At 42.6% G+C, this 288,358-nt stretch overlaps 4 protein-coding genes, 1 long non-coding RNA gene and 1 other non-coding gene across 22 annotated transcripts; 4 read left to right on the forward strand and 2 right to left on the reverse strand.

Moving 5' to 3' along the window:
* Positions 1-21,303: 21,303 nt before the first annotated feature.
* LOC129525749 (uncharacterized) lies at positions 21,304-82,083 on the reverse strand. Its single transcript, XR_008670212.2, has 3 exons — positions 81,774-82,083; positions 33,163-33,260; positions 21,304-21,578 (listed from the first exon to the last, which is right to left on the reverse strand). It is a non-coding gene; the product is annotated as an uncharacterized lncRNA (long non-coding RNA).
* On the forward strand, positions 44,075-44,175 carry LOC115930369 (small nucleolar RNA U13). The gene has a single exon (XR_004067003.1). It is a non-coding gene; the product is annotated as a small nucleolar RNA U13 (small nucleolar RNA).
* An 89-nt stretch (positions 82,084-82,172) lies between the features above and the next one.
* On the forward strand, positions 82,173-106,131 carry NUDT4 (nudix hydrolase 4). 8 transcript variants are annotated; one of them, XM_019038870.4, is made up of 5 exons: positions 82,173-82,755; positions 98,466-98,576; positions 99,348-99,392; positions 102,629-102,713; positions 103,034-106,131. In XM_019038870.4, the coding sequence occupies exons 1-5, from the start codon at positions 82,657-82,659 to the stop codon at positions 103,234-103,236; spliced, it is 543 nt and encodes a 180-aa protein (XP_018894415.1). In that variant the 5' UTR covers positions 82,173-82,656; the 3' UTR covers positions 103,237-106,131. The 8 variants fall into 8 exon arrangements, with proteins under 8 accessions (XP_018894415.1, XP_004053722.1, XP_030872394.1 ...); XM_004053674.5 differs by having other exon boundaries at positions 82,200-82,755; positions 102,626-102,713; XM_031016534.3 differs by lacking the exon at positions 82,173-82,755 and adding an exon at positions 82,801-83,124 and having other exon boundaries at positions 102,626-102,713.
* Positions 106,132-112,197: 6,066 nt separating this feature from the next.
* Positions 112,198-146,701, reverse strand: UBE2N (ubiquitin conjugating enzyme E2 N). Its single transcript, XM_031016537.3, has 4 exons — positions 146,330-146,701; positions 114,882-115,128; positions 114,563-114,703; positions 112,198-113,908 (listed from the first exon to the last, which is right to left on the reverse strand). Exons 1-4 carry the CDS (start codon positions 146,357-146,359, stop codon positions 113,868-113,870), a joined length of 459 nt encoding a protein of 152 aa, XP_030872397.1. The 5' UTR covers positions 146,360-146,701; the 3' UTR covers positions 112,198-113,867.
* Positions 146,702-171,930: 25,229 nt separating this feature from the next.
* Positions 171,931-210,710, forward strand: MRPL42 (mitochondrial ribosomal protein L42). Of its 4 annotated transcripts, none has more exons than XM_004053676.5 (6): positions 171,931-172,028; positions 173,655-173,818; positions 181,903-181,966; positions 184,262-184,346; positions 192,338-192,501; positions 209,229-210,710. In XM_004053676.5, the coding sequence occupies exons 2-6, from the start codon at positions 173,749-173,751 to the stop codon at positions 209,272-209,274; spliced, it is 429 nt and encodes a 142-aa protein (XP_004053724.1). In that variant the 5' UTR covers positions 171,931-172,028; positions 173,655-173,748; the 3' UTR covers positions 209,275-210,710. The 4 variants fall into 4 exon arrangements, with proteins under 4 accessions (XP_004053724.1, XP_018894775.1, XP_063550282.1 ...); XM_019039230.4 differs by having other exon boundaries at positions 171,945-172,028; positions 173,652-173,818; XM_063694212.1 differs by lacking the exon at positions 209,229-210,710 and adding an exon at positions 194,898-198,555 and having other exon boundaries at positions 171,945-172,028.
* Positions 210,711-281,474: 70,764 nt separating this feature from the next.
* SOCS2 (suppressor of cytokine signaling 2) lies at positions 281,475-287,833 on the forward strand. Of its 7 annotated transcripts, none has more exons than XM_004053679.5 (3): positions 281,475-281,848; positions 284,334-284,685; positions 286,358-287,833. In XM_004053679.5, exons 2-3 carry the CDS (start codon positions 284,547-284,549, stop codon positions 286,813-286,815), a joined length of 597 nt encoding a protein of 198 aa, XP_004053727.1. In that variant the 5' UTR covers positions 281,475-281,848; positions 284,334-284,546; the 3' UTR covers positions 286,816-287,833. The 7 variants fall into 7 exon arrangements, with proteins under 7 accessions (XP_004053727.1, XP_030856883.1, XP_030856882.1 ...); XM_031001023.3 differs by lacking the exon at positions 281,475-281,848 and adding an exon at positions 281,997-282,315; XM_031001022.3 differs by lacking the exon at positions 281,475-281,848 and adding an exon at positions 282,025-282,866.
* Positions 287,834-288,358: the final 525 nt, after the last annotated feature.

Here is a 288,358-nt window from a genome sequence, read left to right on the forward strand (position 1 = left end):
ATAAGAAGACTTTTTCCAGTGCTCAAAAGTAACAAGGCTACTCCAATGCTTGTGGTATCAGTGGAGGCAACATGGGGAGCCAGAATTCCCACCTGCACCCGGCACTAATGAGGAGCCTTTTCTGTCCTGAGGATGTTAATGGATGCTGAGTAGGGAACCTGGATTTCTACCACACCTGGCATTAATAAAGAGGTGGCTCCCTCACCCCCAGCCAGAGTGGTATTAGAAGAAGCCAGCTAAAACAGAAGGCTTAAATAAGATCCAGAGTCCCATAACACAATACCCAAATGTCCAGGTTTTGATAAAAAAATCATTCATCATAGTAAGAACAAGAAAAATCTTAACTTATCTAAAAATATAACCAATAGGTGCCAACACTGACATGACAGAGATACTAGAATTATCTAACAAATATTTGTAAACAGCTATTATAAATATGCTTCAATTAGCCATAATAAACATATTTAAACAAATGAAAAAAATAGAAAGTCTCAGCAAAGAAATAGAAGATTTAAAGAAGCACCAAATGGAAATTTGGAACTGAAAACTACAACGATAGAAATTAAAAACTCAGCGGATGAGCTCGACAGCAGAATGGAGGAGACAATAGAAGTAAACAGTGAACTTGAAGATAGATAATTAGAAATTACCCAGTCTGAACAACAGAAAGAAAATAGATACCCCACCCCCCAAAAATTAACAGAGCAATAAGGATCTATAGATTATTTTAAACAGTCTAACATTAATATCACTGGAGTCCCAGAAGAAGAGAAGAAAGAAGATGGAGCTGAAAAAAGTATTTGAAGAAATAATGGCTAAATATCTCAAGTTTGGCAAAAGATGTAAACGTAGAGATTTAAGAAGCTCAATGCACCTCAACAAGAAAAACCAAATGAAATCCATGCCAAGACACATCACAGTCAAACTTGGGAAAACTAAAGACAAAGAAAAAATTATTAAATTAAGTCTCTTCCATGCTTCATGACCAAAAAGAAAAAAAAAAGTAATGAAAGCAGTGAAAGAGAAATAACAGCTTACTCACAGGAGAAAACAATTCTAATGACAACAGATTTCTCATCAGAAATCATGGAAGCCAGAAGGAAGTGGCACAGTGTTTTTCAAGTGCTGGAAGGAAAGAACTATCAATCCAGAATTCTATATCCAGAGAAAATATCTTCACGAATGAAGGGAAAACTTAGACATTCTCACATGTAAGAAAACTAAGATAATTTGTCACCATCAGACATAAGCTAAAAGATAGGCTAGGCTGGGCACAGTGGCTCACGCTTTTAATCCCAGTACTTTGGGAGGCCAAGGCGGGCGGATCATGAGGTCAGGAGTTCAAGACCAGCCTGGCCAACATAGTGAAACCCCGTTTCTACTAAAAATACAAAAAAATTAGCCGGGTGTGGTGGCACACGCCTGTAGTCCCAGCTACTCGGGAGGCTGAGGTGGGAGAACTGCTTGAACCCGGGAGGCAGAGGTTGCAGTGAGCTGAGACCATGCCATTGCACTCCAGCCTGGGTGACAGAGTGAGACTCCGTCACAAAAAAAAGAGAAAAAAAAAAAAGTGCTAAAGGAAGTTTCCTAAACAGAAAAACAACAACAAAAAATGATAAAAGCAGTAATCTTGGAACATCAGGAAGAAACAGTAAAATCATGAGTAAATATCATGTATTTTTCTTCTCCACTTGAGTTTCCCAGATTCTTTTAAATAGCTAAAGCAAACATAACAGTGATGTGGTTCTAAATGCATATAAATGGGATATTTAAGATTTATGGGCTGGGCGCGGTGTAATACCAGCACTTTGGGATACCAGGGTGGATGGATCGCTTGAGCCCAGGAATTTAAGACCAGCTTGGGCAACATGGCAAAACCCCATCTTTACTAAAAATACAAAAATTAGCCGGGCATCATGAATCATGCCTGTAATCCCAGCTACTCAGGGGCTGAGGCAGGAGGATCACCTGAGCCTTGGGAGGTTGAGGCTGCAGTAAGCCATGATTGCACCACTGCACTCCACCCTGGGTGACAGAGTGAGACCCTGTCTCAAAAAAAAAAAAAAAGAATTATAAATATGGAGAGTAAAAAGACATAAGGAGAAGTAAGGTTTCTATGCTTCACTTAAACTGCTAAAATGTCAATTCCAGTAGACAGTGATAAGTTATGTATATATAACCACTAAAAATACTATGCAAAGATACACTTAAATGCACTAAGTTGTTTTTGTTTTTTGTTTTTTGTGTTTTTTTTTGAGACAGAGTCACACCGTCGCCCAGGCTGGAGTCTAGTGGTGCGATCTCAGCTCACTGCAAGCTCCGCCTCCCTGGTTCACACCATTCTCCTGCCTCAGCTTCCCGAGTAGCTGGGACTACAGGCACCTGGCACCATGACCGGCTAATTTTTTTTTGTATTTTTAGTACAGACGGGGTTTTACTGTGTTAGCCAGGATGGTCTCAATCTCCTGACCTCGTGATCCGCCGGCCTTGGCCTCCCAAAGTGCTGGGATTACAGGTGTGAGCCACCGCGCTCGGCCTAAATGCACTAAGTTTTAATAACCCACAGGAAGTTAGAAAAAAACCAGAAACATAAAACTGAGAGAAAACAAAAGATACAAAATACAAAAAATAAAATGTCAGGCACAAGTCCTATCACATCAATAATTATATCCAATGTAAACAACCTAACACACCAATGAAAAGACAGAGATTTGCAGAGTAGACGAAAAAACATGACCCAACTATACATGTGTCTACAAGAAATTCCAATTATAATTAGACAGGTAGATTCAAAGTAAACAAATAGAAAAAATATATCTCATCTAAACATTAATCAAAAGAAAGCAGGAGTTGCTATATTAATATCAAATAGAGTAGACTACTGAGTAAAGAAAATTACCAGAGATGGGGCAAAACATTCCATAATGATAAAAGGGTTAGTCCATCCAGAAGACGTAGCTTCCTAAATGTGTGTGCAACAAACAACAGAGCTGCAAAATGTGAAACACAAACTGATAGAACTGAAAGAATAAATAGACAAATCCACACTAATAGTCATAAACTTCAATGCCTTCTCTCAACAACTGATAGAACAAGCAGACAGAAAATTGGCAGGGATGTAGAAGAAGTCAGGAATACTTTGTTTGTTTGTTTCCTTGAGACAGGGTCTCACTCTGTCACCCAGGCTGGAGTGCAGTGGCATGATCACAGCTCTCTGCAGCCTCGACCTCTCAGGTTCAAGTGCTCCTCCCACCTCAACCTCCCTTGTAGCTGGAACTACAGGCACCTGCCACCACACCTGGCTAATTTATGTTATCTTATTTTTTGTAGAGATAGGGGCCTCACTATGTTGTCCAGGCTGGTCTCAAACTGCTGGGCTCAAGCAATCCTCCTGCCTTGGCCTCCCCCAGTGCTGGGATTAAAGGTGTGAGCCACCGCTCCCAGCCTGATAATACTATTAACCAATAGGACCCAGTCTACATTTATAGACTATTCCACCCAACAATAGCAGAAAACACATTATTTTCAAGCGCCCATGGAACACATCCCAAAATAGACTATATCTTGGGCCATAAAACCAACATCAACAAATTTAGAGGACTAAAGGCTGGGCGCAGTTGCTCATGCCTGTAATCCCAGCACTTTGGGAGGCCAAGGGGAGTGCAGATCACTTGAGCTCAGGAGTTCAAGACCAGCCTGGCCAACATGGTGAAACCCTGTCTCCATTAAAAAAAATTAACCAGGCGTGGTGGCGGGTCCCTGTAACCACAGCTACTCAGGAGGCTGAGACAGAAGAATCGCTTGAACCCGGGAGGCAGAGGTTGCAGTGAACCGAGATTGAGCCACTGCACTCCAGCCTGGGTGACAAAGAGAGACTCTGTCTCAAAAAAAAAAAAAAAAAGTATAAATAAAACAGCCATATTTAAGAAAAATATTGTTGCAGGTTGGGTTTCCTGGGAAACAGACTTAGAGATGGAGGCTTACACACAGGAGGTTTATTGGGAAGTGATCTTGGGATTAACACCTGTGGAGATATCAAAGCTGCTGATTCAGGCAGAGGGAGAAGTTGGGCTGCAGCGCAGTCACAGCAAGCGCTTCCGCCCATCTCCTGGGGAGCCCTTGAGCTAGGATGATCTTACAGAAATATCCCAAAATAAAGCAAGGGGGCTGGACATTTAGACCTCACATCATGATATGAAGGGAAATGACCTTGGACAGCTGGCTTCTCATCACTAGGGTTGTCGGGGAGAGCAGGAGGAGACAGGTGTGAGCTGTCAGCCAATCAGACTGCCGGTTTCAGTCATGAAGTGGGAGATCTGGGCAGCCCACCCAGTGCTTATTCTAAGTTTGAATCACCTACTCATTCACTCTCACCAGGGAAACCTTTATGTAGACCCAATAGACAGTAAAGGCTACCTCCTGAAGGAAGAGCAGGCTGTTAGAAAAAAATAATCATAGCTACAAAACTTTTTCTTACCAGAGGTAAGATGACTTGTCACCACCAAGGTAAGGCAGCATCTTATGCTCAGCACAAGACTGATTCCAGCTTCCCTGTCCCACGTAAAGGCAGCCCAGCAGTGAACCTCATGCCATTGACCCACTCTTCTCTCTGCCCCTTGCCAGCACTGACGATATCTTACCAAACACTAGTGACTGACACATGAAATGCATTCCATCCCAGAGAACCTCCTGAATGTTAATTTTTTCATGAATGGACAGGGATAAAACTTTTATGTGGAAATCGTTGTGACAGAAAAATGGTCTATGGCTGGGTGTATACTTTCAGCAGAGCTCAAAGGTCAAACCTTCAGTCTGATCATACAGTTTTCATGCTTTCTGCCTGCTGGAGATTCCCAGAAAAATTTTCCAATAGAAAAAAGAAAGACAAAAAAATCATTAGAACCAGAAAGAACATCCGCCCGTCATATTCAATGTTAAAAAACCATGTGACTCTGCCGGGCATGGTGGCTCATGCCTGTAATCCCAGCACTTTGGGAGGCCAAGGTGGGTGGATCGCCTGAGGTCAGGAGTTCAAGACCAGCCTGGCCAACATAGTAAAACCCTGCCTCTACTAAAAATGCAAAAATTAGCTGGATGTGGAGGCAGGTGTCTGTAATCCCAGCTACTCAGGAGGCTGAGGCAGGAGAATTGCTTGAACCTGGGAGACGGAGGTTTCAGTGAGCCGAGACTGTGCTATTGCACTCTCTCCAGCCTGGGTGACAAGACCGAAACTCAGTCTCAAAAAAAAAAAAAAGTGACTATTTAAACAAGGAAACTCATTATTTTGCCCACTTATGGTATGATCATTTAAAATAACATTTTTTAAAATGTATAGTATAAACTTGGGGGAGGGCGTGGGGAGAAAGAAGGAAGGCTTTCTTCTCAGCACTTTCCAAAAGCAGACAGATGAAATATAGACCTAGCACTAGAATAATGACTTCAGATGAAGTCCTGTGAAAGCAAGTTCTATCTGACTGTCTCTCTGTCTGTCTGATGTGACATCAGTGGTCAAACCCTGGAAATGATGGCTAGAGGGCAAAATCTATTTTAGGTGTTCTCTCAATCCCCTTAGCCTCACCAACCCACTTGTCCCAGGTTTATCAAATCCATGCTAGAACCTGGCCATACTGCTAAGTCTAAATCTCCAGGAAAAATAACGTTTAAAAAAGAAAAGACTGGGCCAGGCCCGGTGGCTCACGCCTGTAATCCCAACACTCTGGGAGGCCGAGGCAGACAGATCACCTAAGGTCAGGAGTTTGAGACCAGCCTGGCCAACATGGTGAAACCCTGTCTCTACTAAAGATACGAAATTAGCCAGGTGTGGTGGCGGGCACCTGTAATCCCAGCTACTCAGGAGGCTGAAGCAGGAGAATCACTTGAACCTGGGAGACGGAGGTTGCAGTGACCTGAGATTGCACCTTTGCACTCTAGCCTGGGCAAAAATAGTGAAACTCCATCTCAAAAATAAATAAAAGACTTAAATACAGATGAAACTCAAAGGTAGGGGCAGTAAACCTACTTAGCGAATAATCAAGGTTCTGCATTTCCTTTCCTCTTTGGTATGAGTGCAATAATCTTGTCCCCAGTCTACGGGCTCTTCTGGTACTTCCAATCAATTCCTTCCAGGGACCCCACCTAATCCTTTGTACATGGTCCCAGTTGTCTGCCTTCCTGAGGTAAATGCATTCCTAAAACATTCTGTGTGAAGGAGATGTTCATAGTACAAATAACACTTTTCCACTGACTTTAATTCTGATTCCCTAGTATTTTTATCATGGCTTCTAATCTATCTTCTGGCTACAAGAAGTGAGTCATTTGTAAAGTGAAGAATTTATTTTAAAGTGAGCAATCATACCACCCATTTTCTGTTTTCCTCCAGAGAGGCATCTAAAAATGACTTTCCCCTTGTAGTCCCAAAGTTCTCAAACCTACACTCACCTCTTTGCCCAAAACTTCCAGCCTCAACTATGTTAAGGTCTCTCTCTGCCTTGCTTAGAGCCCCACCGTCGCTGTGATAGTTTTCTAGAGATGCCCAACGAAGTATCGCAGAGTTGTTAAAGAACAGGAATTTATTTTTCCACAGGTCTGGAAGCTAGAAGTCCAAGATCAAGGTATCAGCAGGGTTGGTGTCTTCTAGGGCCTCTCTCCTCAGCTTGCAGATGGTTTTCTCTCTGTACCTGTCTATATCCACATTTCTTCTTGTAAGGTCACTGGTCATATTGGATTAGGGCCTACCCATAATTTTATTTTAACCACTTCTTTAAAGACCCTATTTCTAAATACAGTCACATTCTGGGGCCCCCTGCCTTAAGGGACAACATCCACCACATTGACCGGTATGCTAAATGGAAGCATTACATTTCTTTGTGCCAATTGCCATAAGAAGCAAGGCTGAAAGCAAGAGAAGCATGTCTTCATTTTCTCAACTCACTACTCCACCGTCTAGGTCCTTGATTTAAATGATTGCATGACACAAGTAGGAACAGACCCTTTGGGCAACTCAGCAGCTAAGCCAACATCACCTTAAGCAAAATGTTAGACATGAAAATGTCACATTACATGGAAAACAGCGTTAAGGGACCACAACTACAATAAGGAAAAGACTGTGGTTTTTTTTCTCTCTTATATTGTTTGTGTAACTAGGATGATTCCTGTACATAATTTATTCATATGCATATGTATCCATATATTATATATAACATTTATTGAGATCTAGCCATGTGCCAGGCACTGCTCTAAAAGCATTATGTGTACTAGCTCACTTAATCCTCATGATAGCTCCATGAGGTAGATATTTTTATGATCTCCAAATTACGGACAAGGTGCTGCAGCACAGAAGTTAAGCCGCTGCCCAAGGACACACAGCTGGTAAGTGTTGCAGGTGGGATTTGGCCCTGGAAGTCTGGCTTTTGTATCTTATGCATCAGTTAGCAGACTATTGCTTATTTTGATCAAGTCTTTTCTATTTCTAATATGCAATTAACATATAAACACCATTAGTTCCATTGAAAAACCCACTGCAGAGATTTCAGAAGGGGCTGCAAACCCCTTTGAGCAGGCTCCCATCAGGCTACCTTTCCTGGGTGGTCAGCAGCTGCTTTGCTCCTCTGTGAACTTTTTCCTTAATAGCAAAGTGGCCTCAAGAAGACCTCTGGCCTCAAGAAGCTCCCCACTCTTGTACTGGCAATTGGCAATACAGTGTACAAATGTACACTGCTTCAACTGGTCCTAGAAAACCTGGGAACTGATGCATCCCCACAAGGAAATATTAGAGTTGGGGACCAGGTAAAATCATAGTCATACCTTCAGGACCTTCCATATATACTTGCCTTATTCAGCACGTACTCAGTACTAAGAACTTAAGTTATTTACACATATTAGCTCACTTTAGCCTAGAAGAAGCCTACAAGAAGATATTAATGTTCATCATTCAGAACAATGTATATAAAAATGTAAACTGCAAAATGTGTTAAAAATCTTAAGCTTTAATAAGCTGGAGTTAAAAGAGAAATTGAATTAAACCACACTATCCTTACTCAAGTTCAAAACCATATATATTTTCAAAAATTATTTTCTGTAGAGATGTGGCCTCACTATGTTGTCCAGGCTAGTTTGGAACTCCTGGGCTCAAGCAATTTTCCCATCCCAGCCTCCCAAAGTGCTGGGATTACAGGCACAAGCCACCTCAGCCAGTCCAAAAATCTTTTTCTTAAATCATACTCTCACAAAAATGTTTTGTCTCACTCCACTTCCAAAGTGACTCATGGAAGCCATGAAAACCAGAACCAATAATAGTAATGGGATTAAAAATAAATAGAATTTATTAAATATCTACTGTGTCCCAAAGTGGCATGTGTTTCTTTTCTTCTTCTTCTTTTTTTTTTTTTTTTTTGTAGAAATGGGGTCTCACTATCTTTGCCCAGGCTGGTCTGGAACTCTTAGTCTCAAGCAAGCCTCCCGCCTCAGTCTCCCAATGCACTGGGATTACAGGCATGTGGCTGCCCAACGGTGTTTCCTGGACTCAAACTGCTTTGATGTCTCAGGTCTGCATCTACAAACTACTGGATGTTGAGAAAGTCCTGTAACTTTCCCATGCCTCAGTTTCCTCATCTGTAAGTGGGATGACAAAGATACCTATCTTGTAGGCTTGTGAGGATGAATTGAGTTAGCTTATATAAAACGCTCAGAAAAACACCTAGCATGTTGTAAGAAGATAGAAGTGCCTACGGCTATCATCAAAATCTCACAACCTTGGTAATACACATTTTTACATCTGAGGACAACATCTGAGGCTTAGACCTAAACGTGCCCCAGGTAACTCATTAGAATGTGGCTGGGGCGGGTGACAGTGGTGAAGGTTCCAACCCAGGTGTGGCAGATTCCAGAGCCTGCGGTCTGAACCAGCCCCTGGTGACCTTTACCCCGAGAGCGGGAAGAAAGGCAAACAGGCGGAAGCCCACAGCCGAGGCCATCGCGCTGCGCATGATCCGTGGCAACCGTCCTTCCCTGACCTTTGCCCACTGGAAAAGCCAATCCCAAGGCAGCCTGGGGTAAAGAGGCGGGGCCTTGTGGTTGGCATAGCAACAGACATGGGTCAAACTCACCTGGGGGTTAGGGCGGGGTTGTTTGTCACTAAGGAATCATTGCTGAATGACACTACAGTGGAGAACTAGAGCCCCGGGCTTTTCTAAACAAACAGCCCTGGTCACTGCTGGATTCAAAGTGTACCGCCGGGGCCGGGCGCGGTGGCTCACGCCTGTAATCCCAGCACTTTGGGAGGCTGAGGCAGGCGGATCACGAGGTCAGGAGATAGAGACCATCCTGGCCAACATGGTGAAACCGAAACCCCGTCTCTACTAAAAATACAAAAATTAGCTGGGCATGATGGCGGGCGCCTGTAATCCCAACTACTCAGGAGGCTGAGGCAGGAGAATCACTTGAACTCAGGAAGCGGAGGTTACAGTGAGCCGAGATGGTGCCACTGCACTGCAGCCTGTCAACAGAGCAAGACTCTGTCTAGAAAAAAAAAAATGTGCACCGCCGGGCCCGCCTCCCTCAGCACGCAATGCTGGTCGGAGCCCTCGGGCAAACAAAATACCTCCTGCGTCCGGGAACTTACCCTCCAGGCGGAAGGAAAGAATGCGGGGACAGAGACCTGTCCTGGGAGAAGCTCCTTAGGAGATGAAGGAGCACCGAAAGATGCCTGACGTTTTTACGACTCCTCTTTGATGTTTGTGTCCCATCTCTTCTCAGAAGAATTAGCCATGTTTTGTGAATTCCAGGTGCCATCTTCAAAAACACCCTTGGATTCTAGCCAATCACCAAAATGGCAGAGACGGCCACCTGAGACCAATTAGAATATCCACCCCAGTGGAAGAGAGCTCCAGTGGTAAATTTCCTAGATGTACAACTATTGATTTCATGATGTATTGTTCCATAAGGTGACTTTAAAACAGGACAAAAGTCATGATTCGTATCTTTGTTTCATCTTGTCGTTAATATTATATCTGGTAATTTTCTTGAAAACATAAGCACTTATTTTACAAATTTGTATGCTTTCATAAGTACTTCATTGTAACTTTAATAGTAAATAAACTTTGGCTTTATTAGGGTGTAGGAGAGAAAACCCTACAAACAGAAATAAAACAATTGTGATGAATCATTCATTAATCCCTGGGAGAAGCAGAGTGGGCATACTGTGGGTTTAGGCTCCCTAAGAAGGACCTGGATTCACATCCTAGCTTTGTCCATTGTATGTGGCCTTGGGCAGGTCTCATAAGCCACACTCCTTTGCAAAATGAAGATAACAATATCTACTTCTGAGAGCTGTTTTCAGAGGATGAAAGTGCATAACAAGTGCCTTATCTTACACATGGCCCAGTCTTGGCTCAAAAATGTTACTTTTCTTTCTTGAATATCCCCACTTCCTCTTGAACAGCCTCCCCCAAGGCAGTTAGTTGCTCACCTTTCTCCCTAATCCCCAGATAATTTGTGCTGAGCAGAACAATTTTTATCCCGGTAGCTTAGAACAGTGGCTAGCCCACAACAAGTACTTGGTAAGTGTCTGTTTATCTGGACTTGGTTGTGCTGTAATTTATGTGCTGACTGAGAGCTCCCAGGGATAGGAACCACATCAGCTAGCATCTAGCATAGTACCTAGTACATAGTGCCTACTACACAGGCTACGCTCAGTAACATAGTTGTGTTACTATGCATTGCACTGCTCATTTTTGCAAGGTACACAAACATATCTGTCTTCAGCAGCCAGGCAGGTGAATTAAGATAAGAGCGATAAAGTCTGTGACAAACTGGAGGCATTCCCATTCAACTAAACAAAAAACACTTTTCTGGCCAAACACAACAATCTGTCCACAGGATTTACCCCTCTACCATAAAACTGCCACCATAAACAAAGCTTTGTAATTAACAAGTTCTTTTTTTTTTTTTTTTTTTTTTGGCAGGGTGTCAATCTGTCTCCCAGGCTGGAAGGCAGGAGTGAAGTGAAGTGGTATGTGGTTCACAGTAGCTTCAACCTCCTGGGCTCAAGTGATACTCTCATCTCAGCCTCCCAAGTAGCTGGGACCACAATCACATGCCACCATGCTGGGCTAGGTTTTTTATTTTTTGTAGAGATGAGGTTTTGCCATGTTACCCAGGCTGGTCTTGAACTCCTGGCCTCAAGCGATCCTCCCACTCCAGCCTCCCAAAGTATTGGGATTATAGGTGTGAGCCACCATGCCCAGCCCACAATTACTTTCTTATATGTTATCTCATTTGATACTTGAGCAATTTTCTGAAGAAAGCGTTTTTGAGTTCATTTTACAGGCATCTGATAGAGAAACTGAGGCTCAAATACAGAGATTTATCCAAATCAAACTAAGTTAATAGCCAGCCAGGGATTTGCATTCATGTCTTCTAACATCGACCCAGGACTCCCGCTTCTCTTTACACCATATACTGTTCTTTATGTGCCGCTGTTTTTCTCTTTATAGTTTTTCTAGGACAAAAACCAAGTTCCATCAGAAGGTTAAACCTGTGTCAGGTTTACAGTCCAATGACCGCCATGGGTCATAATCCATCTAGAGCTCTGAGACAGGTGCCTTTAGAAACAATGCCTTCTTTGCAACCAGAGGAGCGTGTTTTCCTCAAGTCATCAGCATAGAGAGTCCTGGCAGCAAGGTATGATGAGCATGATGAGTGGGCTGACAGGAAGAACTCTGCACCCAAATGGCAATGAGGAAGCAGGCTCCTTATATCAACGTGAAGAATCTTTAAAGGAACTTGAGTTTGTAAAGAGAGCAAGAAAAACAAGACAGAGTCTTAGCAACTAGAGGAAACAAGCATCTCATTTCTGTAGGCCAGTGTTGTCCAACAGAAACAAAATGTGAGCTACATATAACTTTAAATTTTCTAAAGAGTAAAATTTAAAAAGTAAGAAGAAACAAAAGAAATTAATTTGAATAATACATTATATTTAATCTAATATATACAATATATTTTTAACATGTGACCAATATAAAAATTATTAATGAGCTATTTTATTTATTTATTTATTTTTGAGACAGAGTCTCACTCTGTCGCCTAAGCTGTAGTGCAGTGGCTCAGTCTTGGCTCAGTGCAACCTTGCCTCCCGGGTTCAAGTGATTCTCCTGCCTCAGCCACCTGAGTAGTAGCTGGGATTAATTAGCATGTGCCACCATGTCCGGCTAATTTTTGTATTTAGTAGAGACAGGGTTTCACCATGTTGGCCAGGCTGGTTTTGAACTCCTGACCTCAAATGATCTGCCTTCCTCGACCTACCAAAGTGTTGGGATTACAGGCGTGAGCCACTGCACATGTAATTCTTTTTTTAATTTATATTTCTTTTTTTTTTTTTTTGGACAAAGTCTTTGACATCCAGTGTGCATTTTACATTTACACTCAGTGGCACTGGCCATATTTCAAGTATTCAGTAGCAGCTGGGCACAGTGGCTCACACCTATAATCCCAGCACTTTGGGAGACTGAGGTGGGCGGATCACCTGAGGTCAGGAGTTCGAGACCAGCCTGGCCAACGTCGTGAAACCCTGTCTCTACTACAAAAAAAACCCAAAAAAATTAGCCAGGCATGGTGGCGGGTACCTGTAATCCCAGCTACTCGGGAGGCTGAGGCAGGAGAATCACTTGAACCTGGGGCAGAGATTGCATTGAGCCAAGATCGCGCCACTGCACTCCAGCCTGGGCGACAGAGCAAGACTCTGTCAAAAAAAAAAAAAAAGAAGTACTCAGTAGCCACATGTGGCTAGTGGCTGCCATCTTGGACAGCACAGATCTAGGCCAAAGAAATTCCTAAAAGTCTATATTTCTGGCATAGTAAAAATGAGTGACATGGCTCTCTTCAAGGCCACTGAGAGGTCTCATTTCCAATCCTGCTAGTCCACTTTAAAGACTGATCTTTTAGGGTCAACTTCAAACTTTGCCGCCATTTAGAGGGCAGCCGTGTCAATTCCAGCCAGTTGCTCTGCAAAGCCAATCAGAGCCCATTATGTTTGGCTCCCTGTTTTTGCCTTGCAAGAGTGCAGTCCTCAGCATGTCCCTTTTCAAATACCTATTATTCTGGTGCTGTCTTCAGTGGTGCCATGACTGGCAGTGATTAGGGTGACATTTTTTATGTGCCTGAGTTCACAGAGCAAATTACATAGCGTCAGTGGCATGGTGATTAAGTGGCTGTGTGTAAAGACTAGAATCGCTACATTTGCATGTCTCTGAATAATGAGATTCTTATCTCCATTATGTGGCAATGAGGTCGAAATTGATAGCGCTATTAACTGTTTACACAGTAAGCACAATTTTCTATTCTCTCTCTCTCTCACTGGTTTCAAAGCAGCCAAAAGCTTTGAGCCCCCTAGCAACCCTCCCAAATAAGTTTTCCATAAAAAGAGATTTCCACAACCCCTCAATAAATTTTCTGGCTGCCTTCCAGAGCCCACAGATAATCCAATCCACCCTCTTGGTTTCACAGGGAAGAAGCTGCAGTGTAGAGAGGTGAGATTTGTCCAAGGTCACACAGAAAGAAAGAGGGCTGGAAAACAGAGGACTCCAGCAATACCCATTCCTTCTCTGATCTGTGTCCTCTGGTGCCCGGCTGCAGCTTTGGAATAATGAAGTCCCACCTTCCAGCCTACATACATATTGTGCATTCTGGTCACACACCCATTTTGCTGCTGAAGAGATGATGAAACTGGCTGAAATTATAATTTGATTCTCCAAACACAAAGACCTTTTCAGTTGACCCTAGAGATGAGCCCTAACTATACTTTGAATCAACAAATATCAATTTTCGCAGCAATGAAATAAATATATGGAGAGATAGTTATAGTTACAGTGGGTTATAAAACAGGGCAAGGGAAAGCTGTGACTATTTATTTGGCTCTGCTCCTAGCAATGAAGTATTTATCCATCAGCCATGTGGCAGTGACATTTTTGATATGAAGGGCAAGTTTGAATTAATAACTAAAGAGACCGTTTTTAAAAATAGATCATCAGTGTAGCAACCCAAAAATGTATCCGATAAAGTGCTTCACTAGCAATATTGCAAAACATGAGGAGGAAAAAAACTCTCTCCAATTAAATTCTAACTCACCAGTGCTTTCGTGGTGGAACAACCACAACAACATGAAGGTTAACTGCCTTGGCATAAAAGAGGAGACGGAGTAACAGGATTTGTCAAGTAGATCGTGGCATCAGCTTAACATTTGTGGGAGTTAAATGTATGCATGAACAGTTGTAATGCTGAGTTCCATTAAAAAATATGATGGTGAAATGGCCTGGAGTGAAGCATTATTATTTATTATGAACTAAAACGGACTATTTGTTTGTGATATATCTTAAAAGTACTGAGTGCCTTGAAATCACTAGAAGGGTTCATTACCTCTGTATCCCATCAATAACCAAAGATCTTGTCCTAGGAGTCAAAACTGAAGGAGATTCCAGATAGCATAAAGCACAAGAAAACTGGTTGCTATTTAGCAGCGGGTAAAGAAGTTGTGAAATCCTTCAGGACTCCACTTAAACTTTGCTGGGTTGAAAGAGGCCCTCCCTGGAACCCATAGTCTAAATTACACTTCTTTGGTCTAAGTCACCATATTTCTTTTTTTTTTGAGATGGTGTTTCACTCTTGTTGCCCAGGCTGGAGTTCAATGGCACGATCTCGGCTCACTGCAACCTCCACCTCCCGGATTCAAGTGATTCTCCTGCCTCAGCCTCCCAAGCATCTGGGACTACAGGTGCTTGCCACCATACCCAGCTAATTTTTGTATTTTTAGCAGAGACAGGGTTTCACCATGTTGGCCAGGATGGTCTTGATCTATTGACCTCGTGATCTGCCCGCCTCGGCCTCCCAAAGTACTGGAATTACAGGTGTGAGCCACCATGCCCAGCCACACCCAGCTAATTTTTATATTTGTTTGTAGAGACAGGGTCTCACTATGTTTCCCAGACTGGTCTCAAACTTCTGGCTTCAAACAATCCTCCTGCCTTGGCCTCCCAAAGTATTAGATTACATTTGTGGGCCACCACACCTGGCTTGATTTTAGATAATAATATGGGAGACTGATCAGAGAAGGTTTCCCTGAGGAAATGAGATTAAGGAAACCTGATACTGAAAGTTCTGGGCTGGACATAGCAGCTCACGCCTGTAAGCCCAGCATTTTGGGAGACCGAGGTGGTCAGATCGCTTGAGCTCAGGAGTTCAAGACCAGCCCAGGCAACACGGCGAAACCCTGTCTCTACTAAAAATACAAAAATTAGCCAGGTGTGGTGTTGCATGTCTGTAGTCCCAGCTACTCGGGAGGCTGAGGTGGGAGGATGGCTTGAGCCTGGTAGGCGGAGGTTGTATTGAGCTAAGATCACACCGCTGCACTCCAGCCTTGACAACAGAGTGAGACCCCGTCTCAAAAAATAAAAATAAAAATAAGTTCTGGATAGATATGAGCTGAGAGGAGTGAAAAATAAAAATAAAAGAAAAACAATTTTTTAAAAAGAAGAAAGTTCTGGGTAAGGGGCATTCCAGGCAACCAGAAGAGCAGGTGGAAGGACCCCAAGGTGGAAATAAGTGGCTATGGCTGGAACCTAGTGGGTGAGGAGAAGATGAAGCCAAGGAGGCAGATTGGGGCTGGATTATGTGCTTGGCACAGAGTAAACACTCAGTAAACATATGTTTCATGAACAAGTGGGCCCATATCAGCTATAACTGCAGGCGGAATGTAATTCTTGCTACCCTGGGCAAGACTGCAGGTGACCAAAATACGAAAGTAAAGCGTAGATGTTAAGTGTTGTCTCCACAAAAATAACTACATGATGTATATTGCGTTTGTTAATTAGCTAGATTTAACCATTCCATAGTGTATATACACTTCAAAACATCATGCTGTACACAAAAAATACATACAATTTTATCTGTCAATTTAAAGAAATAGTGGTTGTTCTAGGGTTTATAATATTCATATTTTATGTATCATAGTCTCCCTTCAAAGAATATTACACTACTCCACATGTAGTTTAAGAACCTTATGATAGTATAGTTACAATTCCTCCACTCTTTGGTCTTTTAATCCTCACAGTACACTTATTGTATATTTGTTTACACTGCTAAATATCATTGATTGGTTCTTAAAAAATCCTCTGTTAAAAAAAAAAGAGGCTGGGAACAGTGTTTCTCATGTCTGTAATCCCTGTAATCCCAGAGTTTTGAGAGGCTGGGGCAAAAGGATTGCTTGAGCCCAGGAGTTCGAGGCTGCAGTGAGCTATGATCGCGCCATTGCACTCCAGCCTGGGCAACAGAGATAGGCCCTGTCTCTAAAAAAAAAAAAAAAAGAGAGAGAGAGAGAGAGAAAGGTAGAGGCTAGAAACTTGAAATTTCAAGAGAACCACAACAGGTAAATAAGATAAGTCCTGGGGACTCAGAGAAAATGAAAATGAGATATTTGAGGCAGCCTATAATAAACCCCAAATTGCTGCAGAGGAAGTCAGGGCAAGGGAGCTAAATGCAGGCTGACATCATATGGGGCAGGTTCCTGAAGGTAGGATGTGAACTAGGCCTTGAATCACACACAGGAATTTATTGGGCAGAACAAATAAGGAAGGTAGGGCACTCCAGGAAAATCGGTCTTATCACATTATCCCAATGGAACTACCACATTTATTTCTAGGACGTTATGTAAATCCATACTATGCTCATTACACAGAGGGACAATTGATTATATGCATGGAGTATAGAAGTTGGATCAAATTTATTGGCCAGGCACGGTGGCTCACGCCTGTAATCCCAGCACTTTGGGAGACTGAGGCAGGCGGATCACCAGGTCAGGAGATCGAGACCATCCTGGCCAACATGGTGAAACCCCATCTCTACTAAAAATACAAAAATTAGCCGGGCATGGTGGTGTGTGCCTGTAGTCCCAGCTACTCGGGAGGCTGAGGCAGGAGAATTGCTTGATCCGGGAGGTGGAAGTTGCAGTGAGCAGAGATCGTGCCACTGCTCTCCAGCCTGGCGACAGAGTGAGACTCTGTCAAAAAAAAAAGAAGTTGGATCAAATTTGTTTTAAGTTTTAGGCTTAAATTGTCTCCCTTGAAATTCATAGACTCCTCATCTAGTGGAGAATTGCCTATCTTCAGCTCATGCATAGTGAAATTGATGAGTTATGGATCTATAAGGGATGTTCTAATTCTCTCATTTGCTGGAAACTCAGTAGCCTGCTATTCTTGTTGTAATGGTTTAGTTCTTTTTAGCACTTTGTTAATCAAACTGTTGGAGATTGTGCCAGGGTGATCCAACCTCCTATTATAAGGTCTGTGAGACATGAGTCACAGCACAACCAAGAGGCCTCACCAGAAACTAGGGTAGCATCCTTGACACAACCCTTTCTCTCATGACCCCCAGTCAATCTAACCAGTGAAGTGCTATCAACTGTACCTCTCAAGTAACTCTCAAATCTGTCGTTTTTGCTCCTTGCTTACCACACTGCCTTATTCAGCCCCTTAACATTTCTTACTAAATCCCACCCTTTATTTTTAAACCTCCAGCTATTTTTAAACATTCCTTTCCAATCCCCATAACCTCCCTGTGACTGCTTGAACACTCACCATAATATACATACACACCCTTCACGATTTGCCTACTCTTTCATCCTCGTCTTACTTCATGCCTCCCAAACAGCCTGAGTTCAAGAAAACAGCCATTTATGGTTTCCCCAAAGCCACATGCTGCTGGTAGTCTCCACTCCTTTGTGCTTACAATTTCCTCTGCCTAGAATTTCTTTGCCCAGCCCTGTGTGGTCTCTTTTATTCGTCCTTTAAGACTCAGCTTGGGCCAGGCATGGTGGCTCACGCCTGTAATCCCAGCATTTTGGGAGGCCGAGGCAGGTGGATCACCTGAGGTCGAGAGTTTGAGAGCAGCCTGGCCAATATTGTGAAACCCCAACTCTACTAAAAATACAAAATTAGCCAGGCATGGTGGTGCATGCCTGCAGTCACAGCTACTCTAGAGGCTGATGCAGGAGAATCACTTGAACCTGGGAGGTGGAGGTTGCAGTGAGCCCAGATCATGCCACTGCTCTCCAGCCCGGACAACAGAGCAAGATTCCATCTGATTTCTATAAGCAAGATTAGGGGTTTTTCTTAATTTTTTTTTTTTTTCCAAGACAGTCTTGCTCTACTGCCCAGGCTGGAGTGCAGTGGCATGATCTTAGCTCACTGCAACCTCCGCCTCCTGGGTTCACACTGTTCTCCTGCCTCAGCCTCCCGAATAGCTGGGATTACAGGCGCCCGCCACCACGCCCGGCTAATTTTTGTATTTTTAGTACAGACGGGGTTTCACCATGTTAGCCAGACTGGTCTCAAACTCCTGACCTCGTGATCCACCCACCTCAGCCTCCCAAAGTGCTGGGATTACAGGCGTGAGCCGCTGTGCCTGGCCAAGATTAGGGGTTTTTCTTCTGTAGGTTCTGCAGCATCCTATTTTAGCATTCCTACATTGCTGTAATTAATACTAGGCATATCCGTCCCACCTGACATGGATAGGAACTATGTGCCAGCCATATTTTTATCCCTTTTTTTCTCTCTCTCTTTTTTAAGAGGCAAGACCTCGCTCTGTCACCCAGGCTGGAGTACAGTGGCATAATCATAACTCGCTGCAGCCTTGAACTCCCATGCTCAAGGGATCTTCCTGCCTTAGCCACCTAAGTAGCTAGAACTACAGGTGCGTACCACCACACTCGGCTAATTTTTTTATTTTTGTGTAGAGACAAAGTCTCACTGTGTTCCTCAGACTGGTCTCAAACTCCTGGTCTCAAGCGGTCCTCCTGCCTTGGCCTCAAAGAACTCTGGGATTACAGGTGTGGGTCACCCTGCCCAGCCTATTCCCATTCATAGTACACCATCAGTAAATACTTGTCAAAGTAATGACCAAGTAAATGCATTTTTATATTTTTAGGACACTATTATACATGCCTAGTCCTTACAACTACTACTAGACCAGGGAATTATTGTTAGCATCCCAGGAAAGAAATAAAGTTAGAGTACAGGCTGGGTGCAGTGACCCACACCTGTAATCCCAGCAATTTGGGAAGCTGAGGCCCGAGGATCACTTGAGGCTAGGAATTCGAGACCAGCCTGGGCAACATAGGGAGACCCCTCTCTACAAAAAAATTTAAAAATTAGCTGGACATCATGGCGTGTGCCTCTGGTCCCAGCTATTCGGAAGGCTGAGGTAGGAGGATCACTTGATGCTGGGGGTTTGAGGCTGCAGTGAGCCGTGATCATGCCACTACACTACAGTCTGGATGACAGAGCAAGACTCCATCTCAAAAAAAAAAAAAATTAGAGTACAAAGAAGCCATCAACCCCACTTCCCGCTAAGAGACTACAAACGCTGAGGTTCATTTGGAACCTTTGCCCCTTGGTTTATGGGGCACAAAAGATGGCCTGGCTCCCTTAAGCCTTCTTTGGCAGTGAATGAATGGTCCTGCTCATGACTATCCCAGCTCCTATACAGCCACTGACCAAGAGGCAGTTCCTGACAGCCATCTGGACTTACACCTCACTCCGTGACTCACCTATTCATAAGTGTCTCGGGAACTTTCCTCCAAGTGTGTGTGGTATAGTAACACTCAAGAGAACATAATTCCGAGCATGTGTCATAAACTAACTAGAACAAATTCCTCCCTTTAATTAATTACTTTATTTATTTACTTATTTATTTTTGAGACAGAGTCTCACTCTGTCACCCAGGCTGGAGTGCAGTGGCACGATCTCGGCTCACTGCAACCTCCACCTCCCAGGTTCAAGCGATTCTCCTGCCTCAGCCTCCCGAGTAGTTGGGATTACAGGGGCCCACCACCACGCCTGGCTAATTTTTGTATTTTTAGTAAAGATAGGATTTTATCATGTTGGTCAGGCTGGTCTCAAACGCCTGACTTCGTGATCCACCTGCCTCAGCCTCCCAAAGTGCTGGGATTACAGGCATGAGCCACTGCACCCGGACAATGGGACACTTTTTTTTTTGAGACGGAGTTTCACTCTCGTTGCCCAGGCTGGAATGCAATGGCACGATCTCGGCTCACTGCAACCTCTACCTCCCAGGTTCAAGCGATTCTCCTGCCTCAGCCTCCCTAGTAGCTGGGATTATAGGCATGTGCCACCATGCCTAGCTAATTTTGTATTTTTAGTAGAGGCGGGGTTTCTGCATGTTGGTCAGGCCAGTCTCGAACTCCTGACCTCAGGTGATCCGCCCACCTTGGCCCCCCAAAGTGCTGAGATTACAGGCATGAGCCACCACGTCCGGCCAATGGGACACTTTTAAGAGAGTCTCAAAAGAATCTCTAAGATTTTGGCCAGACTCAGTGGCTCACGCCTGTAATCCCTGCACTTTGGGAGGCCAAGGCGGGTGGATGACCTGAGGTCAGGAGTTCAAGACCAGCCTAGCCTACATGATGAAACCCTGTCTCTACTAAAAATACAAAAAATTAACTGGGTGCGGTGGCGTGCGCCTGTAATCCCAGCTACCTGGGAGGCTGAGGCAGGAGAATCGCCTCAACTCGGAAGGTGGAGGTTGCAGTGAGCTGAGATCCTGCCACTGCACTCCAGCCTGGGCAACAAGAGCAAAACTCCGTCTCAAAAAAAAAAAGAATCTATAGGATTTCATCAAAAATTGATGTCCCTGTGACATCTTCTCTCCCAACAAATTAAGAAGGCCCCTAGACTTCTCTAGCTAAACTAAGAGGCTCTAAGGACCAAGCACGAATGACCTCTGAAGTTTTCCTTTCTCACTTTCCTAGCTCTCAGCCCAAATACTAGTTATCAAATGGTACCTGGGTAACTTTCGGAGATATTTTTTGTTTGTTTGTTTGTTTGTTTGTTTGTTTTTGAGATGGAGTCTCGCTCTGTCGCCCAGGCTGGAGTGCAGTGGCGCTATCTCGGCTCACTGCAAGCTCCGCCTCCCGGGTTCACGCCATTCTCCTGCCTCAGCCTCCCGAGTAGCTGGGACTACAACAGGTGCCTGCCACCACACCCAGCTAATTTTTTGTATTTTAGTAAAGACGGGGTTTCACCGTGTTAGCCCAGGATGGTCTCAATCTCCTGACCTTGTGATCCACCTGCCTCGGCCTCCCAAAGTACTGGGATTACAGGCGTGAGCCACCGCGCCCGGCTTTTTTTTTTTTTTTTTTTTTTTAACTTTCAGAGATATTTAAAGTTTCTAAAGCAAGACTCTTGACACTGCTCTAAGATGAACTTAATCATGATGCACTATTAAAAACAATGTCTGGGTGTGGTCCAGCTTTGGGTTTATAAACATGCTATCTATTTTCTTCATATTTTTTATATTTTTTATAAGTAATTCTGCATCATTGCTAAACCATGCAAACGAGCTTTTCATGATTCTTAATGAGCAGCCTCTCAATCACAGCACAAGACATCCTTCATGATAACAAATATGGAAGGAACTTGTTTCCATCTTGAATACAGATCTTTCTTCTGTCCTAAGGATAGAAAGTGGAAAATCAGAGAAACATGCCTTGTGTAATGTCCCATTTATTCTTCTTTCTGAAAGAGAGAAGGTAGGAACTACATTAGATGCATTCTGAGGTTTCCAATTCGGCAATACCAAACAAATGTTACAGGCTAAATTGTGTCACCCAAAATCCATATGTTGAAGTCCTAACCCCCAGTACTTCAGAGTGTGACATTGTTTGGAGATACGGCCTTTAAACAGTTGATCAAGTTAAAATGACATCCTTCAGGGTGGGTCATAATCCAACCTTACTGCTGTCCTTATAAGAAGAGATCAGGACCCAAACTGGACACAAAGGGAAGACCATGTGAGGACACAGCCAGATGGTGGCAAGCCAAGGAGAGAGGCCTCAGCGGAAACCAGGCCTACGGACACCTTGACCTTCCATTCCAGCCTCCACAACCATCAGAAAATAAATTTATGTTGTTCAAGCTGACGAGTCTCTGGGATATTGTTATAGCAGCCTGTGGTATATTGTTGTGGCAGCCTGGCAAACTAATACAACAAATGATTTTTAAATGTTAGAGCAATTTTACAATCCTAGTGCATGATGCATTTTGTTTGTTTGTTTGGGTTTTTGTTTTTTGTTTTGTTTTGTTTTGTTGAAATAGGGTCTCAGTCTGTTGCCCAGGCTGGAGTGCAGTGGCATGATTTCAGCTCACTGCAACCTCTGCCTCCCCAGCTCAGGGGATCCTCTTGCCTCAAGCCTCTTGAGTAGCTGGGACTACAGGTATGTGCCACCATGCTCAGCTACTTTTTAAATTTTTTGTAGCGATGAGGTCTCACTATATTGCCCAGGCCAATCTCAAACTCCTAAACTCAAGCGATCCTCCTGCCTCTGCCTCCCAAAATGCTGGGATTACAGAAGTGAGCCCAGCCATGATGTGTTTTATCTGCCACTTTGGCTAACAATGTTTTGACTCAACATCTATAATACAAATATTTTAAGTAAAATAACACCATTACTAATTAATTTGGGTTAAGAAATAATTTTTGGTGTGAATGCCATTAAGCCAATTTAAATTTTTAGTCCATTTTCTATGGAGAACAATGAAACCATTTTCAGCTTTTTCCATTTTAGGTTTTATTCAGCTGCAGTAACTGTCACTGAATCAATTTTTATGAACATACATTTCATGACAAAGATATGATTCATCAATGAATGTTTTGCCCAACTATAATTTGATCAATTGTGGCCTTTTATAATCTTTCTGCTGTAGTTAGTATTTATATTATATGGAAAAATTTATCAAATTTTTCAGGTCAGATTTTACAGGCAAAATTTTATTCTTTGGTCATTTTTTAAAAATAATAGTTGTATTGAGACATAATTCCCTAACCATAAAGTTTATCCTTTTAAAGTGTACAGCTAACTGATTTTAAGTATATACAAAGGTTTATGCCCCTATCACCACTATCAATTTCCAGAATATTTTCTTTTTTCTTTTTTTCTTTTTTTTTGGGGGACAGAGTCTCGCTCTGTTGCCCAGGTTGGAATGCAATGGCGTGATCTCGGCTCACTGCAACCTTCACCTGCTGGGTTCAAGCGATTCTTCTGCCTCAGCCTCTGGAGTAGCTGAGATTACAGGCACGCACCAGCACTCTTGGCTAATTTTTGTATTTTTAGTAGAGATGGGGTTTCACCATATTGGCCAGGCTGGTCTTGAACTCCTGACCTCAAGTGATCCACCCTCCTTGGACTCCCAAAGTGCTGGGATTACAGGCGTGAGCCACTGCACCTGGCCAAATTCCAGAACATTTTCATCACTCTTAAAACATACTTCCCATTTCTCCTTCCATGTCTCCTGGCCTCTGGCAACTACCAATCTACTCTCTATGGACTCACCTATTCTGGGCATTGCACATTCAGTCATGTGTTACTTAACAACAGGGATACCTTCAGAGAAATGTGTCGCCGGGTGGTTTTTGTTGTTGTGTGAACCTCATAGGTGCATTTATACAAACCTAGAAGGAATAGTCTACTGCATACCTAGGCTATTGTAACACAATGGTAAGTATTTGTGTATCTAAACATATCTAAACATAGAAAAGATATAGTGAAAATGGCCGGACATGTTGGCTCACGCCTGTAATCCCAGCACCTTGGGAGGCCAAGGCAGGTGGATCGCTTGAGGCCAGGAGTTCAAGACCAGCCTGGCCAACATGGCAAAACCCCATCTCTACTAAAAATACAAAAATTAGCTGGGCGTGGTGGCACACACCTGTAATCCCAGCTACTCGGGGGGCTGAGGCAGGAAAATTGCTTGAACCTGGGGGTCGGAGGTTGCAGTGAGCGGAGATTGCGTCACTGCACTCCAGCCTGGGTGATAGAGCAAGACTCTGTCACAAAAAAAAAAAAAAAAAGAATTTTTAAAATATTGATAGATGGTTGAAAAACTCAAAAGAGGCATAATATTTCTGTAATTCATGAAAATTATGTAAAATTCAAATTCACTAACTATAAATAAGGTTATATTGGAACATCACCACACTCAGCCACACCTACTCATCTAAGTACCATCTATTACTGCTTTCTCACTGCAATGACAGAGTTAAGTAGTTGTGATAGAAATCATTTGAGCCACAGAGCCTAAAATATTTACTAGCTGGTTCTTTACAGAAAAGGGTCTATCATACGGCTGAACCAATTCATCTTTATCTTTCAGATCATATGGTATGATGGGCACTAACTGTCCAAATAGTTGGCAGAAAGAGCAAATGGAAGCTACCCAAAGTATGGCTCTCAGGCTGTTGCCAGTTGAACTGTTAGGATCATAATGAGATAAATACAAAAATTGAAAGTAAGCCTTAGAAAGTTATAGAAAATTGACAAAGTAATTTTATGTCTATTTGAATATAATACTTGAAAAATGAGGTTTAGGCCAGGCATGGTGGCTCACGCTTATAATCCCTGCACTTTGGGAGGCTGAGACGGGAGGATCTCTTGAGCTCAGGATTTCGAGACCAGCCTGGATAACATAGTCTCTACCAAAAATACAAAAAATGAACCAGGTATGATGGCATGTACCTGTAGTCCCAGCTACTCAGGAGGCTGAAGTGAGAGAGCCTGGCTTGAGCCTGGGAGGCAGAGGTTGCAATGAGCTGAGATCATGCCATTGCACTCCAGCCTGGGTGAGAGAGCAATACCCTGTAGAAAAAGAAAGACAGACAGACAGAAAGACAGACAGAAAGAAAGAAAGAAAGAAAGAGAGAGAGAGAAAGGAAGGAAGGAAGGGAGAGAGAAAAAAAGAAAGAGAAAGAAAGAAATAAAGAAAGAAGGAAAGAAAGAAAAGAGAAAAAAGAAAGAAAAAGAAAGGGAAAAGTGAAGTTTCTATTTTGTATGTCTTTGGGATTTTTTAAATTTCATCTTTCTAGCCATTGATTTTTAGACTAATTGAATTTTTAAGACTGACCCTTTAATACAGTTTGAGACACACTGAAATAGAAGATCAGTATCTTTAGAATCAGAGAAGTGGATCTACTAGGACATGAGCATGCTGAGGGCAGGTGCTTCATCTGCCTTGTGCACCTGTTTCCCCAGCACCTACGACAGTGCCTGGTACACTATAATAGGTGCTCAATAAACACTGGAAGAATGTACAGATCCAAAACAACTCACTTCTTAACTCTAGTATCATTGTCAAGGATTATCATTTTCTAGGTTTTTTTTTGTTTCTAATTTATTTTCAGACGCAACAGATAGCATAGAAACTAGCAGCAAGCCTGTGTTTATATCCCAGCTTATTTAATTAATTCATTCATTTATTTTCAAGATGGAGTTTCGCTCTTGCTGCCCAGGCTGGAGTGCAAGGGCACAGTCTCAGCTCACTGCAACCTCTGCCTCCCAGGTTCAAGCAATTCTCCTTCCTCAACTTCCCAAGTAGCTGGGATTACAGGCACCTGCCACCACACCTGGCTAATTTTTGTATTTTTAGTAGAGACAGGGTTTTACCATGTTGGCCAAGCTCATCTCGAACTCCTGACCTCAGGCGAGCCGCCTGCCTGGGCCTCCCAAAGTGCTGGGATTACAGGCATGAACCACCGTGCCCGGCCTGAGTCCTAGCCTTTTAAAACAGTCCCTCCAGGTTAAGATCACCAGATATTTTGGCAAATTGTAACATATCTATTTGTATATGACTTCTCATGAATTCATAAAGTAGTTCTCGTAATTTTTTTTTTTAAACGGAGCCTAGCACTGTTGCCCAGGCTGGAGTATAGTGGTGCCATCACAGCTCACTGCAACCTCGACCTCCTCTGCTCAAGCGATTCTACCATCTCAGCCTCCCGAGTAGCTGGGACTACAGTGTGAGCCACCACACCTGACTAATTTTTGTATTTTTTGGAGAGATAGGGTTTCACCTTGTTGCCCAGACTGGTTTTCAACTCCTGGGCTCAAGTGATCCACCTGCCTTGGCCTCCCAAATTGCTGGGATTACAGGCATGAGCCACCATACTCAGCCCATAAATTTGATCAATACAGTCCAAAGACCTAACTTCAGGTATATAAAGTACAGTTCATGAGTTGATGCAAGTAATGTGCAGAAGTTTCCATTCTGACATCCTGCACACAATTCCACCCCAATCCCAAACAACTTTTACAAAAAAAAAAAATTTTTCAGAGTGAATCTCCCTAAGTCTGTGGTAGCCCTTTCTTAGGAAGGTCCCCAGGCATTGTGAGGGTGGCAGAAATACTGAGTGGCTGTCCGAGGAATGACCCTCTTTATTCTTACATACTAGCACAATATTCAGGGTTACTGGAAGACATAGCAGAACCAGAAAATGTCTGTGTCTCCATGAATCTTGCTGCCTTGTTGCCTGGCTGTGTTCTTCCTTGAGCCTGGAATAAATCTTTTTTTTTTTTTTTTTTGAGATGGGAGTCTCGCTCTGTCTCCCAGGCTGGAGTGCAATGGCACTATTTCGGCTCACTGCAACCTCCGCCTCCCAGGTTCAAGCGATTCTCCTGCCTCAGCCTCCCAAATAGCTGGGACCACAGGTGCACACCACCATGTCTGGCTAATTTTTGTGTTTTTAGTAGAGATGGGGTTTCGCCATGTTGGCCGGGCTAGTCTCCAACTCCTGGCCTCAAGGGATCCGCCCACCTCAGCCTCCCAAAGTGCTGGGATTACAGGCTTGAGCCACTGCAAGCCTGGAATAAACCTTCCCCCAGTCTCTGCCTACTGAGAACTAGACATCCTTCAAGAACATCTATGTCTTCACTTCACTTATTTATTTATAGTGTCACAGTCACTAAAGTTCCAGGAAGTCACAGAATCATAGCTATGAATGCTAGAAGGAACCATAGAGAGTCGAATCCAGGGGCTGCAAACTCAAAGGCCTATAGTAGCTGCACAGGTTATTTGATAGAAAGAAGACTGGCAGGTGGGGACTGGGGAGAAGAGCAAAGAATAGAGCCATTTAGAGAGGGCAGATACTCAGCTCAAGTGGGCTGTTGCCAACTGGTACATGTGGCCCAATATGCCAGATTTGTTTTAATATATTTTTTAAGTCGACTATTCAGGTTTTCATGAGTTACCACTCTTTATTTTAATTGTGGTAAAATATACATAACATAAAAACTTACCATCTAACGATTTTTATGTGTCCAGCTGAGAAGTGTGAAATACAATCACATTGCTGTGCAACAATAATTCCCCCTCTTCCCCACCATCCCTGGCATCCACCATTCCATTTTCTGTTTCTGATTTTAACTATTCTAGGTACCTCATAAAAAATAAATCAGGTCAGGCACAATGGCTCATGCCTGTAATCCTAGCAGTTTGGGAGGCCGAGGTGGGAGGACCACTTGAGCCGAGGGGTTTGAAACCAGCTTGGGCAACACAGCAGACCCCATCTCTAAAAAAAAATACATTAATAATAAATTAAAATTGGGTGTAGTGTCACGTGCCTATAGTCCTAACTGCTTTGGAGGCTAAGGCAGGAGGATGACTTGAGGCCAGGATATCAAAGCTGCTGCAGTGAGCCATAATCTTATCACAGCACTCCAGAAGAAAGGAAGTGGAATCATACAGAATTTGTCTTTTTATGACTGGCTTATTTCACTCTATGTAATGTCCTCAAGACTCATTCATGTTGTAGCATGTGTCTGAATTTCCTTTTTTTTTTTTTTTTTTTTGAGACAGGGTCTCACTCTGTCACCCAGGCTGGAGTGCGCCGGCACAATCTCAACTCACTGCAGCCTCAACTTCTGGGGTTTTGACAATCCTCCCACCTCAGCCTCCCAAGTAGCTGGGACCATAGGTATGCTCCATCACTCCTGGCTAATTTTCATATTTTTGGTAGAGACGGTATTTTGCCATGTTGCCTAGGTTGGTCTCCAACTCCTGACCTCAATTGATCCACCTGCCTCAGCCTCCCAAAGTGCTGGAGTTACAGGCATGAGCCACCATGCCCAGCCTCCATCTTTTTAAGGCTGAATAATATTTTATTGTATATATAGTCCACATTTTTTTCCATTCATCCATCAATAGACTCTTGGTTGCTTCTACCTTTGGCTGTGTGAATGATGCTGCTACCAGCATGAGTATACAAATAATGTATCTTTTTTTTTTATTTTGAGACAGAGTTTCACTCTTATTGCCCAAGATGGAGTGCAATGGCACGATCTTGGCTCACAGCAACCTCCGCCTCCCGGGTTCAAGCGATTCTCCTGCCTCAGTCTCCCAAGTAGCTGGGATTATAGGCATGCGCCACCACACCTAGCTAATTTTGTATTTTTAGTAGAGACGGGGTTTCTCCATGTTGGTCAGGCTGGTCTCAAACTCCCAACCTCAGGTGATCCACTCACCTCAGCCTCCCAAAGTGCTAGGATTGCAGAAGTGAGCCACCATGCCTGGCGAAGTATACAAATAATATATCTTTTGAGTTCCTGCTTTCAATTCTTTTGGGCGTATATCCAGAAGTGGAATTGTTGGATCATGTGGTGATTCTATTTTTACTTTTTTTTAGGAACCACCATACTGTTTTCCATAGCAGCTGCACCATTTCACATTAATACTAACAGTACACAGCATTCCAATTTTTCCACATCCTCACCAGCATTTGTTGTTTTTTGTACTTTTGATAATACCCATCCTAGTGGGTATGAGGCAGTAGTATCTCATTGTGGTTTTGATTTCTATTTCTCTAATGATTAGTGATGTCAAGCATATTTTGATGTGCTTGTTGGCCATTTTTTAAATTAGATTGTTTTACTATTGTTGAGTCCGTTTTTAAATGACGAACACTAGTTTAAATTTTATAAAAACAAAAACAAACAAAAAATGGCCAGGTGCAGTGGCTCACACCTGTAATCCTAGCACTTCGGGAGGCTGAAGTGGGCAGATCGTTTGAGTTCAGGAGTTTGAGACCAGCCTGAGTGACATGGGAAAACCTCATCTCTACAAAAAAATACAAAAATTAGCCAATTTAGTGGCATGCGCCTGTAGTCCCAGCTACTCAGGAGGCTGAGGTGGGAGGATCACTTGAGCCCAGGAGGCAGAGTTTGCAGTGAGCAGAGATCGTGCTACTGCACTCCAGCCTGGGTTACAGAGCAAGACCCTGTCTCAAACAACAACAAAAAACAAACAAACAAAAAAACCGCCGTAACACCATATGGATAAAATACATGATTTCAGGCAGTATACGGCCCGGAGACCTCCATTTGGTGACCTCATCTAGGCCCAACAAACTCATCTCCCAAACAGGGAAACCAAAGCCTAGATCATAAAGCCAACAGTTGCACATGGCTATCTGATATCTGAGCCAGCATTAGATCTGAGGTCCTCTAGTGCACCAGGCATTGAGACATTTCTTAGAACACTCACCAGAGCCAACGCATCTGATTTGTAAGGAGTTGCAATTTGCTAAAAATTCGTAACTGGGCTTAATGACTTGTGGGTGAAAGTGCAAAAGTCAGGCAAGGCGCAGTGGCTCGTGCCTGTAGTCCCAGCACTTTGGGAAGTTGAGTGGGTGGATCACTTGAGCTCAGGAGTTTGAGACCAGTCTAGGCAACATGATGAAACCCCATCTCTACCAAAAATACAAAAAATTAGCTGGACATGATGGCACATGCCCATAATCACAGCTACTCAGGATACTGAGGCAAGAGGATCACTTGAGCTCAGGAGGTCGAGGCTTCAGTGAGCCATGCTGGCGCCACTGCCCTCCAGCCTGGGAGACAGAGAGAGACCCTGTCTAAAGAAAAAAAAAAAAAAAGAAAGAAAGAAAGAAGGAAAGAAAGTGCAAAAGGCAGCAGCACAAGACAGAGTCAGGAACTTTTTGAAAGGAACTCTCTCTGGCAGCTGCTTCAATCTTCTTTCTCTAGAGGTAGTAAGAGGGGGCTGGAGATCTATTCATTATCTTTAAACAATGGACAAAGAGAAGCCTGTCTGCTGCATTAGTCATTGCTTGGAGGTCCCCGACTTCTGCTTCCACTACTGCTCTCTACCCACAAAGTGACTTCTCTTTGATGCTATTTATAAAATGGAATGTGACCCTCCAGCTAGGCAGGGCTGGGGGCATGGGGCGGGGGGGACATGAGTGAGATATTAAAGCCGTATTTCTGCTTGGGTCTGGTATGTGGCTTCTCAAGAGTACATGAGGCAATGAGAAACTGGAATGATTGTTATTTGGGGTATAGCTCTCTGGGGAGGAAAACTGAGCAACTTTCTTGAGAAGGAATAGTGAACATGTGAAGGTGTCCAACTTAGAAAAGGGGATGGGCTTCCTCTTTCTGGGAAAGACTCACCCCTGACTTGTGGATTACTAAGGAATGGAGTATTCCTGCCTCTAACTTGCTGTGCATCCTAAAGTGAGATCCTGTACTTCCTTCTACCTCAATTTCTCTCTTCATAATATTGAGGTAAAGTTACATAAATGCAGGGTTTCCTGCCTTGCTGACTGTGGCACTTAATTACACTAAATAGACATAAGTCGCATATCCATGCCACCTGCCTTGACTGGTGTCTTCTGCTCAACTGGCCCCTTGACCAACTTCAGCTGCCTTTGGTAGTTCAAGAATTGAGAGTTTGAGGAGACATAAGAGCAACTGTAATAAACTGAGGGACCTCATTCAAACTCATTTGTTGCTAAAGACCATCTTAGAATTTCTGGTCACCTGGAGCAAGCCATCAGCCAGCAACTCCCAGATCTGATCATATTTGATGTCGCTGTGAGAAGTGCCACTCCCCACTTCCATCATGGCTGGAGGCTAGGAATGTGCAGGGGAATGTCTAAAGGGGTAGTGGATATTTGAAACTGCATTTGGGGGATCTGGGCCGGGCACGGTAGCTCACGCCTGTAATCCCAGCACTTTGGGAGGCCGAGGTGGGTGGATCACGAGGTCAGGAGTTCGAGACCAGCCTGGCCAACATGGTGAAACCCCGTCTCTACTAAAAATACAAAAATTAGCTGGGCGTAGAGGCGCGCGCCTGTAATCCCAGATACTCGGGAGGCTGAGGCAGGAGAATCGCTTGAACCCAGGAGGCGGAGGTTGCAGTGAGCCGAGATTGCGCCATTGCACTCCAGCCTGGCGATGGGGTGAGACTGTATCTCAAAAAAAAAAAAAAAAAGAAAAAGAAAAAGAAAATGCATTTGGGGGATCCTCAGAAAAAGCTACTAATTACATCTAACAGCTGGCAACCAGCTGTGTTATCCACATTCTAGGGTTGAGTATCATGACACAACCATAGTTTAAGACCATCTGGGCTGGGCACAGTGCCTCACGCCTGTTCTCCCAGCATTTTGGGAGGCCAAGGCAGAAGGATCACTTGAGTCTAGGAGCTGGAGACCAGCCTGAGCAATGTAGGGAGATTCCAGCTCTACAAAAAATAAAAACAAATTAGCTGGGCATAGTGGCGTACGCCTGTAGTCCCAGTTACTCGGGAGGCCGAGATGAGTTTGAAGACCAGCCTGAGCAACATAGTGAGATCAAGATGGGATCATAGGCTCTACCTGTCATCGCACCACAGCACTCCAGCCTAGGCAACAGAGCAAGACGCTGTTTCAAGAAAAAAACAAGACCATTTGAATGATGCCTTTTATACCAGGGCTGGAACTTGTGATGCTCAGTTGTCTACTTCTTTAACCTCCAAATTCCATAGTATAAACTCAGGAGAGTAGGTTTAACAAATGTTTGACATAGGCAGTAAATGGCCCAGGGTGGAGCACCACTTATTGAAGAAGTGTGCCCAGGTTTGTGAGTGCATTAATATACATTGCCTGATAACATTATATGCTATCTGGATTTAGCCAAAACTGAGGCTTTATTATAATCTCCTATAATCCCCTTTTCAGGGCAAAGGCCATGTCTTACTCATTTTTGTATTCCCAGCACGTATAATAGTACAAGGCCTGGCCCAGAGTAGAGCCTCTCAACCCCTGATTAACTCCTAATCATCCTGCAGTTTATTCACTCAAGTTTGAATGCTGATTGAGTACACATGTGTGCAAGGCAGTGTCCTCGGAACTGGGGGACAGCAGCACAGGACAGCGAGGTCCCTCCCTCAGGTCACTTGCAGCCTACAGGAACTTCACCTCCTGCAGGAAGGTTCCCTTTCCCCCCATCCCTCCTGGATGCTCCCCGAAGACCCTGCACCTATCCCAAAACCACACTTACTATACGGCACTATAATTACCTGTATGGATTTCATTAGTACAGGGCTGTGAATTATTAATCCTTGGAACCTCAGAGTCTAGAACGAAGCACAGTTCTCTGTAGATGCTACTCAAATGTTCATTAATCACTGAATCCACACCTCCCTTCTGGCTTCCAAGACAGGAAAAGGAGGCTCAGAGCGGAATATGCAATGCTGCTCTCTTGACTTATTATTCCTCATGCTAATCAGCTGCTTCGTAACTGCCCGCTTACTAACCTGGTTGCCCCACTAGAGTGTAAGTTCCCCAAGATCGAGGGCCGTACCTTATTTACCATTGTATCCCAACATGCAGCACGAGCAGGCACTCCATAAATGTTTGTTAGATCATTGAATAAACAAGTGAATTATGAATAAAATGAAAGAGGCTTAGATATAAAAATGATGCCCAGTCATACTTAAAATGATAGAGCCCTAAAGAGTAAAATAAGACTATTCTGTTTTTGTTTTTGTTTTTGTTTTTGAGACAGGGTCTTGCTCTGCAGTCAGGCTGGAGTGCAGTGGCACGATCATGACTCATTTCAGCCTCGATCTCCTGGGCTCAGGTGATCCTCTCATCTCAGCCTCCTGAGTAGCTGGGACTACAGACGTGCACTACCACGCCCAGCAAATTAATTTTTTTGGTAGAGATGGGATCTCACTGTGTAGCCCAGGCTGGTCTTGAACTGCCGGGCTTAATCCTCCTGCCTGTGACTCCCCAAATGCTGGGATTACAGACATGAGCCACCAAATCCAGTCTATTCTGATATTTCTAACCTGTTATTGGAGACCCATTAGGTTTGCTCCTTACTTAGAGCAAAACCTAACCAACCAGGCGCAGTGGCTCACACTTGTAATCCCAGCAGTTTGGGAGGCCGAGGCGGGCAGATCACCTGAGGTCGGGAGTTCGAGACCAGCCTGACCAACACAGAGAAACCCCATCTCTACTAAAAATGCAAAATTAGCCTGGCGTGGTGGTACATACCTGTAATCCCAGCTACTCCGGAGGCTGAGGCAGGAGAATCGCTTGAACCCGGGAGGCAGAGGTTGCAGTGAGCTGAGACGGCGCCATTGCATGCCAGCCTGGGCAACAGGAGCAAAATTCCATCTCAGAACAAACAGACACACAAAACAGCCTAACCCAAGATAGATAGAAATCTGTCAACAGTTGAACTATTATGGTTTCTATTATCAGATCATGCAATGAAAACACTTTAACCCTTCTTCACTTAACCAACTCACTCAATTAATATAGGTCTCTGTTTCCTCTCTAAAACACACTGACCTGTCACCAGACATCCACTGAAGGGATGCCGCGGGAAGGGTCTTGATTTGCATGTCTGAGTGCTTCTGTTCCTATCTGCTGAACTGTATGCTTTCCAGTTCCAGTGGAGATTGTGCCCACTCCCATTGATGTCCATTGTTATTATCATTTTACAATTTAATTAAATATTACATAAGTGCTGAAATAGGAATGCAAAACAAGAGTTGTTATTTTTGTAAAAATTAAGTTGAATGTTATGGGGAAAGTTGGTAGAATAAATCATTAAAAATATTGTCATACAGGTGCAAGCTAATCAACTCTAAAAGTTTAGGGCAGAAAAGCCTACTAAGATTCTGCCCTCAAAACCAGAAAATGTAAGTCAGGCACGGTGGCTCATGCCTGTAATCCCAGCACTTTGGGAGGTCAAGGAGGGCAGATCACTTGAGGTCAGGAGTTCAAGACCGGCCTGGCCAACATGGCAAAACCCCATCTCTACTAAAAATACAAAAATTAGCTGGGCATGGTGGTGGACACCTTTAATCCTAGCTACTCGGGAGGCTGAAGTGGGAGAGTCACGTAGAACCTGAGAGGCAGAGGTTGCAGTGAGCTCCAGCCTAGGTGATAAAGTGAGACTCAGTCTCAAAAAAAAAAAAAATAAACAATAAAATAAATTTTTAAAAATTGGGAAATGTGGATAATATTTTATGAAAATAGTTTGTGCAAAAAAAGAGTAGAACCTGAATCAGCAGGTCCATCTTGAAAGGAAAAGCCTTGAGGTCTAAACCAAAAATAGACAAATGAATCTATAGTATATGCTGTGAACTGTATAAAAATATTTAAGGCTTATAGGTATCATACCATATCTTTTTTTTTTTTTTCTGTCTCACTCTGTCACCCAGGCTGGAGTGCAGTGGCACAATATCAGCTCACTGCAACCTCCACATCCTGGGCCCAAGTGATCCTCCCACCACAGCTTCCCAAGTAGCTGGGACTACAGGCATGCACCACCATGCCCAGCTAATTGTATGTGTGTGTGTGTAGAGATGGGGGTTTCACCATGTTATCCAGGCTGGTCTTGAACTTCTGGACTGAAGCAATCCTCCAGCCTGGCCTCCCAAAGTGCTGCAATTACAGGCATGAGCCACTGTGCCCGGCCTGTCATATCATTCTTTATGATTATAAACACTTCCAGAGTTTTTTTCAGTTTACTAATTTACTGGTTCCTGGTCTATGGATCTGGCAGATTTTCTACTGTACATTGGATTATTCAAAAGCTCTATCTGAAAATGGTATCTCTTCAGGAAGGTCCCTGTAATTCCATCCTCCTGGCCCGCTACCCTACTAATTAGAGTGATATGGGATGGCCATAGCTATGTTTCCATCTTGCCATTTTCTCTAACGTCACGTCCTGAATAAGGTAGGAGAGTCTAACCAACCATAAGGCATTTAGATATCCATCATCATAATCTTTCTAAAAGGAAATTTTACTTTAACATTATAGTGAAAACAAGAAACTCTTTTCTGAAACAGAAGCCCTCTCTGGAGAGCTTATTTTCAGAATGGTAAAATGGGGAACTAACTTTAGTTAAGTATCTTCTGAGAGCAGATGCTTTCATATCTAATTTTCTGTAATCTTTGCAAACATTCTGTGAGTTCAAAATCACTGGCCCCATTTTATAGATGAGGAAACTGAGCTCCAGAGAGGTTAAGCAAGGTCACACACAGCCAGTACCAGAGAGGTGGCATGTGACCCATTGTGAGCCAATATACTTCCCAAGTCACCAAATTACATCTGATGATTTGCCCCAAATGTGACATCCCAGTGTTTTTCAGAAGTAAAGTAGTATGGTGGCTACGTATTATGTTTCTTAAGTTCCAGCTACTTCAAAGGGATTGCCCTTGTTTCATTATTGGCATGTGTCCAAACTGAGCAGCTCCCCTGCCCTCCTTCGACACTGGTTGAGGATGGATGCAGAGGCCCTATAAAAAGCCCTTTGCTTTGCTTTGCTATGCTATGCTATGCTATGCTATGCTATGCTATGCTATGCTATGCTATGCTATGCTATGCTATGCTATGCTCCAGTTATTCCAGAAATTCTCCAGGCTGTCCCCACCCCTCTACTTTCAACTCTGTCTCTCTCTCTCTCTCTCTGTCTCTCTCTCTGTCCCTCTTTGTCCTTTCTCTCTCTGTTATGGGTTAGTTTCTCCCCAAAAGATATGGAAATCCTGTGACTATGACCTTATTCGGAAATAGGTCCTTGCAAGTGATCATGTTAAAATGTTAAAATGGGTCCTGGCCAGGTATGGTGGCTCATGCCTATAATCTCAGCACTTTGGGAGGCCGAGGTTGATGGATCACTTGAGGTCAGGAGTTTGAGACCAGCCTGGCCAACATGATGAAACGCCATCTCTACTAAAAATACACAAATTAGCCAGGCACGGTGGCACATGCCTGTAATCCTAGCTACTCGGGAGGCTGAGGTAAAAGGACAGCTTGAGCCTGGGAAGCAGAGGTTGCAGTGAGCCAAGATTGTGCCATTGCACTCCAGCCTGGGTGACAGAGTGAGACCCTGTCTCAAAGAGATAGACAAGAGGAAAGATGATGTCAGGACACAGGGAAGGAGGATGCCACCTACAAGCCAAAGATACCAGAAGCCAGGATGGAAGCAAGGAAGAGATTCTCCCTCACAGCCCTTAGAAGGAACCAACCTCTGCAGACACCTCAATTTTGTACTTTTTTTTTTTTTCTGGTGACGGGGTCTCGCTCTATTGCCCAGGCTGGAGTGCACTGGTGCGATCTTGGCTCACTGCAACCTCCACCTCCTGGGTTCAAGCGATTCTCCTGCCTTGGCCTCCCGAGTAGCTGGGATTACAGGCATGCACCGCCAGGCCCTGCTAATTTTTTGTATTTTTAATAGAGACAGGGTTTCACCATTTTGGCCAGGCTGGTTTTGAACTCCTGAACTCAAGTGATCCGCCCGCCTCGGCATCCCAAAGTGTTACGATTACAGGCGTGAGCTACCGCGCCCAGCCAGGAAAGAGCACTTTAATGAATCTAATTTCCTTGGGAATCCCCAAATTTAATTGTGCCCTTATCAGTAATGTTCATTTTGTTAATGTAAAAGAAATATATACACCCTGCAGAAAATATAGAAATTAGAGGAGCTATAAAGAGTAAAAGGCCAGGCGAGGTGGCTCACACGTGTAATCCCAGAACTTTGGGAGGCCAAGGCGGGCAGATCATCTGAGGTCAGGAGTTCAAGACCAGCCTGGCCAACATGGCAAAACCCTGTCTCTACTAAAAATACAAAAATTAGCTAGGTGTGGTGGCACACGCCTATAAGCGCAGTTACTCGGGAAGCTGAAGTAGGACAATCGCTTGAACCCAGGGCTCGTAGGTTGTAGTGAGCTGGGATCACACCACTGTACTCCAGCCTGGGCTACAGAGCGAGACTTCATCTCAAAAAGAAATAAAATAAAATAAAATAAAATAAGACGGTAAAATTTAATGACAGTAAATCAATCATGTAGCGAGAACTATTGTGAATATTCTGGAGTATTTCCTTCTTGTCTTTTTTTCTATGAGCACACACACACACACACACACACACACATACACACACATAAATTCATATACTCAGCACCCTCTGCAGTGTCTGAAATATCTGTGTGCTCAATAAAGTTCAAAGAATAAATGAAGAAAATTTTATTTTTGCACAGTCAAACTTACATACAGTAGGAAATTCATTTTTAAAAATCTTACTCAACACATTATGTGTATTTTTCTATGTATTATATAGATTTTTAAAGCATTTTTTATGAAAGCATAAGTGCTATAGAATAATGCTGACCTAAACGAACATCCAGTACATAACCCTACATTTTGTATCTCTGAAGATTCCCTTAGGCTAAATTCTTTTTTTTTTTTTTTTTTTTGGTGAGATGGAGATTTACTCTTGTTGCCCAGGCTGGAGTGCAATGGCACAATCTCGGCTCACAGCAACCTCCACCTCCCAGGTTCAAGTGATTCTCCTGTCTCAGCCTCCCGAGTAGCTGGGATTACAGGCATATGCTACCATGCCCGGCTAATTTTGTATTTTTAGTAGAGATGGGATTTCACCGTGTTGCCCAGGCTGATCTCAAACTCCTGACCTCAGGTGATCCGCCCACCTCTGCCTCCCAAAGTGCTGGGATTACAGGCATGAGCCACTGCGCCCGGCCAATCCTTAGGCTAAATTCTTAGCCATGAAATTAATAGGTGAAAAAGAATAAACTATTTAAGGTCCTTGGTGTCATTCAATGTTCACAAATGTCCCGAATTGAAGTGATACTTCACATGAAAACCCAAGCAAGTCTTTGCAAGCTCCCTGGCAGCCCATAGGCACAGATTCTCCATCTGTGGGGTGATCCTCTTATATAGACTGTAACTCCATTATCCCCTCAGACCAGGGATAACCCTCCTTCTCCAGCAGCTTTAGGTCATCCCTGGAATGACCAGAGCTGGATTAAGATCCAGCTCAGCTGCCCTGGTCCTCCACAAAGGCTCAAAGGAGAGATCTAACTTTTGGTGTTACATTCCATTTATTTATTTATTTATTTATTTATTTATTTATTTATTTTTAAATCAATTTATTTTTCTTTTTGAGATGAAGTCTTGCTCTGTTGCCCAGGCTGGAGTACAATAGCGTGATCTCAGCTCACTGCAACCTCCGCCTCCCGGGTTCAACCGACTGTCCTGCCTCAGCCTCCCTAGTAGCTAGGACTACAGGCACTCACCACCACGCCCAACTAAATTTTGTATTTTTAGTAGAAATGAGGTTTCTTCATGATGGCCAGGTTGGTCTTGAACTCCTGACCTCAGGTGATCCACCTGCCTCAGCCTCCCAAAGTGTTAGGATTATAGGCATAAGCCACAGTGCCCGGCCTTGCATTCCATTTAATTCTCACTTCAGCATGTCTTTAATATCTTTCTACTTTCTCTAGCCATATCTATTCCAAAGAAATTCTGTGTCACGAGCTATTTCTTTTTTTATTAGTTTTTTTTTTTCATATTGTGTGCAGTGTGAGATGGAATGTAAGTGGGTGGCTTTGTCCTTCCTTGAAACATAACTTGTACCAAAAATAACATCATTTGAATTGTGTGTCTTTGGTAACAACATGACATATGCCACCGCAAGTACATTCATCCAATATGTGCATGTTACAGGGCTATGCACTGCAAAGTCTTGTTTGCTTGTTTGTTTGTTTTTTGAGATGGAGTCTCGCTCTGTCGCCCAGGCTGGAGTGCAGTGGCGCGATCTCGGCTCACTGCAACCTCCGCCTCCCAGGTTCACGCCATTCTCCTGCCTCAGCCTCCTTAGCAGCTGGGACTACAGGCGTCCGCCACCACGCCTGGCTAATTTTTGTATTTTTAGTAGAGACGGGGTTTCACCATATTGACCAGGCTGGTCTCAAACTCCTGACCTTGTGGTCTGCCTGCCTCGGCCTCCCAAAGTGCTGGGATTACAGGCGTGAGCCACCGTGCCCAGCTTGTTTGTTTTTTAATAACTAAAACTCTGCCTTTCAGAATTCAGATTCACCATATAACATCTTCACCCAAGTGTTACTCCCCTGGAAGCCTTTCCTGACCATCCTTTTTCCATTTGCAACGCCCTTTCCTCCTATGCTTAATTCTTTTCATAGCAGTTATCACCACCTCATCTACTATATATTTTACTCATTTGTCTTGCTAACTATTTTTCTTACCCACTAGAAGCATAATCATGACAGAGCCATTCATTCATTCATTCACTGTGTATGTAGTGAACACCTACAGGTGCCCAGGAATGTGCTAAGCATGAGAGTACGGCTGCTTTCCAGCAGCTTACAATTAGAAATACCAAACAGCTAAACAAAGATCAGAGTGTAATCTTTTTTTTTTTTTTTTTTTTGACACAGCGTCTTGTTCTGTTGCCCAGGCTGGAATGCAGTGGCACAATCTCGGCTCACTGCAGCTTCAACCTTTCAAGCTCAAGTGATCCTCCCACCTCAGCCTCCCAAATAGATGGGACCACAGGGATGCGTCACTACACCCGGCTAATTGTTTATTTTTAGTAGAGATGAAGTCTCACTATGTTGCCCAGGCTGGTCTTGAACTCCTGGGCTCAAGGGATCCGCCCACCTTGGCCTCCCAAAGTGCTGGGATTACCGGTGTGAGCCACTGCGCCTGGCCTCAGAGTGTAATCTTTCAACACTAAAATAAGTGGGGCAGGACAAGTTAGGTTTCCAGAAGAAGAGAAGAGCTCAGACTGTCTCAAATGAGGGTCAAGCTATAGGAAGTAGGTGAGACTTAAAGGCAGGTCAGAACTTGATGGAGGAATTTGAGGTAGAAACATTTGGCTCATCCCATAAGCAGGGCAGATTTGTGAGCAGGAGAATGGCATGATAAAAATGATTTATTTAGATTAAGCCACAGTGACTCACACCTGTAATCCCAGCACTTTGGAAGGCCGAGGCAGGCAGATCAATGGAGGCCAGGAGTTTGAGACCAGCCTGGCCAACATGGTGAAAACCCATCTCTACTAAAAATACAAAAATTAGCTGGGTGTGGTGGCACGTTCCTGCAATCCCAGCTACTTAGTAGGCTGAGGCAGGAGAATCGCTTGAACCCGGGAGGCGGAGGTTGCAGTGAGCTGAGATTGCGCCACTGCACTCTAGACTGGGCAACAGAGCAAAACTCTGTCTCAAAAGACAAAACAAAACAAAACAAAAACAAAAAAAAAGAGAATGGGTGAAACTCTAGTCTGAGAGTCAATTTGGCCCTGAGATGGGGAGACACTAAAGGAAGGTGATAAATAAGAATGGACAAAGAGGGTGGAGGCTAGCACTCAGTCAAAACACATTCACCTCAAAGCAGGCAATTCTCAAAATAAGATGTTTATGATCATCAACCATTAAAGAGGGCCTCGTTAGTGGGTTACAGGAGACTGAGTTTTGCTGCCTGAATTGGGAGAGAAGGAGTGAGAGATACAAAAAAGCAGAGGGTAAAGTCAGCTCGGTTATTCTATGCAAAGTTAAACCCATTTAAAGCGCCCAGATGAAGAGGGAAAAAAAAATGAGAGGAGGGGAAAAAATGAGAATCGCTATTTTAGACAAATCCCATATGGGTTATACTCTTAATTTACTTAAGCCAGATGGCTAGGCTGGGGACCGACTAATTTATTACCATCCTGCCATTCAGAGCCAGAGCCTTCCTTAGGTTCCTAAGCAACTCTGAGGGGGAAATGTCAGATTGCATGAAATTTCCTGATTAGGTCACATGACCCAAGCACAGCCCACTGAAATGATTCGAATCCTCCAAATCGCATATTCCAGATCACAGCTGTCAGCTCTGCCCTCTCCTGCTTGTGGCAGATGCACGGGCCTTCCCCTCTTTGCAGGCAGTATGGTGGCAGTTCTAGGAATAAGAAACACCAAAATAAAGGCTGGGGGAGGACTGACAAAAAAAAACTTCAGAATTTGGCATTTCAGATTCTCCCTTTGTACCATGTACATCCCAAATTTTTCTATAAAAGAAGGAAAGTAGCAAAGTGTTTTTAAAAGGAGCATTTAAACTACTGTGGCAATTAAGCAGCAATCTCTGAGTCAGCAAATCCCACCCAGCAAACTGAGTAACATTTGAGATAACATGAGAGGATTAAAAAAGTAGGGACACTAGCCGGGTGCAGCAGCTGAGGCTGGTAATCTCACCACTTTGAGAGGCTGAGGAAGGAGGATTGCTTGAGCCCAGGAGTTTGAGACCAGCCTGGGCAATATGGCAAAACCCTATCTCTACAAAAAATACAAAAACTTAGCTAGGCATTGTGGTGTGCACCTGTAGTCCTAGCTACTCAGGAGGCTGAGGTAGAAGGATCATTTGAGCCCAGGACGTTGAGGCTGCAGTGAGCCAAGATCACACCACTGCACTCCAGCCTGGCCAACATAGTGATACACCATCTCTACTAAAACTACAAAAATTAGCTGGGTGTGGTGGCAGCGGCCTGTAATCCCAGCTACTCGGGAGGCTGAGGCAGGAAAATCGGTTGAACCCGGGAGGCAGAGGTTGCAGTGAGCCAAGATCGTGCCATTGCTCTCCAGCCTGGGCAGCAAGAGCAAAACACCTTCTCAACAAAAAATTTAAAAAAAAAATTGGGAAAAAATAAGCAGCTAGGCTGGTTTATGATCTGAAGAGGAAAGCATAATGATAAAAGCAACAATGAACATGTTTTAAGATGGAGTCATTATGTACCAAGCCATGTAGAAACTATCGTTTCCCACATTTTATATTATGGATGAGAAAACTGAGGATTTCTAAAGGACTTAAGTTAGGTCTCACCGCTAGTAAGTACCACTGTTAGGGGTCAATTCTATTCATTCCTCAGAGAGTAAGAAAATGATTGGCCAGAAAAAGTGAAGGGCAGGCCGGGCATGGTGGCTCACACCTCTAATCCTAGCACTTTGGGAGGCTGAGGTGGGTAGATCACCTGAGGTCAGGAGTTCAAGACCAGCCTGGTCAACATGACGAAACCCCGTCTCTACTAAAAATACAAAAATTAGCCAGACATGGTGGCGGGCACCTGTAATCCCAGCTACTCAGGAGGCTGAGGCAGAAGAATCGCTTGGGCCCGGGAGGCGGAGGTTGCAGTCAGTCAAGATCACGCCACTGCACTCCAGCCTGGGCAACTCTGTCTCAAAAAAAAAAAAAGCGAAGGGAAGCAGGCTGCAAATGCCAAAATGAGAGCATAACTAGTGGTTCCTGGGGCCTGTCTATGAGCAGAGGTGGCTAGAAAGCTAACGGAACAGTGACTGCCAAATGCGGAATGGAGCATGTGCCAAATTCAACGGGGATTGAATCCTGGAACAGAAAAAGGATATTAGTGAAATCTGAATAAAGTCTGGGGTTTAGTTAATAGTAGTGTACCAATGTTGGCTTCTTGGTGGTGACAAATGTACCATTGTCATGTGAGATGTGGGTAAGGGACACAGGGGAACTCTCTGTACTCTCCTGCAACTTGTCTGTAAATCTAAAATTATTCTAAAATTAAAAGTTTTAAATAAATTTAAATGAAATTAAAAGTTTATTTTTAAATTATTTAAGAGAAGAGAGTATTGGTGACATGTTTACAAATATTCTTCAGAAGAGTAACATTTTAAATGGCAATGGCGAGGGTAACGCTGCATTTTTGTAGCCAGTCATATTTCTTGGCAGACGAGATGACTAATGATAATCACAAGGACTAACATTATTGAATGCCTATATTTCAGCTTCCGCCCTAAGGATGTTACATGCATGCCCATAGCATCTTCAAGATTATTTTCCCAATTTACAGATGAGAAAAGTTCTTAGAATGGTGCCTGGAATCTAGCAGGTGCTCAAAAATTAGATCTTTTTTGTTTTTTTAACAGAGGCTAAGAAATGTACCCAGCTTTTGAACAAGAGTCACAATTCAAGTCCAAACCCTAAAAGGTTTTTTTTTCCTTGTGATGGAGTCTCACTCTGTCACCCAGGCTAGAGTGCAATGACATGATCTCAGCTCCCTGCAACCTCTGCCTCCTGGGTTCAAGCGATTCTCCAGCCTCAGCCTCCTGAGTAGCTGGAACTACAGGCGACCACCACCACGCCCAGCTAACTTTTATATTTATATTTTTTAGTAGAGATGGGGTTTCACCATGTTGGCCAGGCTGGTCTCAATCTCCTGACCTCAAGTGATCCGCCCACCTCGTCCTCCCAAAGTCCTGGGATTACAAGTGTGAGCCACCGCGCCCAGTCCCTTCAAGGCTTTTAAATCTCAGCCTTGCCACTTACTAACTCTATGACCTTGGGCAAGTTTCAAAGCCAAAACAAAGCTAACTGATATCATAGAATGGATTTTTAAAGTATGTTGAAAGTTGCATAATATCAACCTAAATTTCTAAACAGACAAATTATTTATAAAATATTTCAAAATTGTCAAACTGAATAACTGGAAAATAATCAGGCTATATCGTTCTGCATTGAAATCAATAAAAATAGGGCTCAAAATAACAGTTCTGAAGAACCCTTGGGCACACCTCTGGATATAAGAACCAAACAAGAGACAACTAAGGAAATTGTTAACTCCAGGTAACTACCAGAGCCTTGAGGAAAAACGTGTTTTCAGCTCTCCTCTGGGGTCAAATGACTACAGCTCACTGGGCCAGACAGGGTCCATGATGAGATTTTCTCAAGAGGGGAAGGTGGTAAGGGCAAATTATAAAGATACACCTTCTGGCTGGGTGCAGTGGCTCACACCTGTAATCCCAACACTTCGGGAGGCCAAGGGAGGCAGATCACTTGAGGTCAGGAGTTCAAAACCAGCCTGGCCAACATGGTGAAACCCCATCTCTACTAAACAATACATAAATATAAAAATTAGCCAGGCATGGTGGCATATGCCTGTGATCCCAGCTACTCAGGAGGCTGAGGCGGGAGAATCTCTTGAACCCGGGAGGCAGAGGTTGCAGTGAGCCAAGATCATGCCACTGCACTCCAGCCTGGGCAACAGAACATGACTTTGCCTCAAAAAGTAAAATAAAATAAAGATAGGGCTTCTGATGACTGACGCTCAGTCATCTCTACTAAAAAATAAAAAAAAAAATCCTCTCGTAGTTCATGAGCATGATGATTGTGTTTACACGTATATGTGAAACGTAGCACCACAAATCTTATTACAACGTTGGTACATTACCTGCCTGGCATGAAAAAAAAAAAAAAAAAGAGTGAGAGAGAAATCCCTGAGTCACACCTCTGTTCACACATCTGTTCATTTTAAACTAGATCTTGGCCTCAACTGTTACAGCAAAAGGGAGGTCACAGCAGAAAAACTAAAGTTTTTTTTGGCTTCCAGGTAGGCAGAAATCCAGATTCAACCAATATAAAGACTATTGAGGGAGGGTTTCAAGAACTAACTTTAGAGGCCTACCACATCATTAACCGTACCCATCCCTGCCAACCTAGGTACAAAGATGGGGGTGCTGAAATCCAATTCATACCTTGCTGATACAAAGCTGCTTAGAGCCTGAGAAGGCTGAAGCCCTCTTCCAATACATCTGCCCAGACCTCCAGCCATTCTAATTAACACAAAAGCCAGAAACATGCCTCACCCTTCCCCATCCCCATACCCCCCTAAAATGTGACACGCTTGCACATCTTGATCCAAAATAGATGGCGTAAACAATAACAAAACCCTAAGCCTGGAGTCACATATTTATTTTTTTTTAACAAATACTTGTTCAGCCCCTGCCAAGACCAGCTTGGTCGGGGAGACCCTAACCCAGCAGCGCTAGAGGAATTAAAGACACACACACAGAAATATAGAGGTGTAAAGTGGGAAATCAGGGGTCTCACAGCCTTCAGAGCTGAGAGCCCCGAACAGAGATTTACCCACATATTTATTAACAGCAAACCAGTCATTAGCATTGTTTCTATAGATATTCGATTAACTAAAAGTATCCCTTATGGGAAACAGGATTAACTATAAGTATCCCTTATGGGAAACGAAGGGATGGGCCTAATTAAAGGAATAGGTTGGGCTAGTTAACTGCAGCAGGAGCATGTCCTTAAGGCACAGATCGCTTGTGCTATTGTCTGTGGCTTAAGAATGCCTATAAGCAGTTTTCCGCCCTGGGCGGGCCAGGTATTCCTTGCCCTCATTCCGGTAAACCCACAACCTTCCAGCGCGGGCATTATGGCCACCATGAACATGTCACAGTGCTGCAGAGATTTTGTTTATGGCCAGTTTTGGGGCCAGTTTATGGCCAGATTTTGGGGGGCTTGTCCCCAACAAGCCCCTACTCTGTGCCCTGGCCCATTTTCTTCTCCCTGGATCCCTGGGGCTGCCTTTAATCTCCCTATTCCACCCTTGCTTGCCCTGCAGGTCTCCAGTTCATAATCTATTTACTGTTCCTTCTCCAGGGCCCCACCTTCTGTTGTGCAGATCCGCCATCCCTTTTCTCCAACATGGATTATTGTTCTACACTCCTCTCTGCCCTAGGCTTTACCTCTTTCTTCCTGGCTTAATTTCATCACCCTTAATCTCTTCACTGTTCAGCCCTTCTTGCAGCTCTTTCCCAGTCTCCTGCCACTAATGTCTGATCTCAACCAACCCACACAACAGCCCCTGAATACAGCAAATGGGGCTGAAAGAATGTAATTCATTTGCCTGTGCTAATCCCACGAGTGAGTGGTCCCATTCAACAAATTCTGTAAATCAGTAATGGTAACAATAATAGCTGGCACTTGAAATTGAGCTGATGAACAGGTTGCAGTTATTAGTAATGAAGTCTAAGGATTGACTTTGGGTGTGAGTGGCATGAGGCATGGAAGGGTGCAAGGCCATTTGAAGAGGGGAAGCCTAAGAACACTAAGACTAGATACCGTATTGAAAAAAATCATCTGTAGGGATAAAACAATCATCAAGGATGACAGAAACCACGTGGGTGAGAGGAAGCGTGAAGGAATGAGGGCGTGTGTGGGAAGGAGGAGGCGTTAGAGGACAGCAACACGGTGGGGTAGAGTTTGATGATGTGACAGTCAGAGGTGGTAGTGGGAGCTACAGAGTGGGAGGGAAAATGGCCTGGACGCAGGAACGAGAACACTCACCCCATTTGCAGGCCTGTGGTCTGAGGAGTGTGGGAGAGAAAACGGCCATCCACAGCAAGGGGAGCAATGTGCTCAAGAGAACCAGGTCTAGCAAGCAGGCAAAGAGAGCATTCAGATAAGTGAGGAAGTGAGGTTTTTGAAAGAATACAGCTGAGGTCCCTGTGGAAGAGTTGCAGAAGTTGGGGAGTGGGCCGGTGCAGTGGCTGATGCCTGTAATGCCAGCACTTTGGGAGGCCGAGGAAGGTGGATCAAATGAGGTCAGGAGTTCGAGACCAGCCTGGCCAACATAGTGAAACCATGTCTCTACTAAAAATGCAAAAATTGGACAGGCGTGGTGGTGCGCGCCTGTAGTCCCAGCTACTCGGGAGACTGATGCAGGAGAATCATTTGAACGTGGGAGGTGGAGGTTGCAGTGAGCCGAGATCACGCCACTGCACTCTAGCCTGGGTGAGAGAGCAAGACTTTGTCTCAAAAAAATAAAAATTAAAAAAGTTTTTTTTAAAAAGAAGAAGTTGGAGAAGGGTAAGACATGGGGTCAGAAAAGGGGATATCCAAGGCCATGTGGATATCAGAGTCTAAAGGATGAGTGATGACCTGGGAGACTGGGCTGACATAAACAGGGAGGAACAGGAAGGACATGATGGGATTAGTCCCAGGATCCCAGAGCAGACTGCAGTGGCACAGCTGTGAGTGCGGGGGCCAGGATAGTAAGGGTTGTCAGGAACATGAGGAGTTCTTGCCCACTGCAAATTAATAATCTGTTGGGGGAGGCCCATATATATGACAGAACCATACATCCCAGATGCCTTTGGAAATTGCAGATATGGAAACCTACAGGAGAGGGACCCAAATCCAACAGGGAGGGCCATAAAAAACTTCGAGGGAGAGAGAGAGAATAACAGAATTCCATAAAATGATTGCAACCACTAGAAAAAAAAATTTTTTTTTTTTTTTTTGAGATGGAGTCTCACTCTGTCGCCCAGGCTGGAGTGCAGTGGCATGATCTTGGCTCACTGCAACCTCCACCTCCCGGTTTCAAGCGATTCTCTTGCTTCAGCCTCCCAAGTAGCTGGGACTGCAGGCATGTGCCACTAAACCTGGCTAATTTTTTTTGTATTTTTAGTAGAGACAGGGTTTCACCACATTGGCCAGGCTGCTCTCGGACTCCTGACCTCGTGATCCGCCGGCCTCAGCCTCCCAAAGTGCTGAGATTTCAGGCGTGAGCCACCACGCCCAGCTGGAAAATAATTGAGATGCTTCTCCTATGGCAATGAGTCTTTGTATAAATGAACCATAAGTTGAAAAAAGTTGTATAATATTTTATATTCACATTATTTGAATAGTCTTTAGTCTTGTCAGAGTGAAATGTATTGCATTTGGCTAGAGAACTCTGCAAGATTTACACAGCACAAGGTGAGTATATTACCTTTAATGTAAGTTGTAAAATTCTAAATAGATGTAGGTTAGAGATTTTCTGAGTCTAAGATTCTGATTCTTTCCCTATCCCTTTATTACCTGAAATCTCTGAAATTACCTCCAGTATTTGGGGTGATGGCTAGAGATAGAAAATTAAATTGATGGAATCTTCCCTGACTCCCTTGTCTAAATTAGCTAAACTACCTTTATGTCAACATGTGTTTATTGCTTGAATGTATCTCATATAATCCTCATAACAACCAGCAAGGTAATAATTTCTATTTTATAAACAAGAAATCTAATGTTCAGAGAGCCAAGATAAGTTGCTCCCACAGCTAATGAACAGCTGAAGCGGGACTCATGATTGTCTGTTAACTGCCCTTTCCTGTAGACCATAATGCAATCACATTTTCAGTGTTGTTAAAATGCAAAAAAAAAAAAAAAAAAAAAAAAAAAAAGCGATTGCGTTGTCCACGCTAGATGGTAATTCACTTACCTCTTCTAGTAGTTTCAAGGGAGAATACTAGTTGATTAGACTTAAAGCCTTTTATATGGTCATTGATAACATAAAACAAATTAAAATAGAATGTGAAAGAATCCACCTAGGGAATTCTAAAGATTACAAGCTAGTTTTCCAAGAGGAAATTGGCTTGTGTTTAGTAGAAGCAATAGATTGGAGACAGACTGATAGATCTGGACAGCCAGAAAGTCCAAATGGGACCACTCATTATATCATAACCAGACAGGTAGTGTTGAAAGCGGGCTCAATCTACAGAGCATCCTCATTTCATTTCATTTTATTTTGAGACAGAGTCTCACTCTGTCACCCAGACTGGAATGCAGTGGTGCAGTCACGGCTCACTGCAGCCTCAACCTCCTGGGCTCAAGCGATCCTCCCACCATAGCCTCCCAAGTAGCTGGCCCTCATTTTTAAAAACAGACAAAAAAGGCATCTGTCAACCCACATAGATGGACTACTATTCAAATGTAGAGCATTTACTCATCTTAAAACAAATCTATTGCTGGTTGCAGTGGCTCACACCTGTAATCCCAGCACACAGGGAGGCTGTGGCAGGAAGATCGCCCAGGAGTTCAAGACCAACCTGAGCAACAAAGTGAGACACCAACTCTATAGAACATAAAAAAATCAGCCAGGCATGGTAGTGCACTCCTGCAGTCCCAGATACTCAGGAGGCTGAGGTGGGAGGATTGCTTTGGCCCATGAAGTCGAGGCTGCAGTGAGCAGTGATTATACCACTGCACTTCTAGGGTAACACTTTCTCAAAAAGTGAGACCCTGGCTGGGCGCAGTGGCTCACGCCTGTAATCCCAGCACTTTGGGAGACCGAAGCGGGCAGATCACGAGGTCGGGAGATCGAGACCATCCTGGCTAACGTGGTGAAACCCCGTCTCTACTAAAAATACAGAAAAATTAGCCAGACATGGTGGCAGGCATCTGTAGTCCCAGCTACTGGGGAGGCTGAGGCGGGAGAATGGCGTGAACCAGGAGGCAGAGCTTGCAGTGAGCCGAATCGTGCCACTGCATTCCAGCCTGGGCGACAGAGCGAGACTCCGTCTCAAAAAAAAAAAAAAAAAAAAAGTGAGACCCTTTCTCAAAAAAAGAAAAAAAAGGAAAAGAAAAGAAAAAGAAATGGATTTAGATTCAGGATCAGAATCCTGGGTTTACCATTATTAGCTGTGCAACCTTGGGTTACTTAACCTTGGGTTCCTCATTGCCTTACCTATAAATTGGTTATAATATTGGCACTCACCTCACAGGGGTGCTGTAAGAATTAAATGGATTAATGTTTGTAAGTTCTTAGCATAGGCCTGGCTCATAGTAAACCTTTCATAAATGTTCACTATTACAATTATCCCTGGTTCTTAGACTTTTTTTTTTCTTTTTTCTTTGTTTCTTTTTCTTTTTTGAGACAGGCTCTTGCTATGTTGCCCAGGCTGGTCTTAAATGCCTGGGCTCAAACAATACTCCTGCCTCTCGGCCTCCCAATGTACTGGGATTACAGGTTTGAGCCACCTCACCTAGCTGGTTCTTAGACTTTCAAACTTCCAAAATCAGTGTTTAAAAGAAGAATTAGGAAATCAATATGGGTTTGTCTTCTTTGCTTTTTTGTTTTTTTAACTTTTCCCAAATCAAAACAGTTTTTAAAAGCCAGTACTTTCTATAATAACCAATATTTCATAGAAAAAAATAATATTTTAATAACACAAAATTTAGGCAGAAGATAATGTCAAAATAAATGACTTCTATTATTACATTTAGCTTTGAGAGAAACTTAAAATTTTTTTTTTTTTAGAGATGGGGTCTCATTCTGTCACCCAGGGTGGAGTGCAGTGGTACAATCCTAGCTCACTGCAGCCCCGAACTCCAGGGCTCAAGAGATCCTCTAGCGTCAGCCCCCCACGTAGCAGGGACTAGAGGCCGTGCCACTACACGTGGTAATGAGAGACATTTTTTATGCTATACATATTTTTCTCAGTTCTCCTTGGAATAGTAAGCATATTTTTTGTTCACTGTATTTGAGGACGACTTAGTCATATTTTCCAACACCCTTACATGTATAGTTTTTACTAATTAGTAGTTAAATATTTTTAATTTTTAAAAAACTAATCATAGACTATAGACAGTAGTGTTTGTAAACGGTGAATGAAAGAACAGGATCATAAGGTCAGTTACTGGCTTTGCACATTGCAAATAACAGACAAAAAAAGAAATATTTTTCTGTAAGACACTGGAAAAAAATAAAAGTGGAGTTAAAACCTATTCTTTGGACAAGAAACTTGGCATTCCTACTTTTACTGTGATAGAGGAGTCCCTAAAAGCAGTTGAAGTGAAAATGAAATTCCCAAGCACCCACGTGCCAACTCATCTGTGGAAGAGCAAAGAATCTAATTAACTCGAAGCAAGACCTGAAAAGGGACAGAATGCTCAGGAAAACCACATGAACTGCCCAAACTATTGATTGAGCAATTTGCAATCATTTCTAGTTTAAAAACAAATAGTTTGGGTAAATGAATGAATATTCCTATTGCATTATTTATTTAATATTGCTATTGCATTACTTCTTGCAAAGTTTTCCAAGGAATTCCCTAGTTGTCAGGCATATATATATACACATATATGTGTATATATATGTATATATATATGTGTGTGTGTATATATATACATATATATATATATTTTAAAGACAGAGTTTCACTCTTTTTGCCCACACTGGAGTATAATGGCATGATCTTGGCTAACTGCTACCTCCCCCTTTCAGGTTCAAGAGATTCTTCTGCCTCAGCCTCCCGAGTAGCTGGGATTACAGGCGCCAGCCACCACGCCCGGCTAATGTTTGTATTTTTAGTAGAGACAGGGTTTCACTATGTTGGTCAGGCTGGTCTTGAACTCCTGACCTCAGGTGATCCACCTGCCTTGGCCTCCCAAAGTGCTGGGATTACAGGCATGAGCCACGGCGTCCAGCCATCAGGCATATATTTAACAAGTATATAATAATAATAAAATTAAACTACCACTTGATGAGAGCTTACTATGTGCCTTGCCCTGTGCTGTTATCTCATTTCATCATCACAGCCATTCTTAGTGATAAGGGAGTATTGTTATAATGTCCATTTCAAAGATAAGGAAACTGAGACTTATACAAGTTAAATAATCTGCTCAAAGTTTACACAGGTGGAACCAGAACACAAACCCAGACTGGCTGACTCCAGAAGTCTTACTCTTTTGTTTGTTTGTTTGTTTGTCTGTTCGTTTTGAGACAGGGTCTGGCTCTGTCACCCAGGCTGGAGTGCAGTGATGTGATCTCGGCTCGCTGCAACCTTCGCCTCCGGACTCAAGGGGTTCTCATCTCCCAAGTAGCTAAAACTACAGGCGGACACCACCACACTCGGCTAATTTTTTGTATTTTTTGTAGAACTGGAGCTTCACCATGTTGGCCAGGCTGGTCTCGAACTCCTGACCTCAAGTGATCCACATGCCTCAGCTTCCCAAAGTGCTGGAATTACAGTTGTGAGCCACCACACCTGGCCCACTAATTTACTCTTGACCAGTGTGCCACACTACCATCCTAGGCCCTATTTTATCATTTGTATTTTTTCTTATATATATATATTTTTAAAAATTATAAATAGAGATGGGGGCTTCACCATGTTGGCCAGGCTGGTCTGGAACTCCTGACCTCAGGTGATCCACCCGCCTCAGCCTCCCAAAGTGGTGCTGGGATTACAGGCATAGCCACCATACACAGCTGATATTTTACCTTTTTTTTTTTTTTTTTTTGAGATGGAGTTCCGCTCTTGTTGCCCAGGCTGGAGTGCAATGGCATGATCTCGGCTCGCTGCAACCTCCGCCTCACAGGTTCAAGCGATTCTCCTGCCTCAGCCTCCTGAGTAGCTGGGATTACAGGCATATGCCACCACGACCAGCTAACTTTGTATTTTTAGTAGAGAGAGGGTTTCTCCATGTTAGTCAGGCTGGTCTTGAACTCCTGACCTCAGGTGATGCGCCCACCTCGGCCTCCCAAAGTGCTGGGATTACAGGAGTGAGCTACCGTGCCTGGCCAATATTTTACTATTTTTAAAAGTTAAGGAGAGGTCAGGTGTAGTGGCTCACACCTGTTATCCTGGTACTTTGGGAGGCTGAGGCAGGAGGATAGCTTGTGGCCAGCAGTTTGAGACCAGCCTGGGCAAGATAGAGAGACCCTGTCTCTACAAAAAAAAAAAAAAAAAAAAAGTTAAGGAGAAAATAGAATGCTTCAGCCAGGTGCGGTGGCTCACTCCTGTAATCCCAGCACCTTGGGAGGCTGAGGCTGGTGGATCACCTAAGGTCAGGAGTTCGAGACCAGCCTGGCCAACATGGTGAAACCCCATCTCTACTAAAAATACAAAATTAGCCAGGTGTGGTGGGCATGCCTGTAATCCCAGCTAGTCAGGAGGCTGAGACAGGAGAATCACTTGAACCTGGGAGGCGGAGGTTGCAGTGAGCTGAGATCGCGCCATTGCACTCCTGACTGGGCAAAAAGAGCAAAACTCCATCTCAAAAAAAAAAAAAAAAAGACACCAGCCTGGGCAACATAGCAAGACCCTGTCTCAAAAAATAAAAAAAAATAGGTTGGGCAAAGTGGCTCACTCCTGTAATCCCAGCACTTTGGGAGGCTGAGGTGGATGGATCACTTAAGGTCAGGAGTTCGAGACCAGCCTGGCCAACATGATGAAACCCTATCTCTACTAAAAATGCAAAACTTAGCTGGGCATGATGGTGGGCACCTGTAATCCCAGCTACTCAGGTGGCTGAGGCAGGAGAATCGCTTGAACCCAGGAGGCGGAGGTTGCATCGCACCACTGCACTCCAGCCTGGGCAACAGAGCAAGACCCTGTCTCAAAAATAAAATAAAATAAATATTTTAAAAAAATTTTTTTAAAAGAAAATATAATGCTTCTACCGAACAAGAAAAGAAAACATGATACGAGCCATCTTTAACAAGCATCTTGGAAGACACCTGAATTACAAGAAATCTTCTGGCCAGGCAAGGTGGTTCACACCTGTAATCCCAGCATTTTGGGAGACTGAGGCGGGTGGATCACCTGAGGTCAGGAATTCGAGAGCAGCCTGGCCAGCATGGTGAAACCCTATCTCTACTAAAAATACAAAACTTAGCTGGGCATGATGGTGGGCACCTGTAATCCCAGCTACTCAGGTGGCTGAGGCAGGAGAATCGCTTGAACCCAGGAGGCAGAGGTTGCATCGCACCACTGCACTCCAGCCTGGGCAACAGAGCAAGACTCTGTCTCAAAAATAAAATGAAATAAATATTTTTAAAAAAATTTTTTAAAGAAAATATAATGCTTCTACCGAACAAGAAAAGAAAATATGATACGAGCCATCTTTAACAAGCATCTTGGAAGACACCTGAATTATAAGAAATCTTCCGGCCAGGCAAGGTGGTTCACACCTGTAATCCCAGCATTTTGGGCGACCGAGGCAGGTGGATCACCTGAGGTCAGGAATTCAAGACCAGCCTGGCCAACATGGTGAAACCGCATCTCTACTAAAATTATAAAAAATTACCCGGGTGTGGTGGCTAGTGCCTATAATCCCAGCTACTTGGGAGGCTGAGGCAGGAGAATCCCTTGAACCCAGGAGGCAGAGGTTGCAGTGAGCAGAGATCGCGCCATTGCACTCCAGCCTGGGCAACAAGAATGACACTCAAGAAAAAAAAAAAAGAAAGAAAGAAATCTTCCATTCCAGGCCAGGCTCTCAATTCACTCCATAGCCCTCAGCAGGTCCCAGTAGCCTTGGCTTGCTCATCTCTTTTTTTGAAATCGGCGATGTCTAGTTCTGGACAACCAAGGAATTTACAGGGATAAATTATTCCACTGATTTCTTCTTTTCTTAAAGAGTTGGCTTCTAGTCAACAACTTATTTATTTATTTATTTATTTATTTATTTAAATTACAACCTGTTTTTTTTTTTTTTTTTTTTTTTTTACTTCATAGCCAATAGTCAACAATTTAAATGGGATGGGGGTAGTGTGGAAAAGAAAGAAGACCCTACTTTTTACTGTTTTTTTTTGTTGTTGTTTTTTGTTTTTTTGTTTTTTTGGTTGAGATGAGTCTTGCTCTGGCACCTAGGCTGGAATACAGTGGTGTGATCATCTCTGTGTAATCCTGAAAATCTCAAATTCCTGGGCTCAAGTGATTCTCTCGCCTCAGCCTCCCAAAGTGCTGGGAATTACAGGTGTGAGCCACCATGCCCAGCCTTTTTTTTTTGGTGGGGGAGGGGGTTCCTAGCCACTAGACCATCAGGGAGGAATCTTAAGAATTATTATTTTAGAAGACTAGCAGTCACTTTTCTTTCTTTTACTAGTTATATCCAGCAAGGCCATATTAGTTACAAGCACACATAAAGTTATATACCAGGATCTTGGAATATTCATTTTACCAAAAAAGTCAGTAAAGTCAGTTGTGCTGCTACAGTTTTCGTATTTTCTACAGATTCCAATGAGCCAACACAAGTTCTACTAATAAAATCCACACAAAATAAAATGCAGTCAGTGGAAACACTATATGTACATTGTAGTCTTTTATACTAAGACTGTTGAATACAATACTCCAGAGTAAAACGATCTCAATAACAGCTATGAGGCTTCTTTTTTTTTTTAAGAGATGGAGTTTCCCTACGTTTCCTAAGTTGGACTTGAACTCCTGGACTCAAGAGATCTGCCTGACATGGCCTCCCAAAATGCTGGGATTACAGGCATGAGCCATTGTGCTGGGCCTGTGAGGCTATTTTTAAAGTCTGAATCTTAATGTCTAGGTTGGATGATATTAAATCCCCATTTACTCATTCATTAGCTCTTCTGAGAGAGATTTTTCTGTCTTAGAACCAGTTTTCTTTTTTCTTTTTTTGAGACGGAGTCTCACTCTGTCGCCCAGGCTGGAGTGCAGTGGCGCAATCTTGGCTCACTGCAACCTCTACCTCCTGGGTTCAAGCAATTCTCTGCCTCAGCCTCATGAGTAGCTGAGATTACTGGCACCCACCACCATGCCTGGCTAATTTTTTTGTATTTTTAGTAGAGATGAGGTTTCACCATCTTGGCCAGGCTGGTCACGAACTCCTGACCTCAGGTGATCCACCCGCCTCAGCCTCCCAAAGTGCTGAGATTACAGGCATGAGCCACCGTGCCTAGCAGGACCAGTTTTCTTATAAGAATACCCAATTTTGGAATTATAAGATGTATACCCCTTGAATGGGAAATTAGATTTGCATTTTACAATCATCACACATAGTACTCTTGAAATAAAAGCTAAATATATTGTTCTTTTTATAGACCAAAATTATAAGCTCATACACATTTGCCCTATTGAATAAAATAATGGTGATTCCTAACTGCATCCAAATCAAACTAAATTTTGTGCATAGTACATTCATATTAAAATGGAATGAAATGGGATCTGTAAAATATGTAGTCATATACTAAGATATATTCCGTTGACACTGACATTCTTGTAGACTTATCACAGTCCAGCATTAAGCAATGTGCCTGGCACAGAGTAGATGCCCAATAGTTGTTGAATGAATGAATGAATGAATGAACGAACAAATGTACACACTTCTCTGTAATTTACACCTTTTTAAGTCCACTTTCCCCAAGAAATACTGTTTCCTTTTCCTCTAATCCACCTTGCTCATGTAACTGCACTAGACCCTTCTTCCCAATGGCTGACATGAGTTTGAATCTTTACAGAATCACTTTCTGATCATTAAAAGCTAATATAATGAGACTCAGAGATCTATGATCAGAAAACGCCTTTTAAGTATTTCTTTTTCTCTTGGTTGCTTTTAGGTATTAGCCCCCACATTGCAAAAATTAAAACAACCAACCCAGTTAAAATGGCTTTTATCCAAAACACAGGCAATAATGAACACTGGCAAAGATATAGAAAAAAAAGGGAACCCATAGACCAGGTGCGGTGGCTCAAGCCTGTAATCCCAGCACTTTGGGAGGCCAAGACGGGTGGATCACGAAGTCAGGAGTTTGAGACCAGCCTGGCCAATATGGTGAAACCCCATCTCTACGAAAAATACAAAAATTAGCCAGGCGTGGTGGCATGTGCCTGTAGTCCCAGCTACGTGGGAGGCTGAGGTAGAAGAATTGCTTGAACCCGGGAGGCAGAAGTTGCAGTGAACTGAGATCACACCACTGCACTTCAGCCTGGGCGACACAGAGAGACTCCATCTCAAAAAAAAAAAAAAAAAAAAGAAAGAAATGATAAATGCTTGAGGTGATGGATACCCCATTTACTCTGATGTGATTACTGGATTTTGTATGTCTGTATCAAAATATCTCACGTACACTTGGCCAGGTGTGGTGGCTCACGCCTGTAATCCTGGCACTTTGGGAGGCCGAGGTGGGCAGATCACTTGAGGTTGGGAGTTTGAGACCAGCCTGGTGAAACCCCGTTTCCACTAAGAATACAAAAATGAGGTGGGTGTGAGGTGCATGTGGTGGCACACACCTGTAATTCCAGCTACTCAGGAGGCTGAGGCAGGGGAATCACTTGAACCCGGGAGGTGGAGGCTGCAGTGAGCTGAGATTATGCCACTGCACTCTAGCCTGGGCAACAGAGCGAGACTCCGTCTGAAAAACAAAACGAAACAAACAAAATCTCATGTACCACATAAATACATATATCTACTACGTACCCATAAAAATTAAAAATTTTTAAATAATAATAAAAATAAATAAGTTGACAGTCAAAAAAAATAAAAATAAAACAACCAATTAAGCTTAAAAGCAAATAGTTCTGTTCCCCATATCTATGGGTTTATGGTTAAACTCCATGCCAAGTATTTTCCTTGTCTTTCCCCTAGATCCTTTGAATGTTACTTTAGCTAGGTCTTTTTTTTTTTTTTTTTTTTTTTTTTTTTTGAGATGGAGTCTCACTGTTGTCGCCCAGGCAGGAGTATGGTGGCATGATCTCAGCTCATTGCAAACTCCACCTCCCAGATTCAAGTGATCCTTGTGCCTCAGCCTCCTGAGTAGCTGGGATTACAGGTACATGCCACCAGGCCCAGCTAACTTTTGTATTTTTAGTAGAGACAGGGTTTCACCATGTTGACCAGGCTGGTCTCACACTCTTGACCTCAACCAATCCGCTCGCCTCAGCCTCCCAAAGTGCTGGGATTACAGGCGTGAGCCACTGTGCCTGGCCTAGCTAAATCTTTATAGTACCTATTTACTCCCACACTCCACCTCCATGCGCCATTCACAAATTGATGCAGCATCAAAGGTTTGCTGCTTCAAAATGAGGACACACTGACTTTTCCCCAAATTCATTTCACACAAATAAAAAACAACCAAACACTGACCAAATGACATAAGAAAATGCAGCAAGACTGAAAACTGCACCACATATGTTGCTCATATAAGTTTGTGTGGCAGACTGCAATATATCTGTTTTTATGGTTTTGAAAAAACAGCCCTAGGAAATGTGAAATACAATTATGTCTCCTAATTTCAATAAGGCTTGCTTTGGCAACTGGCTAGAAATAAACCCAAAATGTGATTGAAAGCCAATTTTTGCCATTTTAAAGGACGTAACATTCAATCAAATCAGAGGTTGGTTTCAAAAGAGATGTCATTCTCCTTCTTTGAATCTCATTAAAAAAAAAATACTAAAATATACCCACTGGAGAACACTTAACGAGAACTAGGCTCTAAATTAATTCAAGACTCTGTAGAAGATACAGTGGTGCACCTGAAAATAGTTTTTATTCTTTCCTTTGTGTGAAATTCAATTACATAGAAAGCAAACAAATGGAGCAAACAGTGAAAATGACACATGGGGTTTTTTTTTTTTCAATTACTATAAACTGTACTCTCTAAAACAAAAAGACCATTTATGCAGCAATTGCATCTAATGATGTGCATTGTTCTCCCATCAGGCTATTTCTGATTTTTAAAATGCTTTTGCTTAGAGCCTCATACCACTAAACCCAGTTATTAACTCCTTTAGAACAAGAAATTACCTCTCCCCATAAATGCAAACTAAATAATAATCTTGCTTTTGTCTTGATCTTTCTGTCAAAAAACTTAAAAACTTAGACAATATTAAGAAAGACTCAATAAGATGTTTATGTCTTTCTGGAAATATTTCACTGAGCCTACTGTGACCATTCCAAAGCAGGAAAAATGGAAACTATAGCATCTTTTTGCATTTACTTAACTACTACTAATATATTATTTTAGAATAAGAAAAAAAATCTACTGTATTATACAGGTGTAAACCTAAAAATACCAAATCATACATCTACCAGATTGTCTTTGTTTTTCTTGCTGCTATAAGAGAACACCACAGATTGGGTAATTTATTGACTTATTTTATGTATTTATTGATTTATTTTGAGAGATGGTCTTGTACTGTTGCTGAGGCTGGAGTGCAGAAGTGCAATCATGGCTCACTGCAACCTCAACCTCCCAAGCCCAGGTAATCCTCCCACAGAGTGGATGGAACCACAGGCTCAAGCCACCACACCTGGCTAATTTTTTCTAATTTTTGTAGAGACACAGTCGCACTATATTGCCTAGGCTAGTCTTGAACTCCTGGGCGAGACCTCTCAAGAGGTCAAGGCTACAGTGAGTTGTGATCACATCACTGCACTCCAGCCTGGATGACAGAGTGAGATACTGTCTCTAAATAAATAAATAAATAAATAAATAAATAAAATAAAAACACTAAAATTCTTCTTTTCATTTCTTAAAATAGCAATCTCTTATATTTAAAATACAACTCATAAACAATTAAAATTTGGCTCCACAGCTGGGTGCAGTGGCTTATATCTGTAATCTCAGCACTTTGGGAGGCCAAGGTGGAAGGATCATTTGAGGCCAGGAGTTCAAGACCAGCCTGGGCAACATAGCAAGACTCCATTTCTACAAGTAAAAATATTTCATATTAGCTGGGCACAGTGGCATGCACCTGTAGTTTCAGGTACTCAGGGGGCTGAGGGGAGAGGATCGCTTGAACCCAGGAGATTAAGGACGAAGTGAGGAATGATCATGCCACTGCACTCCAGCCTGGGTGACAGAGCAAGACCCTGTCTGAAAATAAGCAAATAAGAGATAAAATTTAGCTCCAAAAGACAAAAAACAGACACTGTAACACATTTCTGTGAATAACACATGTCTAGGAGAATAATACCAAGAGAGGTTGTCTGAATTTAAAATACATGTATATAAATATATTACTAGTATATATATTATATATAGTGTGTATATATAGTATATACATATATTACTAGTATATCTGTGTATACATTATATTACTATATAATGTATACTGTATATTATTAGTATATATGTGTTTGTGGATAAACAAACATACATATACAGGTAATATATGTATATACTATAAATATACTACATATATGCATACACACACATACATGTACTAGCAATATATGTCTTACTAGCAGATACTAGCAAAAATCTGGGATGATTTCTACATTAAATGATTGGAAAGATGTTACAACCTTGCCCTGTGCCTTCCCACCCACCCCCCACCACAACCCTGGAGCATAGATTCAAGTTGCACTTTGAATACACTCCCCCAATGTTTTTATTATTATTATTTTTATGTATTTTATTTTATTCTATTTTATTTTTGAGACAAGGTCTGGCCCTATTGCCCAGGCTGGAGAGCAGTGGTGCCCCGTCTCAACTCGCTGCAACCTCAACCCCCCAGGCTGAAGCCATCCTCCCACCTCAGCCTCCTGAGTAGCTAGGACTACCGACACGCACCACTATGCCCTTCTGATTTTTGTATTTTTTGTACAGATGGGGTTTCATCATGTCACCTAGGCTCGTCTCGAATTTGTGAGCTCAAGCGACCCACATTCCTGGGCCTCCCAAAGTGCTGGAATTACAGGCGTGAGCCACCTGGACTGTGCCCAGCCCTGCCTTCTTTCATTTAAACGTATATTTGATGTTTCATTTTAAAGTAATGGCTCCTAGGCTGGGCGCAGTGGCTCATGCCTGTAATCCCAGCACTTTGGGAGGCTGAGGTGTGCAGATCACCTGAGGTCAGGAGTTCGAGACCAGCCTAGCCAACATGGAGAAACCCTGTCTCTACTAAATATACAAAATTAGCTGGGCATGGTGGTGAATGCCTGTAATCCCAGCTCCTTGGGAGGCTGAGGCAGGAGAATCGCTTGAACTAGGGAGGCGGAGGTTTCGGTGAACCGAGATCGCCCATTGCACTCCAGCCTGGGTAACAAGAGTGAAACTCAGTCTCAAAAAAAAAAAAAAAAAAGTAATGGTTCCTCTGTAAGGCATCCAGGAATTCTATTGAGCCTTTCTTTCATGTTTACTCCAGGTGAAGTTGGAAGTTGCTACTCTCAGAGTACGAGTTGCAAAGTTAGAATCACAAATAATATGTATCACTATTGAGGCAGATTTTTAGTGCCTATCTGAACTCATCCTCCTGCCTTGGCCTCATAAAATGCTGGGATTACAGGCGTGAGCCACCGCGTCTGGCAGAACATCACTATTAAGGTTGAGAATTGTCTTGTTCATGCATTCATGTATCCACTGAGTACACTTTTTCTAAGCTCCTCACCTAGGGCCAGCAAGGAAGACAGACCCATACATAACCAACCATAATGCACACGTGCTATTGCTCTTAAGGAAGAGTGAAGGGAGGGCAGGAGATGACAATCGGCAAGGTCCCATATAAGAGGGGATGTTCCATGTTGAGGCACATATGGTCAGAGAGGGATTCTTGGAAGGAATGCAGAGGACTGTCAGGGCCACACACAAGTGGTTCATACAGGTCTCTCCAGGAATAAGTAGTAAGGAGCAATTGCATCCCCTCTGGAGACTTGCAAAGTGGTGATCTCCATTGTCAGTGTGGAAGGGACTCAGAAAGAGTGTGGTCTAAGAAGTGGGTGCATTCAGGCCACAAGGGGCTCCAGACTGGCTGGATCATCACTGTGTAAGTAGTTTTAAGGACCACCTACTTGGGCTGGCCATAGTGGCTCTCACCTGTAATCCCAGCATTTTATGAGGCCAAGGCAGGAGGATCACCTGAGGCTAGGAGTTTAAGACCAGCCTGGGCAACATGGCAAGACCCATCTCTACAGATAAAAATAAAAATAGCTGGGCATGCTGGTGCACATCTGAAATCTAACTATTTGTGAGGCTGAGGAAGGAGGATTGTTTCAGCACAGGCGTTTGAGGCTGCAATGATTTATGATGGTGCCATTGTATTCCAGCCTGGGCAATAGAGCAACACCTGTTTCTTAAAAACAAAACAAAACAAAAAACCTCACCAACTTGAGAGGGCAGTTTAGTTAGAAGGAAGAATCTGCAGGGAGAAGACAAAGTTCTCTGTTAATACATCCTTCCAGATGGGATGAGAAAATCAGATTTGTTGTATATTTGATAATCTAAATAACCAGTGTAAAAGTTGCAAATATAAATTAGAATAGGTTAATGAATAATAAAGTGATGGCTGCTTCTGTTTGATTCTATATATTCCTTTTTTTTTTTTTTTTTTTTTGAGATGGAGTCTTGCTCTGTCGCCCAGGCTGGAGTGGTGCAATCTTGGCTCCCTGCACCCTCCGCCTCCCAGGTTCAAGCAATTCTCCTGCCTCAGCCTCCTGAGTAGCTGGGATTACATGCGCGCACCACCATGCCTGGCTAATTTTTGTATTTTTCGTAAAGACAGGGTTTCATCATATTGGCCAGGCTGGTCTCAAACTCCTGACCTCAAGTGATCTGCCTGCCTCGGCCTCCCAAAGGGCTGGGATTACAGGTGTGAGCCACCGTGCCCAGACTGATTCTATATATTCCTGATTGTGTTGTTGATAACAACAATAATAGCAGCTACTACATATTGGGTATTTCCTATGTTTCAGGCAATTATTTCAGTGCTTTACATTAATTTTTTACAATAACCCTACAAAATAGACAGTGTTTGCAAATCTCCACTTTACAAATGAGCAAACAGAAACTGAAAGGTTAAATAACTAGCTAAAGGCCACACAGTAAGTAGTGAAGCTGGGTTTCAGACTCTGAACTGTCTATAACTCCTGAACCTGAATTCTACCCTATGGCCTACATGCTTATGGAATCTCTAAATGGCTCTATGGACATTCGAAAGAAGAACTCATCAAAGTGCTCTCTCGTTTTTACTAACTTCTATTATAATAAACATATTACTAACATTTACTAGAACAATGATAAATTTTTAAATCTTAAGAGTTTTAGGTCTCAAAGGGACCTTTGAGGTATTTAATCAATGCCCACAATTCTACAAATAAGGAACTGAGCTATCTCAAGTTCAACTGAGCTACAACTAAAACACCAACGATTCTCTTAAAAATGTTAGACAATGGCCGGGCACGGTGGCTCATGCCTGTAATCCCAGCACTTTGGGAGGCTGAGGCAGGCAGATCATGAGGTCAGGAGATCGAGACTATCCTGGCTAACACGGTGAAACCCCATCTCTACTAAAAATACAAAAAATTAGCCAGGCGTGGTGGCGGGCGCCTGTAGTCCCAGCTACTTGGGAGGCTGAGGCAGGAGAATGGCGTGAACCCAGGAGGCAGAGCTCGCAGTGAGCCGAGATCGCGCCACTGCACTCCAGCCTGGGTGACAGAGATTCTATCTTAAAAAAAAAAAAGTTACACAATATAGACTTCATTGTATGTATACATGTTGTTGATGATAACTACAGTTTGAAATTAAATGACCACGTACTAGGAAGATGGTATCAGCCTAGCCAAGGATTTGACACAAAAGCTGGAATGTTTTCAAACCTTACTTAGTAACTTTGTTGCTGGACTACAAGGCCAAAAGCAAGTGGCTGCTTGGACACTGGCTATTCAGCTCTCCTTTAATCTTTCTTAAAATATCAAAGGTATGTTTATTTTAAAGATGTCTTCAGTGGATGCATTTTTATTTAAAAACCTGGTCATCCAAAACTGAATTTACTTTTCCCCTAAAGCAAAAGCAAAACCTTTCTAGAAGTAATTGAAAATAAAAGCATTGCCTAAAAAACAAACACTATTCAAAAATCAAGATTATACAATAAGGCCATTGGCTAAAAATAACAGAGACAGAAAGTTCAGCTTGTGGTTTTTTACATTGTTTATTGTTTATCCTCCTATCCTTAATAGGATCAGTTTTTTTCCATGAACAGTTTATTGATCATTTGGTAAATTTGTTTTTTTTAAATAAAAGACCATTTTTTCCACTGTAAAATGAGAAAATAAAATTTTCCTCAGAAGAAAAAATGCTCAACTTCATTAATAACCTGAGTGATACAGATTAAAATGAGATACCATGTTATAAACAATGAAATTGACTGAGATCAAAGACTCCCCCCACCCCACCCCAATTCACAATGTTGGTCATGGTGTGAGAAAACAAGCTTATATGGTGTTTTGATAATATTAAGAAATAAACTAAGGCAGTCTTTCTAGAGGTCATTTGGCAAAATCCCTTAAAAAGTGCATTTTTGGCTGGGTGCAGCGGCTCACACCTGTAATCCCAGCACTTTGGGAGGCTGAGGTGGATAGATCACCTGAGGTCAGGAGTTCGAGACCAGCCTGGCCAACAAGGTGAAACCCTGTCTCTACTGAAAATACAAAAATTAGCCTTAGCCAGGTGTGGTGGCACATGCCTGTAATCTCAACTACTCCGGAGGCCGAGGCAGGAGAATCGCTTGAACCCAGGAAATGGAGGTTGCAATGAGCCGAGATCACTGCACTCCAGCCTGGGTGACAGAGTGAAATTCCATCTCAAAGAAAAAAAAAAAGTGCATTTTTTGGACATAGCAATTTCACTTCTATAAATGTAAACTACAAAAACAATTAAGCTTTATGTGCAAAGGCTTACCTATAATGATATTAATAACAGGGTTATTTGTAATAAGATGGAAGGAAGGAAGGTTAGAGGGGGAGGGAGAGAATAAAGGAAATCAGAATTTCCATCAATAGGAACTGGTTAAATAAACAAATGTGGTACAGTGCATGCATCAAAAGCAGTATTATTTTTCCAATGAAAGTGATGCTGTGGATAAATATTATTGAAATGGGAATTGTTCACATAGGTTACTAGATTTAAAAAACAGATTACAAAACTCTATGTAACTGTATGTTTCTATTTATATGAAGGTCAAGATCAGGCAAAGCCAATCTGCAGTGATAGAAATCTAAACAATGGTGGAGGGAAACTGGGTAGAGCAGAGGCTGATTTGGAAAGAAGTAAAGGAACTTTCTGGAGTGATGGAAATGCTCTAAGATGATATTCTTGCCATATGGCTTGTGGGGGGGTGGTGGGAAGTACAGAGTAGGTGAACATTTGTCAGAATTCATCAAAATGGTCAGTTAGCATCTATACATTTCATTTCATGTGAGTGATACCTCAATTTTAATAAGAAACAAAATCCTCAAATGTACAACATGATCTTAAGTTTATAATAAAAACAACGGTTTCTATTTGTACAGACAGAAAAGGATTTGGAGACTGTCTTAGTCCATTCTGTGCTACTATAACAGAATATCACAGACTGGGTAATTTACAATAAACAGAAATGTATTGGCTCACAGTTCTGCCAGTATCTGGCAAAGACCTTCTTGCTGCATCATAACACAGCAAAAGGCATCACATGGCAGAAAAGTGATAGAGAGGGAAGGGGTGTGGGGAGAGAGAGGGAGAATGAGCAAGACAGCAAGAGGAGACCAAACTCATCCTTTTATAAGGGACCCACTCATGCAATAATGTAATAATGGCTTTAATCTGTTTGTGATGGATCCACCCCCATGACTAAACTCCTCCATTAGGCCCCATCACCATCAAGTTTCTAACCCGTGGACTTTGGGGAACACATTCAAACTATAGCAGAAAGGATTTAGAGGTAGTGGAATTATGGGCATTTTTAAACTCTTTTTTTTCCTCACTTGTCTCAACAAATGTTGTCATAATTTAATCATAACAAACACAAAATGCAAGTGTATCCAAATGTGTTTCAGTGAGCCTCTCTTGCTCTTAATCTGAATATTTCCTAACACCGCATTAAAGGGTACTGTGCAGATTACCCAGTGCATCACGGACTTGCTTGAAATTCCTTGGAAGGATAGCAATGGCATCCCACCCCTTGTGGAGGTCTTTCACCATATGCACTTCCAGCCATTTGTTTTACTCTTTCAAACAGCTCAAAATGCCAAAATTAAATCAAGAATTTTATCATTTAGAGGCATGCTTGAAGTAGATTTTATTTCTGGTGCCCAAACCCCTCTCAGGTCCAGAGTAAAAAGCTTCAAATTCCTGAAGGTAATGCAAATACTTTATGGGCTGAGAAGTAGCTGTTTCTTTGCATGTGTCCTGCCAAGCTTCTAAGAATGGTTTTGCCATTAGTTCCAAACCCACAAGCAGCCTGGTCTGAGCTCCACCACCTCCAGCAGGCTTATTACAGATAAGTCAGCTGGTCTTCATGTGACAGAGAAGCCTTCTGTGCCAGGTGTGCTCACAGCCAAGACTGGGTGTCTGCCACCTCATGCTGATGGCAGCTCATGTTCACATGCAGCCCACAGATCTCAGCACAGGCTGCTGGATGGTTAACGATGCAGGCACAATTACCTCCTAACAATAATAGTGCAAACAACTATGGGCAGTTGGTTAAAGGATGGGAGAGAGGAGGAATAGTAAAAAGCAGATGAAACGTCATTACACTTCTCTAAACTCCTGCAGGATGCAGCCCAGCATGGTGGCTCACATCTGTAATACCAGCACTTTGGGGGGCCAAGGTGGGCGGATCACTTGAGGTCAGAAGTTTGAGACCAGCCTGGGCAACATGGCAAAACCCCATCTCTACTAAAAATACAAAAATTAGCCAGTCATGGTGGCGTGGGCCTGTAATCCCAGCTACTCGGGAGGCTGAGGCGGAAGAATAGTTTGAACCCAGGAGGCAGAGTTTGCAGTGAGCCAAGATCGTGCCACTGCACTCCAGCCTGGGTGACAGAGCGAGACTCCATCTCAAAATAATAATAATAATAATAATAATAATAATAATAATAATAAACTCCTGCAGGATGGATACAAATTGAGAACTGAAGTAGGTGGGAATAAGCGAGAACTGAAATCTGGCTTTTCCTTGGGATACAGCCAAAGAAACTAATGGACGAACAGTGCCAAAAGAAACTCACCTCCAACAACCTGGCCTGGATCTGGTGCAGAGAGGAAGACAAATGTCCATGGATCTGTATCTCTAGCCTACTGGATAGCTAGACAAAAACGTCCCACAGGGCCATCAGAATGACCTGGTCTAACATCCCTGAACTGAACTCAACATCCTTTCCTTGCCTCCAACCTGCTATGTCTTTTGCAAAGATGTATAACAACCAGTGTATAACACAGGCTGCTGGGTGTATAATAACCAGTGACCCCTTTACAAGAGCGAGAACTTACAAGCCCTTCAGACCTCCTCCTTCTTCATCTTCCACATATGATTAGTTCCAGTTCCTAGTTAGGACACTATCATCCTAATATCTTTCTGACTAGCCCTTCCTTCTTGTTGTGCTGCCAACTGTCACAAAATCTAATTTCCACCTCACTGCCTGAATGATCTGTCTACACTGCAAATCTGATCATGCCTCTGGCCTATGCCAGTCTTTCCACAGTTCTCCATTATCTACCCAGCATATTCTTGAGAAGATCTCAAATGCCTTCACTACCAGGCACTCAAATGTGTGAAGCCATGGGGTTTAATATGGCCAAGAAGGAAGTTGTATGGACCTGGAGAAGATCTGTCCTACCTAAAGTTATTCAAATCAAAAATTATTTTAAAACAGCTGCCCTGGCCTGGGAAAACTTTCTGAGGTCACTTTGATACTCTTGGTCTACAATAGAGTCAAATTCCTTAGCCTGTGATGTAGCTGAAGCCTGCTTCTCTAGCCTTGTCTTCACCTATTTTCAATTAAGCAGCCTGCATTTTCCTGAAGGTTCTCTTTCACACAGTGATGCCTTTGAACATTATCTTTTCTGCTTGGGTCCGTCTCCTTCTTTCCCCATCTTGCCTAGAAACTTATGTCAAGACCTCATCTGCCAGCCTTTGTGGAGCCCCAGGAAGAGTTATACCCTGGACATGCATCTGTTATTGTTGTTCTTTCCAAGCTTACAAATATTTATTTTCCTTCTCTGCAAGTAGTACTTAGGGGGCCTGTCTTATAATGGCACAAATTGTATGTTACAAAATAAACGGCAAAGGCTAGAGACAGTTTTCCTCCCCAACATTTTAAATAAGATTGAGAAATTATTGTTTACATCACAAAATGTCATTTAAAAAAAAATTCAGAGTGTGCTTTAGGAGCTAATAGAGATTTTATGAGGACCTCCAAATGTGCCCTGTGTCCCTGGCTAGCCTTCACCAATAAACCTGTATTGAATGTGATAGTACAACAACCCTAGGCCAGAAAAACTGCTTCAGGCCTTGATCAGGTTCCCAAAATATTAGAGGTGATATTAATCATTATCATAAAATTTTAGTTGTTCAACAAAAAAAAAGAAAAAAGAAATGGTTACATGCTCCAGTGCATTTTTAAAAATCACTTAAAGAAATAAAAGAGAACTCAACTCCACTCCACAACTGGGTCACAAGCTCCATTGGCTAAGGTAGTTGAGTTCCCAGCCACATGAAATAGTTCTATTTCTCAGAACTTGTCCAAAGACCTCTCCTGCCTGCAGAGATAGAAGTAAGGAAAAGAGAATCTTTCCTACACCTTTAAGTTTGACCTGCCTCATTTTTTTTTCCCTCCCTTTCTGTCCATTGATTTAGGCCATCAAGGAACTGTAGAAGTAGAATAGGAAGTGGGAAAGGGAAGAGATAGTGAAGGATGAAGGGGTGGGCCAATCATGGGGGGCTTTCAAGGGATCTATGTCTATAGTGGCTGAGGTTAAATGAAGTTAACCACAAAGCTCGAGTCACCTCACCACTTCCTACTTTGTAGACTAATAGGCTGAGCTCTGGTTTAACTTAAACTTGAGTGGTCTGGAGTGAATTCATTGGTTCTACACCAGTTCCTCACAGAATATTATATATTTTTTATCATTATTATTGAGATTTTACGTGTTTTTATTCTTTCCTTTTTTTTTTTTTTTTTTGAGACAGGGTCTTGCTCAGTTGCCCGGACTAGAGTGTAGTGGCGTGATCATGGCACACTGTAGCCCTGACCTCCCAGGGTCAAGCAGTCCTCCAGCCTCAGCCTCCCAAGCAGTTGGGACTATAGGTGCACACCACAACACCCAGCTAATTTTTTTTTTTTTTTGAAGAGATGGGGTTTTGCAATGTTACCCAGGCTGGTTTTGAACTCCTGAGTTCAAATAATCTGCCTGCCTTGGCCTCCCAAAGTGCTGGGATTACTGGCGCGAGCCACCACGCCTGACTGTTTTTATTCTTATTAACCAATCTGAAAGCAATTTACTTAATGTCTGGCTGAACACACACACACACACAGACGATATTCTAACACAAATGAACATGCACATGACATGACTTTGAGAAATACAGGAAAGCATAAGGAAAAAAACTATAGTTAACCCAAAAATAAAAATTATTAACTATTTTGTCAATTCTGCTATTAAGATCTTTATATAGTTGGGACTGTATTGTATTCACAACTTTTTTTTTTTTTTTTTTTGAGACAGAATCTCACTCACTCTGTCACTCAGGCTGGAGTGTAGTGGCACAATCAGGCTCGCTGCCTCCTGGGTTCAAGGGATCCTCCCACCTCAGCCTCCAGAGTAGCTGGGACTACAGGCATATGCCACCATGCCCAAATAATTTTTGTATGTTTTTTTAGAGATGGGTTTTGGGTTTGGCCATGTTGCTCCAGGTGATACAACCTTTAATACTTAGAAATCTAACTTTGTAACAAGCTCTTGCCTTGCTTTTAGAAACTATGTAAGCATTGTTATTTATAGCTACATAGAACTCCTTGAAGTGTATATATTGTAATTTATATAACCATTTTTCTTTTTTCTTTTTTCTTTTTTTTTTTTTTTGAGACAGAGTCTTGCTCTGTCGCCCAGCCTGGAGTGCAGTGGCACGATCTTGGCTCACTGCAAGCTCCGCCTCCCGGGTTCATGCCATTCTCCTGCCTCAGCCTCCTGAGTAGCTGGGACCACAGGCGCCCGCCACCATGCCTGGCTAATTTTTTATATTTTTAGTAGAGACGGGGTTTCACCATGTTAGCCAGGATGGTCTCAATCTCCTGACCTTGTGATCCGCCTGCCTCGGCCTCCCAAAGTGCTGGGATTACAGGCGTAAGCCACCATGCCCGGCCTACTTATATGACCATTTTTCTACTACTAGGCATTTAGTTTTTAACTAAACATATTTTGGAATAATAATATGGATTTCGACCTTTTAAAAGCTCTCACTACCAGCAATGAGAAAATAAGACCTCTTTAAAGAAGGTATAGGCAGCAGTATTTTAAAAGTATTTTAGTCATTGGTTTCCTTCAGCCAAGAAAAACAGGTACAATATCACTGAATTATGGACAAAAGCAGGAAATACCCTGAAATTTTCCCAAGAATAATATATTTCTTAAACATATGCTGATGTGAAAGTTGGACTTGTTCTAGGAAGGCTTTAGGAAAGAAAGGAGTCTTTAATAGGAGAATAAATATACAAGAGGTGGTATAAAAACATGAAGTTGGGGGTAAGAGAAAAAACATGGCAAATGTCGTGAGGTGAAGAACTCAGGCTCTTAACGTGGTGCCTGGCAGAGTTCCTCTGCCATCATTGCCTTTGATGGTGACTGGATTCTGGTAAGCTTACCACAAATCCTTAAATTCTAGGCAGAACACTTGCTTAAACAAAGAATTTAAACAACCATTTGCTAACGGTAATCTCCTGCCTACTCTAAGTGTCTTTTCACCAAATCGTTCCTCTTTTTCTATGCTATTTAGACTTTGCCAGCAACAGAGTGGGCAGCCAGATGTTATTTCACAGAATTCACACGGCTGGAATCGCTGCTGTGAGAATTCTTTTAAAGGGATGTAGAACTTACAGTCTTCCTAAAGCCCCATGTCCCTGAACTTTTGTAGCAATCTGGGGAAGATAGAATGCTGCATTATTATATTACATTTGATTTTCATTTAAATCAATTCTTTTCTTAGAAAGTTATCTAAAAATTTTGATTCATTCTACGTTTTGCCCAATATGTTTCCCATTATTTATCACAGTTTGTCTTCACAACACCCTGAGCGATGGGTAGGCCAGATGTTGCTACTTCCATTTTCTTCAAAGAGAAGAAAACCGATGAAGAGACTGAAGGCATTGCCACCAGAACCCAGGTGTCTCATCTTTTTGGCCCAGGGTGTGTTACTCTGACACATTAAACTGTCACCGTGGCTTTGACAGATGGCATTGGAAGAGAGTCCATAGAGACATGGGTTGTGTCTCTGCTATTGGATATCTCAGGGAAGTTTTATACTTCAGTTTTTCAAACCTGCCATAAACCCTGAGTATTTCTTTAAGCACATATCAAAGTAGTCTATCTTAAAGTATCTCCAAGTTTTTTCCAGATTTGGATTTTTTAATTTTTTAATTTATTTCATTTTATCTTATCTGAGACAGAGTCTCACTCTGTTACCCAGGCTGGAGTGCAGTGGCGTGATCTCAGCTCACTGTGACCTCTGCCTCCTGGGTTCAAGAAATTCTTGTGCCTCAGCCTTCTGAGTAGCTGGGATTACAGGTACACGCCACCACCAGGCCCAGGTGATTTTTAAAAATTTCTTATCTAAGTAACCTACATAGGCCAAGCGAGGTGGTTCACACCTGTAATGCCAGCACTTTGGGAGGCCAAGGTAGGCAGATTGCCTGAGCTCAGGAGTTTGAGACCAGCCTGAGCAACACGGCAAAATCCCGTCTGTACAAAACACACAAAAACTAGCTGGACTTTTGGAGGTTAGGGGTGGAGGGTGCTGAGGCAGGAGGATTGCTTGAGCCTGAGAGGTTGAGGCTGCAGTGAGCAGAGATCAAGCCACTGCACTCCAGCCTGGGTGATAGGGCAAGACCATGTCTCTTAAAAGGAAAAAAAAAAAAAAAAACCTACATAGAAGTAGGAATAAAAGATGACTTTAGCATTCATTTTCCAAGTATATATAAGCGGAATTAAGATGAATATTTACATAAAGTAACATATTTGAAAATCTGTTGAGATTTAAATGACAAAATTAGGAAAAGCCAGTATCTCTTTTTTATTTTTTATTTATTTTTATTTTTTGAGATGGGGTTTCACTCTGTCACCCAGGCTGGAGTGCAGTGGCGCCATCTCGGCTCACTGCAAACTCCGCCTCCTGGGTTCAAGCAATTCTTCTGCCTCAGCCTCCCAAGTAGCTGGGACTACAGGCGCCTGCCACCACACCCACGTAATTTTTGTATTTTTTTTAGTAGATACGGGGTTTCGCCACGTTGGCCAGGCTGGTCTCAAAATCCTGACCTCAGGTGATCCACCCGCCTCAGCCTCCCAAAGTGCTGGGATTAGAGGCGTCACCCACCGCGCTTGGCCTTTTTTTTTTTTTTTTTTTTTTTTTGAGACAGAATCTTGCTCTGTCACCCAGTGGCATAATGTTGGCTCACTGCAGCCTCCTGGGTTCAAGAAATTCTCCTGCCTCAGTGCCCCAAATAGCTGGGACTACAGGCATGCGCCATCACGCCCGACTAATTTTTTGTATTTTTAGTAGAGACGGTGTTTCACCGTGTTAGCCAGGATGGTCTCAATCTCCTGACCTCGTGATCCGCCCTCCTCGGCCTCCCAAAGTGCTGGGATTACAGGCGTGAGCCACCGCGCCCAACCAGAACAATGCTTCTTTAAAAATGACTAAAAATACAAAGGGCTGGATGTGGTGGCTCATACCTGTAATCCCAGCACTTTGGGAGGCCAAGACAGGAGGACTGCTTGAGCCCAGGAGTTTGATACCAGCCTGGGCAACATGACAAAACCCTGTTTCTACAAAAAATACAAAAATTAGCCAGGCATGATGGTGTGGGTCTGTAATCCCAGTTACTTGGGAGGCTTAGGTGGGAGGATGGATAGAGCCCACGAGGTTGAGACTGCAGTGAGCTGTGATCACACTACTGTACTCCAGCCTGGGCAACAGAGTGAGACCCTATCTCAAAAAATATAAATAAATGAATAAACAAATAAAAATTTTAAAAAATTATATAGATAATTTTTTCAAGCTGAGCCTTATATAAAATGCATTTCTGTATGTAGGTCTCCCTTTGTAAATAATATGACTTTTCTATAAACCTATAATATAAAAGACTCTTGGAGAACATACAACAGAAAAAGGACATGTCCACTCTATATCATACTTGAAAGTACTATTGATTTTCTTTTTAAGATAGAAAGGAAAAGTCATATTAAAAGCTACTTTTGGCTGGGCACTGTGGCTCACGCCTGTAATCCCAACACTTTGGGAGGCCGAGGCGGGCGGATCATGAGGTCAAGAGATTGAGACCATCCTGGCCAATATGGTGAAACGTCGTCTCTACTAAAAACACAAAAACTAGCTGGGCGTGGTGGCGCACACCTGCTACTCAGGAGGCTGAGGCGGGAGAATCGCTTGAACCCAGGAGACAAGAGGTTGCAGTGAGCCAAGATTGCGCCATTGCACTCCAGCCTGGTGACAAAGCGAGACCCGGTCTCAAAAAAAAAAAAAAAAAAAAAAAGCTACTTTCACTTGGGATGTGTGTGTGCACACATGTGTTATTGTTGTCGAAGAGCAGTTTCCAAGAACCCTCAACTAGCCTATGAACGTGGCTGCAAGTTGACACTTGACAATACTCAGTTCAAGACTATACCTGATACTGCCGTACTCCCTTATATTATTTCCTGTTTCCCCAAAAGATAGCAAGTGTCTTGAGGTTAATAACTGTCTTTTATTTCTGTTATGTCCTTCATAGTGTTTCCCATCATATTTGTGTTGAAATGAACATTCATCTGATGTTCCAGGAGACCCAGTCCCACTAATTTATCCAATCTTTGAAATAAATTGCTCTTATTCTCTGAACTGTAAAATTGAATGTTAATATTACTATTTTTTGGAATATCTTGACTCTACAATAATCTACATTTGTATGATATGGTTGCAAGCATTACTATCATGTGAAAAAGAATAGTTTTTTTGTGCTTATTCCCTAAAAATTTTGAAGCTTTGGATATAATTTTATCAATATAGTGAGTAAGTCTGTGTGCGCGCGCTCTCTCTCTCTCTGGCTCACTCCCACCTTCTCTTGCCTTCCCTCACCCTCCCTCCCTTTCCTTACCTCTCTCCCTTGCCTCTCCCTCTCTCTTACCTCTCTTCCTTTCTCCCTCTCTCCTTCTCTCCCTGTCTTTCCCTCTCCCTCTCCTTCCTCTCTCCCTCTCTCCTTCTGTCCCTTTCTCCTTCTCCTTCTGCCATAAAATGAAAAATAAAAAAAGTAGTGAATAAGAGTAAGTAAATAATAGAAAAGCAAGAGCCCATCACCCCCTGAATCTCTTGTAGATTGTTTTTAAGGTATGAGGAAACCTCTTAGGTTTCTAGGTTTCTCTTAATTTCTCCCATTAGAATTCAACTGACCAGCATTAACATTAAAACAGAGATCTTGAGACTGACAAAACAGACTCTTCTAGTAGAAGATACCAAATCTCAACCTGACTGTATATACTGACTGTAGTATAGCATCACATGACAAATAGCAAGGCCTTAAAGAAATCCAAGTATTTTACCCCAAAATACATTTCTTTGACATATTTTGGAATGGCCCTGCAAAGCTGTCTCTTGTGAGGAAAATCTACCTTCTGTAGAAAATCTCCTTTCCTTTCCAAATATTTTCTTCATCCAGGAGAGATTATCTGTCCCCCTAAAATGTATAACATCAAGCTGCAACCAACTACCTTGGGCACCTGTTCTCAGGACCTCTTGAGGCTGTCTTAAGCCTTAGTCACTCATATTTGGCTCAGAATAAACCTCTTCAAATATGTTACAGTGTTTGAATCTTTTCATTGACAATTTCAAGAGGTTCATGATCTTTCAGAGGCCCCTTATTTATTTATTTATTTTATTTTTACTGAAAAAGCATCTTGCCATGTTGCCCAGGCTGGTCTCAAACTTCTGGGTTCAAGTGATCCTCCCCCATCTTCCCAAAGTGCTGGCATTACAGGTGTGAGCCACTGTGCCCAGACTAAAACTGTTTTTTAACATCATTTATTAATTAATTTATTTTCGAGACAGGGTCACACTCTGTCACCCAGGCTGGAGTGCAGTGGCACAATTACAGCTCACTGCAGCCTCGACTTCCCAGGCTCAAGAGGTCCTCCTGCCTCAGCCTCCCAATTAGTTGAGACTATAGGCACATGACACCATGTCAAGCTAATTTTTTGTATTTTTTTGTAGAGATGGGGTTTCACCATGTTGTCCCACCTGGTCTTGAATTCCTGGGCTCAAACAATACACTCCACCTGCCTAGCCTCCCAAGTGCTGGAGTTACAGGGGTGAGCCACAGTGCCCAGCCCTCAGAGACCCCTTTTGAGGGATTTCTGCTGGTAGTAACCTATAGCATTTTTTATTTTTATTTTATTTTATTTTTTGAGACCAAGTCTTGCTCTGTCACCCAGGCTGGGGTGCAGTGGTATGATCTTGGATCTTGGCTTACTGCAACCTCCACTTCTCGGGTTCAAGCAATTCTCATTCCTCAGCCTCCCGAGCAGCTGGGACTATAGTTGTCTGCCACCACACCTGACTAATTTTTGTATTTTTAGTAGAGAAGGTGTTTCACTATGTTGGTCAGACTGGTCTCGAATTCCTGGCCTCAAGTGATCCGCCCACCTTGGCTTCCCAAAGTGCTGGAATTACAGGCATGAGCCACTGTGCCTGGTGATAGTATTTTTTAAAACTACAAAAAACAATGCACATATGTTTCAGAAAATCCTCAAATTGTGTTTTTCTTCTGCTCTGACACAACAGTCATAAATACAGAAGACTTCTGTGACCAAATATTGGGGCTTCTCCTCACCACCAATTCTGCAGTAGATACCAGCTGGGTGTCCTCGAATTCAATTCTGGGGTTATCTACCTAGAGATACTGTGAGATCCCACAGTTGAGGGCTCAGCCCCTAAGGCTGGACCCCATCCCCCACCAGTCACAAGGTCAGGCCTCTGGAACTTCTGACTGACCAGCTTCAAGTTGGGGTTTCCATGACCCTCTCTTTGGGTTCGATTAATTTGCTGGGGTCAGATCACAGAATTCAGGGAAACACTTACGTTTACTGGTTTATTATGAAGGATATTAGAAAGGATACAGACAAAGAGATGCTGGGAGCAGTGCCCAGGGAAGGAGCACAGAGCTTCCGCGCCCTCTCTGGGTACACCACCCTCTAAGAACCTCCCTGTGTTCAGCTATCTGGAAGCTCTCTGAACCCAGTGTGTTTACGGAATCTTCATAGTGTTAGCATTCCTTCCCCCAGGGTATGGGGCGGAACCCTCTCTGGAATGAGGGTCTTAGGAATCACAATCGGAAAGGTGGAGAAAGATTACAGTCCTACCTTGGAGCAGGTGAAAGGAGGGAGAAGGTCAAAGAGTTTCTCTTTCCTGAGGTTGGCCAGGGCCAACATAGCAACAAAATGACTGTAACATAATCTAGGACTTTTTTTTTTATACCTTCCAGTGAAGATGTTCCTTTCAGTTTTGGGGGGTTTTTGTTGTTGTTGTTCTTGTTGTTGTTATTTGTTTGTTTTTTTGAGACGGAGTCTCCCTCTGTCACCCAGGCTGGAGTGCAGTGGCACGATCTCGGCTCACTGCAACCTCCACCTCCTGGGTTCAGGCAATTCTCCTGCCTCAGCCTCCCGAGTAGCTGGGATTACAGGCGCCCGCCACCAGGCCCAGCTAATTTTTGTATTTTTAGTAGAGATGGGTTTCACCATGTTGGCCAGGTTGATCTGGAACTCCTGACCTCAGGTGATCCACCCGCCTCTGCCTCCCAGAGTGCTGGGATTACAGGCGTGAACCACTGCACCTGGCTGTCCTTTCAGCTTTTAGATAGAAGGGAGAAAGAGGTCAACTCAGATATCCAGAACCAAACTAATGAAGTTATATTGTTCTTTTCTATTTCTGATCAAAGAAGTTTCTAAACAGCCATTCCAGGCTCTAATATAACAAGTGTAACACAACTTGTATTCTAGCAGTGTGGGGATTCATGTCCATGTCTACAAAACATTCTTCCTCTCCCCAATTTTCCTAATGGCTTACAACTTAATATTTTAAACACTTATAGAAAATTTCAAAAAATGCAAAAAAAAAAAAAAAAAGAATGCAACCATATCTCAACTATGACAATAATCAACTAATGGCCAATCTAGGTTCCTTCACACTCCTACTCATTTTCCTTGCCCCCAACAACCTAGATTTTTCTCCATCATAGTACTGCAGCTGCAAATATTTTTGTACATATGCTTAAAAGATAAGGACTCCATTTTTGAACATCATCACACTGCCCCAAAAGCAACAATAGATGCTTAATATCATCACATATTCAGTGTTCACATTCCCTAATTGTCCTTATAAATGTCCTCTTAAAAATCTTTGCTTGCCTATTGGGAAAAATTAGTCATATTAAAAAATTGTTTGAAAGTTTGTTGTTTGGGGCTGGGTGTGGTGGCTCACACCTGTAATCCCAGCACTTTGGGAGGCTGAGGCAGGAGAATCGCTTGAACCTGGGAGGCAGAGGTTGCAGTGAGCCGAGATCATGCCATTGCACTCCAGCCTGGGTAACACAGTGAGACTCTGTCTCAAAAAAAAAGGTGCGTTTGAATCTGCATCAAAACAAGGTCCCAGGTGGGCATAGTGGCTCACACCTGTAATCCCAGAACTTTGGGAGGCTGAGGCAGGAGGACCACTAGAGCCCAGGAGTTTGAGACCAGCTTGGGCAACATGGCGAAACCCCATCTCTACCAAAAATACAAAAATTAGCCAGGCATGCTGGTGCATGTCTGTAGTCCCAGCTACCTGGAGGCTGAGATGGAAGGATCGCTTGAGCCTGGGAGGCAAAGGTTGCAGTGAGGCATGATCAAGACTATTGCTCCATCCAGCCTGGGCAACAGAGTGAGACCCTGTCTAAAAAACAAACACACAAGGGCAGGGTGTAGTGGCTCACGCTTGTAATCCCAATACTTTGGGAGGCCAAGGTGGGTAGACCACCTGAGGTCAGGAGTTCGAGACCAGCCTGGCCAACATGGTGAAACCCCCATCTCTACTAAAAAAAATAAAAAATAAATTAGCCAGGCATGGTGGTGGGCACCTGTAATCCCAGCTACTCAGGAGGCTGAGGCAGGAGAATCGCTTGAACCCAGGAGCTGGAGGTTGCAGAGAGCTGAGATCGCACCATTGCACTCCAGCCTGGGCAACAAGAGTGAAACTCCATCTCAAACAAACAAACAAACAAACAAACCTCCAAAAAACCAATGTCCATTTATTGTGATAATTAACATGTCTCTTATGGGCAACATTGTCCTTTTTTAGCCTTTGCTCTCAAATAAAAAAATTGTTATGTAGCAAAAACAACCATTTCCAGATGATGCAAGAGTTCAAAATGCTGGCCTGAAGAAGTCTATGAAAATGTCAAGTCATGCCTTTGTGAGGAGATAACTACTTGGCATATACCTTTCCCTGAATGATAAAGAAGGAAAGAAAAAATGTACTTCCAGTAAACATATTCATTAGCCACAGAGAGCTGCATATAAACATGATGCTTGTAAAACAAATGCTCTGCAGTAAATGGGAATTGAGAAAATAGGTAATAAGTTGCAAATCTGAAAATCATTTCTTTATTTCAATGTAAGATAAGTTTATAAACAGTCGGACCAAAAGGTCTGCTTTTAAAGTTTTGCAAATGCTGGTCAGATTGATTAGTCCTTTTTTGAATTTTTAATCCTAAAGCTTTTTAATTTAAGGCTTTTTAATTTTCAGTTTGCTTACTCCATTCTTTTGTAAAAGAAAAAAATCACTTTAGATTAAATGAAATTGTAATTAAGGCTTCTACTTCCATTTCTCACCTTACGAGCTTATCTTCTGGATCCCCCACTTAAAAAACAAAGTTCCCTTTTCATTTAAAAATTAAAGAAACTCCTGGGTTAGTACCTAACACAAACAAACTAATAATTACCATGTAATAGAAGCAACAGGACAAGCTCACAGTAATATTACAATGCAGGAGGTAAAAACTTGGGCAACATAGAAAGAAGGCTCCGTTTCTTAGTCTGTAAATGGGGACAATAAATAGCTGCCTCATAAGGCTGATGCTGGGATCAGTCAAATGAGATCATGCAAAGCACCCAGCACTGGCTAACACTCAATAAAGAATAGCCATTATGATCATTAGGAAGATATAGGAAGAGACTTTTGTCATTGTCACAGTTTAATCTTGAAAAGGAACTTACTGTATGGTAGCATTCTGAGTCAGTTACAAGAGAAAGCAACAAGTGACCTGCATTGCTGAGGATCCTGCCTCCTCCAAGCTACCCTGCTACATTGTTAAAACACCCTGGGGGAGAAAAGTATCCTATTCAGCCAATGTTAAACTGTTTCCTTTTCTGAAAGTTAGAAATAGATGAAAATAGCATAAGAAATAACTCTGTATATAGTAAGTTCTGGGTAAGACAATATTGTGGTAAGTGAACTAAACAAAGATTAATCTGAAATTGGACTCTGATCCCCAAGTGAACCAGCCGGTGTAGCCCAGTCTTTACTGGACCTGAGGAGGAAAAACAAGCCTGTGTCTATCTCAAGCGTGATCTGGCTAGATATGATCTAAACTTTGAAAAGTGCCTAAGCGCGTTTCAGATGCATATTATGTGTTAAATACTAAGCAGGGAGCTCTGAGCTGGGGCAGTGCACCCTGATACTGAGGAACTGACATAGGAAAATGAACACCTAGCATTGTAATTTGGCCTTTTGCTATTATTTATTTATTTATTTATTTATTTATTTATTTATTTATTTATTTTGAGACGGAGTCTCTCGCTAGCCCAGGTTAGAGTGCAGTGGTGCAATCTCCGCTCACTGCAACCTCCGGCTCCTGGTTCGAGCGATTCTCCTGCTTCAGCCTCCTCAGTACCTGGGATTACAGGCACACGCCCCCACGCCCAGCTGATTTTTGTATTTTTAGTAGAGATGGGGTTTCACCATGTTGGCCAGGCTGGTCTCGAACTCCTGACCTGAGGTGATCCACCTGCCTCGGCCTCCCAAATTGCTGAGATTACAGGCATGAGCCACCACGCCCAGACTATTCTCTCATTTTAGTCAGACAAGTTTCCTTTTCTGTTAGATCTCTCCCCAATAATTGCAAAAACCAACCAAATAAATAAGTATGGGAGAGAGGTGGTTATTCATATTATGAAAGCATTCTTCAGTTTAATTCACTGCAGAATCTAAGATCCTTTCCTCCGCAGTGTTAAAATCCATAGCCCTCTCAATTACTCTTCCACGCTTTGAGGAAAAGGAGGAGAGGGAGGAGAGATCTCCAATGGAAATTTCCTTGTTAATAACATCTTATGTTTCTCTAAACTTTTTACAGTTTCAAAGCACTTTCAGACTCACTCTGGTATGTTAGTTAAGCCTTGTGCAAGATACCATAAATCATATTATACTCAATTAAGAGGTGAGAAAAGACAAGGCTCAGAGGTGAAGCAAATATAAATAGTAGTAATTAGTTTTATATATATATAACTAATATATATAACATACATATATATATATATATATAGAGAGAGAGAGAGAGAGAGAGAGAGAGAGAGGGCGCAATTGGTACATGTGAGACCTGAAGCCAAGATTTTTAAACTAAGTCCAGTGGCCAAGAAGCTGAAGCAAGTAGCTCACACTCACTGCCTTGGTGCTGCTGTTTTTCCTCCCTTCCGTGATTTGGTTCTAAGCATCTTCCCTTTATTTTTCTCAGTTAATTCTGATTCATGCCTTCCCTCATGTAATTAATAAATGGGAAAGACTTGAGTGAACAAATATTCAGCCAACTAGTATTTATTGAGCAACAACTAGAAACCAGAACTTTGAAGGGTTTTAAACAAAGGAAATGGAATCTCTTTGTCATTTAAAAAGACCATAATAAAACAAATAAAAATAAAAAATAAAAAAGACCATAGTGAGGACAGTGCAGTGGCTCACGCCTGAAATCCCAGCACGTTGGGAGGCTGAGGTGGGCAGATTGCCTGAGCTCAGGAGTTCGAGACCAGCCTGGGCAACATGGTGAAACTCCATCTCTACTAAAAAATCCACAAATTAACCAGGCATGGTGGCGTGCAACTGTGGTGGTTACAGGTACTCAGGAGGCTGAGGCAGGAGAATCCCTTGAGCCTGGGAGATGGAGGCTGCAGTGAGCTGAGACAGCGCCACTGCACTCTAGCCTGTGCAACCAAGCCAGGATTAATAACTTTATTGATGTGAACCAATTATCCAAAAATAATAATCACATATTAGCCATAGCGGACTCCCCAGCTAGATGTTTTCTGCCTGTGTTTGTAAATCCTGGACATAGTTAAATTTCAAGTGCCTTCAATAAGAAATCAATGGCTTGGAAAACATCTCTGCGCAGTCTTGATAAGATTTCTAATTGTGGTGAAGCCTCATTCCTTAAATTATGTATTCAACACTAACCCATTCTACAAACTTACATCTGCTGGGTTCTGGGAGTAACAAGATGAGTTAGATGCAGCAGTCCCAAATCTAAAGGAGGTTGGAGACTAGAAAGACCAGTGCCTGCTCTGAGCTCTCCAGTGGTCCCCAGCCTCTCAGTCAGGCCTCACAGGCCCCTCTGCCAGAGGCGGAACCAGCTTCCCTCCGCTCTGCAGCCACACTGGCCATTTCTTTCATTTCTGAGAACTCTCCTAACTCCCTCCCACTTTGGGCTCTGCAGAAATCCCAGTTCCCTTTGCCTTGAAAGCTCTTGGTCAATTTAGCTCCTCCTCCTTCAGCCCTCAGCTCCTGCCTTGCTGCCCCAATAACCTTTTTCTGACTGCAGATCTGGTCAAATCTTTGTCTGAAACCTTAGAGCCCATTACATTTGTAGTTTTACGTGTACACGTGTGATCATTTAATATTTGACGGTTTGCTCTCAGGTGCCTACGCTCCTGGAGAGGCAGGGGCTGACTGGTTTTGTTAGATGCCAGTGCCTGACACACAATAGGCCCTCAAGGGGTGAAAAACCAACCAACCAAGTCAGGACCCAAGCAACCTGGGCCTCTGTGGAAGGGCAGAATGGCCTGAGTTTGGGTTTCTCTTGAGCTACCTTAAGATCAGGCCTCCTGGCTCCTATCTTAGCCCTTCTAACACTCTGAAGTGTAGAGGTTGTTTGTTCCAAGTCCCCAAGGTACTGTAAGCTCCCAGATAGCAGAAATCCCATTATATTTTAGTGCTGTGGCCCCAGCATCCAGCTGTGCTGTTACTTAGCATGAGATCCACATGAAAACCATTTCGCAACTATTAGCCATTGCCAGTATTAATACTTTCCGGAAGGTGGCACAAAGTGGGGAATGTTATAGACAGCTTCAAAGAAATGTTTAAGCTAGAGTTGACTCTTTAAAAAATACAAGCCATCCCCAACCAAAGATTAAAAATTTAAATACAAAAAAAAAAAGGAAATTTGCCTACCCCCCATTTGTGAAAACAAAGAAAAAAAAAAAAACACTTAACGTCTTAACTTTTCTAGGCCTTCACTCTCGCCTCTCCCCGCGCTACACGGGCGAATTCTGGACGTATCTACACAGTCACCGCGGAGTCTGCAATCGCTGCGACGTCCCCTGGCATTTCTTGGCCAGGCTGCAACTTTGGTGACGGTGTATGTAGTTACATCCCCTGTAGTGCAGCTGGTATTTAGGGTCCTCATTGGCAAAGTTGAGGATATAAGCAGGGAGGGAGGGGACCTTGGCTTCTTTCCATTCACTGGCATGTTTTCGGGGCACGGTCATCCCACGCTGGGCTCCAGCGCCAGTCCCAAGGCCTCGCCGAACTCCAGCCCGGGAGTGCGCGCGGCCCCGCCCACCGGGCGGCCGATGTCCCGCCCCTACCTCCCCCGCCGCACCTACCCACCCACCCCATTGCAACGGTCTCTGCACGCAGGCGCAGTGGCGCGCGGGGGAGGCGGGGCGCATGTGGGCTTCACTTAAACAGAGCAGAGGGGGTGGCGCGCGGTCGCCGCGGTGCTGCTGCTCAGTGGGAGCGGGTCTTCGCAACTGTCTCCGCGTGGCGCGCGCCTCTAGCTGCCCTTCCCCTGGCGGCTACGGCCGGAGGGAGCGGAGGCGAGCGGGAGTCGGGCTCCATGGAGAGCGGCGGACAACTGGGCAGAGGCGGAGCTTTCATCTCGGCACCCTGGTTCCAGTGACCCGCGCTAGCGTCCCGTCCCGCCCGCGTCGGAGCGGCCGCCGGCCCCGGGACTGACCGGCCTCGCCGCACCTCCCGCACCGACTAGCGCTCCCGGGCGCTCCTGCGCCCGACTCGCCCTAGCCCCCACTCCCCGGCGGGGTGGCGGCGGCCGGGCCCCCACGGCGGCGGCCAGAGCAGCAGCAGCAGCAGGAGCCCGCCTCTATGATGAAGTTCAAGCCCAACCAGACGCGGACCTACGACCGCGAGGGCTTCAAGAAGCGGGCAGCGTGCCTGTGCTTCCGGAGCGAGCAGGAGGACGAGGTAGGGCGCCCGGCGCCGCACGCTGCCCTCCGGGGCGCCGGGGTCTAGGGCCCGGGTGCTTCCCCTCGCTCCCCGCCCCTGCGCAGGCTGCGGGGCTGGGAGGGATTAGCCCCCTTCCTCCCTCCCTCCTTTCCTCCCTCACTCCTTTCCTCCCTCACTTCTTCCTTCCTTTCTCTGGGCTGATAGATGAGACAAAGGGGGCTCGCCCAGCCCCAGTTTCTCCATCTGGGCACTCGAGAAGGCGCGTGGTCCCCGGGAAGGTCCCGGGCCGTGTAAGTCTCGCCTAGCGGGAGTCACCATCTTAACGTGCGAATTGAGTTGAAAGCCGGATAAACCTCGAGTGCTCAGCGAGAGGAGGGTGGAAATGGCGTGAGTGTTGCAGCAGAGCCCTTGTGCCTCTTTTACATATTTTCCTTCCATGTTACAGCCGTTCGCGGTCTCGGATTCGATCTAAGCATGTTTGTGGAGTAACAGACAGTCCTCGTGCTTGGAATTGAGTCGTCTTGGCAATTCTTGTGGGTCCATGAACCCGCAAGCTGTTGGCATAATTATGCCTCATTTTTAAAACGGCCTTCCCTTCTTAAAGTTTTCTGACTGCAGAAAAATGGTTAGTGAAAAATGTGGAATAATGCCAAAAGGGAGACGATGGACTAGAGACGGGCAAAGCTGCCATTTTCAGACAGTAATCTCCAGCTCTCAGCTTATGTATAAAGGGTTCTTTGCTGTCTGGCTTGACATCTGGAAAGGAGTAGCCTTTCTCGTTCTAAGAGCAGTCGTTCTTGGATAATTTACCCATCTGCATTGGGCTGAGAATGAGACCCTTGGGGTTTCCCTGGAGAGCGATTTTTACTTAATCCAGTCATATTTATTTAAAATGGCTAACTGTTGAAGTTTGCTTAGGGCAATAGTAGCCTTTTGGTATTGCCACTCTTAAGATAAATTACATAGGTGAAAAAAATTAACATTCTGAGTTCTGCTTTCATAACCAACCGTGTATAAAATACTAGGCTAAGGCTGGAGATGGGAATTTAATGGCTTCCTTACTGCTAGTCCCTGTAGTTGTGATGAGTATGACACAGAATACACTCAGTGGCTTAGTTCTTGTTATGTTAACGAAAAGTTCTCGAAATTTGCCCTTCAAACCCTTGTTTTGCCTTTATTTTTTTTGAAAAGAAACCAAGCCCTTTAAATGGGTTGCTCTGTGCTCACTCATAACCTTTACGTATTAGACTTGAATCCCAAACGAGTGTGCAGAGAAATACGGCCCCAGCCTTTGAGATGGGTCTGCTTAGGAGAGCTAGAAACTGCAAAGGGAAAGGTTATTAACTTTTACAAAATGAACAAGTCAACAAGCATTAAGTGTGTTCTGTAAAAAAGATAAAGCCTTAGCGGAAAGGGGCCATGTTGAGGCAAAGTAGTAAACTTTAAATATAAAAGAAATGATAGCCCAAAGGGATCAAGACAGATCAAGGATCTTGTCTGGTTTCCTCAATATTGTGTAATGATATTCTTAATTGAGTGCTTATAATGTGCCAGGCGCTGCCAGAAGAAAACTTGTTATACATTTAATCCTTTTAACACTGGGAGGTAGTGAAGTTACTCCCATTTTATAGGTGAGGAGACAGTTGCAGAGCATAAGTACCTTCCCAAATGACACAATTAGGAAGTGGTAGAGTCAGGATTCAGGGTCCAGTCCTTACTCCTGATGTTGGGCTCTGTTTGTTGAATGAGTGAGATTTTTGTGAGGCTAAGTTTGGAAGCCTATCTGAAAGTGGTGACTGAAGTGTTGCCATAATGTGAACTTGGAATTCAGGCTTTGTAAAAATACTAGACTCTAGGGGAAAATATGAGTGATGGAAATTGAAATGATGATCTATGTTGTGCTTATGGTAAAGCAAAGACTGATAGAAGCTTTAGGAATTACTTTAGCAATAAAAATAAATGATTATTTTTATGCTTGGATATTATTTCTACTGAAATAAATACTAAATTCATAGCCTCTAGTTGAGTCAAGAGACCAGTGTCATTAGGTAAGGTGAAGTAGGGAGCAAGTTTTGGAGAATGTATTAGAAAAATCCATTGTATAAAACTTGGTAAATCTGATAACCTGTAGGTTGAGAATCGAAGAGAGTGAGTCATCTTGTTAGAGGATATGATCTGAGGGAAGACTCTACAATTCTCCTTAAGTGAAATGCACAGCCAATTTTAACATCTGGTTTAGCTCTTCAGAATTTTCATTTCTGTGATTGTGTGTAGTTGAGGCTCTATCTATTACATGATGATTACAGAATAAACTCTGTTAGCTTTCCTGGAGATTCTATTGTTTCTCTATGAATTTGCCTTCACTCTGTTGAAATTGCATTGCCAGACTTCCCAGGACAGTCTAGAAAACCAGCTTGAACCCACCTCTCTAGTTAATAGGTGAGAAATGTTTCCCTCTACTGGATGAAAAACACCTAGATCCTGGTTAGAAGATTTAAATGTATGTTTTGTTTGAGGATGAAATGTTTATATAGAGTACAAATGGAAGTAAAAGAGTAATTGCAATTTGACCCCAAAAAAGCTACGTGGCGCTCCCATCTGGCTGTTCCTGTACTGAAGTTCTCAGTAAGTTTCTACTTTAAAACAGATTCTTCTAGGAAAGAAGGTTGTTCTAAGAGCAGAGTTATTCTTTTAAGGTGGCTTTATATATTAAATATTTTCCATTTTATCTTTTTCTGTTCTGTAGGGTAAATAAGTATTAGTATTTGTTTAGGAAGAAATTAGGTAGCAGAAGTAACCTATCCCAAGGTCACAGAAGCTGGCAGATCCTTTTGAGCTCTGGTCCTTTGTTTCTAAATGTTTTGTTTATTTGACCTACCTCCCCAGCTAGTTATTTCTGTGGGGAAGCACCCTCAGTTTTGGCAACTGGGCTTCTAGACAGGCCCACAGCTAATTGCCCTGTAGAGTAGCTGGGTACTGTGCTTGTACAGTGAAAGATGACAATGCTTTTACAAATAGGTAATTGAATGTATTTGCATATATGATAGTTTAAAAGGGGATGAAGAGATGAGGTCTTAGCTCCTAAGAAACATTCTGTAGGGAAAGGTTGGACAAGGGATCAATGGAAAGGGAAATAAAGTAAGGGAAAAGTGCGGTCGGGTATTCTGGGGTTCAGATCCAATGTGAGTCATTTGGAGTTGGATGTGGGTGCCTGGGAGAGGAGGGACCAGGCGTCCCAAATAGAGCAAGACTTGGGGCTGTGATAGATTTGGCTGCAGCTTAGGGATAGCATAGAATCAGTAATAGTTGAAAAATTTGCAACACTTCAAATGTAAGGTTGAGAAGTTGCTACGCAAGAACAAAGTTTTGTTTTGAACTTAGTTTTGAACAAAGAACATTTAGATATTAGATGTGTTCAAGCTTGAGAGTGATCTGGCAGCAAAATAGGTTTAGACTGCTAAGGGGAGAAGTAGAATGACTTGATCCTGGGTGAAATCCAGACATAGTTGCAAGAGAGGCATTAACAAATCAGTCTTAAGGACTAACCACTACCGGCCAGGCGGGTGGTTCACGCCTGTCATCCCAGCACTTTGGGAGGCGGAGGTGGGCGGATCACCTGAAGTCAAGTGTTTGAGACCAGCCTGGCCAACATGGCGAAACCCTGTCTCTACTAAAAATACAAAATACAAAAAGCAGCCGGGAGTGGTGGCATGTGCCTGTAATCCCAGCTACTCAGGAGGCTGAGGCATGAGAATCCCTTGAACCTGGGAGGCGGAGGCTGCAGTGAGCCGAGATCATGCCATTTCACTCCAGCCTGGGCAACAGAGCAAGACCCTGCCTGCAAAAAAACAAACAACAAAAAAAAAACCACTACTCTTCCATAGGACTTGCTGCCCTAATTAGCATTTAAGCTCTATGAGCCAGGGGCTGTCTTCTACAGATGGTCTGCTATAATGTTGAATATATATTCCTGAAAAATCTTGAGTTGTACAAAATCATGAAGTAGAGCTTTGGTGGGAAAGGTCGAGTCTGAAAACCTAAAACCAGAGCTCCGATGAGCAACAATACTAATTCAAAATATTACTAGAGTTAAATCTCAACTAGCATTTTTATACTTAGAATCAATAGTCAGTCCACCCTTTTCACACATACTCTGGGGCTCATAGTTCTTCAGAGTTAAGTCCTTGAAGGTATTTCTTTCAAATGGAGACCACTTTCATCAAAAATAAGTACTATCCAAAGGTAGCCTTTTTTTTTTTTTTTTTTTTGAGACAGAGTCTCGCTTTGTCCTCCAGGCTGGAGTGCAGTGGCGCGATGTCAGCTCACTGCAAGCTCCGCCTTCCAGGTTCACGCTATTTTCAAGTAGCTGGGACTACAGGCGGCCGCCACCATGCCTGGCTAATTTTTTGTATTTTTAGTAGAGAAGGGGTTTCACTGTGTTAGCCAGGATGGTCTTGATCTCCTGACCTCGTGATTTACCCACCTCAGCCTCCCAAAGTGCTGGGATTACAGGCATGAGCCACCGCACCCGGCTTGGAAGCCTTTTTTAAACACAGGGAAGTGTCACCAACTTCTTCATCTGTGCCTCCAGCTCTCCCAGAAGGTTTCCCTTCATTAAACCAGGCATTAACGTAGAATTTGCATTGGATTGTTTTTTTTTTTTTTTTTCCTTAGGGTCTTGGTATAGTTCAAGCCTTTCTCTAATTGAAAAAAAGCTTACCCTGTCACTTTAAAACATTGACCTGCTGGGTAAAAAATCCATGGTCAACCTGACTTACCACATTATTGATAATACTTATCTACCAATCCCATATAAGTTAGAGCTAAACATAGTTTAGAAGAAAGAACTGTTATTTCTGGTCTACTCTGCCTCTGTGGTCCAAAAAGAAGTACTAATTTTCTTAATAGTAGGTAGCTGTTTAGCATGTATCAAATCATTTTCATAACCTATGTTCTTTTAAAATGTCTATGTGCATAGTGGGTGTTCCTAATAACACGGCTGACCTAATTTTGGCTGAATTTTGGTTAAGTGTGGTAGAAGTAGGTTAACATGTAGTTTTAACCATTCATGATACCCTGATTCATGATAATTTGGAAAGAAAGAACAGCAACCTCGAAACAGTTTCTGAGTAGGCCAGGTGCAGTGGCTCACGCCTGTAATCCCAGCCCTTTGGGAGGCCAAGGTGGGTGGATCACCTGAGGTCAGGGGTTCAAGACCAGCCTGGGCAACATGGCAAAACCTCGTCTCTACTAAAAATACAATAATTAGCCAGGCGTGGTGGTGTGTGCCTGTAGTGCTGGCTACTCCGGAGGCTGAGGTAGGAGAATCCCTTGAACCCAGGAGGCGGGGCTTTCAGTGAGCTGAGATTGCGCCACTGCACTCCAGCCTGGGCGACAGAGCGAGACAGCGTCTCAGAAACAGCAACAACAACAAACAGTTTCTGAATAGCTACAATTTTCATAATAAACCTCTTCATTCTTAGGGATCACTTGAGGTTCTCTGGATGGCTCCTCCGCTCCCCTTCCCGGGAACAGAAGTGGTATCTATAGTGGTTGGAGTTCCTAGAGCCAAGCCATGACAATTGCATCTTTAAGGGTAAAAGCTGAAACACAAATGGGAATTCGAGGCCCAGGGACCTACAGCCTCTGAAGGCATAAATGCATTACATAGCCCTTGAACAGCACCTTTTATACATCACCAGCGAGCAGGACCCGTCAGGTGATAAAGGGTATAGATTCTATAAAATAGATCAGGGGTGCCCAAGCTTTTTTTTTTTTTCTCGCTCTGTCACCAGGCTGGAGTGCAGTGGTGCAATCTCAGCTCACTGCAAACTCTGCCTCCTGGATTCAAGCGATTCTCCTGCCTCAGCCTCCCGAGTAGCTGAGACTACAGGCGTGTGCTACCACGCCCAGCTAATTTTTTGTATTTTTAGTAGAGACAGCGTTTCACTATGTTGGCCAGGATGGTCTTGATCTCCTGACCTCGTGATCTGCCCACCTCAGCCTCCCAAAGTGCTGGGATTACAGGCGTGAGCCACCGTGCCTGGCCTGGGGTGTCCGATCTTTTAGCTTCACTGGGCCTCATTGGAAGAATTGTTTTGGGCCACACATAAAATACACTAACATTAATGATAGCTGGTAAGCTAAAAAAGTAATAATTGCAAAAATATTTTATAATATTTTAAGAAAGTTTACAAATTTGTGTTTGGCTGCATTCAAAACCATCTTGGGCTGCATGCAGTCCACGGGCCACAGGTTGAGCAGGCTTGCAATAGATCATTCTAATTCACAGACTTTTATCCAATAAGATTTAGGGTTGGTTTCCTGTTGACTACTGTCAATACACTATTCTTTTTTTTTTAAGAGTCTCACTCTGTCACCCAGGCTGGAGTGCAGTGGCGTGACCTCAGCTCCCTGCAACCTCCGCCTCCCAGGTTCAAGCCATTCTCCTGCCTCAGCCTTCCAAGTAGCTGGGATTACAGGCACATGCCATCACGCCTGGCTAATTTTTGTATTTTTAGTTGAATTTTGTATTTAAATTTTAGTTAAGTTTTGTATTTTTAGTCACCATGTTGGCCAAGCTGGTCTCTTACTCCTGACCTCGGCCTCCCAAAGTGCTGGGATTACAGGCATGAGCCACCATGGCCGGCCAATACACTATTCTTAAAGTGATAAATGCTTCTCTCCAAATGCTTGAAACCTTAGGCATCTAGGAAAAGACAAAATAACTCTTCAACAGTGCCAGGTGAGTGGTGTTTTTTTCTGGTAATTGTCTAATACATGGGAAGAGGGAGTAAGATTTAGTAGTGTAGTAGGAAGAATGCTTATGTGAAGATAGGTTGAATAGATTAGGAAGAGATGTGTTCACTTTTCACCACACTAATAGCGTTGGCTTTGGGGTCTGAATGTGCTCCAGGTCTGGCTCTGCAACCTGGTAGAATGAGTAGCCTCCTTTTCGTAAATCTTTCATATGGTCACAGCTCTGATTTATCTGGAAGGTTGAATGCATCTTCCTTCATCTCTGTCATCGCTAATGTAACAGACCAGCATCTTGATGGATACAGAAAATCTAGTCTACTCAGAGAAGGGAATTTCAAACCTATGAATGACCACGTGTGGCTCTGTCAACTGTTGGTGTGTCTTTGTAGAATGAGCTTTTGTAACCCATCTTTAGAGCATTAATTAGCATGCTAACTATACTAGTAGATTTGGGGGTGTGATAGAAATGTGTAGATGGCTGTTGTGTGCGTTTAGAGTGAGTGTTGAAGAATAATGCATTGTGATACGGTTCTAGAGATTGAGATTCTTCCACTTTTGTAGGAGGGGCTTAGGAGCAGCTGCCTATTATTTGAAATCAATATTATTGCAAGAAAAGCAACCATTATGGTTATGTTGCTGTGATTCAGCAAATGGCGCCCCCAAAACAAGCCAAAAAAAAAAACCTTACAATAAATTGTGCTGAAATTTGATTTTAGATTTCTGCATGTATAGATTTTATATATATATAGTAAATCTTTATATATAATACATAATTTTTTTTTCTTTTTGAGACAGAATCTCACTTCTGTTACCCAGGCTGGAGTGCAGTGGCACAATCATGGCTCACTGCAGCCTTGACTTCCCAGGCTCAGATGATTCTCCCACCTCAGCCCCCCGAGTAGCTTGGACTACAGGTACATGCCACCATGCCTGGCTAATTTATTGAGTTTTTTGTAGAGACAGGGTCTTCCTATGTTGCCTAGGCTGGTCTTGAGCTCCTAGACTCAGTCCGCCTGCCTTGGCTTCCCAAAGCACCGGGATTACAGGTGTGAGCCATTGTGCCTGGCCTATAGAAGATATTAATAGTTCAGGCTGGGCACAGTGGCTCACACCTGTAATCTCAGCACTTTGGGAGGCCGAGGTGGGTGGATCATTTGAGGTCAGGAGTTCAAAACCAGCCTGGCCAACATGGTGAAACTCAGTCTCCACTAAAAATACAAAAAAAAATGAGCCGAGCATGGTGGTGTGTACCTGTAATCCCAGCTACTCAGGAGGCTTACGCACGAGAATTGCTTGAACCCAGGAGGCAAAGGTTGCAGTGAGCCGAGATCACGCCATTGCACTCCAACCTGGGTGACAGAGTGAGACCCTGTTTCAAAAAAAAAAAAAAGAAGCTATTAATAGTTGAGTTTTCCCACAGAGTTTTAGTAGAAAAGATATAATGAAGCTGAAAAATGTGAGTATGTAACTAGTAAAAACACGGACTGCTCAGAACTAGTATCTCCAAAATTTATGTAAGAAACAAAATTTCCATTATTGACTATACTAGATATTTTCATCATTCTCAAATTTTTGTGGAACACTTAAAATTTGTATTAGCAGATACGTCAAATCTTTTGTCTAGGTTGGAAAACTCTTAACTGGAAGAACATAGCTAAATCTTTGATAATGAAAGTACACCTTCTTATTAATTTTGGCCTCTGGAAAACAATACTGAATGAACTCTGATTTTTTTATTATTATTATTTTTGAGACAGTCTCACTGTGTTGCCCAGGCTGGAATGCAGTTGCGCTATCTCAGCTCACTGCAAACTGCCTCCTGGATTCAAGTGATTCTCCTGCCTCAGCCTCCCGAGTAGCTGGGATTACAGGCGTGCACCACCATGCCCAGCTACTTTTTATGTTTTTGGTAGAGATGAGGTTTCACCATGTTGGCCAGGCTGGTCTTGAACTCCTGACCTCAAGTGATCCTCCTGCCTCGGCCTCCCAAAGTGCTGGGATTACAGGTGTGAGCCACTGCACCCGGCTAGACTGTTTTATTTGCATGCTCTTTACAAAACATGTTTTTTCAAGCTGAATTGCTTTAGTAGTTCCATAAAAATGTAGTCCAGAAAAATCTACATTGATGATTTTCATCTTCAACAGATTCCAAGTGAATTCAACAGAAAAGCTGTAATTCTTGAGTTCCTGATAGTTCTGGAGTGACAATACTCCACTACAGTGCAACTCCTCACCACCATCCCCAGTTTCTCTTTTATAATCTCAGGCTTTTTAACTTGGTGAAATGTTTTTCTGGAAAGAGAAATGGTCATATAGCACTGAACAATAGAGCAGGTGTGGTGGTTCTTAGGAAACACTGAGTTATGTTTTCATCTTAATCTCACCCCCTTGCCTAAAAAGTTGTTAGTGTCCTCTGTTGTCTGCCTAATTAAAATATAAACATGCTCCAATGTGATACCAACTTTTTTTCATCTGTACTGGTCTAGATCTAGTGCTGGGGACCGCTTCCAAGTGCATGACAGACCCCAGGTGATCACAGGATGGCCTAGCTATCACACTAGTTGGCCTTAAGTTAAAAAACTTTTCACTGTTATTGGGGTTGGGGGCAGGCAGGGGACTGTTTTAATTGTCCTTCTCTCTACTAATGCTGTTCATATTTTTCCACCCTGGCAGACATACGCCATCATCCAGTCTATTCTCTTATCTGGAGTGTATCCCTCAGTTCTTGCTCACTCTTAGTCACTGCCTTCTCCCCACCACCACCCCCCAGATGTGGCCTTGCCCTCATTTGAACACCCAAATGAACTATTCAAGATGAGTAGGCAAGTACTTAATGAAACAGACAGACTTTCAAATCTGTCACCATGACATCTGTATGAGACCTCTTTTCATAAGCTAGTTGTTTAGATGGCCAATCATTTCTATATCACAGATATTAAGTACCCATTTAAAGCGATCATTTTATGGAAAGATAATTTGAAGTTATTGGTCTGACCAAATTTATTCTTCCTGAGATATCAAGGGACTCTTGGATGATAAGTTACTGGATTAGGCTAAATCGTTTGTCCACAATTTATAATGATATAGATTTATATAGATGTATGTGTTCTTGCAGTTTTTAGACACAAAATATTGAGCATTCTATGTGACTTTACTCCAACCCCACCTCCAAGAATATAAGCTCTTTGAGGGAAAGATGTATATTCAGTATCTTTTCATCACATACAATTCTTGTTGAGTATCACACAATTAGTAGATAAGGAACAAAATCAGCAACTTCTTTCTCCACAGTGCTTCTCTTTAAGGTGGAGAACTTGTGCTGAATTGTCACTTTTTGACAGGAGTCAGTCTGTTCTCTATCCTTCTAGAGGCTGAAGATTGTAAAGACAAAAGTGAATGGATTTAGTTTGGATACCATGTGCATGATGCTTCTTTCCTGCTAGCCCATTTTCATGATGCTGATTTTCTTTCGAAAAGCGTTTTAAAGTGGTAAGGTTTTGCATGAAAATTTAAGTGGATAAATAACTAACAGTTACATATTTTACCTGTTCTGAAAAGGATATACCATTAATTGGCTGTAGATGTCCAATATGTGACCCTTGAGATGAGCACTTGAAATATGACTGGACTAAGGAATTGAATTTTAAATTTTATTTAATCTTAAATTTAGCCATATGATGCTAGTGGTGACTGTGTTAGCTGTAGACCCTCAAAAGCATGAAAGATTCAAAAGTAGCAGAGTTTAGGACAGACTGGAATTAATTGGCAGATCAAGGGCCCAGAGGAGCCCAATTCTATCTGCAGGTTTGTCAATTTAGATGAGTAGACAAGTGCTTAATGAAACATGCTGGATTTCAAAACTACCATCACCAAAAGTTGGATATTAGCAAATCTGCCTTAAGCTAGTAGTTTAGATGTGAATCATTTCTGGACCATAGATAATTACTCATTTAAATGTATTGGCTTTTTTTTTGAAAGATACATTTGGCTGGGTGTGGTGGCTCATGCCTGTAATCCCAGCAGTTTGAGAGGCTGAGGTGGGCAGATCACCTGAGGTCTGGAGTTCAAGACCAGCCTGACCAGCATGGAGAAACCCCGTCTCTACTAAAAATACAAAATTAGCTGGGCGTGGTGGCGCATGTCTGTAATCCCAGCTACTTGGGAGGCTGAGGCAGGAGAATCGCTTGAACCGGGGAGGCGGAGGTTGCAGTGAGCTGAGATTCTTATCCTAAATTACTGGATTGTGCTAAATCACTTATCAAATTTATATACTATTTTCATGAGGCTTTCTAAAAAGTAATTTATGAAAGAGAGATGTTGAGACACAAGGGTTCCATATTACTCATTTTTGGAAGAAAAGTTTAGTCATGCTCATGTCTTGTAGATGCAGGATTGGTTTTAAATCTGAAGCATAGACCGGGCGCGGTGGCTGACACCTGTAACCCCAGCACTTTGGGAGGCCGAGGCAGGTGGATCACGAGGTCAGGAGTTCAAGACCAGCCTGGCCAAGATGGTGAAACCCCATCTCTACTAAAAGTACCAAAATGAGCTGGGCGTGGTGGTGGGAGCCTGTAATCCCAGCTACTCGGGAGGCTGAGGGAGGGAATTGCTTGAACCAAGGAGGCGGAGGTTGCAGTGAGCCGAGATTGCACCACTAGACTCAAGTCTGAATGACAGAGCGAGACTCTGTCTCAAAAAAAAAAAAATCTGAAGCATAAAATGTTTCTTCAGAAAAGCAGACACATCTTATACTAACGGTTTTTCAACATTATTAATCTCCTGTAATTTAGCTAGCTCTGTCTTGGAGAACTGGAAACATCACAGTCAATGACCTAGATACATGAGACTTTGCATTTCATTTATTCAGGACTGCAACATTTTGAATATGGATAATTTTGAACTCCCTATTTACTATTTACTAAGTGATGATGTACTTTTCAGGTGGCTAGCCACCTGCGTTATGTCCCATTATTAACGTAATCCAGGAAGTTGCTTAGAGAGCATAGAATTGTGTAACAAGAATTTCATCTAGGCAATAGAAACCAGTTTATTCCTAACCCATACCTAGTGACCAGAAAAAGAGGCCTGTAACTCTGCAGTCTGGACTAGTAGTTGCTGTTTACTTTTCCAGTGATGCGAGACAAACTCTTAACATTTTTATTTAACTTAAAAACTAACGTTCACTTGCCAGTCTTGATAGAACACCAGTGCCTTTGGTTGCCATAGATCCTCTGTAAGCCTCCAGTTTTGAATAAAATACAAAGGTTTTGAAATCTGATTTGTAGTTTCTCTGTTTAAAGTAGAATTTGAACTTAGAGACCCTTGCATGCACTTTTGGATTTTTAATTTTCTTTTTCTATAAAGTCTTATCTGGGTATAATTTGATAATGTAATAACCACCCCCCCACCTTTTTTTTTTGAGACAGTCTCATTCCGTTGCCCAGGCTGGAGTGCAGTGGCATGATCACAGCTCACTGTAGCCTCGACCTCCTGGGCTCAGGTGATCCTTTCCACCACAGCCTCCTGAGTAGCTGGTATTATGGGCACATGTCACCATGCATGGCTGATTTCTGTATTTTTTGTAGAGGGAGTTTTGCCGTGTTGCCCAGGCTGTTCTCAAACCTGCCCGCCTTGGCCTCCCAAAGTGCTGGGATGGGATTACAGGCGTGAGCCACCATGCCTGGCCTGGAATGCTGCTTTTCTAAGAGGGGGTTCTATGCCTAAATAGATATTCTCTTTTAACTCAGCATTTTGGGGGCTTGAGAGAAAGGTGGGAGTTGCTGAATTGTCAGCTTGAAACTTTCCAGTGTGGAAAAGTTCCTGGTAACTTAGTCAAATGGGAGAGACTCCTGTGCTGGCTGTGAACTCTTAAAGGCCAGCAGCTCCTGGCAGCAGGGAGGGAGCAGGACAGATAGAAGTGCTGGCATGCATTTAAAAGTAAAAAAAATCAGTCATGGCTCTTGCCTGTAATCCCAGTTGGGAGGCCAAGGTGAGAAGATCACTTGAGCCCATGGTTTTGAGACCTGTCTAGGCAACATGGCAAGACCCCACCTCTACAAAATAATACAAAAATCAGACTGGGCATGGTGGCTTACTCCTGTAATCCCAGCACTTTGGGAGGCCAAGGCAGGCAGATCACTTGAAGTCAGGAGTTTGAGATCAGTCTGGCCAACGTGGCGAAACCCCGTCTCTACTCAAAATACAAAAATTAGCTGGTCGTGGTGGCAGGTGCCTGTAATCCCAGCTACTTTGGAGGCTGAGGTGGGAGAATCACTTGAACCCGGGAGGCAGAGGTTGCTGTGAGCCAAGACCATGCCACTGCCCTCCAGCCTGGATGATAGGACGAGACTCCATTTCAAAAAAAAAAAAAAAGTACAAAAATTAGCCAGGCCTGGTGGTGGGTGCCTGTACTCCCAACTGCTCGGGAAGCTGGAGTGAGAGGATCACTTGAGCCCGGGAAGTGAAGGCTGCAGTCAGCAGAGATTGTGTCACTGCACTCCAGTGTGGATGTCCAAGTGAGACCCTGTCTTAGTTATCATCATCATCATCTCTATCCACACCGAGAATTAAACTTCGTGATAAACCCTATGTCTTTTCGAGGGAGAACTGTTTAAATTTACTTGAAGGTAGTATACTAAGATAATTTTGTGGACACTTTTGTTCAAATTGACTTATTTATTTTTATTTCTTATTTTTTTGAGACAGAGTCTCACTCTGTTGCCCAGGCTGAAGTGCAGTGGTGCAGTCTCGGCTCACTGCAACCTTTGCTTCCTGAATTCAAGCAATTCTTGTGCCTCAGCCTCCTGAGTAGCTGGGACTACAGGAATGTGCTACCACACCCAGCTAATTTTTGTATTTTTAGTAGAGATGGGGTTTCACCATGTTGGCCAGGCTGGTCTTGAACCCCTGACCTCAGATGTCCACCCACTTCAGCCTCCCAAAGTGCTGGGATTATAGGCGTGAGCCACCACGCTCACCTTGAGTTGATTTTAACTTAAGTGAAGTTCAACCTAAGCTAGCCCACAAATATTCCTTTTTTTTTTTTCCTTTTTTTGAGACAGAATCTAGCTCTGTTGCCCAGGCTGGAGTGTAGTGGCATGATCTCGGCTCACTGCAACCTCCGCCTCCCAGGTTCAAGTGATTCTCCTGCCGCAGCCTCCTAAGTAGCTGGGATTACAGGTGCCTTCCACCACGCCAGGCTAATTTTTTGTATTTTTAGTAGAGATGGGGTTTCACCATGTTGGCCAGGCTGGTCTTGAACTCCTGACCTCAGGTGATCTGCCCACCTCAGCCTCCCAAAGTGCTAGGATTACAGGCATGAGCCACCGCGCCCGGCCAGATATTCATTTAAAAGATGGGTATGTAATACCTGTTACCTGTTAAATAAAATCTAGGATACTTGTCTAAGGTAATAGGGTATTTTTGTAACAATTTGTAGATTTCAGTCTTTTTTTTTTTTCCCCGAGATGGAGTCTTGCTCTGTTGCCCAGGCTGGAGTGCAGTGGTGCAATCTCTGCTCACTGCTCACTGCAACCTCCGCCTCCCAGGTTCAAGTGATTCTCATGCCTCAGTCTTCCGATTAGCTGTGATTACAGGCATGCACCACCACGCCTGGCTAATTTTTGTATTTTTAGTAAAGACGGGGTTTCACCATGTTTTGTCCAGGCTGGTCTGGAACTCCTGACCTCAGATGATCGCCCACCTCGGCCTCCTAAAGTGCTGGGATTATAGATGTGAGCCACCACGCCCGGCCACATTTCAATCTTAATGCTATTCTTGGTAAGGGGTCCATAGACTTTCCAAATTAAGGGCCAGATAAACATTTTAAGTTTTGAGGGCCACACAGTCTCTGTCACAACTGCTTTGACTCTGCTGTTGTATCATTAAAACAACCATAGACAATATGTAAAAATGAGTAAGTGACTCGATTCTAATAATTCCATCTGTGGACACTGAAATTTGAATTTCACATAATTTTAAAATGTAAAAATACTTCTGGCTCACAGACTGTACAGGTGGTGAGCTGCAGACTGCCAGTCCTGGTCTAGATCATAAATGATAGCTGCCTGTTAGAAGAATGAAGTGACTTTTGCCCATGTATGCAGGTTTAAAATATGAAGGATGCTTCTTGCCACCTAATCATAACAGTAACAAGCACTCTGTATCAAGAATCGGCTTTATGTGCATTTCCCTATTTCTTTCTCACACATCTGTTATCTTCTTAGTATTCTTATTTTTTTAGGTGAGGAAACAAGGTAATCTACCTATGGTCATTTCCTTAAATTTGGAATATTCCATAACTAAATAAACTTATGTGACCATAGACCTCAGTGCATACAACTCTGGCTAATAAGCCAAGTTTCTGTTTTTTGTTTTTTTGAGATGGAGTCTCTGTCACCCATGCTGGAGTACAGTGGCACGATCTCGGTTCACTGCAACCTCCACCTCCTGGGTTCAAGCGATTCTCCTGCTTCAGCCTCCCAAGTAGCTGGGACTATAGGCACCCGCCACCACGCCTGGCTAATTTTTTTAGTAGAGACGGGGTTTGGGGTTTCACCATGTTAGCCAGGATGATCTTGATCTCCTGACCTCTTGATCCGCCCGCCTCGGCCTCCCAGAGTGCTGGGATTACAGGCATGAGCCACCGCGCCCGGCCAAGTTTCTGTTTTTATCCTTTGTTATTATCCAATAATTTGAGAGTTTTATCACCAGTAGTTTAAATTATTTTATTAGATACAGGTGATTTGGTAGTGTGACCATGTTAATGTTAATTCTGATTTCAGAAAGATGGTGTTTAACAAAGGTTGTGAATTGCATTTTTGTGGTATAATGCGTACCCCCTAATTTTAATTAAATTTTAAAATAGATTAATCTAGAATAGAGTTACAACCTTGCAGAGGTTTGAGAATGTTGTTTATATACCAAGTGCTTCTCAGGCTGGAAGTATACAGTTACGGTTCACCTTACAGGTGCTGCTGGTGAGTAGCAGCCGGTACCCAGACCAGTGGATTGTCCCAGGAGGAGGAATGGAACCCGAGGAGGAACCTGGCGGTGCTGCCGTGAGGGAAGTTTATGAGGAGGTGAGATGTTCTTTCACACAAATTCTATTTCGGAGTTTTAAAAACAAGGCCCTTTGCTACATAACACTAAGACAGCGAGACGGGTCCAGGAGTGCTTTTTGCCTGATGCAACTTTATTTTTAATTTTAATTTTTTTTTTTTTTTTTTTTGAGATGGAATCTCGCTCTGTTGCCAGGCCTGGAGTACAGTGGAGCAATCTTGACTCACTGCCACCCCCGCCTCCCAGGTTCAAGTGATTCTCCAGCTTCAGCCTCCCGAGTAGCTGGGATTACAGGCACGTGCCACCGCGTCTGGCTAATTTTTGTATTTTTAGTAGAGACAGGGTTTCACCATGTTGGCCAGACTGGTCTCGAACCCCTGACCTCAGGTGATCCACCAGCCTCAGCCTCCCAAAGTGCTGGGATTACAGGCGTGAGCCACTACACCTGGCCTTAATTTTTGTATTTTTAGTAGGGACAGGGTTTCACCATGTTGGCCAGGCTGGTCTCGAACTCCTGACCTCAAGTGATCCTTCTGCCTCGGCCTCCCAAAGTGCTGGGATTATAGGCATGAGCCACAGCGCCCAGCCAGAAATACTAATTTTTGATCAGTCCTTGCCGCTTATGAAGTAAATGACAATAAAAACTTCACAGAAGCAGGAAGATAGTGAGTTGGTATGGGGAGGGGTATTGTATTTAATTAGATTTAAGTAAATAGCCAGAGTGTAACTTGTATTTATATACATTTTGTTATAAAAAGGTAAACATTTTATATTTCATCTTTTTTTAATAGGCTGGAGTCAAAGGAAAACTAGGCAGACTTCTGGGCATATTTGAGGTGAGTTAAAAAGTAATCTTCACTTTGCTGATAATAGAATTAATGATTTCTTCCTAACCAACCAAATAATGTGGCAGCAGCCTGAACCAGACATTTCTCTCAGACTAGCAGTAGGCAGTCAGTCCAGGATTAGGTAGGGAGGGAAGTAAAAGTCACTTTTTCATATGCCACCACTTTTATTTATTTATTTTTAATTAATTTTTTTTTAAGACAGAGTCTCACTCTGTCGCCAGGCTGGAGTGCAGTGGTGGTGCAATCTTGGCTCACTACAACCTCTGCCTCCCAGATTCAAGCAATTCTCCTGCCTCATCCTCCCAAGTAGCTGGGACTACAGGCACGCGCCACCATGCCCAGCTAAGTTTTGTATTTTTAATAGAGATGGGGTTTCACCATGTTGGCCAGGATGGTCTCCATCTCTTGACCTAGTGATCTGCCCACCTCAGCCTCCCAAAGTGCTGGGATTACAGGCGTGAGCCACCGTGCCCGGCTGCCATCACTTTTATACAGCATTATTATGGTAGTGATTACTTCTGTTTGACAATACAGTGGAGCTGATACTGAAATGTTTATTTTAATCCACTGTAGACTGTTTAGGGTATAGATCTTTTAGGAGGTACAATATTTTTAGTATGACCTAAGAGCTTAGGTCTCATGTATTTTATCTGGAAATGTCCCCATTGCCCTTAGCAAATAATATTATATGATATACCTAGTGACTTAAAGGATTGTACGAACATATAAATCTCAGGTACATAGAACAGATGCTAAAAGAACAGAATTCTTTTTCATATATTCTCTTATTACTGAAGGCAGAATAGAATTTTCAGGGAGGGAATTTGAATGGGATAGGCACTCTCTAGAAGCCAGGGAGAAAGGAGGTCCAGATGTATCTTCATCCAAGATTCAGACCTAGATACACAGTATACCAGAAACATGGTCACTTTCTTTTTTCAGGGTGCTGTTTATAGGTTAGTACAGCCTTTATAGTAGAACCATATAAATTTTATTTTTAAGCCTTAGGACTTCAGAAAAAATCCCGATTTTGTAGCACTTGGTAGAATTGATGATGACTTTTACCGGAATACAGTAATTAAGAGTAAAGTTGGCCGGGCGTGGTGGCTTATTCCTGTAATCCCAGAACTTTGGGTTGGCCAAGGCAGGAGGATCACGAGGTCAGGAATTCGAGACCAGCTTGGCCAATATGGTGAAACCCTGTCTCTACTAAAAATACAAAAATTAGCTGGGTGTGGTGACGCACGCCTGTAGTCCCAGCTACTTGGGAGGCTGAGGCAGAATGGCTTGAACCCGGGAGGTGGAGGTTGCAGAGCAACACTCCATCTCAAAAAAAAAAAAGAGAAAAGTCGTTCAAGTAGAATTCAGTCTTCTCCAGAATTCAGCAGTTGCTTCACCCAGTTAAATAGCACCATCTCCTGGTTAAACTGAAAAACATACTGAGGTTTTTACAAATAACGCATTTGTCAATATGCTGACAAGGTGTTTGAAGAAAATGTCTCACATTATAAATAAAGCTTAAATAATATGGGAAGGTAACAGTATTAAGTGCTTTACAAATACTGTTTAACAGCACATGTCAATCAAAAAATACCTTTCCCCTTAGAAAATATAAGGGAAAATTGGATTGCCCTGCCCATTCATCCCAGTGATTTTTATGAATTTGTGAATATAGCATAATAAATGTATTGATTTGTGAGACATAGAAATAAAACAACTGATTCTTAAAAATAATGATGTGTTAAGTGACAGTTGCCTCTAATTTATTGTTGTTTTTATTCCTTCTCAGATATAAAAAGATAATCCTTCCCAGCTGTAAAAACCCACTGTTTTGAGTAGATTTTTCAGGTTGTTTGTGGCCAAAATCAGGACAATTATCTAAAGTCGTGGACTATGGCAAAGAAGGCTAACTTTAATCAGGATGAAGGAAGGCCAACTTGTTTAATTTTTAACCCAGAAACAAGCTCAGTTGCCTGTTTTATTTAATTTATGTTTTTTTTTTTAGATGGGGTATCATTCTGTCATCCAGGCTTTAGTGCAGTGGCATGATCTGGGCTCATTGCCACGTCCGCCTCCTGGGCTCAAGCGATCCTTTACTTCAGCCTCCCAAGTAGCTGAATTACAGGCGTACAACCATGCCCGGCTAATATTTTCATATTTTTAGTAGAGACGGGGTTTCACCATATTGGACAGGCTGGGCTCGAACTCCTGACCTCAAGTGATCTGCCCGCCTTGGCCTCCTAAAGTACTGGGATTACAGACGCGAGCTTCTGCTCCAGGCCATGGGCTATTCTTTATGTACACCTTGATAGGCCTGCAGGAGGAGTGCTTAAAGGAACTGGTGCTGTTTGCTCTTACAAAGGTCCTAAAGGAAGCAGTTTTCCATGTCATTGAAAGGTTGTCAGGATTAGCCCCAGGGAAGAGGGGATAGGATAAAAACTATGGGAATGCAGGTCTATTATTTTAATAAGATTCCATTCAACTCTTAAGATTTTCTTTATGAAAATAACATCAGATAGGCCAGGTAAGGTGGCTCACACCTGTAATCCCAGCACTTTGGGAGGCCGAGGCGGGTGGATCATGAGGTCAGGGTTTAAGACCATCCTGACCAACATGGTGAAACCCCGTCTGTACTAAAAATACAAAAATTAGCCAGGCGTGGTGGCGTGCACCTGTAATTCCAGCTACTCAGGAGGCTGAGGCAGGAGAATCACTTGAACCTGGGAGGCAGAGATTGTGGTGAGCTGAGATCACGCCACTGTACTCCTAGGCGACAAAGTGAGACTCCCTGTCTCAAAAAAAAAAAAGAAAAAGAAAATAACATCAGATATATAGAAATAAGTGTTTAAAGTTTAGTACTGGAGGCTGGGTCCTCATACCTGTAAGCTCAGTTTTTGGGAAGGCCAAAGCAGGAGGTTCCCTTGAGGGCAGGAGTGGGCCAGCCTGGGCAACATCTCCAGACTTCTACAAAAAAAGTAGTATTGAGAGCCAATTTCACCACCAGTAATGATGAAGCTCTAGTTCTAGTCTTCTGTTTAACTTTTAAATGTTTTGTCTTATATAAAGTCACTTTTGTGTTGGACTGTACAACTGAATATACTTGCCTGTGCTGGGAAATATGCTATGCTAATCAGCAGTATGCCAGACTAATTTTTTTCCCTTGGAAAATGTGTCCATGGCTAGCTCCTGTAGATTAAAATGCATTTCTTTTTATATTCAAGCAGAACCAAGACCGAAAGCACAGAACATATGTTTATGTTCTAACAGTTACTGAAATATTAGAAGATTGGGAAGATTCTGTTAATATTGGTAAGTTCCCTTTTGTTATCTGAATACTCTGTTCTAACAAGATTGGGAAGATTCTGTTAATATAGGTAAGTTCCCTTTTGTTATCTGAATACTCTTTGCTTATATTCCTGCGTCCAGTTTCCATCTTAGATTTTTTTTTTTTTTGATCACTTTTCATTTAGAGCAGGGAAGATAATTCAAATGTAGAGATGCATATTCATCTTAATTCTTCCCCAACATATTGTTGTCTAAGTCATTTATCGGGGAGTAAGTGGGCATTACTTATATGGCTTACTTTTTAAAATGGACTGTCTTGTAACCAATGTCATTCTTTTCTCTAGGAAGGAAGAGAGAGTGGTTCAAAGTAGAAGATGCTATCAAAGTTCTCCAGTGTCATAAACCTGTACATGCAGAGTATCTGGAAAAGCTAAAGCTGGGTTGTTCCCCAGCCAATGGAAATTCTACAGTCCCTTCCCTTCCAGATAATAATGCCTTGTTTGTAACCGCTGCACAGACCTCTGGGTTGCCATCTAGTGTAAGATAGAGAGAACTGGGTAGGCCTCTCCCACCACGTGCAGTCTCATGGGGAGAGGCTTCTTTCGTTTCCTCGTCAAACATCTGATTGACGCTTGCAAACTGTCTGAATTTGCCATGCAAGGTTTTCAAACAATTTGCATGTTTTTCAGATGCTTTCAAATCTTTTTTTAAAAAAATAGTGTAAAATATTTTAATAAGCCAAAGCCATGTGGAATTTTTGTTTAGATGCCTTAACTGTGCCATACCCCACAACCCCCTATATTATTTTGGTTGTCTGTTTCTCACAGCATATTTTCAGTTTTTTTGTCCATTTGACATCAGTCTGTGGTTTATTTTGTCATCAGATTACTTGTGGGTATACCTCCCCCAAAATTGTTTTCTCATTCACAGCATTAGTATATTCAGCAAATCCATCTGTGGTGGGAATTAAAAATATTATTGGTATTAAAGAAATCCGTTCACCCCAAAACTTGTTTTACAGGATTACAATTTTATTCGAAATTTCCAGATTTGGGCTATTTCTGTATGATCCAATAACTTATTTTGTCACAGGGCTTAATTTGCCATTTTTGGGGATTTGTCGACTCATTTTGTCTGAATTTTCACAACTGGTATTATGTCACTAGCTACCTGATATGGCTATTTCCCTTATAACTCAATAGTACCTTAACACAAAGTATAACTCTGTAGAGTTGGTGAATATTTTAGGGAAATATTAGCAAAATGCATGTAGTAAAGACATCTTATGAAAACTGTATTCATGGAATTTGATTTAGCATGCTCAGTTGCCAGTTCCCATTATCGATACTCTTTCTATGCAGAATACCTTAGAACCGTTATTTCCCTCAGTGTAGATTGCTTTTAAAATGTATTCAGTTATTTAGTGGCCCCCACAGGAGTGGAGTCTTGAAATCTAATGGTAAATGCCAGTCAGTGATGATCGCATCACAGTTGAGTGAAATGGCCTTCCTGTTCAGCTGTTAGAGACTGAAGATTGTTAGGGCACCTTAGAATGTCTCATCTTTTCTGGGTTGTCAACAGGTACTATTTGTCACATAACTAACTTTCGAGGCACTGGAACATACCTGAACTAAGAATTAAATCTTTTACTTTATACTCACTTAAAATCAAGAATCCCATCTAAAACACATAGATACCTTATCTGAAACTCTTGCACTTCCCCAACCAGGGCAGAAATGAGGTGGGAAAAGTTTGACTAAAATGAGGGATGGGGGAAAGTAAAAGATTTTTTTTTTTTTTTTTTTGAGACTCGCTTTGTCACCCAGGCTGGAGTGCAATGGCACAATCTCAACTCACCGCAACCTCCGCCTCCCGGGTTCAAGTGATTCTCCTGCCTCAGCCTCCCGAGTAGTTGGGATTACAGGTGCCTGCCTCCATGCCTGGCTAATTTTGTATTTTTAGTAGAGACAGGGTTTCTTCATGTTGGTCAGGCTGGTCTCAAACTCCTAACCTCGTGATCCGCCTGCCTCGACCTCCCGAAGTGCTGGGATTACAGGCATGAGCCACCATGCCCAGCCAAAGATCATTTTTTTATATAGACTTCAGCCCTTTGTAAATATTGTAACTGGGGAGTATAGAGTAGAAAAAAGTATAGTTAAAACATTTGTTCTACAAATTAACCTTTAAAAATATAATTACTGCTAAAAATAGAGTGCTGTTACACTTAAGGAAAATTAGTGCCATTTTGAAAATGAGATCTTGTGCCATAAATACAGCTGAACTGAATATAAATGTTCACAAATTAATGCTGTCAAAGGAATGAGTAAAGCAGAAAAACTTTTAACCAGCAACATTTCAAGTACGTAGTGTGATCAAACATGATCATCCAGAATTTTTATATTTTTTTCTTTGTACAGAGGTTACATATTCTGGGTGTTCTTTTATAAAGGAAACATTTTAAATCCCACAAATTGACACTTTCTATCTTCAATGGACTAAGATTTTTTTGGTCAGTAATCTCTGAAATTTCCTTAAATTATATACTTAACATAGCAGAGAAACTGGATTGTTTTTGTATATAAGACTGCTTCCACCTGAAATGCTGTCATAAGTACTGGGGGGTGGGGGAGTGCCTATCTTGTACATGATATTCTTAGAGGTAATAAGGTAATGATGCATGAATTTATTTTATAAACTCTTGGACTATGTATTTGACATGTAAAATATGTACAGTATTAATGTCAACCATCTCTTTAAAGTTAGCCTATAAATATTGTTGTATAATTTTCTTTGGTCAGAAACACTTGGACTGAATAGTGACACTCGGTAAGGATTTTCAGTGCCATTTAGCAAAACGTCTTTAGTCTATGCAACTAGCAAAAATCTGCATAATGCAACAATACAGTTTTCACACTTCAAATTTTACATGAGGGGTTCTTCACGATTTTCCTGGAACCCAGTCTAGCAAAATGAGAGGAAAGGCCCTAGGGAGATTTATTTCTGTTAAATAGTTTACTGAGTATAACAAATAGTGTCTACTATCTCAACCCTCCAAAATTTGCAGAGTGTTGGGACTGTCATTTGTGATTTTTTTTTTTTTTTTTTTTGGTGGGGTAGTTGAATAAAATTGGGCAGCTAAATTTTTCAGTTCCATGTGCCTCCCAAATAAAAAACAGAAAATAAGTAGTTTTTTGTGAATTGACTTGCAGACAAAGTAGAAACTGTGCTGCATGATGTTATTTTGTAAACAGATGACATTTTCCAACCAGGCACATGCCATCCAATTTTCTGTCAATCACTGTTGTATAAAGCAGCAGAACTGAAGGGGAAAAATGATTGTTGTATACACTGAATTGCTTTGCATGGTCTCATTTGAGATAATTGATGTAAGAATCCTGACTTTTTTATATTTGGAAACATCAAATAAAAATGGAAAAAATGATCATGGCTTTAAAAAAAAACACACACACACATGAACTCAGATTTGCAAACCAGGTTTCTGAAACTTTGGGTAAGGTGTATGCTTTTAACTTTGAAATGTATAAACACCCAGCGGAAACATACCTTTCAGTGCATAGTGCATTGTGTGCTCACCCTGGGTTGTTTAAACTGTGTTCAAATATTCCCCCTCCAAATGAAAGCCTGTCGCGAATTCCACAGTAACACCTTTACTGTTCTCCCATTGATGATCATATACGTTACCTCTTCCTAGCGGTACATTTGTATGATCCTTACTACTGGAATTACTGGGTTAAAAGGAAATGCTTACCACTAAGATGTCAGTATTCTCCTCATGGATATTTTCAATCTCAATGTTGCCAGTCTAATAGTATAGTATGTGGTTGCTTTACTGCTGTTCTCCCCACCCCCATGGAATTGTGTCATTATTTTAATGAATGTGAGCTCTTGACTTACTCTAGAATTCTAATACAGATACTTTCTGCACTACTATCACTTTTATTATTGCAGTTCCATTTAAAAGCATAACTGGCTAAGGCACCCCCCCCCCCCCCACCGCCATTACATTTCCTAAAATATACTGCTGCCGAAGACCAACTGTAGAATCCTTAAGTCCTGTTCAAGTGTCATTTCATTTTTTATTAGGGGTTTATTAGTTGGAGGGGATGAGAAACTTGGCCCTTTCCAATGTTGTCTTCACATTGGAGTATAAGAATTCTCTATAGGACTCTTTAATTTTTTTTTTTTTTTTGGTAGAGATGGGGTCTTGCTGTGTTGCCCGGGCTGGTCTCAAACTCCTAGGCTTAAGCAATCTTCCAGCCTCAGCCTTCTCAGAGTGCTAGGATGATTGGCATGAGCCACCTCGTCTGGCCTGCAGGTCTTTTTAAGCATTTGCTGTTCAATAATAAGCATCTTCTTTATGCCTAGTATTTGTGATAAGAGCACAAAACAATTTTCTAATCTCAAAGAGCTTATATTCTAGTGGGGTAGAGATAAGTGATTTATCTTGGTGTAGTTTTGGCTTTTTTGTTTGTTTTTTTGAGACAGCGTCTCACACTGTCGCCCAGGCTGGAGTGCAGTGGTGCAATCTCAGCTTACTGTAACCTCCGCCTGCCAGGTTCAAGCGATTCTCCTGCCTCATCCTCCCGAGTAGCTGGGATCACAGGCGCCTGCCACCATGCCCGGCTAATTTTTTTGTATTTTTAGTAGAGACGGGGTTTCACCATATTGGCCAGGCTGGTCTCAAACTCCTGACCTCGTGATCCGCCTGCCTCGGCCTCCCTAAATGCTGGGATTATGGGCGTGAACCACCGCACCTGGCCTATCTTGGTGTTTTTACATCCCTCAGTATTTTTCAAGGTTTTACAGCTTTTTTATCTATAGACTTATACCATCTTCAAAAGCAATACAATTTTATTTGTAGACGTGATTTCCCCCACCAAATGCACATTTTATGGAGCTCTAGGACAAAAGTCAGGATGAAAAGTAATCTATCGTTGGTGCTACTTTAATACCTTCCTGACTGGTGCCACTGGCTAAATTCTAGCAGTACGATGAGAGGGCCATTAAGGCCTATCTTAGCAAGCAAGACATTATAGCAAAGACCTAAACACTCAAAGGTTCAACGTCTTCTAGCCAGGGAACTATTCTCTAATTCTTCCACCTTGATATGATTTCAGCAAATTCTGATAACCCGGTATTACTCTTAATGCATTTTTGTAACATTTGACAAACATCTCCCAATATGTAGACTGCCACTCTCCTGATGCTAATCAGTATCAGACAATGGAAGTAAATTTTCCTGCTTTTCTCAACTTTTCCTCAAATTCATTCCTTAAGTTAGTGAAGTACTTTGATTTGGCCATCATTATTTATCAACCTTAAGAAACATGCCTATTGACGAAGTAAATATACTAGGAATTCAACTTACCTACGGGAATGTGGACAAAGACTTATATACCAAGACAAGGCACTAGAGTGGAAAGCCATTAAAATAAAATGCTCAGCAGCAAAGGATTTGTAATGGTTAACTTGCAATATATCCATATAGTGTAATATTACAGTCATTAGAAATGACATTTGCGTAAGGATCTGAGTGTGGAAACTGATACAGCCTGTCGGAGAGCTACTGAGTAGTATTTATCACAGCTGCATACATACCCTTTCACCCAACAGTTCCATTTCTGGGAGTCTAGTCAACAAATGGACAAGTTGCACAACCAAGCTATGGTCAAATATGTGTGTTGTAGGATTTATGAAACTGGTACCAATTTAATATTCAAATGTGATTAACTCATGGCAATCTATTTACTGGATACTTTGTGGTTACCAAAGAGCTATGTGCTGCCACAGGGAGTCCTTTCAATAGTGATTGAAAAAGGCAGAACACTACTAGACAGAACTACCTGTTTTATGCACATATTGGCATACACTGAAAAAACTTAGTCACTTAAAATGAGGTTGTACAGATTGTAGATTTTGTTTTTAAACGCCTGTATGGTTTAAAAAATGTTTTGGGAAATAGACATGAGCAGGGCAGAGAACTACAACCTACAGGCCAAACCCCACCCCACTGCCTGTTTGTATGGCCAACAAGTTTAAAATTTTTTTAATGTTTTAGGTTTTTTTTTTTTTTTTTAAATACTATGCCCATTTGTTTACAAATCGTCTATGGGTGCTTTCTCACTACGATGGCAGAATTCAGTAGTTGAGACAGACCTATGGTCCACAAAGGCCGAAATATTTACTGTTTTGGGAGAAAAAAACAACATGAATTGTAATAACTTGGACCTACTTGGTTGCTCAGTCCTGATGTGTCCTGTTAAAACCTAAGAGAAACAGCACCAAGTTCAATCTAGTGCAATCAACCTATCACATCTAAGCTGCTTTTGCCAGATCTGATATCTACTCCTGACCTTAAGGCAGGAGACTTTGTAAACTTACTAGGTTATAATAAAACTTAAGAACTATCGATATTTACTAATCTACATCATGGAACTATTTCAAAAGCAGTCATATGGTAAGATGGATCAGGAGTCTTTAAAAATAAAACTGAGAAAGAAAAATCATGTCATCAAATCAGTAGTAGAGACAGAGCTTGGTGTCAAGTCTATGTTCATACACTTACCAGTGCCACCCAGCAAGGCCATACAAGACACATGAAATGAGATCAGCTCAAGGGTGACAAGATGAAACTGGGAGAGGGCCGGGGAGACCCGAACTCTTAATATTGGATTCCACACAACAGGAAAAATTTTAGTCCAGCTCCCAGCGTGGCAGCTAATGGCAAGTTACTCAGTACCATAAAGCCAACTCTTGGAATATACCTGATTTCCATGATAAAATGGAGATGAGTGCAGGGGTGAGTGTATAGTTAAGAAAACAAACAATATATTACTAGTCCAGGTGGTAGATTACAGATTTTTATTATTTACACTTCTCTCAAATTATTACATTCAGCATGTTTTGCTTTTTATGTTATTTAAAGTATAAACCCTCATATAATTCCCTAAGATGGGTGGCATGCCAAGTAGCTAAATGAAATATCATCCCAGCCCAAAAGTACTTATTCGAATGAAATATTACATTTTTCTTAAATAAAGCAATAAATTAGGTACCCTATTATCATGGTATTTTCTTTTTTGGCCAGCTTTTCTAGATAAGGTTGTATTGCTACTGCAACTAACAAAAAAGATGTGGCAGGGCTGGGCACGGTGGCTCACGCCTGTAATCCCAGCACTTTGGGAGGCCGAGGCGGGCAGATCACGAGGTCAGGAGATGGAGACCATCCTGGCCCAACATGGTGAAACCCCGTCTCTACTAAAAATACAAAAAATTAGCCAGGCGTGGTGGCAGGTGTCTGTAGTCCCAGCTACTCAGGAGGCTGAGGCAGGAGAATCGCTTGAACGCGGGAGGCAGAACCTGCAGTGAGCCGAGATCATGCCACAGCACTCCAGCCTAAACTACAGAGCTAGACTGCCTCAGAAAAAAAAAAAAAAAAGGTTCCTGAACCATTCAACAGAAAAATGAGGCCTATTCCTATCATTTCCACGATCCAATTTAGTTCCACTTAGGTCACTGTGTTTATAATCTCTTTTAGGACAGATTTCCTTCCCCATTCTCCATAAAACAACCATAGCACCTGTGACTTTTATCTGTTGGTTTGTATTTAATCTTATTTTTAAGTGCTTCTTTGAAATTGTTTTACAAGTACATTCTTGGTCTAGAGTAAGGTTCTATATAGTTGGCCCTCCATATCCATGGGTTCCACTTCCGTGGATTCAAACAACCAGACAAAATATTCCAAAAAACATTGTGTCTGTAGTCAACATGTATATTTTTGTCATTATTCCTTAAACAATAGTGTAACTATTTACATAGCACTTACATTATAATAGGTATTATAAGTAATCTAAATATTAACATAAGCAGGAGGATTTGTGTAGATTGTATGCATATACAACATCATTTTATTCCAGAGACTTGAGCATCCGCGAATTTGGATATCCAAAGGAAGTCCTAGAACCAGTTCCCGACAAATACCAAGAGATGACTTGACTTTAGACCTAAGATCTTGCTAGACAGCCTTTGAGAGGACGAAGGATAACTAGAGCAGAAGCAAATCGCAGCGAAGTAGACTACAACAATCAAGTCAAAAAACATAAAGCTCCTATCAACACCTCAAGATTTTAGAAAAGCCTCTTAACAGGCAATTTTCTTTTAAATAGAGACTGGGTCCCACTATGTTAGCCAGGCTGGTCACAAACTCCTGGACTCAAGCGATCCTCCTGCCTTGGCCTCCTAAAGTGCTGGCATTACAGGCATGAGCCACTGTGCCCGGCCTGGGCAGTCAATTTTCAGGAAGCCACTTAATGTTCAGATTCTTTTCTTCTCTCCCAGGACTTTGCAGATGCTGCTCTTCCCTCTGCCTGGAGATGTTCATCTGGCCTGAATCCAAAAGTCTGTCCAAGTTACTTCTCTTTTCCATGACAGAGTTACAACTATTTGTCTGTCCCCCTTCCCCATTAGAGTATATGGTCCCCAAAGGAAAGCTCCATGCCATTCACTCACCACCTAATCATCCCCAACAACTAGTGGGCAAACATGAAACACTTTTGTTGAATAATTTGTTTCCTTTAGCCCAGGGATTACAAAGTCAAAGGCTTACAAGGGGGAAGGACTAGCAGGTGTGCTTGGAGGGGACTCTAGCCAACTGGAGAGTAACTGGTGAGAAGACAATGACATGCTCTTAGGGTGTTTGCTACTCAGATCCTCTCAGTAAGTCCCGTGCACAAAGGTGGGTCAGGTCTACTGTTGCCAGATCTTCAGATCATTCAAAAGTTACCAGAATTCTGGATTTTCATGCAAATCTCCCAATTTTTAAAAATGTTGGCATCAAATTCAGAATGTTTTAACCAGCCACACTGTGTGGGCCAGGGAAAACAGGCCCAAAGGCCAGGTGAAGCTGCAGTTTTCAACTGCTGCCTTGGCCTCTTAAGTCCTAAGAAGGCTCAGTCAACACACTGGCACTCGTTTCATCCCACTGGTTGAGAAAGCAAGTCTTAGCAAAGTAATGGGGGAATCTTACCAAAACTGCAAAGGAAAAAAATATGATACCATGAAATCAGAAATTCACTGCATTTGAAATGAAAATGACTTATTTCTGTACTTCTATAACTCACAAATTTAGCAGACATCATTTAGACATATTTTTGTAGTGCAACAGATTTAAATCTGGAATTTCATGGTTTGTAAATCACTGTGATACTAGCTATAACCATGAGCAATATTACGGGCAGTAAATGTTGATCTCTATTTTGTTTCTTGAAGTTTTGTGTGGTTCATTTTTAAAGTGAGATTCAATTTCCTTAGCTATAGTCAAATGTACCCTTTAAACAGCCCAAGAATTGTTATAAATGACAGCTGCTGTTATCAGTTTTCAAATTTTACAATATTAGGGTTGTTAACTATTTTATTCTGAATTAAGCTAACATTTGTTACCAAGCAATGCATTTATTTGGAAGGATACCAGTTACCAGTCATCAAAAGCTTTTGTATGTTGAAAATGTAATTTTAATAGTTAATTCTTCATCTTACATAGGAGCACAATAAAATACACCACAATCTGAAGAAACTCCAGAATTACGAGAATAAGAGTGAAGAAAATTCAAATGGGCTACAATATCCATTACCTTAAACTGCAAGAGACAAGGTTGCAACCCGAAGGTTAACATTTATGTATTTATGACTGGCTACATTTATGACTTAAAAATAACAAGAATCAGGAATTAGATATGGATAGAGGTGGGAAAGAACAGTTTTGTGAGGGAAGGAATTCGTCAATAAAGAAGAAAAATTACTGAATTCCAAATTAAAGAATAAAACGAACTCCCACAGCAAATACTGGAGGGATGAAAGCAAGAATCATTAATTGAGGACTTGATACTCTCAAAGGGATAAACCTTTCTGATGACACGCAAGCTAGATACTTGAGATCTGCTCATCAGGTTTATAAGGAAGACTCACAAATGCCTCAGCAAATCCCAAATGATTATCAGATCAGTGTTTCTTAGCACACATGAAAGGTTACAGATGAAATTTTCAGACAAGAACCAAGAAAAATGTCATAACCCAAATTTTAGGCAAAAATGTGGCACAACTGTGAAAGTCCTACATGTCAGTCACAACTGCTATCTTTGCTGTGACTTTCCTGTACAGTAATTTTTAAACATTGTGGCAAGACACCAATGATCATCTAATCAGACAACACAAACACTTACTTCAAATTCCTAGAAGGTTAAAAAAACGTCAGATACTGATGCTTTATGCATGCTCAGGGCCAGTTTATAAATACTCCATTCAGTACTATCTTAACACAAATCTGCATCAGTGAAAAGAAACTGGCAAAATCCACCTCTTGCCATTCAATTTGTCAGATGGTGAAGACCAAGAAAGAATGTTCCATCAGTTTCAATTTTAAAATACGATTGTCAAATTGGGAAAATGAAATAAACACAGTAAAATAAACTGTACAAAGGCAAAGTAGAATAACAAAAAATATTTTACTAAAACATAAGATTTACAGAAGTTTCCAGACAAGCCATACAAAATGGTCACAAGCTTTTTTTGAAGGGGGGAATCTACACTTGACAGCAATGTTATTAGTGAGGGCTGTGATGTTTGTTTAATGTTCCCATTTTGGTTCCAACAATCAAGCTTGTCCATCTACAGCGTCTAAATAAAGTTAGACTTGGCTAGAGCATATTCTAAAGACCTGGTTAGCTGCTTTTAACCAATGCAATTAGATCACCAAAAAAGGGGGAAAGGAGCCCATAAAATTAAACTACCTCCCCCCTCAAAAATAAAATAAAATAAAATAAAAACACCCACACCCCTGCAGCTAACCTGACAACTACCTTCATTCACAGTGCTTTATACTTAAACCAGGATGGGGGAAATGAATAAAAGCAGGGAGGGGCCACTGCTTTTAAACGTTTCACAACAATCCAGATGATACTTCTAGCCTCTGCTCATGCTTTATGACAGCGAATCAGGACAAGACATAGATTTGCTAATGTGCATTTAATCACCAAAGGACTGAAGATGTCTGGGCTTTTTTATTCTGTAATGTTTCTAAGACTGTGTCCATTAAATGCAAACAAAGAGGAGGAAGTCTTGGCAGAACAGGAGAAGTGATGCACACTTGATGATCTGATCAATTTAAATATTATTCATGGCATATAGCCTAGTCCATGCTCTAGCTGCAGACAGAAACAAACATACGATTATTATTTTACTTAGTTCAATATGTTACTTTCCAAACTATAAATGGCAAACAACCACTATTAATTATGGAAATGTCATGCTGTAATCTCTTAAATTCACGCCTTTTTCTATAAATTGGATCAGGGCTGAAAGATTTTGTAAATGTCCAATTACCAAAACACTACAATAAAATTAAGAAGTTCTAGAAAATTCAAGAGGATGAATCAAGTTGTCCATTTCTAGATACACAATTCTCCCCACTAATTTTCTTAAAATCTGTAGCAGAAGCTTCCTGACTCCAAATTCTGTAGCCATGAACAGCTGAATACTTTAATCAAATGGGTTACAAAAACAGTTCAAGTTTTCCAGTATTCTTTACATATAACTAGATAAATGGTATGCACTCAGTATTTGTTAAACCAGGTGTAGTTACAAGAGACTCCAAGATCTTTCAATTACAGGTTGTCTTTAAATTTGGGGGGTCCCATAGCAGGCCATTTTGTTAAGACGTATTTACATACTATAAGCAGGATCTCACTTATTATATTTTTTTCTATTTCTTTTCCTTGCCAAGAGCTTTAGAAAAGTTTAAGTGGTAATACAAATTTGTAAAAGTGGAAGTGGTGTGAAGGAGAATGAATATTAGATACCTGTTTCTATGGCTTGGGCTTCGTTGGTCTTCCACTGCTCCGCTACATCATTTGCTAATGGATCATCTGGATTGGGAGCACTTAACAAGGCCTGGATCGATAGCAGAACTGTGCGGATCTGCAGTGCTGGGGACCACTTATCTATGAAGGCAACAGGCCCAGTATGATAAAGCATGAAAAAAACAGGCCCAGAACTGCTTCACTTCCCTCCCACAGACCTCTCTGATCTTTGTATAATGTTTACATTCTAAACATGGAATGCTTAAGAGAAAAAGGAGAAAGCTTAATAATAGCATATGCTGATAAAGATAACACTTACCTTTCAAAATATCTAAACATATTCTTCCCAACTTGTCTACATTAGGATGATAAATTTTGGTCATGAAACGTACTTTAGGGGCTGCCATTGGGTATTCTTCTGGAAGGAATAGTTCAAGTTTAAAAGTCCCTCCCTCAAAGGGGGAATCCTGAGGGCCAGCAATGACCACATGAAAATAACGGGCGTTGCTCTCATCTGGTTCGGCTTTGATGCCAGGAACTGGTTCTGCCAGCAAACGCTGGGTTTCCTATGACAGAAAAACAAACACATTTGTGAAACAAATGTCATTTTGCTAGACACCAAAAGTAAAATTAGAAAGTTCATCTCTTAGAACTACGCGTAATAGAACAGCTCCAATCTCCCAACAGATTTAGCTTATAAAATGCAAAATTCAAAAAAATACCATTTAAATAATTACAACCAGCTAAATGAAACTGCAAGCGAATACTAATGATGTTATCATACATTTTGGCTACAAATGTCTACAAATATGTTAATAAAATTAGCTTAATAAAACTGATTTTTTACTCAAGTAAAATAACACTAGGATTACATAAGTAAGGCAACTTGCTCTAAACTCAACCAAAACCAAGCTATTTAAAAAGTAAAATTAGCTTTTTTGGTGGTTTTTTTTGGCTCGTTTGTTTGTTTTTGAGACAAGATCTCACTCTGTCACTCACGCTGGAGTGCAGTGGCAAGATCTTGGCTCACTGCAGCCTCGACCTCCCTGGGACCAGGTGATCCTCCCAACTCGGCCTCCTGAGTAGCTGGGATTACAGGTATGCGCCACCACACCTAGCTAATTTTTGTATTTTTAGTAGAGACGGTATCACCCTGTTGGCCAGGCTGGTCTTGAACTCCTGGCCTCAAGTGATTTGCTCGCCTTGGCTTCCCAAAGTGCTGAGATTACAGGTATGGGCCAACACACTCGGCCAAAAATTAGTTTTTAAAACCACTGAAAACCTCCCCTCTGAAAAATGTAATGGACTAAAGGAGATAAGAAGAGGCCCAGGTACCTGAACAGGACTAAAGAAATATATTTAACAATGCTGATTACTCTAAAATTGACAATTAACTTCAGAGGAACCCTTAATACTCCCAACAATCATATCATTCGTTCTCTTTTTCATCATTCTCCCTCTCCCCTAAATAACTGTATTATTATTCTTTCTCTTCTCTCTTCAAACCTCCAGCATCTCCATCCCCATCCTCACTTGTGGCTGATGTCCTGCTTCCTATTTCATGACAAGTTAGATACTTCCATCAGTTCCCACTGTAGCATTTGGACATTTCCCTGCATCTGCGCCCATACACTCTGGCTTTTCTCCTGTATAGATGAAATGTCACGTACTCTTGGCTAGGGCCAATCGGTCTTGAGCACTAGATCTTACTGATCTCTGAAATGTTTGTTCTTCAGTGCCATAAAGAAATAGCACTTGAACATAAATTTAATTTATTTAGTAAAGCCATTTTTACTTCCTGCAGAAAGGGTACACTCGCCAGGAGTTTTGCCACAAGAGTATACTGAACAAAGGAGACAGGGTCATTTATAACCTGACGCGTCCACCCTACTGCTGTGTCCGGTTTCCACTGGCTGGAACGGGACCTCACATTCTGTATTTGTCCTGATTGGCTAGCAACTTAGAACTTTTTAAAAGAGGTAAAGGTAGAGGGGAACAAAGGAAGGAGGAAGTAACTTGTGGAATGCTGAGAAAGGTAAAAACACTTTTAAATAAGGAAGAGGAACAGGCTATGACCTAATACTTGCTTGGACCAGTATAAGCATGCCAGGGCAAATATTTAGGCTAAATTGTGGGAGCTAAGAACATAAAGTATATTGATTTCTTTATTATGGCTAGCAAATATTTAAGAATGTTTCCACAGGTCTTCGAATAAATTTTGCTTCTAAGAGAAGTTACTATTTATTCCTAATTAGATGGGGAGGAAAGTCTTTGAAGAGGAACCTCTACTTCGCTTGTCTCCAATTTCTCTCCTCCTCTTCTGTCTTGAACATACCCTCCAATCAAGCTGTAGTTATTGCTAACTTGTTTGTTAAGGTCACCAATGATTTCCACAAGGTTAAATCAAATGTCCAGTGCTTAATCTTTATCTTACCTAAATGCGACATCTTATCCAGCTGGTCTCCTGCCTCTTTGCAAAGCTTTATCTAACTTCCTATAAACATTCTCATGGCTCTCTTCCTCCTTGTCTGGCAGCAGCTTCCTTTAGTTTCCTTGTTGGTTTCTTCTATCTCCCAACATCGCAACACTGAAGTGCACTGGGGCTCTATTCTAGGGCTTCCTCTCTGTTTATACATTTCCACAGTGATCTCATGTAATGCAATGAATTTAAATACTAAATACACTCTATAAGCTGAAGCCTCCCCTAATTCATATCTAGCCCAGACATCTCCCCTCATCGTGCCTCTTGCCTCTATAACTACCTGCTTGATATACGCTCTTGAATGTCTAATAAGCATCCCAAACTTAACATGACCTTCCTATCCCCAACCTTTGCTCCTCCCATAAAGTCTTCCCCACATCAGTTACTGGCAAACCCATCTTTCCAAATGATCCACCTTTTCCTTCATATGCCACACACATCTAGCCTGATTGGCAAATTGGTTTTTTTTATACTTCAAATTCTACTCATGATTGGACTGTTTCTCACCATTCCACTGCTACACCTCTGATCCAAGCAACCATCAGCTCTGACCTGGCATACTACAACAGCCTCCTAACCTGTTCTTCCTGCATCTGACCTCACTACCTCCCTCGCAGGTCTAGTATCCACAGACCTTTTAAAAGTCATAGTCCTGAGCCGGGTGTGGTGGCTCACGCCCGTAATCCCAGCACTTTGGGAGGCCGAGGCGGGTGGATCACCTCAGGTCAGGAGTTCGAGACCAGCCTGATCAACATGGAGAAATCCCATCTCTACTAAAAATACTAAATCAGCCGGGCATGGTGGCACGTGCCTGTAATCCCAGCTACTCGGGAGGCTGAGGCAGGAGAATCATTTGAAGCCAGGAGGCGGAGGTTGCAGTGAGCTGAGATCGTGCCATTGCACTCCAGCCTGGGTGACAGGGCAAGACTCCATCTCAAAAAAAGTCTGGGCATGGTGGCTCACACCTGTAATCCCAGCACTTTGGGAGGCCGAGGCGGGTGGATCGGCTCAGGTCAGGAGTTCGAGACCAGCCTGATCAACATGGAGAAATCCCACCTCTACTAAAAATATAAAATTAGCCAGGCATGGTGGCGCATGCCTGTAATCCCAGCTACTTGGGAGGCTGAGGCAGGAGAATCGCTTGAACCCAGGAGGTGGAGGTTGCGGTGAGCCCAGATCATGCCATTGCACTCCAGCCTAGGCAAAAGAGCGAAACTCCGTCTCAAAAAAAAAAAAAAAAGTCATAGTCCTTGTAATGGGCCCCAAAAAGACGCTCTATATGATGCCCTCACTCCACCTACCTCTCTGACTTATCTTCAGCTGTTCTCTCTCCATCCCCTAACCTTCTCTGTTCCAGACACAAATTAGCTTCCTTGTAGTTCTTCAACGTGCCAGGCACCCGCTCACCTCAAGGGCTTTGCACTTCCTCTTCTTCCCCAAGATATCCATATGGCTTGCTCCCTCAGCTCCTAAGATCTTCATGTTTTCTCAGTGAAGCCATCATAACTGAAACTGCAAACCCCATTCAACCCTACCCTGCACACTCCCTATCCCCACTCCCTGGCTTTATCTCCACAGCACTACTAACAAATCTCATTTCTACTTATTTTGTTCAGAATTTAAGCTCCATGAGAGGATGGATTTGAGTCTATTTTATGGACTGCTATATCCTCAGCATTTGGAACACTGCCTGGCACAATAGATATTCAATTAATATTTACTGAATTCTGAATCTATTTGATGTTATGAAAAGAGGGAAATAAACGATCAGAATTTCATTGTTAACATCATTAAGGCAGGGTTATTTTCAAGGCAGGATGTGCACGTTATGGAAGGAAAACAAAAGGAGCCACTCAGGTATGGGGAAAAATAGTCTAACTTCTACTTATATTTATTTTTAACCAGAAAAATGTTCATATTTAAATAAGCTTTTAGGTATGAAAAACAATAAATGAGAACATTTTATTTACACTGCCTTCACTTAAAAAAAAATATATCATAAACTGTTTCATTCCACAAGCTATAGGGCATACGTTAAAAACAACAACAACAAATAACTTCTCTCTCAGCACAGTAATATACTGAAATAGTCATAAGATGTAAATACAAATCAAATGCTTCCCCAAAATGTGTTAATTAAACCCATGGCCATTTTAGGTAATGTCTGGTATTTTAAGACTAGTTTTTTGTTTTGATCATGGCGATGTAAGAGCAAGTGAGAAACTGACATGTTCTTTAGGTTCAAACTAAAACATTTTTAGAGTATTAAAAAGCTCAAGAGGCAATAATGAAGCCTCTGACCTTGGGAAGTCCTTTAACATGTGACCAGAACAAAAGAGGCTGGTCTTCATTTTTTAGGAAAAAAGTTAAGATATTAGGGATGAATAGCAGGAGTAGAAAAATGAGAAAATAACTGGATGGTAAAATTCCTTGAATTCTGGGCTCTCCTCATTTCCATCCTTTAATTTTACCCCAGGTCTTCATGTTTTTAGAAAGCCATAAATTGGGTGACTGGAAAAAAAAGAAAGCCAGGGCCCAAGAGTCCCAATCCACCACTCACCAGTTACACAAAGTAGTAGCAGCTCTGTATCTACTATAAAAAGCTACAGAAAGGCCTCCAAAAGCGTATCCCAAAATAGCTTCAAAATCACTCTCAATACACAGTGGCAGAGATAGGTATGGCATTTACTTTCTCATCTTCAGTTCACCCTCAAAATCAGATATTCTTTGTAAAGAATGTACATATTAAGCACATCATGTGACCTGATCAAGCCTAGATTTAATTGGAACACATTCTAAAATAAGCTTTCGTGTGTAGAAAACATTTTGAAATAGTCCTTATAATATATGCTGCTCTTAAGTTCTAATGGACTGACACAAAAACATGCATAATTATTTCACTAAACTGTTGGTTTCCCTAACAAACCCACAGCATAAACTGTGGGAGGGGAAAAAAGGAATAAAATCCAAACTAAATGAAACAAGTCTGAAATGGCAGCATCTGAAAAAGTCTCAACCACAGAAACTGATGTCAACTTTTTTCCTAAAAAGGCAAAAACTGGCTAGGAAATAAAATCTTTCCGGCCACTATTCAACACATGACTGACTAAAATACCTTCTGGTTTTACACTATTCTTTGGTGGAAAGACAGAGTACAGTATGATTTCTTTAAGTGAAGAAGTAAAGGGCTAAAATTCCTACTGTTTCACTTATCTATCTTTTTTTTTTTTGAGACAAGTCTCGCTCTCTTGCCCAGGCTGCAGTGCAGTGGCACGATCTTGGCTCACTGCAACCTCTGCCTCCTGGGTCCAAGTGAGCACTTGGCTAATTTTTGTATTTTTAGCAGAGACAGGGTTTCACCATTTTAGCCAGGCAGGTCTCGAACTCCTGACTTAAAGTGATCTGCCCACCTCAGCCTCCCAAAGTGCTGGGAGGCACCACGCCCGGCCTTATCTATCTTTTGGCACAAGTAATTTACATTGCAGGTGGGATGCCATGGTTCACACCTGTAATCCCTGCACTTTGGGAGGCTGAGGCAGGCAGGGGAATCACTTCAGGCTAGGAGTTCCAGACCAAGCTGGGCAAGCATAGTGAGACCCCATCACTACCAAAAAAAAAAAAAAAAGTTGACAAATGAGATCACATAGGAAGGCCATAGTTGTTTACAGAAAAACAGAATAACCCTTAAATGCATTTTGTGATTCTATTATGTTTAAAAGCAGTCCAAGGATTGAATCCCAAACAGAAGTGAGTTTAGGGCCATGCATAATAGAAAGCACTGTAGACTATGTTCAGGAAATTAGTTAATGTAGACTATGTTCAGGAAATTAGTTACTAAAATAGACAGGGAAGTTGGTAAAGGAATAGGGTATGGATTTAAATGTCGACAAAATTAAGTCTAAAGGAAGGTATCTCATCTTATAGAACGCATACAATAGTTAATGCTACAAATATTTTTAAAAGGAATCAAATATCACATCAAATTGATCTAATTATCAATAGATCTACTGGGACTTGAAGAGCAAACCCTAGACTCACACTACAGTAAACTATACTGTAGTTAGTAAATTATAACAACTGACATTCTGTCAACCTATCTCTATTAACCAGGACTCTTATTTTTAAGTTGAAAAATAATTTGTGCTCAGTACGAAGCAATGCCAGGTCTTAGATGCTCTTCTGCAAGGCAATGATTGGAGTATGTACAGTAAAATTTTGGGGTAATAAACAGTATTCTTAGAAAGAGTGCTAATTTGTGTGTGAGAAAAGTTGGTCCAGTTAGTAACTATCTATATCCCAGTGCATCCTGTCTACAGTGATTAGGTTTTTTAGAATATTCTCTGAAACACAAAATTGCAATATATGACCAGTAATATCAACTGTAGATCTTTTAGTTCATCTCAAACAAGAGCTGTCTGATAACTCAATAACTGCCAATTTCATTACTGAAAAATAAGTGTTAAAAAACTGAGTGATGCTTCAATGATACCTACTCTGTAAACTCCAACCTGTCACTACATCTTTAAGCGATTCTAAAATATTAACAAACAGGGTTCTGGACAAAGTTGTGGTTATAGAAAAAAAAATTTAAATAAAGAAAAAAATTATGAAAAATTTGTAAGATAAAACAAACGGGCTCCTTTTTTGGGATCACTAATAAAGCAAGTCAATTCTTCATTATGTACACAACTGTAAGTTACTTATGAGAATCTGCAAGTTCACCCTCTATATATATAAGTGGGCATTTTTATTTATCACTTTTTTTGTAGAGATGGGTTTCTCTGTGTTGCCCAGGCTGGTCTCCTGCCTCAAGCAATCTTCCCGCCCTGGCCTCCCAAAGCAATGGGATGACAGACGTGAGCCACCACACTTGGCCCCATAAGTGAGCATTTAAAAAATGTTACCACCAGCCTGGGCAACATAGCAAGACCCCATCTCTCCAAACCAAAAAACTAAAAAAATTAGCTGGGCATGCTGGCATATGACTATAGTCCTAGCGTACTCGGGAGGTTGAGGTGGGAGTACTGCCTGAGCCCAGGAGTTCAAGGTTACAGTTAGCTGTGATCATACCACTGCACCCCAGCCTGGGCGATAGACCTTGTCTCTTAAAAACAAAACAAAACAAAACCAAAAGTTAATTATCATCAATGGACATTTTCAAGTGCATACCCCTTGCTTCATTTTATCTGTAAGCCCTGTGAATTTTACTACATGATTTTGTATAACATAACATTCTTAGAAACATATAATGTCTCATTATAGTAAAACTGACTGCCTATTTTCTAGCTGGGATTAGAAATAGAACCAAAGTTTTGCTCAAGCTCCCCATTACACTACTTCCTTACAAATCATAAGGCCACCTAGAGATACACTAAGATAAAAATGGCTGATGAGTACTTTTCTCCACAGCACTGCTGTCCAACAGAAATATAATACAAGCCACATAAGTATTTAAAAATTTTCTAGTAGCCAAATAAAAAAGTAAAAAGAAACAAGTAAAATTAATTTTAATATATTTTATCTAAAAATGTATTCAAAATATTATTTCAACATGAAATCAGTATGAAATTAATGATGTATTTTATCTTTTATCATAGCCTTCAATGCCCACTGTGCAAATTACACTTGTAGCACATGTTAATTTAAACTAGTCATATTTCAACTACTCAACAGCCACATGGAATGATTAGTGGCTCCCAAATTAGTCTGGAGAGTGAAACACAAGACAATCATGTTATAATGTTACTGCCTGGTCATTATGAATAATTTAATTTATTTCATATAATAGGTAAAATTTTGTACAGGAACTTTAAAGCATCACTATTTTCCCCTCAAAAAATTCTATACAAAAAGTAATGTCAGGCCGGGCGTGGTGGCTCATGCCTATAATCCCAGCACTTTGGGAGGCCGAGGCGGGCAGATCACCTGAGGTCAGGAGTTCGAGACCAACATGGAGAAACCCTGTCTCTACTAAAAATATAAAATTAGCCAGGCCTCATGCTGCATGCCTGTAATCCCAGCTACTCGGGAGGCTGAGGCAGGAGAATCACTTGAACCTGGGAGACGGAGGTTGCAGTGAGCCAAGATCGTGCCACTGCACTTCAGCCTGGGCAACAAGAGTGAAACTCCGTCTCAAAAAAAAAAAAAAAGTAATGTCAGAACATTTGACATCACTAATAACAGGAATGCATGTAACAACAGTTGCTGTTTGCTACAGTCACAAGATTGTGTTTGAAAAAAATGTATGGAAATTTCAAAACACATTAAATGAACAAAAATTAATTCAAACAAGCTAACTGCATGATGAAGTAAAGAGTTCACTGAGGAACTATTTTAATTTTTACAGTACACACTACCCCCTAGTGGACATAAGTCATCATCTACTTATTTCACCACCTTTCCTTTGCAAATGAAAAAACTGATGCTCTTAAAAGTTACTGTACCCAAGTTTGCTAAGCTTTTTAAACTTACATTATATGATCACTCCTTGCTTTGGTAAAACCAAACCAAAGTTAGCACCTACCTAAACACGTCCTTGAAAAAGACCTATAGATTCCAACAGTAAATAAAATGAAAATAGCTTAAGAAAACTAATAAAAGCAAACCAAGCAAAGCTAAGACAATTTTGTATTCCCTTTCTGCTTTCACCTCTTGTGACTATCTTGCTCCTAACCACTTAGACTCCCCCAGATAAGCTAACTGGGTCCATGAGAATTTCCTGAAAATGCCTATCCTAAAGTCAAATGGAGAATAATGATTCTCAAGACACACCCCTCCCTTGTTCTTTCTTTTCCCTTCTACTCCCACATATTTAAATCTCACAATTTCTTAGGTGGCAGATTCAGAGAAGGAAAAACGGAAGAAAAATCTATTTCCAAGATTCTGCGTACCAAAGACTAAATCTCAGAGTACTTTAGACCAGAGTATTCCTTTTTTGGGAAAAGCTTTATTTATGGGTTGATAGGTAACAAACAGGTAAGTACTCTCTATTCCACTTGAAGTAATAATGAACAGATGGGGCCAGATGACTTGGGCTAGAAATCTCTACATCCTAATTTTTTCCCTCAAACCTAGACCAGATCAATATTTCTGTGAAGCTCAGTGAAAAGGAATGGAGACTTGGGAGCTGGAGGGACTTCTGAAAGGCAAAGTATACATAATCTGAGATACATCAGAATGTATCTCAGGTCTGAATTAGTCTAAAAGTTTCTCCCTTGTACTTCCAGTTTCCTGTTCATTACCACCTCTCCACTTACTGTAACTACGCACAATAACTGCTGGTTTACTTCTCACACCCTAAACTATTTGAAGAGAGGAACCCCAGCTAGTAAATGCTGGTAAATTCTAAATAAATGCTTGCTCGGTGAATGAACATCTGCAATGCTTAGGTACCACCCAGAGCTGATGAGGAATACTGTATCTGCTGTGTTCATTGGTAAATTCCATCTCAGGAACAGCATTTAAGATTATTCCAATCACTGACAATGACAATGGACAAAAATCAGAATAATCCTACTAACAAACTGTCCCACCAAGAAGAAAAACTGTTAAGCTGAATTCCTTTATTTCTTGTCTATCTTGCCTCCCCAATTCTTCTGCCCACTACAACACATCAGGTTGTATTATAGTCTGTGTATATTTTCCTCCCCACCAGTCTGTAAGCCCCATAAAAGCAGGGACCACATGCAATTATCAAGCACTGTCCCAGATATACAGAGAATCAATAAAAGAAAGTCTCGGGTAACAGTTAAGAACAAACTATGCCAAATACTGACTTAAGTGCTACATATGTATTAGCTCATTTAATCCTCATACTCATTTTACAACTGAGAAACAAAGAGTAATCAACCAAAGCTAGTGAATGACAGAGTGAAGATTCAAATCCAAGCTGCTGGGCTCTATTCAGTCTGGTTTCAGGGTGTGTTTCTTAATCTTTTTCTTTTTTTTTTTTTGGGGGGGGGGGGGGGACGGATTCTCACTCTGTCACCCAGGCTGGAGTGCAGTGATACAATCTCGGCTCACTGCAAGCTCCACCTCCCGGGTTCACACCATTCTCCTGCCTCAGCCTCCAGAGTAGCTGGGACTACAGGCACCCACCACCTCGCCCAGCTAATTTTTTGTATTTTTAGTAGAGACGGAGTTTCACCGTGTTAGCCAGGATGGTCTCGATCTCCTGACCTCGTGATCTGCCGGGCCCGGCCCACGTTTCCTAATCTTGATGGTATACAATAAAGACAATTAACTACATAAGCAGTAAATGTCTAATGTTTGGCAGGGACAGTAAAAAGCACGGCAGTTAAAAGGGCTATTTTCAACCCTTCATAATCGTGAAGTGGTGCTTCATGAAAAAGGTAAATTTAAGCCATAATGTCATAAATTTTTTTTCTTTTTGAATTGGTAACCAGAAAAGTATAGTCTTATTAAGATAAAAATAGGAAAAAAACTGATTTGATTGAAAAATTGGTATATACTATTTTGAGTTGGAATTATCAGATGGTAAACCATTTTGCCTATCTTTGATAGTGCATGAAATCAACATGCTCTAAAATGTTTCGTGACTTTGAAATATAAATTTACTTACAAATGTTTACTCATTGCTATTTTGTTCATGGCATTGTGGTATTAAATAACTGGAAGGAAGAGTAAAACTTCTTGGCATCCAGCAGTTTATTTCATTGTGAGTAGTCAAGGTCTTAAGGTACAGGAGGTGTGAGTTAGGATACTATTAATATATGAAGAGCAGAACCGGATTACAGAGCTATTATGTTCTTGTTTATTTCTAAAGACATTTTTAAAGTTTTCTGGAAAGATTAAAAACCTCGTCTCCATCTTTTTTCCCTCTGTTTTTTCAAAGATTTCCAAATATTGGCATCACAGCTAAAGATGGTGTCAACTATTCCTTCATAAAACACTCATGAAGTTCTTGGTGGTAAAAATGTCCTTTGAATATTCAGCACTATAATTAGTAGACTCATGGCAGTCAAGCATCTCCATTTTCTATGGTTCCTGATTTGATGAATGACATAACATTTCATTGCCTGAACTTTTCTTAGCACCAGCTCAAAAAATAAAAATAAGACTTTAGTGATTTAAATAATGTAGCTGTCTATCTTAATGAACTCTGTATCTCAGGAATGATTTGACAGAGATGTCTCAGAATGCTGAATGAAAAGAAAGGACCTAGCTTAGTAACACAGTTCATTGGGACTGCTGTGTGCCATGGTCCTCAAGGCACTATTAACAAACCTATTGCATATTTTAGGTTCTGGGAGTGGGTATATAACTTAGTAGGTGAGGTAGGAAATGTTCTTCTGTATTCATCTTGAATTAAAATTAGGGAAATTTTTTAAAAGCCTGTTTTATGTGGTGAACACTAAAATCATAAGATTTATTAGCAAAAACCAGTGAACTTGGTTTTTTTCTTTGATCCAGCTTTTATGTAAAAAATGATGTAGATTGTGGGTTCTTTCTTTCATAAAATTTTACTTGTTTTTTTCAAGTTGGTAATTCATTTCAGGCCCTTATGTGTAATTTTAGTCATTTGTCTATGTTAACTATTAAACAATGTTAAAAATTCCCCCACTCATTCATATGTTCCTTTAGCTCCCACTCTTTAGTATAACGTTGGAGCTGGGAGATAAGAAAATTGTAAAAATTTTAAGTAACTTGTAGAAAAAGAAAAACTTACCCGTGGTCACACAAAAGGACTGCCTGGAAGCATTTAGGGCAAAATGAGGTTGGTAGTATGCATCCAGCACTTCTTGCGCATCACAAGCAAAGAAATAACCCATTCTGGAGAGAACTGCAGTAGTTACCACTAAGATAGCAGCAGAGTTCTAGTGGTAGCATTCCGCACTTGACATCAATAATCACACCGCACACACTGTAGAATGTGTTGCACACAGTGTGAGCACTGAAATCATCGTGATGTGATTCTGAAGTTTGTTCCTGGCTCCCTCTTTTCTTTGGCCCTCCTGAAGAATGTGTGAGGTAACTAATAACTCTTAATATCATTTCTGCTTAAACTAGCCAAAGCTGGCTTCTGTTGGTTGCTAAAATGTAGTCTAAACTCAATAGGAAAGGAAGTGAAGAAAAGGTTAAGAGTTAGCAGACCAAGGCAGGAGGGGGTTGGGGGCTGGTAAATACATTAAGAAGCTAAATATCTCTTTGGGATTAAATGAAGTCAAAAGAGGAGAGCATACAAGTCAACCAATCTCTTTATCAAAGAACTTGTACTTAAAACCTTTTAGAGGAGGAGCTAATTTCACATTAGACAGTTAAATTCAACTAAGCAGCCTGGTGTACCTAGCGTGGGGAGGCGGAAGAGGCTCAAGAGTTAGCACGTCTGAATTTAATTCCAATTTTAATTGTACCAATGTGATATGTGACCAAAGACAAATCATTTACCTCTCCAGCCTTCTAAAATGTCCCTTGAACATTTAAAAGGTTCTCCATATTGAACGGGCCATGATGACAGTGGCGGTTTTGTGGAATAGAGGGGGGGGAAGGGTGGGGAAAAGATTGAGAGGTCGGATGGTTGCCGTGTCTGTGTGGAAGGAGGCAGACATGGGAGACTTTTCATTTTGTTCTGTACTAAGAAGAAGTTCTTCTGCCTTGGGATCCTGTTGATCTGTGACCTTACCCCCAACCCTGTGCTCTCTGAAACATGTGCTGTATCCACTCAGGGTTGAATGGATTAAGGGCGGTGCAAGATGTGCTTTGTTAAACAGATGCTTGAAGGCAGCATGCTCGTTAAGAGCCATCACCACTCCCTAATCTCAAGTACCCAGGGACACAAACACTGCGGAAGGCCGCAGGGTCCTCTGCCTAGGAAAACCAGAGACCTTTGTTCACTTGTTTATCTGCTGACCTTCCCTCCACTATTGTCCTGTGACCCTGCCAAATCCCCCTCTGCGAGAAACACCCAAGAATGATCAATAAAAAAATAATAATAATAATAATAAATAAATAAATAAAAACATTCCATCAATATGTTAAAAAAAAGAATGTAAAATATCTCATTAATAATTTTTATATTGATTACATGTTGAAGGGAGAATATTTTGGATGTGATGGGTCAAATAAAAGTTATTATTAAAAATAAAAAAAGAAAAAGAAAAAAAAAAAAGGTTCTCTATAGCACCAAAATTGTCTGAATACTTTATTATTATTAGAATGAGTTGAATCTTATTGCTATATGCTTCTTTCTACTGGAAGGTCCCCTTTTGTAATAACATTCTTTAGGCCTATAATTACTGTTTCAGTCTTCCCTGCTGAAGGAGAAGGATATTATGAACTGTAATCCTGGTATTTATGCCAACGTTCAATATCTAAATAAAGAGAAAATTTGTTGCTAAGGGCACCTGCTTTTTTCCCAAGTTTTTTTCACTTGCTCATTAAAGAAATACATAAAATTAATCTAAATAAAATTAGCCATTCTCCTAATAACCAAAATCCAATTAACATTCCAGAATGTTTTTTTGTTGTTGTTGTTCTGATAAAGACAAAAGCCCTTAAAAAGAGTTTAATATGTTTACATTTTTTCACTCCTGTGTCACTGCAGCCACTTTCCTCAAGGCTAGTTGATTTACAGACAAATCAATATTCTTTAAAAACCATACGGCATAAACAGGTACTTTTCCTGGCCTACAAGCTAGTGACTATACTAGTATAGCTACCATGTATTTACTTACTCGACCCTTTTTCTTCAGGTTACTTCTGGTTTCAAATGCAGCAATCACAACAAAATTTAATGCCTGAGGACTCCATAATAGGTAAGGCAAGACAAGAACAGATGGAAGCAGAGCAGTTGAACTTTTCAGCGAAGCAAACAAAAAAACAAGTTACATTTCGCTCAGATTTGCATTCTCAATCCAATTGTACCAGTAACACAACTTTGTATAAAATCCAAACCATCAGGAAAGAAAAATTAAAACAGTCTTTCACACTCTGCATGCTAACTCTGATATAAATTAGGAAACATGAAAGCATGAAGATATTGGAGGGTTGTCTCCCACCCAGTAAGCATCCTCTCTCAGGGCTAACCATACCGCACAGCTTCAGGAGAGGACCATTCGTATGACAGTCTGCATAAATGGCGCCTCTTGAAGTTATACAGTGAAATACTTTGGATTAAAAAATAAAACTTCAATTTAGCAGTTGCAAAGATCAACTTTATTATTACCTAACCCATGGAAAATGGATTACACATATGATAATTTTAATGAAATCAAAATGTTATTTACCCAAAACATCCCATTTTGCTATCCACTGTCGGTAAATGAGCATTCATTGTGCTTTCACAAAATCTATGCCTCACTTCAGAGAGTTATATTTAATGTTATCTATTTTGTGAAACAAATATATAAATGAACTTTGTTTCATTTATGAAACAAATGAACAAACCATTTTCCCACACACTAGGAAGACATTCAATCTTTTTATGTTTATGGTCAAGCAGCATCTTTGCAAAGTCAGAAAACAGTAATAACCAACACTATATAAGGCTCAGTATTATGTTAGGGTCTGTTCTTTACACTCTAATCCTTCCAATTACCATAGAGCTAGATTAGTATATTAAGCAGATAAAGAAGCAGAGAGGTCAAATGAGGTTGCCCAAGCTAATATTTGGCAGAGCTAGAAATCAAACTCTGGCCTCAGATTCTTTGTTCCTGCCATACATAAACATACATTTCATATTCCCTAAATCAGTGTTTTGCTCTAGAGAATTAGGAAGGCTCTCTGAGCCATAAAACATTATTTTAGTCACGAAAAGCAGCATTTCTACCATCTTGAAAGTCAATTGTCAATTAAGAGGTCAGCAAAAGACTACAGTAGGAATGAACCTTCTGTAAGCCATCCCTTACACACTTTGCTACCTTACTGTCTCTCCAACTAAACTAGTTCCTAGAGATCAAGGCCTGTGTCTAACATTTGCAGACCCAATGTTGGACACCAGTGTGTCTTGCATTTCTTACTGGTTAATGAACAGATCAACTGCAGAACTACCTGAGACCAACCCCACAGAGTAAGGAAAACCACTGACTGGGTTAAAAGGAAATTCAAGAACTTCCAAAAATAGTAGGCCTAGCCAAGCAGTGACTGCAAAGAGCAGGAGTATGCAGAAAAAAAGACTTGCAAGACTCCAAACCGAATCTTTACAAACTATTTCACACGTCTGTCCAAAAGCCTTAGCTTTGACACTATTCCTACAGGTCATACACTTAAATGGACCAATTACGAAGCACCAGAGATACCAGCCTTATCACTTCTTTTGCCCCTCTAGGCAGCTTCAACAATCTAATAAGCATTTTCCTCAATTTAAAAAAGTGATCATTGCCTCAATAATCACGAGTTGACATATTAAAGATGATTCTTTCCCCTACCTCAAGGTTTTGGGAAGAATCTGAAATGAAACAGCTTGGTTAGAGACTTTAATATTTCACAGATTATCAATTAGGTCTGAAATTTGAACAGTCTTAAGAGATCCAGCTGGAGTAAATAACTCAGCAGATTTTTTACTCTTCTGTGATTTCAGATTATCTCATCCTGCACTACTACTAAGCCAGAGGAGGAAATGATCCAGACAACTCAGATTTTAATGTAACTGAAATAAGCACAAACTTACACACTAGGGCTGATGTATTACAATAGAGTACGATGGACAATAATACTGGGTCAAATTCACCCACTTCATGTGGACAGCTTGAGTCTCCGAAAGAATGCGACAATACATTCAAAGAACATAAATGCTGGAATAAGTTCTTGCTAGCAACACGAGCCAGCAATGTATTATGTGAAACTGCATCCAAAAAAAAAAAAAAAGCTACAAAGTCATAGAAATAGCCCTGAGAATAACTAATTTGAATAGTGTAAGTAAACAGTTTTCTTGAGGAAGGAAATCAGGTGGCTGGAACACAGGTAGGAGACACCCTGCAAGTCAAACAAGCTTAATCAAAACAAGAGCAAAAAACCCTATAAAACCCCTAATCTGACAAGTCTGAAGTCAAGCCACATACTGCCACATCTCAAGGGCTTCTTACCCATCCCTATCTATCCTGGGCTGGGCCAGGCCAGGCAGTTTTCTAAAAAATCTCTGCCTTAGGAAACTAGTAAGTCAGATATAAAGTCAATCAATGTCTCTCACTTTCCTTCTACACTTTTGTGATTCTGGAGGTAGGACTCTGCCAGAGGCTCCTAGTTTAAGTCTGCAGATAAGGGGGTGTTAAGGGAAAACTGCGAGAGACGACAGTGCTGTCTCCCCTCTCATGGGTGCATCAGCAGATTTTTTTTTTTTTTAAGCTCATCGGCTATCATTAGTGTTAGTGTATTTTATGTGTGGCCTAAGACAATTCTTTTTTTTTTCTTTTGTCGCCCAGACTGGAGTGCAGTGGCACGATCTCGGCTCACTGCAGCCTCTGCTTCCCAGGTTGAAGCAATTCTCCCACCTCAGCCTCCCAAGTAGCTGGGATTACAGGCGTGTGCCACCACACCCAGCTAATTTTTGTATTTTTAGTAGAGACAGGGTTTCACCATGTTGGCCAGGCTGGTCTCGAGCTCCTGACCTCAAGGGATTGGCCCGCCTCGGCCTCCCATAGGGCTGGGATTACAGGCGTGAGCCACCGTGCCCAGCCATGAGACAATTCTTATTCCACTGTGGCCCAGGGAAGCCAAAAGGTTGGAAATCCCTGTTCTAAAGCAATGCAGGCTTCACATGTGACTAGTTTTATGAGAGCCAATACAGATTACCTATCTCCTAAAAATTCTACCTTGCTTCCCTTCAGCACTATCACTTTTTAAAAGGTTTTATTTAGAAAACACTTCAGCTAAAATATTTACAAAGGAATGAAGTACTAATACATGCTACAATATACATGAACCTTGAAAACATGCTAAATGAAAGAAGCCAGAAAGAAAAGGCCACATATTGTATAATTCCATTTATATGAAGTATGTACAATAGGAAAATCCATAGAATTGGAAAGCAGATAAATGGTTGCCAGGGGTTGAAGGTAGAGTGACTGCTAATGAGCACACGGTTTTTCTTTTTGGGGTGACAAAAATCTTCTGGAATTAGCAAGTGATGATGTTGTACTACTTTGTGAATATATGAAAAAACCACTAAACTGTACACTTTGAGTGGGTGAATTTCATGGTATGAGAATTATACCTCAAAAAAATAAATGAAGCATTTGAGTTTTCCTTCAATATTCAGTGAGATTTTGGAATCTTACCGATGAATAGAGATTGGAATAGTAAAAGTAAGTGAAGCGAAAATAAATATCTATTACTTGACTATTTAGTATATAACATATTCACAGCATGTTAACAAAGTTTTCAGTTTTTTGAGATAGGATCTTGCTCTGTCGCCCAGGCTAGAGTATAGTGACACAATCTTGGCTCACTGCCGCCTCAACCTCCCAGGCTCAAGTGATCCTCCCATTTCACCCTCCCAACTAGTAGCTGGGACTACAGACATGTGCCACCACACCTGGCTAATTTTTGTATTTTTTTGTAGACATGGGGCTTCTTCATGTTGTCCAGGCTGTTCTCGAATTCTTGGGCTCAAGCAACCTACTTGCTTCAGCCTCCCAAAGTGCTGGGATCACAGACATGAGCCACCGCACCCAGCCAACAGAAATTTTAGTAATGAATATATATTCATGGACTACACTTCTGAAGAAAAGAAACTTCAAGTTAAAAGATTACTTTTGAAGCTAAGTATCTGTGATCCAAGCATAGACATGCTGACTCGAGTTACAGTCTTAGTTCAAATATCTCCCGGGTCTGGTATGTCGACATTCTACTCCCCCTTTTCTACTTATGCTTCAAAATTCAGCTCAAATATCATCCTCTAAAAACCTTTCCCTAAACCAACCTTGAGGGTTTTCCAGGCCAGTCTGTCACTTCTTTGGTGTTCCCATTGATGCCTTTGTGTTCAATATACAAAGCAGTGCTAGCTGTATGATTTTACTTTTGTCTCCCATTCTACCCATCTTTGCATTGAAGCCAAGCACACATATGACCAGTGTTTCTGCAAAGCGTACACTAAAATCATAAGCAGCTCTTAAAACAACAAAAATATGTTGGGCTGGCAATGTTAAATTTACAAACTTCCCCAGATAATTCCAATGTATAACCATGAACTAAGTACTCAGACTAGAAACAAAAGTTCAGAGAAAATAGCCCATAGATTCCTGTCTTGGCATCCTTGCCAATACATCAGCAGCCCTGCCAATTAAACTAGGAGAAGAAATAGGCAAGGTCTGGCCAAGTACTTCTCTAATCACAGTCAGTGCTGGCCCCTGAACAGAACTCGCAGCACTTTTAGTTTAACCCTTACCTGAACCACAACAATAAAGACAGGGTCCTGGACAGTGTGCTTTATTTGAAAAAGTGTAGGCCAGGCACGGTGGCTCATGCCTGTAATTCCAGCACTTTTGGAGGCTGAGGCGGGCGGATCACGAGGTCAGGAGTTCAAGACCAGCCTGACCAACATGGTGAAACCCCATCTCTACTAAAAATACCAAAATTAGCTGGGTGTGGTGGTGCACGCCTGTAGTCCCAGCTACTCAGGAGGCTGAGGAAGTAGAGCTGCTTGAACCCAGGAGGCGGAGGTTGCAGTGAGCCAAGATCACGCCATTGCACTCCAGCCTGGGCGACAGAGGGAGACTCTGTCTCAAAAAAAAAAAAAAAAAAAAAGAAAAAGAAAGAAAACACAAAACTCAACTTGATATATAAATGAATGCAAGATAACTCTAACATATTTTTAGGCTTACTGAGAAAAAAAAATCTCGTTTAAAATTAGTCTGATTCAGTGGTACTTTAAATACAGTCATGCGCTGTATGAGTTTCAGTCAATGATCAACTGCACAAAAGACAGTGGTCCCACAACATTATAATGGAACTGAAAAATTCCTATTGCCTAGTATTTACTATACTATACTTTTATTGATTATTTTAGAGTGTATTCCTTCTGCTTGTTAAAAAAAAAAAAAAAGTTGACTGTAAAACAGGTTCAGGCAGGTCCTTCAGGAGGTATTCCAGAAGGCATTGTTGTCATAGGAGATGACAGCTCCATGTGTGTTACTGCCCCTGAAGACCTTCGAGTAGGACAAGAGGAGCTGGAAGACAGTGATACTGATGATCCTGAATAGGCCTAATATGTGTGTGTATGTCTTAGTTTTTCACAAAAAAGTTTTTTTAAAAAAGATTGTAAGAGAAAAAAGCTTATAGGATATAAAGAAAATATATTTTTGCACAGCTGTATGATGTGTGTTTTAAGCTAAATGTTAATACAAAAAAATCAAAAGTTTAAAAATACAAGTTTATAAAATAAAAAAGTTACAGTAAGCCAAGGCTTATTATTGAAGAAACATTTTAAAAAATAATTTTTTGGTGTAGCCTAAGTGTACAATGCTTATAAAGTCTATCGTAGTGTACAGTAATGTCCTAGCCCTTCAAATCCACTCACCACTTACTCACCCAGGGCAACTTCCAGTCCTGCAAGCTTCCTTCATGGTTAAGCGCCCTATACAGGTATACCATTTTTTATCTTTTATACCAGATTTTTACTGTACCTTTCCTATTTTGATACACACATACTTACCACTGCATTACAACTGCCTACAGTATTAAGTACAGTAACATACTAAACAGGTTTGTAGCCTAGGATCAACAGACTATACAACACAGCCTAGGTGTGTAGCATGCTACACTATCTAGGTTTGTATAAATACACTCTATGATGTTCACACAATGATGAAATTGCCTATGGTGCATTTCTCAGAAAGTAACTCCATCGTTAAGTGATTCAAGACTGTATATTTTGCTGGTAAGAAAGAGCAGCAAAGAGTCCCTTCTCACCAGAACCACAAAATTCCTCAAATCCAGGACTGGCTGGGTGGGGAGGGGGAGGAAAAGAATATGCCATCCAGACCAGAGGCATTCCATCTTAAAGTGAACTATGTTACTAAACAGGGTCTCATGTTTGTAGGAAAGCCTCTAATTAAATTACAATAAAGAGACTTCTGATTAAAAAAACCCAAGAAAAGCGGCAGCCTCAGTGGCTCACGCCTGTAATCCCAACACTGTGGGAGGCTGAGACAGGAGGATCACTTGAGCCCAGGAGTTCAAAACCAGCCTGAGCAACATAGGGAGACCCTGTCTCTATGTAATATATATTATATATGTATATATATTTTATATTGTACATAATATATATTTTATATATATATAAAAAATTTTTTAAAATTAGTTGGGGATGGTAGTGCATGCCTGTGATCCCAGCTACTCGGGATGCTGAGGCTGCAGTGGGCCATGATCATGCCTGGGCAACACAGTGAGACCCTATCTTAAAAAAAAAAACACGGCCAGGCGCAGTGGCTCATGCCTGTAATCCCAGCACTTTGGGAGGCCAAGGCAGGCGAATCACAAGGTCAGGAGTTCGAGACCAGCCTGGCCAACATGGTGAAACCCCGTCTCTACTAAAAATACAAAAATTAGCCGGGTGTGGTGGCGGGCACCTGTAATCCCAGCTACTCGGAAGGCTGAGGCAGGAGAATCGCTTGAACCTGGGAGGCGGAGATTGCAGTGAGCCGAGATCGTGCCATTGCACTCCCAGCCTGGGCAACAAGAGCAAAACTCCGTCTCAAAAAAAGCCAACCAACCAAACAAACAAACAAAACACAACCCAAAACAAGTAAGCTAAGCACTTAGATCCTGTTCTTAAACATGTTTCCACTTCATGTGTCCAAATGATACAGTATAAAAATACATGCACTGCCAGTTATTATCTAGGAATAGACATGTTCTTCAGTACCCACAGTCTACAGAATCAGACCACCTGGGTTCAAATCATAGCTCTAGAAACTAATAAGTCCCTCTGTGCAGGTTCCCATAGCTATAAAATAGGAATGATACTAATATCCACACATCATAAAACTGCAATTAGAATTAAGTAAATTAATGCACGTAACATGCTTAGAACAGTGCCTGGTACACAATGCCAATGAAAGATGTCTATTTTTACATAATAAAAACTATATGACCAACCTCACTTCAGGAACAGCTGCCACACTGCATGCTGGTGAATAGTTCACAGACTAAATATGAATTTCATAATTAGAAACACTTTGTTTGCCTAACAATTCTTGATGCCAACTCTTTGAACACAGTCATTAAACAGTAATAATTATTTTTGATGAGACCCTGATTCTATTATCCATCACATACTATATTTCTAGATGATGCCATGCTTTCTGTCTCTCCTTCCAGCTTTCATATCTGCTGCCCCATGTGCCAAAAACTCACTCACACTCCCTCCTTCTCTTGGCCCGGCAAACTCTTACTCTTCAAGTTTAAAAACACTTCCTCGGCTGGGCGCGGTGGCTCCTGCCTGTAATCCCAGCACTCTGGGAGGCTGAGGCGGGCGGATCACGAGGTCAGGAGTTTGAGACCAGCCTGACCAACATGGTGAAACCCTGTCTCTACTAAAAATACCAAAATTAGCCGGGTGTGGTGGTGTGCACCTGTAATCCCAGCTACTCAGGAGGCCGAGACAGGAGAATTGCTTGAACCCGGGAGGCAGAGGTTGCAGTGAGCCAAGATCGCGTCACTGCATTCCAGCCTGGGCCACAGAAATTTCTTGTTTCATGACTGTGTTTTCCATTACACAGGGATGCCTTTCTTGTTCACCTGGCTTACTGGTAAATGCATATTATGCATTCAATGAATGTCCAATTAATTGAACTGAAAAAAAATCTCATGAATGGATAATAAAGAGACACGCAAATCACAAGGTTACAGAAAACTGAAATTTGGCCTTGGGATCGGCCTATGTTACTAAAACCACTTTGTCCCTGCCTCATAGTAAGATGGTAATCTAGTTGTCTTTAAGAGTCACAAAAAAAAAAACAAAACAAACAAAAAAAACAGCTACTTACTAACATTTTCCCAAGTATAAGCTATAAAGTAATCTTAAGGAAGTTACAGAGCAATAAAAAAATCACCAACGGTTTCATGATATAAATTTGTTAGTTCTTTCTAGTGTTTCCTTAACTACAATGCCTTCAATCCGTAGAACTGTAAAGACTTTCAAAATATAAATTCATTTGCCCAAAATTAACCAAACTGACAGAGACATAATGTGAAGGTATTGAAAACTAAAAAAAAATTTGAAAATCTAAAGACAACATAGCCAATTGTTTTAATGCAAAATATGTCAACCTTAGATTCTGAAACCAGTATCTAAAATTACTTTAAATTACAGTAGAATCCTAATTATTCAGAAGCATCTCAGTTACTGGCCAATTCAAAACCAAAAATGTCTGTGCCTAAGTACTCAAGAAATTTTAGAATAGCTTCATCCAGGATTTTTTTTTTTTTTTTGAGATGGAGTCTTGCTCTGTTGCTCAGGCTGGAGTGCAGTGGGGTGATCTCCGCTCACTGCAAGCTCTGCCGCTCCCGGGTTCACACCATTCTCCTGCCTCAGCCTCCCGACTAGCTGGGACTACAGGCGCCCACCACCACGCCCAGCTAATTTTTTTGTATTTTTAGTAGAGACGGGGTTTCACCATGTTAGCCAGGATGGTCTCGATCTCCTGACCTTGTGATCCTCCTGCCTCGGCCTCCCAAAGTGCTGGGATTACAGGCGTGAGCCACCGCGCCTGGCCAGGATTTTTAAAAAATATAAAATGCCCCCAATGGTGTCATGTAGCCTTTGAAAGAATGAATAATAATGAAGTATTTCTGTTGATTCTGAGGGCTCTTAACCAATTATCCAGTTCTTCCAACCACACAGTCATGTTTCTGCCACAAAAGACCCTAGGGCCATCAATCACTTCACTTGGGAAGAAATTTTAAAAGCTGCTAAGATTTTAGCTGAAGTTAAAAGATTCCCTATTATTTCATTGCCTAATTGGTATATCCACATTGATTCCTTCATATATTACATTTGCAAAGAAAATTTCAACTCTAATGAAACAACAGTCCAACTCGTTTTTCGCATACACACATAAGAATTCTTTTTCTTGATATAATATTATTACATATACTATGCCTTTCAGATTTATTGTTTTTAGAAAGCAGCACTGTATAAGATACGAATTTGGCACCTAAATCAGAACTCTGATTACTATAATTGTAATGTCAAAAGCCCCTGCTGGATGCTGCTGTCCTCATTTCCTTGTTTCTAGTATTTATTTCTACAGCACATATGCATCCATAGTTCATTATAACAGAAAATATAATTTGTGTTCAGAATCCATACAACTTGAATCTGTAGCATATTTTCTTCTTAAATCCATTTACACAGGTAAACTATCCTATAAGGTACAGGGAAAAAAGAAGAAGAACCGAACTGTACATCAGGAATCTGGTCATCCAACTTCTTTGGCCTACAAATTCCTCACCAGAGAAAGAAAAGGATAGAACAGATGTTCTCTAATGTGTAAAACTCTGGTGGCTCACTCCCGTAGTCCCAGCACTTTAGGAGGCCGAGGTGGGTGGATCACGAGGTCAGGAGATTGAAACCATCCTGACCAACATGGTGAAACCTGTCTCTACTAAAAATAAAAAAAAATTAGCTGGGTGTGGTGGCGCGTGCCTGTAATTCCAGCTACTCGGGAGAATCGCTTGAACCTGGGAGGTGGAGATTGCAGTAAGCCGAGTTCGTGCCACTGCACTCCAGCCTGGCGAAAGAGCGAGACTCCATCTCAACAAAAAAAAACTCTGGTTTTAAGAGTGGTCATTAACACGTGTGGAAAAAATTCCAAACTTGAGCAAAGCAAATGCATAACATTTCCAGTCACAGTCATTTAGCACAGTGAATACTAAAGTACTTGATAATTTGACAAAACTTAATTTCACTTGTGCAGGAGTTGATCGATCTGGACTAAAGGAACTGCTTGACACAGAGGAGCTTAAAAAAGAATACTGAACTGACTGCTATTTTTAACTTACTTTCAGTTATGCTCACATTTCATAATCAAAACATTAGATAGTATATTAAAACAGTATCTTTAGAGCCTGAAAGTTTAATCACTATCAAAAGCAGTTCAGGGATTCTTAACATGGAGCACATGGAGACCTAGGGAATCCACAAATAAACTTGGCAAGAATCTGAATCCCCAGAAGTCATACGTTTAAAAAAATAGCTTTTTTTCCTAGGAAGAGGTCAGAAAATTCTTAAGTGAGACAACTGAAAGAACTAAAGAACCACTGTTCCTAGTCAAATTTTTTACAAGTTTTTTTTTTAAATTCCAAAGGTGATTTTAATTACAACTTATAACAAATCTGTCTTCATCATAATGAGTTTTTACTTATTTATTTATTTATTTATTTATTTAAGAGACAGGGTCTTGCCTCTATTACCCAGGCTGGGGTGCAGTGGTGCCACTAATAGCTCACTGCAGCCTCGGCCTCCTGGATTCAAGGGATCTTCCTGCCTCAGTCTTCTGTTAGGATTACTGCATGAACCACCATACCTGGCTAAGTTTCCCTGCCCCCACCTGGAGGTACATATATTTCTGAAACATCATGGTAACTTTTCCATGCCTTTTTTTAGTTGGAAAAAAACATTATCAGACAAGTATTTTCAGAGCTTAAAACAACAGGTAGGACAGGCGCGGTGACTCACACCTGTAGTTCCAGCACTTTGGGAGGCCGAGGTGGGCAGATCACCAAAGGTCAGGAGTTCGAGACCAGCCTGACCAACATGGTGAAACCCCCCCCCCCTCTACAAAAATCAGCTGGGCGTGGTGGCATACACCTGTAATCCCAGCTACTAAGGAGGCTGAGGCAGGAGAATCGCTTGAACCCAGGGGGCAGAGGTTGCAGTGAGCCGAGATCACGCCATTGCACTCCAGCCTGGGCAACAAAAGCAAAACTTCATCTCAAAAAAAAGAAAAAAAAAATGTCCAAGGCAGAGAGTAAAGCTACTCCAGTGGCTGAGGCAGGAGAACTGCTTGAACCTGGGAGGCAGAGGTTGCAGTAAGCCGAGATTGTGCCATTGCACTCCAGGCTGGGCAACAAAGCAAGACTCCCATCTCAAATAAATAAAAGGTGAGTTTTCTAAATCACTTTTCTTACAAAAAAAAAAATACCTTATGCACTAGAATACCTATCAAATGAGTGGCTTTTAAACAGTAATAGGAAAAAATAATGTGTGTACTTCAAAAAATCCTATTAAAAAAGTAAACTCAAGTCTCAATGTAAAATCAGACTGTATCTGATTTTTAAGAATTTGAGGCTAAATCACACCAAACAGAAGAGTAAATTTTTCCACTGCACTTCAGCCTGGGTGACAGAGACCCTGTCTCAAAAAATTAATTAAATGTATTTTTTTAAGTAAATTTTTCAGCACCATAGACAAGGGACCAGTGGGGAAGGGAGATATAAAGTAAATTCTGCGAAAGACTGGTAAAATTCTAATTCCAGCAGGTTGACTCACTAGGTTTTAATCAAATAAGTCAACCCCTAGGGTAAGTTAACTACTTTTTCCCAAGACTGTATTTTATCATGTTCATTATTATCATTATTACTATTTTGAGACAGGGTTTCACTCTGTCGCCCAGGCTGGAGTGCAGTGGCGCGATCTAGGCTCACTGCAGCCTCAACTTCCTGGGCCAAACCAATCCTCCCACCTGTCTCCTGAGTAGCTGGGACTACAGATGTGTGCCACAACACCTGGCTAATTTTCACTTTTTTTTTTTTGTAGAGACAAGGTCTCATTATGTTGTACAGCCCAGTCTTGAAACCTTGGGCTCAGGGGATCCTCCCGCCTCAGCCTCCCAAAGTACTGAGATTATAGGCATGAGCCACAGTGCTCAGCCCTCATGATTAATTCTGAAAAGACCATTAAAGGAATGTCAGTCACTGTATCAACGTAACATGTAAAGCTGAAACAGATTTGGTTTTGACCAAGGCCATAACTATAGATCTCACTTATCGGTTCCCAAAAGTGATTCTTCTTTATGACAGGATTATGCAGAACCTCTCATTTGAGGGACATTTTAGGTACGTCTTAACCTTTATGACTTTAAGCTTTAACTGCTCACTTTTTTTTTTGGTGGAGATGGAGATCTCACTATGTTCCTCAGGCTGGTCTCAACTCCTGGCTTCAAGCAATCCTTGGGCCTCAGTCTCCCAAAGAGCTGTTATTACAGGTGTGAACCACCATGCCCAGCTTCAGTCACTTTTATTGGCTAAAAGAGCTTTGGTCCAGAAGATAAGGCAGAAAAACGAAACTAAAGATTCTAGCTTAAAACAGAACTACTAAGACTCAATATCACTCACACTTGTGCAAAATGCCATACATACAAAACTTCGTTACAGCATTTTTTATATAGCACAATTTAGGAAACATTCTGAAAGTTATGAATAAGCAATTAGTTACAATAAAGTCTAGGCCAGTGGCACGGTGGTTCATGCCTGTTAACCCTAGCACTTTGGGAGGCCGAGGTGGAAGAATCACTTGAGCCTAGGAGCTCGAGAACAGCCTAGGCAACATGGCAAGACCCCATCTCTACTGAAAAAGTATTAAATTTCCAATATTTGAAAAAATAAAATAAAGTCTAACCATAAGGTTCCATTAAACAGCCCTTTGAGAAAAAAAAAGAGCCAAAGCAGAACACTATGATGCATGCCTGTAATCCCAGATACTGGAGGCTGAAGGTAGAGATCACCTGATATTAGGAATTTGAGGTTGTATGTATATAGTGTACTATGATCACGCCTGTGAAAAGCCACTGCACTCCAGCCTGGGCAACAAAGCAGCAGTCTGTCTCTTAAAAAAAAAAAAAAAAAAGTCAACTTGAAGATACATAGGTGGTTAGAGGGGAAGAGAAGGGAATCAAGGTATTTGCATGAGAAGGAGAAGACGCCTAACTTATAGCAGAAAGTTGCTCTGGTCTTCTTGTAAGGATACACAATAAAAATAGTGGTTGAAGTCGGGTGCAGTGGTTCACACCTGTAATCCTAGCACTTTGGGAGGCTGAGGCAGGTGGATCACTTGAGAAGAGGAGTTTGAGACCAGCATGGCCAACATGGTGAAACCCCATCTCTACTAAAAATTAGCCAGGTGTGGTGGCACGTGCCTGCAGTCTCAGCTACTTAAGAGACTGAGGCAGGAGAATCACTTGAACCTGGGAGGTGGAGTTTGCAGTGAGCCAAAATTGCACCACTGCACTCCAGCCTGGGCAACAGGGGGAGACTCCGTCTCAACAAACAAACAAACAAACAAAAACAGTGGTTTTCTAAGCAGGGGAACTGGAATGCTGAAGGACAGATGAGGGATTCTCTATGTATCCTTCAGAGCCTTTCAAATGTGCTCTATGTGTGCATTTCCTAGTTAATAAAAAAAGATACATAAGCAGAGTAGGCACACAAAAAAGAAATAATGTAAAAGACTGATGTCCTTTTTAAGTGAGCTTATGGGTGGAAAACGAGACTAGCTTTAACTTTTAGCTCAGACATTGGTTCAGACAGAATATACCAAGGAGTAACAATGTCAAATTATTGCTCATTGAGATTAAGGCTCATCTATTCAGTTAGTCTATTAATATTTCAGTATCTACTATGTGCCAAGGATTGGTCTAGGCACGAATGAGCAATGCCCGGGATATCCAAGAGTCCCTAACTTCATGAAGGTTTAATGGGGAATAGAGAGAAATAAACAGTAAATAACATAACTTCGAACAGTAATAAGCACTTATACAGAAGAAAGGGAGATAGGAGGATAAAATCGTGGGGGAGGAAAAAGGGAAACTGGTTTATACGGGACAGGTTAGGCAGAGGGTATGACATATGAGCTAAGAACGGAACAACTGGACAAAGCAAGCAATGCAACAAACTGGAGGAAAGTCCTGTGACTGGAATAAGCTCAACCACTTATTGTTCAGGGTACAGCAAAGCAACAGTGTGGCTACAGTGGAGTGACCCAAAGAGAGAAGTGCAGATGCGCTCAGAAGTAGGCATCCCAAATGAATGCAGGGCCTTATAGCTAAGGGGGGGGAAAAGGCAAGATTCTAATGTAAGTGTGATGGAGAACCTCTACAGTTTTTAGCAGGGGAGTAACATGGTCTATATTTTAAGGAGATAACACTAGCTGCTGCTCCAAAGTAGGCTAATACAGGAGGCCAGGCAGTAAATGATGGAAGTGAACAGAGGTTTGAAAGACAGGGGGGAAAGTGTCTGATTTAGTACATATATTGAAAGCAGAACCTACAGAATTTGCTACTGGATTAGATACAGGAATCTAAATGAGATAGCAACTGGGTGAATAGTAGTCCAGAAAATCATCTTGTATTTGTAGTTAGTCATTTTACAGTAACAAGAGACAGGGGAATGTTACACTAATCAAGATTCAAATTCTGCCTCTTACCAGCTTTACCTCAGGAAAGTCATTTAAGTCAGTTTCTAGACTGCAAAATATATTGTCTAGTTCACAAAAATGTCTGTAAGAATCAAATGGTTAAGAAATCTACAAATGTAAATAGTGATCAGAAAGCATCATATTAACAGTCATGCAAATCAAGCCACCTTATTTTAACATTTTCATTAGATGAGAATGCTAACACTGATGTTATATCAACACTAAATTTCATCCTTTGAAAGTCAAAGGTCAGGCGGGGCACAGCGGCTCACGCCTGTGATCCCAGCACTGTGGGAGGCTGAAATGGGTGGATTGTGTGAGGTCAAGAGTTTGAGACCAGCCTGGGCAACATGGCGAAACCCCGTCCCTACAAAAATTAGCTGGGTGTGGTGGCATGCACCTTGCAGTCCCAGCTATTGAAGAGGCTTAAGTGGGAGGATCATCTAAGACCAGGAGATCAAGGCTGTGGTAAGTCATGATCCTGCCACTGCACTGCAGCCTGGGAGCGGAGTGAGACGAGTCTCAAGAAAACAAAACAAAAAGAAAAGAAGAAAGTCAAAGATCACCCAGAAATAAAACAAATTAACAGTCCAATCAACAAAGTCATGTCCCTATTGCCTCAGGACAATACCGTTACCCCCATCCACCACACAGAAGTTTGTATAGTGATTGACAGAAAAGAGGCAACTTTTAAAAATAAATTCTGATTTTTTTTTAAAGCACTGTCACTGATTATGGAACAACCTACATAACACAAGCATGGACACTTTTAAAAATCTAGTCTTTTAGTCTTCTGTTTAAGGATTAGAGAAAACCATCCTTTTAAGCTATAAATGACACTAAACTAATAAGATAAAACCCAAATCAAGGTGCCATTCATTAGATAGATGTTGTCAACAAGATACCGTAAAATTAAGATTATATATCACAGTATGAGTTACTACTGTCTTAGTTTGAACAGCAAAATGTAAATGCCCAGTGTAAATTAAGTTACTGTGTGCCAAATGAATTGAATCATGAGGACTTCAACTTATTGCCTTAAACCATTTCTGTAAATTTATAAACAAGGTTCCACAGAATTTATTTTTTCATCCAAGGCTTTCATATTACCGGGCATATCTTCATAATCAAAAATAGAAAAATGCGTATTAAATGTTTAGTTCACTATGTATTTCAGAGAATTATCATGAATGTCAACTTGCATTATGTACTTAGTCAATAACCTAAGTAACAACGAAAACAAGGATATTTGATGTATGGCTCTATCACTCCCTATTCATTTTTCAACTGGGGCCTCAATAAACATGATCTTTGGGGACCATGTGACTGCATTATAACTAAAACCACGTTGTAAGGACCTGCCAATACATATGACAATTAAAACTCCTTGGACAGAATCCTAGATAAATCCACACACAACAAATTTCGGACTATGAAGATTCACATTATTAGGCTCCAGTGCTCCCTGACAATCTGTTCTACTTCTCTCATTTCTAAGAATTTCTACCATACGAAAACGTCTTATTTCTCTACATCAGCACCCTTAGGTCAGTGACATCTCCCTCATCTCAGATATATTTAAATGCAATTGGATGAAGCAGTATACAGTACATCATCCTCGAAGCCTAACAGGTCTTCCACTTAGTATGCATCTCCCCATAGATTTCACAAGAATGAACAAGATTAACATACACGTTCACCAGGTTATATCAAGCAAAATGATGCTGCAATTGAGTCACTTTAACTGGAGCATTTAGTCACATAAATGTGCAACTAATTTCCTTCATAAAAACCGACACAAAAATTTAAGGTTTAGTTGTTGTGATGACAAGGAATATCTCACGTCTGAAGACTTGTCGATATTTCCTTAAGACTTTACAAAATCAAAGAATCGAAAATGTCATGGTTCCATATATACTTGTCAAAACACAGTATTCATAAACAGCCAATTAATAATTAAAACGCACAAAATTGAGGGGCAAAAGATTTCACGAGATCCCCCACAGAGGCCAAGGTAGGAAGATCTCTGAAGCCAGGAGTTTTGGAATCCGCCTGGGCACTATAGCGAGGCCTCATATCTACGAAAAAGAGAGGAGAGGAGAGAGAGGAGAGGAGAGAGAAAGAGAATCCCCCATAACTGCGGCCCTCCCCCAGCCTTGTGTTAAAACTATTTCCTCGGAACAGCTCTGAAAGAGTTTGCCAACCAGAGTAAAATCACTCCGCAGAGATAAACGAGCGGAAACGTATTCAGAAGAGAGAGATCGCGGAAGCAAGGGCAGCGGGGCGCGGGGCCCCCACGTCCCGGGACCCAGGCAGCCGCGGCAACCAGGGGCGAGCATGTGCTGACCGCCGCAGGACGCGCGGGCCTCCCAGAGCCACTTCCCGGGGCGCAGGGCCCCGCCCGGCCTGACCCTCCCGGTTCATTCATTCTGCACCCGCGGCTGCCGCACCTCCGCGGCCCCGTCGGGGCGGAGAAGAGGGGCTCGGCTGCCAAGGGACCTTGTCGGGCCACAATCCCCACCAGGAGCCCGAGCCCCGCCGCGATTCCCGCGCGCCCGCGGCCTCCGGTCGGGGGTGGTCTCAGAAGCTATGGAGGCCCGCGCCCAAGCCCAGGGACCCCCAGCCTTGCCGCCCCACCCTCCGCCGGGGCGTGGGACAGCACTCCCTAGCCCGCCGGGCAGCCGCCTGGAAGTCCCGGGTCCCCGCTGTCCGGCTGCCCCGCCGCGGCCGGAAGTCTCCCCGGCGCCCCCTCCTCAGCACCCGACTTCCCTCGCCGCCGCGGCCAACCCCTCTCCGCGCCGCCTCGGGCCTCCCAGAGCGGGCCGCGGGCCGAAGGAGGCGAGAGGCCGCGCTGCCTGCCCAGCTGAGCCGACGAGAGCAGAGCGAAGAGCTGGAGGCCGGCCTGGGCGGTTACCTTGATGATCCTGCGGGGCAGCCCGGCCATCTTGTCAGAACCCGAGTTCGGCCTCTGGTCTCGTCTCCGGCTCCTCTCGCCTCACGCACGAGTGGAAGTCCCGGGCTCCACTTCCGGGGGACGTTGCCGCGCCCGTCGCCGCAGCCGCCGCCGAGGCCCCTCGGGAAATGTAGTCCCTGCTCGGGCGCGGGCTCGGGCACGGGCGGGCTTCCCTCCGACCTGGCCCCCTCCCCCGTGCGCCCCGCCCCAACCGCGGCCGGGGATGGCGGAAGTGACGCTCTGCGGCGGGGCAGGGACTTGGGAGAGGCCGCGAGGGGAGGCGCGGGGCTCTGGCGCTCGTGGCCGAGCCTGCCCGCGACGGTGGTACGGCACGGCCCGCGCGCGACCGCGCGCGCGTCTCTGTTAACCGTGGCCACGCCCGCGCCGGTGGACGACGTAACAGAGGCCTGGCCTACGACGTATCCCATTCATTCATTCACGCGTTCGTTCTTTCAGCTCAGCCTGCATTGCGCGCGTTCCCTGCTGGCTCTGCAGTGAACGACTGAGGTGGGGCTCATCGTCTTGCTCCTTCCTCAAAGGGAGGGCAAGACCGAAACTCGGTGGCAAAGCTCTGACTGGGGGTCTCTCCAGTTACTCACACGCTGTTGGGGGAGTTTTGATGTTTAAATTGTATAAATCGGACCTCTGACACGCCCCTAGGCCCAGGGTAGGCTGAAGGAAAAGGGTTTGGAGCGAGTTGGAGGCGGGAAGAATGGTTCTGAACGCCTAGACCTAAAGGTTGAGACTCAGAATTGTTAACAGGACGAATGACCAAGGAGAGGTTTAAAGAACCCAGAGTAATCCGTAAACCAGAGATTACCTATAGAGTGCGAGGTCCTATGAGAGAATTAGAGTGGGGGTGCCCGAAAATTGAATTGTTGGGGAAGCGTTTTATCCTGATGACGGATGGTTAGCTGTGTGATGGACTGTTTGCAAGCACTTTACTTCATCTTCACAGCAATCGTGAGGAGGTGTTGTTTCCATTATACAAATGAGGCTTAGATAGTTAACCTTTTCCAAGGAGCTGTTTTGTCCCCAGGCAGATCCGCCAAGACCTGGCCCTTAACTACTTAACCACAGTGTTTCCTAGCACACTAACAGACAGTAGATGGTGAATAAATGAAGACAAGACTGACCATGCCTTCCAGGAACTTAGATTCCAATGGAGAAGAGAGACCAGTAAACAATTAGTTACAATCCAATGTGTTAAGGGCTGTCTGTAATACAGGTTCCTCCAAGGTGCTATTTTAGCAGAGAGGCATTAACTGCTTGAGAACTCAGGGAAGCCTTCTTAAATAAGTAGAGTCCTAAATGATGAGTAAGAACCTACCAGACCTTGTAGGGAAGAGTATGCCAAGCATAGGAAATGGCCTGTGAAATGGCATTGAGCTATGAGAGAGAAAAAATAGTGCACTAAAGAAACTGGAACTCTGAATACAAGAAACCTACTAAGAACAATAAGAAATATTTTGTGCTGGCACGATGCTAAATGGTTAATAAATTTAATACATCATTCAATTATGAAACAGATGAAGTAGTCTCTATTATTAACAGAACGTTTTAGATGAGAAGCCAAGGTTCAGAGGTAGTAATGAGAATTTCAAATAACCAGAAGTCTGCAGTAGGTGGTTCTGTGACTAGAAGAATCTGCAAAAGTAAATGAAACTGGACGAAGATACTTTTCAGAATATTTTATAGAGGACCCAGGATAATTCATGCTGGTAGGCAGAAAGGCAGAGTGCTATTGTGTTGGGAGTGTGTAGGTCTGCAGTCTGGGCAGGGCTTGGCAGGAAGGCACACTCTGCTTGTGCTGCATCAGCCTGTGCAACCAGAAGATTGGCTTCCATGATGGTTCACAAGGCGGGCAAGTTGGTGCTGGCTGTTAGTTTCACTCCAAGTGGGCCTCTCCCTGGGGCATCTTGGGCTTCCCCATTGCATGGTGGCTGGGCTCCAAGAGTAAGTGTTCTAGCAAGCTGAAATGGACACTAAATCGCCTTTTTTGACCCAGCCGTGGAAATCACATGGCCTCATGGAAGTCACATGACATCACAATAACCATAATCCATCAGTCAATCAGCTACAAAACCCACCCTGTCTCAAGGGCAGGGAACATGGACACCACCTCTTGAAAGGGGAGCTGCAAGACTCTAGGAACTAGCAGCATATATGTAATGGAAAGTATGGTTGTGGCCAATTTTGGGAAAGAAACTGCCACATGTACAATATTTGTCAGAGTATGCTTACCAGCCACCCGCCTTGGAATCATCTAGGGCACTGTTTTTTGTTTTTTGTTTTTTGTTTTTAAAAAAGCATTCCTGCAGCTGGAGCCCTTCCCCCAGGGATTCTAATTCTCTAGGTCAGTGCTGAGACCTGGGAATCTGCATTTAAACATCAGGGGTAATTTTGATGGATACTAACACTTGAAGACAAAAAATTCTGAACAAACGAGAACAAAAAAAAAACAATAAGCAAAACAAAAAGAGGTGCCAGGTGCTTTTTTTTTTAATGTTTTTGAGACAGAGTCTCTCACTGTCACCCAGGCTGGAGTGCAGTGACATGATCTCGGCTCACTGCAACCTCTCCCTCTGAGATTCAAGCAGTTCTTCTGCCTCAGCCTCCAGAGTAGCTGAGATTACAGGCGTGTGCCACCGCCCCCTGCTAATTTTTGTATTTTTAGTAGAGATGGAGTTTCACCATGTTGGCTAAGCTGGTCTTCAATTCCTGGCCTCAAGTGATCCGCCTGCCTCGGCCTTCCAAAATTCTGGGATTACAGGTGTGAGCCACTCCACCTGGCCTCCTTTTGTCTATTTTCTATCAGAACAGACAATAAGTATCATTTAGGTTAAGAGTGAGAGCTCTGGAGCCCCCAGTCTGGGTTTGAAAACACATTTTGCTTAATTTCTCTGTCCTTTGTTTTCTTCACCTATTAAATATACTTACCTTCATGTGGTTGTTGGGAAGTTCAAATGATGTAATTTGTATAAGGTACTTAGAACAGTACACAGCACTTAGCAATCACTTATTTTTTGTAATTTGATAGAACCATGTGTAGTTTTCTTTAGGAAACCAGATTTTTAAAACTTGATAGTATAACCTTGTTTGGTAGAGATTGGTTTGATGGCATAAAATTCTCTGAGAGTATTAACACTTTAACATATACATTTTTCCTGTCTCTCCAAATTGTTTTTTCTGTTTTTTTCCCCTCTTGAGGACAGCTCACACTAAACTCATCTGGAAACGAAAATCTGAACTTCCGATTCATGTAAATCCTGTGGAACAGGATATACTCTAGAAGAACAGGTTGTCACAGGGCTGAGATACAGTTCTCAAATTAGAGGGCTAGTTAAGAATCCTATTTACTCTATCTAATACAGAGATAGACAACAAAACAGTGGTTACCCGGAGCAGGTTGTGGGGTGGAGTGATGGAGAATCAGAGATGTAGATCAGAGGGTACAAAGTAGCAGATATTTAGGGCAAGTCTAGAGAGCTAATGTACATGAGAACAAGCCTAGAGAGCTAATGTATATGAGAGCTATAGGTAATAAGTTTACGCTATGTATGAGATTCATGCTAAATAAGTAGATTTTAGCTACTGTTGTCACAAAAACATAGGTAACTATGTGAGACGATGGATATGTTAATTTGCTTCACAATAGTAACCTATTTACTATTGATACGACATATTCCATAACATCATGTTGTATACCTTCAATATAAACAATAAAATAATTTTGTTTGGCCACGCACAGTAGCTCACCCCTATAATTCCAGCACTTTGGGAGGCTGAGGCAGGTGGATCACTCGAGGTCAGGAGTTCGAGACCAGCCTGACCAACACGGTGAAACCCTGTCTCTACTAAAAATACAAAATTAGCTGGGTGTGGTGGTGCATGCCTGTAATCTCAGCTACTTGGGAGACTGAGACAGGAGAATCACTTAAACCCGGGAGGCAGAGTTTGCAGTTAGCCGAGATGGCACCATTGCACTCCAGCCTGGACAACAAGAGCTAAACTAGGTCTCAAAAAATAAATAAAATAAAATAAAATGTTCTGAGGCAAGGTCTCACTTGTTGCCCAGTCTGGAGTGCAGTGGTACAAACATGGCTTACTGCAGCCTCAGCCTCAACCTCCTGGGCTCGAGTGGGCCTCAGCCTCCTGAGAAGCTGGGACTACAGATGCACACCACCATGCCCGGCTAATTTTTAAATTTTTTAGAAACAGGGTTTCACCATGTTGCCTAGGATGGTCTCGAACTCCTGGGCTTAAGCGACCCCTCCCACCTCAGCCTCCTGAAGTGCTGGATTACAAGCGTGAGCCACCATTCCTGGCCAAAACTTATTTTTAAAAATCCTACTTACTATACCCATAAAATATGGATAAAATAGGATATCTAAAAAACTAACTGATCATGTACCTCATAAATATATATACCTACTATGTACCCACAAAACATTTTTTTAAAAAACTAACTGGATTCCTTCAGAGGTGGGATATTGAGCAGCTAGAGAACAAATGTAAAAGGGAGGCTTTTTACTGTGTACTCTTATACTTTTTGAATTATGAACCACGTGAATGTTTTACCTATTCAAAATGTGAAATATGTATTCAGTTCACTAATTTCAATAGACTGCTCAAGAGGTATTCAAAGCTCTAACAATGCTGATCAGGAATTATATAATACACTCAAAACTCAGCGAAAAGATGCTGGTCCAGGTCCATGGTACTGAATAAATGATGACAGTGGCCAGATAGCTTCACTAAGCTGAGCAGTGCTAGCCATAACTCTATTTTTTTTTTTAAGAGACAGGGTCTTGTTCTGTTGCCCCAGACTGAAGTGCAGTGGCGCAATCATAATTCAATGTAGTTTCCAACTCCTCCCCACTCAGCCTCCACCACGCCTGGGTAATTTTTAATTTTTTTGTAGAGACTGGGTCTGGCTATGTTGTGCAGGCTGGTCTCGAGCTCCTGGCCTTGAGAAATTCTCCTGCCTCTGCCTCCCAAAATGCTGGACTTACAGGTGTGAGCCACCATGTCTGGCCCAGAACTCTTTTTTTCTTTCTTTTTTTCTTTTTTTTTTTTCTTTTTTGAGACAGAGTCTCTCGCTTTGTTGCCCAGGCTGGAGTGCAATGGTGCGATCACAGCTCACTGCAACCTCCGCCTCTCGGGTTCAAGCAATTCTCCTGCCTCAGCCTTCTGAGTAGCTGGGACTACAGGCACACATCACCACACTCGGCTAATTTTTGTATTTTTTAGTATAGACGGGATTTCGCCATGTTGGTCAGGCTGGTCTCGAACTCATGACCTCAGGTGATCCACCCACCTCAGCCTCCCAAAATGCTGAGATTACAGACATGAGCCACCATGCCCAGACCAGAACTCTTAGCTAATTAGTCTTTTTTTGGTTCTTTGTCAGGCCGCACTCTTCTCCTTGTTTTTTTCCAGTCTCTGCTCCTTCTGGGACTCAAAGTGCAAGTGCCTTTGCATTATCTTACAGGGCACAAGCAAATAAGAATGAATGCTACGTTGGAGGCATTAGAGGAGTCCCATTGTATGAGAAACTCTTACTCCCCCAAACAATATTTTACTGCCCCTTGCTGCTTCCTCATTACCCACCCCCAAATATTCCGGGTTTTCTACTTTGGTCTCGTAATGGCAGAGACCTAAGTACTATTTACCCTATAGGCAATAACTTAGGACATATGTGCCTGATCTTCTCAGAGTCAGGGATCTTCTCTGTCTTGGTTACCACTGTATCCTGGGCCCAAGTGCAGGGACTGCTACATATATGCTCTCAAAAAATACTTGTCAAGGGAATAGATCAATCAGTGCAGTCTGAATATAAACACCTGTTTGAGAATGGTTGCCATAGATTCATGATCCGTAAGTGAACACTTAGAGAAAGCACAGGATGTTTACGTCAATCTCTAAACCTTTCAACTTGACTTTCTGGAGACCAACAGAGTTTTTCTACAAACTAATGCTTTGCAGAAAAAGAACAGAGTAGTTCAGTTTGGAAAATGGTATATCAGTCACCTTTAACAGAGGTCCTATTTCAATTCATATACAATTGTCATCAGGCAGAAGTATTTGTTTGCAAGTTCCCTTATTGTTTCTTGCAGCATAGGGAAACTGTTTCGTGGGTGATCAAGACAGAAGAATCTGTGACAGGAAGGTTCATGAACACTGACTCAAACAGGCAGTGGGTGGGGTGGGGGTGTGGGAAGAAAAGACTGCTCACTGATTTTAAAAAAGGAAGAAAAATTGCATGGTGGCTTATATTCATGCCTTCATCATAAGACATTGAGCACTTACAAACTCTTAACCAGCACAAGACCAGCCTGTAAGAAGGACCTGAGTGGGATCTTCCAGGGTCATAGGCAGTCCCTAAGGAGTGCTGTCTCACATGGAAGACCCTGGGAAACATGAGACCCAGGAGAATCAGAGTAATACAGCTTTGCTTTGTTTAGTGTTTTATGCTTTACAAAGTGTTTGTGAATGTTATCTCACCTAGCGACAGCTTTAAGTACCTTTAAGTGCATGCACCGCTAGAGTGATTTTGTAGGATCCATCATTGATTCTGCAATGTTCCTATAAAAGTAAATGGAGCCGGGTGGGGTGGCTCATGCCTGTAATCCCAGCACTTTGGAGGCCGAGGTGGGCGGATCACTTGAGGTCAGGAGTTCGAGACCAGCCTGGTCAACATGGTGAACCCCATCTCTACTAAAAATACAAAAAAAAAAAAAAATTAGCTGGGCGTAGTAGTACGTGCCTGTAATCCCAGCTACTTGGGAGGCTGAGGCAGGAGAATCGCTTGAACCCAGGAGGTGGAGGTTGCAGTGAGCCGAGATTGCGCCATTGCACTCCAGCCTAGGTGACAGAGCAAGACTCTGTCTCAAATAAATAAATAAATAAATAAAAGTGGATGGAGGAGGGTGTTCCACACGTATATTCGTCTCCTTTGTCTGGGCCAGTTCCCAGTGGAAACAGGATTCCAGAGGTTGGTGACTCAAGACATTTGGCCAGAAGCCTGGCTGGAACAGGAACTCTGCAAAGCAGGGCTCACTTCTCCGCCTGTGTGTCACCCTTTCAGGTTCCCAGGAGAACTGTTTGCTTTCCACGTCCCTGAGCTTCAGTCACTTCGTAACTCTGCCAGTGATTGCATACTCAGCCCCTACCCAGCCTAAACTGTTCTCCCACTTCCTCCCACCTGGTGTGCCCCACCCAAGTTTCTTTTTAATTCGCTCCCATCACCTTTCTTCCTCCTTCACCATCACCTGTCTGTCTCAAGTCTGATTGATTTCTCCCATGTTTCTCTATTATGTCACTTGCTATCTGCAAAAAAAAAAAAAAAAAAAAAGATTCATCTGCTTCTGGTATGATTAGAAATGTTTTTGAAATTGTTATTTTTCTTCTGAGTGCATTGATTTGGGATCCGATATACCCTGGAACAGATGTTTTCAAACTTTAGACTGCTTGCTCACCTCAGAGACTAGTTGAACATACCAGTGAAGGGGCCCTGCCCAAGGTCTTCTGAGTTCAAGTCATAGTCCCCATGTCTCTGTGTTTTTAACAAGCTCCCTAGGGGCCACTGAAGGGTCTAAAGCTTGAGAGTCAATGTCATATAATGTGATCTTTTCAAGAAAAGCAAAACAGTTGCAACAGGAACCTTGACTTATAAATTACTTACTCCTGCTTTTCTAAACTCTTCTGACCCAATACCTATATCTTTCCTCCTGCCTGTTCAAATTCTTTTGGTCCAAGTGTGAGATATTTCAGATTGTTGAAGTTTAAGTTGGCCCCAGGTGTACAGTATTCCAGATTGTTGGGTTTTGGGTGTTCAGTATTATTCACCTCTTTCCACTCCTGAATTTTTTTTTTCTTTTGAGACAGAGTCTCTCTCTGTCGCCCAGGCTGGAGTGCATTGGTGCGATCTCAGCTCACTGCACCCTCCGCCTCCCCAGTTCAAGCAATTCTCCTGCCTCAGCCTCCCGAGTAGCTGGGACTACAGGTGTGCACCACCACGCCCAGCTAATTTTTGTATTTTCAGTAGAGACGGGGTTTCACCATGTTGGCCAAGATGGTCTTGATCTCCTGACCTCGTGATCTGCCCACCTTGGCCTCCCAAAGTGCTGGGATTACAGGCGTGAGCCACCATACCTGGCTTTCCACTCCTGAAATTATAACCAGTTGAAAAACACAACAGACAGAAATTAAAATATTGCTTTCATTATTAGTAAATCTGATTGGAGAATATAGCTCTAAATCAGCAGTCAGTTGGGCTTACTAATGTTCCCCCACTAGCCCCATAATTGCAATTATAGCTACATAGTCACTTAGCACAGGTAGACAACTGCAAGCTCCTTAACCCAAGACAGCAAATGGGAATGCATGAGGCCAGAGGCAGGGACAAAAAAAAAATAATAATAATAGGAGAGAGAAAAAATGGGAGGAGGGAAAGATAAAAGGCTGAGCAGACTGAGTTCATTAGTATGAAATTCACCAATCAGAAAACTTATTCCTCTTGTAATCACAAAATCACAAAACCACTTGACTTTTTCTTTTTTTTTTTTTTTTTTTTGAGAAGGAGTCTCGCTCTGTCTCCCAGGCTGGAGTGCAGTGGCGCAGTCTCAGCTCACTGCAAGCTCCGCCTCCCAGGGGTCACGCCATTCTCCTGCCTCAGCCTCCCGGGTAGCTGGGACTGCAGGCGCCCGCCACCACGCCTGGCTAATTTTTTGTATTTTTAGTAGAGATGGGGTTTCACCATGTTAGCCAGCATGGTCTCGACCTCCTAACCTTGTGATCCGCCTGTCTCAGCCTCCCAAAGTGTTGGGATTACAGGCGTGAGCCACTGCGCCCGGCCCCGACTTTTTCTTATGCTTCTGCTTACTTCTTGTTGTTGTTAATAGAGATGCTGTTGTAACATCCCTATTAACAACAACAACAAAAAGTAAGCAGAAGCATAAGAAAGATGTTATGTGTTCAAGACCAGGCTAGGCAACATGTTGTTAATAGAGAACAAGTTGCCTCACCTGGTCTTGAACTCCTGGCCTTAAGTGATCCTCCCGCCTCTGCCACCCAAAGTGCTGGAATTATAGGCATGAGCCACCACGCCAGGCCCCAACTGCTTACTTTCTATGACAACTCCCTGAAAGCAACCCCAGATCACAACCTGGGCAATCTCTTCATTGTTTTGAATGTCCTATAATGAGTCATACTTGCACTCCCTCTAACACCATAATTTTCACATCTGGTTGCCTTTTCACAAGTGGTTCTCCACCCCATCTGCCTGATGGTTTCTTGCCCTCCTCCATGAATGTTATATGTAAAATGTTTATTTAAAAACAGAATGCTTGTTCCTTGGTACCACAAGGAAAAATTAGCATTCAGACAAAAATTCTCTCAACAAGGCAATTTTACTTTCTGCAGAAAGGGTGCTCCTCGCAGATGGAACAATGGTGACAGCACATCTGAACAAAGGAGGGAAGCAATTTTTATTCCTTATGCAGCTTGTCCTTGCTACTGTGTCCTGTCTCCATTGGCTGGAGCCAGACCTCACAGTCTAAACTGCACCCGATTGGTAACAGCTTAAAAACTTTTAAAAATAGGTAAAAGCAATGGAGAACAGAGGAAAAGAGGAAGTTGCTTACCAAAGGACTTAGAAAAGTAATAATATTCCCAAATAAGGAAGGGGCATAGGCTGCGAGCTGGGACATGCCTGTAAGCACGTCCAGCACAAATATCTTGGTTAAAGTACAAGGACATAGAAAGTACTATGTGCCTGTGAGCATGTCTAACAGCTACATAGGATAGGGCTTAACAGAGAGTTATTTGCACAAAGCAAGGAGGCTTAAAGGAAGTTAGTCTTTAAAAGAAATTATTATTTCTAACACTTATGATTTATTCTTTAACAAGAAGGGAAACTTTGAAGAGGAAACTTTTTACTTTCTACAGTGAAGTTTTCTCCATGTTCTCCAAAACACCTTGTTCATCATGTTCTAACAACGGTCACTTGTAATAATCTGTTTACCTGTCTCCTTCACCACATTGTGCACCCCTTTAAGGCAGGGAACACCGTATTCTTCTTTGTTATGTGTTCAGCAGTAACATAATGGCTGCACACATTCCCTCCTTCCTGCCTTCACTCATTCTCTGCCTATGATGTATTATACTAGACCATCTACAGGAACTTTTTTTTTTTTTTTTTGAGACAGGGTCTCACTCTGCTGCCCAGGCTGGAGCGCAGTGGTGTCATCATGGTTCACTGCAACCCCGACTTCCTGGGTTCAAGCTATCCTCCCATCTCAGCCTCCTGAATAGCTGAAACCATAGGCACATACCACCATGACTGGCTAATTTTTGTATTTTTTTTTTTTTTTTTTGAGCCACCAGCCACCACACCTGGTTTAGGAACTAAATTTTTTTTTAATTTTTTTTTTTAAAGATAGAGATGGGGTCTTGCTTTGTTGCCCAGGCTGGTCTCGAACTCCTAAGCTCAAGCGATCCTCTGGCCTTGGCCTCCCAAAGTGCTGGGTTCACAGGCATAAGCCACCATGCCTGGTCTAGGAAGTAAATTTTTTTTAATGAACAAGGTAGGAAAGGTAGGATCTCTGATCTTGAATTTGCATTTTTTTTTCTTTTTTTTTTGAGATGGAGTTTTGCTTTTGTTGCCCAGGCTGGAGTGCGATAGTGCAATCGCGGCTCACTGCAACCTCCGCCTCCCAGGCTCAAGCAATTCTCCTGCCTTAGCCTCCCAAGTAGCTGGGATTATAGGCATGTGCCACCACACCTGGCTAATTTTGTATTTTTAGTAGAGATGGGGTTGCACCATGTTGGTCAGGCTGGTCTGAAACTCCTGACCTCAGGTGATCCACCCACCTCAGCCTCCCAAAGTGCTGGGATTACAGGCATGAGCCACCGCACCTGGCTTGAGCTTACATTCTAATAGGGGAAACAGACATTAAAAACTAATACAATTTGATGTGACAAGTTGTTAAACTGAGATATAGAAGATGCAATGAGGAGTACATAGAAGACACAGAGAAGGCTTCTTCATCCATCCAACATTTATCCCAGGCTCGGTGGCTCACACCTGTAACCTCAGCACTTTGGGAGGCCGAGGCAGGTGGATCACCTAAGTTCAGGAGTTCGAGACCAGCCTGACCAACATAGTGAAACCCCATTTCTACCAAAAATACAAAAATTAGTCTGGCGTGGTGGCAGGCACCTGTAATCCCAGCTACTCAGGAGGCTGAGACAGGAGAATTGCTTGACTCCAGGAGGGGGAGGTTGCAGTAAGCTGAGATCACGCCATTGCACTCTGGCTTAGGTGACAGAGTGAGACTCTGTCTCAAAAAAACAAAACAAAACAAAACAAAAACCAAAACATTTATTTGGTTAATGCCCACTAAGTGCCAGACACTATAGTAGACTCTGCAAGTAAAATTATGAGCAAAATCAGATGAAGAACTACACTTATGGGGCCAGGCACGGTGGCTCACGCCTGTAATCCCAGCACTTTGGGAGGCCGAGACGGGTGAATTACTTTAAGTCAGGAGTTCAAGACCAGTCTGGCCAACACAGTGAAACCCCATCTCTACTTAAAATACAAAAACGAGCTGGCCACGTCCCTGTAATCCCAGCTACTCAGGAGGCTGAGGCACGAGAATCGCTTGAACCCGGGAGGCAGAGGTTGCAGGAAAAAAAACTACCCTTATGGGCTTACGGGGAATGGAAACATAATGTTAATAGAATTGTCACCGAGTAAGTGCAAAATATTATGTTAGTCAGGGTTCTTGGTTACAGGCATGGAAACTGACTCAGGCTGACTTAAACAGAAAAGGAATTCACTGGGAGGACATGGGGTGGTTCACATGATCACAGGAAAGGCTTCAGACCAGGCTCAAAAAACAGACCTGGCATTCCTCCTCCCAAGTTTTCTTTTTTCTTTTTTTCCTTTGTTTGGAGACAGGGTCTTGCTCTGTCACCCAGGCTGGAATGCAGTGGTAAGATCATAGCTCATTGAACCCTCAAACTCCTGGGCTTAAGCAATCCTGCAACCTCAGCTTCAGCCTCCTGAGTAGCTGGGACTACAGATGCACCACCACAGCCGGCTAATTTTTCTTTTTCTTTTTTGTACAGATGGCACCTCGCTATGCTACCCAGGCTAGTATCTAACTCCTGGCCTCAAACAATCCTCTCGCTTGGACCTCCAAAGTGTTGGTATTACAGGCATGAACCACCATCCCAGCCACCTCCCCAGTTTTCCACTGGACTCTTCTCCTCTGCCCTCTTCTAGGTATAACTTTCCTAAATCCAGAATCTTTGGGATTTGTATTTCCATTTCCAACTGGGGTAGGCTGTTAGATATGGGAGTCTGAGGTCTAATTGTGCTTTATGCTGATTTTCAAATATTCCATCACTTTTCAGCCCCCTCATCCCTCCTGCCTTCCTAAATACTTGATGCCACCAATTCCTGAGCCTTGGTGCAACTTGCATGCTTGACTTTGCTCTACCAAGTCAGGTATTCCAGTTTCTGTCGGCTTCCATTTTTGTTCTCATTGCTGTTTGGATGTGATTTTTGAGAGATGAGGGCAAAAACAACTTTAAGTTGATGTATTTTGTTGTCTTTGAGGCACAAGATTATTCACATAATTTTTTTTTTGAGATGGGGGTCTCACTCTGTCACCCAGGCTGGAGTGCAGTGGCACAGTCTTGGCTCACTGCAACCTCCGCCTCCCAGGTTCCCAGTTTGAAACGATTCTCCTGCCTCAGCCTCCTGAGTAGCTGGGATTACAGGCACCTCCCACCATGCCAGGCTGATTTTTGTATTTTTTAGTAGAGATGGGGTTTCACCATGTTGGCCAGGCTGGTCTGGAACTCCCAACCTCAAATGGTCCACCTCCCTTGGCCTCCCAAAGTGCTGGGATTATAGGCACGAGCCACTGTGCCTGCTCTAATTTTTATATTTTTAGTAGAGATGGGGTTTCACCATGTTGGCCAGGCTGGTCTTGAACTTTTGACCTCAAGTGATCTGCCTGCCTCGGCCTCCCAAAGTGCTGGGATTACAGGCGTGAGCCACCGTGCCTGGTCATTTACAGATTTTTAAAAAATTAACATTAAATTGATTGAAGTAACAGTAAAGTATAGTTTTTCCTCAAGCTTTCAAGTTTGATTTATAGTTCTTATTATTCTTTTTTTTTTTAATTTAAGTTCTGGTATATATGTGTAGAACGCGCAGGTTTGTTACATAGGAATACATGTGCCGTGGTGGTTTGCGGCACCTATCAACTGGTCATCTGGGTTTTAAACCCCACATGCATTAGGTATTTTTCCTAATGCTCTCCCTCCCCTTGCCCCCCACCCCCGACAGGCCCCGGTGTGTGATGTTCCCCTCTCTGTGTCCATGTGTTCTCAATGTCCAGCTCCCACTTATGAGTGAGAACATGAGGTGTTTGGTTTTCTGTTCCTGTGTTAGTTTGCTGAGAATGATGGCTTCCAGCTTCATCTATGTACCTGCAAAGGACATGAACTCATTCTTTTTGATGACTGCAATAGTTCTTATTATTCTATTTATAGACTAGCAGCTAAAATAATACTTGAGTAAGTTAAATACATTTAAATATTAATTTTTTTTCTTTTTTCTAAGACAGAGTCTCACCATGTTGCCTAGACTGGTCATGAACTCCTGGGCTCAAGTGATCCTCCTGTGTCAGCCTCCCAATGTGCTGGGATTATAGGCATGAGTCACCATGCCTGGCCATTTAAACATTTAAAATTGCATTCATAAATCTAGCGTATATGATTTTCTTTTCCAGCCCTTCAATTTTCTGACTGATAAATATTCTCAAGTACTAAAATAATTCTCATAAATTAAAAAAATCTAAATATGGCAACTCACCTATGAAATACTCTAATAGTGCTTCCAAACCTAATACAATTTTTTACACCCTCCAACATAGACTTATAAGTCTAAATTGGCTACCTAAAGATAAATTTTTTAAATTTATTTAAAATTTAATTTAGTTTTAGATTCAAGGAGTACATGTGTATGCCTGCTACATGACTGTATTTCACACTGGTGGGGATGGATTGGGGTTCTAGTGTATCCCTTATCCAAATAGTGAACATCGTACCTGATAGGTAATTTTTCAACCCTAGTCCCCCTGCAAACTTCCTCCCTTTGGGTGTCTATTATTTCCGTCTTTATGTCCATGTATGCCATTGTCAAGCTACCACTTCTAAGTGAGAGCACATGGTATTTGATTTCCTGTTTCTGAATTAGATCACTTAGAATAATAGCTTCCAGCCCTATCCACGTTGCTGCAAAGGACATGATTTCATTCTTTTTTACGGCTGCATAGTGTTCCATGAGATATCTATCTATCTATCTATCTATCTATCTATCTATCTATCTATCTCACATTTTCTTTATGCAGCCAACTGTTGATGGGCACTTAGGTTGGTTTCATGACTTTGCTATTGTGACCAGTGCTGTGATAAACATATGAGTGCAATTGTCCTTTTTAATATAATGATTTCTAAGGAAATCATTTTTTTAAAAAATTGGGATCACAAATTACAGAAGATACAAAGGACCTGGGAACGTGTTAAAGTTTGCCCCAAGGATGCACTTAGCAAAGTCCAGACTGTGAGAATCTTTTCAGGGCAAACAACCCAGTTTATTTGACAAATAAATGCAAGGAAAAAAAAGAGAGAGAGAGAGGAATCGAGGAGGAATGTGTAAATTAAAGAAACTTAAAAGTGATCTCAAACAGTTAAAATGCATACATCTAATTTGGATTCTGATTCAAACAAGCAAAGCAAATTTAAAATATGACGTTTATGAACCATCTGGAAAGCTGTATATTCACTGGATATTTGAGAATGTTAAATAATCCTTGTCAATTTTTAAAAATTGTATAATGATGTATGGTTATGTTAGAAGAAAGGAGTTCTTACCTATTAGTGTTTCTTACTGAGATAGTTATAGATGAAATTACAGGCTACGTGTGATTCGCTTCAAAATAATATAGGAGAAGGTACAAGGTGGGAATACAGATGAAATAAAATTGGCCATGAGTTATCATTGTTGAAGCTGAATGAGAGGTACCTAGTGGTTTATTATACTATTCTTTCTAATTTTTTATATGTTTGAAATTTTCTGTAATAAGAAGTCTTTAAAAATTAGAATCATAGGTCAGGCACGGTGGCTCATACCTGTACTTTCAGCATTTGAGGAGAATAAGGTGGGAGGATGGCTTGAGCCCAGGAGTTTGAGACAAGCCTGAGCAACATGGTGAGACCCCCCCCCATCTCTACATTAAAAAAAAATAGCTGGGCATGGTGGCACACCTGTAGTTGCAGCTACTTGGGAGGCTGAGGTGGGGGGATCACTTGAGTCCAGGATGTCAAGGCTGCAGTGAGCCGTGATAGTACTAGTGCCCTCCAGCCTGGGTGACAGAATGAGACCCCATGTAAGAAAAAAATTAGAATTACAAAGATAAACTAATAGGCCACAAGGTGAATATAATGCATTCTAAGGACGTACATATAGAATACATGCACACAAATCACATATATAGTAATATATGATGTGTATATGTGTACATACCATATGTATGATGTGTACACATATATACACACACAGACAAATATACACACATATATATATCTGTAATGAAATAAACCAGATCCACCTACAGTGCTATTTTCCAGTATACACACACCCACCCACACACACACACACACACACACACACACACACACACACACACACACATGCATGTCTACATCACAGATCGGCATCTGCAGTGGTGGGGGGCAGTCCTGTGTCTTATGAGACTGGGCCCTTAACCCATGGGAGGTGGGAAGAATGGAGAGGTCAGGGTAATTATTACTCTGGGTTACTCCTTCAAGGTCACCTCAAGCTGGCTATGCCCTTCAGTTGAAGGTTACTTCCCCTCTCGAGGTAGCTGCTTCAGGACTCTCTTTTTCTGGGCTCTGATAACTGCTCCCTCTCTTTGTACCTTCAGGCCTGGAGGGGCATGAAGGAACAGCCAGTTTTACTAAGCCCAAATTCTTCTTCTACTACTACTACTGCTACTACTATTACTACTACTACCTGTGATTCTGTGATTCCCTACATACAACTCACACTTCTGTGAAGATACTTTCTGTAAACAAACCCTTCTGAAACCATCCCGATTTGAGTAAGTCATCTGTTCTCTTCTGGGACCCTAACAGATATACCAACCTTTTTGTTTTTATTTTTGTTTAGACAGAGTCTCCCTCTATTGCCCAGGCTGGAGTGCAGTGGCATGATCTTGGCTCATTGCAACCTCCACTTCCTGGATTCAAGTGATTCTTCTGCTTCAGCCTCCCAAGTAGCTGGGGCTACAGGTGCGTGCCACCACACCCAGCTAATTTTTGTATTTTTAGTAGAGACGGGATTTTGCCATGTTGGCCAGGCTGGTCTCGGACTCCTGACCTCAGGTGATCCACCCACCTCAGCCTCCCAAAGTGCTGAAATTACAGGCATGAGCCACTGTGCCTGGCCATTATTGTTCATTTTAGACCAGATTTATTTTTTCATTTTTAGTTACATTTATTAGATTATTCCTGGTAGTCAAAAGGGATGGCTTTTATTTCTTTTCTTAATGCCTAAGAAATAAGTCATCTCCTTGGTATAGATTTTCACAAATAATTATTAGACAAGATTTTGTTAAGCATCTATAAGATATGATTATGGTTAGCATTGATTGAGTGCTTACTACCTGCGAGGTACTTTGCTAGGCTTTTTGCTCACTTTCTGTTATTTATTCCACTCAACAATTCTATAAAGTAGATTACAGGTGTGAGCCACTGCACCCAGCCAGAAAACATATTATCTTACTTTTACAAAGGATAAACTGAGACTCAAAAATATTAAGTAGTTAAATTACCCCAAATAACATAGTTAAGAAGCAAGGGGAGATTCAAATTTAGGCAGCTAGATTCTCAACTCCATTTCTTAACCTCTACACTCTACTGCCTACCTAACATTATGCTGGACTTCTAGGAGCTATAAAGAAATAATTAAGATGGTCCTGGCTAGGCACAGTGACTCATGCCTGTAATCCAAGCACTTTGAGAGGCTGAGGTGGGTGGATCACTTGAGGCCAGGAGTTTGAGACCAGCCTGGGCAACATGACGAAACTCAGTCTTTACAAAAAATACAAAAAATTAGCCGGGGGTAGTGGTTTGTGCCTGTAGTCCCAGCCACTAGGGAGGCTGAGGCGGGAGGATTGCTTAAGCATGGGAAGCAGAGGTTGCAGCGAGCTGAGATCACACCAATGCATTCCAGCCTGGGTGACAGCACAGGACCCTGTCTCGAAAATGAAAATAAATAAATAAATAAGTAAATAAATAAATTTCTATTTAAAAAAAGAAATAAGATGGTCCTACACATGGGGAGCCCTTTAAGATGTTAAGGATAGAGAAGATATTAAGTGTAAAACTCATTTTGAATGGTCATAAGAAAACTTTTGAAGGAAAAGCAGTTTATAACTCATGATCTGTATTGTACTCAGTAGAATAGAGGACCTTATATTTTTATCAATACTAATCCTTTATAGATATTTTTCTTGAATTATTTCTGATTTGAATTATTTTGATTCTGTCATTTCAGATAGGATTAGCTTCCACTGTTAGTAAAAGACAAAGTATTAGGTTGTTGCACAGCAGCCTAATACTTTGTCTTTTACTAACAGAGCAGCAGTTTGTCTTCATAGATTATATGGCAAATTCAATTCACTTCCTCAGGAAAGCCTCTCCTGTCCTGAGTACACTAGTCAGATGTTCCTGATATGTGCTCCATGACATCCCTTTCCTCTGAGACACTCAACATAATTGTCATAAAATAATTAATCCCATCATTATATATTTAATATCTGTCACGCTCTGACTATATAATCTGTGAAGACTGCTGCTCTGTTGTCTGGCAAAAATTGGTGCAATTACTTTTGCACTAACTTTTGCCATTACAGTAAATGGCAAAAACTGCAATTACTATAACAGCAGATTAAACAAGATAAAAGTTTACTTCTCTCTTTTGTAAAAATCTGTAGTAGGAAGTCTCAGGAACCTTGTCTACAAAGCCATCAAAAATCCAGACTCTTTCCAGCTGACTACTCCATCATTCCAAGGTCAAGGCCATCCTGGGATTCTACAATAATGATCATTAAATCCACATGCCAAGAGGAAGGATGAAGTAGGGAGCAAAGATGGTGCATACCAGTTGGCTTTAAGGAAGTCACATGACCACACCTAGGATTGCAAGGGAAGCTGAAAAATGTAAATTTTTTTTTTTTTTTTTTGAGACAGGCTCTCGGTCTGTCATCTGGGCTGGAGTGCAGTGGCACAATCTTGGCTCACTGCAACGTCTGCCTTGCAGGTTCAGGTGGTTCTCGTGCCTCAGCCTCCTGAGTAGCTGGGATTACAGGCACATGCCACCGTGCCAGGCTAGTTTTTTGTAAAAAAAAAAAGTGTGAATTTTATAATTGTGAGTAACCATATACCCCTGAATTAGGGGTTCTATTAATACAGAGAAAGAGGAGAAACATCTGTTAGGGGATAGCTTGCAGTTACTGCTATAGATTTCTCAGTTTCTGGTGGGGACATTTATCCCTATGATTTAAGGTATAACATTTATCTTAACAAGGCAAAGCAAACACTTCTTAAAGAGAACACTTAGTGCTTACTAGAAAAACAGGGTCTTGATTTTTGGTTAAGTTTGAAATAATGTGGTCTCCTAGAAAGCTTTATTTGTTAATTTTTTTTTAGGCCAGTCAAGTGAAGCAGCGGGAGTGGAGAAGGAACAAAGAAATCTGTAACTGGTTATGATCAATGAGTTGTAAACACCGCTGCACTTGAACCAGCCAGTTTTTGGCTGTCAGGAATAACATTAAAATAAATCTGTCTTTGCCATCAGCCTCACTGCTTTTGCTAGCACCCTATATTCTAGTTACACAGGCCTCATTTATTTATTTATTTAGAGACAGGGTCTTGCTATGCTTCCCAGGCTGGTCTCGAACTCCTGGCCTCAAGTGATCCTCCTGCCTCACCATGCCCCCACCCCTACCACCAGTTGCTGGGATTATAGGCTGAGCTACTACACCGTCTCTTTTGTTTCTTAAAAGAATCACACTACTTCTTATTTTAGCGCCTTCACACCGGCTGTTCCCTCCGGCCCTCTTCCTCTACCTAACTTCTACTCTTCCTTCACGTTTCTGCTTAAATTCACTTCCTCAGGAAAGCCTTTCCTGTCCTGAGTACACTAGTCAGATGTTCCTGGTATGTGCTCCATGACATCCCTTTCCTCTGAGAAATTGTCATATAATAATTAATCCCATCAGTATATATTTAGTATCTGTCACCCTCTGACGATATAATCTGTGAAGACAAACTGCTGCTCTGGTGTCTGGTACATATAATAGGTCCTCAATAAATATTTATTAGATAAGTAAAAGAATTAGAATAAATTAAAAATCTAGGAGTTGCAGGAAAGCACCTAATAATGAATTAACTTTAAAATGAAAAATATCATCTTGAGAGGCTGAGGAAGGAGAATCACTTGAGCCCAGGAGTTTGAGTCCAGGCTGGACAAAACAACAAGATCCCATCTCAGAAAAAAAGATGAAAGCTATATTGTAAGGATTTATCTCTCTTTCTTTTTTTTCTCTTTTTTTTTTTTGAGACAGGGTCTTGCTATGTCACCCAAGCTGCAGTGCAGTGGCGCAACCATGACTCACTGCAGCCTCAACCTTCTGGGCTCAAGTGATCCTCCCACGTCAGCCTCCTGAGTAGGTGGGACTAGAGGCATATGCCACCACACCTGGCTAATTTTTTTATTTTTTGTAGAAACAGGGGCCTCACTATGTCACCCAGGCTGGTCTCAAACTCCTGGGCTCAAGTAATTCTCCTGCCTTGGCCTCCCAAAGTGCTGGGATTACAGGTGTGAGCCACCATGCCCAGACTTCATTTTTTTTTTTTTTTTGAGACGGAGTCTCACCCTGTTGCCCAGGCTGGAGTGCAATGGCACAATCTCGGCTCACTGCAACCTCCACCTCCCGGCTTCAAATGATTCTCCTGCCTCAGCCTCCCGAGTAGCTGGGATTACAGGCACCCGCCGCCACGCCCAGCTAATTTTGTATTTTTAGTAGAGACGGGGTTTCACCATGTTGGCCAGGCTGGTCTTGAACTCCTGACCTCATGATCTGCCTGCCTTGGCCTCCCAAAGTGCTGGGATTACAGGCATGAGCCACTGCACCTGGCCCCAGACTTCATTTTTAAAAAACAAAATTTAAATTTTTTTGTACAGATGGGGTCTCACTATATGGCCCAGGCTGGTCTTAAACTCCTGGGCTCAAGAGATCCTCCTACCTTGGCCTCTGATAGTGCTGGGATTACAGGCATGAGCCACCATAGCCAATGTAAAGATCTTTAATAATCAAAATAACCCTTTAAGTCCTGATGATCTCTAGGAGGCTTGTGGTTCTACACTGACAATTTTAGGGTGTTCATAGGAAAATATATGTGCATACGTGTATATGTATATTTATATATGCATATTAACAGTAATAGGAGAAAACCTAAAAATAATGTGTTTGTGTGAAAGAAAGGGAGATTGAAGGAGAATCGGGCTATCTAGTTCCTATCTCAGCTCCACTTGCCATAGAACTTTAGAATAGTACACATAATGTGCTCAATAAATGTTAGCTATTATCATAATATAGATATAAGAAGAGAGCTGGGTGCTGTGGCTCAAGCCTGTAATCCCAATTACTCAGGAGGATGAGGCAGAAGGATTGCCTGAGGCCAGGAGTTTGAGACCAACCTGGGCACTATAGCAAGACCCTGTCTCAAAGAAAAAAAAGAAAAGAAATGTAAAGTGAAAAGTTATACATCAAAATGTTAGCAGTGATTATCTCTTGGGTTTTGTTTTTAAAATCTGCATTCTTTTTTTAAAATATGTTTTATTTGTTGTTGAGATGGGATCTTGCTGTGTTGCTCAGGCTGGTTTTGAACTCATTGGCTCAGTCAATCCTCCTCACTCAGTCTCTTGAGTAGCTGGGATTACAGGTGCACTCCACAGCACCTAGTCTAATCTATATTTTGTATTTTGAAATAAGCACGGCTCAGCCTAGCACAGTGGTTAAGTTCACGAGCACTGGTAATAGTAGTTCCTGGGTTCAAAGCACAGTAACTTGTGTGACTTTGAACAAGTTGTTCAAACCTCTCTGTGCCTCTGTTACTTCTGTTTGTAAAATGACAGTAACAATAATTGTTTAAGTGTTTAGAAAGATCATTCCTTTTTTTTTTTTTTTCTTCTTGAGACAGAGTTTTACTCTGTCGCCCAGGCTGGAGTGCAGTGGTGTGATCTCGGTTCACTGCAACTTCCGCCTCCCGGGTACAAGTGATTCTCCTGCCTCAGCCTACTGAGTAGCTGGAATTACAGGCGTGTGCCACCACGCCCGGCTAATTTTTGTATTTTTAGTAGAGACGGGGTTTCACCGTGTTGGTCAGGCTGGTCTGGAACTCCTGACCTCGTGATCCACCTGCCTTGGCCTCCCAAAGTGTTGAGATTACAGGCGTGAGCCACCGTGCCCCGCCAGAAAGATCATTCCTAATAGTTTGGTCGTAAGATTTCTCTGGAGTCTTTGCTCTCTGACTGACACAAAGAATGACTTTTTTTCTGGGAAGTTACAGAAGAAAAGGCAATCCTCTTTTAAATGGAAGCCATTTGATGCCAGTTCCAAAGTTCTAGAATTTTGTCTGTTTGTCATTTTACTAGCATGAATTTAAAGCATTTGTAGCTGAGCACAGTGGCTCATGCCTATAATCCCAGCACTTTGGGAGGGTGAAGTGTGCGGATCACTTGAGGTGGGCGGATCACTTGAGGTCAGGAGATCAAGACCAGTCTGGCCAACATGGTGAAACTCCGTCTCTACTAAAAATACAAAAATTAGCTGCGCATTGTGGTGGGCACCTGTAATCCCAGCTACTCAGGAGGCTGAGGCAGGAGAATCACTCGTACCCAGGAGGTGGAGGTTGCAGTGAGCCGAGATCACGTCACTGTACTCCAGCCTGGGTGACAGAGCAAGACTCCGTCTTAAAAAAATAAATAAAGAAAATAAAATAAAGCACTTTTATGTAGGCCAATATAAGTTATTTGCTGGTATTTCAAGTTTGTATTTTTGGAAATTATACTTTTTAAGTTGCTAGCACTGACCTCTTAAGTTAGGAACACTTTGTGACATGGCCTCTCTTAACTACTCTTACATCACCGTATTTGTTTTCCTTCTACCTTTCTCACTGCCACTCCTGGGAGGCCCTTGCTCAAGGTTATCCTCCTCCATCTGATTTCTAAGCCTTCGAATTCCCTGGGGCCAGCTTCTAGGCCCTTTATCTTTTTTTTCTATACCTAGTCCAACCTCTACTCTCCAAACACACCTCTTCAAGTACCTGCCTTTTGTTTTTTGTTTTTTTGGAGATGGGGCTCTCACTCTGTTACTCAGGCTGGAGTGCAGTGGCATGACCATAGCTCACTGCAGCCTCAACCTCCAGGGCTCAAACGATCCTCCTACCTCAGCCTCCTTAGTAGCTGGGATCACAGGTGTGCACCATCAACCTGACTAATTCTGTTTATTTTTTGTAGAGACAAGGCCTCACTCACTATATTGCCCAGGCTGCTGACTTGTTTTGTATCTCCACTGGAGTGTCTCAGAGCCATCTCAAACTCAACAACTCCCAAACGGAAGTATGCATTTCCACCCTCATCAGACTCCCCAAACCTGTTCCTCTTTCAGTCTTCCTTGTCTTATGAAGGGCCACTGTCAACTAGTCATCAAAGCATCACCTGAAGTATCTTCCTCCCTCTCAATCAATCAATCAGCAAGTTAAGTCATCACTTCCAATTTCAAAATACATCTGGACTCTTCCTGTCTCTCCATCTCCACTGCCCCACCCTCCATCACATGATTTCTTGACTGCAGTACTGCAGTAGCTTCCTTGCTAGACTTGCCTGCGGTCTTGCCACTCTCCAAACCACTCCTCCCAGGGCAGCCAGAGTAACCTTTTAAAAATAGAAATCAAATTATGTCACTTCTTTCATGTAAAAATCTCAAGAGACAGGGCTCACTCTGTCACCCAGGCTGGAGTGCACGGCAGGATCATAGCTTACTACCGCCTTGACCTCCTGGGCTCAAGCAATCCTCCCACTTCAGCCTCCCATTCCCAGGGTAACTAGGACTACAGGCACACAGCACCACCTACTCTATTTAATCTCTACCTATGTCCTGTGTCCTAACTCCATGTTAACCCCTCCAAGGCTTATGAAGCCCAACATGACCTGGCTGCAAATCTCATCTCCTGCTGCTCTCATCCACACTATCCACCCTACTCCAGTATATGGTAAGCTATTTCCACCACATTAAACCTTTGTGTAAGTTGTTCCCTCATTCAGCCTAAACCTGTCTCTCCCCTCTCTTCCCCCAAAAATGTTGGTTTCTTTTCTGGTCTCTGCTTTGTGAGACCTTCCCTGGTCCCACTAAGTGAGTCTCCCTGTTGGGGACTGGTCCCACTCTGCTCACAGCCATCAAGACTTGACATCTGGAATTATCTTTGATCCATTCTTCTTACACTTTACGCAGGGAACGTTCAACCAGTCCAGTTGATTGCTCATTCAAATCTGTTTCTCCTCTCTGTCCCTTCCTATTGCACAGTCCAGAAAGACATCATGGGTGGCTTTGGAGGATGGACACGACTGGAAAGGACACAGATGGGCCCTCTGTGGGCTTCTATAAGAGCAAAGATTAGCCTCCTGATATTCCGTGGGAAATGAGGAGCCACACTACACAGCCCGTATTTAGTTTTCTTTACTATGTGATGTGTGTTCACTTACTTTCAATACTAGTCACTTCAGGAATATGGTTCTTAACTTGTTGAGGGGTTTATCAATTCCCTGGAATACATAATAAAAGCTATAGATTCTTTCTTAGAAAAATATACAAAAGCAAAATTTTGCAAATCATGGGAGAAGGGAATTTCCAGGCGACCGCTTCTGCTTTACCAGCCAATCATCTACTGTCTTGGATACTTGCAGCATTATCTAGTCTTTTCATTCATTCAGCAAACACTTCCTGGAGACCTATAATGAGACCAAGCACAGTCTGAGATGCTGGGTTTGCATACAGTGAAGAACAAGATAGACATATGTCTCTGTCTTCACGGAGCTTACATTATCCAGCATAAGAGACATTAAACAAGGTTGGGTGTGGTGGCTCGCCTGTAATCCTAGCCCTTTGAGAGGCCGAGGTGGGCAGATCACCTGAGGTAAGGAGTTCGAGATCAGCCTGGCAAACATGGCGAAACCCCATCTCTACTAAAAATACAGAAATTAGCTGGGCGTGGTGGTGGCCACCTGTAATCCCAGGTAATTAGGAGGCTGAGGCAGGAGAATCGCTTGAAGCTGAGAGGCGGAGGTTGCAGTGAGCTGAGATCATGCCACTGCACTCTGGCCTGGGCAATAGAGCAAGACTCTGTCTCAAAAAAAAAAAAAGAAAAGAAAAGAAAGAGACATTAAACGAGCAAACAAATAATCAATATAAAGTCAGGTAATGGTAAATATTCTGAAGGAAAATAAAGCGGGGCATGGAATAAGGGTGGGTGAGGCTATTTTAATGGTGTGGTCCTTTCTAAGATGATATTTGAGAAAGACCTGTAAGGTCATGAGAAGAGGTCAGAGAAGCACATTGCTGGCAATGGGAACAGAGAGTGCAAAGGCCCAGAGGTCTTTCCTTCCTCCTAAGATGGAAAGCGAGGTCCAAGATTCTGCATATTTACTTCCTCCCATAATAGGTAGCCAGCACAGTTCTGAGGGCACAGTGCCAGGTTTTCCGAGTGGAGGTTCTCTTCGGGTTCTGATTTCAAACGTCCAAATCCTAGCCTCCACATTTCAGGGCTTCTCTGGAATGTCTCTTCCCCTGGGAAACTTTAACTCATCTACTAAAGAGCAATCTACGATTTCTCTGAATATTAACATAATTTTTTAAAAAAGTACTTATAGGTTTGCATGGTGGCTCATGCCTGTAATTCCAGCACTTTGGGACGCCGAGGCTGGAGGATTGTTTGAGACAAGCCTGGGCAACATAGCGAGACCTCGTCTCTACAAAAATATTAAAAAATTAGCTGGGTGTGGTGGTGTGCGCCTGTAGTACCAGCTACTCAGGAGGCTGAGGTGGGAGGCTCTCTTGGGCCCAGGAGGTAGAGGCTGCAGTGAGCCGTGAGGGAGCCATTGCACTCCAGTCTGGGTGACAGAATAAGACTGCCTCACAAAAAAAAAAAAAAAAAAAAAAAAAAAAAAAAGCTTGTTACTTTCTAAGGGTATGTGTTTGGGGCAGTGATTTTGTTTTTCTGGGCACCTTAGTAACACTGCGGCCACGCTTCCGCAACTAAAGGCAAAAGTCCATAGCAACGATCCTCCCTTTCTCTCTGCACCCGGGCCGCTTTCCCGCGGAGACTACATTTCCCAGAATGCCCCGCGGGCCGGGACGGCGCGCGGAGCGCAGTTTCGTGGGACCAGGATTGAAAGAAGATGGCGGGCTCGTGGTGAGAAGCCGTCAAGGTAACCGCTTCCCTCTACTCCTCCTGTCGAGGACTTCCTCGAAACTGGGCAGTCCCACAGTGTTTGTCGGCAGTTGTCGAGGTCTCCCGCCTGTCGTTCCCGGCAGGGCGAGGTTGCCTGCATCCCCAGCCTTTGTCTTTCCTGCAGAAGAGCAGGCATGTGGCTGCGCGCTTCTTATAGCGCCCCCTTTGTTCCCTGGCGGACGCCCGTGGGGAGGTGATGCAGCTTGTGGCTCTAGGGACTCCTTTAGGTCGAAGAGTTCTGGTGCTCCTGGTAGCCTGTTCCTCAAACCTCTGACCCTCAGAGGCTCTGTAGCTTTTGTTTTGGGGTTGAATTCTGGGCTAAAGGACTTGACCTCTGAAATGATATTCCTGGGGTGAATAATCTGACTCCCAGCAGGGCGTGCTTGCCTCTGGGCTTCGGACAGAGGGGACCTAATTTCCCCCAAGATGTTTTATTCGTGGTCAGAGGTCATGGGTTTACGTCCCACGCATGTATTAAGCAGCGATATACTGAGCAAGTAATCGATTGACCTCTCTGAGCCTTTGTTCTTAATCTGAAATGGAGATGCCTGCTTCACACACTTGTGAAAGTCAGAGCACATATTGTATATGAAAGTGGGTTGTAAACTAAAAAGCACACCTATGAGCTCAGGGTTAACGGTGTTAATGTACTGGCAGTGCAAGGTATCAGTGTGAGTGGTTTAGACTAGCAAATAAGAGGGCCTGTGTCCTAATTCTCTTTTATCACTATTGGGGGAAGGGCACGGATACTCATTGAAGACTATTAAAAACAAGGTTTAACAATGGTTATTTGTCATTTATTCACAACAGGCCATGAAGATTGTGGTTTTCCCCATTTTGTCATTGGAGAAACTGAGGATCGTTTAGTTAATGACTTGTTTAAAGTTTCCCAGTTTGGCAGTGACTGACTCTAAAGTCCTTGGAAGCAAGACGTTTAAATTTTGTACTTTAGTTTCTTCATGAATCAGAATAAAGATACCTCACATGATTAATACGAGAGCAAAATGAAATGGTGGTGAAACTACCTTGGAAAGTTACTTTATACACATATAAGATGGTGAAATTTTATTGGGACTTGAGGGCATTTATGAGTTCCTCCAGTTGAGTAATAGGCTAAGGATAGGCCTTGTTTGATATTTCTTTATTATTATTATTAATGGCTCAGGGTAGACAAATATTTCATTTAATTAGAAACAGGATACTACTGTAAGTGATGTAGTATCGTGTGTATGGAACCTTGGAGGTTGTACACAGCCACACTAGCATTATGAGAATGAATACTCTGTGTACCATTTGTGAGTGACTGTTTCAAGAGTAATTACACATTTACTGAGTATTCATTAAGTGGAAGGAGCTGCACTGGGTCCTGCAGAGCAGTTTGCATCTAAGATAAATAGTAATGGACATAGTTCCAGTGGTTCTGATCTTATATTCTGTCCATGTTGCTCTTCGTCCTGTTGTTAAATCATGTGGAATTGCCAAGTTGTTTAAAAGCATTGCTTCAGTTGACTTCTAGGCAGTGATTCTTACCTTGTTCTTGTGGTGGTTAATATAACTTAAATTTACCATAGGTAGCACTGATTTTTCTTTATCTCTTCAGCAGGAGTAGAAATTGGTATGCTTAGAAGCAGATTCTAAAAGCAGTTTCTCTTCAAAACATCTTTTTTCATACCACTTGATAAGCATCTTGAAACACCATGGCTGTAGCTGCAGTAAAATGGGTGATGTCAAAGAGAACTATCTTGAAACATTTATTTCCAGTCCAAAGTAAGTGAAATTTTTTTTAATGTTTAAAAAGTTTTAAACTTTTAAGAATTAAGAAAATTTAAAGCATTTAGTTATTGCATATGCCTGTAATTTGCAGGAGTGTTTGCAACAATGGAAAGTGGGAGAAAACCTAAATGTCAGTCAGAAGGGGAATGGATAGGTCAGATGTGGTGTCTCATGCCTGTAATCCCAGCACTTTGGGAGGCTGAGGTGGGAGGATTGCTTGAGGCCAGGGGTTTGAGACCAGCCTGGGCAACATAGCAAGACCCCCATCTCTAAAAAAAAATGTGGGTCGGGGAGGGGAATGGATAAATTATGGTACATCTGAACTGTGACTGTCATGTAGCTGTTACTGACATGGAAAGATCTCCAAATAGAAACAAAAAAAGCATGTCAGAACCACATCTATATATATCTATCATATGATCTTATTTGTATGTTTAAAAGATGATCCATCATATGCATATGTGCATATGCATAAATGCAGAGGTAAAAGGTCTGGACCAAACAGTGGTTATCTGTGTAGCCCACTCTTGGGATTTGGCTGAGGGCGGGAGTAAGGGACTGGTCAAGGGTAACTTTCTCTTGTTCGATTACATGTATTACTTTTTTAGTATTTCTCTTTTTTTTGTTTTTGACGGAGTCTGGCTCTGTCGCCCAGGCTGGAGTGCAGTGGCGTGATTACTTTTTTAGTATTTCTTAAAATGTGCCAATAAAGGGTAAATTCACAGTCCCATCTTCCAAAGATAATCATTGTTAATATTTTGGTGGATTGTCATTGTGTTTTTTCTATGTACCTAGCCATTTAAAAAAAATGAAATGTAATTTCTGCCTTTCTTTTCTAAAGAACTGTATATAGTTAGTATTTTCTCGAAAGCTTGTTAATACATGTTTGACAGTTAAAGCATGGACCCAAATAAGTAAATAGAGTATTAAAGTCTTTTTTCTCAGCCAACTGTGCTTTTTTTTTCCTTTTCCTGTCTGTAAACAGAGTTTATAGCTCTTATAAACAGCTCTTATAGGAAGCTTTCCATTTCTAAAGTAGACATTTATAGAAGGCTACAGTAGTTTTGCCTTTTTATATTAAACTATGTCAGCCAACTTTTTATTTTTATTTTTTATTTTAGATTCGGGGGTACATGTGCAGGTTTGTTACGTGGATGTATTACATATACTGAGGTTTGGGCTTCAACTGAACCCGTCACCCAAATAGTGAACATAGTACCCAATAGGTAGTTTTTCAACTCTTCCCTCCATCCCTCCATTCTGTTTTGAGTCCCCAGTGTTTATTGTTCCCATCTTTGTGTCCATATGTACCGAATGTTTACCTCCTACTTGTAAGTGAGAACATGTAGTATTTGGCTGTTTTTGCATTAATTCACTTAGGATAATGGCCTCCAGCTGCATCTGTGTTGCTGCAAAGGACATGATTTTATTTGTTTTAATGTCTGTGTAATAATCCATGGTATGCATATACACCACATATTCTTCCAGTCCACCATTGATGGGCTTGTTTCCATGTCTTTGCTATTGTGAGTAGTGCTCTGATAAACATGCAAGTGCAGCTGACTTTTTAAATACAACTCTGCTTGACCTTGACCTTTGTCTCTTCTTTCTTATTTCCTATTTACCACAATTTGTAATTGAAAGTTTGCTTATTGAATTAGGGAGAAAAGAGCTATTTGAAGAATGGAGTAAAAGTAAAGTAATAAATAGGCAATTTGTTATGCTTGAGACGAGGAAAATATTTTACTCAGTAAACACCTTTGTTGAATAGAATGCTCAAAAGTTTGCCAGATCCTACTCTATTTTATTTTATTTTATTTTTTGAGACTGGATCTTGCTCCATTGTTCAGGCTGGAGTGCAGAGGCATGATCTTGGCACACTGCAACTTCTGCCTCCCAGGTTCAAGTGATTCTCCTGCCTCAGCCTCCCGAGTAGCTGGGATTATAGGCACCTACCACCATGCCTGGTTAATATTTGTATTTTTCGTAGAGGTAAAGTTTCACCATGTTGGCCAGGCTGGTCCTGAACTCCCAACCTTAAATGATCCTCCTGCCTTGGCCTCCCGAAGTGCTGAGATTACAGGTGTGAGCCATTGCGCCTGGCCTACTTTTTGTATTTTTAGTAGGGGAGGGGTTTCACCATGTTGGCCAAAACTGGTCTCAAACTCCTGACCTCAAGTGATCTGCCCATCTCAGCCTCCCAGAGTGCTGGGATTATAGGCATGAGCCACCGCACCTGGCCACCAAATCCTGCTCTTATAGGAAGCTTTCCATCCCTGCTTCCTTGCTTGCCCCACTCTCCCATTTTTTAGGGCCCTAAACATAGAAACATTTATTACATTATATTCAAAGTAAAATCAACTTAGAATTCAGTAAATAGAACAGGAAATTGCTTAAGAGACTTTGGATATAAACCAAAATCAGTCACAACAAAACTACAATCAGCTTTTGATTATCTAGGAGCATTTTTGTTGTTGAGAATTGGGAGAAAGACCCTTACTCTTACTTATTAGACTCCTCTTTGCCTTGCAGGAACCCGGCTTCTAGGCTAATGAGAAGTCACATCCAATCAGTTTTTACATAGACTGTGTTTTGAACCAATTAGTCCTCACACAGGCCCATCAGAAAACCAATTAATGTGTCCTTGAATAATTGAAAATTGTTTATATATCTTTTTCCCCACCGGATTTCCCACTAAGTTTGTACTGTATCTAATTCATTTTGGTGTCCCTGGGGCCTCTCATTCACTGATAGGAGATCTATCAGTGTTTGTTCAAGTAATCTGAATGGTTTAGAGTTACTCTCAAAATATCTAGTTAACTAAGAATTAGGTTACCCTAGAAAATCATTCCGTTGTCAGTTATCCTAATACTCAGTGACCTAACTTCTTATATCCTAAAAGTCCCTTATACTGCAAAGTTCCTATTACTAGTATTATTGAAAGTAAAGGGCTGGGCAGGGTGGCTCACACCTGTAATACCAGCACTTTGGGAGGCTGAGGCAGGCTCTGAAGTTTGAGACCAGGCTGGGCAACATACGAAACCTGATTTCTACAAAAGTTACAAAAATTAGCTGGGTGAGGTGGTACACGCCTGTGGTCCCAGGAGGGAGCCAGCTTACTCAGGAGGCTGAGGTAGGAAGATTGCTTGAGCCCAGGAGTTCGAGGCTGTGACTGTGCCATTGTACTCCAGCCTGGCAGACAGAGTTTAATAAAAAATTAAAATTAAAGAAAGTTACATTACTGTTATTATTGATGTTTAATAAAAAAGGGAAGGACAGTAAGATTGGAGGCAAAGTGAAATCATGATTAAGGAAGAAAGTTCAGTGAGCAAAAATAAAAAGCCTTCCTTATATTCTAGAAGGAATATTTTAAAATTTCCCAAATGGTCAGTCAGCCCGGGAATGTAGAACACTTCACAGTTTTCAAAGCATGTTAAGCCATTTGATCCTTATAACAGCTTTGATTTTGGTAGCCCATGTAGTATTATCCTCTTTATGAAGGTAAAGAAACTTGAGTTCTGTGGCCCTCATAAGTTCACCTAGGGTCACATATTTGGTAAACGAAAACTGTGACCAAAATCTGGATCTCCCCACCTTACTTTGTCCTGTATACTTTCTACTGTACTTCCTTTTCTGTAGCAAGGTAAAATACTGAGCATTTGAAGATGGGACAACTTTTAGCTTTCATAGCTCTTTCAAAATGCAATTAAATATATATATGTAACAAGAATAACTCATAAATTACAGAAATTATTGTTAATTGAAATTCTTTTGGCACATTGAGCTTAATTGCTGTTAACTTTGGCATTGGTCCTAATTATATATTTAGAGCTTCTGCTACTTCTATATCCAGAATTACTTCCATTGGTAAAATATCAGGTAATGAATGTTTCCTTATTTTTTTTTCAAGGTGAAGTCTCACTCTGTTGCCCAGGCTGGAGTGCAGTGGTGCAGTCTTGGCCCACTGCAGCTTCGACCTCCCTGGGCTCAGGTGATCCTGCTATCTCAGTCTCCCAAGTAAGCAAGACTACAGATGTGTACTACCACGTCTGGTTATTTATTTATTTATTTATTTATTTATTTATTTTTGAGATGGAGTTTCACTCTTGTTGCCCAGGCTGGAGTGCAATGGCATGATCTTGGCCCACTGCAACCTCCGCCTCCCAGATTCAAGTGATTCTCCTGCCTCAGCCTCCCAAGTAGCTGGGATTATAGGCATGTACCACCATGCCTGGCTAATTTTGTATTTTTAGTAGAGACGGGGTTTCACCATGTTGATCAGGCTGGTCTCGATCTCCCGACCTCAGGTGATCTACCCACCTCAGCCTCCCAAAGTGCTGGGATTACAGACGTGAGCCACTACGCTTGGCCTATGTTTTGTATTTCTTTGTAGAGATGGAGTTTTGCCATGTTGCCCAGGCTGGTCTTGAACTCCTGGGTTCAAGTGATCCACCTGCCTCAGCCTCCCAAAGTTCTGGTATTACAGGCGTGAGCCACCATGCCCAGTCCTTATGAATTTTTCAAGCATCAATTATGCAGAAACATTTGAGAGGCAGTTCGGCAATCACTTTTTAATGTGTAGGCACTATAGGGGACACAGTAATGAACAAGGTACAGTTCCTGGCCTTAAGGAACTTAGACTTGTAGGTGAAACAGACATCTAGCAACACTAAGAATGCCCAGAATATGAGGCAGAATGTGATAAGTGTGTCATGAGGGCACAAACAAATGTCTGTGTAAACACAGAGTAGAAATTTTACTGAGTTTCTTGTTAACTAAAATACTGTTGTCTTGAGTTTTCTTGTCTGCATATTTCAGAACACTTAATTCTGTCACCCAGTCACATTTCTTTCAGTGAAAATGTATATCATCTAGTTGGTTTATATTCAGAGATACAAAATTGTATTTTTTTAATTTATATTTTTTATTATTAACTTTTTTTTAATAGAGGTGGAGTCTCACTATATGACCCAGCTATGTTGCCCAGGCTGGTCTTGAACTGCTGGATCAAGCGATCCTGCTGCCTTGGCCTCGCAAAGCGCTGAGATTACAGGAGTGAGCCACCACACTCCACCAGTTTTAATTTTTTTAGAAACGATCTTGCTCTGTTGCCCAGGCTAGAATTCAGTGGCACAACCATAGTTCATTGCAGCCTCACCCTCCTAGGTTCAAGTGATCCTTCAGCTTCAGCCACCTGAGTAGCTGGGATTATAGGTGCATGCCACCATGCCCAGCTAATTTTTAAAAATATTTTTTAAAGATAATATCTCACTGTGTTGCCCAGGCTGGTCTCAAACTCCTGGCCTTGAGCAGTGTTGGCCTCCCAAAGTGTTGAGATTACAGGCGTGAGCTACCATGCCTAGCTTTATAAACTTCTTTTGATATTAACCCAATCCATGCATAATTAGGAAGGTCCCAGTGATGTCAAACAAGAAAATAAAATATGGCCAGGTGCAGTGGCTCTCACCGGTAATCCCAGCACTTTGGGAGGCCAAGGCGGGCTGATCACCCAAGGTCAGGAGTTCAGGACCAGCCTGGCCAATATGGTGAAACCCTGTCTCTACCAAAAATACAAAAATTGGCCGGACATGGTGGGCACCTGTAATCTCAGCTACTCGAGGGGCTGAGGTAGGAGAATTGCTTGAACATGGGAGGCGGAGGTTGCAATGAGCTGAGATCGTGCCACTGCACTCCAGCCTGAGCGACAGAGCAAGGCTCTGTCTCAAAAAATAAAATAAAATAAAAAAATAATAAAATGGTATAAATGATTTGTCTTACTGAATGCTCCTATTTATGAGCACAGATATAATTGAGAATTAATCTTTTCAGAGATGAAATTAAGTTTTGAATTCTTTGTATTTTATCTTGTATCAATGGAATTTTGGGGCTCACATTTTGCTGAATAGTCTTTTTTATGATAATCATGGATTTAATAGCAGCTTAACCTCTCTAGGGCAAAAAAAAAAATAATGAATTTAGTTAAGGGACTTTTTAATGCCTTGGGGTAAGGATTTAGAGCATATGTATATGCAGTTATTGGGGAGAGGAGATGTGTACAAAGGTGGAAAACACAGATACATGTAAATAATGCAGAACAAAAAATTACTATAAAGAATGTCATTCATGTCATTCAATGTCATATGAAGCACCGATTGTGGGACATGTAAAATAGACAACTCTTTCTTCTATGAGGAACCTTGGGGGCAGGGAGAGTAAAAAGGATTTCATGGAAGAAGAGTGTTTGACCTTTTTTTTTTGAGATGAAGTCTCACTCTCGCCCAGGCTGGAGTGCAATGGCACGATCTTGTCTCACGGCAACTTCTGCCTCCCGGGTTCAAGTGATTCTCCTGTCTTAGCCTCCCGAGTAGCTGGGATTACAGGCATGCACCACCACACCCGGCTAAATTTTTGTATTTTTAATAGAGAGGGGGTTTCACCATGTTGGCCAGGCTGGTCTTGAACTCCTGACCTCAAGTGATCCACCTGCCCTGGCCTCCCAAAGTGCTGGGATTACAGGCATGAGCCACTGCGCCTGGCGAATATTTGACTTTTAAGGATGAGGGGTATTTGAACAAAATGGGAATGGAATTCCATACTGAGGACATGGTAAAGGCATGGAGATAGGGAAGGCAGGATAGGTTACAGTTCTATATCACAGGAACAAGAGGCTCTGTTGAGACTTTGATTCTTGGCATTAACCAAGGTGCATTCAAAACTTGCTTTTAACTATATTGAGCTACTTTTAAATTTTTTTCTTTATATTAAAAGAATACCCTTTTTGAACATAGGAGAATCTTTCACAAGCTTTTAAAAAAGCAATTATAGCTGAGCACGGTGGCTCACACCTGTAATCCCAGCACTTTGGGAGGCCGAGGCAGGTGGATCACGAGGTCAGGAGATCGAGACCATCCTGGCTAACACGGCGAACCCCGTCTCTACTAAAAATACAAAAAAATTAGCCAGGCGTGGTGGTGGGCGCCTGTAGTCCCAGCTACTTGGGAGGCTGAGGCAGGAGAATGGCGTGAACCCGGGAGGCGGAGCTTGCAGTGAGCAGAGATCGCACCACTGCACTCCAGCCTGGGAGACAGAGCAAGACTCCATCTCAAAAACAAAACAAAACAACAACAACAAAAAAAGAAAAACAATTTTGGCTCTTGAATTTGCAGGTATTCTAAAAAAGGAAAATATGCTTTAAAATGTAAGCATTTTGATTAAGAAAAGTTAATTTTAAACAAATCATTTCATATTTCATCACTTCACCACCACCACCCCCCCCCTTATAAACTATGCACCTTGGAAAACCCAAATACTTTATTTTTATTTATTTTTTTGAGACAGAGTTTCGCTCTTGCACAGGCTGGAGTGCAATAGCATGATCTCAGCTCACTGCAAACTCCGCCTCCCGGGTTCGAGCAATTCTCCTGCCTCAGTCTCCCGAGTAGCTGACCACACCTGGCTAATTTTGTATTTTTAGTAGAGACAAAGTTTCACCATGTTAGTCAGGCTGGTCTCGAACTCCTTGACCTCAGGTGATCTGCCCACCTTGGCCTCCCAAAGTGTTGGGATTACAGGCGTGAGCCACTGTGCCTGGCCCCAGATACTTCAAGTTCTTTCTTGGAAAAGCTGGAGTACCCAAACACTTTTATTTTTTTTCTTACCTGGAGTCCTTGCGCCTGTTCCTCACTCTGCTAGAAACATTGTTTTCATCTCTTATCAATCCTTACTTATTTTCTCATTCTTCAGAGCACCTTGGACATCATCTCCACTGAAAAGGCTTTCTTGAACCTGCACAATTTGTTTGGTAGCCTTTCTGTGTGGCCCATCTTTGCCAATGTTTACCATTCCTAACAGTGCTTATCCTCTATGTTGTAATTGTTTGTCTGTCTCTCTCACAAGCAGACTATACCCTTTTGAGGGTAGGGACTGAGTCTTGTTTGTTGTTGAATCCCTAGCCCCTAGCACAGGCCTGTTTCATACTAAACAGTAATGTTGGTTGAATGAGTAAAACTAGCTTTAAATTTATGGAGAAAATATGCTCAAATTAACCAAATCTGTTTTACTGTTTGGGGTTTTTGCAGATGGAGCTTTATATTGTGTTTGTCATAAATCTACGTATTCTCCTCTACCAGATGACTATAATTGGTATGTATTAAAATTCAATTGAAGAAATAATAGTCTTAGCTATAGCTGAAATGATTTAATTTTATTTCTTGTTTTGATGTCTGATGCTTTCTTTTCTCGTTATTCTTTCCTTAATTTTGTTTTTAAAAATTATTTTAATGATTTTATTTACCCAGTATCTGGGCTTATAAACATTTTAAATAAAAATCATTGTCATTGTGTTTCATTGAATATTTAATTTGTTATAAGACAGACATGCTGTTTAGAACTGCTATCTTTTCTTCTTGAAGCATGCTTTAGCTTTTTGGAAAAGTTAATTAGTTTTTATAGGGTTCATATCTATTAGCTTAAGCCATTATTATCTTTTCTTTTGTTTGATATTGAATAATCCTAAATTATACATACTTAATTTAGCCACCATTTATTTGGTACTTATTCAATTTAGTCACTATGATAAGAACTAGGAATAACATATGACATTGTCTTTTTTCTCTGCAGCAGAGTCTGGTATGCAGAAACTGCAACCTATTTTCTTAATCTATGTTGTTTTTATTACAAATTATAATAAAAATATTTTTTCTTCTCTCTTGACGCTAGTTTTATTTTTATTTTGTTTTCGAGATGGGGTCTTGTTCTCTCGCTCAGGCTGGAGAGCAGTGGTGTGATCTTGGCTCACTGCAACCTCCACCTCCTGTGTTCAGGCGATTTTCCAGCCTCAGCCTCCTGAGTAGCTGAGACTACAGGCGCATGCCACCATGCCTGGCTAATTTTTGTATTTTTAGTAGAGATGGGGTTTCACCATGTTAGCCAGGCTGGTCTCAAACTCCTGACCTCAGGTAATCTGGTGGGCCTCCCAAAATGTTGGAATTACAGGCATGAGGCACTGCACCTGACCTTTTATTTTTGTGAGACAGAGTCTCACTTTGTCACCCAGGCTGGAATGCAGTGGCACAATCTCAGCTCACTGCAGCCTCAACTTCTGAGGTTCAAGTAATCCTCTTGCCTCAGCCCCCCAAGTAGCTGGGACTATAGGCGTGTGCCACCACACCCAGCTAATTGTGTATTTTTTGTAGAAACGGGCTTTCACCACGTTGCCCAGGCTGGTCTTAAACTCCTGAGCTCAAGCAATCTGCCTCCCTCGGCCTCCCAGCATACAAGGACTACAGGTGTGAGCCATCATGGTTGGCCTTTTATTTTTGAGACAGGGTCTCGCTTTGTCACCCAGACTGGAGTGCAGTGGCGCTATGTCAGCTCATTGCAGCCTCAACCTCCCAGGTTCAAGCTGTCCTCCTGCCTCAGTCTGCCCAAGTAACTGGAACTACAGGTGTGTGCCACCACACCTGGCTAATTTTTTTTATTTTTTGTAGAGACAGGATTTTGCCATGTTACCCAGGCTGGTCTCAAACTCCTGAGCTCAAGTGATCCTCCCGCCTTGGCCTCCCAAAGTGTAAGGATTACAGATGTGAGCTACCACGCCTGGCCTTGATACTAGTTTTAATTGTACATCTAATGAGTACTATAATAGCGATGAAATTGGAATAGGTAACAGTTTTTGAACCTGGAAAGACTGAGTCATATAAGTGTTTTGCATTATATAAAACTATCTTCTCATGAAGAAATCGTTTGACAGATTAAATGTTCATTGTAGCCATGTTATGGTATTCAATCTTGAAACCACGGTGAAACAATCTAATGCCTATTCTCTGTTAGCTACAAATGTATTTTGTTGTGGTATTTAAGCTGACATATTCTGTGGGATGGTCTTCATTTGTCTCCTGTGTTATGGGTACCAGGTTTGCCAATCCAGTGATGTAGTATCTTCAGCAATTTGTGATTAATTTTAGCTTTTATTTATTTATTTATTTATTTTTTTGAGATGGAGTCTCATTCTTTTGCCCAGGCTGGAGTGCAGTGGCGTGATCTTGACTTCCTTCAGCCTCCGCCTCCTGGGTTCAAGTGATTCTCCTGCCTCAGCCTCCTGAGTAGCTGGGACTACAGGCGTGTGCCACCACACCTGGCTAATATTTGTATTTTTAGTAGAGACGGGGTTTTGCCAGGCTGGTCTTGAACTCCTGACCTCAAGCAATCTGCCCACCTCGGCCTTACAAAGTGCTGGGATTACAGGCATGAGCCACCACGCTGGGCCCAGAATGATTATTAGGCCGGGCACTAATTTTAGCTTTAAGCTAGAGTGCCCACCCACTGCACTCCAGCCTGGGTGACATAGTGAGAGTCCATCTCAAAAAAAAAAAAAAAAGGTAATCATTTTGCCTTGAATACAGTATAACTTTATTTCTAAAACATTCTTTTTTTTAGCAACGTAGAGCTTGCTCTGACTTCTGATGGCAGGACAATAGTATGCTACCACCCTTCTGTGGACATTCCATATGAACACACAAAAGTATGTATGAGAAAATTTCTTGCAGTTTTTAATTTGCTGTTAAAAATGTTTGCACTTCTTTATAGTATCCAAAAAGAAGGGAGTCATCTGATTTTCTTTGTTTTAGATTTTCTTTTGGCTTTTTAATTTTACTATTTTGATTTTTCTCTTATTTATTTTTCATCTGCTTTCTTTACAGTCTTTTTTCAGAATACAAAATGAACCATTTAAACACAATTATGGCATCAGTTTTCTGGTCTAAAAAATTTGGTAGATTTCTGGTTAAGGATCAAATACATCTAGTATAAAATTATAAAATGCATTATCCCATACTACCCCATATTATAATCCAGACAATTATGAAAAAGTTGTATTTTAGAGTGCTGGGATTACAGCTACTTTTTTACTATTGGTTCTGATAGTTTTTTTTTTTTTTAACATTTGGTGAATTCCTTTATGTTTTAATGGGCCAACATAGGTATATATTTTGAATGGCCCAGTTAGATTTTTTTCCCTATTTTTTAAAAAGCCAAGTACTAGATAGAAGAGGATTTTGTGTTGTTTTTAATAAAATTTATTTTTAGTTTGACCCAAGTCTTTTTATTGTTTTGTATTTGAAATGCTTTTTCCTATTTCTTTAAGCCTCCTTCTACTAGGTAATGTTTGATTTGCTTTTTTTTTGAGACAGGGTCTCACTCTGTCACCCAGGCAGGAGTGCAGTGGGGTGATCCGGCTCACTGCAACCTCCACCTCCTGGGTTCAAGCTATTCTCCTGTCTCAGCCTCCCGAGTACCTGGGACTACAGGCACCTGCCACCACGCCCGACTAATTTTTGTATTTTTAGTAGAGACGGCGTTTCACCATGTTGCCCAGGCTGATCTTGAACTCCTAAGCTCAGGTGATCCGCCTGCCTCGGCCTCCCAAAGTGCTGGGATTACAGGCGTGAGCCACCGTGCCCGGCCTTGATTTGCTTTTTGAGGAGAAAATTAGATGGTTTAAGTCATCACATGATGTATTTAGTGGTACTTATTTTAAAAAATCATCATTAGGGTCAGGGTGCTGGTTGATTTGACAAATAATTTCTTTTCTTTTTTTTTTTTTTTGAGACCAAGTCTCACTCTGTTGCCCAGGCTGGAGTGCAATGGCACGATCTCGGCTCACAGCAGCCTCTGCCTCCTGGGTTCAAGCGATTCTCCTGTCTCAGCCTCCCAAGTAGCTGGGACTACAGGCGTGCACTACCACACCCGGCTAATTTTTGTATTTTTAGTAGAGAAAGGGTTTCACCATGTTGGGCAGGATGGTCTCGATCTCTTGACCTCATGATCTGCCTGCCTCAGCCTCCCAAAGCGCTGGGATTACAGGTATGAGCCACCGCGCCCGACAAATAATTTCTATATTCCTTTTTAAACTCACCATTTTGTCTCCCTGCTTTGTTAGGAAACAAAAGCCAGGTATCATAGGTACTAATTCAATGCCTCTTTTTTTATCACTTATTTGGGCAACGTTTAGAAAAATAGGCCTACATCACTGAGTTTTGGCCTATAAACCCTCCAGGTCACACTATGTTGTGCATTTGTCCATTGTTATTTTGTTAAATATCTTCGGTTTATTTGCCCTGTTTTAGCAATTATACTAAGAATGCCAGGTCATTTCATAGCATCCAGACTCTTATCCCCAAATGGCTCTTTATATCTCTGAATCTGACCCTCCTCAACTGTCAAAACTTTCCCACTGTACTTGTAGAACTTACCACCCTTGGCAAAATCTCTTACAACCTTAACCTATTCCAGAATGTTGCCTTCACCTTCTGACTCTAATAGAAACCTGCCTGTACCCTGGAGACGTTACTTCCCCAGCAGTTCTTTTAAGTAGTTGCTGTTTTCTCTCCCATACTCTTTTACCACTGGGTCTAAAGATGGGGAAGGTATCCCTGTAGCTCCTCACTGTCAAATCTAGATCATTTCTCTTCCTTCCTAACAATTTCTAGCTTTGTAGCTTGTATCATTAAACTGCATCATTTACTATCTTTTTTTGTTGCTGTTATCTACCAACTGCCGGGTTATTTCTCCTCCTCCACCACTCTGCACTTCCTTAAATATTCTAAGCTTGCTGTCACACTTTCTCCAATACTGTTTTACCCTCATTCTTTTACTTCAATATCTATGTAGGTGATCTAATACCGTGGTGTCTCACTTCTTGATCTCTCTCTACATCAGCTACCCACTTCCATGGGAGGATTCCCTATGATTCCCTAGAGATATTCTAATTACCAATAATTGCTACTCCTCTTTCCCAGTCTAAATTTTAAGAAATCCAATAGTTAACTACCAGTCCCTCTTGGTCTCCCAGCTCCAAGAATTATTCATTCCCTCTTTGTAACCTGCATCGATTGATCCAACCACTTTTTCACAGTCCCTCATATATCTCACACATTCTCACTCCCTACTTAACCCAGCACAGACTCATATCATGGTTTATCATTATCATCATTCCTCTGTACACATGACCACCTCCCCTGCATCCTCTTTCTTTGTTGTGTTTCCTTTGTTTTGACAATTATCTTCTCTGCCACATCATCAATATTCATCTCTCTAGTTTAGGTAAGTAATCACTCCTACAAGTTTTCAAGTAATCACTCCACTGCCACCATACTGACCACAACCCCAACTGTTCTTCAGCTGTATTAGGTGAGCTCTCCACTCAGAGCTTTTGTATTTCCTGCTTCCGTTGCCTGGAATGCTTTTACTTCATAGTTTACTCTCTTTCCTTAAGGTCTTTTTCCTTATTTGTTATCTTGTGTGGCCTTCCTTGGCTACTGCATTTAAAGTTGTACCTCTGCTCCTGCACTCCTTGTTGTCCTTTGATTTACTTTTCTCAATAGCATTTATCAATTCTAGCATATTGGATGTTTTCTGGCTATCTCCCATCACTAAAATGTAAGCTTGATGAGGACAAGGCCTTGTGTGTTTTTTTCCCCTGCTTGGTCTTCAGCACCTGGAATAATGCTTTGAACTTGGTAGATGCACAATAAATATTTTTCTATTAAGTGAATGAAGTTGTTCCTTCCTCTTCATGCTTAAGGGTTTTTTGTTTTAGGGCTAAGAGACATTCACATCAGAAAGCATGGAAAGTTTTTGTTTGTCAAGCAATAAATTGTAGATTGGGCTGCAAAATAAGAAACACTCTTGAGAACATGTTACTATTAGTAGAATAATAGTAACATGGGCTCAAGCAATCCTCCCACTTTAGCCTCCTGAGTAGCTCGGACTATAGGCACACACCACCATGCCCAGCTAATTTTTTAAATTTTTGTAGAGACAGGGTCTCACTATGTTGTCCAAACTGATCTTGAATTCCTGGACTCAAGCAGTCCTCTCACCTTGGCTTCCCAAAGTGCCAGGCTTACAAGCATGAGCCACTGTACCTTGCCCAGTCTGGTTCTTTTTTTTTTTTTTGAGACAGAGTCTCGCTCTGTCAACCAGGCTAGAATGCAGTGGTGTGATCTTGTCTCATTGCAACCTCCATGCCTCCCCAGGTTCAAGTGATTCTTATGCCTCAGCCACCCAAATAGCTGGGATTACAGGCACTCGTGACCACGCCTGGCTAATTTTTGTATTTTCAGTGGAGAGGGGGTTTCGCCATGTTAGCCAGGCTGGTCTCTAACTCCTGGCCTCAAGTGATCTGCCTGCCTTGGCCTCCCAAAGTGCTGGGATTACCAGGCATGAGCCACCACACCTGGCCCCATTCCGGTTTTTGTGACAAGGCTCTGGCTTGGCTCCCTTTCTACTTTTCACTGATATCTTTGTTACTTTGCATTTCTGCAGTACAGTCATGCATTGCTTACTGATGGGGATATGTTCTGAGAAATGCATCGTTAGGCAATTTCATTGTTACATGAACATCATAGAGCGTCACTTATGCAAACCTAGATGGTGTAGCCTACTATACACCCAGACTTTATGGTATAGCCTATTGCTCCCAGGCTGCAAACGTATACAGTATATTACTGTAGTGAATACTATAGGCAGTTGTAACACAATGGTCAATATTTATGTATCTAAACGTATTTAAACATAGAAAAGGCACAATAAAAATGTGATATAAAAGATAAAATGTAATATACCTGTATAGGGTACTTAACCAAAAATGGAGCTTATAGGACTGGAAGTTGCCCTCGGTGAGTCAGTGAGTGTAAAGGCCTAGTACATTATTGTACACTGCTGTATACTTTATAAACAAACACTGTGTGCTTAGGCTACACCACATTTTTTAAAAAATATTTTTCTTTCTTTAATAATAAATTAACCTTAGGTTACTGTCACTTTTAAACTTAATAAACTTAAAAAAAATTTTAATACTTTTTTACTCTTTTGTAATAACACTTAGCTTAAAATATCGTGTACAGCTATACAAAAATATTTTCTTTATATCCTTATTCTATAAGCTTTTTTGTATTAAAATTTTTGTTTGCACTTTTTAAACTTTTTTTGTGAGAACTAAGACACAAACACAGTCTAGGCCCACACAGGGTCAGGATGATCGATATTACTGTCTTCTACCTCCACATTTTGTCCCACTGGAAGGTCTTCAGGTACAGTAACATGCCTGGAGCTGTCATCTCCTATGATAACAGTGTCTTCTTCTGGAATACCTCCTGAAGGGCTTGCCTGAGGCTGTTTTACAATTGACTTTTTTTAACAAGTAGGAGTACACTCTAAAATAATGATAAAAAGTATATAGTATAGTAAATGCATAAACCAGTTGCCTAGTCATTTATTATTTTTATTATTTAATTATTTTGGTTGAGACAGGGTCTCACTACATGTTACTCTGGCTGGTTTTGAACTCCTGAGCTCAAGCCTCACAAAGTGCTGGGATTACAGCCATGAGCCACTGTAGCCTGCCGTTATTTATTATTATTATCAAGTATTATGTGCTGTACATAATTGTATGTGCTATACTTTTATACAGCTGGCAGTGCAGTTGGTTTGTTTACATTGGCACCACTACAAACATGTAAGCAATGCATTGCATTATGGCGTTCTGCACCATCACTAGGTGACAGAAATTTTTTTAGCTTCATGATAATCTTATGGGACCACTGTAGTATACACTGTCCTTCATCACTGTACATTGTTGACTAAAACATTGTTATTTCAGACAGAATCTTGCCCTGTCACCCAGGGTGGAATGTGGTGGCATGATCTCGGCTCACTGAAACCTCTGCCTCCTGGGTTCAAACAATTCTTCTGCCTCAGCCTCCCGAGTAGCTGAGGTTACAGGCATGCACCACCACACCTGGCTAATTTTTTGTATTTTCAGTAGAGACAGAGTTTCAACATGTTGGCCAGGCTGGTCATGAACTCTTGACCTCATGTGATCCGCCCACCGTGGCCTCCCAAAGTGCTGGGATTACAGGCGTGAGTCACTGCGCCCGGCCTCAAAACATTCTTATGCAGCCCATGACTTTACTTAATTGTGCCACCTCCATTGCTTTTTAAAAAACACACATATATATATAAAAACAGAGATGGGGGGTCTTACCATGGTGCCTAGGCTGGTCTCGACCTCCTAGGCTCAAGCATTCCTTTGCCACTTTAACCTTCCTAAGTGCTGGGATTACAGGTGTGAGCCACTGCATGTGGCCCACATTGCCTTTTTTTTTTTTTTAATTGACACAGGGTCTATCTGTGTCACCAAGACTGGAATGCAGTGGCGCGATCTTGGCTCACTGCAGCCTCCGCTTTCCAGGCTTAAGTGATCCTCCCATTTCAGCCTCCTGAGTAGCCGGGACTGCAGGTGTGAGCTACCATGCCTGGCTAATTTTTTGTATTTTTTGTAGAGACGGCGTCTCCAACTCCTGAGCTCAAAGTGATCTGCCTGTGTCAGCCTCCCAAAGTGTAGGATTAACACATGTGAGCCACCGCACCTGGCCACATTGCCTTTTAAAGAGGTCTTGTTTCATGTGCATAAACTAGATATAAGTATATGCTATATTATTTAATACAGTGGTAGAATGTAGTTGTCACTAATAGTGTATGAATGTAAAGAAAATATCTGTGTTTGAATTGTTTCTTACTGGTTGTAAATTCAGATTTTCATTGTATTATAATACATACATATTGTTATTTTAAAGCAAGGCAGTGTTACAATCTTGTTACATATATATTATTATTATTGAATATGTTACTTTCATTATGATAGCGTTATATAGTATTGAATGTTACAATCTTTGTTACATACCTTAATATCACTTAATATTTAAAATATAGGTAACTTGACCCTCCAAGATAGTGATTCCTTTTGTTTTCCGTTTTGTTTTGTTTTGAGACAGGGTCTCACTCTTGCTCAGGCAGGAGGGTACTGTGCAGTCATGGCTCACTGCAGCCTTGAACTCCTGGGCTCATAGGATCATCCTGCCTCAGACCCCAAGTAGCTGGGACTGCAGCCATGCACCACCACACCTGGCTAATTTATTTTTTGTTTTTAAATTTTTTGTAGAGATGAGGTTTTTAAATTTTTTGTAGAGATGTTGCCCAGGCTGGTCTCAAACTCCTGGGCTCAAGTGGTTCTGCCACCTTGACCTCCGAAAGTGCTGGGATTACAGATGTGAGCCACATGGCTGGCCAAGACAGTGATTCTTAAAGTCTTTAGTGAGTCACTATTACTAGTGGAATATGTTGTATATCATTCATGTGTGTTGAGGAGATAAGATTTTTAGTAATCATTAACTTTGGGGGAAAGCTGTTTAAATTACAATAAAGCACTGTTTGGTGGCATTTTAGTCACCTGAAATGAAAATGTTGAAAATTTTTCTGCTTCCATTGGATGTAAGAAATGTCATTTTCTTTCTTTTTTTTTTTTTTTTTTTGAGACAGTCTTGCTCTTTCGCCCAGGCTGGAGTGCAATGGTGCAATCTTGGCTCACTGCAACCTCTGCCTCCTGGGCTACAGCGATTCTCCTTCCTCAGCCTCCTGAGTAGCTGGGATTACAGGCATGCGCTACCGCACCAAGCTAATTTTTAAGTAGAGATGGGGTTTCACCATGTTGGCCAGGCTAGTCTTGAACTCCTGACCTCAGGTGATCCACCTGCCTTGACCTCCCAAAGTGCTGGGATTACAGGCGTAAGCCACCGCACCCGGCCAAAAAATGTCATTTTCAATCAAAAGTTTTTAATTGTTTCTCATCTTAATGATATAAAAGGTAAATGGTAAACTTTTAAGTTAAAAAATAGTAATAGGCATAATTTATACCTTTGAGAAACAGAAACTAAAGTAATAAGTACTTTATTACTGCAGAAAATAAGAACATTAAATGAGGGCTTTCTTTTTTTTTTTTCTTCTTTTTTTTTATTTGTAGTAGAGACACGGTCTCGCCGTGTTGCCCAGGCTGGTCTTGAACTCTTCAACTGAAGTGATCCTCCCACCTTGGCCTCCCAAAGTGCTGGAATTACAGGCATGAGCCACCACACCCGGTCTTTCTATTTTTCTTTCTCTTTTTTGAGACAGGGTTTCACTCTTGTCACCCAGGCTGGAGCGCAGTAGTGTGATCACAGGTAGCCTTGACCTCCTGGTCTCAAGTGATCCTCCCACTTCAGCCTCTTGAGTAGCTGGGACTGCAGGTGCATGCCATCACACCTAGATAGTTTTTAAATTTTTTTTGTCTGACCATGTTGTCCAAGCTGGTCCCATGCTTTGGAACTCCTGGGCTCAAGTGATTCTCCTGCCTTGGTTTCCCAAAGTGCTGGGATTACAGGCATGAGCCACTCACTGCACCTGGCCTAAATAAGAACTTTATTATTGGAAAAGAAACCTAAAATCTGCTGTGAGAAGAAAAATATTTCTGACTAATGAATAATGCAACTAAGTGAAACTTTGTTTTGATAACTTATTTGCCCACCCTAAAGTACTATAGTGAATTACTGAATATGGTAATTGTTTTATTGTAATCTCAAACAAATGCTGGCTAACATTCCCACATCTTCATGATGTTTGTTACTGATTATTTTGTAGCCTATCCCTCGGCCAGATCCTGTGCATAATAATGAAGAAACACATGATCAAGTGCTGAAAACCAGACTGGAAGAAAAAGTTGAACACCTTGAGGAAGGACCTATGATAGAACAACTTAGCAAAATGTTCTTTACTACTAAGCACCGTTGGTATCCTCATGGACGGTAAGTTTTCTTTTCTTTTCTTCAATCCCTACTACATACAGTAAAGGAACACATGGATTTTCTTGCAATAACAAACTTCTGAAGTGGTGTTTTGCATGAGGAAATTAACCCCAAGTAGAATCACCTACTATGTTGTACTTTTTTTTTCTTTTCTGAGACAGGATCTCGCTCTGTCACCCAGGCTGGAGTGCAGTGCCACAATCTCAGCTCACTGCAGCCTCAACCTCCAGTGCTGAAGTGATCTTCGCACTTTAGCCTTCCGAGTAGCTAGTACTACAGGCATGTGCCACCACACCTGGCTAATTTTGTTCTTTTTTTTTTTTTTTTTGAGACAAAGAGTCTTGCTCTGTCACCCAGGCTGGAGTGCAGTGGCGTGATCTCGTTTCACTGCAACCTCCACCTCCCAGGTTCAAGCGATTCTCCTGCCTCAGCCTCCTGAGTAGCTGGGACTACAGGCGCATGCCACTATGCCTGGCTAATTTTTTTGTATTTTCATTAGAGGCGGGGTTTTACCGTGTTAGCCAGGATGGTCTTGAACTCCTGACCTTGTGATCCACTCACCTTGGCCTCCCAAAGTGCTGGGATTACAGGCGTGAGCCACCGAGCCTGGCTCTTTTTTTTTCTTTTGTAGAGGCAAGGTCTCACTCACTGTGTTGCACAGGCTGATTTTAAACTCCTGGACTCAAGTGATCCTCTTCCCTCAGCTGGGATTGTAAGAATGAGCCACTGCCACTGTACTTTTAAATTTACATGTAATTTAGCTAAAATGAAATAGTACTTCTTTTTTTCTTTATTTTAATGGGGGAATTTAACCAGAGCTTTCAGTGAATTTTGTAAGAGTTCTTGAAAATTCTGTGATGTATTCATTTAATATGTTGTTTTTGTTCATTTTCCTGTTAAGTAATTGATTGTGTCTTCAGCCCTTTATCAATTTCTTTATCATATTTTGAGTTATCGAAAAAAACATTGGGGTACAGAAAATGATTGGGCAGCGTATGTTGTTCTCAGTTCCCTTGGAAACTGTAATTGCCCTGATGTTTGCAAATACTCACATTTTCCATCGATTCTTACGTGCCATTTGACTCTGGCATTAATTAGTTTTCCTCTTTTTGATTTTTTTCTTTTGTATCTATCTTCTTCCATACCAAACTATAAGATGTTTTTGTTGTTTATATTTGAACAAACTTTTTTTTCTTTTTTTTTTTTTTGTGAGAAGGAGGTCTCATTATGTTACCCAGGCTGATCTTGAACTCGTGGGCTCAAGCAATCCTCCTTCCTCAGCCTCCTAAGTAGCTGGGATTACAGGCACACTCTGCCACGCCCAGCTAGTTTGAACAAAACTTTGTTCTTACTTGTTTAACTCAGTAACTAGCACTGGCTGGCATATTTATGGCAGGGTACATTTATAGAATTAATGAATATACATTTATCAAGTGGCTCTAAGTGCTGGTTAATGTAAAACATAATCCCCACTTACAAATTGTTTATAGTCAAGGAGGGAAGATAGTAGAGTAAATAAACGGTTAAATCAAGTGTGATAGAGCCTTGAAGGAGGGTTAGGAGTTAACCCATGGAGAATGAGGGGTAAACTTCACAGGCAGAGGAAACAGCATTTCGGATAAAGTGTGTGGGGGAAATTACTAATAGGTCGGATTATGGCACCCGGAATATTAATTTATTATAACAAAACATAGCCCATTGTTTCCTGTCTTAAGAAGCCCCTTTCTTAATAATCTCTATAATAAAAGTGATTTTTTTGTATCATTTTCCCAAGGAAAAATATTGATTTTTTTGGGGGGCAGGCAACATAGTCTTTCAATTCCTGCTTCTCTTTTGTATCTCCTTCCTTGATTTTTCCTTCTTATTTATTTTATTTTATTTATTTATTTATTTATTTATTGACACATAGTCTTGCTCTGTTACCTAGGCTGGAGTGCGGTGGTGTGATCTCAGCTCACTGCAACTTCCGCCTCCCAGGTTTGAGTGATTCTCCTGCCTCAGCCTCCCAAGTAACTGGGACTACAGGCATGTTGCCACCATACCTGGCTAATTTTTTGTATTTTTAGTAGAGACAAGGTTTCACCATGTTGGCCAGGCTGGTCTCGAACTCCTGACCTCAGGTGATCTGCCCACCTTGGCCTCCCAAAGTGCTGGGATTACAGGCGTGAGCCACTGCTCCCGGCCTTCCTTCTTATTTAATAACCACTTTGTTTATGCATGCTATCTGGATTTTTCTCTATATTTTTAATTGTAAGGTTAGGATATGTGCAAACAAATTAGGAAACCATCTCATAGTCCTGTGTCTTAAATCATTAAATCTCATTATATTCTGAGATTTCTTTTTATGATTTTTAACATCTCTCATGTTTATTTTTGATTTGTATCACATTATCCAGGTATTTGAGTTCAAACCTTGTTTCAACTTCTTCTGTAATGGCTTTCAGTACCTGTTTCTCTCCTGCATGTTCCATATTGCTACAATCTGTTTTAAGCATTCATAACCAAATCACTCTAAAGGTATGTAACTTGAGGGAGACAAGACTGAAGACAGGGAGACTAGGAGTCTTAAAACCGGGCATGTTGTCTTTAGACATTTGTGTCTAGTACCCTATGTTTAATCTTATTTACTTAATCTTACTGCTAATCAGCTTTTGACTGCTAGTTAATTTAATCTCCTGATATTTTTTCCCATCAAAATTACTAGGCGTTTTTTAATTGTAACGTGACTTTAATTAGATTATCCCAATATATATCCTAATAAAGAGCTTGGCAGAAAAACCCCAGAGACTAGTTTATGTGTATAAAGAGAAATTTTATCTGTAGGCCTTGTCCTTGTAGATGTATCATCTTGCTGAATTTTAAATATGCCTATGTGTAATCACTTATTCAACACATATTTATTTGATATCTACATCTGTATTTTGGATTAATGTGAGTCATTTTCAAGTGTTGGTTTCTGGATGTCAGTGGCCATTTCTTTCTTTTTGTCTGTCTATCTATCTATCTGTCCGTCTGTCCATTCATCCATTGATTCATTCATTCATTCTCAGCTTGTTTTCCCTAGTCAGACCATTTCATTTTAAACCTCATTTAATATATAGAAGGATGATTTACTAAATATTTCACAGTTCTTAAGTTACAGCAGTCAAAAGAATGGGACTCATTATGAATTTAATAACTGGGGATATATAACTTCCTCTTAAATAAGTTTTTATTAAAAGGTATAAAACACATTTTATTTTTATTTTTATTTTTTATTTTTCTGAGACAGAGTCTTGCTGTGTCACCCAGGCTGGAGTGCAGTGGTGCCATCTCGGCTCACTGCAACCTCCGCCTCCCGGATTCAAGCGATTCTAGTGCCTCAGCCTCCCAAGTAACTGGGACTGCAGGTGCACACCACCATGCCTGGCTGTTTTTTGTATTTTTAGTAGAGACGGGGTTTCACCAGGTTGGCCAGGCTAGTCTCAAACTCCAGACTTCAAGTGATCCCACTGCCTTGGGCTCCCAAAGTGCTGGGATTACAGGTGTGAGCCACCATGCCTGGACATAACACACATTTTTAAAAAGTATTTTTAAACTATGCAGAAGTATTTAAAATATAAAATACAAGTGTTCTCTATTTCTATGTTCTCCATAGGGAATTGGGTGTAATATGAGGTAGGACTATTCATAGAGGTAGAGGTTAACCTACCTAGATGTTGAACATCTTTTCATGTGCTTATTGGCCATTCATATGTTTGGGTTTTGGTTTTTGTTTGTTTTCAGTTAAGTATCTGTAGAAATATTTTGCCTATTTTTTAAAAAGCAAATTGGTTGTCTTATTAAGGTATAAAACTTACAGACCAAAGTGCTATATGAGCTATATGCTTTGTAAATTTTTTTATCTAAGCTTGCCTTTCACTATGTATATATGTATGTATGTATTTTAATAGATGCTGTGTTAGATGTGGTTTCCTAGGAGACCCTAAGATAAGGATTTTTTTGTTGTTGTTTTATTTCAATTTTTAGCTTCAGAGGGTACACAAGGGTATATTGTGTGATGCTGAGGTTTGGAGTATGATTGAACCCATCACCCAGGCAGTGAGGTAGTGCCCAATAGGTAGTTCTTCAGCCTTCTCTCACCTCTTTCCCTCCTGTCTGTTGTCCCCAGTGTTTTTTGTTTCCATCTTTGTGTCCGTGTGTACCCAATGTTTGGCTCCCACTTATACGTGAGAACGTGTGGTATTTGGTTTTCTGTTTCTGTATTAATTCGCTTAAGGTAATGGCTTCCACCTGCATCTGTGCTGCTGCAAAGGACATCATTTTGTTCTTTTTTTATGTCTGTATAGTATTCCATGGTGTATGTGTACCACATTTTCTTTATCCAGTTCACCATTGACAGGCACCTGGATTGATTCCATGTCTTTGCTGTTGTGAGTAGTGCTACAGTGAACATACAATTACATGTGTCTTTTTGGTGGAACAGTTTCTATTCCTTTCGGTATTTACCTAGTAATGGGATTGGTGGGTCGAATGGGAGTTCTGTTTTTAGTTCTTTGAGAAATCTCCAAATTGCTTTCCACAGTGGCTGAACTAATTTACATTCCCACCAATAGTATGTAAGCATTTGCTTTTCTTTGCAGCCTTGCCAACATTTATTATTTTTATCTGTTTTTACTAATAGCCATTCTAACTAGTATCAGCTGGTATCACACTGTGATTTTTTTTTTTAATTTGCATTTCTCTGATGATTAGTGATGTTGAGCATTTTTTCATATGTTTGTTGGCTGCTTGTATGTCTTCTTTTGAGAAGTGTCTGTTCATGTTCCCTAGCCCACTTTTAATGGAATTACTTATTTTTGCTTGTTGATTTAAGTTCCTTACAGATTCTCATTAACCTCTTGAAATTATTTGTAAAAATTTTGAATAGGTGTTTTTCTGGGCAGTGGATTCAAAACTTTTATCAGACTCTCAATGAAGTATGAGACCTTCAGAATGCTAAGAACTATCCACTAAAAGTGTCATTCAGCATACACTGTTCAACTATATTTACTACTCAAGACTGAAAATGTTTGAGACTCTGATAGCCCTAAACTGAACAAAGTCAAGTTCTAAAATATGCTCAATAAATGTCAAATAGCATTTACACATATCTTATCATGCATGAATTTTAATGTGCACTACAATCACTAGCCAAAAGCAAGCACCTTAATTTTACGATGACCTTATTCTATCATCCAGATTGGGAACCTTGCAGACACTATTAATTAATACAAGAGTTAAATTGAGATTGCTCCTGGCAAACCAAGGTATATTGTTACACTTCTTAGATTACACAATGACTCAGTGACATCTGGAACACTGGTCTACAGCTCTTAACCCAGAAAACTTTACCTCCTGGTTCATACTAAGCTAGGTAATCAAATCTGTTTCCCACTGATGGAAGTAGCTAATTTTTGTTGTCTCCATGGGAAAATATTAAAGTAGTTTCTTAAATAAAGTGGTACTATTATTCATGCATTTGTAAGATTGCCCTATATTTCAGAAATTTAGAATTATTTTCTCCTTCCTGCCTGCCTGCCTCCCTCCCTCCCCCCACCCCCTCTCTTTTTCTCTCCTCCTTTCTTTCTTAGAGTCACGGTCTTGCTCTAACACCCAGGATGGAGTGTAATGACACAATCATAGCTCATTGCACCCTCAAGCTCCTGGGCTCAAGTGATCCTCCCATCTCAGTCTTCTGAGTAGGTAGGACTACAGGCATGTACCACCACGCCCAGCTAATTTTTAAAAATCGTGGGGGCTGGGCACAGTGGCTCATCCCTGTAATTCCAGCACTCTGGTAGGCCAAGGTGGGCAGATCAGTTGAGCCCAGGAGTTCGAGACCAGCCTGGGCAACATGGTGAAACCGCATCTCTACAAAAAATTTAAAAAGTAGCCAGGCATGGTGGTATGCATCTGTAGTCCCAGCTACTCAGGAGGCTGAGGCAGGAGAATCTCTTGAACCTGGGAGGCGAAGGTTGTAGTGAGCCGAGATCAGGCCACTGCATTCCAGTTTGGGTGACAGGGCAAGACCCTGTCTCAAAAAAAAAAAAAAAAAAAAAAAGGTATTATGAGAATCAGAATCATTTATCCATTTTAAAATGTGTGAGCACCTACTATGTGTAGATCCTAATGATTCTGTAGTACACAAAACAAGATAAAAATCCCGACTTTCATGGATCTTACATTCCAATACAGGAGATAGGAAAATAAGATGAATAAGCTGGTCAGGGAAGGCTTCATTGAGTAAAAACCTGAAGGAAGTAAGAGAGCTAGCTTTACTGATAACTGTGAGAAAGAGTGTTCTATGCAGACAAACAGCAAGTATAAAAGCCCTGAGGTGGAGGGAAGGACGTGTTCAAAAGCAAAAAAGAGGCCATGTAGCCACAATACATGAACAAGGAAAAGACAGTAGGGCATGAGAGCAGAGAGGTAATGCAGGACCAAATCATGTAGGTAGTTGTAGGCCTAGAGTGTTTCTGAGTGAGATAGGAAGCTGTTTGAGGATTTTCAACAGAAAAATTACAAGAACCAGTGAAGAGAGATTATTTGACTTTTTCTTTTCCTGAGTGGACGCCCTTTTTTTTTTTTTCTTGCCTGATTGCTCTGGCTAGGACTTCCCCAGTACTATGTTGAATGGGAGTAGTGAGAGTGGGCATCCTTGTCTTGTTTCTGTTCTTAAAGGAAATGATCTCAGCTTTTGCTTGTTCAGTATGTTGGCTGTGGGTTTGTCATAAATGGCTCTTATTATTTTGGAGTATGTTCCCTCAATGCCTAGTTTGTTGAGGATTTTCATCATGAAGGGATGTTGGATTTTATTGAAAGTTTTTTTCTGTGTTTACTGAAATGATATGTTTTTTGTTTTTAATTCTGTTTATATGATGTATCACATTTCTTTATTTGCGTATGTTGAATCAGCCTTGCATCTCAGGCAGAAAGCCTGCTTGATCATGGTGAATTAATTTTTTGATGTGCTGCTAGATTTGGTTTGCTCGTATTTTGTTGAGGATTTTAGCATCCATGTTTATCAGGGATACTGGCCCATAGTTTTGTTTTTTTGTTATATCTCTGTCAGATTTGGGTATCAGGATGATGCCGTTTTTGTAGAATGAGTTGGGGAGGAGTCCTTCCTCCTCGATTTTTTGTTGTTGTTGTTGGGGGAATAGTTTCAGTAGGATTGGTACCGGCTCTTTGCACATCTGGTAGAATTCAGCTGTGGATCTGTCTGGTCCAGAGCTTTTTGGTTGTTGGTTTTTTATTACTGATTCAGTTTCAGAATTCATTATTCATCTGTTCAGGGTTTCAGTTTCTTCCTGATTCAAACATGGGAGGTTGTATGTTTTCAGGAATTTGTCCATTGCCTCTAGATTTTCTAGTTTGTGTGCTTGAAGTGTTCCTAATAATAGTCTCTGAGGAATCACTTGAACCTGGGAGACGGAGGTTACAGTGAGCCTAGATTGTGCCATTGCACTCCAGGCTGGGGGACAAGAGCAGAACTCCGTCCCCACCCGCTCCCAAACCCCCCCAAAAAAAATAGTCTCTGAGAATCTGTTGTATTTCTCTGGGATTGGTTGTGATGTCACCTTTGTCATTTCTGTATTACTTTTAACCTGGCTGTCTTTATTTTTAAAGTGGATTTCTTATAGGCAGCATATAGTTGGAGCTTGCCTTTTTTTTTTTTTTTTACCTAATCTGACCTCAGTGCCCCATCTCATTTCAACATCAAGCTATTTCAAATGCTTTATCCCCCAGTTTTCAGCACTTTTACTCTTCCTCTGCTATTTGCTCTTATCTTACTTTCTTCATGACATTTTACTTTTTTATTTTATTTTATTTATTTATTTTTTAATTGATCATTCTTGGGTGTTTCTCGCAGAGGGGGATTTGGCAGGGTCATAGGACAGTAGTGGAGGGAAGGTCAGCAGACAAACAAGTGAACAAAGGTCTCTGGTTTTCCTAGGCAGAGTGTTTGTGTCCCTGGTTACTTGAGATTAGGGAGTGGTGATGACTCTTAACGAGCATGCTGCCTTCAAGCATCTGTTTAACAAAGCACATCTTGCACCGCCCTTAATCCATTTAACCCTGAGTGGACACAGCACATGTTTCAGAGAGCACAGGGTTGGGGGTAAGGTCATAGATCAATAGGATCCCAAGGCAGAAGAATTTTTCTTAGTACAGAACAAAATGAAGTCTCCCATGTCTACTTCTTTCTACACAGACACAGCAACCTTCCGATTTCTCAATCTTTTCCCCACCTTGCCCCCTTTTCTATTCCACAAAACCGCCATTGTCATCATGGCCCGTTCTCAATGAGCTGCTGGGTACACCTCCCAGACGGGGTGGTGGCCGGGCAGAGGGGCTCCTCACTTCCCAGTGGGGCAGCTGGGCAGAGGCGCCCCTCACCTCCCGGATGGGGCGGCTGGCCGGCAGGGGGCTGACCCCCCCACCTCCCTGCAGGACGGGGCGGCTGGCCGGGCGGGGGGCTGACCCCCCCACCTCCCTCCCGGACGGGGCGGCTGGCCGGGCGGGGGGCTGAGCCCCCCACCTCCCTCCCGGATGGGGCGGCTGGCCGGGCGGGGGGCTGAACCCCCACCTCCCTCCCGGACGGGGCGGCTGGCCGGGCAGAGGGGCTCCTCACTTCCCAGTAGGGGCGGCCGGGCAGAGGCGCCCCTCACCTCCCAGACGGGGCGGCTGGCCGGGCGGGGGGCTGACCCCCCCACCTCCCTCCTGGACGGGGCGGCTGGCCGGGCGGGGGGCTGACCTCCCCACCTCCCTCCCGGATGGGGCGGCTGGCCGGGCAGAGGGGCTCCTCACTTCCCAGTAGGGGCGGCCGGGCAGAGGCACCCCTCACCTCCCGGACGGGGCGGCTGGCCGGGCGGGGGGCTGAGCCCCCCACCTCCCTCCCGGATGGGGCGGCTGGCCGGGCGGGGGGCTGACCCCCCCACCTCCCTCCAGGACGGGGCGGCTGGCTGGGCGGGGGGCTGACCCCCCACCTCCCTCCCGGACGGAGCGGCTGGCCGGGCAGAGGGGCTCCTCACTTCCCAGTAGGGGCGGCCGGGCAGAGGCGCCCCTCACCTCCCGGACGGGGCGGCTGGCCGGGCGGGGGGCTGACCCCCCCACCTCCCTCCCGGACGGGGCGGCTGGCTGGGCGGGGGGCTGACCCCCCCCACCTCCCTCCCGGATGGGGCGGCTGGCCGGGCGGGGGGCTGAGCCCCCCACCTGCCTCCCGGACGGGGCGGCTGGCCGGGCAGAGGGGCTCCTCACTTCCCAGTAGGGGCGGCCGGGCAGAGGCGCCCCTCACCTCCTGGACGGGGCGGCTGGCCGGGCGGGGGGCTGACCCCCCCACCTCCCTCCTGGACGGGGCGGCTGGCCGGGCGGGGGGCTGACCTCCCCACCTCCCTCCCGGACGGGGCGGCTGGCCGGGCAGAGGGGCTCCTCACTTCCCAGTAGGGGTGGCCGGGCAGAGGCACCCCTCACCTCCCGGACGGGGCGGCTGGCCGGGCAGAGGGGCTCCTCACTTCCCAGTAGGGGTGGCCGGGCAGAGGCACCCCTCACCTCCCGGACGGGGCGGCTGGCCGGGCAGAGGGGCTCCTCACTTCCCAGTAGGGGTGGCCGGGCAGAGGCACCCCTCACCTCCCGGATGGGGCAGCTGGCCGGGCCGGGGGGCTGAGCCCCCCACCTCCCTCCCAGACGGGGCGGCTGGCCGGGCGGGGGGCTGAACCCCCACCTCCCTCCCGGACGGGGCGGCTGGCCGGGCAGAGGGGCTCCTCACTTCCCAGTAGGGGCGGCCGGGCAGAGGCGCCCCTCACCTCCCGGACGGGGCGGCTGGCCGGGCGGGGGGCTGACCCCCCCACCTCCCTCCTGGACGGGGCGGCTGGCCGGGCAGGGGGCTGACCTCCCCACCTCCCTCCCGGACGGGGCGGCTGGCCGGGCAGAGGGGCTCCTCACTTCCCAGTAGGGGTGGCCGGGCAGAGGCACCCCTCACCTCCCGGACAGGGCGGCTGGCCGGGTGGGGGGCTGACCCCCCCACCTCCCTTCCGGACGGGGCGGCTGGCTGGGCGGGGGGCTCACCCCCCACCTCCCTCCCAGACGGGGCGGCTGGCCTGGCGGGGGCTGACCCCCACCTCCCTCCCAGACGGGGTGGCTGCCGGGCGGAGAGGCTCCTCACTTCCCAGACGGGGTGGCAGCCGGGCGGAGGGGCTCCTCACTTCTCAGATGGGGCGGTTGCCAGGCGGAGGGTCTCCTCATTTTTCAGACGGGGCGGCTGGGCAGAGATGCTCCTCACCTCCCAGACGGGGTTGCGGTCGGGCTGAGGCGCTCGTCACATCCCAGACGGGGCGGCGGGGCAGAGGCGCTCCCCACATCTCAGACGATGGGCGGCCGGGCAGAGACACTCCTCACTTCCTAGATGGGATGGCGGCCGGGAAGAGGCGCTCCTCCACTTCCCAGGTGGGATGGCGGCCGGGCAGAGACGCTCCTCACTTTCCAGACTGGGCAGCCAGGCAGAGGGGCTCCTCACATCCCAGATGATGGGTGGCCAGGCAGAGACGCTCCTCACTTCCCAGACGGGGTGGCAGCCGGGCAGAGGCTGCAATCTCCGCACTTTGGGGGGCCAAGGCAGGCGGCTGGGAGGTGGAGGTTGTAGCGAGCCGAGATCACTCCACTGCACTCCAGCCTGGGCGCCATTGAGCACTGAGTTAACGAGATTCCGTCTGCAATCCCAGCACCTCGGGAGGCCGAGGCTGGCGGATCACTCGCGGTTAGGAGCTGGAGACCAGCCCGGCCAACACAGTGAAACCCCGTCTCCACCAAAAAAATTCGAAAAGCAGTCAGGCGTGGCGGCGCGTGCCTGCAATCGCAGGCACTCGGCAGGCTGAGGCAGGAGAATCAGGCAGGGAGGTTGCAGTGAGCCGAGTTGGCAGCAGCACAGTCCAGCTTTGGCTCGGCATGAGAGGGAGACCGTGGAAAGGGGAGAGGGAGAGGGAGACTGTGGAAAGGGGAGAGGGAGAGGGAGAGGGAGAGGACATTTTACTTTTTTATATTCACTTTGAATATCTACTGTCCCTCTTAGCACAACTACATATAATTATAGTTTATTAGGTATCTGTTAATGTTATATTTACATTTTTAGGTGACTTTTTTTGGTTAAATCTTCTCTGGAGTATTTTCTCTTTGTTAAGGATGTTGTCTGGGCGTGGTGGCTCATGCTTGTAATCTTAGCACTTTGGGATCCCGAGGTGGGTGGATCGCTTGAGGTCAGGAGTTCGAGACCAGCCTGGCCAACATGGCGAAACCCTGCCTTTACTAAAAATACAAAAATTAGCTGGGTGTGGTGGTGACCGCCTGTAATCCCAGCTACTCGGGAGGCTGAGGCAGGAGAATTGCTTGAACTCAGGAGGTGGTGGCTGCAGTTAGCTGAGATTGTGCAACTGCGCTCCAGCCTAGGTGACAAAGCAAGACTCCGTGTCAAACAAAAACAAAAACAAAAAACCCAAACATCTGTTTTGTAATTTTCCACAATAATTCTAACACAGTATCCTTAATACAATGTATGGGTATTAAATTATTGTCTGATGGAATACTATCTCACCTAATTGTTTTCACAGCTTCTTTAAGGTGTTCAGTTCCTCTTTGAAATGGTACTTTATGGAAGTTTTGAGGATGCACTGGTAAATTTCCCAGTGATTCTTGGAAGTTTTATTTCCAGAGTTCAGCTACCAGGTTACATGGGTTTATCCATTTTATCTAGGTGGGTCACAGGTGGGTTAAGATGTTCCTCATTATCAGATTCTTAATCAAGGTCAGCAGATCCTTAATGATCCAGAAGTGTTGCCCCACTTCATTCAGTCTTGAAGCTACCTGAGTCTAATTATTGGCCTCACCCAAGGTGGGTGAACTGGGAGTGTAAGTTGTATGACTCTAAACAATCAATGCTGAGTAGGCCAGTGGCTAATAAGTATCGTTGATTAGATTATCTCATGTCTGAAAATCTGAAGTGTTTACTATTAAATCGGTGGGCCAGGATTACAAGCTTGTAATCCAGCACTTTGGGAGGCCGAGGTGGACAGATTGCTTGAGCCCAGCAGTTGGAGACCAGCATGGGCAACATGGCAAACCCCATCTCTCCAAAAAATACAAACAACAACAAAAAAATCAGCCAGGTATGGTAGTATGCTTCTGTAGTCCCAGCTACTTAGGAGGCTGAGTCTTTCGTCTTCCTTAGTTGGCATGAAAAAAAATCAAGTCATAAAGTATTCCTTCTAATACAATCTTCCTAGAACACATCATTTGAGCAATATTATTATTGTAGGACTTTTTTCTTAGGTCAGCTAAAGACACACAACCACAAAAAATTAGGCTCACAGACAATTTGAAGGGTGAGGAAGGACAGGGTTTATTGGGTGAAAAGGAAAAAACTCAGCAAAGCAAGAGAGGTTCCTGTTAACAGGCCCACATCTCACAGATTGAATCCCCAGGTTACCACACCAGATCACAGAGGCCAGGCTCCTTTTCCCTGCAAACAGCGCGAACTTCACGAAGCTCCACCCCATTTTGCCAGTGCACAAGCTGGTCGGAGTTTCTCTGGGGACCCCTGTATCACTATATCTCTATAGAGTTCCTGATGGTGTGTCTGTTACTTTTCTCATTAATTCGACCTTAGTAACGGTTGAAATTCTTTTTACATATCTAAAGTTAATATACTATCTTGATTTATCTTGGTGCTTCCTTTTCATCTCCCTTGTCTCTAGATTTTGGAGTGCCCCAAGAATCAGTCCTTGGACCTCTCCACTTTTCTGTTCCATTCTCTAGGACAGGAATCTCGTCCAGTCCCATGGCATTAAATACCATCTGTGTGATGATGACTTCCAAATCCATCTGTGGTCAAGACCTGTCCCTTGACCTCTAGACTTACATATCCAACTGCCTACTTGACATGTGTAGTAGGTATCCTTAACTTGGTATGTGTCTAACTGTGCTTCTGATGGTCCTCCACAAACCAGCTTCTCCTGCAGCCTGCTCTCTCAGTTAATGCCAGTTCTGTTCTTCTAGGTGCTTGGGCCAAAAACCTTGGTACCACTCTTGACTCCTCTCTCTGTCTCATACCCAACATCTGGTCTGTTAGCAAATCTTGTTAGCTCTATCTCCAAAATGTATCTAGATTTGACCACTTATCACCATTCCCTCTGCCACTATCCTAGTCCAAATCACCATTCTTGCCTGTTTTGTTGAAATAACTTCCTAACTGGTCTCCCAGCTGCTTCCTTTGCTTTGCTGTAGTCTGTTTGTAGCGTAGCAGCCAGAGTAACCTACTGTTAACACTTCCCTTGGTTCTTGTAATTTTTCTGTTGAAAATCCTCAAACAGCTTCCTATCTCACTCAGAAACACTCTAGGCCTACAACTACCTACATGATTTGGTCCTGCATTACCTCTCTGCTCTCATGCCCTACTGTCTTTTCCTTGTTCATGTATTGTGGCTACATGGCCTCTTTTTTGCTTTTGAACACGTCCTTCCCTCCACCTCAGGGCTTTTATACTTGCTGTTTGTCTGCATAGAACACTCTTTCTCACAGTTATCAGTAAAGCTAGCTCTCTTACTTCCTTCAGGTTTTTACTCAATGAAGCCTTCCCTGACCAGCTTATTCATCTTATTTTCCTATCTCCTGTATTGGAATGTAAGATCCATGAAAGTCGGGATTTTTATCTTGTTTTGTGTACTACAGAATCATTAGGATCTACACATAGTAGGTGCTCACACATTTTAAAATGGATAAATGATTCTGATTCTCATAATACCTTTTTTTTTTTTTTTTTTTTTTTTTTGAGACAGGGTCTTGCCCTGTCACCCAAACTGGAATGCAGTGGCCTGATCTCGGCTCACTACAACCTTCGCCTCCCAGGTTCAAGAGATTCTCCTGCCTCAGCCTCCTGAGTAGCTGGGACTACAGATGCATACCACCATGCCTGGCTACTTTTTAAATTTTTTGTAGAGATGCGGTTTCACCATGTTGCCCAGGCTGGTCTCGAACTCCTGGGCTCACTTGATCTGCCCACCTTGGCCTACCAGAGTGCTGGAATTACAGGGATGAGCCACTGTGCCCAGCCCCCACGATTTTTAAAAATTAGCTGGGCGTGGTGGTACATGCCTGTAGTCCTACCTACTCAGAAGACTGAGATGGGAGGATCACTTGAGCCCAGGAGCTTGAGGGTGCAATGAGCTATGATTGTGTCATTACACTCCATCCTGGGTGTTAGAGCAAGACCGTGACTCTAAGAAAGAAAGGAGGAGAGAAAAAGAGAGGGGGTGGGGGGAGGGAGGGAGGCAGGCAGGCAGGAAGGAGAAAATAATTCTAAATTTCTGAAATATAGGGCAATCTTACAAATGCATGAATAATAGTACCACTTTATTTAAGAAACTACTTTAATATTTTCCCATGGAGACAACAAAAATTAGCTACTTCCATCAGTGGGAAACAGATTTGATTACCTAGCTTAGTATGAACCAGGAGGTAAAGTTTTCTGGGTTAAGAGCTGTAGACCAGTGTTCCAGATGTCACTGAGTCATTGTGTAATCTAAGAAGTGTAACAATATACCTTGGTTTGCCAGGAGCAATCTCAATTTAACTCTTGTATTAATTAATAGTGTCTGCAAGGTTCCCAATCTGGATGATAGAATAAGGTCATCGTAAAATTAAGGTGCTTGCTTTTGGCTAGTGATTGTAGTGCACATTAAAATTCATGCATGATAAGATATGTGTAAATGCTATTTGACATTTATTGAGCATATTTTAGAACTTGACTTTGTTCAGTTTAGGGCTATCAGAGTCTCAAACATTTTCAGTCTTGAGTAGTAAATATAGTTGAACAGTGTATGCTGAATGACACTTTTAGTGGATAGTTCTTAGCATTCTGAAGGTCTCATACTTCATTGAGAGTCTGATAAAAGTTTTGAATCCACTGCCCAGAAAAACACCTATTCAAAATTTTTACAAATAATTTCAAGAGGTTAATGACTTCCCTAACTCCTTCTAGAACCGCTATTCTGATGACCGTTCTCCCTGCTTTGAGAGAATGCCTTTCAGAGACACTATTGTACTAGTACAACCTTGATTATCTGGTATTTCAATGGAACCTTTTAGAAAAAAACAGAATTTTCTCTATGCCAACATAAGTACATGTAGAAATGTTTATGCAGATGGTATTTTACTGTGTGTATTTTTTGACAACTTACTGTTCCATGTTAGTATAGACAGCTGTACTTCATTTCAACTTAATTCCTGTATTTTGCAAATTTTCAAAAATAAAATCAGTGTATCAGGAAGATGCCTATATGAAACCTGAAGCAAAAAAATGCTTTAGATATCTTAATCACAACAACTAAAGATCACAGGGTACATGTCTTACCATTTATAGTATAAAACTGAATTTCCACATTAGCAAAAAATTGAAAACAAAAATTAACTTGTGACCAACTTGCCAAAATCTGACCAGAAGGAAATTTTTGAAGGTAACTTATCACAAAAACACATGTACTCTATGCAGAAATGTTTCTTAAATCAGTAAAGAAAATAAGGAAATGCAGAGGAGCAAAAAGAAGAATTCTCCATGGTGAAATCACTCAAAAACTATCACTGCTGACAGTGCATTTCATTTCTCTATATTTATAGATAAGTTTTGTTAGTTTGCCTATTTTTACATGGTTATCATCATACTGTATATGTAAATTTTCTCCTGTGCTCTTCCTTAAAATTTTAACTACTTTTTCTATATTCCTTTGGGACAGAGTGCTAGAAGAGGAATTACTAGGTCAAAAATTATGAATATTTCTTGATACATCTTATCATACTGCTTTTCAAAAGTATTTTGAAGTAAAAGTTTATGCTTTTAACCAGTCGGGTCTCATACTGCTGATTTCACCACACCTGTGCTTGGATTGGGCATTATGATTTTTAACATGTTTGTGATCTCAAAAACAAAAGGTTCCTCACTGTTCTGATTTGCAGTCCCTCCATTTTGCATGACATTACACATTTTTCCACAGACATATTACTAGTTATATCTTATTTTATATTAAAACATGATTTTGCATTTATAAAGACCTCCATTTAGAGGAAAATAGCCCCTTGTAAATAAAACTTTTAACAGAACACGTTCATGTTCACGATGTGATATTTCTTTATGTTTTGGAAGCCTAAATCTCACCAGATGTGATATTTCTTCACTACTAAGACAAAAAACCATTAGTTTTTAATTCAAAATCAGTCATCTAGGTTACCATGTTGAAATTATCCTCAAGATATGAAAGAAAACTATTTCAAATGCTTAATTTAATTAATAGTCAACAACTTAGCCACGTGTGGTGGTGTGCCTGTAGTCCCAGCTACTAGGCAGGGTAAGGTAGGAGGAGCCCTTGTGCCAGGAGTTTGAGGCTGTAGTACACTATTATTGAGCTTATGAATAACCTCTGCACTTCAGCCTGGGCAATAAAGCAAGACCCAGTCTCTAGAAAAAAAAAATGATTATGTAAAGAAAAGAAAACAAATTTTCACAATGGGAGAATGTGGCTTATTACTAAGAAATGCCTGATACGTAGTTTCATTTATTTTTTAGAAAAATAGTTCCAATAGCAAAATAATCATAGAAGTTAGATTTTTATCAGGAATAATTTTTATTAAAATCATCTTATTCCAAGTATTTTCTTCTTTTCAAGGTATCACAGATGTCGTAAGAATCTGAATCCTCCAAAAGACAGATGATGCGGAGGTTCCTGGGGGAATCAAAGAGAAATGTGCCTCATTTGCCATTTGAGAAAATGCAGTCTGGTGTATTCAGTAATATATAGTAAAGTAATAATGATAAAATATCTTTTCATATATTAGAATGTGTACTTTTATATAAAGTAATTCTGGATTTGACATTCTCATTTAGAGAAACCTATTTTCTTTTTTCTTTTTCGATTTTAGTGTTTCATTTATGTGCGGTCTCCAATTTAGGACTTTTCCATAGTGCCAAAGCCATACATATTCAGTAGAACATCAATAAATTACATCAGAAATTCAACACTTTATTATAAAACGGGCTTCGTGTTAGATAATTTTGCTAAACAGTAGGCTACTGTAAGTGTTCTGAGCATATTTAAGACAGGCTAGCGTTTTCAATTTACAATATTTTCAACTGATAGTAGGTTTATTGGGATGTAACCCTATCATAAGTTGAAAAACATCTTTTTGTGTGTCTACTGTGATTTAAGTGTTTTTAATCATCAGCCAAGCATTGTTAGTAGTATAAATATGATTAATAAAAATGTGCATGGCTTTCCTGAAGGAGATTTTTTAATTGCCTTTGAGAATAAACTCATAAGGTCTACCAAGAAAATAAATGTTATGATGTTTCAGTTGGCTTCTAGAAAATAATTAAATTAGTGATATTTTAATCAGGTTTTACTATCTGCTAGGCCCCTTCCATCCATTCTTATTAAATTCTCAAAATAATCCTTTGAAAAGGGAGTATAATTACATTTTACAGTGACTCGAACCCTACCCAAACAAGTGGGAGAGCCAGGAGCCAAACTATCAGGCTCCAAAGCTTTTTTTCAGTGCATCACAATGACAAAGGGGTGGCTTTCTTTCACCCAAGAATGTGCTTTCCTGGAAATTTTTCTAGATAGAATATTATGTAATTTGTTTTGAAGGTTTTTTTTCCTGGCTGTCTTAAAGATTATGCCAGCTTTAGAACACATGCAAACAGCTGCAGCTCTGTGATTAAAATGTTAAGGTCACTAGAATAGTGTTAGGAGAATGTTAATAGATAATTCTGCTGCCTCTATTGCTTATATATGATCCTTAATAGCGTTGCTTCCCCTTCAGTTTCTATTTAGGCGGTGAAGAATCTTTTAATAAGGTAGAAAGTTGCTTTATTTAAATTTGTACTGTAGAATGTTTGTGATACAGTATTTGTAAAATTGATATGAAAAATAATTTCTCATTCAAAGTCTATTGTTTGATCTAGTTATTTTAATAAAGGAACTCCAGAAGTTTCAAGTGGCCAGTGAAGTGTGAGGAATAGAGAGTAAAGGAAGTAATTAATAATGGTGACCCTCTGTTAAGTGGTTTACTTTTTCCATTAATATAAATTTCATTTGGAAAGATTAAAAAAACAAGTTTGATTGAACTTGATAAATCAGAAATATTTACCAGCTTTGTCGATGGTGTATTCTTGAAAAATGTTTGGTTTTCTTTCAGGTTGACTTATATCCAAAATTCTACAAATTCTTAGCTATGTTATAAATGTAGAAAGAAGTGAAAAAATCAAAATATAATGACGAAGATTTTCTTCTCTTCCAAGTACAAAGCTCTGCTAAAGAGGGATTTACCCAAGATGCCCACATCCACATACTTATGTGTCAGTGCTTTGGAGAATTAACTTTGACTTTATTCTACTGGAAGTGTAGATTAACACTGTGCTTTCTGGGATTTTGCTTTTCATGGGTTGCTGATTTTTAATTTTGCTAAATAAGTACATATTCCATCACTAGCATCACCCACCCTCTGTTCCTCCCCCGTCCCCCAGGGATAAGAACCTGTTATCCACCATCAGTAACATTTTATGAAAGATCTACTTATTTGTCTGTTTTGCAGACATTTTAAAATTCGTAAAGTGGGATGCTTCTTTAATTTAAATACATTTAGCTTCATGAAAAACTCACTACACAGTTCTTGTTCAAGCATTATTGGGAAACCACCAGAGGGCACTCTCACCCAGGGCTTAATTTGAACATCTCGCCCAAAAGTGACTTTTAAAAGCACTTAATTAGCAGAGAATTTGGATGTTCATTAGTTGAGAATGACTAGTAGAATAAATGGTAATAGTGAAATTAAGTGCTGGAATATTCTGAGTAGACCAATAGCAAAAACTGATTTTTTTTTTTTTTTTTTTTTAAAGAGAAGGTCTTGCTGTGTCGCCCAGGATGGAGTGCAGTGGCACAATCACATTGCACTGCAACCTCAATATCCTGGGCTCAAGCAATCCTCCCACCGCAGCCTCCCGAATTGCTGGGACTACACATGTGTGCTACCATGCCTGGCTAATTGTTTTAATTTTTTTTATAGAGACGGGATTTCGCCATGTTGCCCAGGCTGGTCTTGAACTCCTGGGCTCAAAGCGATCCACCCACCTTGGCCTCCAAAAGTGTGGGATTACAGGTGTGAGCCACTGTGCCCAGCCTTATTTTTTTTTTTTAAGATAATATTGTTAACATTTTGTATTTCTCTGCATAAATATATTTCAAAAATAAAAATAGAGCTCATAATATATGCTGTTTTGCAATGCTTTTTTCACTTAATAGGAATTTTTTCCGTATCATTAAGTACTCTGATTTAATGGGTGCATATTATTCTATAATCTGGCTTGTCATAATTTAATTAACTCCCTGCTGTTAGACAAAATCATTGTTTCTGTTTGTTCCATCTTGTAAATAATGCTGTTATTAACATCCTGGTGGATTATTACCATTTTCTTTTTTTATTTTTTTTTAAATTTATTTCTTCTTCTTTTTTTCTTATAATCTCATCAGAAGCTGGCAAGATCATTACTGTTTTCTTAGATTTGTTTCTGTAAGTGCAATCGTTGAATCACCATGTCCGGCATCCATGTTTATGTACATTTTCAAAGTCAGTGGTTTAAACTGTATACTTTTTGGGTTTTGGAGATGGAGGTTTGCTCTGCCCAAGCTGGAATGCAATGGTGCGATCTTGGCTCACTGCAGCCTCCACCTCCCGGGTTCAAGCGATTCTCCTGCCTCAGCCTCCTTAAGTAGTTGGGATTACAAGTGTGCACCACCATACTCAGGTAATTTTGCATTTTTAGTAGGGACAGGGTTTCACCGTGTTGGTCAGGCTGGTCTCAAACTCCTGACCTCAAGTGTCCACCCACCTCGGCCTCCCAAAGTGCTGGGTGGGATTATAGGTGTGAGCCTCCATGCCTGGCCTAAACTGCATACTCCTAACATGAGTATATGGAAATATTTTCTCTTTACTTCTATTAAAATTTTAAAAAATCTTTATCAATTTAGTAGGCAAAGACTGGAAAATGTTTTAATTTGATCAGCCACTGTAATGTATGTCTCATTTCAAAGCATATAAAGTATACAAGTTTCAGGTCCTAGCTGAAACCTGTAAGAGGCCTTATTATGGGCTTATTTCCTTTGCAGCGCTTTACCATAATGTGTTTCTTCTACCTCCCCTGCACAACATTGTTTATATGCCCCCTAAAATGTAACTTCTTTAGATTCTGTTGTTACGTGCAACACTGTATATCTCTCCATAGCACTTAATCAGAGTTTGTAATTAGGCATCTTTTTGTGTGATTATTTGGTAAATGTCCATATCCCCTACTAGCCTATAAGCTCCATGACTTCTAGGGACCCTGTCTGACTACGTGTATCACTGTTCCTACCGCCTAACATTGCCTAGCACATTCATTGCTTCACAGGCATCTGAATATGGTTTTATAAAATACATTGCTCTAGTGCACAGGATTTTAAGCTAAGGATTTCATGAATGGGATTTGGGGTGGGGGCATCTATGAAATTCCTGAAATTGTGTAGAAGTTTGAGAATATGTGTTTTCCTGGGGATAGAGTATGTAGTTTCTCAGCAACTCATTAAAGTCTGTCACATCATGCCCTAATTCTACTTGCCTGTGGCTAAACACCTAATAACATTAGAACTGAAATGATAGTGATATGCAAGATAGCACGTGTGGTTTCCACATATTCTAAGCGGCATCTTCAATTAGATTCCAAAAATTTTTAAGAAAAAAACAAAGATATAATGTGCCATCATTTTGGATGGTTCTGGGCACTTCAGGTAAACCCTTACTCAAAGAATACTTTTTCAGTTTCAATGTGTATTTTTAAAATTTCCAGAAGATAAGTTGAATATCAGCCCACAAACACTGGTAGTAAGCAAACTATTTTATTTGCTAAAGGCATAAATAAATGTCTCCATTGCTTTTAGGCAAAGGGAATGCTTCTTCAGATTTTTTTTTTCCCCAGAAGTTCAAAATAACTTGCTCATAGTCTTCCCAAAATAATTTTCAAACATTCTAACACCAAAGAAAGATCTTCCCAATTGAGCTCAGCCATCAGCCTCCTACTATTTTTTAATGTGCTGTTTAACCTTGTGAATGTGAGAATATTTTGAATGCACTGGGAAGGAATACTCAGGAACAATATGTAATGTGCTTTCTAGTTTTGCACAAAGGCATTCATTTTGATTGATTTAGTAACAACCTCATACTTATATAGCATATCCTTCTGCAGAAATGCTTCACAGTCATGACTGCTTGAATTTTTGTCATGTTGCTTGTAAATGAGCTCCTGTTTTTAGATGGAGAAATGGAGGCAGAGTCTCACAATTACATGTGAGAATAGCAAGTAGAAACCTTATGATTACTTCTGAGTATTTTTTTTTTTTTTTTTTTTTTGAGATGGAGTTTCACTTTTGTCACCCAGGCGGGAGTGCAGTACAGTGGCCAGTGGCATGATCTCAGCCCACTGCAACCTCCGCCTCATACGCTCAAGCGATTCTCCTGCCTCAGCCTCCCGAGTAGCTGGGATTATGAGCGTGCACCAGCATGCCTGGCTGATTTTTTGTATTTTCAGTAGAGATGGGGTTTCACCACGTTGGCCAGGCTGGTCTTGAACTCCTGACCTCAGGTGATCTGCTCACCTTGGCCCCCCAAAATACTGGGATTACAAGGGTGAGCCACTGTGCCCAGCCTCTTCTGAGTCTTCAATTCCGCAAGAATGTATCTTTTTTTTTTTTTTTTTTTTTTTGAGACAGAGTCTTGCTCTTGTTGCCTTGGCTGGAGTGCAGTGGCGCATTCTCAGCTCACTGCAACCTCCACCTCCCGGGTTCAAGCGATTCTCCTGCCTCAGCCTCCCAAGTAGCTGGGACTATAGGCATGCAACACCATGTCCGGCTAATTTTTTGTATTTAGTAGAGACAGGGTTTCTCCATGTTGGTCAGGCTGGTCTCAAACTCCTGACTTCAGGTGATCCACCCGCTTTGGCCTCCTGAAGTGCTGGGATTACAGGCACGAGCCACCACGCCCGGCCAAGAATGTCTTTTCTTTATAATGTTGTCTCTAAGCATGTAATCTTTTCGGCAAATTTTATTAAGCACCTATAGAGTTCAAGCCACTGTGGGTTCAAAGATAGCCCTCATTCCTGATTGACAAAGTATCTTGCTATGACCATCCCTTCTTTCCCTTCTAGTCAAAATTAGTCTCTTCTTCACTCATAATGCAAAGTACATTGGATTACTATTATGCCACTTACTTGAATAATTGTCTCGATGAGTAATATATGTAGTCAGTAACATGGTAAGTGTGGCAATTTGGATTGATCCCATTGGACTTTTCAATTGCTGCATCCAGGTGTAATTACCATAAGAGCATAGAAGATAGAATCGTAAAGCTGAAAGACATCTTAAAGATGATTTTTGGGGGCTGATTTGGAAACAGATCCGAAGAGACTAATTGACTTGCCCAAGATCACAGATTGTGGCAGAACCAACCAATGTCTTTTTTAAACATTAAGGACATCTTATATGTATATTTATGCATATACATACTGATGAAATGTGCCTTTAGCAATAGATGTGTCCAGTGATGTACTAATGAAGATTTAACAACTGGTTCTAACTTGTAATGTTTGCCAGTTTCCATGACTGGATCTTACAAGTTGTTGTGCACTGACTCCATCATTCCACTGGATGTGCCCGTGAAATCATATATTTACTACTAAAACCATTAGATTGTTTCCTTACTTGTTCTAGTTATGCATTCAGAGACACTTTACCTTATTTTCTGATTACATTTGCAGGGAGAAATAACTCCTTACTTGTCAGTTTCAGCCTTCACTTTTAGTTTCTTTTTCTTTTCCTTTTTCCAACCCAGTATACCTTAGAAACTTTCAGTTTCTTTTAAGGATTTAATAACTTGCTTATAAGTGTTTAAAATGACTTAATGGGTTCTATCTTTTAAGGGAACTTTGGATGAATCCTTGAATATCAGTTATCTGTTGCCAATTAACAAATCACCCCAAAGCTCATTGGCTTAAAACAACAATCTTTCATTAGTTTGTGTTCTTCCAGGTAATTCTTATAGTCTGGATCCAGCTCAGCTTATGTTGGCTGGACTTGCCCATGCAGCTGAGGTCACTAGTTGGGTTGTTGAGGCTGGCTAGTCCTAGATGGTGTCACTCATATGTCTGGTATTGAGTGACTGTCACCTGGGGCATTAGGGGGACTGTCTCTCTCTCATCATCCAGCAAGCTAGGCCTGGATTATTCACATGGCTTTAGGATTTCAAGAGTACAAGATTGGGGCTGGGCATGATGACTCACACCTGTAATCCCAGCACTTTGGGAGGCCAAGGTTGGGGGATTGCTTCAGCCCAGGGAGTTCAAGACCAGCCTGGGCAACATAGTGAGAGCCCATCTGTAAAAAAAAAATTTTTTTGAGATGGAGTTTCGCCCTTGTTGCCCAGGCTGGAGTGCAATGGCGCAATCTCAGCTCACCAGAACCTTCGCCTCTTGGGTTCAAGCGTTTCTCCTGCCTCAGTCTCCTGAGTAGCTGAGATTACAGACATGAGCCACCACGCCCAGCTAATTTTGTATTTTTAGTAGAGATGGGGTTTCTCCGTGTTGGTCAGGCTGGTCTTGAATTCCCCACCTCAGGTGATCCACCTGCCTCAGCCTCCCAAAGTGCTGGGATTACAGGTGTGAGCCACCACGCCTGGTCTTCTATAAAAAAATTTTTAAAAATTAGCTGGGGGTGGGGAGGGTGGGGCGGTGGTGCTGCATGCCTGTAGTTCCAGCTATTTGGGAGGCTGAGATGGGAGGATTGCTTGAGCCCAGGAGACTGAGGCTGTAGTGAGCTATGATTGTGCCACTGCACTCTAGGCTGGGCAACAGAACAAGCACCTGTATCAAAACAAACAAAAAAGTGCAAGATTGGAAGCTTCAAGGCTTCTTGAGGCCTAGTCTCAGAACTGGCACAATATCACTTCATAAGGCTATCTCAGATTCAAGGGAGTGAGAGGAGAGATGCTACCTATTAAAAGGAGAAGCAGCTCCCTCTCCCTCTCCCTCTCCCTCTCCCTCTCCCTCACCCTCACCCTCTCCCTCTCCCCACGGTCTCCCTGGGATGCCGAGCCGAAGATGGAAGGTACTGCTGCCATCTCAGCTCACTGCAACCTCCCTGCCTGATTCTCCTGCCTCAGCCTGCCGAGTGCCTGCGATTGCAGGCGCGCGCCGCCACGCCTGACTGGTTTTCGTATTTTTTTGGTGGAGACGGGGTTTCGCTGTGTTGGCCGGGCTGGTTTCCAGCTCCTAACCGCGAGTGATCGGCCAGCCTCGGCCTCCCGAGGTGCCGGGATTGCAGACGGAGTCTCGTTCACTCAGTGCTCAATGGTGCCCAGGCTGGAGTGCAGTGGCGTGATCTCGGCTCGCTACAACCTCCACCTCCCAGCCGCCTGCCTTGGCCTCCCAAAGTGCCGAGATTGCAGCCTCTGCCCGGTCGCCACCCCGTCTGGGAAGTGAGGAGCGTCTCCGCCTGGCCGCCCATCGTCCGGGATGTGAGGAGCCCCTCTGCCTGGCTGCCCAGTCTGGAAAGTGAGGAGCGTCTCTGCCCGGCCGCCATCCCATCTAGGAAGCGAGGAGCGCCTCTTCCCGGCCGCCATCCCATCTAGGAAGTGAGGAGCGTCTCTGCCCGGCCGCCCATCGTCTGAGATGTGGGGAGCACCTCTGCCCTGCCGCCCCGTCCGGGATGTGAGGAGCGTCTCTGCCCGGCCGCCCCGTCTGAGAAGTGAGGAGACCCTCTGCCTGGCAACCGCCCCGTCTGAGAAGTGAGGAGCCCCTCCGCCCAGCAGCCGCCCCGTCCGAGAAGTGAGGAGCCCCTCCGCCCAGCAGCCACCCCGTCTGGGAAGTGAGGAGCGTCTCCGCCAGGCAGCCACCTCGTCCGGGAGGGAGGTGGGAGGGTCAGCCCCCCGCCCGGCCAGCTGCCCTGTCCGGGAGGTGAGGGGCGCCTCTGCCCGGCTGCCCCTACTGGGAAGTGAGGAGCCCCTCTGCCCGGCCAGCCGCTCCGTCCGGGAGGGAGGTGGGGGGGTCAGCCCCCCGCCCGGCCAGCCGCCCCGTCCGGAAGGGAGGTGGGGGGGTCGGCCCCCTGCCCGGCCAGCCGCCCTGTCCGGGAGGTGAGGGGCGCCTCTGCCCGGCCGCCCCTACTGGGAAGTGAGGAGGCCCTCTGCCCGGCCAGCCGCCCCGTCTGGGAGGGAGGTGGGGGGGTCAGCCCCCCGCCCGGCCAGCCGCCCCGTCCGGGAGGTGAGGGGTGCCTCTGCCCGGCCGCCCCTACTGGGAAGTGAGGAGCCCCTCAGCTTGGCCAGCCGCCCCGTCCGGGAGGGAGGTGGGGGGGTCAGCCCACAGCCCAGCCAGCCGCCCCGTCCGGGAGGGAGGTGGGGGGGTCAGCCCACAGCCCAGCCAGCCGCCCCGTCCGGGAGGGAGGTGGGGGGGTCAGCCCACAGCCCAGCCAACCGCCCCGTCCGGGAGGGAGGCGGGGGTTCAGCCCCCTGCCCGGCCAGCCGCCCCGTCCGGGAGGGAGGTGGGGGGGTCAGCCCCCCGCCTGGCCAGCCGCCCCATCCGGGAGGTGAGGGGCGCCTCTGCCCGGCCACCCCTACTGGGAAGTGAGGAGCCCCTCTGCCCGGCCAGCCGCCCCGTCTGGGAGGTGTGCCCAGCAGCTCATTGACAGCAGGCCATGATGACAATGGCGGTTTTGTGGAGTGGAAGGGGGGGAAAGGTGGGGAAAGGATTGAGAGGTCGGATGGTTGCCGCGTCTGTGTGGAGGGAGGTAGACATGGGAGACTTTTCTCTGTACTAAGAAAAAATTCTTCTGCCTTGGGATCCTGTTGATCTGTGACCCTACCCCCAACCCTGTGCTCTCTGAAACATGTGCTGTATCCACTCAGGGTTGAATGGATTAAGGGCGGTGCAAGATGTGCTTTGTTAAACAGATGCTTGAAGGCAACATGCTCCTTAAGAGTCATCACCACTCCCTAATCTCAAGTACCCAGGGACACAAACACTGCGGAAGGCCGCAGGGTCCTCTGCCTAGGAAAACCAGAGAACTTTGTTCACTTGTTTCTCTGCTGACCTTCCCTCCACTATTGTCCTGTAACCCTGCCAAATCCCCCTCTCCGAGAAACACCCAAGAATGATCAATAAAAAAAAAATAAATAAATAAAAAAATAAAAGGAGAAGCAGCAAATACTATGGCCATTCTCTTCACAATAGTTGTCACCAAAATGTAATCGATTTGTTTATGGGTTTACATTGTCATGTCTCCACAGGACAATGCACATGGTATGTTTGTCAGAACCCAGTTGGAGTTTTGTTTCCCAGCATCCAAAGGAAATCCCTAACTTTCATGTTTTCTTCCCGTAAGCAGCCCCGAACACTTTTACTTATAAGCCATCTCTAACTGAATTAGCAATCATGGATAAGCTCAAGAACTGATCATTTCCTTATCAGTTTAAACCATATATATTTTAACACTGTCTCTTTTTCACACACACTAGTTAGCTAAGAATGAGCTGGGGGGCTGGGCGTGGTAGCTCACACCCGTAATCCCAGCACTTTAGGAGGCGGAGGTGGGCGGAGGTGGGCGGATCACTTGAGGTCAGGAGTTTGAGACCAGCCTAGCTAACATGGTGAAACCCCATCTCTACTAAAAATGCAAAAATTAGCTGGGTGTGGTGGCAGGCATCTGTAATCCTAGGTACTCAGGAGGCTGAGGCAGGAGAATCCCTTGAACCCAGGAGGCAGAGGTTGCAGTGGGCCAAGATCACACCACTGCACTCCAGTCTGGGTGACAAAACGAGATTCCGTCTCAAAAAAAAAAAAAAAAAACTGCCAAACCGCTTTTTGCAAAGTGGTTGTACCATTTTATATTCTCACCACCATGAATGAAAGTTCCAATTGGTATATTCTTGCCCTCATTTGATAATATTTTTAGTTTTAGCCATTCTAATGGGTATATAGTAATAATTTGATGGTTTTAATTTGCATTTCTCTGATGATCAATAACATTAAGTTTTGATTCAGGTACTTGTTGGGCACTCATATCTTTGGTGAAATATCTGTTCAAATCATTTGCTCTTTTTTTTTCTTAGCACTTAAAAAAGACTTTTTGCCAGGCACAGTGGCACATGCCTGTAGACCTAGCTACTCAGGAGGCTAAGACAGGAGGATCACTTGAGTCCAGAAGTTCTGGGTTGTAGTGAGCTATGTCAATCAGGTGTTTGCACTAAGTTCAGCATAAATGTAGTGACCTCCTGGGTCACTGGGACCCAGGATTGCCTAAGGAGCGTCAGAAATGGAGCAGGTCAAAACTCCTGTGCTGATCAGTAGTGGGATCACACCTGTGAATAGCCACTGCACTCCGGCCTGGGCAACATAGTGAGATCCTTATCTCCTGAAGAAAAAAAAACACTTTAGTTTTTAAAAGCAGTTTTAGGTTCTGAGCAAAATTGAGAGGAGGGTACAGAAATAACATATATCCTCAGTGCTCCCCTCCCCCATGCCCCCCTCATCACCATACCCCAGCAGAGTGGCACATTCGTTACAATTGATAAACCTACACTGACACATCATTATCACCCAAAGCCTATTGTTTCCATTAGGGTTCACTCTTGGTGCTGTACAATCTATGGGTTTGAACAAAGGTATAATGACATGTATCCATCTTTATAGTCATGCAGAGTCTACACTGTCCTAAAAACCCTTGGCTTTGCCTCTTCGTCGTGTCCTCCCCACTAACCCCCAGTTACCACTGGTCTTTTCACTGTCTCCATAAGTTTTTCCTTTTTCAGAACGCCATATAGTTGGAATCATAAAGTATATAGCCTTTTCACATTGGTTTCTTTCACTGGGTAATATGCATTTGTTTCCTCTATGTCTTTTCACAGTTTGATAGCTCATTTCTTTTTAGCATCGAGTAATACTCCATTGTCTGGGTGTACAACAGTTTATCCATTCACCTGCTGAAGGACATCTTGGTTGATTGCTTCCAAGTTTTGGCAGTTATGAATAAAATTGCTATAGATAATCCATGTGTAGGTTTTTGTGTGCATTTAAGCTTTCAACTCCTTTGGGTAAATACCAAAGAGCACAATTGTTGGATTGAATGGTAAGAGAATGTTTCGTTTTGTAAAAAACCACCAAACTGTCCTACAGAGAGGCTGTACCATTTTGCATTCCCACCAACAGTGAATAAGGGTTCCTATTGCTCAACATCCCTGTCAGCACTTGGTGTTAGTGTTCTGAATTTTGGCCATTCTAAAAGGTGTGTAGTGGTGTCTCACTGTTTTGTGTTTTTCTCTGCTCAGACAGCTCATCCACATCACAGTTATTTTAATTTGCATTTCCCTGATAATATGTGATATGGAACATCTATTTACTCATTATTTTTTCTTCTTATGATTAAAGTTATAATATTTCCTTAAACATTTTGGATAAATCTTTTGTCAGATATATGCACTGGAAATATTTTTATGGGGGACCAGTGTTAAGATTAGATCTGTTTAAAGAGAAAGGAGAGAAAGTTTCAGGCAGGGAATGCAATCGATGTGAAGGTTTGGGGTAATTTGTTTCATTTATCTCTAACACCATGTTATGGATGGCAAAATAACTTCACTGGCTTTTTTTTTATCAAGAAAATACTTACCTTTTCTGAATGCAACAGTATTAGTAAACCTAATGGTGACAATAAAAGCGATTCTGAATAAATGAAAACCAAGAGATTGTTCTAGTTTTACTCATAAATATAATTCTTCATATACTAAGTTCAGTTTTTTAGCCATAAATGAAGACATGGGAAAACCATAACATGTTATTTGCTGAGAAGTTCTGGCAAATGAAGCAATAAAATAATCAAAACTAAATCAACATTTAAATACAGAACATAAAGAGGTAAGTCCAAAACCAGAAGATCTCTTTGAAAGAAAAACCTAAGTAATTAAAAAACTGAAAGCACAGATATTCATTATTTCACAAATAAATGTTAATGCTTTTTAGACATAAGTAAGCAACTTTAGATTGCTAAAACTAAAAAAAAAATGCAATTAAGACAATAATTATATATAGACAATAATTGTCTTAATAATAATCTGCATCAGAGATTCTTAGAAATGTTGGGAGACTGTGTGGCAAAGAAAGTACTTCAATTACCAGTTACCAACACACAACAATTTGAAATATCCAGGAAGATCAACCCATAGAACAAAGAAAGCTAATAAATTACCTTTTCTTGCAATTGGTTTGATGTACCATTAATATATAGATATTACTAATATGGCAATTAGTTTATATGCTATTTGAATATGATAGTAATATGAAGGAAGATTCTCTTTTTTCCACTTCATTGCTAACAAAGAGCTAACTCTAAACAACAGTAAAGTGTGGAATAAATTACTTTGTTAATAAATGTGGTTTGAAGCTTTGTGTAGGAATACAATTGGATGGATAGCAGCAGTGGTAAGAAAACATTCCGGAATAATTACCTAAATTAAAGAGCTTGCCCTAGAATGTAAATCAACATACTATATCTTTATTTGAAAAAGTCTTGGTAGAAAAAGCATATCAACTGAACTGTACAGTGTGTTCAGTGACTTAGTAAAGACTATAACTTGTCTAAAGGCTAATGCAATAAGTTTGAGATTGTTCTCTTTATGTAATAGTTTGGAAAACTTAAACAACTGTGATTACATTTAGAGATACGATGATTATCTAGAGGGAAAGTTCTGTTGAGCATATTTGAACATTTATTATTTCTGCAAGAAGCCCGTTTGGTCCCAGCTTTATAAAGATATACATTGGGCCGGGTGCGGTGGCTCATGCCTGTAATCCCAGCACTTTGGGAGGCCGAGGCAGGCGGATCACCTGAGGTCAGAGGTTCGAGACCAGCCTGGCCAACATGGTGAAACCCCATCTCTACTAAAAATACAAAAATTAGCTGGGCGTGGTGGCACACACCTGTATTCCTTGCTACTCGGGAGGCTAAGGCAGGAGAATTGCTTGAACCCAGGAAGCAGAGGTTGCAGTGAGCCAAGTTTGTGCCACTGCACACCAGCCTGGATGAAAAGAGTGAAACTCTGCCTCAAAATAAAATAATAAAATGAAATAAAGATATAAATTGGCTAGCTAGAGTTACCATCAGTTATCTGAAGATAATTCTGATAGCTTCAGAATTCTTTCATACAAGGCAGGAATGCAACTTGTTTTTTAATGGCAGATAAAATCAAAGAGCAAAAGCAAAATGTAGAAGCTTGAAAGACCAGAGTTGCTACAGATTGTTATTACATGTTCCATAATTTAACAATTGTCATTGAAGTTGGTGATTATCTTGATATTGCACATCTGTAAGAAGTAATCAAACTATTGTGAATTTGATAGAATGCTTTAAGTTTTATTTTCCAACAAAAGAATGTCTACATACGGCAGATTCATAGATCTGGAATCCATTTATGTCATCAAAAGAGGATTTAAATTTAATTGTAAGCTTATATGATACATTGTTCTAACTGGCAACTAATGCAGGATTAAAAATGAATTTTGAAAATACCACACCACTTGCTTCATTTTGGATAAAAGTTAAAAGTGAATATTCTGAGTATGCTGAAATTAGTTTAAAAACTTTTTTTTCCCATTCTGACCATTATCCCTTTGTAAATCTGGTTTCATCTTATGAATAATATTTTTTAAAAAACCGTGGAAACAGTTTAGATATACATCAATCCATGAAAGTAGCATTATTGTCAATCTACCCTGGATTACATATTTCAACGAGAAATAAACCAGCTCATTTGTGACATTTAGAACTTTTTTTTTTTTTTGAGAGAGAGAGAGAGGGTCTCATTCATTTTATTGCCCAGGCTGGAGTGTGGTGGTGCAATCGTAGCTCACTGTAACCTTGAACTTCTGGGCTCAAGCAATCCTCCCACCTCAGCCTGCAGCTGGAGCTTCAGGTGTCTGCCATCACGCCTGGCAAATTTATTTTTTGTAGAGACCAAGTCTCCCTGTGTTACCCAGGTTGGTATCAAACTCCTGGTCTCAAGTGATCCTCCCATCTCGGCCCCCACAAGTGTTGAGATTACAGGTGTGAGCCACCTCGCTTGACCTAAAAACTTTTAAATATTAATATGCATTGTGTTTATTCAAAGTATATCTAATGGTCTAATAAACAGAATCACTACTTCAATTATAATCTTCAGTTATAATTGAAGAATGACAAAAAGTTGTTATAGAAATTCTCTATATTAATCTTAAATTCACATTTTCAGTGAAAGTTTTTAAATAATTTTTTCTCTTTCCCTTTTATGTATGTTCCAATTCTATTTATTGAAATTTAATTTTATATCCATTAACATAATTAAAAATTGGGGCTTTAAAAAAAATGTTTCTTTTCATTCTACTAGTTTCATTTTATAATTTATAAAAGTACTAGACCACAATGGATTAAAGAACTATCCTTTCATCACAGATAGTTCAATGACTCCTGTTTTTTTTTAGACTGAGTCTTGCTCTGTCATCCCAGCTGGAGTGCAGTGGTGCGATCTTGGCTCACTGCAACCTCCGCCTCCCGGGTTCAAGCGATTCTCCTGCCTCAGCCTTCCGAGTAGCTGGGACTACAGGTGCCCACCACCACACCCGGCTAATTTTTGTATTTTTAGTAGAGACGGGGTTTCACTGTGTTGGTCAGGCTAGTCTTGAACTCCTGACCTCATGATCTGCCTGCCTCAGCCTCCCAAAGTGCTAGGATTACAGGCGTGAGCCACCATGCCCAGCCAACTCCTGTTTTATAGTGTACTTTCTGGAATATTATTCAGCTTTCTCTTGAATTCTTTTAGTAACTAGGAGTTCACTATGTTTCCATGGACCTAACTCCATTATTAGACAGTTTTCTCTCTCTGCTTTTTTTTTTTTCTTTTTTTTTTTTTGAGATGGTGTCTCCTCTGTCGATCTTGGTTCATTGCAACCTCCGCCTCCCAAGCTCAAGCGATTCTTGTGCCTCAGCCTCCTGAGTAGCTGGGATTACAGGCACCCACCACCACACCTGGCTAATTTTTTTTTGGTAGAGACAGGGTTTCACCATGTTGACCAGGCTGGTCTTGAACTCCCGACCTCAGGTGATCTGGCTGCCTTGGCCTCCCAAAGTGCTGACATTACAGGCGTGAGCCACTGCACCTGGCCATTATTGGACAGTTTTAATGGAAAGTGTTTCCTTATATTGAGTGGAAATCAGTCTGCTTATGGTTTATAATCCTCAGACTTGATTCTCCCCCTGAATCTATATGAAATAAATTTACTCCTATTTGAAAATATTTGTCATATTCCTTCTTATTTTTCTTTAAGCTTTATTTTTTCTTATTATCCATATGACATGTTTCCAGAACTCTCCCTTATCCTGGTTGTCCTCCTTTAGACACATGCTTTTAATGATATATTTCTTAAAATGTATTACCCAGGACAACATTTTTTTTTTTTTTTTTTTTACTGTGGACAGTATACTTTTATGAATGGTGCCAATAATGCATTACATTTTTTAGCAGTCATGTCATCCTGTTGATTTGCATTGAGTCATCATTTCTTAAGAGGGAATCAGGATATCAAAATAGTCTCCAAACTCAGCTGATTCCTTCTGCAGATACACTCTCCACCCTTCTTGATTCTTTTTCGGGAGAAAAGAAAAAAGTTTGTTTTCATTGCTAACCTCACTGATTTTTAATTTTACCATTTAAATGTTAGTAACACAGCTGGTAATGTAACCAAAGAAGATTTTGGGCAGGGGATGATGCATTCAGAGCCTTCACTCTGGCTACAGGGAGACCATGGAGGATGGGCTGGAACGGAAGCACGATGGCCTGCTGGGCACACCGTTAAGTGACTGATGGAGTCATTCAGCTGACAAATGATAATGGCCTGGATTAAGGAAGGAGAAGAGGGGACCAAGAGATGCCAGAGATACATAGGAAGTAAAAATTAATAGGCCTTGGCAATTTTTTTTTTTTTTTTTGAGACAGAGTCTTGCTGTGTTGCCCGGGCTGGAGTGCAGTGGTGTGATCTCGGCTCACTGCAACCTCTGCCTCCTGGATTCAAGCAGTTCTCATGCCTCAACCTCCTGAGTAGCTGGGACTACAGGTGTGCATCACCACTCCCAGGTAATTTTTGTATTTTTAGTAGAGATGGAGTTTCGCCATTTTGGCCAGGCTGGTCTCGAGCTCCTGACCTCAAGTGATTCGCCCGTGTCGGCCTCCCAAAGGGCTGGGATTACAGACGTGAGCCACTGCACCTGGGTTGGCAACTAATTTACACGGAATGACAGAGCGTGATTAATGAAAAAGCGGGGAGAAAAGCTGCTCTTGACATCTGAAAGCTGACTTGGCATTCACAGCTAGGCTATGTTATTTTCCTGTTGGGCATAAGTCTCACAGAATACCAACATTAAACAAGATGACCCTGAAACCTTAATAAAGTGAGAAAAAACAAGTCCACTTTGTAATTTTGTCTAAGCACAGGCAAAAAGAGGGTCATGGTGCCATCCAGAAAATACCAAAAATCACCCTCTCTCAGCTAAAATGAGCAACTGCTACTTTACCAGTGACAGCTTTGTCCCAGCTCTAGTCTGCCTTCCCTATAGAGAAGATGTATTGAGATAATCATGAAATTCTCCTTCTTTCTGATAATATCCAATCTGGAGCAAATCCGTGTCCTTAGACCCTGTCCCAATCCCCAGTTCTATACTAGGTTCTTAAAAACACTCTCATACTGAGACACCCCATGGTTCCCTATGTTGTGTGTTCTTCTTCGCTGCAATGAGTAATAAACTCAACTTGTTTAACTAGAGGTGTGTTCCTGGTGGTCTCTGGTTAAAGAGCATTGACGTTAAGAAGAATTTCAGAGTTTCTTGCTTGGACAGTCAGGTGTGAGTAGTGCCAGTAATAGAAATAAAGAATACTGGAGAAGAAGAAAATGTCTTCAGTTTTTAACAAGTTACCTTTGAGATATTAGTAGGTTACTCCAAGTGGAGATATCCAAGAAGTAATTGGATGGATTTATGACTCTGGAGCTCAAGAGAGATGTCTGTGCTGAATCTATCTATCAGTCATCCATCTACCTACCTACCTACCTGTAGCTACACATAATATACTCAGAAATGTATATATTTGAGAGCTTTTTTTTTTTTTTTTTTTTTTTAAGGCAGGATCTCACTCTGTTGCTCAGGCTGGAGTGCAGTGGCTCAATCTGGCCTCACTGCAGCCTTGACCTCCTGGGCCCAAGCAATCCTCCCACCTCAGCCTCCCAAGTAGCTGGGACTACAGGTACATACCACCACACCTCGCTAATTTTTGTGTTTTTAGTAGAGATGGAGTTTCACCATGTTGCCCAGGCTGGTCTCGAACCCCTGGGCTCAAGCGATCTGCCTGCCTCGACCTCCCAAAGTGTTGGGATTACAGGTGTGAGCCGCTGTGCCTGGCCCATTGTGGGTATAATAGCTGAAGCTGTAGGATTGGCAAAGAGCCCCCAGAGAAGGAAAACAATGAGAAAAGAAAAGGGCTGAGGACACGGCAGCAAGGAATATCCCATATACTTATGGGATGAGCAGAAAATGAGATACAGAAAATGAGAAAAGACTCTTAGAAGGAGCCGTCATGAGGAAAGATAATCAGAAGCAGAAGACCAGATGTTAGAGGAGAGAGTTTCAAGGAGGATGAGATTAGTAGTTTAATAGGCTGCTAAAAAGTCAAGTAAGATAAAGTGCCCTTCAAGCTATTTGATATATATCCCCATCATTTTTCGAGTGCCTCTATTTTTTGGCACAATAAGATGTTCAGGCTCCTCTTATACTTTCCTGTCCTAGCCCTGGAATCAGCCATTTCTCTAAGAAGTCCTGTATCCTTTTAGTGGAAAGTGGTATCTAGAAACCAAGATCTGGTGTAGTATTCCTTTCAAGAAGCTTGTCTGTGAAGGGTTATGGCTGTATGATCACACGTGGGACTGGAAGTACAGAGGGGATACCTGGCTCAGGTAAAGATGAACAAAACATTGCTGGGCATGGTGGCTCATGCCTGTACTCCCAGCACTTTGGGAGGCCAAGGTGGGAGGATTGCTTCAGCCCAGGTGTTTGAGACCAGCCTGGGCAACAGAGAGAGACCTTGTCTCTACAAAAAATAAAGTAGCCAGGCATGGTGGCAGGCATCTGTAGTCCCAGCTACTCAGGAGGCCGAGGTGGGAGGATCCCTTCAGCCTGGGAGGTTGAGGTTGCTGTGACCCATGAGTGTGCCACTGCACTCAGCTGGGGCAACACAGTGAAACCCTGTCTCAAAAAAAAAAAAAAAAAAAAAACCGCGAAGCAGAGATAGTGTGATCAGAACTGAAGCTTAAGGCCAGGCGTGGTGGCTCACGCCTGTAATCTCAACACTTTGGGAGGCCGAATTGGATCACCTGAGGTCATGAGTTCAAGACCAGCCTGGCCGACATGGTGAAACCCCTTCTCTACTAAAAATATAAAACTTAGCCTGGCATGGTGGTGCACGCCTCTAATCCCAGCTACTCGGGAGGCTGAGGCATGAGAATCGCTTGAGCCTGGGAGGCGAAGGTTGCAGTGAGCCAAGATTGTGCCACTGCACTCCAGCCTGGGCAACAGAGCGAGATTCTGTCTCAAAAACAACAACAAACTGAAGCTTAAGGTCAGAAGCAGGTTTGAAGATGATTTGACCTTGAGTCCCAGATAGCGAATAGAGCTCCTAAGGTTGGGATTCATTTTTTAAGAAATGTGGGTGAAGCTCTGCTTCTCAATAGACATGAAGTGATCTCAGCTGAGGAAAGAGGCCATCTGCCCAGGCTGGGCACCAAGCAAAACCTGAAACCACCTTTGAAATGTTTGGGAAAGCTACCTGTGCCAAGAATTTTATCCTGGTGTAAAAGCTTTGTATAAACAAAGCAATTATAACTTTGTTTATTAAAGTGAGAATTATTATTATTGTTATTATTTTTCTTTTGAGACCGAGTCTCGCTCTGTCGCCCAGGCTGGAGGGCAGTGGCGCAATCTCAGCTCACTGCAGGCTCCGCCCCCCGGGTTCACGCCATTCTCCTGCCTCAGCCTCATGAGTAGCTGGGACTACAGGCGCCCGCCACCTCACCCGGCTAATTTTTTGTACTTTTAGTAGAGACGGGTTTCACCATGTTAGCCAGGATGGTCTCGATCTCCTGACCTCGTGATCAGCCCGCCTCGGCCTCCCAAAGTGCTGGGATTGCAGGCGTGAGCCACCGTGCCCGGCCAAGAATTATTTTTATTGACTTTAATATTTTTCATTATTAAGGAAATAATGGAATGTTTTAGTTCTATTATTTGAATTAAAATCTTCCAAAGAAGATTGAAGCTGTACTTCAATCTTGATCCCAACTTGATCCTAACCTTTTTGTTCTGGAAAATGCCCATTTTCCTACTGCAAATGCATCTCAAGGGGATTCCCTCCTCCTGGCCCTAGTAGATTGGACTCGAGGTGAGTAACTATATTAAGTAGGGCTGACCCATTTATGGTGTTTTGTTTCTTGGTAAGCACATGACTCACACTAGGCCAGTGAGGGTCATTTCTCAGGATTTGAAAAACCAGAGCTGGCGCAAGAGGCTTATTCGTTTTCTAGGACCAACAGAGACGGGGGACATTAGGTTTGTTTGTGGCGTAGTTCCTAGGAAGAAGCCAGTGCAAGAGAAACAAGAGATGAAGAGAGAAGATTCCAGGCCGTGTTTGAATCTCTGATTCCTGGTCTGTGAGCCCCGGGTGTGCTCTTGCCATCTCAGAATCATGTGAACTTCTCTTCCAACACAGATTCCTTTTGGCCTCTGCTAGTTTGACTTTGCGTTTCAACCACATTTCACCAAAAAAGAGAGACCTTGCTCATAAAATGACTTCAAATAAACTTGGTTTTAATTTACATTGTCAAAAGCTAACCTTCTTTTGATAAGTATCTCCAGTATCCCACCTAAAATGCCAAGAAATAAAGTGACCACAAATGGCTGATGTGTTTTTCCTAATAAAAGCAGCAATTGTTCAAAATAATTTTTTTCTATCTATACCTAATATTAGAACATTTATGCAGGCAACCCCCCAAGGATCTCTTTCTTGTGAATCACATTAGTCTAAATTGTATTTCCACTTCTCTCCTTCCTATCACATGATTGCATTGAATGTATATTATCAGTTCATTCAAATACTTTCTTCTCTAAAGCAACAAGAAGTAAATCATTTGTAAGAAAAAGTACATATACATTCTTATTTTCTTCCCTTAAGTTACATATAATTTCCCAGATGCCTACTCAAACTTATAGTATCTCTAACCACGACTTATTTTAATAGGTTGGACTGTCCCTATTTGCTCTTTTAGATTTCCAGGTCCTTAAGGTTAAGCAGAAACCCTAATCCTTGTGTTTATCCAGGCAAATGCTAATTTCAAAGACAGCTATCTAATCTGGTTAGCGGTTTTGTTCTTTGAAAATAATCCTGGGTTTGCTTATAATAGCAGGGTTAATCATTGCACCGATAGTTTTTGGTTTGTTTTTGTTTTTGTTTTGTCTATACCTTCATAGAGAATCAGTCTCCTATTTTGTTCTGGGATTCACCCTTTCCCCATTTCCAGTCTGAGATCTCAGTGGTACTCTGACCCCCTGCATTAGGAATAGAGTCATGGCCCAGGGCCAAGAAAACCTGCACATGTGTTCCTGAAGTGGGCACATGACCTAAACCAGTACAATTAGGGGACATTTCCAGACTTTCATGAATGCCACCAACAGATAAGTTTTTTCTCTCTGCTGGACATGACCTTGAGGGACTATGAGGCTGGCATTTCTGCAGCCATCTTATGATCATGAAAAGATTATCTGAAAATGAAGTCAGCCCAAAAGGCTTCTGAGAGATGGAGAAAAGGAAAACAGGTCCTAATTATTTGCTAATTACCTAAGCCAAAAAAGTGACTTTTTTGCTAAAACTCATTCAAATGGATCTTTGTTACTTACAACCAAAATATTCTTAACTGATATTATACTTATCATGTGAAATTCAATTGAGTAAGAAGAAAAAGTGGGTAAATACATGTGTATCCGATTTTTTAAAAAAAGAATAAGATCTGAGAAATGAATGAAAACTCAGAATCTATTGGCCATATCAGCTTATACCTATATGTTTGCCACAATTATTTATCTGGAAAGAGAAACAAGGCTCTGAGCATTTTCTTCTAAGACATTCAGTCAGTGTCTTGGGACATCCAGAGTTGGAGAGATTTAACCCAGTCCCTTACAATCTCTGTGGCAACAATCTACTGCAATAAAACAGTTGTTCTGAATAGTGACCTTGAGATGCACTAAAGCCAGTCGTCAGAAAAAGATGCATAGTCTTACAGAATTTTAGATCACCTACTGCTTAGTAATGCCATTTTCAACAGTATAGATTGAAATACATATGTAGGGCTGAAACTTTAAATAGCTAAAAGATTAAATATATGAAAACAATGGTTTTTCCAATGCCTTCCTTTCTTGATGAAAATCCCTTCTTGATAAAAACTACTACACAAGAGAGTTTTTACCATGGCTGGGCCTTCTTAGGTCTTGGAGAACATAGAAAACTAATAAACACTACCTCTCTTTCCCCATCCTATAACTCCTATGCTAGGACTGGAAGATAAACAAATCTTTTTATTTTTTGAAGCAATCTAAGAAATGTGATACATTTTCTTTCAAATTACCCAGAAGGAAGCATATGGAGTAGAAAATGGAAGAAATTTACAATTAGCAGATTCATCTGAATTCTATCCCTGTCCATAATTGTAAGAACTACTAGTGTAGTTCTAAGTTAGACATAGGGTAAGCCCCACTGGGGTATGGCCCAGATCTGTCTTAATTCATTGACATACAACCAATGCCAAGCACAGTGTCTGGCACATATACTAGGTGCTCAATAAATTTTCTTTAAATAAATTCATATATGGACTTTGCATGAGTTTCTTATCCTTTCTTAGTGAGGTTAACTGCTGCAACAACCACCAAAACCGCAGTGCCTTGATACAGTAAATGTTTACTTCTCACCTTTGTTACAGTCTAACTCTGGCCAGTGAATGGGGAGAAATGTGTATGCTCCACAGTGCCATTCAGGGATACAGCCTCCTTCCAAGTGGTAGTGGTGGCTTCCCCATTCCTTGGGGCCGTGGGCTCCTCTACTGGATTGAGGGCACCCAGCCAGCTGGCAAGGAAAAAAGAATGTGGAAAACAGAGGATCATGCACTAGCTTTCAATGGCCAGCCCTGGAGGGGACTCAAATCACTTCCACTTACATCCCATTGGTCAGAACAAAGTTTTATGCAAGCTCACCCCTGCAACTGCAAGATAGCTGGGAACTATGCTCTAGCGGTGTGCCCTGGAAGAGGAGAAATTCAAACACTGGTGAATGTTAGTTTGCTTGGCTTCACTCTCTGAGCCCCAACTTCTTTTGAAAGTGGAATTAATAATTGCTATTTGCCAGCACTTTATGAAGATTAAATGAGGCAATAAGTGTGGAAGCACTTGATAAAGTGCCAATTAAATCTTAGCTATAAATATTCCTGGGTAATTTGGTTGGTTACATTACCTCTGCACATCATCTGTGAAATGTGTAGGCTGAAATGTACTCTAGGAGTCCTTTCCAGCTCTAAAATGCTTAGATTCTGTGTTTCTTTTAAACTTTCAGCAAGTGTCTTTGAAATTTTGTCGACCCTTTAGGATCCTACATGTGATTCTACAAGCTAACCCTCCTGCCCTCAAATCCTCTTTCATTGCTATAATTTTGCCTGTGATCTTTTTGAGACATAACCTGACTCTGTTTTATCTCATTTTAATTCTGTTATTTCCAACTATAGATTAAAGATAATCTTTGCCTTCCTATTACATTAGCCAGTTTCAGTCTGTTAGATTTCTTTCTTTTTTTTTTTTTTTTTTGAGACAGTCTCACTCTGTAGACCAGGCTGGAGTGCAGTGGTATGATACTGGTTCACTGCAACCTCTGCCTCCTGGGTTCAAGCGATTCTTGTACCTCAGCCTCCGAATAGCTAGGATTATAGGGGTGCACTACCACGCCTGGCTAATTTTTTTTGTATTTTTAGTAGAGATAGGGTTTCACCATGTTGGCCAGGTTGGTCTCAAACTCCTGACCTCAAGTGATCTGCCTGCCTTGGCCTCCCAAAGTGCTGGGATTATAAGGGTGAGCCACTGTGCCCAGCCTGATCTGCTAGATTTCTTAATTTCAGAAGGAAATTGTAGCTGTGAGGAAAAGAACCCAAGGAGATATTTGACAGATTTGAAATATTAAAAACAAATATGATTAATCCTGCCTTGAAAGAGTCTATGTAATAGAAGTTTGGTTCAATCTGTCTTTTTTTCCTGTGGCTTCCTTAGTTGTCTTACCCCAGCTTCCCAGCCTTTTTTCTCCAGCTAAATGCCCCTGTCCATTGACAGCTGTTTTGAATGGTTCCTAGGGGAGTCAGCCAGGTGAAGTCTGAAATCTTCTATATTAAATTCAGGCGAGGGGCTGACATTCATTAATGCTCAAGGGTATACTGGCTTCTAGGTCATTCACATAAAGGAGAGAAACTGGTCTATCCACTTCCATTCTAGCCCTTTCTAATCTTTCTCTAGACCAAAACCAGGGTGCTCTTTTTGCAGTGCAAATCTGCTGTCATTTCTGTGCTTTCAACACTTTAGCATGTGTATTTAACTTTTTAAAAAGTTTTTGATATAGACAAATAATAAAATGCACAGATCTTCAGTACAGTTTGATGAGTTTTGATGTACCTGTGAAACCACCACCCTAAACAAGATAATAGACTATACCATCATCTCAGAAAGTTCCCTTGCTCCCCATTTCCTGCCATTTCACCCTCTTCTTACCTGCTACCCAAAGAGGAAACCAGTTTCTGATTTTTGTCACCATAGATTTGTTTTGTCTATTTTTGGATTTCATACAGTCATACAACATAGACTTTTTTTGTGTCAGGTTAATTTTACTGCACATAATCTTTCTGAAATTTTCCTGTGGTGGCGTGTGATCAGTAGTCTGTTTAATTTATTTATTTATATGGAGTTTTGCTGTTGTTGCCTAGGCTGGAATGCAGTGGCGCAAGCTCACCACAACCTCCGCCTCCTGGGTTCAAGTGATTCTCCTGGCTCAGCCTTCCGAGTAGCTGAGATTACAGGCATGTGCCACCAAGCCCGGCTAATTTTGTATTTTTAGTGGAGACGGGGTTTCTCCATGTTGGTCAGGCTGGTCTTGAACTCCTAACCTCAGGTGATCCACCCACGTTGGTCTCCCAAAATGCTGGGATTACAGGCGTGAGCTATTGCGCCTGGCTAAGTCTATTCCTTTTAAATGCTGAGTGTGAATGCTCTATATGAATATATAGCTTTTTTTTTTTTTTTTTTTGAGACAGAGTCTTGCTGTGACACCCAGGCTGGAGTGCAGTGGCACGGTCTGGGCTCACTGCAACCTCCTCGTTCTGGGTTCAAGTGAATTATCCTGCCCCCAGCCTCCCTAGTAGCTGGGACAACAGGCACGTGTCACCATGCCTGGCTAATTTTTGTATGTTTAGTAGAGACGGGGTTTTACCATATTGGCAGGCTGGTCTCAGACTCCTGACCTCAGGCGATCCACCCACCTCAGTCTCCCAAGGTGCTGGGATTTCAGGCGTGAGCCACTGTGCCCAGCCTATGGCAATTTATTTATCCACTCTCCTGTTGATTGACATTTGGGTTGGTTCTAGCTTGGAGCTATTTTAAGCCTGCTATGAATATTTGTCTTCAAGTCCTTTGTGGATATAAGTTTTTGTTTCTCTCAGGTAAATACTCACCAAATCATAGGGCCTTTGATAGTCTAAAGACCCATTGTTTTTAGGATGAAGACCCAAACCTAAGGCCCCGCATGGTCCTGACCACTTCTCTGGAGGCGTCCTGCACACTTTGCCCCTTCCCTTAACTCTGAATTTCAGCCTCTATGTATATGTTCTTCCCTCTGCCCGGAACATTCTTCCTTCCCTGTCTTCCTGTTAACCTTGACTCATCCTTCAGATCTAAACGCTGGCAACATTAAGGTAAAGCCCCTTATCACAGGCATTCCCAGCTCTGTGTTCTTGATGTCCTAGCACTTACCAAGACTGTGGCTTTATATTGACATGTATGAGTATTTGTTTAATGTTTGCTTCTCGTGCAACAGCAAGCATCACTAGGGCAGATGTTGTGTTTGTTTTATTCACGCAGTGCCTAGCCTAGCTTCTGGCACATACTAATCACTCAACAAACCATTGTGGGATGCATGAATGATGACTGCCCTATACCCCATGGTGAATTTTTTTCTCTACTTTGGTGAAGTCTCATTTGGTCACCCAGAGAAGAAACCCTCCGTGCCCTCATCATGGATTTCTTCATGACCTGGACACAGCAAGAGGGGAAAAGACCAGGCAATCAGTTACGTTCAGGCTACCTGGCTTCCAGGAAAGAGAAAAGCTTAAACTTCAGTCTTGATCATTCTTGTCCTAAACCATTATGTAAACCAAATTCCTGCTAAACGGGCTTCCAATCCAAATAAGACAACAAGGCAATGCAGTTAGCAAATATTTCACCTTGAAGGAAGCCAAGAGATTTGCTCCTGGTGTTTTTCCCCCTTGATTTGTCTTCTGGAACAACCGGGTACTGGGGGCATTCTCAAGATGGCACTGCGTTTCTTAGAAAGTGGGACTGTTTCTTGGTAGAAGTTGTTCCAGAGGCTGGGTGCAATGGCTCGTGCCTGTAATCCCAGCACTTTGGGAGGCCGAGGCAGGCGGATCACCTGAGGTCAGGAGTTTGAGACCAGCCTGGCCAACATGGTGAAACCCAGTCTCTACTAAAACTACAAAAAAAATTAGCCAGGTGTGGTGGCGGGTGCCTGTAATCCCAGCTACTCCGGAGGCTGAGGCAGGAGAATCACGTGAACCCAAGAGGCAGAGGTTGCAGTGAGCCGAGAATGTGCCATTGTATCCAGCCTGGGCGATAAGAGTAAAACTCCGTCTCAAAAAGAAAAAAAAAAAGAAAAATTAGGGGCCATAATGTTCTTCCATCAATAAAATTTGTTTCCCACGTGGAAATGCACAACCATGGGGCATTTTTACTGTCCGAGTGGCCACAGTGGGGGTGCTGAGTCGAAAGGCACATTTAACAACGTGTTGTTATTGTGAGCAAGGCTATTCAGGGATGTGTTTTGCTATGCATCCCCCCAAAATCCCAATATATGCAGTAATGAAGATAATTAATATAATCTTACATACCTTCACATGACTCTGTCTTTTTCATGGAGAATTTCCTCCCCAGGTGGGCGTTTTTTCTGTCTTGAATGATAATAATGAGTAGACAAGTGTGTGGATTCTGTCTCTTCTTTAGACGTTTTGCCTTTGCAAAAAGAGTGCAAATCGAAGTGATCCTACAGATGAGCTGTAAGTGTTAAAGAAAACCACATTAGTTTGTATCACCACCAGACTACTTTTATTGCCACCAGAAAATGAAAGTGTTTTAGGAAACAGCAGATCCCTATAAAAGGAATAGAATGATGTCTGCCAGTCTTGAAATAGGGATGGGTGATTCTTGAAGAGGATTTGAGGAAGTCAAAGGTGATAATACACGTTAGAAAGTTTTGGGGGGTACAAGTGATGGATCGCTTTTTATTTTAAAATATTTATTATTATTCTTTTGTACTTGATCTTAGCCAAAAGGCCGAGGAGCGATTATTATGCTTTTTTGAGACAGGGACTCGCTCTGTCACTCAGGCTGGTGTGCAGTGGTGCTCACTGCAACCTCAACCTCCCAGGCCCAAAGGATCCTCCTGCTTCAGCCTCCTGAGTGTGTGCCACTGTGCCTGGCTAATTTTTTTTATTTTTTTGTAGAGATGGTGTCCCACTGTGTTGCCCAGGTTGGCCTCAAACTCCTGGGTTTAAGCTATCCTCCTGACTCAACCTCCTAAAGTGCTGGCATTACAGGCGTGAGCCACCGCACCCAGCCTGGATTGCTTTTATAATTAAAACAGAAAATGATTTAAAAATCTAGCAGAGAAATGAAGGTTAACATAAAATAACAACAACAACAACATAGATGATATTAACACTCCTGGAAAAGCATTGAATGGAAGAAGGAAAGATGAAAACAACTCCTTCTCCTTCCCCAAAATAAACAACAAAAAACTTGATCTTGAATATGGGTCCATGGAAGAAACTCTCCTTCAGGACATTTTAGATGGAAATAGAGTCCATATGCAGTAATGGGTGTGCTTTCATCTAAAATGAGCTTCTGTTAATAATAGTTCTAGAGCACTTTGTGTGTGCTAAAATTTCTTTCTGAGATTTTGGTTTGAGGATCTTTCCTAATTTAAGAGAATTTTATTCGTTCACTGTTTTGTTAGGTGAAGAGTTGGAAATATTTCTGTCTCATTAAACAGCCTCAATTCAAAGACAGACCACCTGCCTGATTTCCTACTCTCGTCCTCTAAAATAAAGACAGGCAACTGTGGGCATTCCTGAAAATTGTTTGCCTTGTCCATTCAAGCTCATTTTTAAAGAATCACTCACGGCCAATCTGCACTCCAGCCTTTGATACTTAAGAGTGTGTGTGTGTGTATGTGTGTGTGTGTGTGCGCGCAGAGGAATGGTGGAGAGAGGTATAAAAAGAAAATGAACAAAGAAGTGTGGGTTAGAAGCCATACTCTGAGCTAAGGGCTGCACTTAATTGGAAATTAGGGGCCAACCTACAACTACAATGCTATAAAACTAAGATCAGGACAAAGCCATCAAAGTCCAAGGTTACTCTGGGGGATAGAGAAATGAGTCTGAAGCAAATGACACTCTGCCTCAGTGTGTGGGCAGACCTAGCTTTGAGGAGACTGGGGAAATGTTGTAATTTTGGAAAGCCTCTTGAATAAAGAATACAATTTTAGGTACAAATACAGATGCTCCTCAACTTAGATGGAATTGCATCCTGATATACCTACCATAAATTGAAAATATCCTAAGTCAGAAATATAGCCAGGTATGGTGGCTCATGCCTGTAATCCCAGCATTTTGCGAGGCCAAGGTGGGAGGATTGCTTGAGCCCAGGAGTTCTAGATCAGCCTGGGCAACATAATGAGACCCTGTCTCTACAAAAAAAATTTAAGAATTAGCCAAGCGTGGTGGCACGTGCCTGTAGTCCTAGCTACTTGGGAGACGGAGGTGGGAGGATCGCTTGAGCCTGGGAAGTAGAGACTGCAGTGAGCTATGATGTCATGACTGCACTCCAGCCTGGGCAACAAAGTGAGACCCTCTCTCTAAAAAAAAAAAAAAAAAAAAAGAGGGAACAAAAAGGAAATGCACCTAACCTACTGAATATCATAGCTCAGTCCAGCCCACCTTAACTGTGCTCAGGACACTTACATGAGCCTACAGTTGGACAAAATCATCGAACACAAGCGTGTTTTATAATAAAGTGTAGAACATCTCATGTAATGTACTGAATACAGTACATTGTAGAGTATAGTATCAGTTGTTTACCCTCCTGATCTCATGGCCGGCTGGGAGCTGCGGTTGATACCACTGCTCAGCATCTTGAGAGTACTATTGCATATTGCTAGCCCAGGAAAAGATCCCAATTCAAAATGCCCAGTATGATTTCTACTGAGTGTGTACCCCTTTTGCACCATTGTAAAGTCAAAAAATCATAAGTTGGGGACCATCTGTACAATAACAAGACAACATGGCAGTGATTACTAAACACATACATACATCCACTACACCCGACTTCGTGTATCCCTAAGCCAGATTCCATAGTGTCCGGGGCACTCCAGAGTTCTCTGACACAAGGGAGATTGTGATGGAAGAAAAGTCAGAGAGAAAGGACTTATTTGTTAAAATGCATGACCAGGTGCGATGGCTCATGTCTGTAATCCCAGCACTTTGAGAGGCAGAGGTAGGTGGATCAGCTGAGGTCAGGAGTTAAAATAAAGGCCAGGCGCAGTGGCTCATGCCTGTGATACTAGTACTTTGGGAGGCTGAGGTGGGCAGATTGCCTGAGCTCAGGAGTTCAAGAGCAGCCTGGGCAACATGGTGAAACCCCATCTCAACTAAAATACACACACACACACACACACAAAACAGCCGGGCGTGGCAGTGGGCACCTGTAGTCCCAACTACCCAGGAGGCTGAGGCAGGAGAATCACTTGAACCGGGAGGTGGAGGTTGCAGTGAGCTGAGATCACACCACTGCACTCCAGCCTGGGTGACAGAGCAAGACTCCATCTCAAAAAAAAAAAAAAAAAAAAAAAAGAGAAAAAAAAAGAATTTTATTTTTATTTCTCAAAAGGTGTACACACTTTCCATTTTGATACTGTCAAAATGCCCTCAGAAAAGTTGATGTCTGTGGGCCCACAATGGTACACAAGTGTTCTCTTATCCCTTAACAAAACTGAGTGAGATTCTTTTTTAATCCCTGTAAACCTGCTGGGTAAAAAATTGCTTATTGTCAATCATACTTGCTATTTTTATTATTAGCTTGATGGCTAATTTTATGTGTGAATTTGGCTAGGCTCTGGTACCCAGTTTTTGGTCAAACACCAGTCTAGACGTTGCTGTGATGGTATCTTTTTAGATGCGACTAATATTTAGGCTGGGTACGGTGGATCATGCCTGTAATCCCAGCACTTTGGGAGGCCTAGGGGAGAGGATCACTTGAGCCCAGAAGTTGAAGACCAGCCTGGGCGACAAGAAAAAACCTTGTCTCTATAAAAAAAGGAAAGAAAAGAAAATTAGCCAGTCTTGGTGATGTGTACCTGTAGTCCCAGCTACTTGGGAGGCTGAGGTGGGAGGATCAATTGCACCTTGGAGGTTGAGTCTGCAGTGAGCCATAACTGCGCTACTGCATTCCAGTCTGGGCAACACAATGAGACCCTGTCTCAAACAAAACAAAACAATATTTAAATCAGTAGACTTTGAGTAAAGCAGATTACCTCCATAATATGGGTAGGTTTTGTGCTCCTTATGAGAATCTAATACCTGATGATCTGAGGTGGAACAGTTTCATCCCGAAACCATCCCCCGCCGACCCCTGGTCTATAGAAAAATTGTCTTTCATGAAACTGGCCCCTGGTGCCCAAAAGGCTGGGGACCCCTGTCCTAGAAGAACTCATGTTGGCATTAAGAGTGTATCCGCCATCATCCATGTGTCCTCCACCTGAGGGATGTCCTTTTGCTCCTCCACTACCTTTTCTTCCACATCTCAGACATCTTGGAGGGCCTCTGTTTCTCGAAGGAGGTGGTCTCCATCTAACACCACTTTCAAAAGATGGTTCGTTGGCTTGCTCTACTTGAATTGCTTTTCCATCCAAAGACTTTCCATTCATATCGTTGGCAGCATTCTTAGCATCTGCGGGGCTCTCAAAAGTAATCAATGCAAAGTCTCTGGACTTGATTTCCCCATCCTTCATCAAAAGAACTTCCGCTATGTGGCCATATTTCCCAAATACTGCTTAAAGAGCCTTTTCATTAGGTTCTGTATTAAGGCCACCTACGAACAGCTTGCCAGGTGGATCTGCTTCCACAATTTTGCTCCTTTTCCATATTTTCTGAGATCTCACCTTTATGCTTCCCTGGGTGATCATTAGCTAAACTAATCTAAATGTCTCTTTATATATAATTACACATGCACACACACATATACATACACACACACACCCCCATCCTATGGGTTCTGCTTCTCTGGAGAACCTTGTCTAATACAATTAGTGAGGTTACCTAGGTCAAATGTTTACTGGTATCTGTATTTCATTTCTTCTTATTCCCTTCCCCCTTCCCTTTCCTCCTTTCCTCTTCCTCCTCTTTTCCCTCTCTTTCTTTTTGTTCTTTGCCCAGAGTTTTTTTAGATTCTCCTTGTGAACAGGGGTCCCCCAAAGTGAGGGGCTCTGGCCTATGTTCCCTAATTTGCTGGGAGTGAAAAGCCTTTTTGACTAGGGACTTTTACTACCAGTGAGATTGTGTAAATAAATACATTAAATAAATAAAGCTAAGTAATGGAGAAGGCTGCTTAGTTATGGGAACTTACTTTCAAAACCAGTTCCTCCTTCATTTATCAGTTAACAGCTGAATGCAGAATTTCCTGTTGTTTCTTTTTTTTTTTCCTTTCCTTCATAGCAAGTGATATCATCACAGCTACCTAGAAGAACGATTTCCCACAGTGACGGAGGTTCTGTGATGTCATTGGGATTACAAAAGCCAGGAAAGAAATTTGCTATCGGTATTTGTTGCCAGAAATTACAAAGCAAATTAATTTCAAGCTTTCTGGGAAAGAAACCCTCCAGTGAAAGTAAACATTTAAGAAATTATTATTATACAAGGAAATTCTGTCCTTAATCTGCCAGAGAGAGAATGCCTGCAACCTCAAGGTACTAAATAAACATGCCTGGTATAAGAGAGAGTTCTATTTTGGGGATATTTAGTGGGCTAAGTATCTGTGCCAGCGGTCCCCAACCTTTTTGGCACCAGGGACGTATATCATGGAAGATCATTTTTCTACAGACTGGGGTTGGGGATGGTTTGGGGATGAAATTGTTTCACCTCAGATCATCACACATTAGATTCTCATAAGGAGCGGGCAACCTAGATCCCTCACATGTTCAGTTCACAATAGGGTTCGTGCTCCCGTGAGAATGTAGTGGCGCCACTGATCTGATAGGAAGCCACGCTCAGGTGGTAATGATCGCTCACCGGCCGCTCAATTCCTGCTGTGTGGTCTGGTTTCTAGCAGGCCATGGACGGGTACTGGTCCACAGCCGGGGGGTTGGGGGCCCCTGATCTGTGCCAAAACGCTAACTATCTTCAGATTGGCTAGGCTGGTAACTGGACTATTTTTCAAGCAACCAGACCTGTCCTGATGAAGCTTTGAAGTGTCTCGCTTTCTCTATCCTAGGTCAGATCTCCTGAACATGGTCTCCCTTCCCTTTAATGGAAGTAGAGGTGCTAGTTTTCTGTGACTGCTGTAACAAATTACCACAAACCGGTGGCCCAAAACCCCGGAAATTTATTTTCTCACAGTTCTGAGGCCAAAAGTCCAAACTCAAGGCGTCGGCAGGACTGGCTTCCTCTGCAGGGTGCAGGGAGAGTCCGTTCCACGCCTGGCTCCTGTCTTCTGGAGGCTGCCGCCATCCTTGGCGTTCCTTAGCTCATAGGCGCATCCCTCTGATCTCTACCTCCATCTGCACAGCCCCTTCTCCATGTGTCTTCTCCCTTCTCTTCAAGTTTTTTTTTTCTTTTTTCTTTTTTTTTTTTTGAGTCAGGGTGCTCTGTTGCCCAGGCTGGAGTGCAGTGGCCCTATCATGGCTTACTGTAGCCTTGACTTCCAAGGCTCAGACGATCCTCCTGCCTCAGCCCCCCAAGTAGCTAGGACCACAGGCATGTGCCACAACGCCTGGCTGAATTTTCAATTTTTAGTAGAGATTGGGGGTCTCACTATGTTACCCAGGCTCGTTTTGAACTCCTGGGCTAAAGCAATCCTCCTGCCTTGGCCTCCCAAAGTGCTGGGGTTACAGGTGTGAGCTACTATGCCTGGTCGTGTCTCTTTTATGGTGATACTTACCACTGGATTTAGGGCCCACTTTAACCAGGATGTTAGGTCATATTCTCAGGTGAAAGGGGTTAGGGCATGGACATATCTTTTTATGTCTTTTTATGCCACAATTTAACCCACTGCAGTGGATGAGGGTTTATGACCGCCTGGCCCCATCTTCTCCCGGAGGTGATGGTGACTCTTGAGAGCTGACTCTTTCAAGTGGTGGCATGTGAAATCTTCACAGGTTCATTCATTCATTACTGTAATGGGCTGAATTGTGTTCTCCTGCTGCTCTCAAAGTCGTATCTTGAAGTCCTAACTCAACATCCAGTACCTCAGAATGTGACTGTATTTAGAGGTGGGGTCTGTATTAGGCCATTTTTATGCTGCTGATAAAGACATACCTAAGACTGGGTAATTTATAAAGAAAAAGAGGTTTAATGGACTCACAGTTCCACGTGGCTGGGGAAGCCTCACAATCACGGAGGAAGGCGAAAGGCACATCTTACATCACAGCAGACAAGACAGAATGAGAACCAAGCGAAAAGGGTTCCCCCTTATAAAACCACCAGATCTCGTGAGACTTACTCAATACCATGAGAACAGTATGGGGGAAACTCCCCCCATGATTCAATTATCTCCCATGGGGCCCGTCTCACAACAGGTGGGAATTATGGGAGCTACAATTCAAGATGAGATTTGGGTGGGGACACAGCTGAGCCATATCGGGGTCTTTAAATTGGTATTAAGGTTAAATTAGGTCATTGGGGTGGGCCCTGATGCAACATGACTGGTGTCCTTGTAAGAAGGGGAGATGAGGACACGGGAGAAGGCAGCCATCTGCAAACCAAGGAGAGAGAACTCAGAAGAAATCAATGCTGCCAACAACTCGATCTCAGACTTCTAGCCTCCAGGACTATGACAAAGTATTTTTCTGTTGTTGAAGCCACTCAATCTGTGGTACTTTGTTACAGCAGCCCTTCGGAACTAGTGCAGTTACTAAGAACCCACTCTCTGCCACATCTTCCACTAGGCAGAGGCACATCCTCTGGGACTGGCTGTGAGTCTGGAGATAGTTATCATTTTAGTCCAGATAGTTAGCCCACCAAGTACCCCCAGAGCAGGACTATTTGTCTCTTACTAACATCTCACTGATATGGTTTATTATTCTAAAGATTTGGGTGTAAACAAGAGTTTATTATGTCTTCAAATATAAAAAGCTACAGTAAACAGCTGATTTTTGAAAGTATAATGAGGAAGATGCCATAGAAACTCTGAAAGAGGTCAGTGAAACTAGAGGAGTCCACCTGGGCTTAGATGATGTGATGTTTAAGCTGGGATCAAAAATGAATAAATCATGGGTGAACGAGGAGGAATGTTCCAGTCAGGGAAAAGTAAAAGTCTAAAGAAAGCCTGAGCAACATGGTAAAACCTGTCTCTAGGAAAAATAAAAAAAAGTAGCTGGGTGTGGTGGTGCACCTGTTGTTCCAGCCACTCAGGAGGCTGAAGTGGGAGGATTGTTTAAGACCGGGAGGTGGGGAGTGCACTGAGCTGTGATTGCACCACTGCACTCCATCCTGGGTGACAGAGTGAGACCCAGTCTCAAAAAAAAAAGTCTAAAGCAGAAAAATATTCGAAAAACTAGAGAAAGCTGGGGAGATAGGCTGGGCCATACTGTGAAAGGACAATGAGAAGACCCCAAAGTGTTTTGGGCAGGGATGTTCTTATTGGAAAGATCACTCTGACTGCAGCGTGGACCCAGAGTTAGATAGGAGAAGACTAGAACCAGGAGACTCAGTTAGGAGGCCGTCCCAGGGGTCTGCGAAGGGGGATGGTGGATGGGGTGAGAGATTGAGTGCAGATAGAGAGAAATGGAAGGATTAGATATCTAGGAAGTTGAAGAAAACACATTTCCTCATTAGTTCAGTGTAGAAGGGTTGAGGAGGAGGAAGGAGTTAAGTATGATTTGGATAATTTGATGGGTAATGAGTCATTTACTTTGGGGAATATTGGGGATGCTTATGGGGAAAGGGATTATATTTATCAGGACTTCCATGATTGCAAGTGACAGAAACTGAATTCAAATAATTTAAGGATATACGACTGATGTGAAGAAACAGAGCTACTCTACCCACTTCATTTCTCTCTTTTTAAAATTTTCACTTCTCTTGATGTGTTGGCCTCATTCTTTCCTATTGCAGACTTGCTTCCTCCAGGCAATGGGGAGAAGGTGGTATTGTTGCAACTTGACATTTACGTCTTCCTAGCTCAGGGACTCCAGAGAGAGAGCTTTTGTCTCCCAGCATCTTAGTTTGAATTTCACTGTGCAAGGTTTAGCCCCACCCAATTTTAACCTTTCTGAAATCGGAAGCGTCTTTTAATAGATGTCATCTTCCTTTTTTGTTGTTCCAATTGGCAGTATTATTTCTTAGTGATGGATAAAATAATAGTGTTTCTTACTGTAATGGAGTCTTAGATGTAATGAAATCCATATAAAATTTTAGAGAAGGGCTCTGACTGGTTTGGTGTGTGTCCTTGACTGTCCCTGGGCCAATCATGGTGACCCAAGAGATAGGGGAGTAGATGATCAGTACTGGGATACAGGCCCATCCCTGTGGCCAGTGCCATAGGGTGCTATGATTGAAAATCCCATCTGAACTACACTTATTAGGGAGTGGCAGTTGCTGCAAATAACAGAAATACTGCTGGGAACACATGAAGCTTGTCAGGCCCAAAAACATGATGAAGAGTGCTTGAGAAAACAGTGAGTTCAATCTAGACTGGTGGCTAAACTGGCTGGTGAGATACTGTATTAGTCTGTTCTCGCACTGCCATAAAGAACAACCTGAGACTGGGTTATTTATTTATTTAGAGACAGAGTCTCACTCTATCACTGAGGCTGGAGTGCAGTGGCACAATCTCGGCTCACTGCAGCCTTCACCACTCGGGTTCAAGCAATTCTTGTGCCTCAGCCTCCAGAGCAGCTGGGACTATAGGCGTGCGCCACCATGCCCAGCTAATTTTTGTATTTTTAGTAGAGACAGGGTCTCACCATGTTGGCCAGGCTGGTCTTGAACTCCTGACCTCAGGTGATCCACCCACCTCGGCCTCCCAAAGTGCTGAGATGACAGGCATGAGCCACCGCACCCAGCCGAGACTGGGTACTTTATAAAGAAAAGAGGTTTAATTGACTCATGGTTCCCCAGCTTGTACAGGAAGCATGGCTGGGGAGGCCTCAGGAAGCTTACAATCATGGTGGAAGGTGAAGGAGAAGCAGGCATGTCTTACATGGCCAGAGAAGGAGGAGGAGATAGAGAAAGGGGAGGTGCTACACACTCTTTTTTTGTTTTTGTTTGTTTGTTTGTTTTTTTGAGACAGAGTCTCAGTCTATCACCAGGCTGGAGTGCAGTGGCGTGATCTCGGCTCACTGCAAGCTCTGACACCCTGGTTCAAGCAATTCTCCTGCTTCAGCCTCCCAAGTAGCTGGGAATACAGGCACACACCCAGCTAATTTTTGTATTTTTAGTAGAGGCGGCGTTTCACCATGTTGGCCTGGCTCGTCTCGAACTCCTGATCTCAGGAGATCCACTTGCCTCGGCCTCCCAAAATGCTGGCATTACAGGCATGAGTCACTGCGCCCGACTGCTACACACTTTTATAAACAACCAGACCTTGTGAGAACTTACTCATGGGAACAGCAAGGGGGAAATCTGCCCTCATGATTCAATCACCTCCCATCAGGCCCCCTTCCAATGTTGAGTATTAAAATTCGATATGAGATTTGGACAGGGACACAGACCCAAATCATATCAGATACCCAAATGATGATGTCCCCTGCCCATTAAATTTGGCAGCAAATTTGTCACCTTCAACTTCACTGAGAACATTTTCAATAGAGTGCAGGGCAGGAGGCCAGCTAAAGGGAGTTGAGGAATGAATGAGAATTGAGGAAAATGAGATAGGGTGGTCAGAAGCCAAAGAGAATTAAGGTTTGTTTGGGGACATTCTCTGCATTGAGGACAGAATTGCTCATGCAGCCCTTCAGGATCCAAGGCAATGCCCTAGAGCAGTAGTTCTCAAAGACCATCAGGAGCCACCACCTGGGATGCCACCACCACTAGAAAAGCACATTTTCGGGACCCACCCAAGACCTACTGAGTCAGAAACTCCAAGGTGGGGTCCTGTGATCTGCATTTTAACAAGCACTCCAGGTGATTTGGAGGCAGGCTAAAGTCTGAGAACCAGGGCCTTAGAAGCCTACAGCAACAGGCTTTTATGGAGCTGAACTATGATATTATCTGTCTCAGGGAGGCAAATGGGTGTTGCTAACATGTTTACTTCAGCTGGGCTTGCTGGAAGCAAAGAATCTGGTTTGAGTTGGGGCTAAGGGGGGTAAGGGCACAGATTTCTATAAAGCAATCAAATGAGAAAAAGGACTGTTGCCTTCCCAGGGCAGGATCCCTGCTGTATGAAATCCACCTATTTGGGTTTTTCAAGCAGATGAGCAATTTGACATCTTTCCACTCCTCTGAGCAACACAGTGTTAAGTGGATCTCTTGAAGGATGAGCCTGGTGCTTGGCTGAAGCTGTCACAAAGTGGCATTTCTCACAGTATTTGCAGAGGCCCTGAGAAATGTTAACCAGAGACTCAGTTTGCTCTTTGATTTCAGTCTTCATGGTTGAAAACCTTTCTTAAATGCATCTGTCTTTTTGCCACTTTAGAGGCTAGAATAAAAACCAAAAGAGCAAAGTTTGTGAAAGATTGTTTTATCTTTACAAATCAGAATGGGTTTAAGATGTAGCTCTCTAATGTCACTCTTATTCACTTGCATTCTTATTTGCTTTCTTGAGAGAAAGAGATTGGGATGCCTGGAGTTCCTGCTGGCTGCTGGGATTTGCATGTGATCCCCGACATAGACTATCTGTGACACACGCTGGTATGTGTGTCTGTAGCTGATGTCCTATTAATAGCTGATACATGAATGTCATTTGTTGGTTGGGCAGATACGGGAAGTGTGGCACAATGTAAATTCTGTGAAGACAGGGCTGGTTGATTCAATGTCTTATCCCCGATACCTAGAACAGCACTCAATAAACATGTTGAATGAATGAAAAAAATGATAATTATAATTGAATCCTGGATCACTCAGAAACCTACAGATTCAGGGTCACCAGTCTGAGCATTAATTCTCACCATCTGGGATCCTAAATATAGCATGTGTAGGCAGCACCGGCTGCATAATTTGTTGGGGCCAGTGCAGAATAAAAATGCAGAGCTTCTTGTTCAAAAATTAATAACTGTGAGACAGCATTAGCAGAGCATTCAGCCAAGCATGCAGCTCTTCTGAGTGTGGAGTCCTGTGCTCCTGCACAAGTCACACCCACGATGCCAGCCCAGCAGGTAAGGAATGGGACAAAACTTTACCAATTCTGGTAATTTTCTGGAAATGGCTTTACAATTTTTTCCAGAAATCCTTGAAATGACTTTTTAATTTAATTTTATTTTATTTTAAGATGGAATCTCACTCTGTTGCCCAAGCTGGAGTGCAGTGGCATGATCTCAGCTCACTGCAACCTCTGCCTCCTGGGTTCAAGTGATTCTCCTGCCTCAGTCCCCTGGGTAGCTGGGATTACAGGCACCCACCATGATGCCCAGCTATTATTATTATTATTATTTTATTTTTAGTGGAGATGAGATTTCACTAAACCCCGTTGGCCAGGCTGGTCTCGAACTCCTGACCTCAGGTAATCCACCCGCCTCGGCCTCCCAAAGTGCTAGGATTACAGGCATGAGCCACCGCGCCCGGCCATGACCTTTTTATGTAGTTATTTTCCATGAAAAAGAAAGCAACATTAAAAATGAAGGTTGTCTGTGATAGGACTGGATTATCCCAATTCTTTTCTTCCTCCTTGGAATGTATCCTTTCTTTGCTATGTTGCTCTACAATGCCTCCTACTGGAGAGATTAGAGTCTGTTTCCCCACTTCCTCATGTTGGGCTGGATCGTGAGGCTTGCTTTGGCCAATGGAATGTTAGTGGGCATGATCAAAGGCTTTAAATGTGCTCATGAGGTTTGGCTTTGCTTCTCAGGCTCTGTCCTTTACCATGAGAACTGTCCTGGGTAAGCTGTTGGCTCAAGCAAATGACAGAAATATGGGGTAGACTTGATCCCAATCAGCTGCCCCAGCTAACCTGCAGACCTACATAGAAAGATGGAAAAGAAATGCTTTTGTTAAGCCAACAACGTTTTGGAGTCTTTTGTTACACAGCATTTACATAACAGAAACCTAAGAAGGTATCCTTCAGGAGGATCCTAATAAATGAATATCAACTGTGTTTTTTTTTAAATTTTGAGGATGCTGAAAAAGAACGACAAAAGAGACTAGAAAAAGAATCAAAATTAATGCTGAATATTGGTATACAATCCTGCTCAGAAGATGGTTTAACCTGATGCTCAAATCAGGTCATTAAGTCCTAAAAAAACTCAGTGCTAAGCACTTTGCAAACTTTAATTCAAGTAATCCTCCCAGTAACACTATGAGTGAAGTTGCTAATATCATTGTCATTTTCAGCTGTGGAAGCAAAAAATCAGAGAGATGTAAGTAACTCAGCTAAGCCCACACAGCTTGGAAGTAGTGAAGCCAGGATCCTAACCCAGGTGGGATGGATCCAGAGCTGCACACTTAATCACCACGCCTTGCTACATTGCCATCTAGAAAGCAAAGGCCAGTGGCTCATGCCTGTAATCCCAGCACTTTGGGAGGCCAAGGTGGGCAGATCACTTGAGGCCAGGAGTTTGAGACCAGCCTGGGCAATGTGGTGAAACCCTGTCTCTATAAAAAATTTAAAAATAAGCCAAGCGTGGTGGCTTGCACCTGCGGTCCCAGCTACTTGGGAGGCTGAGGCTGGAGAATCACTTGAGCCCGGGAAGAAGAGGTTGCAGTGAGCCGAGATTGCACCGCTGCACTCCAGCCTGAGCAGGAGTGAGATCCTGTCTCAAAAATAAAAAATAAGGAAGGTCCTGGGGAAATTCAAGGTACTTTTATTTCTGTCCTGAACTTGACTTGACTTCAGACCACTTCTCCTTCTGCCTCCTCCTTGATGATCAACTCAAATACCTGTTTCTTTGCTCTTGCCTTCACCCACACCTTGAGTTTGATGCCCGAGTGGATGATGCTCCCAGCTCCCAGCAACCGAAACTCCACTCTCCTTACCTAGCATGATGTGTCTGAGGAAACTGAGCCAATAACCCACTTGTTTGCATAGCCTAGGGCTCTTTCTCCCAGGATGTAGCTACCATTCCCAACCTTAGAATTGGGCCCACAAGAAGACCTTGAGATTCAAAAGCTTTCAAGGTATGTGGGAAGGGTTTGCAAAAGGGGAATCAGGTTTATGGCTAAATGTCAATAAGAATGTATGCCCCTGCCTTTCTACACTTCTCTGAATGCCCTTCAGCCAGGCTTCTTGGTGACTGTGTGGTGGCTGAGGCCATTCCTATAGCATGAATATATTAAAACATGGTATAATCCAGACATTTGTCATTCTCCCTCCAGGTCATGACATATGAGCGGGTCTCTTTGACAATGCCGTAATATGCCCTCAAGGAGGCTTCATTTATTTAGAGCTGCATACAGATTTCGAAGAGAATGTATTTAAGACAAGTAGAAAAAGAATCTTTCATCCTTATTAGAGATTATGTAAACTCCTTGCCAGATTCTAATTTTCTTGCTGATCCCAAACTTGCCAAGAAAGCTTTTTTTTGGACATCATTAAATAGATCTTATTCTAGTTGTCTTTGTTTGTTTTTTAGAGATTGCAAGTACTCCATAGGATCTCCTTAAAGAAGCAGCAGGAGGAAGAGGCCTCATTTTTAAGAAAGCTTGTCTTATGCTTGGGCAAAGGTGGACACATCAGCTACTGGTGCATGGGCCGGCAGTGGAGAGGAAGGATATTCACAAAACTTAACAGCTGGTCCAGAAAGAGTTCTGATCAATCAGGGAGAGGCCCTGTTCCTGACCCATCTGCCAAGCAGATGGGCTGTGATCAGACCGGTCATCAGAAGGGGAGCATCTGTTTCCCAAGAATCCCAGTCCAAGTTCCAAGCCCGTGCTGGGAGCCACCATTGTTGGGTTGAACTGATCCAGAATATACGGTCTGAGAGTAGAAAGGGAAGGTTCCCTGCAGTAGGGAGAATAATGTCCCCAAACCCACCCCAAAGAGGCCTATATGTGAATCCTCAGAATCTAGGAATATGTTACATAGCAAAGGGAAATTAAGGTTGCCAATCCATTGACTGTAACATAGGGATATTACCCTGGGTTTTCCAGGTAGGCGCAATGTAATCCCAAGGATCTTTAAGAGGAGAAGAAGGACGTGGAAGAGGAACCACCAAAGAGAAGGCAGCATAAGAGGGATCTGGCCTGGCATTGCTGGCTTTGAGGTTGGAGGAAGGGACTACCAGCCAAGGAAAAAAGAAGCTGAAAAAGGGAATGAGACAGATTCTCCCTAGGACCTCCAGAAAGAACACAGCCCAGTTAACACTGTGATTTTAGCCCAGAGAGATCTATTTTGGACTTCTGATCTCCAGAACTATAAGATAACAAATTTGTGTTGTTTTAAGCCACTAAATTTATGGTCATTTGTTGTGGCAACAATAGAAAAGAAATACATTCCCCAACAGGAAATTAGGGTGGTCTTACAAAAAGGAGGAGGAAGATGCTGGGCAGGCCAACAAAAATATCAGAACAGATGTGTACTGCAGATGAGATCTCTGGGAGTGCTTGTTCTATAGATCCCTGGGTGGGTATTTTCCCAGGGGAGACAGAATATACTTTCAAAGTAACAATAGTGGTATGGACCTGTTCCACAAAGCAAAAGCTAAGCTCATAGCACCTGTCAGCAAGACCAGAAGAGCTGGAGTTAGGAGTGTGGCCTCTGAAGGTGTTCCACACAGATTGGAAACCTGGTTCCCTCATTCACCAGCTGGGTAACTCTGGGCAAGTTACTTAGACTCTCTGTGCTTCAGTAAAATGAGGATGATAAATACCTGACAGCATTTTCATGAGGATCGATGACATTTATACACATAAAGAATTAAGAATCACTTCTGGCATATGGTTAAGGCTCAATGAATGTTAATGGTTGCTCTTATGACTAATACTATAACCTAGCTCTGGAGCCAGACTACCTGGGTTCAAAGCCCAGCTCTGCCACTTAGAACTTCTATGCTTGGGCAAGTTACTTAGCATCTCTGAGCCCCAGGTTTTTTCATGTGTAAAATGGGGATATTAAAGGTACTTACCTCATAGAGTTGTGATGAGGATTAAAACATTAATTTATGTAAAGTACTAGAACAGTGCCCGATATACACCATACATGTTATCTAGCATCATCATCATTAGTACTAGTGTGAGGTCACTGTCACTCTGGAGGACTAATAACTAAAACACCACCGCCGTGATGATGCAGTGGCATCTCATGTGATCATTAAGACCTTTTAGGTTGGGAAGAACCATGGTTCCCAAACTGTAGGGACCTCTGGGAGCAACATTCTCTATCTTCCTATCAGAAATTCAAACTATGGAAGCACCCCAGTGAGATGGCTATATAATATATGAGAAGAAAAGAAAGTAGAAAAATTCATCATCAGAAACACACTGTAAGACTCCTGAAAGGGATGTAGAGAGAACCCACTTGTGTCTCCTATTTCTCTGCTCTGCAGTTCTACAGGGTTGCATTTGCCTGATGCTTTTGATTTAGTGTTTTTACACTATGTAACATAGTGAGAACGTTAGGTTAAGGAAGCTTGCCATTTCCCTTTTCAGAGCAGTCCTTTCAACAATACCAAGAATTCGCACTTTGGTAGATAATGACAAGAAATACGACAGCCCAGCCGTTAGTAAACAAGCAAATCATCTAATGGCAAAGGCCGATTTAATCAAAACATTCTGGTTCTCCCTCATCTGAACCCACACAAGGAATGAACCAATCCAACTGGAAAAAAATATTTGTTTTATCTTTGCCACATTTATTTACTCTTAAGGACTGTTTAACTTGATGGGGCAGAGAAGTTGGAAAGAACAAAAATACTCAAGGCAGTGAACAGCCTCCCAGGTCTCTGGCAGCAGGCAGGAATGCCAGGCAGTGGCCTGGAGGTATTTCCACAGGGGCCTGTTTGTGAACACTTTCTGAAGTTGTTTGCCCTCATCCTGAGGGGTGGAGAAATGACCTGCTTATGTGGCAGGTTTGCAGGGCAGGGGGTGCAGAATAAGAACTAGAGAAAATAAGCCAGGAATTTAACCCCTGCTCTGTAAATGATTCCAAAATATGAAATACTTATTCCAAAAACTCTACTGAGCATTCTATATGTGCAAGACATTGAGACAGGTGTTACAGGAAGGCTAAGATAAAGTAGACATAGATTCGAGCTCAAGAAACTCTGCCAAATAGGGCACGAGAAAGAAACACAGATACCTACGGGATGTAGAAAGCTCCAGGTGTGTTTTATTTTATTTTTTATTTTTTTTAGACAGAGTCTTCTTTCGTTGCTCAGGCTGCGGTACAGTGGTGTGATCTTGGCTCACTGTAACCTCCACCTCCTGGGTTCAAGTGATTCTCCTGTCTCAGCCTCCCGAGTAGCTGGGATTACAGGCATGTGCCACCATGCCCAGCTAATGTTTGCATTTTTAGTAGAGATGGGGTTTTGCCATGTTGGCCAGGCTGGTCTCGAACTCCTGACCTCAAGTGCTTCACTTGCCTCAGCCTCCCAAAGTATTGGGATTACAGGCATGAGCTACTGTGCCCAGCCTCTAGGTGTGTTAAATTGGAAGCCCTAGAAACAGGACTGGAGATGGGGCTTGTGTACAGGTGCTTACTGTTGTAAATTGTTTTTATTTTTTTAGAGACAGGATCTCATTCTGTTGCCCAAGATGGGTGCAGTGGCATGATCTTAGTTCACTGCAGCCTCGACCTCCTGGGCTCAAGCCATCTTCCTGCCACAGTCTCCTGAGTAGCTGAGACTAGAGACGTGCACCACCACACCTGGTTAATTTTTTTATTTTTTGTAGAGACGGGGCCTCACTAAGTTGCCCAGGCTGGTCTTGAACTCCTGGCCTCAAGCCATCCTCCTACCTTGGCCTCCCAAAGTGCTAGGATTATAGGCATAAGCCAATGTGTCTGGCTTTATAGGTGCTTTCTTGAAGAAGAGCTCTTGGGTGGAACCTTTAAGGATGCAAGTGAAGCAGAATAGGGCAGGGGAGAAGCTGGGCAAAGAGGTGACTGCAGCCCCAGCCTGGAGCCATTCTTAGATCTGGAGGGTGATTGGTACCTGTGGTAAAATACAAAATATATATTTACTCTTGGTCCCTGGTTCCCAGCATAGAGCTCCTAACACCCTTGGAAATTACTCTTTTGCTAATGAGAAGACTCTTGTTGGGCAGAGGGGGCCTAGGTAGCTTTAGGATGGGGCCTGGACACAGGAAAAACCAACCATGTACTGAGAAGGTTAGAACTTCCAGCCTTGCTCTTCCACCTCTGAGAGCAGGAGAGGGGCTAGAGATTGAGTTCAATCACCAATGGCCAATGATTTAATCAATCATGTGTACTTACTGAAACTGCCATAAAAAATCCCTACACAATGGGGCTTGGAGAGCTTCTGAGTTGGTGAACACATCCAGGAGAGTGGCTCATCCCAACTCCCCAGGGACAGAGCCTCCTGCATTCAGATGCTTCCTCAGTACCCCTCCATCTGGCTGCTCGTGTGTGTCCATCATAATAAAGTGTAATAGTAGGTATGGCATTTTCCTGAGTTGTGTGAGGATTCTAGTGAATTATCAAAGCTGGGTAGGGAAAGTCACAGAACCCCTGAATTTATAGTCCACTGGGCAGAAGTGTGGGTCACCTGGGGACCCCATTTGTGGCTGGTGTCTGAAGTCTTGTGGAGCTGAGCCCTTTAATCTGTGGGATCTGGGCTTGGTAAAGTGAATCTGGGCATGACACAACAGCATTTACTGCAAGGTAATGTTACTGAAACACCAGGGTTCCAGTCTAGGTTCTGCTGCTTGTTACACAGAATGCCAATCACTGAGACAGTAACTATTGCCAGGGAAGAAAGCTTTAATGGGGTGTTGCAGCCAAGGAGAACAGGAGATAAAGTCTCAAATGTGTTTGTCTGACCGACTAAAATTGGGGGTTTTGTATAGCAGGAAAGGTGGGAAAATAGGAATTAAGGAGGAGTATAGAAGCAATCATGATGGATGAGCGGTCTGGCGTCTCTGTCTGGATACAGTGATCTGATGAGTTTTAGGTTTTTGTTTTTGCCTGAGTGTCTGTTTTTTGAGGAAGGAATTCAGATGAGATAAATGTAAGTTTTAAATTTTAAAAACAGGAAGGTTAATTTTTATGTTTCTTTTAAAAACCGTAATATCATTTCTACGGGACAATTGGGCTGGTTTCAATCCCCTTTTTCTATGCATCAATTTTTCAATCATGGGGAATATGGTTGTCTGCCTTTTTGGCTACTTAATGCTAAGGGGTGCATTGTGGGATAATGATGGGAAAGGCAAACATCACCCCTGAATCTGAAGTGCTCAGGAGTACCTGATTGGCATCCCGCTTGTTGGAGCACCATGATTAAAAAAAAAAAATACCCAAGAATTAAAGTGGATCCCTTAAGGAATCCAAGAGAACAATCCTAAGCCTATTAAAAAGTATTTCTGATTCATGGCTGGGTGCGGTGGCTCACACCTGCAATCCTAGCACTCTGGGAGGCTGAGGCAGATGTGGCTCACTTGAGGTCAGGAGTTCAAGACCAGCCTGAGCAACGTGGTGAAACCCTGTATCTACTAAAAATACAAAAATTACCTGGGCATGGTGGTGCACACCTGTAGTCCTAGCTACTTGGGAGGCTGAAGCATGAGAATTGCTTGAACCTGAGAGGTGGAGGTTGCAGTGAGCTGAGATTATACCACTGCACTCCAGCCTGAGTGACAGAGTGAGACTCTGTCTCAAAAAAAAAAAGTTACTAAAAAGTATTTCTGATTCATTACATCCTGCATGCAAGAAGGGTTTTGGGGAGAATAATACCAACCTGAAAAGCACATGTTCCCTTTATGACTTCTTATTTAGGGTCTTTGGCTGGGCATTGAATATTAACTTAAGGCCATCTTAGGGTTCACAAAAGCACGCCTGTTTTTTTCTGGAGGGATCCCAGAGGGACAGGTTTTATCTGAGCGTGATGAATCCATGGCTTAACACTGGCTAACTTGGCAGATGAGTGGGTAGTCAGCAGCATCTCAAAAGGGCTGACCCATTGTAGTTGCAGCTGGTTTGCAGCCTGCTGGGATTTCCAGGTCTTCAGCATGACTTGGTTTCTCAGCTTCAAACAGAAAAGAGGCACATCTGTAGGACACGAGCCTGTTGGAAGCAAGCTCAGAAAGACTAGTTAATATATTTTTAAAACACAAAGTTAATACTCCCATCATTATAAAGCCAGTTCCCAATGGCTTGCATATGAAGCATATTGGTTGCTTCCTCTGGGGTGTTCCACTTAACATTGATAAGTGGAGTTGGGCAGTCCACCTCTCAGGGTAAATAGATCTTATAATGGCTTTTATCCAGTTCACCAGGCTGGCCGTTCTCTCAGGAACAGCCTCCTGTGTGTCTGAATTATATATACCGATCTGTGATTGTTCAGTAGTGAGCTGTAGGTCTTGTATTAACCAAAACATACTCTGTCATTTTGCAGCATTTAAAACCAAAGACATTCCTCTCAAATTAGCTATTTTTACAATTCATTTTAGAAGAGGTTTTTTTGGGAAGCTGATGATACCAATTGGTATACCAACACAAGATGGAACAATCCCTTTGCATCATATCGTCTGGTTTTAATAGTTATTTGGTGTTGCATTTCCCCCCACTTTGACTACCTTCTTGGAAACCACAGGTGTGAGAGGTACTTTCTGGTGTACTGGCATAGTTTTTGCTTTTGTGGGTAGCCTTGAGGCTAGTGATCTGAGCTTAGACAGACCCACATCTGAGCTTGGTCCAGCCTTAAGGCCCAACTCAGTGTTTTTAAATTTTTAATTTTAGCTATTATAGATAGTGATAACCAAGGGATTGAATATTTCACTTTTTCCTTATTCATTCACATTAAAATAGATGTATATTTAGTGAACCAATTTCCCTGGGAGTTGAATTCATTTTTATTTTACTTTTATTTATTTTATTTATTTATTTTTTTTAATTAATTAATTTTTTTATTGATCATTCTTGGGTGTTTCTCACAGAGGGGGATTTGGCAGGGTCATAGGACAATAGTGGAAGGAAGGTCAGCAGATAAACAAGTGAACAAAGGTCTCTGGTTTTCCTAGGCAGAGGGCCCTGCGGCCTTCCGGCCTTCCGCAGTGTTTGTGTCCCTGGGTACTTGAGATTAGGGAGTGGTGATGACTCTTAACGAGCATACTGCCTTCAAGCATCTGTTTAACAAAGCACATCTTGCACCGCCCTTAATCCATTCAACCCTGAGTGGATACAGCACATGTTTCAGAGAGCACAGGGTTGGGGGTAAGGTCACAGATCAACAGGATCCCAAGGCAGAAGAATTTTTCTTAGTACAGAACAAAATGAAAAGTCTCCCATGGCTACCTCTTTCTACACAGACACGGCAACCATCCGATTTCTCAATCTTTTCCCCACCTTTCCCCCCTTTCTATTCCACAAAACCGCCATTGTCATCATGGCCCGTTCTCAATGAGCTGTTGGGTACACCTCCCAGACGGGGTGGTGGCCGGGCAGAGGGGGCTCCTCACTTCCCAGTAGGGGCGGCCGGGCAGAGGCGCCCCTCACCTCCCGGATGGGGCGGCTGGCCAGGCGGGGGCTAACCCCCCCACCTCCCTCCCGGACGGGGCGGCTGCCGGGCGGGGGGCTGACCCCCCCACCTCCCTCCCGGACGAGGTGGCTGCCGGGCGGAGACGCTCCTCACTTCCCAGACGGGGTGGCTGCTGGGCGGAGGGGCTCCTCACTTCTCAGACGGGGCGGTTGCCAGGCAGAGGGTCTCCTCACTTCTCAGACGGGGTGGCCGGGCAGAGACGCTCCTCACATCCCGGACGGGGCGGCAGGGCAGAGGTGCTCCCCACATCTCAGACGATGGGCGGCCGGGCAGAGACGCTCCTCACTTCCAGGATGTGATGGCGGCCAGGAAGAGGCGCTCCTCACTTCCTAGATGGGATGGCGGCCGGGCAGAGACGCTCCTCACTTTCCAGACTGGGCAGCCAGGCAGAGGGGCTCCTCACATCCCAGACGATGGGCGGCCAGGCAGAGACGCTCCTCACTTCCCAGACGGGGTGGCGGCCGGGCAGAGGCTGCAATCTCGGCACTTTGGGAGGCCAAGGCAGGCGGCTGGGAGGTGGCTGTAGCGAGCCGAGATCACGCCACTGCACTCCAGCCTGGGCGCCATTGAGCACTGAGTTAACGAGACTCTGTCTGCAATCCCGGCACCTCGGGAGGCCGAGGCTGGCAGATCACTCGCGGTTAGGAGCTGGAGACCAGCCCCGCCGACACAGCGAAACCCCGTCTCCACCAAAAAAACACGAAAACCAGTCAGGCGTGGCGGCGCGCGCCTGCAATCGCAGGCACTCCGCAGGCTGAGGCAGGAGAATCAGGCAGGGAGGTTGCAGCGAGCCGAGATGGCAGCAGTACCGTCCAGCTTCGGCTCGGCATCAGAGGGAGACCGTGGAAAGAGAGGGAGAGGGAGACCGTGGGGAGAGGGAGAGGGAGAGGGAGACGGAGACGGAGACGGAGAGGGAGAGGGAGAGGGAGAGGGAGACCGTGGGGAGAGGGAGAGGGAGAGGGAGAGGGAGACGGAGACGGAGACGGAGACGGAGACGGAGAGGGAGAGGGAGAGGGAGAGGGAGAGGGAGACCGTGGGGAGAGGGAGAGGGAGAGGGAGACCGTGGGGAGAGGGAGAGGGAGAGCTACTTTTATTTATTATTATTATTTTGAGACAGCATCTCGCTCTGTCACTAAGGCTGGAGTGCAGTGGCATGACCATAGCTCCACAGCCTTGACCTCCTGGGCTCAAATGATCCTCCTGCTTCCACTTACTGAGTAGCTGGGACTACAGGCACATGCCACCATGCCAGGCTAGTTTTTTTTAAACTTTTTGTAGAAACAGGGTCTTGCTATGTTTCCCAGGCTGGTCTCAAACTCCTGGCCTCAAGCAACCCTTCTTGCCTCAGCTTCCCAAAATGCTGGGATTACAAGTGTGAGCCACCATATGTGGGTGAATTCATTTTAATTTTTTTTCTGGTAATTTTTACCTTTAACAATTGAATGCAGCACAGATGCACCTCCATACCACAGAGGTCCGCTATTAGTTTAGTCTGTGCAATTAACTCTTGTTTTGCTTTATACTGGGTTAGCATTCCTTATGTACACATCAGCCTTTTAATTGCAGTCCTGGAAGTTTTTTTCTAGTTCAATGGCACAATGTCTAAAGTTACCAGAAACCTACATTCAAGAGTCTTCTTATGAATTTTCCTAAAGAAGGATCCTTTGGACTGTAACTGATTCTAAGCCACTTTTTGAGAAGAATCAAAGCAAAATAATAACTATAGATGACAAAAATTTTAGGACAGCCATAAAGACACAATTTGGTTATTTTGTGGCATATAATAACTTAATGTAATAATCATAATAATTACAGAAAACATACACTGACATATTAGAATTTTAGAAATTTTGTGATCTGGGAATACATATTAACAACATGTTTATATAGCTATAACTCAGAATGGGTGGACATGTACCCTAGAACTTAAAGTATAATAAAAAATAAATAAATAAATATAACTCAAGAAAGTTACACATAATTTTATATTTGACATATAAAATATGCTTTCTGTATAATTCTAAAATACCAAATAAGCATAATATGTCTCTCTTGGACTTTTGGAGACCCTAATATCTTAAAAGATAGTTTGAGGTCAAAAAGACTGAATTTTGAATTTGACATTTTTGCTTTGGGAAAGTTTGTCAAATATCAAAGGTTTAAAACACTTGATATCACAAAATAGAATCACAGGTCATTTATTTAGCCAAAACAATAATTTAAAGATTTAAAAAAACAAAAGCCTTTATTCTTTGATAAAGGGGGTACTCAGTTTCCCAAACAGTAAGACCAAATCAAGGCACAATGAGACCAACTAAATCTGTCTCTCTCTCTCCTCTTTTCCCTGCAGTTTATTCAAAAGGTAAAATTTTTAAAAATTATTTTTTATTAATTGTACATGAAAATTTTGTTCAAAAAGAGAAAAATAAATTTTACTTTTGTATAGTATATTATTAATTTTGAAGCTAATTTTAATAAAATCCTATAAAAAAAGTATCTAATTTTAAGCAGTTTGACCATAAGTTAAGATTTTTATTAATTTTCATAGGTTTTTACAATTTGTTACTAAAGAGTGGATCAATATTCTAAGAAGAGCCTGTTATTCTGACACAGGGACCCAGATGCTGGCCTTGCAGCAGTGTGCTTTTGATATTAACGTTTAGTTTACAGAAAAGCTCTGAACTATTGTTATGTCTCACAATTGGCCCTTACAATCTCACGTGCCCACCTCTTCAGCAATAGTCCCCAGGGCTAGAGGGATTGAATAGTTTTAATTTCTGGTCCTGTGTCTCATAAAAGCAGTTTATTTTGATTGTTGCCTTTTCCTGGGTCTGAAGATGAGGCTTTGACTAGTGCCAATGTTCAAGATTTAGCAGGAGTCAGTGAGTGTCTGTCTTTCTTTTCCTCCCTCCCTTCCGTCCGTCCTTCCTTCCTTCCTTCCTTCCTCCTCCCTTCCCCTTCCCCTTCCTTCCTTCCTTCCTTCCTTCCTCTCCCCTTCCCCTTCCCCTTCCTTCTTTCCTTCCTTCTTAGATAGGGTCTTGCTCTGTTGCTCAGGCTGGAATATAGTGGCATGATTACAGCTCACTGCAGCCTCAACCTCCTGGGCTCAAGTGATCCTCCCACCTTAGCTTCACAAGTAGCTGGAACTATAAGCACGCACCACTACACTGGCTCATTTTTAAATTTTTTGTAGAGATGGGGTCTTTCTATGTTGCCCAGGCTTGTCTCAAACTCCTGGACTTAAGCTATCCTCCCACCTTGGCCTCCCAAAGTATTGGGATTACAGGTGTGAGCCACTGAGCCAGGGCTAGAATTCTTATTCTTAATAACCTTAAATTTTAGTGAAAAACCTCGGAAGCAAGAAATCCTAAACTGTCTATCAGATATTAGCACTTTATTAGAACCTTCCACAATTTTTTAAAAAATGTTTATTTTTATTACAACGCTCCACATTTATAAGAGCCTTTCACAATTAAAAAAAAAGTTTCTCCATATCACAACCTTCTTAAAATTGGCCAAACATCTAACGAGTATCCTAAATTATTTTAAGATTTTAAATTACACAGTTTATTTATAGTATTTATTCCATTAATGTTATTCATTTTTAGCAGTTTATCTAAATGACTTATGAGAACTGAGATATTAGACAAAGCTAGTCATTATTTCCTTGTTAATCATTTTTACAACCTGTGCATATTAGGTGTTCACCTAAGTAAGAAACTTAAATACATGGATATTTTCACCAATAACTCAGAAGATTCGGCTATTTACATTAAACCGACAATATTAAATTGTTCTTATTTATCAAAAAATCATACAAACAAAGATTATTTTGTTTTTTGGCTGGGTTTACAGTATTATAACCTATTGTGCTAAACCCTGATACCTTAAAATATCTAGCAGAGACAAACATAAAACCCAGACAAAAATATATGCTAGCCGGCACCTGCGCTGAGATCATGCCACTGCACTCCAGCCTGGGCAACTGAGCAAGACTTCGTCTCAGAAAAAAAGAAAAAAGAAAAAGAATATGCAGAGACCTCATCCTAGGGTGGGGAAGTCAATTTCCCTTTCCCACTGGTTCAGTGCCCCAGTCCATAGCAGACAGGCCATCATGCCCACCAACGCTAATTGCAGCCTCACACCAGGACATGCTCAGCACCTGGATCAGGGATGGGAAGAAGCCCCCGATAAGTAGCCCATGGATTGAGCTGGTGCTGCCATCCTAGAGTGGGGACAGCTGCTGCCTGGCCCTGGCCTGGGCACCATGCAGTGTGCATGCAACCCCGATCCTCTCTGTGTTTGTGCCCAGGCCCCCACCAGGGGCAGAGGGCAATGGCAAACACAAGCCTCCTCTCATCGACACAAGCTGGCTGCCACCTCGAGTGGAGGGTGGCAGTGGTCATTGGGCAGGGTGGGGGACCAAGTAGGGAGGATGGGGTGCAGGTGCTGAGAACCCAGGGTGGAAAGGGGAAGCGGGATGTGAGCCAAGTCTCCAAACCCCCATGCTTGCTCCATTGTCCAACTGGACTTAGGAAACACAAATTAGAAGGTAAAATTAAACTTCAGATTCGAGGCTCTGTGTGGCTACACTAGTTGCACACCCATGAATTCAACTCTGGCCAGATAATATTTACATTTCTAGCAGGTTCCCAGGTAACCCTGAGAAGCACTTGATCTTTCCTTTCTTTTCTTTTCTTTTTATTTCATTTCTTTTTTTTTTTTCAAGACTGCCCAGGCTGGGACTATATGTCCCTTCTTTGTTTTTTTTTTTTTCCTTTGAGACGGAGTTTTGCTCTTGTCGCCCAGGCTGGAGTGCAATGGTGCAACCTTGGCTTACTGCAACTTCTGCCTCCCAGGTTCAAGCAATTCTCCTGACTCAGCCTCCCGAGTAGCTGGGATTACAGGCACTCACCACCATGCCCGGCTAATTTTTGTATTTTTAGTAGAGACAGGGTTTCACCAGGTTGACCAGGCTGGTCTCAAACTCCTGACCTCAAGTGATCCACCCACTTTGGCCTCCCAAAGTGCTGGGATTACAGGTGTGAGCCACCACGCCCAGCCAGTCCTTTCTTTTGAAAAGGTGCAAAGCATTGCTCCACAGTGTGACTTTCCTCTTTTCCTCAGTAAAATGGTGATGCTATTTCCCGCATTTCCTGCCTCATAGGCTTTGGTGAGAGGACAAAGGGAAGGATGCCTGAAAGTGCCCGGCACAGTGGTTAGAACAAAGCACACACTCGGGAAATGTTAGCAGCAGCACTAATAGTAATAGTCATAATTATTCTTGCTGCCATCACTTCCACTTTTGTTTGGGCTGTTGTCTCTGATGACTTTCTATTGCTCCCTATTTACCCTCTGCTGTCTTCACAAAAGGAACTAGAGAAGTACAGGGGCAGGGCAGGGCTAGGGAGGGACACCTCAGGTCAGAGCCAGTTATTGCCAAAAGTCAAATCATGAAGAGATATGTAAGGATGCTGAGATTTGCCAGAACAAACTGAAAACTCAGATCCTCTGAAACTGGCCCTGGAGGAAGAAATCTGAGTGTGAGGAGAATATAGGCAGACCATTGCACCCCATTGTTCCCTGGAGATTGAGTGCCCAGTCTGTAAAAGACACATAAATATCTCTAAGGGGTGGAAAGCTCCAGGTGTCCTTCAGAGGAGGACAGATCAAGTCCTAGAGATAAAGATCCAACTCCCACAGCCACCCCCTCCTGTCCTTTCAGGAGTGAGTGGGGAGGTACCACTTTCCCTTCAACGTTTAGACCAGGTTATGACGTCCAGAGCACAAGAACCCTGCACAGCCAGCCACAGAGGCAGGCTTCTCCCCACAGGGCTTTACCACATTCTAGATTACATGGTCTTGCTTGCTCTCTAGGGCTCACCCATCCCATCTCACATGGCAGACATCCACTGTTCTCAAACTCCAGGCCAGGAGACCACGGCCAGAGAAAGAGAACAAGCCTGAGTGCCTCTGCAGTGGGTCTTGACTGTGGAATCTTCCAGGATGCTTAAAAAATACCGATGCCTGGGTCCCTCCCGCAGGAATTCTGATTTAATTAGTTTACGGTACATTCTATGTATCAGTGTTTTGAAAACTCAGCAGGGGTTACTACTGTGCACTTGAGGCTGGGAGCCACTGCTGTCCCACCCACTCAGTTGTGGGATAGTCTCTGAGGATCCTTCTCTGAATGGCTGACAGGCAGGGTGAACAACCCCCTCAGAGGCACCTCCATTAATCAGATGCATGAACTTGCCTTAGTAGCTATCCAGGAAGGTCTTCAGGAACCGCACTGCATGACCACAAGAGAGAGCCAGCCACTGCAGGTGAGGTGAGGATGGCCTGTGCACACGGAATTATTTTGGGAAGAAGTGGGAGGATCACCAGGTCAGCACAGGGTCGATTGTAGGGCTGTGTCTAGGGCATATTCCCTGGAAATAAAATAGCTTCTTGGAGCTGTACTGAGAGCAGCTTTCGACCATGCTAAATTCCTATTAGTAGTTTTTTTTAAAATGAACCAATTTGCTATTAATATGTATTCTTTGGTGAAACTGTCCAAATATTTTGACCATCTTTTATTTTATTATTATTATTATTATTTTTGAGACGGAGTCTCGCTCCATCACCCAGGCTGGAGTGCAGTGGCATGATCTCGGCTCACTGCAACCTCCACATCCTGGGTTCAAGTGATTCTCCTGCCTCAGCTTCCTGAGTAGCTGGGATTACAGGCGCCTGCCACCATGCCCGGCTAATTTTAGCATTTTTATTAGAGATGGGGTTTCCCCATGTTGGCCACGCTGGTCTCGAACTCCTGACCTCAGGTGATCCATCCGCCTCGGCCTCCCAGAGTGCTGAGATTACAGGTGTGAGCCACTGCCCCCAATTAGTTCAATTTTTAAAAAATATTTTTTATTGGCCTGGCACGGTGGCTCACGCCTGTAATCCCAGCACTTTGGGAGGCCAAGGCAGACGGATCACCTGAGGTCAGGAGTTCGAGACCAGCCTGACCAACATGGTGAAACCCAATCTCTACTAAAAATGCAAAAATTAGCCAAGTGTGGTGGTGGGTGCCTGTAATCCAAGCTACTCGGGAGGCTGAAGCAGGAGAATCACCTGAACTTGGGAGGTGGGGGTTGCAGTGAGCTGAGATTGCACCACTGCACTCCAGCCTGGGCGACAGAGCAAGAATCCCTGTCAAAAAAAAAAAAAAAAAAATTATTATTGAGCTGTAAAAGTTCTTTTTAAAATTAAAGAAAACTTTTTTTTTTGTAGAGTTGGAGTCTCGCCACATTGCCCAGGCTGTCCTCGAACTCCTGGGCTCAAGCAATCCTCCCACCTCGGCCTCCCAAAGTGCTAGGATTACAGGTGTGAGCCACCATGTCCAGACCAAAAGTTCTTTATATGTTCTGGGTACAAACTGTCAGATATAGAAGCCTTCTTCTGGCTCCAAGCAGTTGTGCTAGAGAGTGTTCACCAAAGCCTGGTATAGGTGCCCCGTGTTTATGAGCATTTGGCCTGGTCTGCCCTCTCTTCTCTGCCAGGCAGCACTGCCAGCTCAGGTACAACCTGCTCACATCAGATCAATTCCACAAACATTTACTGAACATCTATTCCCTGACAGGATGATGCTAGGAACCAGGGAGAATGAAATAAATAGCTCTTGTTTATTAATATTCTTTGTAGAATGTTGACCGCGAGCAAGTTACTTGCTTCTCGATATTTCAGTTTCCTGATCTGTAAAATGTGACTGTGAAAGGGCCCACCCTGAAGGGTTGTAGTAAAGTCTAAGTGAGTTAATACATCAAAATACTCAGTAGGATGTCTGGCATATATTAAGTACCTAATAAATGTTAGCCAATGTTGTCATTATTTTAAAAATTCTCATTATTTGTTATGGCCTGAATGTTTGTGTCCCCCCTCGAAATTTTTATTTACATATATATATATATATATATATATATATTTTTTTTTTTTTTTTTTGGAGACACAGTTTCACTGTTTCCCAGGCTGGAGTTCAGTGGCACAATCTCAGCTCACTCCAACCTCTGCCTCCCAGGTTCAGGCGATTCTCGTGCCTCAGCCTCCTGACTAGCTGGGATTACAGGCGTGTGCCACCATGCCTGGTTAATTTTTTGTGTGTTATTAGTAAAGATGGGGTTTTGATATGTTGGTCAGGCCGGTCTCGAACTCCTGACCTCAGTTGATCTGCCTGCCTCGGCCTCCTGAAGTGCTGGGATTACAGGTGTGAGCCACTGCGCCCAGCCTCCAATGCAATATTATTAAGAGGTGGAGCCTTTTGGAACTTATTAGGTCATGAGGCAGAGCCCTCATCTATGGGATTAATGCTCTTATGAAAGAGGCCTGAGGTAGCTTGTTCATCCCCACTGTCATATGAGTATGCGGCCAGAAGGCACCGTCTTTGAAGCAGAGTGCAGCCCTCACCAGCAACTGACTCTGCTGGCGCTTTGATCTTGGACTTCCCAGCCTCCAGAACTATGAGGAATACATTTCTGTTGTTTATAAGTTGCCCAGTCTAAGGTATTTTGTCATAGCAGCCTTAATGGACTAAGACATTATGACAACTGCTACCATGGTGAGACGGAACTTAGAGGGTAATGGGGAAAACAAGCAATTATAATGGAGTGGTAGGTACCAATATACCTGGAAGCAGAGGTGCCATGGGAATAGTCTGGAAGGGCCCCTATACAGGATTGGGGGTTATTGAAGGTTTCCTAAAGAAAACAGTGGCTTAGCTGAGAACAAGAAATGATCAAGACATTTCCAGGTGTGGGAGGGACTGTATATTAGTCCATTTTCATGCTGCTGTTAAAGACATACCCGAGACTGGGTAAGTTACAAAGTAAAAGAGGCTTAATGGACTCACAGCTCCACGTGCCTGGGGAGGCCTCACAATCATGGCGGAAGGCAAGAGAGAGAATGAGAGTCAAGTGAAAGGGGTTTCCCCTCATAAAACCATCAGATCTCATGAGACTTATTCACTACCATGAGAACAGTATGGGGGAAACCACCCCCATGATTCAATTATCTCCCACCGGTCCCTCCCACAACACATGGAAATTATGGGAGCTACAATTCAAGATGAGATTTGGCTGGGGACACAGCCAAATCATATCAGACTGTGAGGAGGAAGAACATTCCAGGCAGAGGGACTAGCAATGTACAGTCTGCAGGTGAGAGAGGAATGGCTTGTTGGAGAAGTTGTGGGGTGCTGAGAGGAAGAATGGACACAGCGGTGAGGTCATCCAGGCCTGATAAGCCATGATAAGGAGTTTGGACTTGATCTAAAGATGGAGAAGTCATAGATCCTGCCCTTTGAGTAGCTCCAAGTTAAACAGGAGAGGTGGACATAAAACAGATCATTTATTAATTATGTCATAGTTTAATATAATGTGAGATGACAGAGGAGAGACCCCAAACCCTGACTATGGCAGAGAAGCGCTTCTGGAAAAAACCAAGATGAAATGCCCAGATCAACATGGACAGGTATCACAAGGGAACACTTCCTCTTCCCAAGCATGCCGTCTTCCCCTCTTCCCAGAGTCTTTTGGTGTAACATCATCCTCCACCAAGTCAGAAACCTTAATGTGACCCCCCTTGCTACTTTTTCCCTCATCCCTCCCTCACATTCGACCAATGGCCGAGTCCCACTGAGTTGTTGCCTCTAACTCTGTCACTCCCAATTTCCCTAGGCAAGGGCTTCAGCATCTGTTCAAAGGATGCTTTCAGCAACTGGGTCTATCTATCTGGATTTGCCCTGATCAAATTCCCTTTCCACACGGTGACTGCCAGAGTGTCTTCCAGCACTTCCAACATGTCAATCCAGTCATGTCTCTCTCATGGGCAAAACTATTTAGTTACACAACATCTTGCTGTGTCTGAATTTCTACGCATCCATAGATCTATTGAGAGCTAAGAATGAATGTGTGTAAAATATCTTTACCTCCTCTGGGGAACTGTAAGAGACCTCTTTTTAATCCTATTTTTAGTATTAAAGATATGTCAATATCTTTTCTTATGTGTCATTTCACTAAACCTGAACTATCCTTTCTTGAAAAAACCTGAATTAAGGTTGGAAGGTGTGTCTAGACCTTCTGGTAGTAGGGATTAAAAAAATATATATATAAATATGAATTCTTAACTTCCTTATTTGTTTTCCCAGGGTGAGCACCATATAAATGCTAAATTATTGGTTAGTGGGAAGGAAGGTTATTCCGTGATGGAGTCCTCCATATACACTGACCTCTTAGCCTGAATAATGTAAGATTTCAGCATTTTCTCCCTTCTTTGTTCTTCTCTAAGGTGGTTCTTTTCTACTTTTGCTTTTGCTTTTAAGAGTCAGGTTTATTAGAGACTAATTTTAATAAAATTTACCACTGTACAGTATATAATTCAGTAAGTATTGTTGATTGTCTACAGTCATATATCTTTGTGAAGATATAGAATACTTCCATCAACTCCAGAAATCCTCTCATGCATCTTTGCAGTTGATCTCCTCATCCACCCCCATTTCCTGGCAATAGCTGATCTGTTTTCCAGAATGTAATATTAATGAAATCATATAAAATATAGTCTTTTGTTTCTGGTTGCTAACAGTATATTGGTTTTGAGAATAATTAATATTGTTGCATGAATCAGTAGTTTGTTTTTTTTCATTGCTGACTATTATTCCATGGTCTGAGTGTAGTGGAATTTGTTTATCCATTTCCCTGTTGATGGACATTTGGGCTGTTTCCAGTCTTTAGCTATTATGAATAAAATTGTAATTGTAATGTGAATACAGGCCTTTCTGTAGACATATGAATTCATTTCTCTTGCATAAATCCCTGAGAGTGGTATTGCTGGATTATATAGTAAATGTGTATTTAATTTTATAAAAACTGCCAAACTGTTTTCAAGTGGTTTTATCATTTTTCATTCCCACCATCAGTGTAAGAGAGTTTCAGTTACTCCACATGCTTGTCAATGTTTGATAATGTCACTCCTTGTAATATTAGACATTCTAGTGGGTGTGCAATGGTACTTTGTCATATCTTAATTTACAGTTCCCCAAAATTCAAATTAGCATCTTTTAATGAACAGATTTTCCATTTATATATATATTTGCTGGTGAAAGTGTCTGTTCAAATATTTTGATCATTTTATAGTTCAATTTAAAAATATTTTTATTTTTCAGCTGTCAAAGTTCTTTATATATTCTGGATACAAGTTATCAGATATAGAATTTTATAAAATTTTTCTGTCTGTGGCTTTAAATTTTTTTCTTATCTTTTTGCCCAGGCATGGTAATCCCAGCACTTTGGGAGGTTGAGGTGGGTGGATCACTTGAAGTCAGGAGTTTGAGACCAGCCTGGGCAACATGGCAAAACCCCTTCTCTACTTAAAATACAAAAATTAGCTGGGTATGGTGGCACATGCCTGTAATCCCAGCTACTCTGGAGGCTGAGGCAAGAGAATTGCTTGAACTTGGAAGATGAAGGTTGCCGTGAGTAGATATTGTGACATTGCATTCCAGCTTGGTCAACAGAGTAAGACCCTGTCTTAAAAAAAAAAAGAAAGAAAAGAAAAGAAAAAAAGTTTATCTTTTTATAGCAGCTTTATTGAGATACATTCATATGATATCTTTTGAAGAGTAGAACATTTTAATTTTGATGAGGTCCAATGTATCAGATTTTTCTTATATGGTTTGAGATGTTTGTGTCCTTTCTGAGAAAGCTTTGTCTAACTCAAGATCATATAATTTTATCCTATGTTTTCTCAGAAGTTTTATAATTTTGACTTACATGTAGGCCTATAATCCATTTGAAGTTAATTTTTGTATATGGTATGAAGTAATGATCAAAGTTCATTTGTTTTGATGTATGAATGTCCAATTGTTATAGCACCATTTGTTGAAGAGCTATCCTTTCTGCATTGAATTACCTTGGCACTTTTGTTGAAAATCAATTGACTCTATATTTGTGGTCTATTTCTGGATTCCCTTGTCTGTTCCTTTGGTCTATATGTCTATTCTTACACCAGTATTGCACTGTCTTGATTCCTGTAGCTTTAGAATAAATCTTAAAATCAAATAGTATGACTCTTCCAACTTTGTTATTCTTTTTCAAAATCATCTTTAGGTCCTTTGCATTTTTATATAATTTGTTAATTTTTACCCCCAAAAAAGGCTGTTGAGGTTTTGTTTAGGTTATGTTGAATCTAAGACTAATTTGGGGAGAACTGACATTTTAGCAATATTGACTCTTCCAAGCCATGAGCATAGTCTGTCTCTTTATTTGTTCTACCATAATTTCTCTCAGTATTTAGAAACATTACTTCAATGTAGAGGTCTTACATTACTAATTATTTCACGTTTTAAAAATTATTATAAATTGTGTTTTTAACATTTTAAATTTCCAATTGTTTCTTGCTAGTAAATAGAAAAACTATTTTTTATATTGACTTTTTCATATCTTGAAGCCTAACTAAATTTACATATTTTATTTTTCTAGCATTGGCTAGAACCTTAGGGAGGAAGCATTTGATTTTTTACCATTAAAAATGATGCTAACTGTAGGTTGTTTATAAATAAGATTTATCAGATTGAGGAAGTTTCTTTCTAATCCTAGTTTGCTGAAATTTTTTTATGATGAATGTATGCTGAATTTTATAAACACTTTTTTTGCATGTATTGAGATAATTATATAATTGCACTATTTTAGTACATTGAGATCAAGAGTTTCACTGATTGACTTTTAATGTTGAACTAACCTTGCCTTCCTAGAATATGCCCAAGTATGTCCTTTTTAAATATTTCTGGATTCAGTTTGCTAATATTTTGTGACTATGTTCATGAGAGATATTGGTTGCTAGCATCATGATGACAGGATCAAATTCACACATAATAACATTAACCTTACATGTAAATTGGCTAAATGTCCCAATTAAAGACATAGAATGGCAAGCTGGATAAAGAGTCAAGAGCCGTCAGTATGCTGTATTCAAGAGACCCATCTCATGTGCAAAGACACACTTAGGCTCAAAATAAAGGAATGGAGGAAAATTTACCAAGAAAATGGAAAGCAGAAAAAAGCAGGGGTTGCAATCCTAGTTTCTGACAAAACAGATTTTAAACCAACAAAGATGAAAACAGACAAAGAAGGGCATTACATAATGGTAAAGTGCTCAATTCAATAAGAAGAGCTAACTATCCTAAATATATATGCACCCAATACAGGAGCAACCAGATTCATAAAACAAGTTCTTAGAGATGTACAAAGAGACTTAGACTCCCACACAATAATAGTGGGAGACCTTAACACCCCACTGTCAATATTAGACAGATTATCAAGATGGAAAATTTAAAATGATATTCAGAACTTGAATTTAGCTCTGTAGCAAGTGGACCTGATAGATATCTACAGAACTCTCCACCCAAAAATAACAAATATATATTCTCAGTGCCACATGGTGCTTACTCTAAAACTGATCACATAATTAGAAGTAAAACACTTCTCAGCAAATGCAAAAGAACTGAAATAATAACAAACAGTCTCTCAGACCACAGCGCAATCAAATTAGAACTCAAGATTAAGAAACCCATTCAAAACCACACAACTATGTGGAAATTGAACAACCTGCTCCTGAATGACTCCTGGATAAATAATGAAATTAAGGCAGAAATCAAGAAGTTTTTTGAAACCAGTGTGAACAAAGAGACAACATACACCCCAGAATCTCTGGGATGCAGCTAAAGCAGTGTTAAGAGGGAAATTCATAGCACTAAATGCCCACAACACAAAGCTAGAAGGATCTGAAATTGACATCCTAACATCACAACTAAAAGAACTAGAGAACTAAGAGCAAACAAAGTCCAAAGCTAGAAGAAGAAAAGAAATAACCAAGATTGGAGCAGAACTGAAGGAGACAGAGACACGAAAAACCCTTCAAAAACTCAACAAATCCAGGAGCTGGGTTTTTGAGAAAATTAATAAAATAGGTAGACTGCCAGCTGGACTAATAAAGAAGAAAAGAGAGAGGAATCAAATAGACACAATAAAAAATGATAAAGTGGATGTTACCACTGACCTCACAGAAACACAAACAACCATCAGAGAATACTATAAACACCTCTATGCAAATAAACTAGAAAATCTAGAAGAAACAGATAAATTCCTGGACACATACACCCTCCCAAGACTAACCAGGAAGAAGATGAATCCCTGAATAGACTAACAAGTTCTGAAATTGAGGCAGTAATAAATAGCCTACCAACCAAAAAAAGCCCAGAACCAGATGGACTTAGAGCTGAATTCTACCAGACGTACAAAGAGGAGCTGGCAGCATTTCTTCTGAAACTATTCCAAACAATTGAAAAGGAGGGACTACTCCCTAACTCATTTCATGAAGCCAGCATCATTCTGATACCAAAACCTGGCAGAGATGCAACAAATAAAGAGAACTTCAGGCCAACATCCCTGATGAACATTGATGCAAAAATCCTCAATAAAATAATGGCAAACCAAATCCAGCAGCACATCAAAAAACTTATCCACCACAATCAAGTTGGCTTCATCCCAGGATGCAAGGCTGGTTCAACATATGCAAATCAATAAACATAATTCATCACATAAACAGAACTAAAGGCAAAAACCACATGATTATCTCAACAGACACAGAAAAGGCTTTTGATAAAATTCAACATCCTTCATTTTAAAAACTCTCAATAAACTACGTATTGATGGAACATACCTCAAAATAATAAGGGCCATTTATGACACACTCACAGCCAATATCATACTGAATGTACAAAAGCTGGAAGCATTCCCCTTGAAAACCTGCACAAGACAAAGATGCCCTCTCTTACCATTCCTATTCAACATAGCATTAGAAGTTCTGGCCAGGGCAATCAGGCAAGAGAAAGAAATAAAAGGTATTCGAATTGAAAGAGAGGAAGTCAAACTATCTCTTTTGGCAGATCACATGATCCTATATCTAGAAAACCCCATCATCTCAGCCCAAAAGCTTCTTAAGGTAATAAGCAACTTCCGCAGTCTCAGGATACAAAATCAATGTGCAAAAATCACTAGCATTCCTAGACACAAACAATAGACAAGCAGAGAGCCAAATCATGAATGAACTCTCATTCACGACTGCTACAAAGAGAATAAAATACCTAGGAATACAGCTAACAAGCAAAGTGAAGGACCTCTTCAAGGAGAACTACAAACCACTGCTCAAGGAAATCAGAGAGGACACAAACAAATGCAAAAACACTCCATACTCATGGATAGGAAGAATCAATATCATGAAAATGGCCATAATGCCCAAAATAATTTATAGATTCAATGCTATTCCCATTAAACTACCATTGACATTCTTCACAGAGTTAGAAAAAACTACTTTAAAATTCATATGGAACCAAAAAAAGAGCCCCTGTAGCCAAGACAATCCTAAGCAAAAAGAGCAAAGCTGGAAGCATAATGCTACCCAACTTCAAACTATACTACAAGGCTATGATAACCAAAACAGCATGGTACTGGTGCAAAAACAGACACATAGACCAGTGGAATGGAATAGAGAACTCAGAAATAAGACTGCACATCTACAAGCACCTGATCTTCTTCGAATCTGACAAAAACAAGCAATGGGGAAAGGACTCCCTACTTAATAAATGATGCTGGGAGAATTGGCTAGCCATATGCAGAAAATGGAAACTGAACTCCTTCCTTATACCTTATACAAAATTAACTCAAGATGGATTAAAGACTTAAATGTAAAACCCAAAACTGTAAGAACTCTAGAAGAAATCTAGACAATACCATTCAGGACATAGGCATGGGCAAAGATTTTATGACAAAAATATCAAAAGCAATTGCAACAAAAGCAAAAATTGACAAACAGGATCTAATTAAAGTAAAGAGTTTCTGCACAGCAAAAGAAACTATCTTCAGAGTGAAGAGAAAACCTTCAGAATGGGAGAAAATTTTTGCAATCTATCCATCTCACAAAGGCCTAATATCCAGAATCTACAAGGAACTGAAACAAATTTACAAGAAAAAAAACCAAACAACTCCATTAAAAAGTGAGGAAAGGACATGAACAGATGCTTCTCAAAAGAAGACATTTATGCAGCCAACAAACATATGGAAAAAAGCTCAACATCACTGATCATTAGAGAAATGCAAATCAAAACCACAATGAGATACCATCTCATGCCAGTCAGAATGGTGATTATTAAAAAGTCAAGAAACAACAGATGCTGGCGAGGCTGTGGAGAAATAGGAACGCTTTTACACTGTTGGTGGGAATGTAAATTAGTTCAACCATTGTGGAAGACAGTATGGCAATTCCTCAAAGACCTAGAACCAGAAATACCATTTGACCCAGCAATCCCATTACTGGGTCCCAAAGGAATATAAATCATTCTATAAAGATACATGCATGCATATGTTCACTGCAGCATTATTCACAATAGCAAAGACATGGAACCAACCCAAATGCCCATCAATGATAGACTGGATAAAGAAAATGTGGTATATATACACCATGGAATACTATGCAGCCATAAAAGGAAAGAGATCATGACTTTTGCAGGGACATGGATGGAGCTGGAAGCCATTATCCTCAGCAAACTAACACAGGAATAGAAAATCAAACACCACATGTTCTCACTTATAAGTGGGAGGTGAACAATGAGAAAACATGAACACACGGAGGGGAACAACACACACTGGAGCCTGTAGGGGTGATGGGGGAGGTGGGAGCAAGAGCATCAGGAAAAATAACTAATGCATGTGGGGCTTAATACCTAGGTGATGGGTTGATAGGTGCAGCAAGCCACCATGGCACACATTTACCTATGTAACAAACCTGCATGTCCTGCACATGTACCCCAGAACTTAAAATTTAAAAAAAATTTAAAAATGAGAGATGCTGGCTTATACTTTTCTCTTCTGTCTTGCCTGTCCTTGGTATGACAGACTACATAATGTTGGCCTCCTAATACAAGTTGTTAAATGTTCTCACATCTCCGATTTATTTTTTTTTTAAGTTTATGTAGGGTGGATATTATTTTTCCATGAAATGTTTGGTATAATTCATCAATGAAGGCTTCTGAACCTGGAGACTTTATTTCATTAATATAAATAGGGCTATAAAATTAGCCACTTGTTTATTGTTTGTTTGTTTGATTATTTATTCTGAAGGTACATCAGCAATCTACTTCTTCTTGAATAAGCTTTGGTAGTTTGTGTTTCATTTTGTGGTGGTCTTTGTGTGGGATGTTGGCATATAACTATCTTCTGACTTCCCAGTGCTACAGTGATCATCTATGTATTTATTCATATCATCTTATGCTATTGTTATTTTTGTCCATTCAATGGCTGGAATCAATAGATCACAATATAATCTGTTGTCAATGAAGATGTGGCAGGGGGAACTTTGTGGTTGTGGCAAAGTAGAAGGCATTGTAGATCTTGGGCTAAAAATATAAGAAAGACAAGGATTTGCCTGATGGCTTTGTCAGACAAATTTGCCTCTTTTAATTAGTATGGGTTTTAAAAATGGGAGAAAAATTTAGAAAAGAGTAACTGGCTCAGAGAAACTTGTAATAAAAAAACACTCCTCCCTGCAAGCATTGGAAAAGCCAGAGAAAAGCCAGATAAATTGGCAGGACTTACTAGCATGATGCTTTCTCTCTCTCTCTTTTTATTTATTATTATTTTTTGGCATTGTATAAGAAACAAGACTTGACTTTAGTATGTATTTTAGAATTGTTGGCACATACTGAAATGTAACATTTTTTTCGATTGGGAGTTTTTGATAACAAAACAGACAAAAAAACCAATTTTCCTCAATTCTTTATCCCTGTCCTATGTTTAAATATTGTATATCACATTTGAGAATATTATAGTTACATTTGTTGGAATAGTACACAGTGATTTGAATCACCTATTTTAAAAGCAACTTACTTGCCAAGCTACTTTTTCACTTAAAATGTTACTTTCATTTATACTAAACCCTATATATACTGTTTTTCTAAGGACAATTTGTTTACAAGTACAGAATAAACTACTTAATGTACTTTGGTTTAATTTACTTACATGTGAGGTAAGTATTTTTTTCTACCATCATCAAAGGGTTGCCACAAGAATAAAATCAGGCATATGCTATAATATGTTGGTGAAGAGAGATTAAAACCATAAGTAAAGGCAAAGTGATAAAGGCAAACTGATATTATTATATCACATTCCTTTATGGTGGGACATGATAATTATGATTGTAAATTTAACGCGATAGGATAGCAGAAAAGGCCTATATGTGTGATCAGCTGGCCTTTCCAGGTGGAATGTATATAGAAGTTGTCCTGTGGTTTGAGGAAGCAGCTACTATTTGCAGAGCCTCCCTCATGTGGTTCTGCCACAAGCCTTGGCTAAAGGTAGCCTCACCCATGATTGCCAGCCTGCAGGTTGGTTCACTGGGTGCTGCTGCTTCTCAGAATTCCGTGACTAAGCCAAGAGTGGTGTTTGTTCTTTACTGATAGGTATTCTTCTGCCTGCTCTGCTTACCACATCATCACACCAGACCTTGACCTTTGTGAACCTCTCTGGAAAGTCAAACATACCTAGAGGCTGACCAGGCTTAGGTCTAATAACACCATCAACTGCTCTTTGCAAGGTCATGGAAAAGAGGTTGGAAGTGATTCAAATGAGAGGGAAACTTAATAGCTCATCCAGTCCAAATTTCTCATGACATGGATGGGAAAACAAAAATTCAGAGACGTTAGGGGGCTCCATCCAGGTCCCCTCTACTATAATGCCTTTCTGGACATCCCAAGGTGATTGCAGTGGTGCTTCTGGCTGTTTCCTAAACCATTCTGTGCACTCTCCCATGACTTCTCACCCTTTATTAGAATTATCTGTTGATGGTTTCTCTCTCACTAGAACTAGACCTCTTTAAGAGGAAGGCTGAGTCCCCCTAGTGGGTTCTACGAGGCCTGGAACATTGTAAGTACTCATGCATGTTTGTTGACTTGATGAATCTCTCTCATGCTACTAGGTACTATTGTTTTGGGGCCAGGCTCATGGAGATTAAGCAGGAACTTCAAGAAAGCCAAGCTCTTCTTGGTAGCAGACCAGAGTCTGAAGGGTAAGCCAAAGAGTAAGCTGGGAAACACATCCAAGTAGGGGAAGATAAAAAAAAGTGGATCCAGGGTAGAAAGAAGGTGGCAAAAGTGTTTCGGTTCCCTCACTTACAGACGTATTAGATTCATTTATTTATTTATTCATTCAATAACTTTATATTGGGCCAGAAGCTGTTGTAGGCACTGAGGATACAGGGGTGAATATAACAAAGTCCCTGCTTATATCACAGTGGGAAGAAAGGCAGTAAACAAATAAATGAGTAACCATTATATGGTCAGAGAATAGTAAAGTGTTAGGATAAAAAAATAAAGCAGGAGGAAGAAATGGTCACTGGTGGGGCTTCTGTTTTACATAAAGTGGGGAGGGAAAGCCACTCAGAGCAAAGACATGAATGGAGTGAGGGAGCAGCGACATGGGACTACTGGGGAAAGAGCATTTCAAAGAGAACAACAGGTACAAAGGCCCTGAGGCAGGATTGTTGTGTTTGGGAAATAAGGAAGCCAGAAGGTTAGAGCACCATGGCTCTAACGAGTAAAATAGTGTCCTTCCCAGCACCAAAGTCTTATTGATTGATGATCCTCTGACTATACAAACCAATTCCAATAAAGAGAGTCCCAGCCAGGTGCAGTGGCTCAGGCTTGTAATCCTAACACTTTGGGAAGCTGAGGTGGGAGGATCACTTGAGCGGGGGAGTTTGACACCAACCTGAGCAATAAAAGGAGATCCTGTCTCTACAAAAGTACAAAAATTAGCCAGGTGTTGTGGTACACACCTGTGGTCCCAGCAACTAGGGAGGCTGAAGTGGGAAAACTGCTTGAGCCCAGGAGTTTGAGGTTGCAATGAGCCGAGATTGTGCCACTGCACCCCAGCCTGGGTGACAGAGACAGTGTCTCAAAATAAAAACAAACAAACAAAAAAGAGTCCCATACAATGCGGAAGGCAGACTTTTATTTCTCAGGGTTATCTTAATAAAGACCTTCCACTCCCTTAGAACAAGTGTTCTCACCTGAGGTCAACAGACCCATGCGGATTTAGAGTGAGGTGTCAGGTTGTCAATCAAGCCCCCAAATCTGTGCATCTAGAACATTTTTCTGCAGAGAAAGTCTTAGATGTAGCCTGCCAATAAATGCCTGCAGAGCTAGGTGGGAATATAGAAGAATGAAATACATCAGGTGTGAGAACCCAGTCTCTTAAACACAGAGGAATATTATTTTCTTCCACAGAGAAATATGCTTTCTCCCTTTTATTCTGACATATTCAGCCTTCTGGGTCTGTCTTTTATTTCGTCACTTCTGGTGGAGACTTGGGTCCAAATAAATATCTCTCCACCATAAGAAACAGTAATGCAAGGGTGATGACAAAAGGCAAGCAATGCTCAGTGCTGGGGAGACTTGGAGCGGGTGAGGATTGGGCAAACGGGAGGGCACATGCCTTCTAAGGCAGGCACTCACTCCTCTGCTTCAGTTGATCACTGCCTTGAGGAAATGGGACCCACTATTGACAGACCTTATGGCTGGTTAAGAGAAAGCAGAAATCTGGTTCTCTTTGGAGATGAAATCTCAATTTAGTTCACATTTTCTTTAGAGAATCCTGGCATACCAACCAGAACACTCTGAGTGAGTCAAATATGGTCCCGATAGGCAGATGGTTTGTGACCTCTGGTCTCTAGATTCTACCGGAATTTCTGATTGATTTGTGTCTTAAACAAGATTGATGACTGCTGTCCTAGAACATGTTTCCCCTCCATTCTGTGGGCGGAAAGACAGACGGCATGGACATTTACCATGTTCTTGGGTCCCAGAAGTCCAGGAGAAAGCCATCTGCCTCACTGCTCCCTGCCCCATCCTGGGCCCAGAGCACTAATGCCAGTGGCATCAGCTCTGCTCCTCTCCCTCTTCCTTTATCTACCAGTGAGTGTCCTCCATTATGGGGATGGAGCAAGCAGTATATTGTAAAAGGGACTTAGTGCTGAGAAGCACCAGAGGAAAAGTAGGAGATGCTCATTAAAGTGGAAGGCAGCTCTCTTCTTCCCCTTCTCAATTCTGCATTCTGCTCTCTCCCCTAAATGCCCCCCACCCAACCCCCAAACTCTTGAGAATGCCCAAATCCAACCAGGTCAGGAAAAAATAAACTCACTGGCTCCTGTATTGAGAAGTCCAAGTGTGGTGCGGCTTCCGGCATGTGGGATTCAAGCACTCAGGAATTTCTCCCTCTCACCCAACCTCAGCTCTGCTCTCTTCTCTGTTGCCTTTGTTCTTTGACAGGCTCCCTCCAAGTGGTGGAAAAGTTGACCTGTATGGTCATTATCACTCATCATTTCAGAAGGGGAGAGCCTGCTTCTCTTGTAGCATTTCCATCAAATCCTGAAAATAAAAATGATCTGGTTGGTTCTACTGGACTTGTGATACTGGACAAACCTCTATGTCCAAGAGCTCGAGTCATTCCCATTGGCTCACCTGGGCCACACACTCTTCGTTGAGTGCATCCCAGGATCACAGGGAGTCTTGAGGGTGCTGTGTGTGGTGGTGGTGGTGGTAGGGAGATGGCAAACTCTAAAAGGAAGAGATGGTGGATACTTAAAGCCTACCTTCTGCCCACAGGTGTGTCAGACACAATCTCCAAAGGCCATCCTATTGTTACCCTATCCCCCAAACAAACACTGAAAAACTCTCCTGGCAATTTGGCAGTAGCTCAGTGTGGACCATTTGTTAATTCCAGTACTAGAACGTCTGCATTGCAAAACCAGAAATGTCCAGTTCTGGTTTGGCACACAGAAGAGATTTTCAAGCCTTGGCAACTCCTCAGTGCAGGCAGTGGAGGAAATGCTCCAGCTTTGTGAAAATCTTCTCCCTTCGCTCCTCATGGAGAATAACCGTTCATCACTGCAGCCATGAATCTGCCACACTGAATAGATATGGTCTGAAAATCTAGGGACAAATGGAATCACTTTGGAAACCTGTAAATTTTAAAGCCGAAAGGGCGCTCCAGGGAACCAACTACATGAATTTCTCTGGAAGCCACAGGATGGGAGGTTTGGTGGGGGTGGAGGTGACCATTGAATTTTACATAGGCAAATGTAAGACAATCTTATCCATAGACAGAAAAATCCAAACTCACCGAGAGTAAAAGGATGATAGTTGAAATAACAGCTAATTGTTATTAAGTATTTGCTAAGTTCCAAAGCACTTTTCATAGATTAGCTCAATTAATTCTCACAACAGCCCTGTAAGGTAGGGACCATGATCATCTCCAGAAGAGGCTAAATAAATTGCCAAAGATCACATATGTAGCAAGTGGTGGCAGAGTGAGGATTCATACCTAGACAGCTTAACTTTAAAGCCATGGTGCTAATGCATTCATTCATTCATTCATCCATCCATTCATTCAATGATTATATTGGATGCCTACTACATGCTAAGAACTATATTCAAGGTGCTGAACTACAGCTGTGAACAATGCAAGTACAAATACATGAAGCAGAGTTGGGGAGAAAGTAAGTTGGAGAAATAAGACATAAACTAGGTTAGATGGTGATCATGATTAAGGAAAAAACTAGAGCAGGGAGGAAAGAGAAATGTGCAGGGGGAGGGTCAATTCTGAGTGAGCCAACAGGCAAGGTCTCACTAAGAAGGTGGCATTAAACAAAGATTTGAGGAAGTGAGGGAGTAAACCTTGCAGCTATCTAAAAGAAGAGCATGAGAGGTAGAGGAGACAGCAAATACAAAGACCCTGAAGCAGGGGCAAGGCTAATGAGTTCTAGAATTAGCAAGGAGTCCAGTGTAACTTGAACAGAGTGATCAAAGAACAGAGCAGGAGGAAATGAGGTCAGAGAGGTAAACAGGCTGGAGTGCAGTGGCACCGTCTTGGCTCACTGCAACCTCCACCTCCCGGGTTCAAGCGATTCTCCTGCCTCAGTCTCCCTAGTAGCTGGGATTACAGGCATGCACCACCACACCCGGCTAATTTTTGTATTTTTAGTAAAGACGGGGTTTCACCATGTTGGCCAGGCTGGTCTTGAACTCCTGACCTCAAGTGATCCACCTGCCTCGACCTCCCAAAGTGCTGGGATTACAGGCGTGAGCCACCGCGCCCGGCCAGGATTCTTTTAATCAAGTATGATGCAGCCATCGGGGTTGGAGCATTCTAGGAAGAGGGAACAGCATGCACCAAGGCAACAGGAAAGCACATAAAAAAGGAGTTGCTGGAAGATTCATTTCAACCCACTATCAAGTAGATATTAAACTTACTGTATAAAAATGTTAGGGCCAGGAGGGGTGGCTCACGCCTGTAAACCCGGCACTTTGAGAGGCCGAGGCGGGAGGATCGGTTGAACCCAGGAGTTCGAGACCAGCCTGACCAACAGGGCGAAACCCCGTCTCTACTAAAAATACAAAAACTAGCCGGGCGTGGTGGTGGGCGCCTGTAATCCCAGCTTCTCGGGAGGCTGAGGCAGGAGAATTGCTTGAACCTGGGAGGCGGAGGTTGCAGTGAGCTGAGATCACGCCCTGCACTCCAGCCTGGGCGACAGAGGGAGACTTGGTCATGCTCCCTCCCCCGCCTCCGCCAGTTTTAGGAATAAATACCTTTTTATTTAAGCTAAAGTGTGGGTACACCCTTCCTCTAGGATTCTCCATCAAGGAAGAAGAAGCCATATTAGGACAATTTAGAGGGCAGTTAACCCTAGTAGACATAGTGGTTCTTAAAAGGCTTAGGGCCTCAGACTGTACACAGGCTTCACATGGAATCTGATTTGTTCCTTTATCCCAGACCCTCACCCAGAACCCGAATCTAGCCCTTCATGTTATAAAAAGGGCCAGAGGTCCAAAGAGGGTAAGTGCCTTGTGCAAAATTATTCAACTACTTTGTAGAGGATTTTAACTAGGGTTCAGTTAGCTCCGTCCACACTATAAAAGGCTCTTTCTAAAACACGAAACATGATTAAGGGCACACGGCTCCAGCGTTAACAAAGCTCTTTGTTAGCTGGGAAATGCCCCCCTCCCCGACTCATCTGCTTATCATCTGCATAGAATTATGTACTCAAAAGCAGGAAAATTATTGAGAAAACCATTGGTCCCCGGCTGCAGACCCCAGGGTTGGGAGCTGGTTCCCGTTTCCTCCCAGAGCCGGCAGGGGGGGCACCAGGCAAGGTTTGCAAGACGCGCCTCCCTCCCACCCCTCCCCCTTCCTCGCCCAACTTCCCATAGCCGCGGCCTCAACTAAAAGTGGCCATTGACCTTTCAAGCTTTCGAGCAGTGATGCAATAGAATAGTATTTCAAAGAAAAATGCTTATCGAAATTTTGGATCCGGTTTTCCCGTGATTGTTAAGGGTTTCTTTTAAAAAGTAGGTCACATTTCATGTAGGTCATATTTCGGGGGCGGGTGCGCAGACAAGGAGATGAGTTTCCACTAAGGCCAGGGGGCCTCCAACGGGGTTGGAGGTGAGAATCCCAGGTAGGGTAGAGGTGCCGAGATCCTTCCGAATCCCAGCCCTGGGGCGTCAGCCCTGCAGGGAATGGCAGAGACACTCTCCGGACTGAGGGAACCGAGGCCAGTCACCAAGCCCCTTCCGGGCGCGCAGGTAAGGGCGCCCCCTTAGCAGCCGGCGCAGGCGACCCGGCCGGGCCGCCGGGTCTACCGGAGACGTTGGAGCAGAGGGGAGGAGGAAGGGAGGAGCCGGGTGGGTGCGGGTGACAAGGAGCCGGAGCGCCAGGGGGAGGGGACTAAGGACGGCCGGCGCCGCTTAAGGAGGCGCTGCTCTCCCGCTCGCTGCCTTCCAGGACCTGATCAAGGGGAACGCCTCCGGTCCCCGGCCGTGGGCACCGGGACGAGCACGGCGTCCTCACGCCATCAATGTGTCTTAGAGCCGGAGAGTCTGGTTTCCGAGGACCCACAGTCGCTCCTGCACGCCCAGCCCCCGCAAATGTGCGGCCAGGAGGGTCGCATCGAGGGGGCGCCGCCGGGATGTTTAGAGGAACCCACCCCCGTGGCAGGCCAAGGGCCAAGGATCGCTATCCTTCCCTGAACCCGGGCGCTCAGCTGGCCCGGGTAGGGGGCAGGCTCCGGCCGCCGAAACGGGGTTGGCTGTGGCCGGTGGCCGGGGACATCTCTAGCTTGCGCCCGAGCACCCCGGGGTGTGGGGCCAGAGGCAGGCCGACCCCGGCGTGCACACCGCCCGCCCTGCACCCGAGCGCTCTCACCCCGTCTTCCCTGAAGCCTGTGTATTGCGACCGAGCCTCTTTAAAGCAGTAGCGGGGCCCGCCGTCACGTGAGGCCGATTCCTGGAAAGTTCCTGGAAAGCCGCCTCCGCAGCAGCCGGGCGGGGCGCGAGCGGAGCGCTGACTGGGGAGGGAGGCGGGGAGCAAGGGAGGCGCGTCGGGCTGGGAAGTCGCGCGCACTCGCTGCTCCTGGGACCGACGTTTAACTCTTGCCAAGTCTCGTCGCAGCCGCCGCGGCTGGCGGGCCTTGGGCTTCCCCTGAAGCATGAGCCCTCTCGCCCGCAGCCACCCTCACCGCGTGGCCCGCGGACAGTGCGCGCCGGGGTCCTGGGTGCACAGCCTCAGGATACCCCGTGCCCGCAGCTCGGGCGCCCGCGGCAGGTACCGGTGGGGGGGAAGCCTGAAGGCTCCGCCCCGAGGAGAGTTGCCGGGGAGGGCGGCGAGGCGCGGCCGCGTGCGCCGGGGAGCGGCGGACGGCCTGGGCTTCCGCAGCTCGGAGCGCCGGGGAAGAGAGAGTCCGAACCGCGGCTCTGCCCCACGGCCTGGCGTTGCTGCCTGCTTTCTCCAGCCCCTTCTCGGCGTCTGGAAGTGTCTGGAGTTTCTTTTTTTTATTTCCCCTAAACTGCCATTCAAATTAATAATCCTCCTAATAACCTGATCTCCCGCTCCTCCCCACCGGCCTGCCTCCCGCCCTCGCTCCTTCCTCCCTCCCTCCCTCTCTCTTTCCCACCTCCAGGGTCGCAGCCGGAGGGAAACCCGGCAGCAGTCCGAGGGTGGAGGTGTCCCAGCCCGTAGGGGGCGTCGCCGCGCGGTGGGGGATGGGGTCGAGGCAGTGATCCTCGAGGCTTTTGTGTGCCCTCTGCGCACGGAACTCCGGCCGCCGCCTCCGAGCGCGGGGCTGGTTGCATCCCCGGGCATCTCGTTCCCAAATTAAACGTTAACGGGTGAAACAAGGGCAGACGCCCCTCCTCTCCCGGGCCCCTCCCGCCTCCCCTTTCCCCCCCACCCCCCCGCCCCATGTCCGCTGAGGAGGCTGCCTGGTGCGGAGGCGGCGGCGGCGGCCGCGGCCGAGGTCGAGGTAAGAGCGCGGCGTTGGTGGTTTGCACTTTCCGCAGCGCTCGCGACCGCCCGCTCGGCCCCGGCCTCGCCTCGGAGCCCCGCGAGGGCTGCGCGCTCGGGCCGATTCCTCGACAGCGCCCGCGGCGGCGAGAACCACCGCAGCCATCCTGGTCCGGGAGCGACCGCCGCGGCACCCCCAACCCTGCCAGAGCGGGCACCAGGAAGCGGGGGGAGGGGAGCGAGGAGCCTCCCGGGCGGAGATGCGGCAGCTCCCGCACCTCCGCACCCCCGGTTGGTGCCTCGGGGCCCCGCAGCGCTTTAGGGCGGAGAACCAAGTTTGTGTGGGTGCTTCTTCCTGGGGGCCCTCGGGCTGCGCCAGGTGTGAGACCGGAATGCCAACTTGGGGAATCTCTCCTGTTCTTTCCTTTTTAATTTTTTCTACTTGTCCTTGACAAGGGCCTATTCCCACTGGATCTGCAGGTGACTATTTGCTCTTCCTAGGTCGCCAGTCTTTGATTTCAGCTAGTGACCCTGGGCGGGAAGACACCCTGTTCACCCTCATCCTGACCTCCGCTCCCCACCTCTTCAGCCAACTTTATCTTGGATCTCTGCTCTCTTTATCTTTTCTCTAGAGCTGGGCCAGGGCGCTAACTGGAAGCTTGGGGTTAAATGGTGCAGGAACGTAGAGGCGGAGGAGTCCCTGGGATTTTCCACGTCTATTTCCCCACCCCCACCCCAGCCGCAGGGGTCCAGTTTGGACTGACCCAACCTCCCGCTTTCTCTTTGTAGGCGATCAGTGGGTGACCGCGGCTGCGAGGGACTTTGTCATCCGTCCTCTAGGATCTGGGGAGAAAGAGCCCCATCCCTTCTCTCTCTGCCACCATTTCGGACACCCCGCAGGGACTCGTTTTGGGATTCGCACTGACTTCAACGAAGGACGCGAACCCTTCTCTGACCCCAGCTCGGGCGGCCACCTGTCTTTGCCGCGGTGACCCTTCTCTCATGACCCTGCGGTGCCTTGAGCCCTCCGGGAATGGCGGGGAAGGGACGCGGAGCCAGTGGGGGACCGCGGGGTCGGCGGAGGAGCCATCCCCGGAGGCGGCGCGTCTGGCGAAGGCCCTGCGGGAGCTCGGTCAGACAGGTAGGGAGCCGATCGGCCGCGACGCGTGCGGGAGGGGGCGCCTCCCCAAGGACGCAGCTAGGAAGCGGGGTCGAGGTGGGAAGCAAAGAATAAGATGGAAATACGTCCCTTGCTTCCAAGGGACCGCGGAGAGCACGCTCGCAGGGTCCTGGGTCCTTGGGAATGCGTAAGGAAAGTGGTTCTCCAGGGACTCAGGCCTGGCGGAGCGCAGAGCGCGGGAAGGGCTTCTTGGAAATAGCTTCTTAGCACGCTGGAAGATTTACTGTTTTCCGCAGCTGCTCAGGGTTAGGCGCCCGGGCTCGAACCCCGGCCGGGGAAAGCGTCGGGCGCCTCCCTTTGCACGGGGTGCAATCAGCAAGTCGGTGCCGCGGGCCCCGCAGGCCCAGCAGCATCTGGCTCCCGGGCGGAGCTGCTGCTGCAGCCCAGGATCTTGGCGGCCAAGTTCAGGGACTGACACTGCCGCGAGGGCGGCTGCCCGGGCGTCGAGAGTAGGCTGCGAAGCCCCCGCCGAGCACGGCTTCCATGGTCGGCGCGCCCAGGGTACTGCCGCTTTCAAGTACAGTCAGGCAATTCGCGCGGCACGCTGTCTCTAGGCATCTGAAAAAAGAAAAAAGAAAAAAAGTAAAGTATCTGGCAAATCATTCTGGCTTTCTAAATCCGTATCCTAAAAGCTTACAGTTGTGGCACAGTTGAAATTTTGGTAGCAACAGGGGGAGGGAGAGGGAAAAGTTCTCTCGCTTGCGATTCCGGTCTTTCCGTGTGGGCCACGGGCTTTCCCTCCCGGGGAGGCACCGGCAGATTGCAAGTATCCCGGTAATTGTGGGGGTGGGGGGAGCACAAATGTTTAGTCTTCTTAAATACGGACGGTCTTTGAGCCTTCTTAGAAAGCAGGGTGGGCCGGGGAGATGGTGCAGGCAGATGAAATCAAGAATGCAGGGGAGACGGATGGTTGTGATTGGGTTTGGGTTAGGGCAAAGTTCAAAAGAGTTTAGGGAAGATTGTAAACTTGAAGTAGTAATTATCACTTGGGAATTCCCATTTCTTAGTGACTGGTAAGGTAGTCATAAAGCAGCGAACAGAAGCTATTGTACTAGAGCTGTGCTTTTACAACAAGTACATAGCAGTGCTTTCTACATAGAAGGCTGTTCATAGCAGGCTTTGCAGATTCTTTTTTTTTTTTTGGTGGGGGGCACACCAACCATCCAAAAAAGTTGCTTCTGTTTTTACTGTAGTTCAATTACAGGAGTTGGGTTTTCCACTTTTTAAAGGGCATGGCTTTTATTTCTAACTTCTGATTTTTTTCTAATTTACCTAAATCTTTATTTTACTTAAATAATGTTAAAAGTGTCATGCTTCATCAGCCAGTGTGTCATGCTGCAGATGTTCTTTTGGTTCATTAGAAGAAAATCTTAAGAAGAGCTTCAGAAAGTTAATTTTTTAAAAAAGAAAGAAAACTGGCTCGCCGTTTGTGTTCATAAAATGGACCCAAATTTTTATTAAATTCCTACTGAAAGTATTTGTGGTGGCCCTGGTAAACTTTCGCTCACACACCACCTTTTTTTTTTCTTTTTTAGAGCTAAAAAAATTATTGCCAATTACTTGCTCTGTTCTAAGAATTCTTATAATAACTGTTTTACCCTCTTTTCTTTTTCTTTTTGAACAAAAACCCCAGGATGGTACTGGGGAAGTATGACTGTTAATGAAGCCAAAGAGAAATTAAAAGAGGCACCAGAAGGAACTTTCTTGATTAGAGATAGCTCGCATTCAGACTACCTACTAACAATATCTGTTAAAACATCAGCTGGACCAACTAATCTTCGAATCGAATACCAAGACGGAAAATTCAGATTGGACTCTATCATATGTGTCAAATCCAAGCTTAAACAATTTGACAGTGTGGTTCATCTGATCGACTACTATGTTCAGATGTGCAAGGATAAGCGGACAGGTCCAGAAGCCCCCCGGAACGGCACTGTTCACCTTTATCTGACCAAACCGCTCTACACGTCAGCACCATCTCTGCAGCATCTCTGTAGGCTCACCATTAACAAATGTACCGGTGCCATCTGGGGATTGCCTTTACCAACAAGACTAAAAGATTACTTGGAAGAATATAAATTCCAGGTATAAATGTTTCTCTTTTTTTAAACATGTCTCACATAGAGTATCTCCGAATGCAGCTATGTAAAAGAGAACCAAAACTTGAGTGCTCTGGATAACTATATGGAATGCTTTCTAAGAACAGCTGAAGCTAATCTAATTTAAATGCTTGAAGAGGTAGCTAGGTGTTTAAAGTTCCTCCAGATACTTTTACCTGAGTGATGCTTCCCTTCCTAAGGCTGACCAAGACCAGTTGATCCTTTTAGATTAAAAATAAAATGTCGCATGTAAAGGCTGAAGGCGCATTTTATCAGAATGCCTTGCCTTCTTAGGTTCTTTTCCATTATGTCAAAGGTCCAGGCTCCAGTAGGAGAGAAAGAACTCCTCATAGGAATACTGAAGAAGTGGGAGGAACCAAGCTGACACAGGCCTCACTGCAATTTGATATGCCTGCTGATCAGTCTCTTGGGCATTTTATATTTTGCATTCTGATGTACCTAGGAGTTTTGTTAAACAGATGATGTATGTGAGTATTTATCCCATTTTATGCAATTAACCAAATCAACCAAAAAAAGTGACCATCAAGTCCTGTATTTGTCTTTTTACTACATGTATGAACTCTCATGTGAATGAGTACTGTAGTAATCCATTTTATGGGAGCCTTATTTCAGAAATATTTCAAACTGGTGCAAATGGAAAAGACTTTCTCTTTTCCTTTAAGGCTAAAGACAAGAATATCATGCTATACAGGTGCAACTCAATCCCCGTTAATAAAAACCAATGTAGGTATAGGCATTCTACCCTTTGAAATAGCTGTGTCCCAACCTGTTGCCATTGATTTTTTGGAAATGGCTTTAGAAATATCCAAGTTGTCCTTGAATTGTCTAACCATGGACATAAACAGTTGTCTCCCTTCTACTGTGTAGAATACTTTGACTTAATTTTCTTCCAGATACAGGGGGATACCTGCCTGTTTTTCAAAGTGTTTATTTACTGCTGTTACTGTTTGATTAGAATGTATTAAATAAAAAAAACCTGATTTCTACAAGTTGCACTTATTGAGTTCTAGAGAACGTACACTTTCATGGTAATAGAGGATTGCCATAAAAACTTATGTCAAGTGAAATAAGCCAATTATTCAACAAAAGTTAGAACATTACTTGCCATTCTGTAAAGTTATGGGCTGTACCTGCCCCCTTTGCAATTTAGAAAGCATGGTTTAGAAACTACAGGAATTGCCAAGTGGCCAGGTCTTTTATAATTTGAATAGGCATAACACTGATGTCCTCTGTGTTTCCAAAAACATGGTTTAGAAACTACAAACATTATGACATGGCCAGTCTTTTACAAGTTGAGTAGGCATAATACTAAAGAAAAATACAAAGTTTTATGGCCACTTATTTTTTGCTATGTTAGTCTGCATAACTGTTATAAATGTACCATCTTTTCTAGAGTCCAGACATTATTCATTTTATGGCTTTAAAATTTTCCTGCATAGCTACAATCCTATGGTGTGTCACCACAAAGGTGGACCCTGTGTGAATGAGAAAATTCAGTTATAAATTGTAATAAA

The sequence above is a fragment of the Gorilla gorilla genome, chromosome 10 (genome assembly GCF_029281585.2).
Source record: "Gorilla gorilla gorilla isolate KB3781 chromosome 10, NHGRI_mGorGor1-v2.1_pri, whole genome shotgun sequence".
In the NCBI taxonomy this organism is placed as follows: domain Eukaryota; kingdom Metazoa; phylum Chordata; class Mammalia; order Primates; family Hominidae; genus Gorilla; species Gorilla gorilla.

Bases quoted from the DNA above. Each gene is read 5' to 3' on its own strand.
- MRPL42 (XM_063694212.1), top strand. From the start codon at position 173,749: ATGGCTGTAGCTGCAGTAAAATGGGTGATGTCAAAGAGAACTATCTTG. The intron at 173,819-181,902 runs GTAAGTGAAATT...GGGTTTTTGCAG, and splicing joins ACATTTATTTCCAGTCCAAA to ATGGAGCTTTATATTGTGTT. The intron at 192,502-194,897 runs GTAAGTTTTCTT...CACATTATCCAG, and splicing joins CGTTGGTATCCTCATGGACG to GTATTTGAGTTCAAACCTTG.
- UBE2N (XM_031016537.3), bottom strand. From the start codon at position 146,359: ATGGCCGGGCTGCCCCGCAGGATCATCAAG. The intron at 115,129-146,329 runs GTAACCGCCCAG...TTTCTGTCATAG, and splicing joins TGCCCCGCAGGATCATCAAG to GAAACCCAGCGTTTGCTGGC. The intron at 114,704-114,881 runs GTAAGTGTTATC...TTGCCTTCATAG, and splicing joins ATGTTTAGATATTTTGAAAG to ATAAGTGGTCCCCAGCACTG.
- SOCS2 (XM_004053679.5), top strand. From the start codon at position 284,547: ATGACCCTGCGGTGCCTTGAGCCCTCCGGGAATGGCGGGGAAGGGACG. The intron at 284,686-286,357 runs GTAGGGAGCCGA...CAAAAACCCCAG, and splicing joins GCGGGAGCTCGGTCAGACAG to GATGGTACTGGGGAAGTATG.
- NUDT4 (XM_004053674.5), top strand. From the start codon at position 82,657: ATGATGAAGTTCAAGCCCAACCAGACGCGGACCTACGACCGCGAGGGC. The intron at 98,577-99,347 runs GTGAGATGTTCT...TTTTTTTAATAG, and splicing joins TGAGGGAAGTTTATGAGGAG to GCTGGAGTCAAAGGAAAACT. The intron at 99,393-102,625 runs GTGAGTTAAAAA...TTTATATTCAAG, and splicing joins GACTTCTGGGCATATTTGAG to CAGAACCAAGACCGAAAGCA.